General features: G+C 36.3%; 1 protein-coding gene and 1 non-coding gene across 2 annotated transcripts; both read left to right on the plus strand.

Moving 5' to 3' along the window:
- Positions 1-9,821: 9,821 nt before the first annotated feature.
- On the plus strand, positions 9,822-9,928 carry LOC115931894 (small nucleolar RNA U13). The gene has a single exon (XR_004068318.2). It is a non-coding gene; the product is annotated as a small nucleolar RNA U13 (small nucleolar RNA).
- A 23,354-nt stretch (positions 9,929-33,282) lies between these two features.
- LOC101144968 (ubiquitin carboxyl-terminal hydrolase 25) lies at positions 33,283-175,010 on the plus strand. Its single transcript, XM_063702605.1, has 25 exons — positions 33,283-33,486; positions 65,725-65,802; positions 68,829-68,973; positions 80,714-80,837; positions 94,305-94,467; positions 102,565-102,651; positions 107,928-108,065; positions 111,639-111,715; positions 113,963-114,036; positions 121,542-121,690; positions 126,891-127,018; positions 127,807-127,902; positions 129,047-129,208; positions 129,817-130,043; positions 133,357-133,427; positions 134,224-134,452; positions 136,163-136,363; positions 144,251-144,393; positions 151,597-151,692; positions 160,374-160,552; positions 162,364-162,442; positions 166,169-166,248; positions 170,498-170,621; positions 173,895-174,090; positions 174,402-175,010. Exons 7-25 carry the CDS (start codon positions 107,949-107,951, stop codon positions 174,572-174,574), a joined length of 2,601 nt encoding a protein of 866 aa, XP_063558675.1. The 5' UTR covers positions 33,283-33,486; positions 65,725-65,802; positions 68,829-68,973; positions 80,714-80,837; positions 94,305-94,467; positions 102,565-102,651; positions 107,928-107,948; the 3' UTR covers positions 174,575-175,010.
- The last annotated feature ends 113,348 nt before the right edge of the window (positions 175,011-288,358 follow it).

Raw genomic sequence — 288,358 nt, forward strand, 5'->3', positions numbered from 1 at the left:
TGTCTTTGCGGGGACATGGATGTAGCTGGAAACCATCGTTCTCAGCAAACTAACACAGGAACAGAAAACCAAACACTGCATGTTTTCACTCAAAAGCGGGAGGTGAACAATGAGAACACATGGACACAGGGAGGGGAACATCACACACTGGGGCCTGTCATGGGATGGGGGGCTAGGGGAGGGTTAGCATTAGGAGAAATACCTAATGTAAATGATAGGTTGATGGGTGCGGCAAACCACCATGGCACGTGTATACCTATGTAACAAACCTGCACGTTCTGCACACGTATCCCAGAACTTAGAGTATAATTTAAAAAAAAGAAAGCTTTTCTCTCCTAGATCCACTGCCACACCCTGCCCAAATTATCTTTTAAATGACTAAATAGAATCATTATATTTTCCGCTAGTATGAATTCTCAGCACCCTAAAATAAAATAAATGTTAAATTAAAGAGACACAGTTCACACTGAGAAAATTATATGATGCTATATTTAAAAAAAATATTTTTAACTATTATTTTTTAATCCCCTTTTGCTTTTCAGCATTTATGATCTAGTACCTGGCCATAGTAACATCCAAATGTGCTAATGGAGAGGCTTAGGGAGGAATAGGTTTAATCAAAAGTTCAGTTCCGGAAAATTTATATACGTTTGAGGTGATCATGGATGTATTAGTCCATTTTCATGCTGCTAATAAAGACATACCTGAGACTGGGTAATTTCTAAAAGAAAGAAGTTTAATTGATTCACAGTTCAGCATACCTGGGGAGGCCTCGGGAAACTTACAATCATGACAGGAGGGGAAGCAAATACTTCCTTCACATGGTGGCAGGAAAGAGAAGGGCAGAGCAAAGTGGGGGAAAGCCCCTTATAAAACCATCAGATCTCATGAGAACTTACTCACTATCACGAGAACAGCATGGGATACCACCCCAATGATCTAATCACCTCCCACCAGGTCCCTCCCCCAACACGTGGGAATTATAATTCGGATTACAATTCAAGATGAGATTTGGGTGGGGACACAGAGCCAGACCATATCAGATGTCCATGTGGAGTTGCTGCATAGGCAGATACTAATTTTAGAATTTTTATAGAGATAGCATGAAAGCCATGGGGCTAAATAAAATTACCCAGTAAGTGAATAAAGAGAAAAATAAGCCTCTGAGGCAAACCAGTTTTAGAAATTATACAGATAAGGAAGAACCAGAGGTTGCAAAAGAGATTGATAAGGAGCAGCCAATGAGATAGAAAGAGAATCAAGAGTGAGGAAGATCCTGGCTTGGAGCAAAGAATGTGTTTCAAGAAGGAAGGAATGATCATTTGTGTCAAAACATGTTTAGAGGTTCAAAAACTGTTTATGGGTTAGACAATATAGGACTGAGATTTGGCTACTGCATTTGGCGTCATGCAGGTCATTGGCGATCTTGAACAATCAGTTCCTGCAGAGAGAAAGAGACAGGAGGCAGATCAGAGTAGGTCTGGGAGACTATGGGAAAAGAGAAATTGCAGACAATTAGTAGAGACAGTGATTTTTCAGAAGTTTAGCTGTAAAGGGTAGCAAAGAAATGGAAAATGGTGCTGAAGGATATGTGGAATCAAGGTGAGTTTACTGTAATTTTTTTTATATGGAAGAAAGAAGACACAACTGCAGGAGTGAAGCCCTTGAGCAGGTGAGAAGTGATGAGAAGCAGTGCACAAGAGGAGTATTTAGCCTTAGGACCAAGGACAGTCTATCAGTTTTAACTACAGGAAAGAATATAGGGTATATGAGTACAGGTACAAGTTGGCAGATTTTTATTTATTTTTCCATGAGATAAGAACCAAGGCCATCAGTTAAGAATAAGGAGCAGGGAGGTGGTTTTGGAGACTTTTGTAGAGAGGAGAATGTGTGAAATAGTTGTGAGACAGTGGAGGATTTACCCGTCTCAGGGAAAGCTGACAAACTCTTCTCTTAGGCAAGTCAGATACCTATCCAGGGGATTCTCAGATGGATAAAATAGTTCGAGCCTTTCAGTAGAGTTTCATTTCATTAGAAAAACCAAGAAATACTAATTAGTTTCCATCCTTCATTAACTGCATTCAGAAGCACTAAAATAAATAATTTACCTATTTCATTGTCCAACAGAATTTCAGGGTTTGACCCAGCTAAGAATACAACTCCATTTCAATGTATTTCTATTTGAGCCTAAATTTATAGAACAATTCAGAAAACCATCAAGATTATTGAGTCATACAGAAGCATCTTTCTTCCCAGTATTTGCTGATTGAGACCATAGCCTTAGATGAAGGGTCTCATCTCTGACCCACAATTGGCCTGGAAAATGAGACAAGATATCAAATTATTATAGAGCAGCTCAAATGAGGAAAACCTTCATTATACTATGCCAAAGTAAGGATCACTGAAACTCGGACAATGTCGATGGTTTGTTACTACATCTATCAATGACACTTTGTACTAACAAAAAAGAAAAGAAAATTGAATTATCTTTATTTGTAATAATACTTTCCCTTTAAACCAAAGCAGCTTCAATAATCAAAATAATCCTAGGATTGTGATACTAAATGTTATTTTCAAAATATTTTAGGTCAGTTAACCAAAATAAATGTTCAGAATGCTGAACTTGATCAGAGTTTTCAGATGTCATGAGTTATTTCAAGAAATATACTAATGCCCAAAGTAAACTGACAGAATAAAATAAAAGCCAACATTACTCTTGATTAATGGGAATACAAATAGTGTAATGACTAAGGAAGGTTTTACAAAATGACAGAGATTGGGATTGCTATATTTATGAATTGACAAGCAATTCCTCTATAAATTAAATAACAAAAATCAATTTTAACTGTTAACTGTCAACAATAAAAAATTGCCCAAAATTTAAACATTAAACTTCCACTAATATTTATCACTAACAACTTTTCTAAAAAAAGATTGAAGTTTTAAAATATAGCTAAGTGATAGGATATGCAACTGTAGTAAAATACTTTAAAAACTTGAATTTAACTATTACATTTGCTTACAAGCTTAGAAATATATGAGTAGAAGTAATTTAGTTAGAATTCTGGTTTCTGCTCTGATATTAAAGAGCTTAGAATTTCTTACTGTTATCCTCACAGGGAAAAAGTGGTCAGATAGAACATTAACTTTTCTTGAACCCATCAGAGACCTGAGGTCACAGGGCAAGTTGCCAGAAATCTGAAGAGATGGGAGACACGGCTGAGACCTGCTTATTTGAAACAAAAGCAAGGGGAGTTTTAACTGGAAGGAACACTGAAATGATAATGTTGGTAAATGGTTTCAGGGTGAATATGGGCTAAGGTTACTGTGAGAAACTCCCAGAGGCTGGAGACTTGAGGGACATTTCATAGGTTTTGCTTCTAGTACCTCCACCGTGTTCTCACGATGAAGATCCAACAAAGATTCCTGTGGCTGTGGCAGGGGTCAAGGAAGAGTCATTATTATAAAATAAGCCTATTCTCCCGGAAAAACAACTTCACCAGAACCTTATTCCAGCTGGTGGGAGGGAAATCTTCCTACTCCACCCGCTCCAGGATTGCTGTTTTACTAAAGAGTGGGTACGGTGAGGGAGTATGAGGGGGAGACACAGTCAACAGAAGTAGGAGCTTCAAGGAAGCAGGTTGCAGCCAGGAGAGGGAGGAGAAGGCCTGAGTGGCAGAAGCTATACTGCTGGAGAAACACCTGTGAAGGTCATAGTCCAAGGACAAAGGACCACTGATACACTGAAATTTAATCAAAAGATTAGAGAATGCTCCCCACTCTGCCATACCATACCACACTGCTGTTGTTTAAATATTTGTCTCCTCCAAAACTCTTGATGAAATTTAATCCCCAGTGTGGCAGTATTGAGATGTGAGGTCTTCGAGATGTGATTGGGTCATGAGGGCTCTGTCCTCATGAGTGGATGAATTCATTAATGAATGAATGGATTAATGGGTTATCATGGGAGTGGGATTGGTGGCTTTATAAACAGAGAAAGAGAGATCTGAAGGAGCCCACTTGGTCAGTCCCCTTGCCATGAGATGGCCTGTGCCATCTTGGGATTCTGCAGAGAGTCCCCACCAGAAAGAAGGTTTTCATCAGATACAGCCCCTTGACCTCAGACTTCTCAGCCTGCATAATGATAAGAAATAAATTCATTTTCTTTATAAATAACCCAGTTTCAAGTATTCTATTATAAGCAACACAAAACAGACTAAGACACACACCAACAAAGCTAAAGTATTATAGTGGGCTACACCTGAAAGAGCCACAAGGAGCAGACTCTCTTTGAGGAGGCATACTTAGGGGAGTCTGAGAGGGAAAACAAAAACAAGGGCAGTAGAAGATTTAAGCCTTTTAACATTTATGGTTAATGTAAATTTCCATGCTAAAGGTCTGTTTTTTCTAAATTCCTATTACTCATATGTGTCATTTGCACCTATCAATACAAAATTACAAGGTCTGATGATAAAGCAAGAAAACACATAGTTTGAAGAGGTAAAACAAGCATTAGAACCAGACCCAGATATGACACAGATTTTTGAATTATCAGATAGGGAATTTTAAATAATTATTATTAATATGCTAAGAGGTCCTAATGGAAAAAGTAGACAATGTACAAAATTAGATGACTAATGCAAGCAGAGAGATAGAAAATCTAAGAAAGAATCAAGAGGAAATGCAAGAAATCAAAAACACTGTAACAGATATGATGAATAATGAGGTATGCACTCATCAGCAGACTCGACATGGCCATGGAAAGAATCAGCGAGCTTGAAGACAGGTCAGTAGAAATAACTAAAGTATCTAAAAATTGGAAGAGACATTAAAAGTTGTCTACTGTATCCATTTATTTAAGAACTGGTTTAAACACACATCCTCTTTCCTGATGGGATTCCAATTATGTCAGTAATCATCTAATTCTCACTTTCAAGATTATTGCAAGCGTGTGATTTTAACATGACTATCATAGATAAAACAACTTTACCCATTCAAATACCATTTGGCCATTACTGAGCAATGTAACATACCAGTTATATACAGTTATAATTTAATTCAAAAAATTAAAAAGAGAGTCTACATTTTCCTCACTATTTGTGTAATATCTCGGCCAACTTTTTAACATCTCTATATGATCATTTTTTAACTAAATGCCATATATTTTTCACACTGTACCCTTTACACTCAGCTAGCTACTGCTGCCTTGATACTTTCTGGGACTAAGAATGAGCTGTCAAACATTATAACTAAGAGCTCTTATTTATGGCCTTGCTTCCTTGAACTCAGTATTTAGCTTTACTTCAGTCAGTGTCGATTTCAGTCCAGCTGTTCATGTTTGAGTATTTAGGTTACTTGCTTCCAAATACTCATGACACTGAACTATTGAAGGTCAAGTTACTGCTAAATGGACTGTTTTGTATATTATAATAGCAGAGGAATATTATAGCAGTTTCTTAAGATTGTTAGCTTTTCCTACTTTCACAGACTATAATTGGCATTTAAGCTCATATTCACATATTCCCCATGCCCATAACTCTCATTTATATATGTGATTCTGTGTTGTTATAGAGAGGGCTAAGAAGAGGTGGCCCAGGCCTTTAAGACATAATCAGACTATACCTGTGGTATTAGCCTCACCTTGGAAGCTTTTTAAAAATTCTATCATTCAAGCCTGTTTGAGGTGGGAACCGTTTGAGTTGGGGCCTAGGCATTAATATTTTTAAAGCACTCTCCCAATAACTGTAATGTGCAAACGGGGTTAGAACTGCTGAACTACTTTCTATAATAATAAAAATCTCACATAAATAGCTTTAAAAGTGATACATAAGAATGTCTCAAACAAACACACACACACACACACACACACACACACATACTCCCTCCCTCTCTCTCACCCTCTTTCTCTCTCTCTCTCACACACAAGATTTCACAGGATTGAGAGATCATATCCAGTAAAAGTTAGCAACAAAGGCTCGTGAGTGTAAAGGACTGCAAAGGTTTTGGACAGGAGGACCTGACTGAGTGGAGGCACATTCCTGGCAGAGGGAAACTGTGATGGAAGGAAGGGAAACCACTACACTTCACAAAGACCTTTTTGAACAACATTGAAAAGAAAAACCCAGAAGAGAATACAATAAGGAATTGTAGCAAATAAGATGAGACAGGGAGCAGGGTCCCCGATTAAGAGGACACCAAACTTACATTTTAGGGTGCTGTCATTTTAAAGTGTTTCTAAAACACTGTAGTTTTTCATATTATTTAAATGTACAGAAACTTAAACCTATGGTCCTGTTACCCAGTGATATGGTTAGGCTGTGTCCCCACATCTCATCTTGAATTCCCAGGTGTTGTGGGAGGGACCCAGTGGGAGGTGATTGAATAATGGGGGCGGGTCTTTCCTGTGCTGTTCTCTTGGTAGTAAATAAGTATCACAAGATCTGATGTTTTTAAAAAAGGGGAATTTCCCTGTACAAGCTCTCTTCTTTTGTCTGCCGCCATGTGAGACATGTCTTTCACCTTCCACCATGATTGTGAGGCCTCCCCAGCCACGTAGAACTGTAAGTCCAATAAACTTCTTTCTTTTTTCAAATTGCCCAGTCTCAGGTATGTCTTTATCAGCAGCATGAGAACAGACTAATACACCCAGCTTAGGAATAAAACACTATTAATGCAGTTGAAATCTCCTATGTTTTGTTCCATAATCATAATTAATTTCTCCCTTAGCAGAGATAATCATTATCCTGTATTTGGTGTTTATTATTCTTAAGCATTTCTTATACTCAAATGCATAGATATTACTTAGATAATACATAGATGCTTATGTTCCAAAGCAAAACAAATGTTCCAAGTTAAAAAATATATTGTGAAGTTTAATAGAAAAGACATGGAATCAACCTAGGTGCCCATCAATGACAGACTGGATAAAGAAAATGTGGCACGTATAAACTATAGAATACTATGCAGCCATTAAAAAAGAATGAAATCTTGTCCTTTGCAGCAACATGAATGCAGTTGGAGGCCATTATCCTAAACAAATTAACACAGTAATGGAAAACTAAATACCACATGTTCTGACTTATAATAAGTAGGAGCTAAACACTGGGTACACATGGACATAAAGATGTGAATAATAGGCACTGGCGATTACTAGAAGAGGGAGTGATGGGGAGAAAGGGCTGAAAAACTACCTATTGGGTACTATTCTTGCTATGTGGGTGATAGGATCATTCATACCCCAAACCTCAGCATCACACAATATACCTATGTAACAAACCTGGACATGTATCACTTGAATCTAAAATAAAAGTTGAAATTATGAAATACATACATATTTGGCTGGATGTGGTGGCTCACACCTGTAATCCCAACACGTTGCGAAGCTGAGGCAGGTGGATCACTTGAGGTCAGGAGTTCGAGACCAGCCTGGCCAACACGGTGAAACCCTGTCTTTACTAAAAATACAAAAATTAGCTGGGCGTGGTGGCGCATGCCTGTAATCCCAGCTACTCTGGAGGCTGAGGCACAGGAATCACTTGAACCTGGGAGGTGAAGGTTGCAGTGAGCCAAGATTGCACCACTGTACTCCAACCTGGGTGACAGAGCGAGACTCCACCTGGGAAAAAAAAAAAAATATATATATATATATATATACACACATACACATATATACACATATATGCACATATATATATATATATATATACACACACAGAGAGAGAGAGAGAGAAAAGTTTTGAAGAGAATAAATATGGCATAATGAAAAAGGTGTTTCAGGAAGTTGGGTCTAGCTAAAACATACAGTACAGAAAGTTTTTGTGTCATCTAGGAGTATTTGGACCAGCATGTAAAATTGGGCTTAGAAAAGGATGGATATCAAAAAATGGAAAAGAAATTTCAGTGTCTTAAATATAGAGAATGAGGAAGCAGAATGAGTCAAACCAAGATACTAGGCTTTGTCCCCGAAAGATTAAAATAACGATGTGGTGTTGACAGATTCAGTGAGTCACAGTGGAAGAACTGGTTTCCAGGAGTATAGATGTGTTGTGGAATTTGGCCCTGCTGACCATTCCCTCATTGCTGAAGCACTCTCCTCCCTAGCCTTCTGCCATCCCTTTCTTTTGGCTTTGTTCCTACCTCTTTCATTGTTCTAAGTCTTCCTTATGGTGTTCAATTTGTATCCAATTTTTCTTACAGCTAATACTCTCCTGGACTGACTCATTCACTTCCAGGGCCTTAATACACAAATGCTGATGACTTCCAAATTCTTATGGCCAACATGTAAAGTCTCCTCAGCTCCATATTTCATTTCTAATTGCCTATGGGTATTTATCCCACAGCCACTTTTAACATGTCCAAAATTAGTCTTACTACCATCTTATTCCCATCTCATTTTATTCATCTCTTTTATTCTTACTTATTCCTGCTCCTTTATTCTCTATCTCTGCAAATGTTCTCCAAGTTTTATCATCTTACCAAAGCTAGAAAACTGGAAAACATCCTCACACTTCTCCCTGAACATGAGCTGTGCCCACTATTTAATGCCATGTCTTGCCAAATCAACCTCTTTAATTGTGCTTGTATTGTTTTCCACTTTTCAACTGTCTCCACTGTCTTAATCTTAGGTGGTTTTAACTATGTTCTCTGGCCTATTACAATATTCTGTAAACTTATCTTTCCACCCCTAGTCTTGTCCAATTCCTTCTCTCTGTCTCTCTTCTACTATGAGTGATTTTCTTAAATATAAATTTGATCATTCCCTGCTCTTAGGTGGCGGGGAAATTAGGACACCTCATTACCTTCTGCAGAAGCTTTTCGTCTTGTTCTTTTAAATCCTAATTAGGACTCTACCGAGTTAACTCAAAGACAACCAATGGTACCAAGTTAGAAGCTGAAAGACAAGTGAATTATTTGATGAGACATAAAAGAGTTGAATTCAAAAGCACAGACCCTTTTTTCCCCACTCGTTTTGCTGCTAGGAAATTCATTCAGCAAATATTTATCAAGCATCCACCATGTGCCAGACACTCTTCTCAGTGCTACTCTATATTAATTCTACTAATTCTTATAAAAACCCATGGATATTATTTCAATTTTACAGATGAAGAAACTGAGGCATATTACTCAAGGTTAAATTACTCAAGGTCCCCAGCTCGGTGAAGTCCAGAACCAGGACGTGAACCCAGATAATCAGACTCTAGAATTTTGCTACTCAAAGTAGAATTCATGGGCCAGCAGAATGGTAACACTGGTGATATTAGAAATACAGGCCCTGTGCTTCTACCCTAGACTTAATCATTATGTAAATTTTTACAAGATTTCCAGGTGATGTGTGCATTACTTCATGCTTGAAAAGCTTTGCCTTCAAGTCTGGGTTCTTAACCACATGTCAACCCAATATAACAGTAGTTGACTTGTTCTTTCTTCCTCAGACATGTGAGTTGGCTCTCCTTTTTATGTACCTGTCAAACACAAAAGTAACAAGCCTTAAAACCTTGCCCCTGCCAGGCGCGGTAGCTCACGCCTGTAATCCCAGTACTTTGGGAGGCTGAAGCGGGTGGATCACCTGAGGTCAGGCATTCGAGATCAGCCTGACCAACATGGCGAAACTCCATCTCCACTAAAAATACAAAAATTAGCCAGGTGTGGTGGTGGGCACCTGTAATCCCAACTACTCGGGAGGCTGAGGCAGTAGAATCGTTTGAATCTGGGAGGCAGAGGTTGCAGTGAGCCAAGATCGCACCACTGCACTCCAGCCTGGGTGACAGAGCGAGACTGTCTCAAAAAACAAAACAAAACAAAAAAAACAAACCTCGCCCCTGATCCTTTTGTGGTTCATGAGCATGATGATTGGGTGTTGACACAAATATGTGAAATGTGCCAGCCTCAAACCTTCTTATGACATCAGATGTCATAAGCAGACATGACTCTGCTGGGAACTCATTAATCCATTAATACATTAAGTATCTGGAACTTTTCTGGTTAAAACAAATATATACCTATATCTCTAAGAGATATTATTCTTGATGTAGGTCAATTTTATAGGTCCTGAAGAGGAAGTAGTGTACCGATGTTCAAAATGATGTCTGGTCAGTGATGGTTGTCCAAACACATGCACACACACACACACACACACACACGGGGGAGGGGGGAGAGAGAGAGTCACCGTGTTACCCAGGCTGGAATGGAGTGTCTATTCACAGATGTGATCACAAGTCCCTGCAGCCTTGGACCCCTAGCCTCAAGTGATCCTTTTGCCACAGCCTCCTGAGTAGCTGGGACTACAGGCACACACCACCATACCTGGCTCAAACACTTGATATTAGTCTAATACCAGTAGCCAGACAGGCTAGAGGAGGGATGAAACCAGCATTGTCTACGTAGTAGGGAAAGTTGAGGATCAGATACCATTACGACCCTAATTGATAACACAATCAGCTATCACAATCTTAACAGTGACTTGAGGTAATACGTATCTTCTAAGTTAATGTGGGAGAGAGGTGGGTTTCAGGATAAACTGTAAACCACTCATTCTTATGAGACTCACTTGTGGAGGTTTCTGGACAAGCCTCCACATTGACTCCTCACTCACATGGAAGTTGTTTCCAGCACTTTGTGAAGTCTCCCACAAAACATGTGAAACTCCATCAAGTAGTAATAAGAAATGGAAGGTTCACTGAAGATGTTGCAGAGAGAAAGAGAAGATGCCATGTCACACACCACACAGCAGAAATTTAGGCAAAATCCTCATTAGACATAAGAATTCTTAATGTTTTTCTTTCCCAAACACTTTCTTCCCAATCTCAATAGCTTTTCTTCCTTTTTCTTTCTTTCCTCCTTTCCTTTTTCAGGCAGTATCTAACAAACTGCAATACTCTTACCAGTATCAACTTTAATGCTAAGCTTAAATAATGTAAGCAAAGCATAAACTGTAGAGTTCAAAACAGTAATAAATCTCCTAGCAGGTTTCACTATCCATCACACCCACCCAACCTCATTCTCAGGATCCTGTAAAACAAAAGCAGGTCTCTTCTAGGCGGGGATAGGGATATGCATTGTTAATAAGTTTCCTCATCCTGCTACATTCTCCTCTGGTGCCAGCACTTCTTCATATTTTCTATAGAACTAAGAATAAAAGCTTTTATTCGGGTGGCTAAGGGCTGAATGGACATGCTATCCTCAACATTCAAAAAGCAAAGTGCCTTCTCTTTGGATGAGTGCATGTATTTATTTATGTGATAAGTATTTGAAACAGGTCTTTAAGTTGCATATATTTATAAGATACATGTCATATTTTGATACACACATATAATGTGTAATGATCAAATTGGAGTAATTGGAAGATCCACTACCTCAGTCATTGATCTTGTCTTTGTGCTGGGAATATTCCATATCTACTCCTCTAGTTATTTTTAAATATACAAAGAATTATTGTTAACCACAGTCTTCCCATTGTGCTGCTGAACACTAGATCTTATTTCTACTATCTAACTATATTTTTGTTCCTATTAACAAGCCTCTCTTTATCTCCCCTTCCCACTACCTTTCTGAGTGTCATTCTACTCTCTACTTCCATAAGATCAATTTATTTTCGCCCCCACATATGGGTGAGAACCTGCAATATTTGTCTTTCTGTGCCTGACTTATTTCACTTAGCATAATGCCCTCCAATTCCATCCATGTTGTTGCAAATGACAGGATTTCCATTCTTTTTATGGCTGAATAATATTTCATTGTGTGTAGGTACCACATTTTCTTTATCCATTCATTTGTTGACGGACACAGAGGTTGATTCCATATCTCAGCTAATGTGAATAGTGCTGGAATAAACATGGGAGTGTAGATAACTGTTTGACATATTGATTTCCTTTCTTTTGGATATATGCTCAGCAGTGGAATTGCTGGATTGTATGATACTTCCAATTTTACTTTTTTGAGGAATCTCCATGCTGTTTTCCATAGTGACTGCACTAATTTATGTTCCAACAAACAATGTATAAGCATTCCCCTGTCTCCACATCACCAATATCTGTGTTTTTTTTTCTTTGTAATAATAGTCATTCTAACTGGGGTAAAATGATATCTTATTGTGGTTTTCATTTGCATGTCCCTGGTAAAAAACATTTTAACTCTGGTGAGAATTTAATTGATGAAGGATTAATAACCAGAATATATAAGAAACTCAAACAACTCAATAACAAAAAAAAGGACTCCACATAATTCAATTTTAAAATAGGCAGAAGATCTGAATATAGACGTTTCTCTAAAGAAGACACATAAGTGGTCAATGAGTATATGAAAAAGTGATGCTCAACATCGCTAATCATCAGAAAAGAATCAAACAGAACTTACATATATTTTTAAATATTGAATTTCCACATGATGTTTCTCAGAAAAGGGAGTTCCCATTTTAAAAGTAGTTTTGAAAATATTGAAAACAAATAATAGACAACATAAAGTCTTATGAGCTCAACCTTCTTTGCATGGGTGCAAGGTTCCAGGTCATCTTGCCTCTTCCAGCCTTCCTAGCCTTTGCTCCTACTACGCTTTCCTTACTTCCACCATTCCCTGGTGATCCCACCAGCACTCTTAAGGTTCCCTCGAGGCATACGATACTTCAAGCTTCTGTGCCCTTGCTTGTGCTGTTCTCTTCATTGGCCTTGGGAGCACTCACTTAACACAGTTTGAATAACTTGTAACAACTTGTGTTGTTGCTGCTATAAAGATTTTACTGATCTCCATTGAAATTGATCACATCTGTGTTTGTTACCCTGCATCTACTAATCTCACTTGTATCAATAGTATTCATGTATGTTTTATCTTTAGTAAACTATGCTTTTTCACGGCAAGGACTGTTTTATTAATACCTACCCTTTTGTTTAATGTACTATTCACTTACTTGAGAACTTAAGCTTGTGCCTGATGAAAGTAAATACACTTTGAATCTCTGAAAGGATAGTCATTTGAATAGTCCTTTTCAAACTGAAATGGCAAAAAGCTGTAATAAAAGAAAACTCATGTAGATGTGTAATCTGTATTAAGGCACACTCTGTTTGAGAAGAGTTAGTATGTCATGGGTTTTTTAAAAAAAATTATTGTATTCTATCTTTAAAGTGTCTTGTGTAAGCATGTGGCATTAATAGTTTAGTCATAACTAGTGACAATTGTGTCTTACAATAATAAGGGATAAAGATGTGATTTCTGGCCAGGCACAGTGGCTCATGCTTGTAATGCCAGTGCTTTGGGAGAACAAGGTGGGAGGATCACGTGAAGCCAGGAGTTCGATATCAGCCTGGGCAACATAGTGAGAACCTGTCTGTACGAAAATAAAAAATTAGCCACGCATGGTGGTGGGCAACTGTAGTCTCAACTATTCAGGAGGCTGAGGTGGGAGGATTACTTGAACTCAGGAATTGGAGGTTGTAGTGAATTATGATCATGCCATTGCATTCCAGCTTTGGGCAACAGAGCAAGACTTTGTCTCTAAAAAAAAGAAAAAGAAAAAAAGGTGCAATTTTCAACTATTTCATAAAGTCTGAGATAAATCTTAATTTTTTAACATTTTCATTCCTAAAAATCTCTGCTCTGTTGAACAACAGAATTGTTCCTAATTAAGAATAACTCTAGCCAAGCAGAGTGGCTCATGTCTGTAATTGCAGCACTTTAGGAGACTGAAGTAGGAGGATTGCTTGAGCCCAGAAGTTTGAGATCAGCCTGGGCAACAAGGAGATACCCTGTCTCTATAAGAAATAAAAAATTATCCCTCCCCCCTCCCCCCACCCCACCACAGGGGAGGGATAGCACTGGGAGATATACCTAATGCTAGATGACGAGTTAGTGGGTGCAGCGCACCAGCATGGCACACGTATACATATGTAACTAACCTGCACAATGTGCACATGTACCCTAAAACTTAAAGTATAATTGAAAAAAAAAGAAATAAAAAATTAGCTGGGCATGGTCACGCATACCTGTGGTCTCAGCTACTTGAGAGGCTGAGGCAGGAGGATCACTCGAACCTAGGAGGTTGCTGATGTAGTGAGCTATGATTGCACCACTGCACTCCAGTCTGGGTAACAAAGTGAGACCTTGTCGCAAAAAAAAAAAAAAAAAAAAAAAATAGAATTCTATACACCCCCATTTACAGTTTCTACTTCTAAAGGAAATAAGCTTATTTCCCCACTTTCAGACTGTCTACAGTATTGTTGTACATGTAACACATGATATTTAGCTGGTAATTGAGATCTAGAAGTGTCATTAGTCATCATTTCTTTTTTTCTTTTCTTTTTTTTTTTTGAGACAGAGTCTCACTCTGTCACCCAGGCTGGAGTGTAGTGGCGTGATCTCAGCTCACTGCAACTTCCGCCTCCCGGGTTCAAGCGATTCTCCTGCCTCAGCCTCCTGAGTAGCTGGGACTACAGGCACCTGCCACCACGCCCAGCTAATTTTTTGTATTTTTAGTAGAGATGGGGTTTCACCATGAAGGGCAGGCTTGTCTTGAACTCCTGACCTCAGGTGATCAGCACACCTTGTCCTCCCAAAGTGCTGGGATTATGGTGTGAGCAAATGCGCCCAGCCATTAGTCATCATTTCTAATGTAGCATCAAAACATTTCCACCCGTGCAACGGAAATCAATGTAAACTTTAAAAATATAGTTAGCATGCCTTGGAAATTTTCATAGGCAATAAGAAAGATTTATAAATTAGTTCTGATGCTAAAAAGTAGAACATAAATTTATGTTTGAATGTATGTTAATAAAATGGAATGCCTCAGCGCAAGAATATTGTGAAAAATCATCACTATCTTTTAAAAATGAGAATACTTTGAGGATTCAGGCAATAAATAAATGCAGACCAGACCACTTATACTGTGCGATTAGCTAGACTTGAAATAAAACTTTGAAATGGTTAAAGTTCTTTTTGAATTGTACTGAAATAGGAGAATTCTATTTCTAGCCCTGTGATTTATTCATATTCATTCTATGACTCATGTTATGAATAAATGTGGGGCACTGGCTGAATATACATTTTAGATAGAAGAGAGAAAAAATTTTAATTACCATAAGAATAGAATTAATAAAAAAAGATGTGGACAAATAAGCAACTATTAGTATGCTATTTGATCCAAAATATGAAAAGTAATTACTAAACTTTGGAAATCCAATGAATGTACAGTTTGAAATGCAGTTTATGTCAGAAGAGAACAAAACCCAAGAAATCTAAAAAGTTTTTTCATCCCCAAAAAGAGAAGATATTTCTTATGTATGTTTCACTTGTATTTCCCAACCACTTAGTAAAAAAATGAGAAATGTTACTGTTAAGTTTGTACTTAGTTGAGTTCATAAATAAAATTATATACAATTCCCTAGACTTTTAGGTATCAGTATCAAGTGTATATCAAGTGTATATATTTTATTTCTGTCTTCGAGGACATCCTTAAGTGTAACTTTTTTTGTCATTAAGTTTTCTTTCTCACTTGTTTCCAAAGAGAATAGCAATATTGCAACTCAGAAACCAATTTCAATTTGTTTTAGTGCATGTCTAGAATCAGAGAGGCTTCTATTTAATATTTAAACACATTAATTAATATTTAAACAGCAAAGTACTTGTGCTGGGTAAATTCTAACTAGAGTAAAATGGAAACTAGTTTGTTCTTCCCAAGTGTATAACCATAAGTTGGTGATGCTCGGTTAAGAGGCTTTTGGTATGCGCGAGTGTGTGTGTGTGTGTGTGTGTGTGTGTGTGTTTGATCATTTTCGGTCTACTCAATGTAATTTCCAAATTAATCTACCTCCAAGTTGAATATGCAATTAAACTAGTTGAAACACTTAATGACTGTTAAACTTTTAACTATGTGCTCCTGAAGAAAATAAAATTTTCAAAAGGAAAGCAACATTTTTTCCAAATGCAAGTTTACAGCCATTGTTATATAAATATGCTTTTTCTTTTGCTTATCTAGGCAATAGATTAATACCTGTCCTTAAGAAGTATACGGTTTAGAATCTTTAAAGTATAAATATTTGCAAACAAATCCCTTTACTATTCTTTTAACTGTATACATGACAAACTTCAAAAGTAGAAGGAATTAGGAGGCTAAAGTTTTATGAAGGATGGTAATTTTCTAGGCCTTTAAGATTTGTTGATTAGAAAAAATGTCCTGATGTACTAAGCAGTCCATAAGAACTCTGTAGTTTAAATGACCAAAAGAAATGTAAACTTAGAGTGGCAGGTAAATTTGGGTTGGTAGGTAAGGATTAAAAGAATTTGGATTTGATGGAATCTTTTTAAAGCAGTCTGGGTCTAGCATGGAACTACCCCTAAAGAATATTGGAAGAGTCTGGCTGGGTGCGGTGGCTCACGCCTGTAATCCCAGCACTCTGGGAGGCCGAGGAGGGCGGATCACCTGAGGTCAGGAGTTCGAGACCAGCCTGACCAACATGGAGAAACCCCGTCTCTACTAAAAATACAAAATTAGCCAGGCATTGGTGGCACATGCCTGTAATCCCAGCTACTAGGGAGGGTGAGGCAGGAGAATCGCTTGAACCTGGGAGGTGGAGGTTGCGGTGAGCCGAGATTGCGCCATTGCACTCCAGCCTGGGCAACAAGAGCGAAACTTCATCTAAAAAAAAAAAAAAGAATATTGGAAGAGTCTAATACATGTGGAAGATTTTTCCAGTGTCTTCAATTTATCAAAACACTTTGAGAGTGTTTTAAGGTCATGGAATAATCCCCAATATATGTTATTAAATGAAAATACAGCAAGGTAAACAGTAGAGGGTATTCGATGCTTTTTTCCCCCTCCGATTTCTATATACTTGTATATGCACAGAATATGTCTCCAAGGATAGAAAAGAAACTTGTAAGAATAATTGGCAGTGGAGAAGAAAACAAGGGAACTGGATGAAATATTGTCATCTGTATATCCTTTTGAAATTTTGCAATTTATCTCTTTATGTATATATTGTCTACTTTAAAAATCTGCACAGGTGCCAGGGACCTAGTTCTACTGAATCAGAATTTCTGGGATCCGGCTGAGGCACTTGTATTTGTAGCAGCTGTAACTCCCATTTGGCACTTACTGCCTTCCTTTAAGGGATATCCACATGAGAGTATAAGTTTTATCCCCTTAACTAGACAAGCACATGGTGGGGAAGGGGGATCTTATGCTTCTGTTGACAAGGGTAGTGCAGAGGTATAACTATGATTCTCCTATTACCTTACATTATAGTGAGGAAGAGTTTTGGAAATAAATTTCAACATAATAGGATTACGAGATCCTTAAAATTGTTCACTTTTGATTGTTCCAGGCCAAATGTCAGTAAGTGCCAACAATATGATATTCACACCAACTCTTGTTTTTCGAAGGGCATAATAATGGATTAATTAAACTCTAGATACCTAAAAGGCAGAGTAAAATCTAAAGCTAGAACTGCAGTCCTTGGGGATGTATGGTTATCAGATACAGAAGTCACATTACATTGCAGACAGGTTCCCTATCTCTAGGATGATAGATGTAGGGCAACCCAGTGGTTCCTAAACTTCTCTTCCATCGTTGTGTCTCCAGCAAGCACAGGTTTTGCAGAACATCCATGAAGATCTGGTGTCCCACTATTTTCTTTTGGACACAGTGCTGTAATTCAGACCCTTTCCAGCCTCATGGCCAACCTATATTGTACACAGCTTGAGCTGGCTCTTCTTAGTTCTGTTTGTGTCTCCCTTCACTTAGTACATACACATTCCTAAAATGCTCTTTGAATGAATAAATTAATGGATGAATCCCTTTTTGTGATGCCCTGGGTCTTTTTATGTTCAATTCTTCTGCTAACAAACCGTCCTTCCCACCTTTTAATTTTATTCCTTCCTCTAACTGATCCCAAGTGGTGAACAACTTGTATTAGTTAACCAGCCATGTTTGGGTTGTAACTCGCAAGTTTTAGCATTGCATAGTCTGGTGAAAGTTCACTCCCTTGGGTTTGGAGGTTCATGTGTGCTATTCAAATTAATGTGTCTTCATTCATGTTTAATTATAAAGACATTTTTCTTCGGAGTGATATCATCTGTAATCTGGCAATTATTAAGACATTCTTAACATTCATTTCTCATAGAATGTATACAATTAGAAGTACTACAAAATACAACTGCATGATACATTCTGTTACTTAGGAAAAACTAGGCCAGTCAGGTTTCATTGTTATAAATGACAAAAATCAATTCTGACTTTAAGAAAGAAGTACATTGGAAACCTACCTGGCAGCTGATAGAAGTAAAAAAAATGGATGGAGAAATTGGCTTGGAAAAAAAACCCCAGCCGAAGAGATGACCTTTAGCAGCCAATGCAGTGTGTTGCTACATTCTTGGCTGGACACTGGATGCCACTCATGAAGCCTTCAACACCACCAGCATGCTACCACCCCTCACCACCATTCCAACAACCAGAATGAATTCTAACCCTCTGTGTTTCTTTGCCTCACTAGATAAAGATTCAGTGGGCCTTGGGGGGCTTTGTGAGAGTTCATTGTAGGGATCTGAGAGAGCAAGTATCTGGCATTTTGGATTTCTTTGGTAGTATGTGGAGCCCTATGTCTCACTAAGAGTCACATAATGGCCAATTGCCTGAACACAGGGTTCAGAGAATGGGCTGTCCCACCCAAAAACACAACCCCTGATACATCCTCTACAAAGTGCAGGCACCTTCTAGAAATAGACTTATTTTGATGGTATTGTGGAAAGAAAACATGCAGCAGATATGAGTTTCTAGGAAGACTTGAAAAAAAGGCAGATATATCCAGAACATCGGAATGAGATTGTTTAATGGCTAAGTATAGGGTCACTTTTGGCAATGGTTACATAAGAAAGCGATATCAAAATGTATGCACAGCTGTAGATAATTCTGTTTAAGTGGAATGCGGATTCTGCAATGTTCAAGAAGTATGATTGTCATTTGTAAGGGGTTTTCTTCAATGTCTCCTATTTCCTGGCTTGATTTTGCAGAGACTGTCACATGTACATAATTGTTTCAAAATAACACAACAGGCTCATGATCATTTAGTCTACGTTTCTGTGGACTAAATGCAAGCAAAGGTGAAGGGAAGGTCAAATTTTCAGTACCTTCCTTCTGCAGGATGGGAGCTGAGGCTCATGCTGAAAATTACTTCTACTTCATTCTTTATCTACCAGAGGATTCTATCAGATAATACCTTCTCTGTGAAACCATGACTTATTTTTCTACGATGGGCCCATTTCTCCTCTCTTTGAACCTCAGTAATTTTATAAAATAATTTTGTTTATTAATGTTTCATATTTCACTGTCTATATCTTGATTCTCTCAGAGAATTATGAACTGTGTGAAAGACTATATTATTTAGGCAAAGTTAGACATTCTCTATTCCTAGTTTCCTTATTACCTTGTCCACTATGACATTGTTTCTCTAGCTGATTTCCAAGTCACAAGTCTGTAGGCTCCTGGGGATAGAAATAGTGGTTGTTTTTTTTTAACCACGATGAGATACCATCTCACACCAGTCAGAATGGCTATTATTAGAAAGTAAGAAAATAATAAATGCTGGTGAAGCTGTGGAGAAAAGGGGACACTTATACGCTGTTAGTGAGAGTGTAAGTTAGCTCAACCATTGTGGAAAGCAGTGTGGGGATTCCTCAAAGAGCTGAAAACAGAACTACCATTCAACCCAGCAATCCCATTACTGGGTATATTCCCAGAAGATATAAATTATTCTACCATAAAGACATATGCAAACAAATGTTCATTGCAGCACTATCCACAATAGCAATGACATGGAATCAATCTAAATGCCCATCAATGACAGACTAAATAAAGAAAATGTGGTACATGTACCCCATGGAATACTATGCAGACATATAAAAGACCAAGATCATGTCTTTTGCAGGAACATGGATGGAGACGGAGGCCATTATCCTCCACCAACTAATGCATGAACAGAAAACCAAATACCTCATGTTCACACTTAAAAGTGGGGGCTAAATTATTAGAATTCATGGACACAAAGAAGGAAATGACAGACACTGGGTGTTGTTACTTGAGGGTGGAGGCTGGAAGGAGGGAGAGGAGAAGCAAAAGTAACTATTGAGTACTAGGCTTAGCACCTGGGTGATAAAATAATCTGTACAACCAATCCTTGTGACATGAGTTTACCTGTATAACAAACCTGCACATGTACCCCGTGAACCTAAAATAAAAGATAAAAAAAGAAATGTAATAGGTTTGTTATCTTTGTCCATGGTACTGAAAATTGAAAGAACGAGTGAGAAGAGACCATTTGTTTATCTTAAGTGAGCTTGACTTATACAAGATGTGAACAAAATTCCCATTTACTTGGTAAAATTATTATATTTTTGGAGTTCCAATGAAACTTGTGTATTATTTTATTTATTTATGTATTTATTTTTGAGACAGAGTCTCACTCTGTTGCCCAGGCTGGAGTGCAGTGGTGCGATCTCAGCTCACTGAAACCTCTGCCTCCTGGGTTCTAGCAATTCTCCTGCCTCAGCCTCCCAAGTAGCTGGGACTACAGGTGCATGCCACCACACCTGACTAATTTTTTGCATTTTTAGTAGAGACGGGGTGTCACTGTGTTAGCCAGGATGGTCTCGATCTCCTGACCTCGTAATCTGCCTGCCTCAGCCTCCCAAAGTGCTGAGATTACAGGCGTGAGCCACCGCACCTGGCCTCATGCTACTTTATTTTAAAAAGTTAATCCTAACATGCCATTTGAAAAAAAGTGCCACATCACCTACTCTTTAAAAATGGAAAAATAAATAAATTTAAAGATTGAATGCAAGCCCTTAATATAAGAATGCATGTCATTCTGATCTATTATTACTCTCCTGACAAAGATCTGCCGAAGAGAGTGATATTTATAAATAAATACCATGGTGTATCTTTTCCAATTCACTTCACATAATGATGGCAAGTGAGACACTGTTGCAAAATCCATTTCTATCATTTAAGGCAGCATATGCTAGAGACAAGACACTGGACTAGGAGTCAAAAGACCTGGGTTCTTTTTTTTTATTCAATAAATATTTACTGAGGTGTTATGATAGATATAAGTTTTAACACAACCAAATACTTGTTGTGTAATATTGGCAAATTACTCAATCACTCTAAGGCTAGGTTTCTGCATTTGGAGAATGGAGAGTATGCCCTGCCTTGTTCCACGGGATGGTTAGTGAGAGTCAGATGAGACACACTGTATGTTGAAGTGATTTGTATATGGTAAAGCACTAAATAAAGTTATATTAGTTATAATAAATTAGAATAATAGGTCAGTGCAAAAATAATGGCCATTCCCTTTAATGGCAAAAACCACTATTACTTTTGCACCAACCTAATATGTACTATAGTTATTGCTCTATTTTGAATATTTGACCCTTCAAGCCTCATGTTGAAATTTTATCCCCAATGTTGGAGATAAGGCCTAGTGGGAAGTGTTTGGGTCATGCGAGTGGATCCTTCATGCATGTATTGATGCCATCCTCATGGTAATGAGTAAGTACTTCCTCAATTAGTTCCCCCGAAAATTGTTTTTTTTTTGTTTTGTTTTTGTTTTTGTTTTTGTTTGAGACAGAGTCTTGCTCTGTCACTCAGGCTGAAGTGCACTGGCCAGATCTCAGCTCACTGCAAGTTCCGCCTCCCGGGTTTACACCATTCTCCTGCCTCAGCCTCCCGAGTAGCTGGGACTACAGGCAACCGCCACCACGCCCGGCTAATTTTTTGTATTTTAGTACAGATGGGGTTTCACCATGTTAGCCAGGATGGTCTCGATCTCCTGACCTCGTGATCTGCCTGCCTCAGCCTCCCAAAGTGCTGGGATTACTTTGGGAGCGTGAGCCACCACGCCCGGCCGAAAATTGGTTTTAAAGGAAGTGTGACACCTCTTTCCCCTCTCTCCTTGTTTTCCTCTCCCACCATGTGATTTCTGCGTAGTCGGCTCCCTTTCTCCTTTCATCATTAGTGGAAGCAGCCTAAAGCCCTTACTAGAAGCAGATGCTGGTATTATGCTTCTTATACAGCCTGCAGAATCATGAGCCAAATAAACCATTTTTCTTTATAAATTATCCAGCCTCAGTTATTCCTTTATAGCAACATAAACAGACTAAGACAACTATAGTATATTAGTGCAATAAAATTATATTTATTAAAAAGCACTATGGTTATCTATTGGAGCCAATTCCTAACTTTCACAATTTCAGTACTTCCAAAATACTGTAATAACTCATAGCAATGTCATACATTTGAATTGTTCTTTACCATTTCAGAGTGCCTGCAAATAATTCATCTTTGATCTTTCCAACATTAAAAGGTGAAACAACATTCTTTGCTTTATTTCTTCATGCACATATTTCTAGGATTATATTTTCTATATAGTTACATAATTGTTTCTAATCTAGAGCTCAAGTAGCTTTTGAATGGTACTTGGATAAAGATGAAATTTGATCCAATTTATTTCTACTCCAATTTCTTGAAGGTTCACTATAATGATAAATGAGACGTGAGAGACATAAAGAGCTGTCAGATCAGTTTTATTTCTAGTTCTTGCAAAATGCCCAATGACAGTAGAAATCTATAGCAGTGGATCTCAATTTTTTTGGTCCTAAGGCTGTTTTACTCTTAAAATTTATTGAATACCACAATGAGATTTCATGTCTGTAGGTTATATCTATCATTATTTATTGAATTTTTAAAGATGTATTATTTCATTAAAAATAACAAGATACCCATTATATTTTAATATAAATAATAATGTTATTAAAATAACCATATTTTCCAAAACAAAAAACAGTGAGAACTATGACTGTGTTGTTTTTGATTTTTGCATCTAAAACACCTGTTAAACTAAGGTCTGGTTCAACAGAAGACAATGAAATCATCTAATCCGCCTTCACTGTCAATCTGATACCATACATTGTTTGAAGTATATGAAAAATATCTAGCCTCACACAGATACATGGTTGGAAGCAGTTGTATCTTGCCAAGCCTCTGAAAAGGTTTTGACTACCTCCACAAATCCATCAACCAAATTTTAAAATGGCCACTGTCTGAGTCCATATTTACATTGCAATATATAATCACGGCTCTCTTTTATACATGCTGATTTCTCTAGCAAGCTACTGCTCCACAGCAATCTTGGATTTCTCTCCTGAAAATTCTCTTTCCTTCTCTATCACATGGCCAGGCTGTGCATTTTCCAAATTTTTATGCTCTGCTTCTCTTTCAGTCATAAATAAAATAATACCTGAGGCTCGGTAATTTATAAAAAAAAAAGGTTAATTGGCTCATAGTTCTGCAGGCTATACAAGAAGCGTGGTGCCAACATCTGCTTCCACTAGTGCAGAAGGGGTAGGGGAGCTGACATGTACAGGTCACATATGAGAGAGGAAGGAAACAGGAGAGGAGGAGGTACCAGGCTCTTTTTAACAATCATCAGCTCTTGTGGGAACTAAGAGTGAGAACTCACTCACTTCCTAGAGAATGGCCCCAAGCCATTCATGAGGGATCTGCTGCCATGACCCAAACACCTCCCGTGAGGCTCCATCTTTAATACTGGAAATCAAATTTTAACAGATCTGGTGGGGGCCAAAGAAAACATATCCAAAACATAGTAATTCACCTCTGGCACCCCAAATCTCATGTCTTATTTACATTGCAATATATAATCATCCTACCCCCAAAGTCTTAACTTGTTGCAGCATCAACTCCAAAGTTCAAATCTCATCTAATACTCAAGATGCATTCCTTATATCTATGAGCTTATGAAATCAAAGACACATCATTTACTTCCAGCATACAATGGTGGTACAGGCATTCCATTCTAAAAGGCAGAAATCAGCCAAAAGAAAGTGGTAACAGGCCCCATGCTAAGTCTGGAGCCCAGCAAGACAAATATTAAATCTTAAAGTTCCAAAATAATCTGCGACTCCATGTCTTGCATCCTTGGCACATTGGTGTGAGGGGTGGGCTCCCAAGGCCTTGGATGGAGACTTGGTGGTTTCTGTAATGGGTTGGAGTCCAGTGACTGAGGCTTTTCCAGGATGAGGTTGTATGCCACTGGGGACACTATAATTCTCGGTCTGGAGGGTGGTGGCCCTGATCCCTAGGCATTGCCCTAATACAGGCTCTCTGTGGGGGCTCCAACCCACATTTTTGCTTGGCATTGCCTTAGTAAAGGCTCTCTACAGTGGCTCCACCTCTGCAGCAGACTTCTGCCTTGGCATTCAGGCTTTCCAATACATCCTCTAAAATCTAGCTGCGAAGCCTCCATCATTCTTGCATTTTGCATGCCTGCTAACTTACTATCCCAAAGCCACCAAGGCTTATGGCTTGTGCCTTCCAGAGTGGCTTCTCAAGCAGTATCTGGGACCCCTTGAATCTTGACTGAAGCTGTAGCATGCCAGGAACAGCATGCTGGGGTGGCATAGGGTAGCATCACCCTGGGCCTGTCCCCAGAAACCATTCTGTTCTCCTAGGCCTCTGGGCCTGCTGGGCCTGTGATCGGAGGGGTGGTCTCAAAGATTTTGGAAACACCTTCAGGGCCTTTTCCCCATTGTCTTTACTATTGGCACCTGGCTCTCTTTTATACACGCTGATTTCTCTAGCGAGATATTACTCCACATCAATCTTGGATTTCTCTCCTGAAAATTCTCTTTCCTTCTCTGTCACACGGCCAGGCTGTGCATTTTCCAAATTTTTATGCTCTGCTTCTCTTTCAGTCATAAATCCCAACTTTAGTTCACTCCTTTGCTCTCATATCTGATCATAAGCTGTTAAAATCAGCCATGCAATTTCTTTAATGCTTTGCTTAGAAGTTTCTTCTGCCAGATTCATTAAGGTTATCATTCTTAAGTTCAGTGTCCCACAAAGCCCTAGGGAAGGGACACCATGCAGGCTAATTCTTTGCTACTGTGTAACAATGTGACCTTTGTTCCAGTTCCCAATAAGTTCCACATTTCCATATGAGGCCTAGTTAGCCTAGCCTTCACTATTCATATCTCTATCAGCATTTTGGTTACAACCACTTAACCAGTTTCTAAGAAGTTCTAAACTTTTCCTCATCATCCTGGATTCTTCTGAGCTCTCCAAACTCTTCCATCATCTGCTCTTTACCCAGTTCTAAAGCCACTTCCACATTTTCCGGTATCTTTATAGAAATATGTCTCCGCTCAGTACCAATTTTCTGTCTTAGCCCATTTATATTGCTAGAAAGGAATACCTGAGATTGGATAATCCATAAAGAAAAGAGGTTTATTTGGCTCACATTTTTGCAGGCTGTATAGGAAGCATGGCACCAGCATCTGCTTCTGGTGAGGGCCTCAGGAAGTTGCCAATCATGGTGGAAGGAGAAGGGGAGCCAGTGTGTATAGATTACAAGGCAAGATACAAGCAAGAGGGAGGTGCCAGGCTCTTTTTAACAACCAGTTCTTATGGGAACTAAGAGTGAGAACTCACTCACTCCCAAGAGAATGACACCAAGCCATTTATAAGGGATCTGCCCTCACGATCCAAAAACCTCCCGCCAGGCCCTACCTTCAACATTGGGGATCAAATTTCAACAAGAGACTTGGTGAGGGCCAAAGAAACAGTATCCAAACCATACCAGCTCGTTTGCAGTGTAGGGGGTGTAAGTGCAAAAGCTTTGAAGTCACACAAAACTCCTACCTTGGTTCAAACTGGTTTAACAGGTTTGGGTTGTGTGCCCTTGATCTATTTACTTCAACTATAAGCCACAGCTTCTGTTTCTGTAAAAAGAGGGTAATTATTCCAACTTTACTGGATTATTATAAAAATTAAATGATAAGTGTAAAGTGCCTAGCACAGGTACTGGCACATAGCAAGTACATAAAAAATAGTGTCTGTCCCTAAATGTATCATATTTTCCCACATCTCCCTCAAAATAGAAGGCCTGGAATAGCCATCTCAACTCACCTGAGAGTAAGACCAACCTTAGAGAGAAGGTTCTGAAATTAAAACTCATGGGATCTAATTTTAAAATATGCTATTCTATTTTTATATATACAAGATTTATTCAGTCATCATTTCCATATATTTAATGGTATTTATAGTATCATAGTCCAACCTGAAAGCTATGGTAGATTTGAACAGAAGTATCCAATGAACCTTCACATTAAAGACTTTTCATGAGTTGTTCTTGATGACAAACAGACCAAACTAATAAGCTAAGGCAGTGGTAGATTATTCTATCCATATCTCATTTTATAAACTGATATTAAATATACTAACCATACCGAAAATGTTTTCTTAAAGCCTAGAAAGTAGTTATTCATTTCAAATTATCTCACATTATAAATTCTTTTCAAATTAATTCAAATTAAAAGTTCATTTCAAATTGCAAATGAGTTATTCATTTCAAACTGAAATTTATTTCAATTATACTTAGTGAGCACCCATGCTGTTAAATGTCATTGTGCAGAATCCAAAAATGATAGCATTTTTGCCTAACATTTAAGTTTTTTCTTTTCTATTTGCTAATAGCATGGTTTGCCTAGAAATAAATTTCTGATTTCCTATATCGCTGATATGTGTTTTTTAAAATTAAAGACATTGACACCTGAGCTTTGTGTCTTTTCTGCTATTCAAGAGAGAATACAAATAAGTATCAAGAGTCTGAAACTAAAGTAGCTGCCTAGGAATTACTAAACAAATTCTTTTGCACACGATCTGATATTTTAAATCGTGCAGAAATATCACTGGAATAGTCCCCTTCTTAGACTGGCAGATTTTTGACCTGACCTCGCTTAACCCTGCTTCTTGTCTTGTCTTCCTAGACTTAGAACATTCAATCCCAAATACTTTTTCTTGCTGCTCATCTAACAATTTTAATTTCTCAACTTACAGGTCACAAGGAAGTCTTAATAAAATAGCAAGTATGTGCTAACATTTATTTAGTACCTTGTGCCTTAAAGTATTCTAGGAACTTTATGTGTACTAAATCATTTAGTCATCAAAATAACTGTATATTATTCTTTTCATTTTATAGATGATGGAACCAACACAGAGAAAATAGATCAGAAAGGGTTATGTCAGAAAAACAGAATACTCTCTAGGTAGTGTTGGGGCCGAGAAACCAATATCCCAAAATATTGCACTCTGACATGCTGAACTAAAGAAGAAGCCTCAATGTCTCTCTGACCACTCCCTTCCCCCATCTCTCATTCTCTGTGTCTTCCAAAGCACAGAATGAAGTTGTTCTCTGAAGTTTCCTTCTCTCTCTAAAGTCTGGACCCACATAAGAAGAAAAAAAAACCCTATGAACCCTTTTCTGAGTTTTCATGAACTGAATTCATATCACAGAAGACAGGCTGAAGTTTGTCAACACACTTGAAGAGACATATATCCCAAGCCATTGTCTTCTCTGTGGACTCAACAGGCTTTGTACTGGCCATTGTACGTGCTCTAAGTCCACTGACTTCCTCTAAAAATCATTTTCTATCCCCTTAAAAATATCGATACTTCCTGAACTCCCTTTTCCCTAAGAGCAAGGGTATATAACCCTCTGGACCTCATATGGTTGGGAAGTAATCGCTGTGATTTTCCTCTGTGTGTAGTAATACAAATTCGTATGCCTTTTTAAAATTAATTTGATTTTTGTCAGTTGATTTTCAGCCAACCTTCAAAAGATGAAGGGGAAGGTTTCCCTTTACCCCTACAGTGGTTAAAACAAGGAATATCTATCCAAAGAATTTGTTATATAGGCAATGCAGAGCTGAAAAGCCGAACAAGGGCAGTGAGTTAAGCCAGAGTTTAGCAACATCAAGAAGGCATTACTACCCTTAATTTGGAGAGAGAGGTGAGGATGCACAGTTTCTAAATCTCAGGGACCTACCTCACCTCACTGGGAAGACCTAGAATCAGGCAAGGGCAGTCTGGTGAGAGGGGAAACCATCCAAGAGATACATACAGCCCAAAGAGATGCCATCAGAGGAGAGGGAGGAGAAAGAGGAATAGCCTGGCTATACCCTTTCTCTTGCCCTCCAGTACCTTTCCTTTGCCTGTTAGCCAAATCTGTTTCCAACCCATCTGACTTACGAGCGTGAAACATGCAGGTATAGTCCTCTCTGTGATTCACAGCAGAACAATAGACGCTCAAGGAATCAATCTCGTAGCAAATAGGAACTAAGGCTTAAGTAACTTGCCCACGATCACGGAGCTAGAAGTCCATGGGTTGTTCTTCAGGGATCATGTGCGCTGAACATGGGAGATAGGTCTTGGAAAGTGACATTAGTCACATTCTGACATGTGGTTTTCTCTGCCCATATATATCATAGGATAATTTCAGGGAAATGTGTGCCTACCAATATGGTGGGAGAGACTTTGTCTTTTGAGTATAGGTGAATGGACTAAAAAGCGATGAGAAAAAGTCTGGGGCCTCCAAGCCATTCTCAGTGTGCAAGTATAACTTCGGGCCTGTTCAAGGTAAGTGAAAGCAAGTGATGCAGGCAAGAAATAATACACTTTTGCACTGGCTCTCAGTTGATAAATTCTAGCTGTTTCTCCACAGTCCTTACTTTCTAAGTAGACCTTGCAAAGCACATTAGACTAGATTGCTTTCCAATGCACGAAACTCTTTTCCCCCGAAATGATTCTAATTGGAAGTGCCAATACTGGCAGACAATGTGTGCAGGTACTAGCCTTTAAAGTGCTAACGCATCTCTTACCAATCTACGAAGTTACAGGATGGGGCATGAAAAAATATATTTGACGGCACAGAAGTATGAAGCATAGGATTAAGTAAAACAGATTGAATATGACTGTTATGGGCTGAATTTTGTCTCTTTAAAATTCATATGTTGAAGTCCTAACCCCTAGCACTTCAGAATGTAACTGTATTTGAAAACAAAGTCTTTAAAGGGGTTATTAAGTTAAAATGACGCCATCTGGGTGGGGCTGAAATCAAGTATGATTTATGTCCTCAGCAGACAATGAAGAGATGCTGTGGGCACACACGGACCATGGAAAGAGGCAGCGAGAGGGCGGCCATCTGCAAGGCAAACAGAGAGGGCGCAGGAGAAATCAACCCTGCTGGCACCTTAATCTTGAATTCCCAGTGTCCAGAGCTGTGAAAAAATACGTTTCTGTATTTTTAAGACACCCAATCTGTGGCATTTTGTTATGGCAGCACAGACAACTAATACAATACCAAAGAAGCAACATCTAGAATCCCTCAGAATGTGAGGCACTATTGAGGGCTGGAGAAACTAATAATGACACACTTTGTCATATAGAATAATACGGCTGGGCTGCCAGGACCACAAAGTTATCCACTTGGAATGAGAAGTTAGAGTTAGATGTGCACCACAAAAGCACAAATACATTTGTTTTCTCTCCTTCATGGCTGCCCACTTAATTCAATAAGCATTTTATTGTGCATGTATTAGGCAGGCAGTACTCTTGCAGGTTGTAATCTATGAACACCTGATTGCTGAATAGTACCATTATGACATCATAGAACCTCCTCTTTAAATGATTGCTTATTGTTTTCTTTTTGCTTTTTTACATGGAGCCTTGCTCTGTCACCCAGGCTGGAGTGCAATGGCACATCTCGACTCACTGCAACATCCGACTCCTAGGTTCAAGCAATTCTCCCTGCCTCAGGCTCCGAGTAGCTGGGATTACAGGCGCCTGCCACCACATCCAGCTAATATTTGTATTTTTTAGTGGAGACAGTGTTTTGCCATGTTGGCCAGGCTGGGCTTGAACCCCTGACCTGAGGTGATCCGCCCACCTTGGCCTCCCAAAGTGCTGGGATTACAGAGGTGAGCCACTGTGCCCAGCCTGCTTATTGTTTTCTTATTGGTGGAAATAAAATTATTCCAGAATGCCAACACTCCTAAAGGAGGAAAATAATTCAGATCCTCATTGCAGCAGATTTAAAACCACTCTTTTGTAATGGAAATTGTCTAAATCTGCTCCATGGATTCAATAATTCTTTGTTGACATGCCTGTAATCCAGGTAGCTACTTCAGAGGCTGAGGCAGGAGGACCCCTTGAGCCCAGGAGCTCAACACCAGCTAGGGGGGGAAACAAAGAAAAGTCCTACAAATGTGTTTTGGCAATATGGTAAACTTTTGGTATCCGGAAATGGATTTTTAAACCCTTTCTAAAGATACCTAAGGCAGAAGAATACCAATTTTCTTGGTTGACATATAAAATACAATACTGAGTATTGCTAGAAATAACATTTTGACCCAAAACAGAAAAATAGTCTTGGAGTTTGTCTTAGTCTATTTTATGCTGCTACAACATAATACCTATGAATGGGTAATTGATAATGATCAGAAATTTGTTGGTTCACAGTTCTGGAGGCAGGGAAGGTCAAGATGGATGGGCCGTCAATTGGTGAAGGCCTTCCTCCTGTATCATTGCATGGTGGAAGAGCTAAGAGAAGGGGAGAAAGAGAGAGAGGGAAGGAAAGGAAAAGGGAAAGAGGCAAGAGGGAGCCAAACTAGTCCTTTTATAAGGAAACTGTCCTTTTGATAGGGACTGCACATTTGTGATAGCACCATTAATTAATTCATGAGGTCAGAGCTCTCATAACCGAATCACCTCTTATTAGGCCCCACCTCCACACTGTTGCATTGGGGATTAAGTTTCCATCACACCGTTTTTGGGGGGATACATTCAAACCACAGCATTGTTACACACAAAATATTTCATATTATATGAAATATGTCACTTAACATTTTTACCTGAATGTCAACAACATAGAGTAATGCAGCAGTTTAGAAGTTATTAAATAATATCTTGAGGATATGTAATTCCAACACACATGCATATTAAAGCTGACTCATACAACATAATTGTCATGGCGCAAATTTAAAAAATGAGTTAGGAAATCCCAGCGATGGGTTTTGTGTGCCAATTTATCTCAATTTCTCAAATTTCTCTAATTATTCATCCCAATTGTAAGCCTTCTAAAAAGGAATGCCTATGAGGAAACTTGAAATTTTCTTCTCAATGTTCTTCAGTACAACAGTTAAAAATATTTAAAGAAATGCTGAGTAAGTAGGAAACCATCAGAAGTAAGCTGAAAATGAATGGTCTCAGTGGGCAAACAGGTCTACCATATAAAAGCTCTATTTGATGATTATCTCTTGTAAGATCATTTATTTTTTCTGTATGGAAGTAACAAATTTAACTCAGAGAAAAGTTGTATTGCCAAATTCTTGAAATTAAACTTTAGTATCTGGCAATATTTTTCCTCCCATGGTACTAGATTACTAGATTTTTATGTTAAATTTAATTTTCTTGAATTCAAATGTATGAGCTTGATTTCTAAAAAACAAACAAACAAACAAAAAAACCAAAACCCTCATATGGAGAAACATGAAGTTAGTATATAAACAAGAAAAGAAGAAACTTTGATCTATAAATGAAGAAAAATGGGTTTTAATAAGCTCTCTTTGACAGGTCACCCTCCTTGGGTTTCAGAGTTATAAAAATATTGATACGTGAGATTAGAGATGTGACAGTATTTCTAAATTTCTGTTTCCAACCGTTTCATGACTTTTCATTTCCTCTAGAAAAGACATAGGATATTAATATAATAAGATTTGCAATTTGTTAAATATCAAATGAGTCAACAAATATGAAGCTTCAAGGAAAAGGTGACAACAGGTGGTACAAGACATCCGAGCTGCAGAACAAAGATGGTTGTAAAGTGCACAGAACTGTTACAAAGCCTTAAGAGCTACTATAATCCATGATTATTAAATAACACCACATACTATTTCAATTAGCATTTGCCAAGCTTGCTTTCCTTGTCATTGGATTAAAAATTATACCCGGATTTTCAAGTGTATTCTATTTGTGACAATATGCATTGATAATTTCTCTCCTCACACTGCTGCACTCTCACCGCCGTTCCCAGATTGGCTCCTGGAACTCGAGATATTTTTGTGGCTAGAGATTTCTTTCTTAATGTTAGATTTTCCTTACAATTCCATATATAGTCAAGCATTCCATGCATGGTAGTTAATTGTTTGCTTAATTTGGCAACTGGGATATTAGAATTATGTATAATTAGGCAGCGATATTTTTGTAAGGTTATTTGCTAGATAGATCCTATTTCATTTATATTAAGTCTTGGGAAGATAAACTTTATTTTTCCAGAGCCTAGCAGTGACTGACACATATTCGAATGAATGAAGTAGATAGAAAATGTCTGTATTCATTTACGTAATGATTAGTTAAGGAGAAAAGTACTTCCCAGCATAAAGATTTCTGGCAACCCTTTGCTTATTTGACTTTTCCCTTCAGGCAAGTTCAAGGCTTGTGAAATTCCTAGAAAGGCGAAGGGAGAGAACGCGTGACACAGAAAGGGGCCGGAGTTCGGGACCCTACGCAGTTTTGGGACGTTATGGGCATGGAGGGAAATGTTTGCTTTGGAGGCTCTGGGTAAGCTAGGGATCCGACAAGCCCTGGGCGCAGGGAGGAACGCTGCCCTCCGGCCTCCAGTCGCGCTCCCCGAAGCCCAGCGCCAGCGTCGCGCAACCTGCCGCAGGGGCGGCTCCCGGGCCAGGCAGCCAGGCGCGCCCTCGCCCCACCCGGGAACGCCAGGCCCGCGCAGGGAGGGGCGGGGCTCCATGGCGGCCCCGCCCCGCCGCCCGGAGGGTCACAATGTAGGGTTAGGGCGGCCGGCGGGCGGGGCTCTGCGGGGGAGGAGCCGCCGGGCGAGGGCGGGGATGGCGCGTGGGGGAGGGGAGGGAGGAGGACTCGCGGAGGGAGGAGGACAACGCCATTCCGGACGGCCGCTCCCTCCGTCCCCTCTCTCCCTTCCCCAAAGCAGCCCGCGAACCGGCAGCAAAGGAACGCGCGAACGCGTGACGCCGCCCGACTGGCTCGCGCTCTCCCGCGCCCCGGCGTCCTCTGCCCGCTCATGGCCCGGGCCGCCGCGGACGAGCGGCGCTGAGGCGGGCCGCGTGGAGACGTGAGGCGGCCGCCGTGGCCCTCACAGTCGGCGCTTCGCCGCCTGCCCGCGGTGCCCGCGCACGCCGGCCGCCATCGCCTTCGCGCCTGGCTGGCGGGGGCGCTGTCCTCCCCGGCCGTCCGCGCCGCTCCCTGGAGCTCGGCGGAGCGCGGCAGCCAGGGCCGGCGGAGGCGCGAGGAGCCGGGCGCCACCGCCGCCGCCGCGGGGGCCATGACCGTGGAGCAGAACGTGCTGCAGCAGAGCGCGGCGCAGAAGGTGAGGCGAGTCCGCCAGCCGGCGGGCCCCACTTCTCCTTCCGACGGGCTGTCCTCTCCCGCCGCGGCCGGGCGCCCCGGCCTCGCCGCCGCCGCCTTCCCCGGCTTCCTCCCCGGTCACCCCCGGCCCCTGCCCATCGCCTCGGGGGCGTCGCGCCCAGAGCCCAGCTTCGTGTGGGAAGCGGAGTGTAGTTTGCGGGCTTCAATCCACTTCCTTCTGCCGATTGTTTTCCCGTAGCAGACGGTGCCAGGTATTGAGAGCGACCCTCACATTCCTACAGTGCTCTGTGTGGCTTCTTAATGAAACTTTATTCTCTCCCCTTAAATGAGAAAGAATAGCTAGTTGTCATGCTTTCTGAACCGATTTTGTCTTTCAAAGGTAGTAGTGTACCAGGCCTGCTATTTTGCAAAACGGTCTCCACCAAAATCGAATTACCTGCCTCGCGGGGCAGGCGTGTTGACCAGGTGGACTCTAGAAGTAGGTGGTTTGCTTGGTTTCTTTTCCTTTTAAGGTTTCCCTTTCTTCTTCTTCTTTTCTGTTTTTTTTTTTTCAATATAGAAACTGTCCCTAAGAGAGGAAACCTTTCTGGCCATGTTATTCCAGGAATCTTCTGTCCCCTAAGTTTGACCTTGTTCTTTCGTTCACCCTTTACTCTTGCATCAGTCACACGTTCAAATGGTCACTCACTAAAGAAAACAATTAAAAAACTGTTTGTGAAACTTTATATCTTTAAAGTGAATAGAGATCATTCTGCTATTTGAGATTTTGCTTTCAGAATCTTAAGTGCACTATCATGGCTTGCACCATGTTCTGAAGAGTAGTTGGCCATGATTTAATTTCTTTTTTTAATTTTTAATTTGCGTGAAAAGCATTTTGGGCAAAAGAGTAAACCGTGCCTTAGTTGTGTTGGTATTACGGGGACAGTTAGGGTTTACTGTGATCAACCACCAGAGTTATGTTTGGTTTATCTGGGTGAGTAATGAATGCCCCACCCTGTTGTAGATTTGGTGTAGCAATATTCTACCTGTGCTTGACTTTAGAATAAGACCTGTTCTAAAATGGGCTGTCTACATACAGCCTGCTAAATTTTTGCTTTGAGATTATTTTTAGAATTTTATGATAGTGCTTTAAAGTAATCGAAGATACTCAAGTTTGGAAAGCAAGGATAGTGCATTGTTATTTTAGGCACGTTGGGAAAGTTGTTTTTGAGACTTGTATGTTAGTTGATATTATTGGTAAAGTTAGAAGGATATTGCACACTGCACTTTATTTACAGTGAAATAATTCAAGATTTAATAATGAGAATTTAAAAGAGTTTACTTCCTAATCCTCCCTATTCTATTTTGAATACCTTCAAGTTCAATTTTTAAAGACTTAAGGCTTAGGAAAGAGCACATGGTCATGTGAACGCTAAGCAATATTTAATATGTATGGTACCATTTGTTTATAATTGTCTTCAGTGTTGAATATTAAAGTCTGTTTCAAAGTGAGAAATACAAATTTTTCACGTCCTAAGTTTGAACAATGGGAAGAACTTTGTAAGTTTGGGATTTTTTTTTTTTTTCATTTGGTTTTGACTAAACTGTATTAAATAACTATGCAGGCTCTACTGCATGGTTCAGAGGTTATGCATAAAATTGTAGAATCAGGAATCAAGTTAACGAAAGTGATCTTGGCTGTCGAGTCCAATTTCCTACTTTAATGAATCCCCTCCACACACAAAGGGAGTAGTAGTTAATTCAAAATATTATCATTATGATGCTATTTTTAGTATGGCTGTGTTTTAGATCATTTCATTGTTATTGGGGATTTTTTTTAGATAAACTTTTATACTTCCATAATATTTAGATTGTTTTACAAAAGAAACACTTAAATGTGTTTGCTTTCCATATTAATACACGATTACTTTGTTACTCATATTAGAACTATTTAAAAATATTTATATGGATATAAATAAACCATCTACCTCAATAAGTTGACAGATTTAAAACCGTCAAGCTAGTAACCAGGAAGCGGACTTAAAGCTGGTAACTAGGAAGTGAACTTCACACTTAGAAGAAACAAAAGTGAAAGTCTGTTTTTACTCAGACACTTTATGGGTTATCTAAAAGGAGAGGTGTGTAGTGTATGTTGCATAGCCAACATTTTAGCCAGTTTTCTTCTCACCTTAAAAAATTGTGTGTACATATGTGTTTTTAAATTTTAAGTATTTACTATTTAAAATTTAAGTATTTACTCTTTAAAATTTAAGTATTTACTATTTAGCTATATTATTTTCAAGATTTTTAAAACTTTTATTTTGCAGATGGATGTAAGTTTTTTTGTTATTTGCAGCACCACACTACACAAAACTTTCATGATTTTTTGGTTCGCCTATAGAATTCATTAGTCTTTGTCACAATGTAGTTATGATGAGGCAAGAGGCTGCCTTTCCCTTTTGATGTGTTCTTTGCTTGATTGCTGGAGTTTGGCCAACCCAGGGACTTATGAGATGTAGTAAAACTGCAGAAAGCTGCTTTTCTGAGGTTTAGATATTTCAGGTGAGGTGCAGTTGGCAGCAGATGAGTTAAATTCTGTGATAATTTTGGTTTTGGACATATATCTTCAGCCTTTGTGCTTCATATTTACCAAAGTGTAGGAGCCTTAGATCTCAGAAATTTGATACATAGATTCAAGTTCCAAATGAGGATACTCCACGGCGGCCCCCACCCCCCCAATCTATCTAACCCGATGAACCAAGCTAGGATTCTTTAGGGCAGTTATTATTGGGAGGAGTTTTGCTCCCAGGGACCAAATTAATTTACAGAGTGAAATGAACAGGATACTATTTACATTAAATGTATCCTTCTGAGTTGAATAAAATATATTGTTTCACTCTAGGGCTTAGAACAGTTCTTTACACATAGTAGGACTCAGCAAATATGTGATGAATGAAATAAGTGAATGGTTTCCAAAAGGAATGTAGTACTTTGTTTCCTAACTGAATCTTGAAATTTAAAAGTTATTGAGAAACAATGAGGCTGGGCATGGTAGCTCATGCTTTAGTCCCAGCACTTTGGGAGGCTGAGGTGGGAGGATCACTTGAAGCCAGGAGTTCAAAACCAGCCTGGGCAAAAAAATGACACCTGCCAGGAGCAGTGTCTCACGCCTGTAATCCCAGCACTTTGGGAAGGTGAGGCAGGCGGATCAGGAGGTCAGGAGTTCGAGACCAGCCTGACCAACATGGTGAAACCCAGTCTCTACTACTAAAAATACAAAAATTAGCCAGGCATGGTGGCACATGCCTGTAATCCCAGTTACTCAGGAGGCTGAGGCAGGAGAATCGCTTGAACTCGGGAGGCGGAGGTTGCAGTGAGCCGAAATCGCGCCATTGCACTCCAGCCTGGGCGACAGAGCAAGACTCCATGTCAAAAAAACAAAAAACCAAAACAAAACAATGAAAGCTTGAAAAACTGTGCGTGCTCATGCTAGGAGAATAGGCAGTGGTAGTGAAAGACAGGATGTGGGATAGATCTCAACCACCTTTTTGTCACCTTGGGCAAGTCATTAAGTGCTTCTGAAGGTTCTTTTAAAGCAGTAATATTAGTATGTTAACAGTAGTATGTTAAGGCTTTAAACTTTAGCAACTTCTTTAGATTAGATTGTTTAATGGTCCTAAGCAAGTGTTCTGTATAGGGAGAATAAAAAAGAAACAGTATAGAATGGAAGCAGAGGAATCTAACAGATCTACAGTCAACTTTCACTGAATTCCTCGAAAGATGAGGGTTAGGTGGGAAGGTTGTCATAGATTAGCCAAGTTCAAGAGTTAAAACTTGAAAAACAATGCAGACTGGATTCAGGGTAAATTTCTTACTTAAAATAACATGTATTTTCCAATTTAGGATTATCTAAGGTTATAAAACTATACCATGCAGCATTTGATAGTTAACATTACTTAAATCACTTTAAATGTTACTTAAAGGGGGCATTCTTTATTAGGAATCAGTTGATTATCTTATTATTAGTATAAGACTTGATTTGGGCAGAGAGGTTTCCAGCTGTTTATTCCTTTTCTTATTCTTTCCTTTTCACACCTAATTTTGACTTGTAGACTCACATTGTATCCAGTCTTTTAAATGAATTCACATCATTTCTAATAAATATTCTGTTGATTTTCTTCAATATTATATGTATACAGTCCATATCCTTTACAAATACTTAATATTCTGACCTCTTTCTTGTCATTATTTTTACCACTTATTACTTTAAGATTACAGAATGCTACTACAATTTATGTTAGTTTCTATTATATATTGTTTCCTTATAATATGGACATTTTCTTACATTCCTAAGTTTTATAAATGTTTCAAAACTAGATTTGGATGTTGACTGTCATGTCTTCTTTGCAGTGAATGTTATTTTATATGTCAGTAATATAAGAACCATTTGTACATACGATATATGAATATTTACTATATAATCCGTGTAAGGCGCTGTGCTGAGTCTTCTTACGAACTTTTTTCATTTAATCTTTCCAACCACCTTATGAAGTGAGTACTATTTTTCTCCTTTCTTATTGAAGCTGAAGAAACAGTATTGGAGAACTAAAGTAACATTTCATCTCTAGTATGTATTAAGGGTTGGATAAACTCAAAAGTCATGTGATACACAAGCCCCTGCTCTTAACCACAATGTTGTATCGTTTTGGCTGTCCTTGAATTCCTGATAAAACCCCATTTGGTCATGTTGCTTTACTATTTTAAATATGTTTCTATATTTAATATAAAATTTAAACCTAGAATTTGGTATACAATTGGCCTTCTGTATCCACAGGTTCTGAATCCATAGATTCAACCAGCTGTGGATTGAAAATATTCTGGAAAAAAAAAAAAGCATTGTTGCATCTGTACTGAACATGTACAGTCTCATTTTGGTCATTATTCCCTAACAATACAGTGTAACAACTGTTTATGTAGCATTTACATTGTGTTAGGTATTATAAGTAATCTAGAAATGATTTAAAGTATGCTGAAGGATGTGTGGATGTGTAAGTTACATGCAAGTATTATACCATTTTATATACGGGACTTTAACATTCGCAGATTTTGGCCTCTGGGGGTCCTGGAACCAGTTCTCCTTGGATTCTTTAATGAGATTGCTTACAAGGTTTGATGTGCCCATGAGGGCTATTAAGATAAGGTTAGCTCATAAAATGATTAGAAGGCTTTCTGTGTTTTTCTGTGCTTTTGGAATTGTTTAGTGTAGGATTATGTTGAGTCATTCAAAATTGGTGGTGTATGATCTTTTTTGATTTGAAAAATTAGATGGGGTTCAACTGAGGTACTTGTTACTTTGAAGATTTGGTGAACATGACTGTATCAGGGCTGAGCTGCTCATTTAGAGCAAATTTTAGGTAAAGTTTCCAAATTTTGCTTATTGTCTTTTAAATTTTCTATGTTTTCTAGGGTCAAATTTTAAATTTTTTTAGTTCTAGAAAATTCTAAATTTCATTTAGGTTTCTGTATTTATTGGTCTAAAGTTTTGTCCTAAATCTGTGTGTGTGTGTGTGTGTGTATGTATGTATGTAGGTATATATATATGTATGTAGACATGCCATTTTTTTTTTATCCCTGCTTGTTTTGTGTCAGTAGTGTTTGCCAGATGCTGATCTTATTTCCTGCTTTTTTTTTTGAGACGGGGTTTTGCTCTGTCACCCAAGCTGGAGTGCAGTGGTGCAATCTCAGCTCACTGCAACTTCTGCCTCCCAGGTTCAAGCAATTCTCCTGCCTCAGCCTTCCAAGTAGCTGGGACTACAGGTGTACACCACCACGCCCAGCTACTTTTTGTAATTTTACTAGAGACAGGGTTTCATCCTGTTGGCCAGGCTGGTCTTAAACTCCTGACCCCAAGTGATCAGCCTGCCTTGGGCTCCCGAAGTACTGGGCAGTTTCTCTTTGTATTTCTAATGGATTCAATCCAAACTTGTGTTTTTGTCTTTTAGAATTTAACCATGCACATATGGTGATAACTGATAAATTTAATCTTTTTATTGTCATCTGATTATCCATTTATTAGTCTTGTTTTCTCCATTCAGTTTTGATGGATAGACCAAATTTTCATTGTATCACCACCCCCACCCTTGTCTTTAACGTTTTCTTTTCAATTTTGGCTCTTTTAATTTTAAACAAATATATTTTTATAATATAAAATTTTGATAATATAAAACATTAATAGCTTTTTTCGGTAATATAAAAAATTAACTTTTTTCTCCACCCATTTGCCCCAAATTAGGTAAGACATTTTAGCATGTTTTTTCTTATGGTATTCCTAGTTTTGTTGGGATAATATAGAATTGTAATTCTAGGTGATGAATTTTCTTAGTGTTGCAGATGCATTATTAGTAGCTAGTTTTTTTTAAATTAACTATTTAATTTTAACTGTGTTTTTTGGTCTGTTGTATAATGCTTTTTGATGGTTTGATGTCACTCTGCTTTTTTTTTTTTTCCAGATAAGTTAACTCTCTGTGTTACCTTGTAAGATTTTACTCTTAGTTTTTAAGAGTTCAGAAATTTCACTTGCATGTGTTTATGTATGTATCTTTTTAATGATCCTGCCTAGGATTTTTCATCTGAAATCTGTGTTCTCAGGAATTTTTCTTCCACTCTTTTCTTTGTCTTCATTTAAAACTACATTATTTGGATTTTATACGTCACTTATCTTTCTTCCTGGCTTCAAATGTTTCTTCTCTCCCATTTTGTCCTGTATGCTGTGGTAACTTTTTAGTTTGATTATCTAGATTATTATTTTTGTAATGCCAGTTCTGTATTTACTACCCTTATATGTGGTCAGATAGTTTACGAAGAGTTTGTTTTTAATAATATATATTTTTAGTTTGGTTCTGAAGTACACATAATTGAATTAATTTTACCAATTGTCTCATGATCAGCTCTTCCTGCAAATATATTTTCATTTATTTGTTAAATTGCTTATTTTAAATAATAAACACACACGAACCCCCTATTTAAAACAAAAGCTGCAACTTCGATAATAACCTATATCCCTTATCCTATCTCTTTACTTTCATCTGAGAGTATCATCTTGAATCCTCTGTTCATCTTCCTGTTGATTTATTGCATCTATATCAATGGCTGAAGGTATTTTTTTTTAATGTTAGTTGTTTTAACTTAAAAATTTTAAGAACTTTTCCCTGCTACAATATCTAGAAGGTAGTCATCTGTATTTTTAACTAAGAGTTTTAAAGTTATATGTGCAACATTTTATACCCTTTTTCATCTGTGCTTGAGTTTTGTATATGGTGTGAGGTAGGGATACAGTTTTATTTTCATCATATACAGATTGAGTCTCTCATGTCCAAAATGCTTGGGACCAGAAGTGTTTTGGATTTTGGACTTTTTTTTTTTCCCTTCAGATTTTGGAATATTTGTATTTTGCTTACCTGGGTTGGGTAAATATCCTAAATTTGAAAATCTGAAATCTGAAATAAGCCAGTGAGCATTTCCTTTCAACATCTTGTTGGTTCTCAAAAAATATGGAGTTTTCAAATTGTGGAGCATTTCTTATTTCTGGCTTGGAGTTTTGGGATGTGCAACCTGTAAATGATTTTAAAAATTTCTTTTGTTATCCTTGCTTTATTGAAAAGTTAATGCTCTCTTCTACTGAATTGATAGGCCATCTTTGTCATATATGCAAAAGTTTAATGCAAAAATTTTTTCCCTTTCCTTGACTCATTATTTTTCATCATTCATTTTGTGAATATCATCTTGTGTTCATTGTTGTTGCTTTAAAGTAATCTCTCATACTGGAAAAGAAAGTTCTTTGCCTTTGTTCCTTTTTTTCATAAGTAACACTTGACTTTTCCTTAGAAATTTTAGAATGATCATACCAAGTTGTCTCAAATCCTCTTTTTGATTAATTTGATTGAATCTGTAGATCAATTTGGGATTATTAACATCTTTATGATACAGGATGAGCAGGATATACTATTTTTATTAGGTCATGTTTAGTATCTCTTGTATGGTTTATAATTTAACACAAAATTATTGTACATCTTTTGTTTCAGGTAGTTGATAATTTCTGATAACTGTTATATGGCAGTGCTTTTAAAAATTTGTTATTGGTGTATGCAAATGCGGTGGTCTTTTGTATGTTAATTTTATACCTAGCCACCTTGCTAAATGTTTCTAATACCTTTTCCAGAGACAATTTTGTACTTTCTGTGTAAAAGATCATATCATTAAGGGAGGAGACCACCCCTCATATTGTCTTATGCCCAATTTCTGCCCCCAAAGAAAGAAAAAGTAAAAACTAAAAGGCAGAAATGAAATGCACAAGCAGACAGCCCGGGGCCACACCCTGGGCCTGGTAGTTAAAGATCGACCCCTGACCTAATCGGTTATGTTATCTATAGATTACAGACATTGCACAGACACTGTGAAAATCCCGATAGTGTTTTGTTCAGATCTAATTACCAGTGCATGCAGCCCCCAGTCACATACCTGCTGCTTGCTCATTTGATCATGACCCTCTCACATGCACCCTCTTAGAGTTGTGAGCCCTTAAAAGGAACAGGAATTGCTCACCCCGGGAGCTCGGCTCTTGAGACAGGAGTCTTGCTGATGCCCCTGGCCTAATAAACCCCTTCCTCCTTTAACTCGGTTCTAAGGAGTTTTGTCTGCGGCTCGTCCTGCTACATCATGATTAAAAAGTTTTATGTATAATTTCAGTTTTTGTGCCTGTACTTTCATTTTTTTCCTGTACTAGCAAATGCTTCCAATAAATATTGATTAGAAGTGATAACAATGAGTATTTTTTTGTTGTTGTTGCTGATCTAAAAAGGCAGTTACCTACTTTTGTACCTCATGCATTTCTGAAATATTTACATGTGTTAGTTGTGCAGATTTACAAAGTAGGTTCTGTTTAACTAAAAGATATTGTAGTATTTTCAGTTGTGATGCTTGCATGTATTTTTTCTTTGGGTACTGGTGACCTTTGTTTAAGCTTTCGCCCTAGGTATCCTGGGTGTGGTGGTGGAGGGGTGCTGGTAGTTTGTCAGTCTCTTCTCTGTCATCCTAGGAACTGTGAAGTCAGGCAGGGCACTTTTTTTTTGTATTAGTGGCCCTCACTAATTTCCTTCTCCAGGGGCCACTCCACAATTGATTTCTGCCCTGATGTGCTTAGAGTAAGGTGGCTACAGGGTCTTTCTTCCCCTGACACTGGCATAATTTTACTCTCTAATGTCATAGAATTGCTTTAAGCACTGACCTGCAGCAGTGGCCTGCCTTTTTCCTACAATATAATCACTGATTTTTATTATGTATGAAGGACCAAATTTGGCTTGTGAAAATGAGTTTAGGAATGTCACTATATAATGTGAGCAAGTAGATGATGTGAAAGTTGAATTTATAAAAGGATGAGGCCTTGCATTTATTTTGGCAGACTTTAATTAATTTCCAAGGACATCATCCTTGTCATGACATCTTGTTTTATGTATGTAGTAAGTAATTTTTCAGTTTTTCTCTTTTTTGCCCCTTGATTAACTCTGCTTCAGTACAGACCATCTGCTTTATTTTTAGTTTTTGGTTCTCTGAACTGCTGGATATTTTAAATGCCCAGCAATATTTTCCTTAGTCTTGTTACTATAGGTTTAGATCAGAGTTTCTTACAATACGGTTTTTGTGGACTGTCTTAATTATCTGTAGTGCTTGCTAAAAGTGCAGTCTTCTGTGCCTCACCCTAGACCTATTGTTTCACGATGTTGAGGGTTGGGCTAAAGCCTGCTTAATAAGAATCTCAGATTATTCTTCTGCACTTAATGTTTGAGGATCACTGGTTGAAGTTAATTAGTATTCTTAAAGATAAAAGTGCCTTGAGCACTGTGTAAATTGACTGCAGGGGTCCTTTAGGGATTGAATTATCACAATACACCAAATTTAATATGGAAGCAGGGTCTTTGAACAGACATTGTTTTTTTTTTTTTGTTTCAGGTGTTTCTCTCCATCAGTGCAGCAACATGTTTCCTTGTAGAGGAGCTGTCTCCTCCCTCAGGCTTTTCTGGCCAACATCTCTATGGAAACCCAAAACTTCAGGTGGCTAGGTGGGATACTTGCCCCTCTTACTCCTGGGGGCACAAATAAGTTGAATCGATGGATTAAGGAGTTGGGAAGTGATTGTACATGCTAAAGTTGTAATCTTCCTGTTTCTTTCTGGCTGTTTTTTTTTTTTTTTTTTTTTTTTTTGGCATGTGCGTGTGTATTTGTGTATGAATAATTCCTATAGGATTTTTTTGTGGGGGCTAACCATAGCATATGAAAACTTATGTACAACTTAAATATATTAAGATTAGTATTCTTTGTACTGTTTTAGACATGAAATAGAATATCTTATTGTCCTGGAAATTTCCTTTGTTCCTCATTCATACTGTCCCTCTTTTCTACACCACCCCCTGCCCCCACACTACTGCTATCTTGACTTTTTTCAGGTTAATGTTATCGTGGCATGATTTACACTGAAAGTGTGTAATTTGATGAATTTGGCCATACAGAACATTTCTGTCACTCCACAAAATTTGTCCTGTATCACCTTTCTCATTAATTATCAACACCCTCATTATTTCAGGCAACTGTTGATCTGATTTTTATTACTGTAGATCAGTTTTGGCTGTTCTGGGTCTTCACATAGATTTGTTTATACCAAATTTTTTTTTTCTCGCATCTGACTGCTTTTGCTCAGCAAAAAGCTTTTGAGATTCACCCATGTTTTATTGCATGTATCAATATGTTTCTTTTTACCACGGAGTAATATTATATAAATATTCTCACATCTGTGTATTCATGTACCTTTTGATGTACTTTTTTTTTTTCCAGTTTTTTGACCCATATATAATGTTATGTGTACATTTGTAAGCAGGTCTTTGAGACGTATTTCTATTTCTCTTGGGCAAATACATAGGTGTAGAATTGTTATACTACTAAATTGTTATCCAAATTGATTGTATCATTGTACATTCTCATTAGCAATATAGGAGAATTTCAGGTGGTCTACGTTTTTGCCAACACCTGGAATTTTTAATCTTTTATGTTTTAGCCATTCGGTGAATATGTGGTGTACCTCATTGTGGTAGTAATTGTATATTTCCTTAATGACTAATGATTTTGGACGTCTTTCATGTGCTTGTTGGCCAGTCTGAGGATGATTTTTTTAAACATTGCTTCTCATACATTATCCAGTTTTAACACTCCTACACGATAGCAATCACAATAGCTGCATTCTTCCAAGTCTTAAAATGGCAAAAATGTCAGAGATGTAGCTAAAGGTAGAACACTCCAGGACTAAGTGCTAATATGTTCACAAAACAAATTGAGATTGCACAATTTTTTTTGTTTGCTTGTTTAAACTAACACCTGATAAAAAGGTACATTGCTGAAAAATGGGAACTCATTTCTTCATCATGCCTCAAAGTAAATATTAAATTTATCTCTTTAACAATTAATTGCACACATACATGAGAAATCTTTATGATACATATTTCATTACACCGTGTACAAAAATAATTTCACATTTTAGTTGGGTTGGAAGTTTGAAAAGAACATAGTGCAGTTACAGGGGTGGGATGATCTGTGGCGAGGTAAGTAAATTGGACAGAAATTGGGCAGAAAGATACTTCCTTTTTTTTTTTTTTTTTACAGTTTTTCATCTGTCTGAAGATAGGGAAGAAGAGGAGTCTGAATTGGAAAAACCCCACTATATCTGTTGGGTTTTTGTTGTTGCTGTTCAGTCTGGAAATGGGTGGTGTGTGGTGAGAGGTCATTAGGTCATCAGGGCAGAATTGTTTGCAGAGCTGGGAGCTACATCCTCACGGAAGTGGGATAGATGTACTGGGGAGGGGTGTGCAGAGAGGAGCCAGGAATGATGTACCATTAGTGGCCAGGGCTTGTTATGGTAACACCAATGTGCAAACCAACTGTGCATTCACATATACAAAAGTTTTGTGTCTTAATTCATGCCAGAATACATACATAATCAAATGTCTCAGTTAAGGTGGAGCTACAGAAACACTGGGCTGAAGTTCTGGGGTTTTCTTTGTCTTCTTGTGAGGCCTCTGGGCTGGGTCTGGGTGTCTGATCAAGAATGCCCTGAAGTTTTCCCATGGGGCTTTGGAGAAAGGCTTTGGAGCTGGGCAGAGCTGAGGATGAGCACAGAAGAAAGGAAACGAGAAATGGTCCACTACCTAAGGTTTAAAATCCTCAATTTTTGGAGGGAAGAAGTGACACAAGATTTTATCGGTGCCACTTCACCGGCAAGAAACCTCTAAGGCCAGCGGTGCCTCTGCCCAGGCTTTGCTTGCACTCACTGGGCTCGCTCTGCCTGCTCGGCCCAGCAGGGTGCTCTCAGCTGATCCCCAGCCCAGATCCCACGACCACTGCCACTCCATGCTCAGCCCATGGCGGGACTGGGTATACCGCATGTGGCTTCCACAGCTGGACTCCAGCATTCAGATGAGGGGAACGTGGTGGAACCCAGAAACTCGGAGACAGCAGCAACCTTGGAGCCCCAAGGGGGTGTCATAGCTTCTGCCTGGGGAGTCCCGAGGTCTGAGCCACCAGGGAATGCCACAGCCCTCTCTTGTTCCTGCCGCTCACAGCTCCGTGAATGGGGGTGTGTTAGAGCTTGTTTGTTCCTGCTGCCCACGGCTTTGTGAATGGGGATGTATTACGGTTCTAGTTCGGGGGGTCCTGATGTTTGGGCCCCCAGAGGGGTCGTGGCTCATCACTCCCATAGTCCAGCAATTGGGAGTGTGTAACAGCTCTTTTCATGCCCACTGCCCACAGCTCCAGGAGCCGGCCAGGTGCGTGTTACAGCCGTTTTTTGTTCCCACTGTTTGGCGAGTTCTGGGTTTTTGTCCAGTGACCAAGAATAATGAGGTACATGGACACCAGAGAGTGAGGAAGGCAGAGAAGAATGTTATTGAGCAACAGAAGAGCTCTTGACAGTGAGAGGGGACGTGAAGTGGATAGCCCTTTGTGTGAGAGGGGCCCCAAAAGCTGGTAGCCGTCTTTGTAGTTGAGTCCAGGGTTTTTTTAGGTTTGGAATGAGGAGATGTGGGCTGGAGGTAGCCTTGGAAAAGGCAACATTCAGTTGGTTTAAAAGCATTATTCAGAAAGAACCAATTGGGAAAGAATAGGCAAAAAGAAAAGTTTTCACTCCAGCTGTGGACTCTATCTATATCTAGAACAGGCAGCTTGGTAGGCTTTAAACTGTCTTTGGTTTGAAGGTCGGGTTTCACCAGGGACCTGTCCCTGCCTGCCTAGGAATTGGTCTACTGTGGCGCCTGCCTAGGAATTGGTCTACTGTCCCTGCCTGCCTAGGAATTTGTCTACTGTCCCTGCCTGCCTGGGAATTTGTCTACTGTGGCTATCAGAAACAGCTCTGCGCAGGCCTCCTGGGGTCAGTGGACACTCTCTTTACCAATTTTGGTAGCATCATGCAGATTTGCAGAACTGACTTCTAGGTTTCTTCCCAAGTGAGGCAGGAATTGAAGTCACTTAGAACAGTGGAACTTACAGAACTGACAGTGTTTCCATGCTTGCTGGGTGGCGCCAGGAGGAGAGCACCAGTGTATCTGAGCATGTCGAACTATAGCAGAGTAGCTGAAAGCAGCATATAAGATGACCCTGGTCAGCTCTGTGGTTTCTATGGTGTAAAGTGGGTAGGGGTTTCAGGCCTTTGGGGTTACAGAGATCAGAGCCACTCCCTCAGGTCATGGGGTCCTGTGCTAGGAGGTGTGGTCCTAGGGCTGTGTGAACATTGGTGGGGTTTGCCATTAGTTTATTTTTGTCCGTCTTGGTGTTGGCTTAGGCAAACATTAGGGTCTGCAGTTTTTTTTTTTTGTTATTTTTGAGACAAAGGTCTCACCGTGTCACCCAGGCTGGAGTGCAGTGGTGCAATCTGGCTCACTGCAACCTCTGCCTCCTGGGTTCAAGTGATTGTCGTGCCTCAGCATCCCACATAGCTGGGACTACAGGTACACGCCACCAGGCCTGGCTAATTTTTATGACGGGGTTTTGCCATGTTGGCCAGGCTGGTCTTGAACTCCTGACCTCAAGTGATCTTCCTGTCTCGGCCTCCTAGGGTCTGCAGTTTTTTTTTTTTGTTTTTTGTTTTTGTTTTTGTTTTTTTGTTGTTGTTGTTGTTTTGGGGCAGAGCTTCGTTCTTGTTGCCCAGGCTGGAGTGCAGTGGCGTGATCTCAGCTCACGGCAGCCCCCACCTCCCGGGTTCAAGCGATTCTCCTGCCCCAACCTCCTGAGTAGCTGGGACTACAGGCGCCTGCCACCACACCCGTCTAATTTTTGTATTTTTACTAGAGATGGAGTTTTGCCATGTTGTCCAGGAGAGTCTTGAACTCCTGACCTCAGGTGATCCACCTGCCTCAGCCTCCCAAAGTGCTGGGATTACAGGCGTGAGCCACCGCACCCGGCCGGGTGTGCTGCTTTTGAATGAAAGTAAATGCTCTTCCAAGCATTTCTTGCATGAGCAGAAGAGTGTGTAGAATTCTCTCGGTTTGCTGTCTAAAGCAAGAGGGCTGACTAACCACTTTAGGGCCACGGCCTCCATCCCCACCACCACCCTACTCCCTCTCTTTCTCCTCTCTCCTATTCTCCCCTCCCTTCCCCCTCCTCCTTTTCCTGAGTGCTGATGCTGTTCTGCCTTAAGCTTCTAAGCAGGGGCATCTTTTATGGTCGGGGAGAGGGAGGTGTGGGAGGCAGGCAGGGGATGTTGCAGGAGAGCTACTAGTAACCCAGGGCCTCTGTCTTTTCCTTATTGACCATTTTTATGTCTTCTTTTTAACATGTTAAGATTATTTCCTGATTTCTTAGTTGGGTTATCTTCTTGCTGTTGAGTTGTAGGAATTCTTTATATTTTGGTTGTCTTTTATCATGTATATGTAATTACAAATACTTTCTCCCAATGTGTGGCTTGTATTTGCATTTTCTTAACAGTTTCTTTGAAGTTGAAGTATTTTAATATTGATTGTTTAATTTACTTTTATGGTTAGTACTTTAACCATTTTCTTTTTCTTTTTTTTTTTTTTTTGTGACGGAATTTCACTCTTATTGCCCAGGCTGGAGTGCAATGGCATGATCTCACTCACTGCAGCCTCCGCCTCCCCGGGTTCAAGCGATTCTTCTGCCTCTGCCTCCTGAGTAGCTGGGATTACAGGCATGCACCACCACGCCCAGCTAATTTTTGTATTTTTAGTAGTGACAGGGTTTCACCATGTTGGCCAGCCTGGTCTCGAACTTGCGACCTCAGGTGATCCGCCCGCCTCGGCCTCCCAAAGTGCTGGGATTACAGGCGTGAGCCACCACGCCCGGCTGCTTTAACCATTTTCTTGAAACTTAGTTTGTAAATTTTTTCTCCCTGTGTTTTGTTCTAGAAGTTTTGCCATTTTAGGTTTACGATCCATTTGGAATTCATTTCTGTGTGTGTTCTGAGGTGTCACTAAGTCAAGGTTCATTTATTGCATGTGGAATCTAGTCCCAGCACCTACTTTTGAAAAAGCTGTCCTTTCATCATTGAATTATATTGGTACCTTTATGGAAAATTAATTGACCATGTATGAGTGGGTTTATTTTTGAACTCAGTTCCTTTCTATCCTTATGCGGTGCCATACTTTCTTGATTACTGTGGCTTTGAAATGTGCCTTGAAGTGGGTAAATGTAAATTCTTCAACTTTGTTCTTGTTAGAAATTTGTTTTGGCTATTCTAGAATTGTTTGTATTTCCATATACAATTCTGAGGTACTTTGAACAGTTGGACAAAGAGCCTTCTGGGATTTTTGAGTAGGATTGTGTTGGATGTATAGATTCATTTTGACTGTTTGGACATCTTTACAGTATTTTAGCCTTTCAATCCAAGAACACATATATTTCTCCATTTATTTAGGTTTTGTTTTTTAACAGTTTAAAGGTCGTCGCATATCTTTTGTTAGAGTTGACTTTTTTGATGCTATTGTAAGTGGTATTTTTTATTTTTATTTTTATTTTTTTTGAGACGCAGTCTCACTTTCACTGCAACCGCCGCCTCCCAGGTTCAAGCGATTCTCCTGCCTCAGCCTCCCTAGTAGCTGGGACTACAGGTGTGTGCCACCACACCCGGCTAATTTTTTGTATTTTTAGTAGAGATGGAGTTTCACTGTGTTATAGCCAGGATAGTCTTGATCTCTGGACAGCATGATCCACCAGCCTCGGCCTCCCAAAGTGCTGGGATTACAGTTGTGAGCCACTGCACCCTGCGAGAGGTTTTTAGTTTTTATTCCAATTGTTTTTTTGCTGGTATATAGAATGTGGTTGATTTTTCTGTATGAAGCTTGTATCTGCGACTTTGCGAAATTCACTTATTCTAATAAATTTATTTACCACTTTTATTCATTTTAAAAATTGTGCTTTTTGGGGTCTTCTCCAAAATGTTTAATAGAAGTGGTAATGACAGACATCTTTGTCTTGTTCCCGATTTTGTATGGAAAGCAGTCTTTTACTACTAAGTATGATTTTAGTTGTTGCACTTCTTATTTTGTTAAAAATGTTGTGTTATTGTTCATTTATACTTCTGGATATACTACAGCTTAACCATTCTACAGTTAAACTATTTGTTTATATATCTTTTTATATATTTATGGTCCACTGTGATTCTTTTCTGTGAAATTGACATTTGTTTCTCTTGCCTGTTTTTTCTTTTGGGCTATTTATCTTTTTCTTTATGATTTGAGGTAGTTCTTTATGGTTTAGATACTACTTTTGTTTTTCTATTTACAATAGTCCACGTTTACTCTCATGGAATGTGTTCCAAGACCCCCAGTGGATGCCTGAAACTGTGGCTAGTATTGAACCATATATAGAGTATATTTTGAAAGAGACTACATTCACATAACATACTGTATATGTTTTCAAAATATTTGAAATAGTATACCATATATAGTATGGTTCAATACTATATAGAATATAGTATATATAGTTTTTTCTCATCTATACATACCTGTGATAAAGCTTAATTTATAAATTAGGCACTATATAACTATATAGTACATATAGTTTTTTTCCCATATATACCTACCTGTGATAAAGTTTAATTTATAAATTAGTAGAGACTAACAACAATAACTAGTAATAAAATAGAACAACTATGATAATATAATGTTGTGTGAATGTAGTCTTTTTCAAAATATCCGATAACTGAGATGGCTGCTGACTACTAAGTGGGTAGTATACACAGTGTGGATATGTTGGACAAAGGGAAGATTCATGTTGTGGGTGGCATGGACTGAGATTTCATTATGCACAGCACTCAGTCAGAATAGTGCACAATTTAAAACATCGTTTCTGGAACTTTTCATATTTTTGGACTATGCTTGATCATTGGTAACTGAAACTTCAAAAAGTGAAACGAGATAAGGGGGAAACTACTGTATATGTTTTGCAAATATTTTCTGCTTTCACGATGTCTTTTTATTCTCTTTATGTACTTTCATGAGTAGACATTTTTATTTTTAATTTAGTTTCATATATAATTAGCTTCCTTTAATATTTGAACTTCCACGTCCTGTTTCACAAAGATAGTCTCATTTGTTGCCCTCTAAGTGTTTTCTTAATTTGTCTTCATTCAGGGTTTAAGTTTCATTCCACTTGGGTTTGATTTTTGCATGTTGTTTGAGTAGATGTCAGAATTTTTCCCCTCTGGAGAACCAGCGACTTTATTGAACAGTTCCTCCTTTCCATTAATACTCTACCTGACAACAGTATGTATACTTTTTAAATTCTTCAGTTGGGACCATTGTAAAGAAAAACAGGTGTCAGGAACTCTCGCCCTTGAATTTAAAAATATATTTTTGAGACAGAGTCTTGCTCTGTTGCCCAGGCTGGAGTGCAGTGGCATAATCATAGCCTGCTTCAGCCTCAAACTCCTGAACCCACACTATCCTCCCTCCTCAGCCTCCCAAGTAGCTGGGACTACAGGTGTGTACCATCCACCCAGCAATTTTTTAGTTTTTTTTAGTTTTTTTTTTTTTTTTTTTTTTTTTGTAGAGATGGGGTCTCGCTCTGTTTCCCAGGCTGGTCTTGAATTCCTGGTGTTAAGCAAACCTTTCACTTTGGCCTTCCAAAGCATTGGCATTACGGGCATGAGCCACTGTGCTCAGCCAAATTAAAATATTTTTATTATGGTTTTACTGAAACTTGTTTAAATATAAACTAGGCATACATTTATTATGTTCTGTTGGGTAGCTCTTATGTAATAAGATGAAAAACCAACTACTAACTTAAAGGTAACCAAAACTACAAAACTGGAGAAATTCAGAATAAAAAGGTTAGCTTAATTTGACAGATGGCAGTGTTTTGCAGAAGCTAATTTGGCATTTGTGACTTCAACTAAGGAAATCGGTATATGTATTTCAGGATATTGTAATATGTTAAGCTTTTGGGAGTAAATTTTATTTCTGTTGTCAGCTATACTGCATTTCTGACGATACCTAATTAATAACCATTATTGTAGAGTGAGTGGTATTTTTGGTCTTTTTATTGTAAAACTGTAACAGATATGCTCCCAAGTGTTTTTTTTTTTTTTAATTTTTTTTTCTTAAGCTATAACTCAGTAAATGCCGATATTTCCATGTTGAACTGAACAGGTTGTGTTATTTAGTGTAGAGCAGGATTCACTTGCTGTGAATAAGAGGTAACAATTATAGCTGACCTATAAGTTAGTGCCAAATAAATATTTATCAGAATTTGTGAGTACTTTGCCTTGTGTACATATTTGAGTGCCTGGGCAATCAAGAGAGTGACATACTATGCAGTGTGATAACTGCTTTTATAGACATTGTGAAATAGTATTCTTATACTGAAGTAATAATTGTATTCTAAGTATTGCTTTATTGCTAGTATGTGTTTCTGCTTATCTGTGGGAATTTTCCAAGGTTTGTCTTTGATTTTCTGATTTCTTTGCAAGCTTTACCTTTGAGAGATTATGTATTTTCCGAGTCATATATGTTCATTACTATCAAGTATGTGTATTGAAAATAAGTGTAATGTTACATCTTCACATAAATTCTAGTTTTAGGTTTTCAATTGCATGTGTACATTTCTGCTTAGTCATCACTCAGTATCATGACCGTTCATTTATGTATTCTTTGTTTTAAGCAGACTGAGAAATAGATAACATACAAAAAGCTTTTAAATTGGTAGTGGCTAGAGCCAGAGGTGCACAGATAATATTGAAAGTTAAATAAAGTATTTGTAGGTAGAACTAAGAGGATCTAGGAAGACTAGGAAAGATCTTATAAAGGAGGTAATAGCTGAAATAAACTGTTGAAGATTTGTAGGCAGGTCAAAGTGTTATTCCAAGTAAAGAGAAGTCTATGAGCAAGGGACAAATCTTCAATGATTTAGTGCCTTCTGTTATCTACACATGGTTTTATTTGGCTGAGTGTGATATAATAATAAATATTTGGTCTTTTTCCCTTGTTCCTTGCATGGAGCCCCTAAAGCCTTTGGAATTTACTCTCTAGTCTGTGCTAATCAGATGAGTGGCGTGGGTCTGGGTGTTTGGGGAGGAGAGGCTGTGTAGCTTCCACTTCAGGGTGGGTACTCTTTACCACTGTAGTTAGAGGGCAAGAACTTTCAACCCCAGTCCAGCATCCGGGGAGGGAAGAGGGGCTGCAGATTGAGCTCAGTCACCAATGGCCAATGATTTAATCAATTACACCTTAATGAAATCTCCAGTGCCGTGTGTGTGTGTGTGTGTGTGTGTGTGTGTGTGTGTGTGTATGTGTGTATGTATTTTTTTTTTTTTCTCCTTGAGACAGAGTCTCACTCTGTTGCCCAGGCTGGAGTGTAGGAGTGAAGTGGCACAATCTTGGTTCACTGCAACCTCCATCTCCCTGGTTTAAGCAGTTCTTCTGTCAGCCTCCTGAGTAGGCTGGACTACAGGTGCATGCCACCGCACCTGGCTAATTTTTGTATTTTTAGTAGAGATGGGGTTTCACCATATTGGTCAGGCTGGTCTTGATCTCCTGACCTCAGGTGATCCACCCGCGAAAGGCTCCCAAAGTGCTGGGATTTCAGGCATGAACCATTGTGCCCTGCCCCTTATATCCTTTTAATAAGTGTTCAGTAAATAGTAGTTCTATGATAATGCTCAGCGTATATGGTTAACTTTTTCCCCTAATTCTTTTTTTTTTTGAGATAGAGTCTCGCTCTGTCGCCTAGGCTGGAGTGCCGTGGCGTGATCACGGCTCACTGCAAGCTCCGCCTCCCAGGTTCACACCATTCTCCAACCTCAGCCTCCCCAGTAGCTGGGACTACAGGTGCCCCCCACCACATCCGGCTAATTTTTTGTATTTTTAGTAGAGATGGGGTTTCACCGTGTTAGCCAGGGTGGTCTCAATCTCCTGACCTTGTGATCCGTCTGCCTCCGCCTCCGCCTCCACCTCCCAAAGTGCTTGGATTACAGGCATGAGACACTGCGCCTGGCCCTTTTTTTCTCTTAAAACTATAGAATTACATTATTAATACACTGTTAGTATACAGAAATTGTTTTCAAGGAATTTGTATCAGGGTCCAGTGAGGAAAAAGAAAGGACAAAAAGTAGAACAAAGGAGATTTCGTATAAAGAAGTATTGACTAGGAACAGATGATTGGCTGCTAGAGGGTAAAGAGAACTCTAAAGTAAGAAATGAATTTGGGAGAGGCCCTTCAGAAGCCCCAAGACTCTGAGAGATTGGGTTCTTGTTGGAGAGGTTGTGAATGGAGCCCACTGGATGGCAGAGCAGTTTATAGAAGTGCTGTAGCTTGGGACATTCCTGCCAGTAGCTCTTTTGAAGTGGTGTAGAGTATGTGCTTTATCGTATCTAGATGAATGGAGTTTCCAAGAGACCATAGGACATATTATATAAGTAATTAGCATGACCAAAAACTGTATTTGCTTTAAAGAATTGTGACAAATATAACTGCTAGGAATTATATAGTATTCCAGTTTCAGAGTTCTACTTAGAGCACGTTTATTTTGTTTTATTAGTATAAGGGAGTTTATTTTTGGATTATAAGCTAATTAGGCAAACAAGTACAGAAACTAGAGATGCATAAAGATTTAATTGGACAAGAGAGCTATAATAGGAATCTGATTATTAGCATCAACAAGTTAAATACATATTTTATTTAAACTGCAGACATAGTGATTCAAGGATATGATTTGATTCATAAAAGTTTTGTTTACCTACTTGTTTTCCAGAATATAGACACTCTAATTTAAAAACAGACTGTGTTCCAAAAGATTTTGCAAGTTGGGTTTTTGGAACTGAAAATACATGTTCCCATAGAAACCATGTTTCCTGGTGTTGTGTTCTTATTTAGAAACATAACTCTGTGTGAACTTAGCTTATAGTGCTGAGTAACAGTATTTTTTGGGAGAAATACATTTAGAGTTTCTACTCATGATGTATTTATTTTATCTACTAATTAATAGGGATGGGGAATACTCTTTTACATTTTAATTAAAAAAACTTTTTTTAAGACAGAGATTTGCTCTTGTTGCGCAGGTTGGAGTACAATGGTGCAATCTCAGCTCACTGCAACCTCTGCCTTCTGGGTTCAAGCTATTCTCCTGCCTCAGCCTCCCGATTACAGGGATTACCGGCATGCGCCACCACGCCTGGCTAATTTTGTGTTTTTGGTAGAGATGGGGTTTCACCATGTTGGTCAGGATGGTCTCGAACTCCTGACCTCAGGTGATCTGCCTGCCTCAGCCTCGCAAAGTGTTGGGATTACAGGCGTGAGCCACTGCACCCTTTTTTTTTGAGATGGAGTGGCTGTCGCCCAGGCTGGAGTGCAGTGGCGTGATCTCGACTCACTGCAACCTCCACCTCCCGGGTTCAAGCGATTCTCCTGCCTCAGCCTCCTGAGTAGCTGGGACTACAGGCGCCTGCCACCATGCCTGGCTAATTTTTGTATTTTTAGTAGAGACAGGGTTTCACCATATTGGCCAGGCTGGTCTCGAACTCCTGACCTTGTGATCCACCCATCTTGGCCTCCCAAAGTGCTGGGATTACAGGCGTGAGCCACTGCGCCTGGCCCAGATGGGGAATACTCTTAAGGGTCATAAACATGATGCAGATATGGTTGAAAGGTTGGGTGACAGGTAGGAAAAAGGACTCTGTGGCAAGGGAGGATGGAAACTATCATTTATCTAGGACTAACTATATCCATTGTTCTTTGCTAGCTATTTCTCATAAAGTATCTCATTTCTTTTTTCTGGATTACATGAATGCTTAATGTTTTAGCTCTGGAATTCTATAAAAAGTAGGAAGAGACTTAAAATTTAGAATTCTTGGCATTTTTAAGCTTTAATGGAAAGGGTATACCTTCAGATTTATGTGCCCATAGAGGTATATGAATAATTTATTTTAATGCTAAAGTGCTGTTAATCCAAAAAGACTGAGAAAAGCTTCAATCTGTGACAGTAGGATATGCAGCATACCTGAACCATTTGTTACCCCCCAAAAACTTGAAAACCAGGATTAGTTGCCTGGTGAGTAATAAACAACTCTTCAAGAGAATGCAGGTTTTGGTCAGTAGGAGTTTTACTACTTGTCACAAATAAGGAGAATACTTGGAGTATTCTTTAGAGCATTGTTGCCTCTAGGGAAAGTGACAGGGAGGTTTTATGGGGTGATGGAGAGGGGAGAGGGTGTGACATCACATGTAGAGGAGGGGTCCCAGTGGTGCAGATGCAGTGAGTCACTGTGTCAGCAGGTAGGTCACGTGTTATGGTAATGAAGCTATAGGTCCCCCCAGGGTGCTGATTTTAGCATGATAATGAGGAAAGTTCACTTGGGTTCATCTGCATGTTGCGAGGGTCTGTCAGGAGCTGGCTCCAACTGACTAGGTGAGCTCATTCCTCACAGGGTTTGGGAAAAAACAGGTGGCAAGGTAGGAGGTTGTAAACAGGCCAGTTACTCAAGTTGATTAAATTCCTATAGTCCCGGGGGACCCTCCTTGTCTGCTTACACATTCATGGGACTGTCATATAGATTATTTGCAATAGGGAATTTCAGTAATATTATATTTTATACAAACCTTCAAGTGAGATTGACAGGACCAGAACTGGGAAATTCTAGATGGAATGTAGGAGTGTAGACAGTTTGCTTAGTAAGTGGGCCTGACTTATGTCATTTAGAAGAATTCTTCAATTTAGAAGAATTAGAAAATGTGCTTATTAGTTGGCCTGATATATGTATGCTTCTTGTTCCTGTATGAGAGGAAAAAAAAAAGACTTCTCTTTACCTTTCTAAGTTCTTTGGCTGGACTAGAAATTAAATTGACAAGAGGCAGATTAACAGGAGAAAACCCATTTTAATTACATAGGTACTTACAGGAGTCCCACAAAATAAGAGACTTGAAGAAGGGTCACATGATTGAAGCTTATGTAGCATCCAGAGCTACAAAAAGTGATAGGGGTTTGGGGCTTCTGGGAGGGGTGGCATCACAAGTTATGAGAGGGTGGGGGAGGAAATGTATGGTGAATAAAGGGTGTCTTGTGTAGATAAAAAGTCACTCAAGTAATAAAAGTTGTTGCAACCCTCTTGCTGATACAGATACTTTTTCTAATGTAGATTTCCTTTAAAAATGGATTTTTTTTTTCACAAAAGGACAGTTTTTCAAGGTTACTCTTGTGTCCACAGTTTCTCAAAATAACTACCTCAAAATATGCCAAAGAAGTATATTTTTGGGTGGCATATTCTAGTCGCCTGCAGTCTTATTTGGAGGTGGTGTGTCCTGAGCCCCAGCATTCCCATCTCCAATAATTAGTTAGTGCCTCTTTTCTGTGGATAAGCTTGTCTTGTGATATGGCTTGTTCCAGCTCACATCTGCAGGCTCTGCTGTATTCATTTATTCAGTCAATGTTGATTGCTTGCCGTGTGCCAGGCATCATATGTATGTACCAGGAGTGCAGTAATGAACGAATTATGGTCTCATTGATAAGTTTGAAATGATTAACATTTGGTGCCTAGCAGTGCTTTAGTGCACATGCTTCTGAAGTTTAAGAGTTCTTGTCGTCTTTGGATTTACCTTGTGATTAACCATAGTGTATTATTATAATTTGTGGTGAGTCTCACAGAAGGCACCTACATGTGCAGAGACCTTTGCATTATGAAGGAGAATGGTGTTTTGTAGACCCTGAATGAAAGAGAGGGAAGAGGAATGCCAGGGGGAAAGCAAAGCAAGATAATGCTGGGGACAGAGGTAGGGACTGTAGCATGCAGAGGTCCTTTAAGCTGTGAGGACTATACTATAGGAAAATTCCTCAGACAAGTCATAGAATATTACAGTTGAGGGAAATGAAAGATCCGGCTTACAGATTAACAAGAAAGACATGACTCAGGAGATTTTTTCTTCTTCTTTGCTTTCTAGCTATTTAGAGACTGGTTTGGACTTACAGACATGAAGGATGTGTTATGTACTTGAAATTCTTGGACAGTGAGTATTAGAGGTTTCTTATGGTAAGAGAACATGAGCTAGAGCAGTGTAGTGTTAGCAGGTAGATGCAGAGGTTTTTGCAAAATCAGGTGTGTGTGTGATTACTCACTTTAAAGACAGTATAATGAATTAATCCTGTCATTGACAGGTAACTTTGAAATGCCTACATTTGGTGCTTAGCAGTGTGTGTGATTCTGAAGTTTAAGAATGTCTTTGGAGTTTCTATCAGTTTTTTTTTTTTTTCCTCTGTTCTTAGAAAATTTGGAAGGTTTTTTTAGAGGTCATTCTAAGAGCTGCTCCCCCCGCCTTACACCTATCCCCAAGGATGGAAACCTTTGACTTTCTTTTCCTGAACCAAGTTTCATTTATATTTGGAAATTTAGCTGAAGGAGCCAAGGACTGACTTAATGAGTCACCCACAGCTTAACACAAACTGTTTTTCTCCTTTGTTGTCAGTGGTGCTTTAGTTTTCTCTTACCATTTTATAAGTATTTTACATCAACATAATAGTGGATTTTTGCACTGAGTTTTCATTTTTTATTGAATCTTTAATCTCCAATGTTAGATATCCTAGAGTTGAGAAAATATGGCAAGGACATGGAATTTGAACGACCAAGTTTCAACCCTGTCTCTGCACTTACTAATGTCTTGAAGTCTGTGTTAGCTGTGAAATGAGAGTAACTTTCTAGAGGGGGTGTGTGTGTATGTGTGTATTAAATGAGAGTATATATTGGAAACATTGGAAACAGTCTGGTATAGGGAAGTTTAAACCTTCACTCTGAAAGTTCGATTAATTGAGTGCTGAAATAAACTGACAGTAAACAGATTAGCAAGAGAAAGTGCATACAAATTTATTGACATGCAAGCATGGGTGGGAGCTACAAAAAAAAAATGAGGCTGTAAAAAGGGCCAGATGATTGAAGCCTGAATCACCTCTTCATAAAGGGAGAAGTGGAGGATGCAGGCAATTTTAGAGGAAGAGTAAATGATTTCAAGGGGAGATGAGCGTGCCTGAAGAGCAGACAATGACCTGGAACAAAATTCTGGGCTCTGGGAGAGATGGTGGCAATTTTTTGGGAAGGTGAGGGGCAGAACTGTACTGCAAACAAAAGTTGTCTTTGTTATATAGATAAAGTCTCTGAGGTAAGAAATAGCCCTTAGAAGAATAGTCAAAAGAATAGGTGAAAAGTCTGTCTGGGTACGGTATGCCCAGGGGCATGGCAATTTTTAGTTTTCTTTCCTGCTATAGGAGTTAATCTTCTCTGGTTTATATAGATTCCAGGGAATTATCCAAGACAGTTTCGTTCCTTTTGGATGAACGTCCCTCAGTCAGATAAGGGAACTTCAGAGAAAACCTCTCCCTGTGCTTCGGAAGGGAAAACGGGGAGGCAGGAGAATGTTGGAGAGAGACCTTGCTTCTGAGTCCTTTCAATTGCTTTTGTTCAGAGCACTCAGCAAGCCAGAATGCCATACTTTGGGGCATTATTTTCGTAACCTCAACATTAATATACAGCAAGAGTATAATAAATTCATATTTTCTTTCCTTGTCTTGGGCCAGTGATCCCTTTTTCTGCATCCTCAAAAAGTTATACTGATGTTAAATATGCCCTCTTTACTGAAACAGATTTTAAAAATACCCAGCATTAAGTGGGGTCACCTGAGAAGGGTAAGAATTTCTATGAAACTCTCAGATTTTTAATTTATATTGAAATTACCAATATTTCCTTATACCTGAAGTGCATAGTACTGTATTTTACACATAGTAGACACTTAAGGATGTTATTGTGCAGTAAAAATAACAGGAAGGAATCTGAAGACTTGTAGGTAATCTTGACTTCTTTGCTTATTAATTTTTGTGGTGTTTGCAAGTAACTGAATCTCTTTGGACATTGCATCTTGCCCCTTTGGTTTAGCAGTGGGAAGAGGTTGAACCGACCTCCCTATACTTAACTAGAGAAAAAAAATCCATACAAGGAGCATCTCAGAGCCCAGAAAAGGAGCTCTAGATATGGAAGTGGATTGGATGGGAACCACCTTGGATTTGGAATTGCTGGTCAAGGAGAGGACCATGTTTAGGACATTTCCAGTTGAGGATCAGGGCGTATCACAGATCAGAAGTTTCATAAATGGGAAGGTACAAACCTTGAAAAACAGACTAGGGTCTTAATCACAACAGAAATGGCAACAAAACCACCACATAATTGCAGGAAATGAAGGTTCAGGGTTTCAAATACAGGAAAAACACGACTAGAAGATGCCAGTAACAACGGGAAAAAAACTTTGCAAATGAGGTGGCTTCTTTAACTTAAACTTGGGATTTTTCTCATTGCTCACCTCTTCCCATTTCTCTCTACCTAGGTTTAGCTAAGAAAATTCTTTCACTTTTTTTTTTCTTTTCCACCTGGCCTTCTCCCCGATCACCAGTTCTTTTCATTGTTTCATTTTCAGTCAAGATTTATGAAAACATGAACCATACTAGAGATACACCTGATTTTTTTCTAGGATATTTGTTTGAATTTATAGTAAAAGATAGAACAGCAAAATAACAGTTTCAAAGACCTTGCTCTTCTCCATAATATACTCAGTATTCTTATTGCACTTTATCAAACCACCATAACAAACCACCTCAAAACCCAGTGGCATACCAAAATATTGTCACTCACACTCACAGATTTGCTGGTTGGCTGGGTTGACTTTTTTCACATGTGCCTCATTCTTCTTAGGCAAGTGGGCTACCAAGTCATGTTCTTCTTAAGCAGGTTGCAGAAGTTCAACTGGGCTAGCCCAGAGATGCAGGTAGTTTCATGTCTGCTTGCATGCTGGCTGCTAACATGCCATTGGTCAAATCCCATCATCCATGACGAAAGGAAATACATCATGTGTGAGGAAGTAAAAGTGGCAAAGGGTATGAATACAGGGATGGGAGAATTGGGAGGCTAGCATAGGCAGTGTAATCTTTTCTGGGATTTATATTCGTGTTTGTATTTTACTTTGTGGTTATTAATTTGTGTATATACTATTTTGTATTCTGCTTTAACGTAATATGATTTTGTAAGGAAAACTTCTGTATAGATTATATATTTTTCACTTAAATAGTTGTATGTTTAACTGAGACTCTGCTTCTAAGTTGATCTGCATCAAAATCATTTGAAGTGCTTATTAAAATGCAGATCCCTAGACCTTAACCCAGACCCTCTGGAATCAATCTCTGGGGATGAGGCCTGGACATCTTCATTATTAACCAACTCATGGAGTCATCCTTCTGTACATTAAAGTTTGAGAACTACTTTCTTAATGGAAGGACATGTATTTGTATTAGTCTGTTCTCACACTGCTATAAGGACATACCTGAGACTGAGTGATATGGTTAGGCTTTATGTCCCCAACCAAATCTCATCTTGAATTGTAGTTCCCATAATCCCCATGTGTCATGGGAGGGACCAGGTGGAAATAATTGAATCATGGGGGCAGTTTCCCCCATCCTGTTCTCTTGATAGTGAATAAGTGTCACAAGATCTGATGATTTTATAAAGAGCAGTTCCCCTGAAGATGCTCTCTTGCCTGCCACCATGTAAGATGTGCCTTTGCCCCTCCTTCACCTTCAGCCGTGATTGTGAGGCCTTCCCAGCCATGTGGAACCATGATTCTGTTAAATCTTTTTCCTTTATAAATTACCCAGTGTATTAGTCTGTTCTCATGCTGCTAATAAAGACATACCTGAGACTGAGTAATTTATAAAGAAAAAGATGTTTAATAGACTCACAGTTCCACATTGTCAGAGGCCTGACAATCATGGCAGAAGGGAAGGGAGAAGCAACGGTGCATCTTACATGGTGGCAGGCAAGAGAGCATGTGCAGGGGAACTTTCCTTTACAAAACCATCAGATCTCATAACACTCACTATCACAAGAACAGCATGGGAAAAACCCGCCCCCATGATTCAATTACCTTCTACCAGGTCCCTCCCATGACACATGAGGATTATGGGAGCTACAACTCAGCGTGAAATTTGGGTGGCGACACAGCCATTTTTAAATTTTTGTAATTAATGGCCATCAACACTTGTACAAATGACTGATTTCCTTGGGTACTAAGTAATTTTTCTCTGAGCCATGATTGAATAATTTTCAGTTGAGGAAAATAATACTTTATATATGAAATCAGATTTGGAGTGCTGGTAGCAGTGACATTACAGACTTATAAAAATTATAAAGGATTTTATATTAACTAAATGAAGACATTGAATTGAATAAAGATAATTTCTGTAAAACTTTTATGCCTTTAATTCATAATGTTGGGTATTGCATGGCTTAGTCATGATTCCATTGCTATTTATTGGTAATTTTCTAAATGAAAGTAGTATAAACCAAAAAGTATCCTAAGACAAGTCTCAATCAATTTAGAAAGTTTATTTTGCCAGGGTTAAGTACGTGCCTGTGACACAGCCTCAGGATGTCCTGACAACATGTGTCCAAGGTGGTTGGGGTACAGCTTGCTTTTATACATTTTAAGGAGACATAATATATCAGTCAATTCATGTAAGATTCACATTGGTTCAATCTGGAAGGGAGGGACAACTCAAGGTCTGGTCACAGGGTGGCTTCCAGGTCATCGGTAGATTTGAATATATTCTGATTGGCAATTGGTTGAGTTATTATCAATAGAAAGGAATGTCTGGGTTAAGATAAGGGGTTGTGGAGACCTAGGTTTTATCATGCAAATGAAGCCTCCAAGTTGCAGGCTTTAGAGAGAGTAGACTGATAATGTTTCTTACCAGACTTAAGGTCTGTGTTTATGTTAATCCTGGAGAGGTATACTGAGGCATTTCTACCCCCCACTTCCAGTCATGGCCTGAACCAGTCTTTCAGGTTAAATTTTAGAGTGCCTTGAAGCTTCAGATTTTATTTTTGGTTTACGGTATAAAAACTGATAGGTTTAAAGATAATTTTATTTTTCTCAATTCGGCTCTGTAATTTTGGCAGTTCTTTTATTCATCCATTTTGATACTTCTTGGCATTTTATATGACTTTGTTTGTGTACTTTATTATGTGTTTTATTTTTAGGTAGCTTGGTTATCTCAGTTCTGTAAAAACATTTTTATGGAAGTGAAATTCTTTGGTGGCATGGCAGACACTGCCAATGCCTATCCAATGAACATAATTTTCTTTTTGATTGCAGAACCCTGATTTCATTTTCACAGCAGCCTTTGCTCACCCAAAAAATTCATTTCCCAATCTCCTTTGCAGCCGTGAGTGGCCATGCAACTGTGTTGTGCTTTGTGAGGCTTTTATAAGTGGAAGTTTGTAGGTGGGGCTTGTTAAAGAAGTCTCATTCATTTGGGAGACACCTTTTGTCCTTTGCCCTTCTCTTTATCCTACCTAGAACTTGGACAGGTTGATGGAGGAGGAGACCATGCAGTGACAAACATTCTGATGCATGTTCCACATAAAGACTTGATGTTGGGTGTCCTTACTAGGTCTGGACTGCCCATTGTGTCTTCTAAGTTAGAAAAGAAAGACACTCCAGAGTATTGAAGCTGCTGTTTAGTTGGGAATCTGTTACATGTAGCTGAATATAGTTTCTGTCTAATACATATGATTTCTGTAAAAGATATTTGGGCTGCAATATCTCTTAAACCTTTCATGTAATTTGTTTAGGACTTTTTAGACTTCTGAAAATATATATTTTATACATAAATTGTCAAGCATGTTTTGAAAATGCACATTTTACAATTTGATGTCAACAAAGCTGAATGCAGAACATTTTAAAACTTTTTATTTTGAAATTTCAAATTTAAAGTTGCAAGACTTAGTACACAGAACTTCCATAACTTTTTTTCTCCCCAAACCATTTGATAGTAAGTTGCAGGCATCATGCCCCTTTACCACTTAAATCCTTCAGGATATATTTCCTAATAAAAAAGATACTCTCTTACTATACTGGAGTTATCAAATTCAAGAATTTAATATTAATGAAATGTCATTACTAAGCTGTGCATATTTATATTTCTCCGGTTGTCTCAACAATATCCTGCATAACATTTGGTATGGGATGCAGTCAGCTCCCCCTTTGGCTCACATGCTTCTTTAGTCTCCTTTAGGGTGGAGACTTCACCTGCTTTTCATGGCATAGACATTTTTGAAGATGATAGAATAATTATTTTTCAGTGTCCTTCAGTTTGGGTTTGTGTGATGCTTCCTCAAGATTAGATTTCGGTTGTGCATTTTCGGCAGGGCTGTCTCACAGATTATAGAGTGTCAGGAGGCACGCACTGCCATTTTATCCTATTATTGGTAATACTAACTTTGATCTCTTGGTTAAGGCAGTGACTGTCAGGGTTTACACTGTTGTTACAGTAGGTAGCTAGTCAGACATGAGCAGGGCAGAAGGGGGCCTCCCCCCCAGGAATGTCAGGCAACCATTAGGCGGTGGTCAGGCTGTTATTAACCGTCTCTCTGAAATAATAATTGGTCGCAGCCAGTGCCAGGGAAAGGCAGTCTCCCAATAGATAGAAACAACTGAAACTGGTGATTAGCAACTTCCTGATAAGATTCCAGGATTTGAGTGAATGGGCTCAAGCATATATGCACTAAGAGGCAAAACGGTGGAGTTTAACTGACATATGACCTTTGTTTAGGAACACCCAACTGCTAAGGGAAAAACGCCTTAAGTGAGCACATGCACAATTTCAGTAAACACACTGTGCGTGCAGCCCCTCCCCAGTGCTGGCAGGCCACTGCACCTGTGGACAGCCATCCTGTAGGAAGAATCAGGGGAGAAGAAATGCAAACCCTGGAAGCATGCCAGTGTATAAAACCCCAAGTCAAAGGTCAGCTGTTCACTTGATCTTTCAAGTTGCCCGCTTGGCCCCCTTCCAAGTGTACTTTACTTCCTTTCATTCCTGCTCTAAAGCTTTTTAATAAACTTTCACTCCTGCTCTAAAAACTTGCCTTGATGTCTCTCTCTGCCTTATGCGCCTTGGTCACATTCTTTCTTCTGAGGAAGCAGGAAGTGAGCTTGCTGTAGACCTGTACAGGTTCGCCACTGTTAACACAATAAAGTTATTCTTTCTCCCTTTATAATTTGTGGAAGAGAATTTATAATGATGTAAATATTCTGTTCCTGATCAAACTTTCATTCAGTAGTTTTATCATCCATTGAAGATTCCTGACTGAATTATTGCTGAGATAAATGTGAAACATCTTTTTAAAAAAGATTTCAATAGATCCTATTCTGTTGACTAGGTTTGCTTTTCCTATCATATCCGTTGTGATTTTTTATTTCATGGTACTGTTCTATAGTGTTGGGAACTTCAAGGAACACAGAGATGTAAGGAGGAAGTTGGTTTTTATTTAAGGGCCATCAGGGGAGAGTTTGATAGTGAAATCCTATCTCTACCTCTTTTCCCCTCCAGTACGATGCAATCAGTTTTATAGGCCAATAGCATATAAAGAACTGAAGCAAATGGGGGCAAATGATCTATTCAATTTAGAATCTTTTATGACAGATTGGACAGTGAAATGATCTTCTTTTTAAAGTAGATCTGAAAATCTCCGTGGTATAATTACCCACCGAGTTATGTCTTGCCGAAAGCATGTCTTTTCCAAAGGTGTTTCTCTCCTTGTGCTTACCGTCATGGATAAGGCCCCTTTTCTTGTTAGGTGGCATAAATGAGGGGATGAAGAAAAGGACAGAAACTGCTAATTCAGTAAGACTTATTGGGGAGTAATGTAGAGAAGTTACCTTTTCAAAACATGAGAACGAAATAAGGGTTCTCCACAGCATGATTCATTCTTTCTAAAAAAATGAAGTTGTTTGGCCTTTCTCAAGTTCTTTTTCCTTTTTTACTCTGGTTTACCTTATTCTGTTTTTTATTTGTTTTGGAAAACCACAGGTGATTTGTTTTCTTTTCCTAGTATATTTTCAGAGTTGAGAATATAATGATTTTGGGTTTTTCCTCCCTCTAGCACCAGCAGACGTTTTTGAATCAACTGAGAGAAATTACGGGGATTAATGACACCCAGATACTACAGCAAGCCTTGAAGGTATGGCCTCTGTTTTATGATATACAGTTTGTGGTATATGCTCATCTCTAGTGCGTATTATATTTGATAGTTGATTTTTTTTTTTGGTTATACCATGTGGTAGTTTCAGAGATACAGGAATGGACTTTGTAAAGTAAAATCCTCAATTAACACACTGCAGTTTTGAGGATGTTAGCTTTCAGCAGTCTGATGTCCATGATACCTTAGAGTGACAGATAATCTCTTTCTATATATGAAATGCTTTTTGTGCAAGATAGTGGGATGTGAATCCTAATTCTAATGGATGGTTTTACTTACGAGCTCTGATTTTAGAATGAGGGTTCAAGGTGGGGTGTATTAGAGGATGAGGTGTAAGAGAAGGGAAAAGTAGAAAATTAATAGAAGGCTGAAAACTTACATTTTTCTTCTCCTGAGAAGCAGAGATATAAATTTGCACCCATTCAGCTAATTACACCCTAAGTTAAACATTCGATTTCAAACTCTTCAGTATAGGCAACAACTAAAATGTATCATTTTGGTCATATCTTAGTTGGACCTTCATTTTCACATTGACATCCAAATGAGTCATATCATATGGATACTCACATTGAAAAAGAGTGAATGAAAGCTATTTAAGAACCAGAACTGTACAGTATTTTAAGATTATTTGCATATTACTACTATAGGCTAAAAACAGTATAGCATTTTTGCCACTGCAGTCATATACACAGCTCCAATCCTTTGGAACTTGATTTCAAGCCTAGAGTTCTTTATTTGTTTTTAGAAATAATCTATTAGATGATTATAATAAAAGTCATTATAACAATAAGTAGTACTGATTAAACATTTAGTACTACCAGGCAGTATTTTAAGTACTGTATGTGGGCTAGCTCATCCTAATAATAAATAACTCTATGAGATAAGTATTAGTTTCACCCCCTTTTTGAAAAGATGAGCAACAGAGAGGTTAAAGTAACTTGCCCAGGATCACACAGCCTGTATGTGAAGAAGCTTGGAACAGAAACCAAGGCAGCCTGATCCCAGGTGCCACACTTAATTTATGCTTCTTTTACTAGAAGCTTTGCTTCACCTTATTCCCCCATCAGGAAAATCATGAAATAGTAGTGTTTAGAGCATTAATGCGGGGTGTATGAAGCCACTGTAAGTATTTGGAGAGGAAGCAGAAGTGCTATACCTCAATTTTTATGATTATGACATTTAGATAATTGCCAGTCCCTTTTTATTCTGATAAATATCATTACTAAATTCCATGTTTGTTTTCAGAAACTGCCTTTTTCATTATGTATTACTGAGTGTGAGACCATAGCTTATCACCTTGCCAGGGTAAATTTGGGGAATTTGCTTTTTTTTTTTTTTTTTTTTAACTTAGAAAATATATAGCTCGAATGAAGTCTTATCCACATTTCCTTTGATATAGGTTGTGTGAGCATAGGTATTTTTAATTTTCCAAAATTTTTGTTTCAGTTACCAGTAGCTAGGTGGAAAGAGTGTATTTAAACCTTAATTGTTGCCCATTATAAATACTGACGAGAAGTCTACTTTTGGGCACTGTAATGTCATTGATTAATTTCAGTACTTTTAATTTGAGAACACATTTTTAGCTCTAAAAAGTAAATGAACTTCAATTTGTGTAAATGCCTGCTGTGTTGTTTTAAATTATTATATGAGGTAATATATGAAAAACACTTAGCACATTTCTTGGCATATAGTAAGTGCTCAATAAATGTTAGCCATCATTATTGCGCTTTATTTTATTGTTAGATTACTTATTTAACAATAGTGTATCTTACATTTTGGATGAGTCACTTAGGAATCGTCTAATGATCATGACAGATAGCATTTTTGAAAGTGGTGGTGCTTTTGAAACTGCATCCTTACTCCTTTTGTCACTGACTGCTAGAATTGGAATTGGTGTAGGTCTTGGGGACTTTATTCTGCCAGCTGCTCGGTCCTTAAATTTTGGAATCATCCTGGTCCTACTTCTGTCATGTCCCACATTTAATAAGACAGCAATAATATTGGATGCTGTCTTCTGCCCTTTCTCTCCTGTAGTCTATTCTTAATACATGGAGTAAACTTTTTAAAATGTAAGTCATACTATGTCATTCCTTTCCAAAACACTCCACTGGCTTCTTATTACACCCATGTGCATGTCTAAGTTCTTAGGGAACCTACAAAGCCTTTCATGTTTTGGTTTTCTGTTACAAAGATAGCTTCGTTGTGAATATCTGGGTTTCCTGTGTTGTTTCGGTTAACTGTTTTAGAGCTAACGTTTTAACTTGTTGTCAGTTGTGCAGAGAATATAAAGATGTAACTGGGCAAGTTTCTTCTCATTTTGCTGTTTTAAAAATTCTTATTCTGGCATCTGCTTTCTTCTAAATAAACTTTAGAATAATTTTATTCAGCTATACTTTTGATGAGAACTATGCAAAATGTATCTATTTAATTTGAGCAGGATTGTCATCTTGCAAGTATTGAGTATTTCTGTCTAGAGTTCTATGTGTCTTTCCATAATTCCATATTATCAAGCCGTTCAGTACATTTTGCCATTTTCTTCCCATGAGTCCTTGACATTTTGCTTAAGTTTGCCCCTAAGTATGTATCCAGCACCCAGATTAAAAGGAATATCTTTTATTGTCCTTGTTTGTAGAAGTACTAATTTTAATACCCATTTTGCACTCTTTCGTATGGCAAGTTCCAGAAGAGATTTTTTAGTTTATTTGTTCAAAAGTATAAGTTTGTGATTCACTTTTATTAAGCAGATAGGAAAGTAATGAAGACTAAGAAATTAGAGATGGATTTTTACATTGTATCAGTAGTTTTAATTAGTAAGAAAGGTATTACTATTGATATAGTATACTTTATGTATGATGCATTTACACTATAAAATTAGAATCACATATAGATTAATTGCAAATTTAAAGCAATTTTGTTCTAGAGTGTTCGTTATGGAGAATATTGTATAACTTTTTTTGATGGATAAAATTATTTCAAAACACTTGATACTCTTTTCTTGATATTTGAAGGATAGTAATGGAAACTTGGAATTAGCAGTGGCTTTCCTTACTGCTAAGAATGCTAAGACCCCTCAGCAGGAGGAGACAACTTACTACCAAACAGCACTTCCTGGCAATGATAGATACATCAGTGTGGGAAGCCAAGCAGATACAAGTAAGTTTTCTTTCTTTTCTTATTATTTTAATAGAAACATACTGAAAAACTTTTCTTGGTGTAATATATTAGTGTTGCTTAAGGAGAGGTAAAGAACCAAAAAAGAACTCTATTAACCTTGGTTCTTTTTAGTGTAGTTGAAAGGAACATACATTATCTTTTTCAGATTATAAGGAAAATATTTTATGTAAGTTATATAGTTTTTCATAGAGCATTTCATATAGTATTTATTGTTTTGAAATATGGAATAGCTGCAGATATATTCATAAAAGGAAGAACTAGAATTTTTAATGGGCACAGTTATTTTGCAGATTTTAAGTGCTGGTAGAGGCTTTAGTATTTCTTTTGAGGTTAAAGTATTATTTCTAATTACTGATAGGTTTACCATTTAATAAAATTTCCCTTCCCTTTCCCCCTACTTCCAAATAAAGCTTTGGCAAAGAAGTTTATTATTGTGTAATGAAATTGCCTTTCATCCAAAAGAAAAAAAGAAAAGAAAACTTGGAAAAAGTGTTTTGGAGATACAAATACGTACATGTGGAAGATTCTATGTGGGACTTAAGTTTTTCTTCATAATATGAATACTTTATACTTATGTAGCGCACAGTTTTTCAAACTATGTTCAGTTACCTTCATATCTCATTATAGTTTAATAATTGTACTACATAAAAATAGTTTTATGCCTTATGGATTTGCAAAGTTTGATTATTAACATATATTTGGAGAGAATTTCTTATTTTGTTTATAGACATTCTCAAAGTTAGGAGGCAACCAGAAAAGAGTTCATTTACATAGATGTTTATTAATGTTTATTGATAAAATATTTTAATTTTTAGTTTTCAGGATAATCTTAGTATTTTTGCTACATAGATGATCTTGTGTCAGAGAAAACTAGAATACTCCTGTCTCACTTAGTTAATAGGTGATGGGTGACTGTTTGTAGCATATATAAGATAGACCTCTTTACTTAACGTCTAAGTTCAAGGCAAGCTGTGACTGGGCCCCCATCCACACTTCTAGCCTCATTTTCCACTGTTTTCCTGCTGTCATTCAACACTGTGATAATACAGAATGGCTTGAAGTTCTCATGTACTCAGTGGTATTTAATTTCTCTGTCTTTACATGTGCTGTTCCTTCTGTTTGAATGCACTCTGGCCTTTTCCTCCCTAGCCTAATTTGTTCTGGTCTTGAAAGATTTAGCTAAAGAGCTGCTTGCTGGAGAGTGTTTTTCCTGGCCTCTAGCTAGGACCAAGTGTTTCTCCAGCATCCAGGGCATGCTTCTGTCTTAATGAATACTCTGTTATTTTGAAATTATTTGCTTGAACATTATTGGTGCTCAAAAAATGTTCACTGAGTTATTTTTGATAATATGTGCAGTAAAGCTCTTTCAAAACCAATGAAAGGGAATGAAGTTGAGAAGCTTGTTGCAAAAAGTTGAAAGAGAAGTGGTATAAAGGTCAAAAAAATGAGTACTTAATAATATTTTGGATATTTCAAAGTTCCAAGACTCGAGGGGAAAAAGAAACTAGATGGGTGATAAAAGGGAAAAGGATAATTTTGACTAAAATGCTCCTGGTTTAAGTGAAGCAAGCAGGAAATTGACTAAACAGAGATCATTGTTGTTAGTTGTGAACTCTTAATATAGATGGTACTTGGTGACATGACATAGTATATTTATAGAAAAGGGGAAAATTAGGATTATATGTGTCCTGCACAAAAGAAGATATTTGCTGTGCAAAGTGAGAGAATACTGCATAAGGCAAATGGTTACACCTGTTTAAGATTTTAGATAGGGAATGGTGAAAATATTATGGAGGACAAAAAAAAAACTGTGAATAGGTTCCCTTAGGGAGAAGGCAGCCTAATCTCAGGAGGCATGTGTCTCATTTCCTGATAATTAAAACTTTTTTTGTGTGTTTGTGGATCTCTTGAAAAATATTCATGAGGTAATTTTATTTTCCACTTCAAATAATGTAGAGAAATGAAGTTTCTGATGTCATCTCACCCGATTATCATATTGAGTAAATTGCTTGCTGTTGTGGTTTCTTTATCCATAAAACACATAATACGTAATATGTATCAAGTGCTTTCCCTCTAATCAGGGTGCCAATTGAGATAGCGTGTCCATAAAGTTGGTTTGAGATTATTGACAGCAAACAGTTGTAGGAATTTAATGTGGCGATTGTACTATGATAGTATCAAATCAGAAAAAAAATTAACTGTTGGAGTAACAGTAATACTTTTCCATTAAACATTCCTGCCAGTAGTGTCATAATGCAGTGTTACATGCTTTAAAACTGAGAAAGTGGGGAGATGTCATGCATTTCAGTAGGTATTAAAAAAATACTCTTTAAGTGACTGTGCAGTTACTGTTGAGAAGAAATGAAGTCGTGTATTTTTAATTCTTGGAAGATGTGGTAAAACATGAGGGAAGGAAAGACAAAATAATTACAAATGGATATACATTCAAATGCAGGCCTCTATTTAAAAAACTACCTAACTGCTGTAGGAATGTAGAAGAATAGATCAGAGTGTGAGTTTTCAAGGGATTGTTGTAGATATAAAAACCCTTTTTGAGCACTTTCTTCATTTTGTGTGAAATACATTGTTACTTAAAGGTTGACCACAGTTTCACTTAATTCTTTCAAATATGGCAGGGATTTTTATTTTCAGTTTTTTTCCATTCTTCTTTTTTAGGTATAAAATCTCTTAAAACCAGGGCTAAAGCAGAAACAAAGTCATGCTAACTTTAAGTGATACACTTGGTTGCAGTGCTGACAAAACGTCTGTCTTCTGAAATTGAAATCTCTAATACCAAATACATATACCTCTTTGTTGATATTAGCTGGAATATCACTGTTTACAATGGACTATTTCTTTTAGAAGGAATAAATTTTTTTTTGCTGACTAGAAAAATATAGTTTTTAAACTAATATCACATGGAAGTTATATTTGGGGCATACGGAGAAATTTTTGTTTATGCATACCTGGTGTGTCAGAGGCTAAACTATATTATGTCACTGGATTTGAAAAACAATTTGTGAGCCTTCCTTTAATATTGAAGAAGTAAATATATTTTCAATAGTTAGTAGGACAATTATATGCCTTTTTGGTGTATTTTTTACCTTTCACTTTTGAGAAAAAAAGGAGACATATCAAAGAAATCTTGTGCTCTGCATAAAAAAGAATTTAGAAGTCGTACACCTAATGCCTTTACTTGATTACATTCCATACTGTAATTCTGTTGAATTCTGGAAAAAAGCCCAAATCATTTGTACTATAATTAGCAAACGTACTAGGTAATTTTTTTTTTATTTGGACCTCCTGTCCAGATCAAATATTATAGATTGTCAAATGAGTGCCTGTTGTCCTTGGCTTAAATTGAGAATAAAATTGTTTTGGAGTTTTGCTGTCAAAAACACAAATGAAAATGAAACCAGGACACGATACCCGGTATTGAGCATTATAGATGTGATTAATAGTCAGAGGAGAGATTCTGCCAAGTTTTTTGTCATGGCAAACTCTGTCATAAACATGACCATACAGCGCTTTTGCCCAATTTGATGTCTAATAGTAATACTTTTTATTTTGTGACCATTAAATTCTTTCGAACATTTTTAAAACAGGAAAAAAACAGTATATGCTCTCCAGAACAAGATGTGCTACAATTGAGCGATCAAAAGATAAGAGGGATTTGGGTAGGTAATTTTAACACAGAAAGTAATGCCACATATTGACTCAAATTTTAGAGAAATTGGTATAAGACTTGAAATGAGTGATAGGTGGTTAAGACTCTTCAAAAATTTATAAGCCTTTTTTTTTTTTTTTTTTCCTAAAACACCTTGAATTTGAAAAGATGACATAGAAAGGGAGAAAAACCTTGAGGTTCTATCCTAGAATTCTAGTTATGGCTATCTTGCTTGGCCACAGTAATAGTGATTTAAACTGTGATAAATAGATCCAATTCTAGTGCTTTTATTCTTAGGATAATTCTCTTATGCTAAACAGTTTAGGATATTGTTAATTGAACACTGATACTTTTCCCATTGCCCAAGTAACTTCAGTTTTTCCCTAGGAATTTCTAATATGTAAAACGATTTTTGATGACTCACAGAAAGTCAAGACGAAGCCTAAAAACTGAGATGCTAAATGGTGTGAAAATTAGTTCCAACTGATAGGTGCAATTAGAAGCTTCAAATTGATTAGATGCATTTTATTAGATATGAACTGTAGAATGACTTGTATAACTTGATGAATTTTCTTTAGTTTTGGGTTAGAATGATAGCCATGGTCTTTGTACTTTTGTTGACTAACATGGGAGATTAATTTTACTTTTTTTCACAATAAAAATTGAAAAACATAGTAGAATTAATGACAAAACTCTGGAATGACTCCCTTACTACTCTTTTTCCTTACTTACCCCTGCTGCCACTGTGATTTTAGCAGCTATTATTAAAAACAGAATTAGACCATTTAAAGCTGAGCTGTTCAATATAGTTGCCACTAGTCACACATGGCAATTAAAATGAAATAATATTGAAATTCAGTTTCTCAGTTGCACTTTAAATGTTTAATTCTGGTGGCTACCAGATCAGTGCACATAATGCTACATTTCCATTATCACAGAAAGTTCTAATTTACAACACTCTGTTAAGAGAATTTGAGTTTAACAGTGAGAATATTGGAAGAGTAGGAACATCTGAAGGAAGCTGAAAGCAAGGGAAAATGGGAGAGTGGAGTGGGAAACAATTTATATTGTTTATGTCTTCTGGCTTTTAAGATTCTTGCAACATGATACCTTACTATGCTGTCTGCCCTTTCACTTGAAAAAATTTTGAATATATAAAAGATACGTTCTCATCTTCTAATTAGTGCCATTATGAAGATGACTCACCAGTTTTTATCTCTATTCTGTATTTCTTTAACAAATATTTGTTGTCTAATATGTAGCAAGTACTTTTATAGACCATTAAGAAAGCATACAGAGCCTCAGTTTACATAGAGGAAAGACAGTACACAGTAAACAAACAGTATCAGATAGTAATAAGTAGTTCATGAACAACAGTACACCTGGATATAGACAAAGAAGTGATGGGGGTGTGCTTGTGGGCTGGGCATAGGATAATATGTGATTTTAGGTAATGTGGAAGAGCTCATATTTGAGGAACAGTAGACCTGGACATAGACAAACAAGTGATGGGGGTGTGCTTGTCTGCTGGGCATAGGATAATATGTGATTTTAGGTAGTGTGGAAGAGCTCATATTTGTACAGATACCTGAGTGAAGTGTGAGCATGAACTTTTGGCTCTCTGAAAGTTGTGCATCCCAGACCAGGGCCTGATGCAGCAGTGTGTTGGCCCTCGAGATGAATAGTGAGGACACAGCCTTGTTGAAGCTGAATGAACGAGGGTAGGAATGGCAGTATTCTCGTTTCTGATCTCTTGCTGCACATCCTGATGTTCATATTTGCCTTTCTTTCTTAAGGGTATTTCCATTCTTCTGGTGGTCCAGGGTATTGGTTTTTTTTTTTTTTTTTTCCTTTTAATAGCTCTTCTGTCAGTCTCCCAAAACAACCATTTGGTTTGCAGATCTGTCAGTTTTTGTATTTAGACTTTTCCCTTCAGTTACTCCTGCCCTGCTACATATTCTTATTGCAACGCTTCTCAAACTCTTCACTACCCAGTTTTTTTCTGTCTTGCACTCCCTTACTTAGAAATCTTTGCTGACAGTAAATATAAACTTGGCTATTTTTTTTAAAAAAAGTATTTCCTCTTGGTTTAGCCTGTGTAGATAAGGAAAAACAATGGAAGAACTCTTTTTTTCTTCTGAATTCAAAATATTTACATATATAATAGTTCAGCTAGATTATGGGCCAACTAGGCTTTTGTGAACTTACTTAGAAACCTGAGGTTCAAGTAAGATTCACTTACATAATTCACGTTCCTATTTAATATAATATTTTCATGGGAAAGTGAATTATGAGTTATAAACAATGCATATATTTTGTTTGAAGTCTAGTTCGTTGATAAGTTGATGACTAGCATGTATTTTGGAGTTAGCAGAGAAATGTTTGGTAGTTGGTGTATAAGTTTTACTCATGGTATTCCTTTGTAAGTGAAAGATTTAGTAGGATGAGTATCACGTTTTGATATATATTTCTCACTTTACAGGAAAAATGTTTTAATTTAGACTCACAAAAATGTAGATTACTGCTTAGATGCATTTGTAACATGATTTTATACAGTGGCACCCAGCTTACTGTTCCCATGTGTGTGCTGTTGAATTGTATTTACGCTAATACTAGAGGGAGAGTTGGTTAAAAATAGTGTTTTTAGTGTTTTACCAAGGTCTTGCCTTGACACAGTTGTGAGAATATTAATAATGCTCTGGCATTGAGATGGAAGTTTTACAAAGGCTAATTTTCTATAACTGACTTTGACCAGTTAGAAGATGTTTATAGCCAAAGTTATTCTGCTTCTTTTGTAAGCATGTGAGAATATCTGAGCGCTAGTTTTTATTATAAATTGATAATTCATTACATGTTTTACACAAATCATTATTCCACTAAGTCCAGAAAAAGAATAAATTGGGTTTAACCAGTCTGTTGAAATAACATTTTATTTTCTTTTACTGGTCTTAAAATCATGTGAATTTGGTATGTGAGGTATCTTTCAGGATTGCATTTGATATGTGAGGCATCTTTCAAGATTGTATGTGAGGACCGTATGTGAGGGATCTTTCAGGATTCAGCTATCTTTCAGGATTGTCATATTGTTCTAAAATACCCTGTGAAAAGAAGCAGTTTTATGGATTAATAGGAAGATCATGGAGAAAATTGTTACAATTACAATGAAATTAAAATAATAAGTAAACCTCCTCCATTGCTTAAAGGAAAAAGTCCCAGCTTTTCAGTTAAGGATTGTTAGTCTCTGGTCTCAACCAACTTTTCCAGCATTAAAGACTACTGTTCCTCTATACCAGGGATTGGAGGCTCAAATTCCCAGCTGGGGTACAGGTGTGCCTATATGCTGAACCCTCTGCTATTGGAGATGCCAGGAGAGGCTGGAGTGGCTGGAGCCATTTAATATGGTCGTTCTAGCCACAAGCAGCTTTATCCTTTTACACCCATGTGAGGTACAAGATATGCGAGGATGCAAGGGCAAGGAAGGTAATGTGAATGTGTGGCTGGCCAAGTTGGGGGCGGGGGCAAAATGAAGAGTGAATATTCTATCTAAAGAGAGCTGCTACTACTACTTTTGTTACACTCTGGCTTTGTCACAATGATTATTGCCATGCAGGAATCTCGTGTAACCAGGTCTTCTGTTTTTTTTTTTTTTCCTCCCAGAGCGTGAGGGAAGTAATACCTATTATTGTACACATAAAATCTCCTAATCTTTATCTTTTGCCAGTTATTTCAAAAAATTTTGAATCACATTGTAAAAACCAAAGAAAACCATTTTCAATTATGATTGTTTCATAAAAAACATGTCTAAGAACATGGAGTAGATGGTGATTCTTGTTGTTTTTGCTCTCAGGACCCCTTTACACTCATAAAAATTATTGAGAACCTCAGAGCTTTTGGGTACATAAAATTTACTATTTTAGAAATTAAAACTGAGAAAAGCTTAGGCTATTAGTTCATATTAAAATGCCAGTCTGTTATGTTTGAATAACATATTTTATGAAAAACACATTTGCTGAAACAAAATGGTGAGAAGATTACGTTGCTTTACATTGTTGCAAGTCTTGAATGTCTGCCATATTAGAGGAGAACTAGAGTCTCCAATGTGCTCCTGAAGGTTTGCATTCTATTGCAATAAGTTGTTTTGGTTGAAGTTTGTGAAGAAAATCTGGATTTACACAGATAATAATTTAGAAAAGGGAGGAGTATTTTAACTGATAATCAGATAATAATGGATATTCTTTTTAATGCTATACCCAAACTTAACGGATGGTAATTTCTTAAAGGTTAGTTGCAATGTGGAATTCGAAATCACATCAGTTATTCTATGGTGGTATCAACAACCTTTTCATGTTATGTTGCATTAAAATCCATTAATGTTTCTTGCTTTTTGGATGGATCTTTTACCCATGCATGAGTTTGTAACACTGTGCATTGGTAATTTGAAAAGATTTCTTTTGAAATGCTTGAAGAATGTCTACTATAAGAAAAATTTGAATTTGTTAATATCACCACTCATATACAAACCTTTAAGTATTGAGAAGATATCAAGCTCACAGTGGTAGAAACAAGTTTTTCAAAGTTTAGATTTTTGCTTGAAAATTCCATATTAATCATTGTCAACAGATACATTTGTTTTCCTTAAAGCAACAGGCTCACTTTTTTTTTCCAGACAACATCTGCCAAATACTGAAGTCTGAATAATTCTAGTTTGTAGTTTGTTAGTTTTTCTTTTAAATAAAAATTGCATTCCATGGGAAAAATCAGTTTAGCTTGTAACTCATTTTACACTAGTTATTAGCAACAGCATACTCTGGATATATCGCAGAAGTACTTTATGTGTACTTCTTATGTTAGAATTAAACATAAATCAGGGTTTGAGGTTTAATAAAATTAGGTTTAATCTTTTCGCCAAGAACATAATTCTAAAAGAAACTGGCTTGGCTTCTGTTTAAAACAGTGAGTGTGTATATTTGTGACTAATACAATGAATTACGCAACTTGGTGCTGCTGCCTTGATTTGTGCTAAGATGCAGCAGTTTTATTCAATATTGTTTTGCATCATTGGTGCAAATGTGCCTACAGTACAAAAGGCAAATAATATCTGAGTATTATTATTTTTTTGTTTAAGGACTTTCCTCCCTTTTTTCAAAGGGGCCCTGGGGACCCCAAGGATCAATGGACCATATTTGAAGAACTGCTAGTAAGGCAGAAAGACCACTGGATTTAAGAGTTAGAAGACTTAAATTTTGAAGCCTGTGCACCATTCTCGCTTCTTATGATGTGCTTCATTTCTCAGAATTTCAGTGATTTCATTTATAAAATATATTTGGGGAAAAAACCCATCTTGTTTTTTGCTTTTTTGTTGCTTGAATTACAATTGATAAATTAGGAAAAGCTGTAAGTGTAAGTTGTTGCTATTTTTAAATTAGTTTCGGCTATAGCCCGTTTGTTTTACTTGTCAGTCATGATACAGTAAACATTCTAGAAATTTTCAAATAAGGAATTTAATACAGGGGATTAGGTTCTTTAAAAAATCACTGGAAGGACTGGAGGAAAGCTCTAGCTCAGACTTCTGAAATGACTCCCACATCATTGGCAGGACTGACCAGTCAGGGAAGCGGCTACTTCTGTCACAATTAGGAAAGCGGCCTCTTGGACTACTGAGTTCAAGAACATACTTCTATAGCTGCAGCCCAGGAAACCGGAAGCCAGGATTAGGTACTGCCTCTGAGCTATGCCTGGAAATTGGAAGGCAAAGTCTAGTTGCCACTTATATTCCATCTCTTGACATTCTTAAAGCTGGAAATCGGAGCCTGGAATACTGTGGAACAACTTAAATCTTTTCAATCAAGCTAGAGAAAACAGCCAAAGGCAACAGGCAACAGGATAATGGTTGCCCCCCCCCCACCCCCGCTGCACTCTGCCTCCCATATCTCATGTTAGTGCATTCTAATGGATGAGGCCTAAGTTTCATCCAAAACCCTAACTGCCAGTGAATAAGGAAGATAGTTTTTCTGTTTTTTTTTTTTTTGTGTTTAGTTTCTATAATTGAAGAAAGTAAACTTAGGAGAACGAGATAATGGAATCTGACCACTAATTAATCACATACCTAAACCCTGTTTTTCTGCTTCTCTGTGATTTTCAAATTTTTTCCACTTTTCATTATCCTTTCTTTACTTAGACCTAAGTTCTAGCCATTTTAATAACCAAGATAGCTTTCATTTTTATGAGGCATTCCATACCTTTTTAATCCTCACTGCTTCATCAGTGTTTATGAATGTTCAGTTCTGGGTTACACTCATCTTCAGCTGTGGTCTGGGTGGACTTGGATTTTGTAACCAAACTTGTAAAACCTTTGGCCTGCTGTTGCCTGTAAAGTGATTCACCATTTCAATTACTATGCTATATAAATCTTTCACATTTTACTTGCCTGTATTTTTGGGGGGCCCTACTTAATACACTTTTGTGAGGTTTTATTATACTCTCTAAAGACATTAAAAAAACACCACCACTTCCTTCCATGATCAGGTATTCTTTCTCATATTTTAAATCTTCTTACAAGCTACTGTTTGGAGAATGTGTGGATAAAAATAGAAGTAGACTCTGGAAAATATCAATATACATTACTTTTTTTCATTAAATATATGATATGCTTTTCTAATATTTATGTAAAACCTTATAGCCATATGGTAAAATAAAGCCACCTTATCCTCCCCATCCTCTATCCTGTTTGTTTTTTTTTTCCTCTTCTAAAATTGTATGATTACAAAGAAAATATTTTTAACATGTCTAAAATACACCAACCTGGGCAAGATGCAAAACCTTGTATCTACAAAAAATTAAAAAGAAAATTAGCCAAGTGGTGCATGCCTGTAGTCCTAGCTACTCTGGAGGTTGGGGCGGGAGGATCACTGGAGCTCAGGAGTTTGAGATTGCAGTGAGCTGTGATCATGCCACTGCCCTCTAGCCTGGGTGACACAGTGAGACCCTGTCTCTAAAAAATAAAATTTAAAATAAGCAAATAACTAAAATGAAGGCAAAACATGTCCAAAATACAAATAAGCATAATCCCAACCATGCAAAGATAATAACAGATAGTTTCTCTTTCTGATCATATTATTTTGTAACCTATTACCACTTCCCTACTTAGCAATATACCATGGTTTCTATCACTGTTGAAATGATAATGGGAGGATTTATCATTGGCATCATCTGGGTTAAGGAAATTGACCAATATATATTGGGAAATTGGATTAAAAGTCATTTTTATTGAAGGCGGTATTAGTTGTAACCTTTTTTGGAAAAAGAATTAATACTTAATAGCATCAAGGCTATTTTTTATTAGAAGAGGGCTTGTTTCATTCACTTGTATATTTCATTTTTGTGAAATGAGAATCTTGTTTTAAATTAAAAGGACTGCATATTTATTAAACAATTCAGATTGTATGGAAGTATTTAAATAGAAAGTGAAAGATTCTTATACTTCTTCCTCCTATAACTCCTTTCCTCAGAGTTAACCACTGTTAATAGTTTGGCACATTCTTTCAGAATTTAAAAAATGTATGTGTAAATGTACATCTGTGGTTTCTGAAACATCAGTTTTTAAGAGTTCATTGTTAATTATTGTAATTTGATCATGTCTAGATGGTAGTAGTATGGACAGAATTTAATACGTATGTAATTGGGTTAACTTCAGAAAGCAGAAATGTAAATGTTTAATTGTATTGATTTCAATTTTTGTTGATAAACCATTCTCAGCAGTCTTTCTGCTTATTAGCTTTTAATAAGAGACCTCATAGTAAATACAGAGATTCTTCTACAGTGAAATATATTTCTGTTTACTGCTTTAGGTATATTTTATCAAAAAAATCATTGAGTTACTGAGTATGACCAGTTAAAAATATGTTTGCATTTATTTTTAGATAGGCTTTTAGAAATACAAAATTAGTTGGTACTGACTGGTTTAAAGAGTATATTGGATGTAAAATCTCCATAATAAAAATCCTTTCATTTTGTTTTACTTTTAATTTTGAGAAAGATAGTTTTGCTTTTCAGATGTGATTGATCTCACTGGAGATGATAAAGATGATCTTCAGAGAGCAATTGCCTTGAGTTTGGCCGAATCAAACAGGGCATTCAGGGAGACTGGAATAACTGATGAGGAACAAGCCATTAGCAGGTAAAAACATAATTTGTATAAAGCAGATATAAGTACTTTTAAAAATAGAAATCATTAATTGGGTTAAATTAATTTTAAGAGGTAATAAGATATACTTTGTTACTCTAAACTAGTAATATGCTTGTGTATTTTTAAATTTTATGTAACCAAAATCTTCATATTTAGTTTTGATTGCAGTTGGGTTTAGATTTTTAAGATTTTGGGATGGTGTTATGAGGGATTACATTTAGATGCATATTTTAATATTTCTTTCATTTTTTTTCTTCCTGTAATCTTTTTTGGATGCACTGTCCAATTTACAACAATTTATAGCAAGGGTCAGCATCCTTTTTCTGTAAAGGGCTAATAGTAAATATTTTTGGCTTTGTTGGCTATAGGGTTTCTGTTATAGCTATTCAGCTCTGGTGTCATAATGCGAAAGCAGCTATAGCTGATAAATAATATAATGAGCTTGGCTGTATCCTAATAAATCTTGATTTACAAAGGCAGCCAGTTGGTTTTGTCCTCTCGGCTGCGGTTTGCTGACTTCAGATCTATAGCATGATAATATGTTTATATATATTGTTCAAATAAATGGGCAGGGCTCCAAGATGTGTGCTAGAATGCAGTTTTTAATTTAATCACCAAAACTTTGTAGTTTGAAACAGTTTGATTCATCTGAGGACTAAAAAATACATTTGGTTTTCATAATACCTCTAAAAATGGAGATATAATAATTTAATAAGCCATAAAGTTGTAACTAACTGTAATCCTCTAAACAACTATTTGAAGGCAGTGGTAACTCTATGTTACTGAAGAAGAAATTTAGCTTGCAAGAGGTTAAATGTGCTTTTTCCAAAGGCACACAGCTCAGATGCATCTTAAGACTTTAATGTTCTTTTCCTTTAACATAGTCTTTTGGTAACCAAATTTCTCAGGTAATTTTTGTTGGCACAATATCAATAGGATATTTCTTTCCAAATAATCAGAGATTACTATATGGTAGGAAATGTTTCAAAATGCTGTGTTTAGCAAAGGAATATAATTTTTTATCTTAGTGCGACTTTTTAACGTCTTTAAATGTTACTTTGGAAACTACTTTGTAAGACATTATATTATGTAGAGACTTAATTAAACTCTATTGTCCCGCTCATTAGTTGTGGCTAATATTTATTGCCAGGAACTTTAAATGAAACCAAAAAATACGTAATTAGGCTTATTTTCTGAAGCATTTGAGAAATTATATGAATTGGGCTTTTTCTTTTTAAAACGTGTATTGCAGTGCATAATTGTCTTGAATAATTATGAAACGACAATACTTAAACTTTGAGAAATATTTTAAATACAAAACACATGAGTTGGATTTCATATGTAAGGGGCATGATTTTATGTGAAAAGGGTTATAAAAAGAATGTATACTTGATACAAATATTATTTTTAAAATTATATTTTTGTTTATATGAATTTATATGAGTATATGAATATAAAATATATGTGAGCTTATATACCCAATTAGTGTCAGTCGTTCTATTATGTGTTTTCTAATTAAAACAACAGGTACTAATTATATAATAAAAGTAAGGTAATATAAAAAGGGATGAAGGCTGTTCCTAATTTGATATTCAGTTCAATGTATATGTTATATTATTGTTTTAGATAGTTGTTTTTATCCAAAATGGCAAAAGAAAATCTCTTCAGATAATGCTTTTTTTTCATTTTACATTTTAATATAATTTAAAAATAGTAAATATTTGGTAGATATTATTATTGTAGATGACATAGAGATTCGGCATAATGTAACATGCCATAAAGCTATACTCCCTAGAAGTAAAAGAGTCATATTAATTGTGTGTAAATTCAATAACCCGCAATGAACAAATGGGTGTTCAGTGTAAAATATGCATTTAATAAACTTATATGTAAATCATGTTGTATTAGAAAAAGAGGATGTGGAGAGTTCTAGCTAAACATCATCAGAGATATATTTGCTCATATGGGTTTATTAAGGTATAGAACTCTAAATTCAAAAGAGAAAATAATGCATTTTAAAGGAAGACATTTATATATTATGCTTAAAAGTAAATTAACTCCTTCTTCATTACTGAAGTTGATATAGGGAAAATCTTTGCAAATAAAATTCCAGAATCATTTGCTTATTATATTTTAGTAGACATAATTTAATGTGAAGTTACACATTAGGATACTACATTGTGTGTAATTTGATGAGATAAAGCCTGTCATTTTACGTCTTAGAATCCTGTGTTTAGGCATTTATACATTTCATGCTAAAATTTTTTAAGTAGAACGTTTTTAAAGTATTTCTTTACACACTTTTTAGTGTCAGAACTGGATGTATTTATTATCTCTTGATTATCACTGCCAGGACACAAGTGGAGTATGGACAGTTGAAATTTGTTAATAAACTACATTGTGACTGGTTTGTGTCTATGGCATATTTCTTGTGAAAATGGCTTGCCTCATGAAATAACTTTGAAGTGCCTCATTAGAAGATAGTGCTAAGTTTTCTAGCTAAAAATTGTTACAAAGAGCACGCACCTTCAACAATTTCAAGAAGTAGTAGACTATAGATTCTCTTTTTTCCTCATTACTTCTGTGTTTCAACTAGTTATTTGTTGTTATCTTCAGCCTGGAGTTGCCATTGGGGAAAGAAAGAAGGATCATGTCCAGGAATAGTCAGGGTGGAATTCTGAATTATTAAAATAGGTCTGTATAACTCCTACATTTTTTATCCTTATCATTACTGAGGAAGCAGCTGTGAAGGGGAACTGTCTAAAGATGGTGTGTGAAACAGGAGTGGATGAGGGAGGCAGAGTTAGAAATCTTTTAAAATTGATCTCTGAGGAGGATTTCGGTGCTCAATAATTCCAGATACTTGTGGATGCTAAGGAGCATGGAAGGGCCATCGAATAACCATCAAACCATTTAAGGTGTATTATGTCAGATTATAGATGATCTGGAAAAGTAAGAAATATGACACAGATTAGTTTCCTGGGCTACAAGGTTGTGGCTGTAGGTGACTGATGAACAGCAGCAGTGTAACTTGAAAAAGTATCAGCAACAGTGAGGTACCACTGATATCCCCAGGAAGAGGGATCAACTGGTCGATGTAGTCAGGCTGTCCGTGTGGCAGGAGCCACACCCCATGCAATGTGGGCTCTCCTACGGCCAGATACACAGGTCAACTTTTGGTAGGAATCACATGTCTGACAAGCAGTGGTAGCCTCTGTGTTAGAAACATAGAGTTCCTTAATTTGTACTCTGTATATGATTGTGGATGTGATTCCATTTTGGGTATTGTAATTGTGGCAGTGGTGGTGATCTGGGTTGTGCAAGTTTGATCAAAAGCTTTATTCTGTTCATCTCATTGAAGAACACATTAGAGCACTCATCCATCACAATGGCTAAAATTAAAAAGACTGATGGGAAGTGATGTCAGCAAGATCGCCAGCTAGAGTTGCTTGGCTATCATTCCCCTCACAAAAAAGGAACCAAAACAACGAATAAGTTTATTTTGTCTGGAGTGACTGAGGAAATGCACTGGAGAGTACCAAGAGAACAGCAAAGTCCCTGTGGAGCATAGAGTCAAGAATAGCTCCATAGGGAGGAGACCAAAGTATCCTGCCTCTGCCATACTGTCTTCCATGTGAGGATTGAATCAAAGCCAGGGGGTTCGTCTTCTTATAGGAAGAAGGTAAGCTGAGAATCATCAGTCCTCATCACCACCGCAGGTGCCAGCAGTCACTGCTACAAGAGAGTTCCCCAGTCCTCACAGGTCCCAAGTCCAGCATGAACAGTTGCTGAAAGTGCATGTGGCTGCATTCCCCCACAGCAGGAACCTCTTTGACACCCTGCACCCCTGCAATCCAAGCAGCTAAGGGATGACACAACTGTGAAACCAAGCCCACATCTGGAGTGCTTCCTGACCTGGAGGCCAGTAGCCACCCTGTATCCCAGAGGCATTGCCCTCATTCCACAAAGTTCACACAAGTGCCTCTAGCACTAATACCTTGGCTACTTGGAGCCTAGGCTCAAAGGCACTACTGGGGCCCTGATACCTAAACCCACAAGGCTCCCTATTACCCAGGGAAGCAGGTGGGCCTGCATGGTAGGGCAGCCCCATGCAGCCACCAGGCTAGTGTACATCTGTCCCTGGCTCTAGCTGGCCTGGAGGTGGCCTCACCCCAAGGGAGAGAGTAGTGTACAGCCAGTGGGCCTGTGTGAACTTGCTCCCAGCTTGAACAGCTGGCCCAGAGGTTGTCTGCCTGTACCACTGGAGGATTCTGCACAGCTGCCGGGCCACAATTTCCTGCCTTTAGTCCAATTGCTGGTTTGGAGGCACTCTTTCCACAGCTCAACCCTACATTACCAGAGTCAAGCGCAGCCTCCAGACCTGTGTGCATCCACTCCTGGCCTGATAGCCAGCCCAGCAGTAACCCTGCCATTCAGGAGAGACAATCGTACAACCTTTCTGGCCTGCTGCATCAGCATGTGCCTGACCAGCAACCAGCCTGGTGCCCCCAACTCCAGAAAAACCATGCCACCACAGTCATGGGCTCCTGCATACTAAGTCACTGAGATAATCACGGACGTCGCAGGTGAGGATTCCAGCTGAATAATCTGTTTGGACACCACAATACTGAGTCCACCCTGAACCAAAGCCACCACACACCATTTCCAATCAGCACCCTAGGACCCATCAACAGGAAAAAACCTCTTCCTATGAAAGCTGCTCATTAAAATTGGAAAAAGCAATTGTCCATTAGATGCACAGGTACCAACATAGAGACAGAAGAATCATGAAAAAGCAAGGAAATGTGTCACCCCCAAACCTGGCACCACAATGCATCTTTAGTAATGGAATCCAAAGAAAAGAATATTTATGAAATGCATGAAAAATAATTCAAAATAATGACATTAAAGAAACTTTTGAGTTGTAAGAGAATACAACAATTTAACGAAATTAATAAATTCATTAGCTGAGTGAGAAATCGAACAAAGATAGATATTACGGAAAGGAACAAAACAGGAATCTTGGAGCTTGAGGAATTAAGTGAATGAAATTTTAAAAAAATACAATTGAGAGCCACAGTAACAGACTAGAACATGCAGAATAATACATTTCTGAACTTGAAGACAGATCTTTTGAAATAACCTATTCAGAGGAAGAAAAAAAAAAAGAATAACAAAGAATGAAGAAAGCCCATAGGACTTATCAGACACCATTAAGCAAACCTATATTCGTATTATGGGAGTTCCAGAGAAAGAAGAAGTGAAGAGAGGCATAGACCACCCATTTGGTTAAATAGATTGCCTGTGTCCTTCTGCACTTCTTGGAAGAAAGTCTTGGAAGTTATGGACATCTAGGAATGAAAAGATCCCCAGTAAAATTCAGCCCCTCAAAATCCTCTCAAAGGTACACAATTCTAAAAGCTGTAAGACAAAAACATTATGTCACATATATGGGAATTCCCATTAGACTATCAGTACATTTCTCAGCAGAGACTGCACAAGACAGGAGAGAGTGGGATGACATATTCACAGTGCTGGGAAAAAATAAAAATAAAATATAAAAATAAAAACTGTCAGCAGAGAATATATCCGGCAGTGCTGTCCTTAAGAAATGAAAAAGAAGGGCTGGGCGCAGTGGCTGATGCCTGTAATCTCAGCACTTTGGGAGGCCAAAGCGGGCAGATCACGAGGTCAGGAGATCGAGACCATCTTGGTTAACATGGTAAAACCCCGTCTGTACTAAAAAAAAAAAAAATACAAAAAATTAGCCAGGCATGGTGGCGGGTGCCGGTAGTCCCAGCTACTTGGGAGGCTGAGGCAGGAGAATGGCGTGAACCCAGGAGGTGGAGCTTGCAGTGAGCCGAGATCGCGCCACTGCACTCCAGCCTGGGCGACAGAGCGAGACTCCGTCTCAAAAAAAATAAAGAAAAAGAAATAGAGATGTTCCCAGACAAGCAAAGGTGATGGAATTATCACCACTGGACTGGTCCTACAAAAACACTTAGAGGAAATAATAGGAAATGAAAGAATGATTAATATCATGAAAATATGTGAAAATACAAAACTCATCAATGTAGGTAAATCCATAATCATATTCAGAATACCCCAGTGCTGTAATGGTGCTGTGTAATTCCTTCAGTCCTCTAATATGAAGGTTTAAAGTTAAAAATGTCAGAAACATCAACAGCTACAATTAGTGGCTAAGGAACACATGAAAGATAAAGATGTGGCTGGGTGTGGTGGCTCACGCCTGTAATCCCAGCACTTTCGGAGGCTGAGGCTGGCGGATCATCCGAGGTCGGGAGTTTGAGACCAGCCTGATGAACATGGAGAAACCCCGTCTCCACTAAAAATACAAAATTAGCTGAGCATGGTGGTGCATGCCTGTAATCCAAGCTACTCGGGTGGCTGAGACAGGAGAATTGCTTGAACCCGGGAGGTGGAGGTTGTGGTGAGCCGAGATCACGCCATTGGACTCCAGCCTGGGCAACAAGAGCGAAACTCTGTTTCAAAAAAAAAAAAAAAAAAAAAAAAAGATAAAGATGTAAATTACAGCAATCAAAACACTAATCATGGTGGGGTAGGGGAGTGAGGGGAAAAAGTCTAGATTATTTTTGTGTGACCAAAGTTAAGTTGTTATTAGCTTAAAATAGTCTGTTGTAACTGTAAGACTCTTCATGTTAGCTCCATGGTAACCACAAGAAAAATTATAGTAGATAGACAAACAAGAAAGGAAACAAAGCTTAGCATTATAGAAAACCACCAAACCACAGAAGTAAACAAGAGGGAAAGAATCAAACGAAGAATCTTCATAATTTTGAGAAAACAAACTAGCATGAGTAAATTATTACTTATCAGTAGTAACCTTGAATGTAAGTGGATTAAATTCCCCAATTAAAAAATATAGAGCAGTTGGATGGATTAAAAAAAAAATACCCAACTATATGTTGCCTACAAGAGACACACCTCATCATTAAATATAAACATAGACTGAAAGTGAAGGAATGGACAAAGATATCCCATGCAAATTCAAACCAAAAGTTAGCAGAAGTAGCCATACTTGTACTAGATACAATAGACTTTAAGTCAAAAACTGTAAAAAGAGACAAAGTCATTATGTAATAATAAAAGAATCAATTCGCCAAGAAGCAAAACTGTAAATATATAAGCACCGAACACCAGAACATCCAAATATATAAAGCAAATATTATTAGATTTAAAGGGGGAAATAGACTCCAGTACAACAATAGTAGGGACTTCAGCATCCCACTTTTAACAATAGACAAATGATTTAGAAACATGAGACTTAAACTACACCATGGACATTTACAGAACATGAACAGCTGCAGAATACACATTCTTCTCAACTGTGCATGGAATATTCTCCAGTAAAGATCGTATGTTAGAGATGGTATCAAGTATTTTACCAGATCACAACTATATAAAGCTAGAAATCAACAACAAGAAAAACATTAGAAACCAACAAATACATGGAAGTTAATATGCACCTTAATAACCAATGGGTCAGTGAAGAAATTAAAAGGGTAATTAGAAAGTTCCCTGGGACAAAGGAGCGTGGAAACACATTATACAAAAACCTGTGGGACACAGTGAAACCTGTTCTAGAAGTTCATGGCAATAAATGCCTGCATCAGAAATGAGGAAAGATTTCTAATAAACAGATTAACTGTGCAACTCAAAGAAACCTGAAAAGCAAGAACAAACTAAACCCAAAATTGGTAGGATGGAAATAATAAAGCTTAGAGCAGAAGTAAACAAATAGAGACTAAAAGAGCAATTCAAAAGATCAGTGAAAATTTTTTGAGAAGATAAACAGAATCAACAAACCTGTAGCTAGACTAAGAAAAAAGAAAAAAAAAGACTTGAATAAATAAAACCAGACATGAAAAATGAAACATTACAAATGTATCACAGAATTGGAGGATCAGAAGAGACTATTATGAACAACTGTATACCAACAAATTCTAGAATATAGGAAAAATGGATAAATTCTTGAACACACACAACCTACCAAGATTAAATTGAGAAGAAATGGAAAAAATGAGCAGACCACAATGAGTGAGAGAATTGAATAACTGCTAAAGCCTGACATAAAGATCCCTAGTTTCTGATGGCTACATTGCTGAAGTGTGTCAACATTTAAAGAACAACTGATATTAATTCTCAAACTATTCCAGAAAATTAAAGAGGAGGGAATACTTCCAAACTCATTTTATGAGGCCAGCATTACTCTGATTCAAAAACTAGACAAGGACACAACAAAAAGAAACAGGCCAATATCCCTGATCAACCTAGATACAGAAATTCTCAACAAGATTCTAGCAAGTCGGATTCAACGGCATATTAAAAACATCATCCACTATGATCGAGATTCATCCCAGAGATGCAGGGATGGTTCAACATACACAAATCAATAAATGCGATACATCACAGTAACAAAGAGAACGGAAACCATATAATTTCAGTAGATACAGAAAAAAGCACGTTACAAAGTTTAACATCCCTTCATGATAAAAACTCTCAAAATAGATACAGAAAGTATGTACCTCAACACGGTAAAGACCATAGTTGAGAAACCCACAGCTAGTAGTATACTGAATGCAGAAAAAAATGAAAGCTTTTCCACTAAGATCAAGAACCTAACAAAGATGTCCACTTCCACCAGTCCTATTCAACATAGTACTGGAAGTCTTAGAGTAGTTAGGCAGGGGAAAGAAATAAAAGACATCAAAATTGGAAAGGAGAAAGTAAAATTGTCTCTGTTTCCAGACGATATGATCTTAAATACAGAAAACCCTAAAGAGTTCACCAAAAAACTGCTACAACTCATAAGTGAATTCAGTAAAAGTGTAGGACACAAAATTAACACACAAAAATCAGCACTTCTATATGCTAACAGTGAGTTATTTGAAAAAATAAGAAAACAATTTCATTTACAAGAGCTACAAAAAATCTAGATACCTAAGAATAAACTTAACCAAAGAGATAAAAGATCTCTACACTGAAAGCTATAAAACATTGAGGAAAGAAATAGAAGACACAAACAAATGGAAATAGATCATATGTTCATGGATTAGAAGAATTAATATTGTTAAAATGGCCATACTACCTGAAGTCATCTCCAGACTTACTGCAGTCCATGTAAAAATTCCAGTGACCCTTCAGAGAATTAGAAAAGACAATCCCAAAAATTCATATGGAACCACAAGAGAGCCCAAATAGCCAAAGCAAGCCTGAACAAAAGGAACAAAAGGTAGAGGCATCACTACTTGACTTCCAAATGTACTGCTAGAATATAGTAACCAAAACAATGATATTGGTGTAAAAAACAGACACATAGACCAGTGGAACAGAATAGAGAGCCCAGAAATGGACACACCTACAGCCAACTGATTTTTGACAACAGCTGTTAACTGGAGTAAATCTAAGAAATGTACAAGAACTTCCAGGAAGAAAATGATTAAACATCATTAAGACACATTAAAGAATACATAAATATTTTGAAACATTCGCTGTTTCATGAATTGGAAGACCATTGTTAAACTGGTCAGTTCTTCTTAAATTGATTTATGGGTTTAGTTTGATCCCAATTAAAAATACCGTTAGTTTTGTTTTTGCTTTTTTAGGAAATCAAATGAGATGTTTCATTACCCACCGCTCCCTTTTTTTTTCTTTGTAGTTGATCTGTACAGCTTAAAGTATATGCATGTTTCTCAGTGAGTGTAATACTTCCCAGAAAGGGGCTTAGGTGAGCTATGAAGTGGGATATTTTCAGTATTACTGCTATAGGCAATTTAACAACACAAAAACAATAAAATAATAACACCCCCTCACCCCCCCAAGTAAAACCACCGTGTAATAAAATTTAATGGAAACATGAAGATCTACCATATGTAAATGCTTTAAACATTTAGCGTAGTGTGTGGAAGGAAAAGACGCAGCAAAACATTTTGTCGTCTTTTTATATTGCTTACTACCAAGGTCATGACCAATTTTGAGAAGATAAAGCAAGGTGATAGGTCAGACTCGTTTTTGGTATGTGGCTTGCGAGTTTAGCCTTCAAACATTTTGTTACAGGCTATCTCTGAAATTTGCCTTTTTTTTTTCTCCTCTACCAGCTGGTAATACCTGGATTTTAGCCACTGCATGTCTTATACTTAAGAGCTTGGGTAGTATCATTGGAAAGGCCAGGGGAGGAACCCTTATGCAGGATTTTGCTTTATAAAAAGTTTGGATTTATGGTGCCAGTACTAGATTATAGAAGGGGATCAGGTGGAGCAGTAGAGCAGTATTGGAGCTAGAGATTGGCTTTTGCAATCAGTCAGTCAATCAGTAACCAAGAAGTAGCAGCATTTAATATCTTCATCATCCATTTACTTTAAAAACGTGTTTATCACTTATTTGTAATGTTCGCTCTAGAGGTAAAGCAAATTCTTGTTTCTACTTTTCAGACACTGATTGGAGACACTGGTTGATATTTTTGGCACAGTGTTAAGTGTGTTTATTAAGTTCTTTAGGAACCAAGAGGAGATGGTAGGAGGAGACCTACTGAGGCATCCTGTAAAATTCTGGTGATAAAATATGTTTAAATTAAGAGGGTCAGGAAATCATGGCATTCCCCTTTCACCTACATGCTTTTTTTTTGCACCACAATTCTACCATGTGGTATGGTTAAGGTGTATTGTGATAAACCCATTTCTTTAAAACCCATACTTTTGTTAACAGTGAATGACAGTATCTACCATATGACTGAATTGAGCTACTTGGGAAATGGCTATTATTTTTAAATCTTAGGTGACTTTGAGGAGCAATCAGCAATTACATGTATCTCTTGAACTTTAATCAAAGTTGTTACACTTTGTGCCTCATTTGATCTCTGTAAAGAAAGTTATATAGGAGTGCTGGGAAGATGTTGTCTTGGTTCGTATCCCTAACTTTCTTGCCCTTCCAACTTCCTTTTTGGAATGGTGTGACAAATGGTTCAGGCATTACTTGCTCCTAGAAAGTACATTTGAGGCCACACATTCTTGCAAGTCCTGTGTGGGGAAAGAGAAGGCAAAGGAACTAAAAAGCTTACATTATCTCAATATATCAATGTGATGTTTACATTAAATATTTTGTATGTAAACATGCAAATCAAGTGATGTATATTTTTTGGTAGAGCAGAAGATGGGCATAAAGGAATTGACTATACTTAAAACATTTCAAAAGACCTTCCTGGGGTTTAGTAATCTTACCCCAGATCTGGAATGTGAAAAATGTACTTAGGGTGTATTGTGCAGAAATCAGATGTCCTCAAGTTTTCTGTAACTAACGTATGTATGAACCATTTCCTGCTTATTGTGATATGTGTGATCTGCTCTGTTGACATTATTAAGAAGGATTTGTTTCTTGTTATAATTAGTAGTTAAATATAACAACAGATGTTCATATGCTATAGATTCAGGATTACGTCTGGTTCTTTTAAACTTTTGAGCAGTTTATATTTTAGAATATGCTGTAGAATCCTCTTTTTACATAATTATTGTCTATCTGCACTGGTACTAGTCAATTGCTGGGTACCTCTTCTATCTCTTATATAGGATCACTGGTACTAATTGTTTTATGGTATCGTTTTTATCTACCTTTCCCAGAACTTATTCCATGTTTTAGTCTATTTATTTCTGACTACCAAGATATAAATAAGTTTGCTGTATCTCAACGTCTAAATATGCATATATATTACAAAAGGAACAAAATTGTCAAATGAGAATACTGCCATTTATAAAAGTCAATAAAAAGTTAAATATCCCCTCTATATACGACAGTCTTTTGTATTACAGTTACTTTTTATATACTGTGCATTAACCTTTCTTTTTTGAGCATAAACCAGTCTTGAACAAATTCAGTTTGTTCAGGTTATTATTATTCTGCTGAACTGCAAAATTTAACTGTTAGAAGGTCCTTAGGACCTCCTGGGTCTCCAATAGGAGAGTCAAGTTGACTGTCTCTCTCCCTTGTATTCTTGAAAACTTGCTTTCTGGTAACAGTAGAATGTTGTAGATATTCTTTGGTTTTCCTCTGCCCCAGTTCATCTAACTAAATGTCTTTCAAGGAGTTCTATGTCTTCTCGTGAAACAAGCTTAGAGTCTGGGGTTGTCTGTGGGAGTTGGTTTTTGGGCAGAGAGTAGTGCTGGCCAGTCGGGTCACTCTTAAATGTGACAGAAGTAGAAACTGTTTACTTTTCACTATATGAGTTTACATTTTAACATATGTTGTTACCAGTTTTTCAAAAATGTGTGTTTTATTGATTCCCAAAGACTGACTTCTGTATTCACATGGATATTTTAATGATATTTTAGATTTCATTGTATCTAATGTCTTGTAGTAAATATTGCTGTTAAGGATAAAATAATAATATTTTGACATTAATCTGTTAGGATAAAATCTTTAGGATAAAAATGGTGTGAAATGAATGAGATTTTCTTGATAAACCAAAAATTTGAAAGAAACTAATCTTTACTCAGATTCTGGTAATTAACACAAAGTGGTTAATATACCTGAATGTTATTTATGCTGATTTAGAATAATAAGTAACAAGTTTCTTTTTTTTGTTTTGTTTTTTTGGCTGAAGCCAAGTAGCAAGTAACACATTTCTTGAGCAGGCAAAATGCTTGGTTGGATCCTATGTGGGAACCAGGGTTTTCCAGTTATGATTATAGTTATGTTGTTGCATGCTCAGGAGCAAGAAACATCATTAAAGTAGCATTACTTTTGCCATGTTTAGATACACTTAAGATATTCATAGGTGAGTTTATTTTGGAAAGGTTAACTATCTTTTGTTATTCTAATATGTATCCTAATATTTATTTCATTAAATTTTCCCAAAGGCAAACTTTTGGGTAAGGCAGTGAACATACAGGTTTTCTTTTCCTTTACTTGGCTCTCATAGAGGCATAGATCTCAAGAATTGAAAGGAATCATAAAGTTTAACTCACTGAACTTTTTTTTTGTAGAAGAAGAACTAAGTGGTCGGTGATAAAAGTGCAACTTGTTCAGTTTTTAATGTTTTCTTGATTCAGAGTAATTGTTATAAAAAGTAGTCATCATGTTATATTGTAAATATGTACTTTAAGTGTTAGTTCTCAGAAAATTCATCTAGGTGGTATATTCCTGGTACTAATATCTAATTTGTTGAAATGTGATTTATTGTACTTTCTATTATATAAAACTGCCATTTTATGTTTGAAATTTCATTTTTCTTAGGAAAAAAGACTACACTTCTATGTATTAGCATTGACACTGCTAAAACCTGTATTTGAGTAAAGTTAGTATTAAATATTATTTCTTCAAATACATTATTCAAATCTTATGTAATGAAAATGCTTTTAGAATGTGTGATATGCCTGGGATATATACCATTATATAATGCTGCATTTTTTTCCACCATTGATTAAGAGTTCTTGAAGCCAGCATAGCAGAGAATAAAGCATGTTTGAAGAGGACACCTACAGAAGTTTGGAGGGATTCTCGAAACCCTTATGATAGAAAAAGACAGGACAAAGCTCCCGTTGGGCTAAAGAATGTTGGCAATACTTGTTGGTTTAGTGCTGTTATTCAGGTAAGGATTTTTCTTTATTCAGTTCTTATTTGATGTGTATGATAGCATTGGAAAGTGAGTTGGTTGTGTTTAAGTTGTGTACTTTAAAGATAAGTACAGAGAAGTTTTTAATATACTCTTTTGTCTAATAAACTAGCTTGGGGATTGCAGTATCCTCCCATCCCTCTTTGTTTTTCATTTCTAATATGTATTTTTTAACAGTAGATCACTACTTATGCCTTTCACTTATTTGGAATCAATTTATCCTTTCTCTCTGCTTTTAGGAATTGTTGGGGTGGAAAGAGTTTTGTATATATTTCCCTGCAAATTTATGGAAGCATTATAACCAAGTTTGAAACTAGAACTGGCTTTCTGTGGGTCAGATCAGATTTATTTGTATATACTAGACAGTGTTATTTATAGAATTATAGACGCTTAATATTTTTAATAAGAAGCATTTTGTTTGAGGTTGGTATAGATTTTCAAATAAATCTGAGTTTGCGTGTGAAATGATGTGATGAATAAATATTGATAAATCAAGAATAACACATTGTCTGTTTTTACTAAGAAATCCCTTAATGATACGTTTCTTGATCTGCTTATTCTAAAATAAGAGACATATGTATGTGCAGATATACCTCTTTTCAATTTGGAACAGTTTTCTTTTACGTGTTTAACAACGGTTATCAAAATTCTTTATCATTCTCAGTTGACATTGATAATGTTATCCATCAGATTGCAAAACTTTAAAACAATTTATGAATAATATGTCCTTAATTTTTATTACTCCTTAGGAAAGTTAACTAATATTTTGTGTTCATTTTTGTGTGACAGTTGAATTATAGCTTATTATTTCATGTTCGTGATGAATGCTTTTTACTTCATTGGACATGCATACTATTTTTTATATTCAAAATATATCTTCATTTTGTAACTTTCCAAACCTGTGTGTATGACAGCTTAAACTTTCATATGATATCAAAGCAACTAACAGGTTTTTTTGGTTCATTTTCTACAAGTTAATTGTTTTTGATAACTTGTAATTTTAACTTTTTTTTATATACTTCAGTGCTAAAATTTTCACCGTTTTCTCCCTTTTTGCTTCTGGTGCATAATACCATATAATTTGATTTTCTTTGTTTTTCTGGATTTACCTCACTTTTTAATATGCTGTGGTACATCCTAATAAGTAATATGCTATGTTATTGGCTTTCCCAGGACATGAAGATGCTAAGGAATACCTGGGTTAACATAAATCTATAGTAGTATCTTTGCTTCTAGCCTTGATTATACGTTATTTGTTTACTTACATGCCAAAAAGTAATATCTAAAATATTGATACCTTAGAGTTTCTTAGACCATCTTAATAGGCTATCTCACTTTACTTGCACTGTCTATTAAGAAGGTTTGTGCATATGATAATTTAGACATAATTTTAAAATATTAAGTATAGTTTTAAGGCTCTGAACTGAGTGCTCATGAACATGTTTTGCTGCCTGTGTTTGGTCAAGTAGATGCTATCTCAGCACTATTATGGCAAATACATGAGGGTCATTGATTAGAAGCTTTTCTTAGAAAGGTATAAGAAGAAAGAAAGTATTTGTAAATAATATTGTTAGAATAGTTGCTTTTTATTTCTCTATCCTGTATGTGTAGGGAAGTTCTGTTTGAAACGATAAATGCTGATATAGGGATAATGACCTTTTGTTTTAGTAGGATAAACTTCTTTCAGCAGCTCAGTTTAATCTTGATACAGTTACAATCTGTTTCTACCCTAAATTTCCTAATCTTAGCTTTTCTTTTTAGCTTAGATTTTTTTTTTGAGAAGGAGGGAATGGGCTAGAAAAAAATTATCTTTTAAAAAAATGCCTAGCTTATTTAAAAACTAGTAATTGTACTAGTTTTAAAATTTTATCTAAGTTTAGTGGCTGCTTAACTCCTAACATAGGCAAGTATAACAGGGCTTGAGTTATTTATTTTTTCTTTTGGTGAAATCTAAACATCTAGGAGAAGTAACCTATAAGCTTAAAAATTCAGGTTATAATGGCCTAATAAGATAATGGCTTTTGAGGGAGTAGAAAACACTAAGCATCAGATTGTAGAAAATGGTGAGTGGGCAGAAAAATTTGGCTAGAGATAACCTGAAGTTTTATTTTTTATGGTAATTTTAAAGTCTATCAAACTATTTTAAGTAGCTTTTAACTTTTATCTTTAGTAGAGTCTTCTTAAAAATTTTCTACCATTATTGCTTAACTCTAAGCTATAAACTGAGATATAATACTTGGCCATCATAAATTGACTTTTTACTTGTGAATGAAAAGTTGGGCCAAAAATCTACCATAGTGTTGGAGGTTTTGTTGTTTTCCAGAGTGAGTTGGAACTTACTCAAATTGTGATGTAAATGTACTGTGAAGTTTTGATTACAGAATTTTCTCAGGGATGGAATTTACTTAGTAGGACTAATTTGAAACAACTGGGAATTCTTTTTCTTGTAAATATATTGACCAGTTATAGAAGTTTGCTAGTAATATCACCCTTTAACTTCAAAGTATATAGCTGGGGTAGGCTACAACAGTTATAGATAGCTTTGCATACTTATTATTTTAGATACTGAGACCAATATTTTGGTAGAAAGGGGGAACAGAATGTAAGAAAGGGAATATAAACAAAGAGAAGATTGTACAGATAATGGCTTAAATAATCTTTTGGTTGCTGGCAACATTAGCCTGTCTTTAGGTTAGACATCGACCCCACAGCTAGTCAGGATTATTTTTGTCCTATTTACTTGGTACTTTTATGTAGAAAGTACTGATTGCAGCTGTTCCCCACTAGGGTGTCAGTGAATGAGTTAGCTATTTGGAGGTGTATGTTCTTCTCTGTAGCTCTGGGACATGTCGTTGAAGTGGTATGGGTGCTCATGATGATCCTTAGCCCCTTAGCACCTTTCCATTTGGATGCCGAGAAGTAAGGTGCTCATACTTCTCAGTTTGCTTGTCATAGTCCCTTTTACTCCTATTGTAGATCTGTTGGCACCTGTCACTTAGTCCTAAAGTCCTGCTGTGTATGATGATAAAGTATGTGGTTACCTTACTCATAAATCATATAACTGCAGGTTGACTAAAATACAGGCACCCTGAGGGCAGAGAGCACATTTAGGTTACTCTATATTATATATATAATACAGGGTCTGGCACATTGGAATAGCCCATCAAGTAATTATTGCATGAATGGATGAATGAACCAAAAGGGAGCATGTATGGAGTATCTAAAGTATTACGTGAGGATATTTTAAAAAATGATGCATATTGTCAGAACATTTCAGGATATAATTTAAAATGCTTATTCATACTCCTTGCTCTTCTCTCTTTAATTTTCATCAAAGAAAAAATCATATGGCACTAAAATGCTTAAACCTGTCTGCTTCCTAGTCCTGCCCCTTGAAAGAGACCTGTATCTAATCCATTTCTTCTCTATCTTCATTTTTCTAAATGACAGGCCTTCCCACTGAGATAGATGAGGAATTCGCTCTTTCAGTTCACCTGCCTAGAATTGCCTTTTGTTTCATCTCTCAACATGGTTATAATACAAATTAAAAATAGTAGGTAGTCAGTATTTACATTTTTTATAACTTTGTAAATGTTACAGTGATTCACTAGGTCCTCCCGTCTATAGTACTTTGTTATCCCGGAGTTGTCAATTGCTACCTTTTTCCCCTATTTTCTATATACTTTAATATTTTCTAAATGCTTCAACATCTTTGTTATGGTCTTAATAATATATTCTGTATGCCCACACATATTAGCTTCATTTTTTTGTTTGTTTGTTTTTGGAGTTCTGTCCCACAGACCATTTCTCTGTTTCAAATTTAGGGTGAATTCTGATTCTTTGTGGTTTAAGCATGATCACTCGCTTTCTAAAAGTAAGTCTAGAGAAATGGGATTGGTCGATGTGGGTATCAGTTTACATGTTTTTACTTAATCTTGCTGTTCGTAGCTCTGAATCATCTCTCCTTTGTACTGTGACATACAGTTTGACTGATTTTTCTGAACCTGAGTCATTTAAGATCTCCAAAGACTAAATTTCCTATACCCCCACAGAGGGGAGGCAATTGTCTGAATGTGCTGGGTCTGGAAAGCACATGGGGGTTTAATTGTTCTGTACATAGACTTGTGGTTTCAATAATGCCATCTATTTTTTAATCCCTGCCTCACCATGAAACTTATGTGATACCATGCTAATTTTTTTTTAATCCTCCGAGGAGAATTTATCACGCTTCTCAGTCTTCTCCACTGTAGGCAGTTTATGTTTCATTTCCTCTGCACTCTTGCCATCACTTCTTCCTTTTTCACAAATTATTTGAACTCTTATCCCCCATTATGTCTTTGTTATTAGCAAGAATCTAACCAAACTTCATTTTCGTAAGTGCTTTTCAAAATTCACATATTAGCTTTGGACTGAATGAAAGGATGGTTATTTTCAGGTGCATTAATCAAAAACACTCTTCAGGCAGTAAAAGTTACCCTTTCTTACCTCTTTTGAAGGAATACATTGGACAGTTCTCATATGACTTTGGTGAAGGATATAGGGTCTTTGGGACTTGAAAAACTTAATTTTTTTGATTTGTTGTGATAATCAATGGTGATGAGTTTCACTGAGTAATGGTAGATGAGGTTGTTTTAGACCATCCGCCTTGTGATGTTTTGCTGGATTCCAAAACAGAAATAAAACCAACTTTTTGAGGGCATCACAGAGTCCTAAAGCAGTGAGGAATTTTGAGTAAAGAAGGATAGTCATAGAGTGAGCTTGTTATTTTTGATGGATTTTGTTCTTTAGGCATCTCCAGAACTGACTGCTGCGTAGCTGAGGAACTAAGAAAATTTTTGCACAAAATTTGAGCCCTAGTAAAACATCTTAGACTGTGAGCTGGAATTCTAAATGGTTAGAATGTAGCATTAACTGAGAACTGAAAGTTAAGACAGGCTTCCTAGTTTCTGAATTATATAGCTTTAAGTTATCTCAGAATTTATTGGATTAAGGTGACCTGAGACTGTGACTCTAGTCTCCCTGCCTGCCAGAGCAAATGTAAATTCTCTCTTAGAAGATAATATTATCTGGAACCTTTCCTCAATTTTTCATACACAATATCTAGTACTCAGGTCAGTCATACCAGAAAATAAGATGTGTGTGAAAACTAACACAAAAAAATGGACAATAGAAAACAGCACAGGGAAACTGGAATATTTGTCTGCCATAATAATAATTAATATGTTCAAGGAATTAAAAGCAAGATTGCGAGTCTGAAGAAAACTAAAAACTGTAAATACAGAACAAAATGTAAATTTCAGAATGGAAAAATATAAATGAAACTAAGAAGTCAGTGGATAAATTTAGCAGCATTATTAGACACAACTGAAGAGATAATTAGCCAACTGGTAAATTAATCTGGAGAATATTTTTCAGACTAAAGCTATGACATAAAGATGGGAGCATCAAAGAGATACTTTGGATATGGTGAGTAGTACTAACAGTGTATTTGTAGTTCCAGAGGGAGAGTAAAAGGAAATAGGGCAAAAGCATATTTGAAGAGATGACTCACAGTATTCCAAACTTGAGAAAGATCAAGCCATAGATTCAGGAAGCAATAGGAATCAAATAGTATAAACATAAAGAATACTGCACCAAAGTACATCATAATAAAACAAATAACTATAGACAAAGAGAAATCCTAAAAGTTGCAAGGTGGAAAAAGATACACATATAAAGGAGCAAAAACAAGACTAATAGCTGACTTTGATACGTTTAAACATCAAGTCACACATAAGCAGAAATAATGTCTTTAAAGTGCTAGAAATAAATAACTGGCCATCTTGAATTTTATACCTAGCAGAAGTCTTTAAAAATGAAGAAAAACTAGCTGAAATAATTCTTCACCAGCACACCCACACCAAAGGAAGTTCTAAGTGTCCAGGAACAAGGAAAATTCTCTATCTACAATGGGAGCTCAGAGAATAGAAGTGGGATTGAAATTCTTCTAACCTGCCAAGATTCTCTTTTCTCTTTAAATTCCTCAAAAGAATAGTCCATGGTTTGTCTCCCCTACTTACAGTAGTCCCCCTTATCTTTGGTTTCACTTTCTGCTGTTTCAGTTACCTGCTGTTAATTGTGGCTGAAAATATTACAGTACTGAGAGAGAGAAGGAGAGGGAGAGAGGGAGAACACATTCATATAACTTTTATTACAGTATATTTTCTTTACAATTGATCTATTTTATTATTCATTATTGTTGCTAATCTCATACTGTGCCCAATTTATAAATTTAACCATCATAGTTATGCAAGGAAAAAAATCATAATATATATGGAGTTCAGTAATATCTGTGGTTTCCGGTATTCAGAGGAGATTTTGGAATGTATCCTTTTTGGATAAGAGGGTGCTACTCTGTACCCCATTTTCCCATTATTTAATGCCTCTGTTCTTCCTCTACCACTCCACTGCAAACATGACTTTCCAGTTGCCAAATCCAAAGGTTATTTCTCTGTCTTTAATTTATTGGAAGAATGTGGCAACCTTTCATGATATTGCTAATCTTTGTCCTCCTTGAAATGTGCCAGCTATTTTTTGATGTACAGCAGAATCTTTTGTGGAACTTTGTATCTTTATTGAGAGTCCCCTGACACAGCTATTTTTTAAAGCTCCGCGGTTTATTAGAATACACAAGTATGTTTGAAAGCCGTTGTTTTCTCCACTCGTTTTTCTTCTGTGATTTCCCTTAGTATTCCTTTCTCTTTCTCAAAACTCTTTTTTTTTTTTCCTGTGATTTTTAAATGGTGCTTTCTCCCCAAGGTTCTGATCTTGGCCAACTGTTAATGTATTCATATCCATTCTGGTTTATTACTTCTACTCTTACTGTTTTAAAAAGCAGTCACAAGACTGTAATCCCTACAAGGGCAGAGACTACCTTCTTAGTGTCTGGCATATAGTAGATGCTCCATAAATATTTGTTAAATGAATGAATAGATGATTTATTTTATGTGCTTATATTGTTGAATAAATCTTTCTAGATCACAAGATAAAATATTTTTTTACAGTTTCTGTTACCAGCTTTATGGTTTTACCTTTCATATTTAGGTTGTTAATTGATCTATGTAATCTGGCTCTATTTCTTTATATGTAGTTTTCTCAATACCAAACTGTTGATCAAAACCTTGTTTCCTCATTGATTTGTGGTGCCACCTTTACCTTCTGTCAAGTTGGCTGACTCACCTTTTCCAAGATTTGAAACATTATCACTTCCTGTATAGTAATTTTCAAACTTTATAAACTGTGACCCAAGAAAGGAATATACTGTATATTATAAAACATTTTACACATACACAAGTTTGTAAAATATCTACAATGAAAATTTTGCAAGAAAATACTCTGATGTATTTACTGAGTATGATACATTGTGATATTTTCCATTGTATTTTAAATCATTTTAAAGAAATGTTCAGTATGATGATAGTAAATGGTTGCAAACTACAGTTTAAAAAACACACTCCAGGAAGCCTTTCCATGGGCATCCTTCATATGCTCCATTATATTATTGTGTAATTATTATCACTGCATCTTGAAGTCACGACATTTCTATTATGTGTCTGTCTCCTTTCTAAATTGTGTACTTCCTTGAGCATTGAGATAATATGTAATTTCTTTGTGTCTCTATCACCTAGGATCTGATGAGTAAATTTATTTGTACTCCATTTTTCTAGTATTAATGATACATCGAGATAATTCATGGTAAACATAGCATGTCTAAAAAGTTTTGGACTTGACATTTGCATACTCTTTATTTTGAGGAAACTGCTTAAGTGCATATAAAAAGAGCTATTAATAATGAGTAGTATATTTAAAAAGTTGTCCAAATATAATCTTATGCACTATCAAGTATCAAGAATGGTATGTCAAATAAAAGAAACTTGACTTTTTCTCAGAAATATGTCCTCCTTGTGCCAGTTGCAATGATTCTGAGTGTAAGTAGTACACAGTTGTAAAAAATAAACCTCTAAGACTAGTCATTTTTACATTCTGCTAATGGAATTTTCCCTCAGGTTGTGTTAAATTGTTGTTCTTTTTCAGTCATTATTTAATCTTTTGGAATTTAGAAGATTAGTTCTGAATTACAAGCCTCCATCAAATGCTCAAGATTTACCCCGAAACCAAAAGGTAAAATTCAAAAGATTTTTTTAAGCAGTATATATACTCTATATGTTCTCTCATATGTGATTGATTTTTGGGCATTTACTTGGCTCATCAAATCTGAAACTGTCAATTTGAATGTCAATTCATTAATCTTAGTTACCATAGCAAGTTCCTATCCTTTGTTAATACATTATAAATACGACTTTTTTTCTTTACCTGTCACAGTAATATGCCAATTTTTGGTGTCGCTTTAGTAATTTTTTTGGGGGGACTGTCAAATTTCAATAAACTTTATAGGCTATAGTTTACAATTTAAGGTCTTTCCTCAGTTGTCTCCTAAAAAATTTTGTGGAAATCGAAATTTCTTTTCAATTGTTTGTCTTGTGCAGCCCTTTAAAAAATGAGTTTTGCATTCATGTCTTTGCAGTACAAATCTGTATCTTTCATTTTGGAAGTGTCTATCATAGATGGGTAATATAAAGTGACAACACACACACCAGGGCCAGATTGCCTGGGTTCTAGCTAGGGACCTAGAGCTGGTTACTTGATTTCTCTCTGTTCCATTTACTATCTAAATCATAAATAATAATAGTAATTATTTCATAGAGTTGCTGTGAGCATTAAATGAGGTAAAACATGTAAGGGGCTTAAAAGTGCTTGGTACATAGTAAGTACTAGGTGTCAGCTATTGTCAGTTAAACAATAAAAAAAGTTTTAAAAAAATAAGACTTATTTTAAAAAGAACCAATTTGCACACAGAATTTATACCTAATGGAAAAAATTACTTATGGAGATGATATAGTTGCGTGTAGGGCTTTAGTGGTTGATCTTGTCATAAACAATCTGTAGTCCTAAAGTGGACTTATTGCCAAGGCAAGGAAGTTAGTTTTAGGTTTCAGTAAACTGCTGAACTTTTTTGAACTATTTTTAGTAGGAGTGATGAAATATTAAATTATGTTTTCGTTTTAGCGTTTAATTTTTAAAACCACTTTTTCTGACTTTTCTGTAAACACGTGAAACATTTATAATGCATGCTAGTGGGAAGATAACTTGATTTATAACCAGCTTTTCAGGTTATAATCTCTGGGCTGTAGAGTGTCAGGCTGATAAACAACCCATTTTCAAAAGGGAGTCAGGATCGTCTGACAAACTCTTATGTCTCCAGAAAAATTAAGGAAAACCCTTTCAATCATTATGGTTTTTACATGGAACTTTCTGAACTATTGCCTCCGTCATTGCAATTTGTTAATATCACAGTTCTTCTCTCTTCTCTTATCTCAAAGTATATGTATAATTTGTGGGAAATTGTTTAGAATTATCATTTCTAGTTATGTATACATGTATGTATATGTATCTTGACCATTTATGGTCCTGGATTTTAATGTTTTACAGAGCTTTAATTTCTTTTGTTCTTCACAGAGTTGAATGAGGCCATGTTAGTTTGTATTCTTATTTAAAAAACAGTTGCTATATTTATGCTAATATATCAGAACGAGTTGTGAATACTAGAGAAATGTGTAATTCCAATCTTCAGCACCTTTCTAGAGAAGTTTGTTTCTTGCAATGGGTTAGCCTCTCCAGGTGTCCCTTTAGCTTAAGGAAATAAAAGAATTTCTCACTTCCATTCTGAGACAATTACTTAGAATACTGTGCAATTTTATATGATTATTCCACAAATGTGACTCTAATTTAGTATAGTGACAGCAGTACACACTATACCTTGACATCTTTGAAGCAAATGGATTTATAGATAGTTATCAGCCTCTGAATGGTCCTGTAGTCACTTGAGATGGTGACAGCAGGTTTTTAAAAAAGGTGTGAGTGTAACTTGTCACTTATTTAATAATGAATTTACTGCCAACTCGTGACATGTCTACAGCCACATTCAATTTGAACACTTTGTCTTAAGTTGCAGAATACGTTTGGGATTACTTTGATCACATCACAGAGATGCCATTTGTATGCACTTTTAAACAGGATATTTTTTGCTAGCAAAATTTGCCACAAATATTACATACATATTGAGTGAGATTTGACAGAAATCTAGTATTTGAAATTAGTTTGTATTTTAAGTAGACTCGGCAATTGCTTGTAGAAATTGAAACTAATTTTAGACACTCAGGTTTATTTGAACTGTTGGTAATTTCAGTGTCTAGGAGAATTGTGAGGTCCATGGAAATATAATAATAGATCCTTGATGTAATCATCCCGTCTCCCCTCACACAGATATACATTTGGTTTGAAATGTTTCAGACTGATGGCAAAGCATATTAAATGTTGAGAAAACAAAGATGCACATATATAATATTTAGTGGAAATCATCATGTAAATAGCTAAAGCCTTATTAATTGGAAGGTTATGTTATTTAAAGTCTTGATTTAGGACAAATATTTCAAAATAAAGAAATTTATCACTTTCCACTACTTAAAGTGAGTGTCATCAGAAGGAAATGGGTTTAGTTGAGTACCATACTGTATTCCTGGAGCAAATACCTGAAGGAATTTTGAATTTTGCAAATAAAAGAGGTATTCTGAGATTTCTGCCATTAGTCATGAAGAAGTAACAGGAGCTGGATTTATAAGTCTCAGTACATCTTAAAGGATTCAAAGCATACAAAATACCTTTTCTGACGAAAATGGTAGAAATCAAGGTAGAAATCAACAACAGAAAGGTATACAGAAAATCCCCAGATAGTTGGAAATGAAGTAATTCACCTCTAAATATCCCAAGGGACAAAAAAACAAATCAAATGAGTAATTTCAGAATATTGTGAGCCAAATGAAAATTAAAACATGACATATGAAAATTTGAGGATGAAGCTAAAACAGTGATTAGTGGAAGATATCTTATAAGAGACATCTTACCAGACATCTTATTAGAAAAGAAGAATGGTTTTCAATTAATGATAGCAGCTTGCATATCAAGACATTAGAGAATAAAGGGCATGTTAATCTCAAAGCAGAAGTAAGGAAATAATAAAGGTAATAGCAGAAATCTGTGAACCAAATATCAGAAAAACAATACAGAAAATTATGGAACCAAAAACTGCTTCTTGAGAAGATTGGTGAAATTGATGAACTAGGTAGACTAAGCAAGAAAGAAGAGGGAAGACATATATTACAAATACAAGGAGTGAAAAAGGGAAACATCACTACAAACTCTATAGACACTAAAGGGAGAATAGTGGAATATTATAAACAGCAGACAAGTATCTTGAAAGTCACAAGCTATCAAAGCTCACTAGTGAAGAAATAGATAACCTGTGGTAGCCCTACATTATATTAAAGGAACTGGAACCTGTCCACCAAAAAATTCAGCAGCTAAATAGTTTTACTTGTAAATTATATTAAGCATTTAAAGAACAAATGATAACAATTCCCTATAAATTTGTACAGATACTTAAAAAGTAAAACTTCCCAACTCATTCTGTGAGCTAAGCATTACCCTGAAATGAAAAGTAGGAAAATACATTTCAAGAAAAGCAAACCACACACCAATATTTCTCATGAATTTGGAAGCAAAGAATTGTAGCAAATTTTTGAAAAATTAAATCCTGCAATTATATATAAAGGATAATACCTCATAGAGAAGTGGGGCTTATCCAGGAATACAAAATTGGTTTAGCTTTCAAAAATAAATCAGTATACTTCACCATATCAACAGACTAAAGAAGGAAAACCATATTATCATCTCTGTGGATGAAGAAAAATGATTTGACCAAAGCTAAAATCTCATTTATGGTAAAAATCTTCTAGAAACTAGGAAGCAATTTACTTTTCAAATATGCTTCTCAGCAGAATTCCCCTAATTTCCAAAAATTATTACTTCCAATTTTGTTACTGGGAATGTCTCAAAAAACTGCATTGACTTAGGTGCGGTGATAAAGAAACTGATCTCAGGAAATTAAGGGTACTTTTGGAAGTAATTTTATGGATTAAAGCTCATAGTCTTTATACTTTTAAAACCTATTTCTGAGGGCATATTTGGAACCAGTTTTATTCCCTCTTACCTATTTCTCAGGACTCTTTTTCGGAATCTATTCTAGAAGCAATTCTTTCTATGTGGGTTATATTATTCTGGGCAGCAACTATGTAAAGATACAGCCCCATCCCAGACCCCTAGAATTTTACAGTGTTGAGAATGCCAACTGTGTAAATTTGGAAGAAAATTTTCATGTTTAATATCTAAATTTTATCCATTAAAATTGTTATTATAAGAACTAAATATTATAAGAATGGCTTGCCTGGTTTGTTGTCATGAAACATTTCACTAAGTTATGTGAATTACGTTATTTTTTAAAGTTTCCTTCTTGTTTTAAAATAAATTGTTAGTGATTGGTAATGTGGGTTGTTTTAATTTCTTTCTGGAGATTTTGCTTTAATGAGCCAGTAAGAATTGAATGCTTTGTGTAGTAAAAAGTTGGGGAAAAGATATAGAAATTCTTGTCTTTGAGAATCTTATAGTCCTATTGAGAAACAAAAGTAAGATTTCAAAGGAATATTAGGAGGGTGATATATTAGTCTCCTATTAGGATCTGGTCTAATTATTAAATTAATAAAATTAAATAAATTTAAATATTGTGATTGAATTATATTAAATATAATGTTCGATAACTTTAGATATAAAATAAATGAGTATAAAATAATTTTATAAGTAATTTTTATTAAATATAAAAACACATTAAATTTCTAATAATTGGGTGAGGTTCTAATATTAGTCTAATAATTAAGATTGTCACACCACAGTGACAGTCGGTGATTCATTGCTCAGTGAAAGGCATTCATTTCAGTAGATGTGGAATTTGAAGGTGTCGTTCACTTGGAGGAGTCTGGAAAGGCTTCATGGAGGAGTGGAGATTTTTTGCTAAATGGGTTTATTGAGATCAAGCACTTAGAACAGTGCCTGGCATGTAGTGAACACTCATTGAATGTTGGCTGTTATTATTGCTCTGAGCAGCAACAGCTGGGCCTTGCTGAATGGGAAGTATTATGATAAGCAGTCTTGAATGAGGAGGATATTCTTGGCTGAGTAATGACATGATTTGCTGTGAATATGTGGCATTCATGCTGAAATTGTGAGCCTATCCTAGGTCTTCTGCCTTTTTGTGCTGGACTTCTTTGAGTCTCTTAGATGGCACCAACACTCTACTTTCTTCAATTATGATAGAGTGCTAATTCATCCCTAATCTATATTGGCTAGTTTAATTTTTGGTTACTGTTAAAATGAATATCTATTTATTAGTAAAAATTTTCTTAATCTTCAGTTAAGGTGTTTGTGTTTTTGTTTTTTTCCTTCAATAGGAACATCGGAATTTGCCTTTTATGCATGAGCTGAGGTATCTATTTGCACTTCTTGTTGGTACCAAAAGGAAGTATGTTGATCCATCAAGAGCCGTTGAAATTCTTAAGGATGCTTTCAAATCAAATGACTCACAGCAGGTAGTTCTGTTGCACTGACTTGTTCATTAACCATTTGTATTTAATCTGAACAATATTAAGCAGCTTTCCCAAGAATATGAGACTATTTGAGATGCATGATTCTGCTTTATTAAAAATAACCTGGAACCATTTAAAACATTTGGGAGACTTTTAAGAGAAAAGTGATCTTGAAGGTGTTAAAATAAAGTTTTAATTTATATTATGACTGAAATGAAAACGATGGATAAAATTAAGATTATTTACAAATACATAATTAAACATCTTCACAAATGTGTGATAACAGAGGATCATTATAGTACACATGCTTTTGATATTCCTGTGTTTGCTGGCAGGGAGTACTTTTCCTTAATTACCCAGAAATGGTTTTTGAAAGATGTTATCTTTGTTATTATTGCTTTTGTCTTTTATTTTTTATATGGTGTATTGTGGTAGATTTTTATTCATTACCTTAAAAGAATATTGGTAATTTTCTTATAAAAAATACAAAATATCTATAAACAAACCAGTGTTTTCACATATAATTGGAAAAATCAGGGGAATTAAAGAAGGAAAACAGAGGAAAAAATACAGTGGCAAAGAATAGTAAGTGTTCAAAAAGATAGCAGCAATGTGTAATGGCAGAAGTTTCAAAAAGCCACTAAGCTTGCAGTGTTGTTTTTTAAAGTACATACTTGGATGTGTCTCTGTTTTGTGATGTATGGAGAGGGCATTTGGAAGAGGAAGGTCTGAGATTCTTTCACCATCTTCGTTGTGCTTTTTCTTTCTGCTTTACATTTACCTTGTATGGCAAATGTGAATGAACAAAAAGGGCACTCACATCAGAGTTTCTTTTATATGTTGTTGCATTTTTAAAAAAATTCTAACAATGCTCCAGTGCCTTTTAGGCTTAGTATCTACTCAGCTTTGTTTCTTACTCGCTCTGTCATGGTAACACTAACACAAATCAAAAGAAAGAGAAATAATTTTACAGTTGATTCCAAACCATCATTTTCGGGCATTCAGCATTCCTTCTGGTTCTAAATGTGTTTTACTTTTTTTTTTCTTCTTTCGTATGCATAGTATCTTTTCCAGTGATTCTGAGTATACGATTAAATTTTTTAAAAGATTACTTCTGTTCTCTGACTTATCTTTCCTTCTGGATGGCTTTTTCCTTGTCTTTTTTCTGGTTTCTTTTTTTTTTCTTTCTTTATTTCTTTTCTAGAGATTCATGTTGATTTTGGGGTATCTTTTCACATTTAAAGATTAGGCAGCATAGACTTCGTCTGGAGCCGTGTATGTACATAGGTGGGCTTTTCAGTTTGAGTTAGAGTTGAAATGGATACAACTGGCTGTTAAGGCCACAATATAAATGCTTTTGCTTCAGATTAGCAGTGTAGACTAACTTTTGAAATTAGTGATTCTTTTTCTTTAGAGGCCTTTTAAAGTAGATGTACATCAATTAAGGTTGATAAGTTTGATTCTCTTCTGTTCCGTAAACACTTGAATTTGAAGTCTACAGGAGTAATTTAGTGAATCTGTAAATGTAAGCATCATGATTTTTTTAAAAGTGAATTTATATTTTCATTGTATCTTCTTCCTAAATATTTCAAATATATCATCTTTTGAGGTACACAGGAGTCTTTTGAGACACCCTTTGGTATGTGATACTGTTAGTTTTTTCTTTTTCTTTTCCATGTTTGTTTTTTTTTTTGAGACACAGTTTTGTTTTGTCACCTAGGCTAGAGTACAGTGGTATGACAATGGCTCACTGCAGCATCAGCCTCCTGGGCTCAACCCTTCCCCAGACCTCAGTCTCTCAAGTAGCTGAGACCACAGGCACATGCCACCGCGCCTGGCAAATAATTTTATTTTATTTTTATAGAGACAGGATCTCCCTGTGTTGCCAAACCTGGTCTCGAACTCCTGGGCTCAAGCTATCCTCCTGGTTTGGCCTCCCAAAGTGCTGGGATTATAGACATGAGCCACCACACTTGGCCCCAATCGATACTGTCAATTTTAATCATACCTTTAATTGTTTTATTTTATAATTGTCAATTTTAGATTGATTTCTAAGAAAGATAGGGATTAACTTCTGAAAAATATTGTGTTAGCTAGGAAACCTTATTTTTTGTTAGATGTAATGTTTAAGTGAATTAAAGTTATACAAAAGTATGAAAAGTTGTTTTAAGGTGTTACAATAGTTCCTAAGGACAGTCGTAACAAATTACAACAAATGGAGTGGTTAAAAACAAAAGGTTATTCTCTAATAGTTCTAGAGGGCAGAGGTCCAGAGTAAAGGTGTTGGCAGGGCCACACTTCCTCCACTGGCTCTGAGGGAGAATCCTTTGCTTCCACCGTACTCTGGTGGCTGTTGGTGTTCCTTGCCTTGAGGCAGCATAGCTCCAGTATCTGTCTCCCTCTTCATATGGCTTTCCCTCATGTGTCTGTCTGTCTTCTGGTTTTCTGTTTCTTACAAGAACACTCACCATTGGATTTAGCCCCAGCCCTAATCCAGGCTGATCTCATCTCAAGATCCTTACCTTAATTATGTTGACAAAGACCATTATTCTAAATAGTGTCACATTTTGAGGATCTAGGTGGACATACATTTTTGCAGACTACTGTTCAACCCGCCACAGATGTTATGAATGTTTACAGCTGGATTTTTGCGTTGCATTTAGTCCTATTTAACTCTACAGCTTTGGAGCAATTTACTTAAGCTTCCCAGACTTTAGTTTCAACATTTTTTTGAGGTTAATATAAAGTTGGCCTACATGCTCTTTAAGAAACTGCTGGCTGAAAAAATATGTGATAGTAAGTTTGTTTTGTATTTGGGGCTATTTTGATAAGTAAGGGCAAATTGCTTACTACTGATTCATCTGTCTGTAAGCAGCCTCAGTAGAGTTGATTTATTGTTTTTCCCTTATGTTCTATTATTTTCTGTGTTCCAACTCACGTTATTGAAAGAATTATGGTAGTTGATAACACAACTGCCACAACCTATTCCTGTTTTTCTGTGTTGGGAGAGCAAAGACCAAAGGCATGGTGAAAGGTGATAAATGGGCTGGTTCTGAATGATAGTAAAGGTAGATATGGCTTAAAAAGTTGTGTGTGTAAGTTGAATTAAGAAAATGAATTGTGGAAAGAGACTAGTCTTCCTTCTAAGAGAGAAGCCAGTCATAATTCTTTATAAAATGAAGAACTGTTTGCTAAGATGGTTTCTTCATTTTATAAAGATTCATTACAGAGCTCTTTGGGTGGGGAGTAATGATTATTTTTTAAAAATCTCATTTGTAAGTTTGGTTTTTGATTGTGTACGTGTGTGTGTGTGTGTGTGTGTGTGTGTTTGTGTATGTGTATTTTAAAGTGAAACCCAATAATTGATTATCAATATAATGCTTGTTTTTTCAAATATCTTATATCCTGGTTAAATTATAAAAGTTTCTTGCATTTTGTGTGAAACATTTCACTTGTTATCTTTGTAAGGAGTTGGTAATTATATATTTCAACAACTGGCTCTAGGTTTGATGTTACAACATCTAGTATTTTTTTTTTAGTAGGCTCAAATATCAACAGGCTTTTTTCTTTTCACAGCAAGATGTGAGTGAGTTTACACACAAATTATTAGATTGGTTAGAAGATGCCTTCCAAATGAAAGCTGAAGAGGAGACGTAAGTTACCGTGAAGTTTAGCGATGGGGTTTTAGGAATTCATTAGATAGCATGTATTAAATGTCAACAGAGAAATAAGAAATCAAGACAGACTTATGGGAATCCCAGTATTTTCTGTATTATTGACAAGCTGTTTAGAATTTGCAGGCACATATAATACTGTAACCAAAAAAATCTAAAAAGTGATCCCTGGAAGAGCTAGTCTTACATGCCCAGTTCTTTTTCTTAGATTCAGTAATCACTTTTCATGACGAGGAATGAATTTGCGGTGGAGAAAGATGTCAGGAATGTGAATAGTGACAAAATCCTTTTATGTAGAAGCATGAAGACAGGGATATGAAGTAGCAGTGCATGTGAGCAAGTGGCTCTGTTTATCTGTTCACTCAGGGCCCCAAGGTCACCTAGGTTTCTGGGATCTTGCTGGCAGTGAAAATTATACTGTGTCTCTAAGTTTCTGCTCAGAAGTGACACACATCACTTCTGCAAACATTTTGTTGGGCAGAGCTATGTAGCCTAACTTCAAAGTGAGTAGGAATATCTCACACTAATTAGGATGGCGGCTACGAAAAAAACAAAACACCCGCTCAACCCCTACTGCCCCAAGAAAATAATGAGGGTTGGCAAGGATGTGGAGAAATTGAAACCCTTGTGCAGTGTTGGTGAGGATATGAAATGGTACAGCCACTGTGGAAAACAGTATGGGGGTTTCTTAAAAGATTAAAAATATAATCACCATATGATCCAGCAATTCTACTTCTTGGTGTATATCCAAAAGAATTGAAAACAGGGTTTCAAAGAGATATTTGTACACCTGTGTTCATAGCAACGTTATTCACAATAACCGAAAGGTGGAAGCAAACCAAATGTCCATTGGTAGGTGAATGGATAAACAAAATGTGCTGTATATACATACAGTGGAATATTATTTATCCTGAAAAGCACAGAAGTTCTGACACATGGTGTAACATGACCCCTTGAAGATATTATGCCACGTGAAAGAAGCCAGTCACAAAAGGACAGATACTATAAATCACTTATGTGAGGTATCAAGAGTTATCAAACTCTTAGCAACAGAAAGTAGAATGGTGGTTGCCAGAGGCTGGGGGGAGGGGGAGATGGGGAGTTGTTTAATGCATATAGAGTTTCAGTTTTGCAAGAGGAAAAGAATTCTGAGATTGGTTGCACAACAGTGTGAATATACTTAACATTACCGAACTGTACAGTTAAAGGGTTATGTACATTTTATCACAGTTTTAAGAAGTGAGTAGGACAGTGTATGTTACCATGCACCTGAACGTGAAGGGCCAGAATTTTTTTTCAGTGGCACTAAAGACTGCTATACTACCTACTGGGGTTCTTGTAAGAATTAAGAGAAGTACTTATCAACATTATTCTAAGGATTAAATGATGGCCCATTTATCAAGAGAGATGGTATCCCCTCTCTCCCTTTTTAAACAATACTTAACGAATCAATTAATAAAAACACAAATTAATACAGAAAAATCTGTACACAATTGTGGATACAGTGCATTTCTATACAGTAAGGCAAGGATAAACTTTGTCTTTTTAGGTCACACAAACTATAAAAAGACAATTTAAAATTTTCAACTTTTGTTTGCTTCAAGCAGAAAAGAAAAAAATGAATTTTGGTATTAAATGACTTGGAAAATTTGTAAATGACTAATTCTACCAGCAGTGTGAAACTTCACAAAAGAATGAAGTAGCTGTTCAGCTACTTTGGGTCAAAAACTGGTACCTCGTTCCCTCCCTGGTGAGGGTTGTTGTTTTTGGATTTTTTGGACTCTTCCATGTAAATACAGGAAATAACCTATCAAAATTTTGTAGAAATGTATTCTGATTAAAAGTGGCTTTTCTTCCTTCCCATGTCCAAATAAACATGCACTACACAGAGTATGAGATTGAAATGTGTAATGATGATAGAAAGAGCAGGCACTTTGTGCACAAACTGTGTCAATTTCTCTTCCAAGTTCATACATGTAGTAGCTCATTTTAACTCCTATGAGAGTCCTGTGGGTGCAGCTATCATAGTTATCCTCAGTTGACAGGTAAAGAAATGGAAGAATAAGTACCTTGTGCAACGTGGCACTGTAAATAACAGAGCTAAATGCAAATGCGTGATAGCCACATAAGTGTTTTTGTCTTGTCATATGTTATAGTTCTTTAATATTTTCTCTATTTATAGGTCCAAAAATTGTAATCACATTTATATTTTTTAACACACTTTAGGGATGAAGAGAAGCCAAAGAACCCCATGGTAGAGTTGTTCTATGGCAGATTCCTGGCTGTGGGAGTACTTGAAGGTAGAGTTATACATTTACTTTTTATTGCAAGTGAAGAGAGATTATTATTCATTCATTCATTTGTCTCGATAGTTACTATTTTTTTAGTGGACTTTATTTTTAATTTGATATATTCTGTCTAGTAATTTTTTTTGGATTGCTACTGTTATTCACATAAAGCACAGAACTGAATGAAGGAAAAGGATTGTACAGAATGCATTATCACATACTAATTGATACTTTATTTTATCCTCATGTTTTTTCCAGTGAGAGGGCTTCTATGATACAATTGTGTTGGAATACAGGGATTAATGGGACGGTTGGTAGATCCTTTGAAGATAATATTGGAGTTAAATACTGGGCTTGATATGATGCTCACTTTCTTTTTCATGTTGAAAGCTGAATTTAGCAACTTAGCATAGTCAGGGTATTATAGAGTTCTCACTTTTTGAGTGACTTTAAATGTAGATATTAGTTTTCAGGAAAAGATTGTACTCTATCTTTTGAAAAATCAGTGAAGAGTGATACTACTCCATTTAAGCTAAATACCTGTTTCTTAAAATTTGGCCTAAGTAGTTTTCTGTTTGGGTTCCCTAACAAGGGAGGAGACTCTTTAAATGTAACTTCATGTAATAATATTAGGTCCCAAAGCATAAACTTTTGAAAAATTGTTTTTCTCAAATCACCCAGTGCATCAACTTTTGAAAGTTATCTTTTTCCAGATCAGCTAAAGTGTAAAATTTGAAAAAATGTTTTTTCTTCACGATCTTAAGTAGTAGATTCCCTGAAGTTCTGTTTGAATGTAGGTGGTTTGGGATTCAGAAAAAGACAATACTAAGATGTTGGCCCTTTAAAAAGTCTTAGTGACGTGTTCATACGTTTTTGTTTGCTTCAAGTGGTAACAACTTATATATAAGTTGTTTTATATATATATATGTGCACATATATATGAGTTAATATATATAAGTTTATATATATATATGTAGAATATTTTACATAGTACATTTACGTTGGGTCATTCATCTTAATCATTCTGATTTTATTTGAAGTACAACACTATCTGATGCAGCGAGTAGGTCTCATCAGGTCATGACTAGGCACTGTTTATAATACCCTGCATGAGCATTTCTACCTGTATTATATTGATTGCTAAAATTGATTGTTATTAAAATATTTAATTTGTTGGCTGGGTGCGGTGGCTCATGCCTGTAATCCCAGCACTTTGGGAGCTCGAGGCTGGTGGATCATGAGGTCAGGAGATCAAGACCATCCTGGCTAACACGGTGAAACCCTGTCTCTACTAAAAATACAAAAAAAATTAGCCAGGCGTGGTGGCAGGCGCCTGTAGTCCCAGCTACTCAGGAGGCTGAGGCAGGAGAATGACGTGAACCCAGGAGGCGGAGCTTGCAGTGAGCTGAGATCGGGCCACTGCACTCCAGCCTGGGAGACAGAGGAGACTCCTTCTCAAAAAAAAAAAATTTATTTGTCAATCCAGTGTTGAAGTCTTTGTACTTGGTATTAGTAAGTTGCTTTAGTGATTGTGTTATATAAAGGTGGCCTTAATACGTTTTCACTTGAACTATGTGTTTGCTTCAGTAAAAGTAATTTATTTCAGAGTACTTTCTTATCACTTTTTACATAGATCTTCCTAATACTTTCTTTCAAACCAATGGTTCTCCATTAGGGATGATTTTTAGTTTGTTTGCCAAAGTACCCCCACTGCAAAAGTCCCTCAACTTTTTGAGAACTTCTAGTTCATTGTCCCCTCTCAGCCCTTCTCTGTACTTCACTCCTTCCTTTTTCATCTAAAACCTAAAACTCTTTTTCCCCCCTTCCCTTCTGGCACCCCCTCCCTGTTCTTTAACCTTCATTAAGCTGTTCATCTTTTCTGTGTCTGTACTGAGTACCTGAAGATTGCTGGCGAAAAGTCACAGAAATGGGCTAACTGTAGTGGATCATGAATTTGAGTGATACTGAGCTTTGGTGCTCCCAGTCCTATAACCCAACTTGTTCTGTGTAATCACCATTCTTTCTCTCATTTACTGCAATAAATATTTTCGTCTTTTCCACTCATTTCAAATCTAACTTATCTCTTCATTCTCTGAGAAAATCTTTACCTCAGATTTCATAGATTTACTGTCACATTAATGAAACTTAATCACAGGTTTTGCCCAGTCCCCGAATCTAATTTTACATTTGTAGTTTTGTATCATATTCTAAAAACACAACATCCCCAAATATATGAGCCTCAGGCTCCATAACCTAGATCTATCACTACCTCTACTATATTTTTACTTGCTCCTACATACAATAAAGGAATTACCCAGTTTTATATCAAAAGACTATTCTTTATACGTGCTCAGAATTCCCTCCCTTCATGCTTTTACTCAGACCTTACTTCATTCATTTTTTCTTGGCTTTTGAGCTTCTTCCACTCCACTTTCTTTCTCATCAATATTTACACATTGTCTGGTATCTCAAACCTTAAAAATTAAAAACGTTATCCCCTCCCATACTCTTTTTCAGTTAATACTCTCTCTTGATTCTTATTCAGAGTTAAGCCCCTTTAAAGAGAGGAGTTAGTTTCGACTGATTACTCCCCATTTATTCAACCTAGCCCCAGTTTAGTTTCTGGCTTCAGAACTTGTCTAAAAGGGATCTTGCTAAGGTTATTGATTTTCTACATGTGGTTAAATCCATTAGATCCCTTTCAGTTTCTGATATGGTTTGGTCATGTCCCAAACTGAATCTCAACTTGATTGTATCTCCCAGAATTCCATGTGTTGTGGGAGGGACCCAGGGGGAGGTAATTGAATTATGGGGGCTGGTCTTTCCCGTGCTATTCTTATGATAATGAATAAGTCTCCTGAGACTTATCATTTATTAAAGGTACTTCTTCCATGGCGGCGACAAGAGAAAATGAGGTAGAAATAAAAGTGGAAACCCAGGATAAACCCTTGAGATTTATCTGGGGTTTCCACTTTTATTTCTACCTCATTTCCTCTTGCTGCTGCCATGTAAGAAGTGCCTTTTGCCTCCTGCCATGATTCTGAGGCCTCCCCAGCCATGTGGAACTGTAAGTCCAATTAAACCTCTTTTTCTTCGCAGTCTTGCCTATGTCTTTATTAGCAGCTTGAGAATGGACTAATACAGTAAATTGGGTCCGGTAGAGTAGGACGTTGGTGAAAAGATACCTGAAAATGTGGAAGCAACTTTGGAGATAGGTAACAGGCAGAGGTTGGAACAGTTTGAAGGGCTCAGAAGAAGACAGGAAAATGTGGGAAAGTTTGGAACCTCCTGGAGATTTGTTGAATGGCTTTGACAAAAGTGCTGATAGTGATATGAACAATAAGGCCCAGGCTGAGGTGGTCTCAGATGGAGATGAGGAACTTGTTGGGAACTGAAGCAAAGTTGACTCTTGTTATGTTTTAGCAAAGAGACTGGTGGCGTTTTGCCTCTGCCCTAGAGATTTGTGGAACTTTGAACTTGAGAGAGATGATTTAAGATACCGGTGGAAGAAATTTCTAAGCAGCAAAGCATTCAAGAGATGACTTGGGAGCTATTAAAAGCATTCCATTTTGAAAGGGAAACAGAGCATAAAAGTTCAGAAAATTTGCAGCCTGATGATCCAGTAGAGCAGAAAACCCCGTTTTTTGAGGAGAAATTCAAGTCGTGGCTGCAGAAATTTGTGTTACGTAACAAGGAGCCAAATGTTAATCCCCAAGACAATAGGGAAAATGTCTCCAGGATATGTTATAGGTCTTCCTGGCAGACCCTCCCATCATAGACCCAGAGAAGCCTAGGAGGAAAAAATGGCTTCATGGGCTGCCCGTGGTACCCATGCTGTGTGCAGCCTAGGAACTTGGTGCCCTGTGTCTCAGCTGCTCCAGCTTTTGCTAGAAGGGGCCAAGGTGTAGCTCGGCCCATTGTTTCAGAGGGTGCAAGCCCCAAACCTTGGCATCTTCCACATGGTGTTGAGCCTGCGGGTGCACAGAAGTCAAGAAGTGAGGTTTGGGCACCTCCACCTAGATTTCAGAAGATGTATAGAAATGCCTGGATGTCCAGGCAGAAGTTTGCTACAGAGTTGGGGTCCTCATGGACAACCTCTGCTAGGGCAGTACAGAAGAGAAATGTGGGGTTGGAGCCCACACAGAGAGTCCCTACTGGGGCACCACCTAGTGGAACTGTGAGAAGAAGGCCACTGTCCTCCAGACCCCAGAATGTTAGATCCACTGATAGCTTGCATTGTGTACCTGGAAAAGCTGCAGACACTCAACACCAACCCGTGAAAGCAGCCAGGAGGGAGGCTGTACCTTGCAAAGCCACAGGGGCGGAGCTGCCCAGGACCATGGGAACCCACCTCTTGCATCAGTGTGACCTGGATGTGAGACCTGGCATCAAAGGAGAGCATTTCAGAGCCTTAAAATTTGACTGCCCTGTTGGATTTCGGACTTGCGTGGGCCCTGTAACCCCTTTGTTTTGGCCAGTTTCTCCCATTTGGAATGGCTGTATTTACCCAGTACCTGTACTGCAATTGTAACTCTTCTCAGGAAAAAAATCAGTCAGTGTTACAGTTTTTAGGTTCAGGTGAGAATCCTTACATAATCTTAATTTTAGTAGCCAAAAGGCCATGTTGAGGATCATTAATTTTCTCCCTTCTTATAGGGAGTAACTAGCTTGCTTTTGATATTACAGGCTTGTAGGCGGAAGGGACTTAACCTTGTCTCAGATGACACTTTGGACTGTGGACTTTTGGGTTAATGCTAAAATGAGCTAAGACTTTGGGGGATTGTTGGGAAGACATGATTGGTTTTGAAATGTGAGGACATGAGATTTGGAGGGGCTAGGGCTGGAATGATATGGTTCGGCTGTGTCCTGACGTAAATCTCAACTTGAATTATATCTCCCAGAGTTCCCACATGTTGTGGGAGGGACCCAGGCGGAGGTAACTGAATCATGGCGGGGCAGTCTTTCCTGTGCTATTCTCATGATATTGAATACATCTCACGAGATCTAATGAGTTTATCATGGGTTTCCACTTTTGCTTCTTCCTCATCTTCTCTTGCCTCTGCCATGTAAGAAGTGCCTTTCGCCTCCCGCCATGATTCTGACGGCTTCCCAGCCATGTGGAACTGTAGTTCCAATTAATCCTCTTTTTCTTCCCAGTCCGGGATGTGTCTTTATCAGCAGCGTGATAATGGACTAATACGCTTTCCATATTGAATTCTTACCAGTTATTAATGCTGATGACTCTTAACCTCTTCTTCCTCCTTTTTCCTATTCTTTCCTTAAAAACACATTTCTCTGGCTTTTGTAACACCATATTCTTGTGGCTTTTTTCCTGCCTCAGTGGGTACTTCTAAGAAAAGTTGTATTTATAGTCTCTTTTTGCATATAAAGGTAGCAGAACCTTAGAACTTTGTTTAGGCCCATTTCTTCTTCCTGTCCCATCCCCTAGGCATCTCATTCAGTGCCTTAATTTCCTGCTGTCAATAAGCCAGCAATTCTATCTTTATTCCAGAATGTTAATCTTAGTTACAGATTCATATTAAGCTGTCTTCTCAAATTGAAATCTCATGGGTCATAATGAACCAGTGATTTCCACTGCTACCTCAAAACTAAAGAAAAAAAATCCTCTGTTCTTACTTAAGTGGTGCCATTTTCAGTCCATAATCTGCCAGGCATGATGGTTCATGCCTGTAATCCCAGCACTTTGGGAGGCTGAGGCAGGTGGATCACTTGAGGTCAGGAGTTCGAGACCAGCCTGACCAACATGGTGAAACCCCACCTCTACTGAAAATACAAAAATTAGTCGGGTGTGGTGGTGGGCGCCTGTAATCCCAGCTACTAGAGACGCTGAGGCAAGAGAATTGCTGGAACTCGGGAGGCGGAGTTTGCAGTGAGCTGAGATCACACCACTGAGCTCCAGACTGGGTGACAGAGCGAGACTCTGTCTCAATAAAAAATAAAATGTCATCATCATCATCATCATCTAGTTGTTCAAAAAAAAAAAATAATCATCATCATCATCATCATCTAGTTGTTCATGCCAGAATTCTGTCATTCTTGATATTTTCCTTCTTACCTATGTCTTATCCTGCTCAGTCAAGTCCTGTTGGTGCCCTTCCTTGCATATATGTATAAATGTATATGTATGTAATTTTATCTCTTTTGTGTATTTTTACTTTTAACAACCTTCATCCATGCTACCTTTATTTCTGGATAGATTCTACAATAGTCTTTTAACAGATGACCACCCACTTCACACAGGGACTTTAAAGGTGTTTCAGAGACATAAACCTGAGCCTGTTATTCTTAGATTTAACCATTCAGTGACTGTATTAGTCCATTTACATGCTGCTGATAAAGACATACCCGAGACCGGGCAATTTGCAAAAGAAAGAGGTTTAATGGACTCACAGTTTTACATGGCTGGGGAGGCCTAACAGTCATTGGCTGGGGAGGCCTAACATGGCAGAAGGTGAAGGGCGTGTCTCACTTGGTGGCAGACAAGAGAAGAGAACGAGAGCCAAGCCAAAGGGGAAACCCCTTATAAAACCATCACATAATGAGGCATATTCACTACCACGAGAACGGTATGGGGGAAACTGCCCCCATGATTGAATTATCTCCTGCTGAATCCCTCCCACAATACAGGAGAATTATGGGAGCTACAATTTAAGATGAGATTTGAGTGGGGACACAGCCAAACCATATCAGTGACTTTGCATTATACCCAGAATGTGGTGGGGAAAAAAATTCTTAATAGGGCCACAAGACCTTGTAGATTTTAACTCACTGCCTGACTTTTCATTGTGATCTCTCCCTTGGTTCCCCAAGCTACACTAACCTCCTGTTAGTTCCTAAACATATCAACTTCTTTACTGCCTTAAAGTCTTCATCATGCTGTTTCATGGCCAAGAATACTCTATAGTCCCCCAGCACTCTGGCATGGCTAACTCCCACTCATTATTCAAGTCTGAGCTTAAATGTCCTTTGCCATGGAGGTCTTCCCTGCTCTCCCCACCACCCCCAAGACTAAGCTTCCATTTTTATACCTCTCACATAATTCTGTCTCATCACAACTTTCTTTTTATAACAATTGTAATATAATTATTTGTAATTATTTGTTTATAAATATATGTGAAGTTAATGGGTATAATGTTTTTTAAATGAGGCTGAGAATTTTCTCAGCTCAGGGACCATATCTCTCTTGTTCACTGCTGTATATATTCCCAGTGTTCAGTACAGTATCTTGCCCTTAGAAAATGCTTCTTGTGAGAAAAAATATACATACATATGTGTGTATATAATTACATATATGTGGATGTGTAATATCTATGGCTGGGTATAAATGTACATTTGCACATGTGTATAAACCAACAGGAAAATTAACACTAACACTTCTCAGGAATGAAATCAGTCAGTGTTACAATTTTCAGGTTCAGGTGAGAATCCTTAAGTACTCTTAATTTTAGTAGCCAGAAGGCCATATTGAGTATTATTAATTTTCTCCCTTGTTATAGGTAAAAAATTTGAAAACACTGAAATGTTTGGTCAGTACCCACTTCAGGTCAATGGGTTCAAAGATCTGCATGAGTGCCTAGAAGCTGCAATGATTGAAGGAGAAATTGAGTCTTTACATTCAGAGAATTCAGGAAAATCAGGCCAAGAGGTGAGTTTAACATTTTCATTGTCCCCTTTCTTCCCTAGGTCTTTCTTACAATGCTATGGCACAATGTAAGGTTCTAATTATATAGCTACCTAATAATTGAGAGAGAATACTCAGAGAGTATGTTCGGATTTAATTGGTAATTTAGACATTCAGGAGACCTGCCCAGTCAATATGGCCTATAATCTATGTTAAATTCTCACTTAAATAATTTATCTCAGAATTTAAAATCTTAGGACATTGTTCAGTCTTTTTAGACCTTTCAATCAAGGTACCAGCCATTAGCATCATGCTAGTTCCTGGATATAAAGAAGAAAAATCCTGATATTACAGTGGATTTTAAAACAGATATATGCTACTTATATCAACTGTTATTGGAATTTGTCCACGATGCCCAGATTCCTTTTCTTGTAAAATTGCTACGTGATTGCATAAGGTCAGATGGAAGAACTTCCCTTCTCAAGGAAGAAATCATTTTTATAAAATATCATTAACTTATATGTCTACCTCAACTAGTTTCTTTCTTTCTACCCATCTCTGTTTCTTTATCCATCTCTGTAGCTGCATCTGTGTAGCCATTCATCCATGCATTCATCTGTCAGGGAGTTTTGGCACTGTAATAGTAAGCAAAGGACATATGTGCTTCCCCAATCAGTTATTGTTAAGAAATTGCTGATAGTTGTCTAGCTGTTAAACTCCATGAATGTGGCTAGAGGTCTTTATCTGTGTCATTCACTATTATATCCCTAGTGGTAATATGGTAACTGCATACATAATACTTATTGAGTGAATGAATGAAATGTCTTGGTGCTTATCAAACAAGTTTCTGAGGTCTTTATACTGAATAGGTGCTTAATAAATATTAAGTGATACGATGTCTCTGTGTTTATCTAAAAGGAGACTTTGTTCTTGTGCTTTTGAGAACAAATTGCTTTTATCTAAATTTTAATTTTTTTTTTCTTAAGGATGCAGTTAACCCTTTCCTGTTTCAGGTGCATACTCATTTTTTCCTCTTCCCCCCACATACATAAACAAACAAAAATATGCTTTTCCTGTTAAGAGGAAGAGATGTATTTGAAATAGTCTTTCTCTCTACATCATAGATCATCTATTTCAGTGATTCTCAATAGAGAATAGCCAGACTTCAAAGTTATCAAAGCAGGGTCTACGATAGGGATGTGGTATATGGACACAAGAGCTGCACAACTAATTCTGATAAAAACCTCTAAATAAGAATGTTTAAATTCAGCTTATTTTATTGATTGGGAAACAGATCTCTAAAGACTGGGACTTTACCAGTATCCCACAATGGAATAAGAAAGCAGACTCTTAAAATCCGATCTGTTTGCTGTTAAATAAAAGGATGATTGGGGTAGTAGGGCAGGGATGGTACTTGTTTTTATATTATCAGAGTAGCTGAAATACACTATGGTTTATTGGTTATCTTTCTCACATATTCCCAGCTTTTAAAAATTTTTATCGTACACAGAATTGAAATTTTATTGTTTATTTAAAATATCTTAGATTTGTCCTCCATCTTTTTATTGGTTTTATACTCTGAATGCCCCTATGTTGCAATATAAATGTTCTGCCTAGGTTTTTTCATCTAGCCTAGGGAATATAATGATTTATGATGTTCTCTATTTTAGTAGTTTCTAATCTCCACTACTGTGGCAAATTTGATTGCCTGTGATTCCTGTTACCATTTTTCTAGATTTGCTGGAGGCTATAGTTTCAATAATAATTCAGCTTGATTTAAGAGACTGTCACTGACTAAAGTATAATATCAGTTTTTAAAAAGTAACATATTTAAATTATAGTCTTATTATATCCTTTAGAAAAACTATTCTTGAATCTCTAAAAGCCAGTAAGTAACATTACAGGCTATTTCTAAATTGGCATAATCCCTGATAACAATAGCTTTTTCCTCAATCTGTTAAAAATTGTTGATTTTATTTTGGCCCAGAGAACATCTTATTTGCTGAAATAGCTGTGGCCAACTAATATATAGGAAGACCTCCAGTCTTCCAAGCTAAAACATCAAATTGGCTATAAGAGTTTAAATTTTGTGGATGATATACTAAGAGACAACTGAATAAGTTAAACATGATTATATCCAAAATAACTACTTAAGTATTTTTTAAATGATACATTTTAACTTTTAAATGGTATGCAATTTGTAGATGAGTCAGACTCTCCAGGAAACATGGAGATATTTTTTGATTGTCTGTTGGAGGAAAAAAATTTCAGATAGTAAATACTTCACTTGTAGTGTGAGTATTCACTACTACCAGTGTGTGCTGTGTGTTCTTTTAGACTATTGCTATGCACATATAAGTATTTGCATCTGTCCACACTGCCCCGAAAGTTGGGTTTTTCACTCAGCAGTGTATCATGAGCATACTTCTAAGTTAGTGTAGAGCTTTACGTCAGTGTTTTTAAAATCTACATAGTGTCACATAGTCTGTATTTATAAAATTAAATTGATTTAATTATCCTGTAAGGCAGTAACTAGAAAAAGAATTATTCTGAAGAATGTCTTTGTATAAATGCCCTTGCGCACTTAGGAATGAAGTATAGTTAGAAGTAGAATCTTTGGTCACAGGGCATACTCATTTAGATGTGTTGGTACTGCCAAATTTCCCTTCACAAAGTTGTACCAAGTTATAATAAAGTGCTAGAAGGAGTTTTTACAAAGCTTTAAAAACAAAATTAGAGAAACAATATCGACATGTACCATATTAGACATCTGTAGAGGTTATATGGGGAATTTAACTTTTAAAATCAAAGGGCAAATGAGTCAAGGCAATTAAATGACTGGAGCTAATTTTTTAACTGGAATAAAAAGTTTTTGCTTCTTGTGCATAGTTTACATCCTGGCTTGGTTTGATATTCCATGGGGAATTTGAAGTGATAGGTGTGTTTTTTCTGTTGTTGTTTTTTTCCCTCCACATTTGTGTAATCCTCTCATAAAAGCAAGGTATCTTATACACTTTAATAGAAAACCAGCTATTAAAACTCATAAAAATGACATACTCTTTAGGAACTACTTTTGTTAACAGGTGAGATTTCTAGAATTGTGATGAATTTAGAAGCACTTGTGCTGCCAATATTGATTATGTAAGTTCTTTATTCACTAACTGCAGAAATCTATTCCTCCTGTAGTTTCATTATCTAGTAAAATAATAATATGTTTAGAGATATGGAGAATGACCTCTGTCTCACAAGCATGGCATACTAGTTAGATTGTAGAGAAGTAGATACAGTTTTTTGTTGAATGGAAATATTTTTTTGAAAGAAAAATTTCTCATGTTTTGTATTATTTAAAATTCAAATTATGTACTGCTATACTACAATCCAAATATTGCAGAGCTAGACATACCATTAATATTTTAAAACATGAATTTACAGAATGTCTGGTTATCTCATCTTGTCCCCATCAGCTTTAGAATGAGAAAGTGAAATCCTTCCACTCTTGTAGTAGGAAAAACCTGCCATCGCTGATAGAGGAAAATGCATTCATAACAGAGACATATTACATAACATTTTTGAACATCCTTTTGTAAGGTATGGAAGCTATTTATATTTCCTGGACTTTTCATGGTCTACAGAAAAGTGTACCCCAGTTTGGGTCATTTCATTTCTTGTGGCCATTGTAGATTTCCATGAATTAAAATATGTAACTATTTAATTTTAATGGTGACATTTAAAGTATTGCAATAAAATATGAAAGTGATAGTTCTTGAAATCTACTTTCTTGTTTGAGTATCATAAAATGGAGCAGAGAATATTATCCTAAAGAATCAAAAGTGTTCTTTCTGATGTGTCTGGGGTAATGTTTTAATTCTTAATAATAATTTTATATGTGGATTAGAACTAACTCAAAAATTCTTGCCAGTTCCATGTGAGATCAAAATGAGTAAGCAAACTTTGCTAATCAAATTTTAAAACTTGAGATGTTTCTGATATTTTTCATAATTTTATTTAATCCGTTTCAGGTATTATCCATATAAAACAAATTCCTTAAACTTTAGCTTTCAGTAAAAGATAACCATCCAGCTCAGGAAATCTCAGTTCAAGTAATTATAGCATTTTGAAAGAGAAATAGTATTGAATACCATTTGCTTTTATTTGCTGTAGAGAAAAGTAGCAACTTTCCAGATCCTCCTCAGATTCAATTTGCCGGATGTGTGCCATTCATGCTTTTTTTGGATGTTCAAATTTAAATTTAGTATATTCTTAACTTATTGACAGATGTGTGGTGGCATTTTGTGACACTTGAAATTATCACACACAATAGATTACGCAGCAGTTTTGCATATTGCAGTTTATAATAAACACTTCAGAAATATTTATTTTATACTTCTGTTATTTGTTGATTTACAAGTTTGTTACCTTTTCTTTCCCTTTAAATACATATGCTTATGTATAACTTGAGGTTGTATATGAAAATAATTTTCTTTTAAAAATGTTGAATTTCATGCTTAATTGAACAGTTACCAAAGCATGTATGGGGATTAGGGGCTGGGGGTAGGGGAAGGAAATTATAGCTATACTCGTTATCAGAATTTGGCTCATAGCAATGAGACATTCAATTCTTTAAACACTAGTTATTTTAAAAGATTTTAAGTAAATTACTCTAAGTATTAACTTTTTGTTAGTGATATGTCTTTTTCATAAATTAGTATGAAATCCAGCAGAGGAGCTAAAGCTAAAACAGGAAAACACCATTTTTTCATTTTTAGTATGAGAGTTGTGACGATTTATGATATAATTTTTTTTTTGAGTACTCCCTCTCATAAGTTATTTTGTCACAGGATTTTGATGCTTTGGTTAAGTATAAGTACCATTCAACATCATATTGAAGAAGACAGAGAAGACTTGAGCTACTAAGTCATGGTTTTAACCAGTGTCTTTTTCTTTGGGCTAGAAATTCTAATGTAAAGAATTATTTTCGAAGGATAGTTGTGAGATTTCCTTTTTTCCTGATCATATATTATACCCACTCTTGGAATTTTCAAGAGGTGTGGAAAACTTTTAGAAAGAGGTTGAGTTTTAACTAAACTGTGTACCCAGTTACTTGTCAGGTCCGCATTGTGTTGATACATATAACAATGTCAGTGCCCACATCCTGTGCCTAAGATTGCAGTGAAGAAAACAAAGGTGGTATTAAAGTTTTTGTTATTGTTTTATTTCCTTTCAGCATTGGTTTACTGAATTACCACCTGTGTTAACATTTGAATTGTCAAGATTTGAATTTAATCAGGCATTGGGAAGACCAGAAAAAATTCACAACAAATTAGAATTTCCCCAAGTTTTATATTTGGACAGGTATGGTTTGATATACTGCATGACTTAGTTTGAAACAGTTTAGTAAGGGAGAAAATATTGTTTAGAGGAAAATTCTGCATAATTTTCTTAGAATTAATTTCTACTTTTGCATAATATACCTAATACCATTTGTCAAGGTAAATGAAGTTTACTTTGTATTAGAAAAGTATAGTTTTGGGGAATAATGTTATAAGGAAATTTTAAAAAGATGAATTTTGTAATCTTAAAATTCAGAATTCTAAAAAATACCATTTTATATTATCTACCTTACATCTTATACAATTTTGAATGAATTGATGCTTTGTGGTGATGTCTATACTTAATATTATATCTATCTTTCTGTCTTTTCTTTCTGTCTTTCTGTCTTCCTGTCTTTCTGTCTTCCTGTTTTCCTGTCTTTCTTTTGTTTTTTTCTGTCTGTCTTTCTATCTTTCTGTCTTTCCTTCTTTTTTGTTTTGAGACAGAGTCTTGCTCTGTCGCCCAGGCTGGAGTGCAGTGGTGCGATCTTGGCTCACTGCAAACACCATCTCCTGGGTTCAAATGATTTTCCTGTCTCAGCTTCCCGAGTAGCTGGGATTACAGACACCCACCATCATGGCTGACTAATTTTTGTATTTTAGTAGAGACGAGGTTTCACCATGTTGGCCAGGCTGGTCTTGAACTCCTGACCTCAGGTGATCTTCCCGCCTTGGCGTCCCAAAGTGGTAGGCCGGGTACGCTGGCATCTGGCTATATTGCATCTACTTTCATGATATTCGGAAATGCTAATGATTACCTTTTTCTGATAGATACATGCACAGAAACAGAGAAATAACAAGAATTAAGAGGGAAGAGATCAAGAGACTGAAAGATTACCTCACGGTATTACAACAAAGGCTAGAAAGGTATTTTAACTTTTATGAAATTAGGAGATATTTATCAGAAACCATGTATTTGGTGACTAGATTTTTAATTTCAAATTTGCTTTGAGTGATTTATAATTTTAGGAGTAGTTAATATTGTGTGAATAGTTTTGAGTTTTGCTTGAAACTTAAAAATCTATAGTAGACTTTAAAAAATTATTCTAGTGTTTAAAATTAAATATCTCATTGTCAACAGGTAATGTTCCTACTGCTGAAAATAGATACAAAGTTAAATGAATATAGTTTTGACCTTCCTTTTTGCATGAAACTAAAGATTACTCTTGAGATTTTCATTAAAATGAATGGTATCTGAGTTTTTCTCCATAAAACAGGATACAAACTCAGCTGCCTACCAAGTCTTCTCAGCAGCTTCGTAAAGGAGGAAATTGTGTCAGGTGTAAGATGGTATGTGCCGGGAGCCTAGAGAGCAATCTGTGTGTACAGGGAATGAATGCCATTCCATACCAGTGGATGGTACCATGTATGAGTATGGCCTCACTGTTGTCTATTGATTTGGATCATTTCTAAAAGACGTCAGAATCTGGACTGAGAAATGTTCTACAGGCCAGACAGAAATCTAAAGGCTGAAATGTCACAAGTCATTTCAGTTTGCAAACCCCAATCTGCTCTGTATTCCCCTATTTCAGGAATCTTCAAATTAGTAGTCTAAAACTTCTTACATCAAATAATATATTGTATTTTAATGATTTTTATTCTTAAAAAGTATGAATAATCATATTGAAACATGATTAGTGGTAAAAGATAGGAGGATAGTACACATCACTCTCTTGATCATGAGACCAGATGCCAGATCTAAAAATAACAACAGTCTCAGGAGGATGTCAGTTTTCATCTTCCTATTGAGTTACAATTTAGAACAGCATTTACAGATTATAACAGTATATACTCACATTCAGTCCCAATCGGCCTTGGTTTCCTGTCTTTGGGGAACTTCTAATGTTTTTCTTAAGTGTATATTCAGTTTTACCATCTTCGTTTTAAAGCAAATGAATTTTATTGCTGAGGAAGTTTTATTGAAGTATCGTATCATGTTTTATAATAATAATAAAGGCCCAAATATGCTGTATATAGAAATAAAAGCATTTGTACATTTTATGATTAACAGATATTTAAGCTATGGTTCCGGTCCCAAACGATTCCCCTTGGTAGATGTTCTTCAGTATGCATTGGAATTTGCCTCAAGTAAACCTGTTTGCACTTCTCCTGTTGACGATATTGACGCTAGTTCCCCACCTAGTGGTTCCATACCATCACAGACATTACCAAGGTAAAAAGTAATCCTGATGCAAGAGACAGTTGTTACCTTTATTACACAATAATGTAACTGCTGCCTTTAAAGACAGTTTCTGTAAAATGTATGCTTTGATTTACTTCAGTGAACTCCTAAGAGTAGATTCACTTAGAAGACTGTATGTCCTCTGGGAGTTTTTTTATTACTTCAGTAGATTTTATGGTTATGGATTAAAATTTTAATCACTTTTTTTTCAGTTCAGAATTATACTTTAGCATGTTTTGGTATGTACATATACAAGATTCAGCATTTTATTATCCATAAAAATAGTACTATCAAATTAGAATTTGTTTCTGTAACGTAAGCTTGATAAGCCAGGGAAAATAATATCATCATGCGTAATATTTTCTTTTTTAAAAATAAATATGATTAAGCTGTTTTAACTCTAAAGCTACAACTTCATCTTATAATAATTTAGTTCTTATGTATTAAAAATCTCATTTGGATGTTAGATCAATCCACATATTTCTTTAAGATTTTTTCTTTTGAATTATAAGCCAATTTAATACTGTGGGTTTGGCACGATCTTTGTCAAGAGTTTCAGCTTGAAAGGTTAATAAGAAATACTCTATGCTTTAATACAGCACAACAGAACAACAGGGAGCCCTATCTTCAGAACTGCCAAGCACATCACCTTCATCAGTTGCTGCCATTTCATCGAGATCAGTAATACACAAACCATTTACTCAGTCCCGGATACCTCCAGATTTGCCCATGCATCCGGCACCAAGGCACATAACGGAGGAAGAACTTTCTGTGCTGGAAAGTTGTTTACATCGCTGGAGGACAGAAATAGAAAATGACACCAGAGGTAAGAAGTGTCTCATAGCATGGTTACTGTCACCTCAGATGGATATGTGTAATGTTAATATTGAGAAGGGAAATCATGTCTGGATTTTATATTTAAATATTATAGTCATTTTTCTTTTCCAGAAAGGGTTTTAAGATAAACTAGTTTGGCTCCCCATTTTTATAATCTCAATATCAGGTTCACAGGGACCAAAAGATTTTCCCTGGATTGCTTAGCTGATTAATGACATAGCAGATGGCCTGATTTTCTAGTTTACTGCTCTAAATTTATATCAAACTGGTATTCACGGTTACTCCATTGGAGAAATGTCATACAACATCAGTGTTTGTACATATCAATTAGGTACTAAATCTAAGTTTGCACAGGGAGTTCCGGTGATAAAAAATTTTCTTTAGGCTTAAGAATTAGAAATGTGAATTTTAATTTTTAATAGCTCTAACAGATTTATGAGTATCTATGATCCCATTACTAGTCTGTAACAGAGTTTTTACTGGCATGCAGCAAAATAAGAAAAATAAGGACAGTGCTCTGGGTGGGGTGTGTGCACTTGTGTGCCTTTGTGTGTGCGTGCGTGTGTGTGTGTGTGTGTGTGTGTCAAGTTGCCATCTGTCCTTTCTTGGAAGGAACTCTCTTTTATTCTTTTCTATTCTTTCTTCTTTTTCAGAATAAGTTATTCTGAACTTTTCTCTTTCCTACTTTGCTGCTGTTAAAGTGTACTTAAAAAATGGATTATGGTAGATTTTATTACATTTTTTTCCTTAAATGTGAAAATATAATTCCCTATTATCATTCCCCAATTTTATGCTGATTTATTGGTTTATGAAAAAAATGAACTATGTGACATGGTTGGAATTATATTGAACAATATTGATTGTTGGATATTATATGACCAACTTAACTCTTTATAGATAATATTTGAAAAAGAATGGCCCTAATTTAGTAAGAAGTACATAAGGTATGATGGTGACTAACAGCATTAGTAGCTGTCAAGATTTTCTTTAGTATTCTTCAAATAAGAGGGAATTTTTAAAAATATTTGAACTCATTAACAAACATTAATCAAGCAAATAGTGTTGATGAAGCACTATATTAGGCGTTGGGTAATTTTCTACTCCTCATGGCAGGTTGTTTTTAAAAGATTACATTCAGAGGAGTGGAAGCTAGGAAGCTTTTGACACCTAAGTAGTGGCATTGAGGGAGGGAAGAAGTGAATGTACTTAAAATACTCTTGGAGACAGCTGACAGATGTGGGTCATTGGCTAGAGGTAAGAGAGAGGGACGAATCAGATGATTCTCTCAGTTCATAATGGTATGAATAACCAAATAGAATGTTTTTTGTAAAAAAGGTAAAGCAGTGGGCAAAGAGGTTCCCACTCAGGGGAGGAAAGAGAAATATGATGAGTTCTCTTTTGGCCATTTTAAGTTTGAAGAGCTTTTTTGAGACGGAGTCTCGCTCTGTCACCAGGCTGGAGTGCAGTGACATGAACTCGGGCTCACTACAGCCTCTGCCTCCCAGGTTCAAGCGATTCTCCTGCCTCAGCCTCCCAAGTAGCTGGGATTACAGTTGTGTGCCACCACACCCAACTAATTTTTGTATTTTTAGTAGAGATGGGGTTTCACCATGTTGGCCAGGGTGGTCTCGATCGCTTGACCTTGTTATCCGCCCACCTCAGCCTCCCAAAGTGCTGGGATTACAGGCGTGAGCCACCATGCCTGGCTGTTAAGGTTTTTATATGTAATACTATGGATCAGGAAAGAAGGTTTTCCTCAGGATATTTTTTTTCTTTCTTTCATCCATATTGATGTTAGCAGTTAGCATTATTTTGTAAACTATTGTGTAATATTCCAACACACGGGTATGATGTAATTCATTTAATTCCCATATTGATATTTCCTAAATAGTGCTGGTCTTCGATATACATATTTATACACTTCTGTAAGTAGGATATGTTCTTTTTTATGTTCAGGGGTACATGTGCAGGTTTGCTATAAAGGTAAATTACATGTCTTGGGGGTTTGGTGTAAGATTATTTCATCATGCGGGTAATAAGCACAGTACCTGATAGGTGGTTTTTCCATCCTCACCCTGCTCCCACCCTCCACCCTAATGTAGGCCCCAATGTCTGTTGTTTCCTTATGTCCACCATTTCTGGTTCAGAGTGTGTATATTTTAAATTTTGACGACTGTTTTAAAATTGTCACTCCAAAACATTAAACCAGTTTGCATTCCCACTGTGTGAGAGAGCCTGTCTCCCAGTATCCTCCCTAGCCCTGGACACTTTTTAGTAGTTTTTTATAATTGAAAAACTGGTATTTTAGTGTTTTGATTTGCATTCCCTTAGCTTCGAGTGAAGTTGGATATTTGTATTGTTCTGTAAATTTCTTGTTTGTGACATTTGCCCATTTTTTAAGTATTGAGCTATTTGTATTTTTCTTATTACTTAATAGAAAGTTTAATGTATTGTGGATATTAACCCTTTACCTATAATATCACATATGCTGCAGATATTATTTCCCCAGTTTTTCATTTGATTTTCTTTATGTTGGTTTTGTTTTCTTTTTATAATGTAGATTTTTTAAAGTGTTGGGCAGGGAGGATCTTTATCTTTTCCTATAAGGTTACTGGTTTTCTGACAGGCTTAGACAGGTCTTTCCCCACTCTAAAGTTAGCCATTTCTTTTATAGTTTTTCAAGGTTTCTTCCTGATTGGTTCAGCAGCTTCACAATATGATGTGGTTACAATCTAACCGTTTCCTTATTGACAGATATTTAGGTTATCTCTTTTTTAAAAATTATTGTGGACAATATGACTGTGAACATCCCTATCTGAACAATTTTGTAGGATTATTTTCTACTAGAAGTAGAAATAATTGTCATGGGAGTGCCATAATTTCATTTTCACTGGTGATTATAGTCAATTTTTATTCAGTTATGTGTGTGTACAAGATATGTGGTGAACATGTTTTACTTTGTTAAGTTTACTTGTGTTATAGCAATATGTAAGGAAGCTTAGCTTTCATTTTCATTGAAACTCTCCTTTATAGATTTGAACAAAATTCACTTTTATTGGCTCTGCACATTTTCTAGATAAATCATATTTGTGTTGTTTTTAAAGTATGCCTTTGTACTGTGTCTTTTATTAAGAATAACTATAATTCATTTTCTACAGATTTCAAATGGTGATGTTTTTTAAGAAAAGTTTTAGGAAAATTTTCCTATTCCTCTAACATGTTTGTAGGAAAACCATTAGTCCTTATCTTATAAGTAGAAACACACTTGCTGTTAATCATTAAATGACACCTTATATCCTTAGATTTGCAGGAAAGCATATCCAGAATCCATCGAACAATTGAATTAATGTACTCTGACAAATCTATGATACAAGTAAGTGAAATTTTGAGCTAGTAATCATTGTCAAAATTATTTACATATATTTTAATTTACCTTTACATTATCTTAATCTAATTTTTCTTTACATGTTTTGTTTTAAAATTTTGGTAAATCTTATTGTAAAATAATAAGGGCTTGCCATATGTACAATGTGACAGTTCATCTGAATGGGGAAAATTTTAAAACAAATTTATAACAAAATTCATGACAAGTTTTCCCCATTCAGTTGTATTTTCACACCATATGTGTTGTGTACCCTTATTATTTTACAGTAAAATCTACCAAAGTTTTTCAAAAGGCTATAGCATCTTTAAAAAGTCTTATGGGAGAAAATCTATGGTTGTTAAAGGATATTAAGATTTGGGAAGAAACTTAAGGACTCCATTACATTTTAACTTCTGGTGTATATTTTATAATCTATTTTGTTAACCGTCAATTTAGAATTCTGAAGATTTAGACACATTTGCTATATGTAAAACTGCCCACTATAAGCTTTTTATTCAAATAAACAATCAGGCCAATGAGTACGTACACAATAAATACATTTTTAGTTTTTCAAAAATCATCTTTTTAATCTATCAACTTTACATATCTTTAGCCTATTCAGATTCCATCTTTTTGAAGTTTTATAGTTTAGTTTTTTCAAACTTTTAATCCCAGCCAGTTCTCTCTCATTTAAAAAAAAAAATGCTCTTATGGTTTTCTCCAAACAGGTTGTTTGTGGGTTTCATGGAATGTGGTATAGTAAACTACGTAATTGCAGTTTAACTCTTCTTTTTTTCACATTTAGGTTCCTTATCGATTACATGCCGTTTTAGTTCATGAAGGCCAAGCTAATGCTGGGCACTACTGGGCATATATTTTTGATCATCGTGAAAGCAGATGGATGAAGTACAATGATATTGCTGTGACAAAATCATCATGGGAAGAGCTAGTGAGGGACTCTTTTGGTGGTTATAGAAATGCCAGTGCATATTGTTTAATGTACATAAATGATAAGGCACAGTTCCTAATACAAGGTAAGAATATATAAGGTGGTGTATATTTTTAAATAGTCATAAAAGTGGCTCTGGTATGTGGTGTGATTAGTTAAGTGTAATTCACTCAGACGATGAAGGATGTGGTTAGGAAATGCTACTGGGTTTTGACAAGACTGAATTGAAAAGTAATGTCATCAGGGCTAAGAATTCGTATATATTTTGTATTCCAAGTCAGCTATTAAAGGTAAATATGACCTTTTTCGTCCTTGCTAAAAGTGCTTTAGTGACTGTTCCACAGATTGACTCACATTTAATATTTAATTCCTTAGCCTAACATATATGGCCTCTGTTCTTGGCCTCTGATTATCTCCCCACCTTCATTGATCACCAGTGTTCCTTTTGAATTTATATCCTTACTGAACTTCTTGCTGTATCTGCTCATATCAAACCATTTCACACATTTATGTTTGCATGTTCTTATATGTTTTATTTTTTGCTAGTAATTCTTTTGCCTAATTCTTGTTTATCTGTCAAGATTCAATTCAGGTGTCATTTCCCCTGCAAACTATTTCTTGATCTGCCAAAAAGTATCTCTCCTTATGCTGTCCTGGCATCTGTCTACTGGGCATTTACTGTTGTGTATTGGAATAGTGATGACTTGTCTTGCACATTTCTCTCTCATCTGCTCAGAGCCAGAGACCATGTCATACTATGTCTGAATCTTTTTAATGCTGATATTCTGATATATGCTTTGCATATAGAAAATAATAAAGGTTTATTGAAACTGATAAAAATAATCTTTTTATATTGTCATTCAGAATCAGCTAGGCAGTCCACTTCTGACTAAAAAAATGAAGTTATTTTTCTGTGTGTGTAGTAGAAGTTGAGTAATTCTTCTGAATACTCTGTATTGTTTTTAAGATCTTGCTATATTAATTTTCATAATTGCATATTTAAGTCTACTTAATTTCTTCATATGACAAACAATTTTCATTTTATTTTGAGCTAATAAGGTTAACATGATTATGAGTTGTTTACATTTTGTGAAAAGTTTTACTTTTTAAGTGATCAAACATCTGGTATTTTCCAATAGTGGCAGAAGTAGTATTACATCACTGTTAGAGTAGCAAAGAAAAAAAAAAATGGCCGGGCGCGGTGGCTCATGCCTGTAATCCCAGCACTTTGGGAGGCCAAGGCGGGCAGATCATGAGGTCAGGAGATCGAGACCATCCTGGCTAACACAGTGAAACCCCATCTCTACTAAAAATACAAAAGAATTAGCCGGGCTTGGTGGCGGGCACCTGTAGTCTCAGCTACCCGGGAGGCTGAGGCGGGAGAATCGTCTGAACCTGGAAGGCGGAGGTTGCAGTAAGCCGAGATTGTGTCACTGCGCTCCAGCCTGAGTGACAGAGTGACACTCTGTCTCAAAAAAACAAACAACAGCAGCAACAAAAAACTTGGCTTTGGCTTTGTATTTTCTGTCACTTCTACTCTTAAGATAAAAAAAAATCTGAGACCATTACCTATGATGGATTATCAAATATTTTCATCGTTTTTCTGAGCATTTGAGTTTTAAAAAGTTTTGTAGATAATAATTATTTGCTAAGCAATAGTAATTCTTAAGTAATATGATTGGCTGAGTGGTAATAATTCATAGTTTAAATTCTATTTGAAATGCAGTCTATTTTGAGCTTTGCATTTTCCCTTTAATTCTTAATTTTATACTAGTTTTTGAAATATGATTTGCAGAGGAGTTTAGTAAAGAAACTGGGCAGCCCCTTGTTGGTATAGAAACATTACCACCGGATTTGAGAGATTTTGTTGAGGAAGACAACCAACGATTTGAAAAAGAACTAGAAGAATGGGATGCACAACTTGCCCAGAAAGCTTTGCAGGAAAAGCTTTTAGCGTCTCAGAAATTGAGAGAGTCAGAGACTTCTGTTACAACAGGTTTGTCCATTTTTATTAAGTTGTGTTTGATTATCAATATTATTTTTATAATGATAAGATATGCTCATTATTAAAAAGGTTTAGCTATCTTAAAGTATGAAGAAATCAGTAGAAATCATTTCAAATTCCATCACTCAGATTATCACCGTTAACAATTTAGTTTACCTTTTTGCCAGACACCACTATATATATTTATATGTTTTTCAAGATAAATGAGATAATTCGGTTGACTTTCCCTCTACCTACTCTGCCTGTGTTGGGTGGGCTTGAATTTTCTTGGCAAGTAGCAGAGAAAGCTGTGAAATCAGCAAGAAACCCAAACCAATTCACTAAAGCTATCAAGAGTATCAATTCAATAAAGCTATCAAGAGTAGTAATTTTAAATTTGGCCAAAATAATACTACCGGTATATTCATATATACTTTGTGCAATAGTAAAATACTACCATTAATAACTATTTGATGTTTTTCAGAATTCTTAAGATTAAGAGAAAATTGACCAAAACTATTTAGTATATCACAGGTAAAAAGTAAGTGTATAGACCTGTAAACCAAAGATATAAATGCATAAACATGTAAATATTTAAAAACATTATTCTGAAATGAACTATTAGCTGATGAAATCAGTAAGTCAAAGTAAACACTGTATAGGAATTAAGAAAATAGTTTCTAGTAAAATTGAAAATATATTGTCTTTTTATTTTCTTAAAAGATTACTCTTCACTGAGTTGCAAATATGTTTTAGGGCAACATGTTTTCTGGTATAGAAAATGCTATTTCTCAGAGAAGCTATAAATTAAGCTCATATATTTTCCTCAAACTCATTTGTCTCTTTTTATAACTGCTAGTGGATGTTATTGAATAACTTTTTTTTTTGCAAGATCTGCATGTTTTGTGTTTTAAGGAAGTAGTTCCAGCTTTTGTTTGTTTAATTTCATCTTTTGCAGACAGAGGTTTCCTTGCAGCATTACCTGGTTGGGCTTCAGCATTATCATTTGAACTTTAGAAGGAGTTATTACTTCAATAGAAGATTGTTTTACAGTGCTACAATGTAGTATTGTGACTGTCGCAGGCATGCCCAAATCTGTCCAGATACTTAACTTATTTTCATGTAGATCAAATAATTGTCATTGATTTTGATCCTGAGAGGCAGATAATTCAGCATTTTTTAAAAAGATAATGGTATCACAGCAACATTTGGATACTCCAGTGCTATGGAGAATACCACCATTATAGTGGCTGGTGAACTCTACCATTATGTAGGACTGCACTTTTCCCCCACATGTACAAGGCTACCGCGTAGAGCAGGTGAAGCTATGTGGGTCCACAACAATGTAGTTTTTAGTAGATGTCAAGAGGTATCTAAGCTCAAATCACAGTGTAGTAACTATATTATAGTTCCTTTCATTTTTAAAACATTTCTGTCCCTTTGTGATTTCATGCTTTGCATTCTGTATGTATTCTTTCCAAATGACTCCTCAGAACCTGCCCCAAGATGGAGCTACTGTGTTATTGTTCCCTTAACATTTACTTATTCCATTCACATGTGACTATTCTTGTTATTAGTGGGAGGAAGGGGCTGCATAATGTACTATAAGCAGTTGTGGTACCTAAGCTCCCAGACACAGGTGAATCCTCCATTCATTGGTTAAGCTCCAGTTTTATTCTTGGCTCACCTATATTTTGTGATACCAAAATATTAAGTTCTATATATCCTCTTCCTCTTCATCTTGTCTGTTTCTCATCTCTCCAAATTTACAGAGTTAACATATTTTATTTCTGCTTAGTCAAACTAATACATATTTCCAACTAATATTCCTATCTATTAAGGACTAGCCTTGCCCCATCCTCATCTTACATTTGTCATCTTTTTTTCTTTCTCTGTGAAAAGACCATGTGTGTATAACTGCATCCATTTTCATGATCAATACATCTGACCATACACTTTACATGGTATTTTGTAATTTTTAAAAAATGCAGTACTAGGTATTGGACATATATTTTCATGTCTCTTTTTACCATGCAAAATAAACTTAGAATGTTGATATATTTCTGGGAGGAACCAGAATAAAAGATAAAGAGATGGAAATGGCCAATTCCTATTCCTAGATAACTTTTATAGTTACCTTTCAGCGTGGGTTATTTAGAAAGCAGTGGTAATACTACTTCTGTAGGAAACATTGTATCCTCCATAGACTTGACGGAAATATGCACTTGGTTAGAATTAGTAGAAGTAGAACATGCCAAGTCCGTAAATTTACAGAGTGAGATTGTTGTTTTATTAAGAAATTTGTTCTCTGTTGCAGGATAGTTTCACATATCATAATTGAATAAGACTAATGTTTCATTAGAACCATTTATTCCCTATTATTAATAGGGAAATTTTATTTTAATGTCCATGCCATCCTCTTCTGATTCTTCTCATGGTTTTCAAAGTAAGTAATTTAATTTGGTATAATACTTGCAGGATCTCAAAGCAAATCTGTATTTTAATCTCTCAGGTGTTCACTAGTATTATGAGTGACTAGTGGAAATAATAAAAGGAAATCTTGTTCATAAAATCCAACAGAATGATTTTTTTCCTCCCTGCAAAATCTTCTCATTAAAGCTGAAACATAAGACCTCATAAAATTCAATTTCTACTGAGTGATATTCCAAATAAGAGTACTAATTCATAGTATATTAATCAAATTAGTATTTGTTCCTCTTCTGCTAAAATGTGATCGAGAAATTCATGCGTATCAGTTCGCCAGCACCATTCGTTCCCTACTGAGATAATAAATGATGGGAAAGTATTTTTTGGTTCATTTCATGCTGCTTCCCTAGATCTGCTTACTGCAAAGGCAAACTTACCTGAATACTTTTGTTTAGATTTTTAGCCAACCATTCTTTGCTATCGATGTATGGATCAGAATGAGTAGGGGGATTTTTTTTCTGAGTATGAACAGCACACCCTACCTAAGACCACTTAAGAGACACTGGAGTCAGAATCTCTGGAGAAAGGATCTGATACAGTGCTATCTTAAAGAGATCTTCAGATAATTCTGAGGTTAAGCAGCATGGCTCTAGGCTGTATTTATAAAACAGAAATTATTCTGGAGAGAAGAGCATTGTCTGAGTTACTATTTTACTTATGTTACTCTTGTCTTATCCAAGAAGTATCTGAAGTCCTTACAATATAGCACACCCAGATTTCTTTTAAAAATAAGGAAACACTAGTGAAGATTGGAATGAAGTGTATTGCGTAAGGTTTTATAAATTTGTCTAGAGGCAGCAGGCAGAGTTGGCTCTGGAACTTCTCTACACTGTCTACATGTTAAAAATAAGCTGATGTTCCAGGAGAGTACAGTTGGATCCTGAGAGTAAGACCTGGTAGAATAAACAATATCATCAATGTTCTCAGATTCCTTGAAAGCAGGAACTAGGTGATATTCTTTTTTTCTTTTTTTGAGACAGTTTCACTTTGTTGCCCAGGCTGAAGTGCAGTGGCATGATCTTAGCTCACTGCCTGCCGGGTTCAAGCAATTCTTGTGTCTCAGCCTCCTGAGTAGCTGAGACTACAGGCATATAACACCACACTGGGCTGATTTTTTTGTATTTTAGTAGAGACAAGGCTTCACCATGTTGACCAGTCTCGAACTCAAATTCCTGAGCTCAGGCAGGCCTCCCACCTCAGCCTCCCAAAGTGCTAGGATTGCAGGCATGAGCCACCATGCCAGTCCTGGTGGTGTTCTTATTTATATCTCCAGCATCTAGTATAATAAACGACATATGGTAGATGTTTCTTGAAAGTTTTCTGTTAATAAGTTCATTCCCTATGGAGATTTCCAATAATGAATTTCCTAGGGATGATCCTCAGTGTAGGAGAACATACAATTTTAAAGTAGAAACAAAATAGTCACACAATAAGGAGGCAGGCCAAATACATGTGGTGAGGATGTAGCTCTTTGTCCCGGATAAATTTATGGTTTGACTCTGGTTTCTAAACCTCTCTCCCCCACACCCCTCAGATTTTCTTCGGAATGGGGCCCAGGAATCTGAAGTTTCAAAAATTCCACCAGCGATTCTATGCAACCACCTAAGCGTGGCTCTTTGTAGGCTCTTACAGGGTATCGTGGACTTTTAAATACATTTCTAGAAATGGATGCACTGTATATCTCTCAAGCAGTCCCCTTTAAATCTTCTTCAGTGTGAACGTAATAAGTATTGACTTACTAGTAAGTCAACAAAATAAAGACTTCTGAAAGATATCAGAGATGTTGGTCTTATTTTTATAGTTAAGAGCAGACCCTTACTCTTTAATAGAAAGCCAACTGGTGGTAAAGTTGACCTTCTTAAAATATTGAAGACCATAACCAGGAAATATGCGTAAGTAAAGCACCCCCAAACCTCCTAAATAGCCTGTTTCAACATGAAGATGGACAAAAGGAGCAGACTCAGAGTTCCCTCAGAATGTTGAGTTGTCTTCTATAACAGCTAGGGAAGCATGGCCGGAAAATCACTCTGTGGAGGCCAGTCATTTGAAAATCCTAGAGAAATACCATAGAACAGATGAGTGATTGGAGAGAGACTTTAGGAATAAGGATATTATTTACCTCCATAGAGAACTGGTCATTCATGGTGAAATGAGTGCATTTAAATTTTTTGTTTGTTTGTTTCCAGTCTCCCAGGGTTTCAAACCATTGTGGGTTTACCTACCGTGACTACAACACCACTCATCTAAGTTCCCTGGGAGGTATATACACAGGGAAAACCCTAGAGAAAATTGTTCTGTATGGCATTTAGGGAATTTATAGCTGTGGGCCACTAGTGATGAGGTTTTTAATAGGGTTAGAGGATGAACAACAATTGTATTATATGGTAAAAGCCGAACTTGTTCTGCTGTTGTTCCTAACACAGAAATAGAAATTACTAAAGTGTAAGGTAGGGTATTAGTTGCGTGAGCCTTCCATACAGAACAACACAACATAACCAGTACATGTTACGTTGAATAGAGAGTAATTCTTTTTGTTTAAAAATATGAGTAGGTAGGTACAGTCTGGAAATAATGTATCAGAAATATTAATAGTGCTTATCTCTGAGTAATGCAAAGAGTTTTAAATTTTCCACATTTTTCTTGTTTGTTCTAGTAAACATATTTTTATTCTTTGGTTTGATAAATTGAAGACAAAACCTTTTTTTTTTGTCTTCTTTGACAGTTTTTTTATACGGACTTTATTTTATAATCTGATTCCCTTGTAATTCTTCTAAGACCACTTCCCTGTGAGTAGCCTGTGTTTCATCTACACCAGATTACTCATCGTTTCTATTGCATATAGGAAATTTTCCTGTTATTATGGCATGTTCATGAAGTATCCTTCATCTTAAAAATGTTCTTTTATCGTTAGTGTTCATGAATTTTTTCATATTCTTTAAGATCTTCCTCATATCCCAGTCTTTGTGAGTTTTTCCGAGAGCACTTCTGTAGTAGCTATTATCTTTTCCCTCTTAATTCCAACCTTTTCTTACTACCAAATGTATTACGTTCTTCTCTTTTGTACTTATATTTTGGCTTGCCTTCCAGTGTAGAGTCTCATATATAGCAGGGATTTTATGAATCTTTGATCAGACCTTACAACGTGCTATTCCTTCTGCCTGGAATCTTTTCTATTCTTTTCTCCAAGATAATCCTCTACAAATCCTTCAAGACTGACCTAAGTTAGCACCTCTTCTAGAAAGTGTTTCTTAACAGGCAGCATTATCTCAAGTATGTGTATTGGGTCCACAGTGCTTTTATAAAACCTTGTGCGTAACTTTTATTGAATTTAGCACATTGTATTATAATAGAATGTATATTTATCAGATTTTACTCAGAGTTCCTTAAAATTAGTGAAGTATGTAATCTTTTTTGTTTTTTATATTTTTAATACCTAATATAGTACTGAAAATGGCACAGGTTCAATAAACATGTTGGGAATGCAATTTGAATTTTTTGTTTCCAATCTCCCAGGGTGTCAAATATTGTAGGTTCAACTCCCGTGACAACAAAACCACTCACGTAAGTTCCCTAGGAGGTATATACATAGGGCAAACCCTAGAGAAAATTGTTCTGTATGACATTTAGCCAGAAGCATTCAGTGTTACTCATAACGTTTTTGTACTCAAACTCCTTTATGGAAGGAAACCTTGGCCCTGGTGACCTAAGGTGGATTTGACATGTGTTGATCAGATAACATTACTCTTGGTCCTAAGAACCAATTTTACAAAGATTCTAGGTTTCAGTGGGTCATTAGACCAATGTCAGACCAGATGGATTTATTGCTTTAAGTTCACATCCAATTATTAACCGTTGACATTATCTACTATGGTGAAGAGAGGAAGAGTGCCAAACACAAGGAAAAGTTTTGTCAACAAAGAGTTTCTCTCCCAGCCCTAAAGCAGCTGGCATGAGCCACCTATCATGAAGTCTTCCAGAAGCAGAAGTATTGCTAAGCTGATGGTAGCCAAAGATTTTCTTTATTACTCATGGGCATTGAAAGGCTATTGCAGTCCAAAATCAGGAAATGATTTAATGAGGACATTAAACTTCTTTTAACTTCTCTCCTTCCTTTTTGTACACATTGTAAGCATCCTCACCCCTGGTTTTCCTTATCACATAGTTTTACCTCCATGATCTTAGTTAACTCTGTCAAAAACTTGGTGTGTTCATGTGCAGTCTCCACACCTTTGTGTCCAAAATATGTCTTGATTCTAGCCAATTTTGTGTCCCCCTGTTGCTCTCTCTCTTAATCAGAAAGCACATTTATTTCTTTTTCATGTTGCTCTACTGCCTTCTATTACCTTCACCGATCTCTAGTTTTACTTTCCTCTCTAATTCGTTCTTCACAATATCCCCAGAATAATTTTTTAAAAACTGCTATGTTGCCATTATATTATGTATTATATTATATACCTGCATCATCTCTTGCCATTTCTCCACTCTCATACTGTAGTCCAGTCATATTATTCTTTTTTTTGAATGTAGTCCATGCTTACTGCATGGACTCTTCATTCTTCCACCTGGAAAAACAGCTCATTCATTATTCAGCTTGATAGGTCACTTTAGGTCACAATCCAAATTGCTCACATCACTTCACTGCCATTGTTCCCATAGAAAGTGTTATAATATTGTCAAAATTTATATATATGATTATTTGGTTAGTGGTGTTCTCCACAGATGACTGTAAGCTTCATGGAGACAGAGACTGGCTGCTTTGTCAGAGACTCACTGAGATAAACCCTTTAGGTCATGTAAGGATTTTGGGCTTGTCTCATCTAGGGAACACCCAGTGGATGTTCATTGTACATTGTTGGATATATAAGTCTGGAACTCAAAAGATGGATAGGAGATATCGTGAATTTTTATTGGTACCAGTTTGCCTTTCCTCTGACAACACTCAGCTACTGGGGCAAGTACAGAAAAGATGGAAGGTTAGGTTCATTCAGGGTTAAGATTTTGCCAGGAAGTGTGAAGGAAGATGCTGTGGCCAGAGAAAAATAGCTCCTGTGCACTCTATGGAAAGTCAGCCCAAGATTGCTGTTCAAACCAAATTCTTTTGGTAAAATGCTGGCAATTTTCCAAAATGAGCTTTTGTTATTTCTCATGGCAGAAAAATTTACTGTGAATTCCTTACCATAAACTATAATGAGTGCTTTCTTTCGTAATTATTGGAGTACTCTTAGTTCTGGGTTTTTGTTTTTTAATAAATTCTAGGAAGAAGTGCTATACGTGAAAAGATATATTTTACTTTGAATGGAAGACTAAAATTGGTTCTTACATAACTTCAGACATAGAAATGAATAAAAGATTTATCTTAGTATAGACTCTGTGGTTTATATTAGATATATAATTGATTCTTTTCTCATGAAGCACAAGCAGCAGGAGACCCAGAATATCTAGAGCAGCCATCAAGAAGTGATTTCTCAAAGCACTTGAAAGAAGAAACTATTCGAATAATTACCAAGGCATCACATGAGCATGAAGATAAAAGTCCTGAAACAGTTTTGCAGTCGGTAAGAACTTTTCTTTTGGCTCTCTGAACATAGCCATGGTCACGACATTTCCTCCAGTATAGTGGAGAGGGACCTTTCAGGGAGTCAGGAGAGACGGGGCCCAGTGATGGCTCTGCCATGGGCATGATCAGTGACCATGGGCAAGTCATCTCATGCCCAGGCTGTGATTTCCTCAGCTGTGATTTTAAAGACACTTTTCTCTTAAGTTTCTGTCTTTCTGCTAGAGAATTCTAATGAATCATAATCACAGATTAAATTGACCATTTGATTTGGAACTTAAAAAGAGAAGTGTAAAATTTAGCAGTATTTCTCCTGTCTCTCACCCATTCCTCCATCTGTAATCTGATTACATGGGAATAGTTGAGAATTTAAGATGTAATTGTCATAATTTCATGAAATGTGTTTAACAATAAAACTACTAGATACTGTAGATTACGGTATTATTTAAAACTACTAGATACTGTAGATTAGAGTATTATTAGAAGGATAAGTATGATGTTGCAAAACTGTTTATGAATATTTTAAGAACGTCCTGTGCAAAAACGTCATTAGGCTACTCTATTGTAGTTTTCAACTACATCTTTTTATAGCGGTAAATTGAGCATGTTGGTGTTATACTGTGTTATCAGTGAATATGGCATTCTGAGAGAAGCTATTTCAAGAATTTGTTACTACTAAACCTTTTAGTTCCTGTAGTCATTTATCTTTTATTAATGAGCATAAGCAGCTCTAATGCAGATTTTGTGGTAGTTCCTTTTAATATTTGAAGATTCCCCTTGACAACTAAAAAGAGTACGACATATCATAATTTTACAACACGTAATTTTCTGCTTAGTAAGTGAATTCAGTGCCAGCAATAACCTGCTAATTGCAATGAGGCCTTAAATATATAATAAGACTTCCTTTAGCCAAAATGTTCAAGAGATATGGTACTCTGTTAATTTTGTTTTGATGAACTAAATAACAATACAAATTATTTTTTGTTTGAACAATTTTGAAAATGTATTAATATATCATCTTATTAAAATGTATTAATTTAAATAGATATTTGATGATTCCAAATTTTGCAAATGCCTTAGAAGCTTTAAATGAATTTGATGTGAACATCACTAACTCCAAAGCTTTTCCTGGAAAATGCTTTGTTTAGTGGATCTGGGATGTCTGCTTCTTGGGTGATGGTAAGAGGAAAACCTAGGGAAGGAGAAAGAACAGAGGAGTAGGTACAAGGGGAAATAGTTTTGTCTGACAAAAACTGCATTTGCAAGGCCTCTGCTAATTAGAACTTTTATTCGTTAAAGGCCTAAATTATGATTAATGAGTGTCACTTTTTAAGCTGGTATTAGAAAACCAAAAGCATTACTTAGCTTAATGTAGAATCCTGATTTTAAGTTTGGAAAATCATATGGAATTTAAATTTGCAGAAGTCAGCTAAATTTTGATTGCTCAGCTTCATAATATGGATATCATCTTATAAGGTAGCAACCTACTACCTCATCTTTACTTCAGAAAGGAGGATGACAGGGAGACTATATGATATAGACAAATACACTATTTGTCTATTCATTTAATTGTTTTCTGGAGTGGCATCCACAGTTAGCCCCATTGCATATGTAAATCCTGAAGCAAGTCTGAGAATTCATTAACCGTGGCTTGATCTTACAGTCAGTTGCTTAGCGTCATGGTAACTACTTCATAGCGGTTTTTTTCATTTAAACTTAGCGTACACTAGAAGCTAAATTGTACAGGTGAAAAGTATCATCAGACTTTGGGATTAAACATTTCTGGATTTTGGAATATTAGTTTTATTTATTATGAATGCAACTTTGAATAAATTGCCAAATTTCTCCAGATAGACCTCAGTCTTCTTTTCCATAAAATGAAGGTAGGATTAGTCAAGAACATTATTTGTAAGTGCCTGGCATGGCATGTAGTAGGCACTGAGTAACTGTTGGTTTCCTTCTGTTACATCAGTCCTAGCCGCTTTTCAAATATGCAATATATTAAAATCAACTTTAATATAAGAAAAATTTCCTGGAAAGCATAGAATCATGGAAATTAGAGAAAGTCTTCAAGTGTTTAGGCACCCTGCTTTTTAGAAAAATGTCTTTAATTTTAAATGGAATACTTAGGATATTTTCAATATAGAAGAGTAGACCCTGAGAAAAAGTCATGCATAGTCCCACTCACTACTCAAAGTTAATTATTGTAAATATGTTGGTATTTATTTCACTTTTATTTTAATATGTAGATTTGGGATTTATTTTTATAGTTGAGTTGCATACAAAATTTTGTGTTGCCTTCTTTTAATCACTTACCTTTTATAACCATTTCCCCATGTTGTAAACTCAGTGAAAACATTTAGTGGCTGAGTATTATTCCATTGAATAATTAACTTCTTGTTTATGTATCTGCTACTCAATCGTATATTTGTTTCTACTTTTACATTTTAAATAGGCTGCTAGAAATGAAAACTTTTTTCATATTTCAGGTTATTTCCTTAGAATAGATTTCCCATGCTAGAAATGAAAACTTTTTTCATATTTCAGGTTATTTCCTTAGAATAGATTTCCCATGGTTGAATTACTAGGTTAAAAGGTAAAGGCACATTAATGTGGCCGTGGACTTAGATAGCTTTTTTGTCACCCTTCTTATGAGACCACTTTTTAAGAAGTCATATAATTAATGGATTTCAGGCAAGTCATAAAAATCTTCGTATTTTAATTATTTTTGCAGCATATTAACTGAGAAACTTATTTTTAACTCTTTTCAAGTTTAGCCTTTGTTAATGTATTCATATAAGACCTGAAAACAATAGAAAAAGATAAATAAACATGTATTTTACTCTAGTGAGCCCTTAAATTCTTTACATGGAAAATTTTTATGGTACTTTGGGATATCTAAATTTGGTGAATGATACTACAGAATTATTATATGTGGCAAAGTTTCTTCCCCCTTTCAGCTTTTACCCATGTATTTAATCAGCATTATGCTGTTGAAACTCTTCAATAGTAACTGAAAAGGTTTATAAAACATTTATGTTCCCTAAGTGCAATTTTTTTCCCCCAGAGGGAATCTGTTTTGTAAGGATTAATATTCTAAGTGATAACCATTTGCTTTAAATTTATATTTTCTTTTCCTAAGATAGAATTGTTTTGGATTGGTTTGCTAGTGAGAAATCATCACCACAAACTCCGAACAGATTTCTGAATTTACCTGTTTATATTTCACTCTTGTGTACAGAGACCTACCACAGTTCGTCTCTTATATGCTAGAAAGATTAAAAATCCTTAATTAAATGTCATGGACCAAGCACATCTCTGTAGAATGTGTGTGATAGTAGTATTAGGTTAAAATTATTCAAATATAAACAATTTAAAGTAGCACAACAAAGTAGTACAATGACTCATAGCTGTCATTTTATAGAACAGCTGTTACATACCTGGTGTTGGCTTAGCTGCATATTATCTCTCATGATCATGATACCTTTTCAGGCTGATCATTTCCTGTTGAAAAGTTGTGGATTTTGATAAATTAAGGATAAGTTGTGGATTTTGATATATGTGTGTGTATATATATATATATATTTTTTTTTTTTTTTTTTTTTTTTTTTTTTGAGACAGAGTCTTACTCTGTAACCCAGGCTGGAGTGCAGTGGTGCAGTCTCAGCTCTCTGCAACCTCCGCCTCCCAGGTTCAAGCAATTCTCATGCCTCAGCTTCCCAAGTAGCTGGGATTACAGGCATGTGCCACCATGCCTGGCTAATCTTTGTATATTTAGTCGGGACGGATTTCGCCATGTTGGCTAGGCTGATCTCCAGCTACTGACCTCAAGTGATACGCCCATCTTGACCTCCCAAACTGCTGGGATTATAGGTCTAAGCTACCACGCCATGCCAAAAATAGCGTTTATTTTAAAAGGGGCAGTACCAGTTGCAGCTATTGGTTTTGTTTTATTGTTCAGTTAAACTCTTTTTCTATATATGCTTCCAGGAAGCCAGGAAATGTTCACATTGCTAAAATTTACCCATATTTCTAATGGAAATGAAACCTCTTTAATTGCTGTTATAAAAATGTTTTTTGTAATATCAAAACAAAAGTTTATCTTTGTTTATGAAAACTTATGCAATTCAGTTACTTAAGTTGCTTTCAAGCACCTTCAGTACTTTTGGCTTTTTTAATAGGTAAATAGTGGATATGCTAGTTATAAATATGTTGAATAAGATAAATGAGTATGTAAACATCTGTATGGTATTTTGAATGAATCATATTAGTGTCATGAAGTTTTGAATGAAATTTTCTGAATTTTACACTGACTTCTGTGTTAGTGTAGATTACTGAAATACATAGAATTTGTTAACAATAAAAAGAAAAAAAGGAATAAATCTGATTGAGTTGTTAAAAATGGGTATCAGCTTCCAACAGCTTTTTCTTATTTTCAGCAGGTGTTTGTTGAACACTTAAGATATAAATATACTGGAGCCTCATAGGCTGTATATAATAAGTTAAACAAAATAGAATATGGATATTAACTGGATACACAATTGATTACCAAAAAGAATAGAAGGATAAAATTATAAGGAAAAAAAACCCTATAAATTCTGATGAGTTTAGAGGAGGTCATATCTTATTTTGGTTGAGATATCAAGAAAGATTTTTGGGAGCTATTGGACTTTTTAAAAAATTGTCAGCTATACAGACAATAATAGAAAATACAACTCCACTATTTTTTATCTTAAGTACTTAAAGTTCTAAATACTTTCAGGGAAAAATGTAATGATATTGGTAATACCCAGTTTGAGGATGTAAAGGGAAAACTGCAGATTTTGTATTACTACTTGATGAATGCATTTGCTTCTGATGTTCAGTTTTAAGTGGTTTCATTTGATACCAAGTCAATGCAGGTATTTTTAAAAGATTTAAGAGTATGTGCTTAAACAGTTTAATAGTGCATGTGCATTGGAACTTTTAAAAATAAGTTATATGGATACAGGGCTGCTGCTTAGGGATGTGCAGGTTATACAGTTGTGCAAGGATGCCATTGTTCTCCACTGTTCTCTTTTCTAATGTTTATATTAATGATTTCCTTCTGCAGAGACCTGAAAATACTACAAGCCAACCACTTTCTAATCAGCGAGTTGTAGAGGTGGCGATCCCTCATGTAGGGAAATTTATGATTGAATCAAAGGAGGGGGGGTATGATGACGAGGTACCTTTTACAGCCCTCTGCACCATTGCTACTTAACTTTTGCTATTTAATACAAATACTTTGGGCATGCCTGCACCCTCATACTTAATGTCTATTGCCACATAACATACAGCTTTGCCCCCTCATAGTCCAAAATTACTTTACCAATTATTAACAGAACTTTGAATTTCAAATGAAAATTTAAGTAGAAAACTTATGGAATTTGTCAAAAGAATTTTCTGTTTCTGGAGTTAATTCTTTTATGCAGAAATAGTACCAGTTTACTTCCAGGTTGACAGATTACAATAAGATTTGTTTAATTAGTACAAAAATTTTTTGCATTTAAAAATAATTTTTTATATTCCATTCCTGTTTTACTGGAATTACTTATAATACTTTTCCCACTGTCTCCTGCCAGAAAATCCCACAGCATGATTGCAGGATGGATAATTGATATTTTTGCTTCTACAGCCTCTCCATGGGACTGTGAGTGGAGTAAGTCATCACCATTACTGAGTGCCTACCGTTAATAGGACCTCCATCTTTATTCTTAATCTCTTCACTGTTAATTCTCATTTACTTAGTTTTCCAACAGTATGGAGGCATTTTTGTTTTTCATGATTTAGTTCTTTGGAATCCAGATGAAAATGATCTATTGTCTTATTCTATCAGATGATTTTCTCCCCTTTTCCACTTTTCTCTTGAGACACTTAATATTACTCTTTTTGAGGAACGGCCAGTAAAGCTGTTTTTGAACAGGAACACAGAGGAGGCCGTAACTATTGGGTAGTGGGGGAGGGGGTGATTTGGAAAAATGCTTGTTGGATTCTAGTTTTTATGGGTTTGTAGAAGAATTGCATTTATGTTAGTTTTTTTCACGTAACTTTTTTTCTGACTTACTCCAATGTTACTATCATGCTAGAGTTAATCACCAAAGTCAGAAGTGTCATAAAGACTTATCACTGTACCAGTGTAAGAAATCACACGCCATAAAGAGAATAAGCAGATTTGTGAGATAAACTGGTCAGAGAGTTTTCTCAAGCAGATGTTAGATATATTGCAATTCTCAGTATATAATCCAAAGTAAATACAATGAGTAATAGGTTCAGTGAATCAGAGGTGATGCATGCAATCTCTTGATTTCTATAAGATAGCTTCATAGGGCTTTGAGTAATTTCACTTTGTAGATATTTTAAAATGTAAACAGCTAAAAATAATAAGCTATTATGAAAACAAAAAAATGCTTAAGTATTTAGTACTTAATGGCTCTACATTGTTCTAGTTAACTATTTTATAAACATGCTGGCTCTTGAAAATTATGGGATCTGGCATGTTTTTAATAAACCTATCAATTTATTGATTAAGCAGTTAAGTACTTGTTTTAGGATGTGCCCTCATTTAAAAAAGTTGAATTGTGATTAATCATTTAACACTATCTTTTGTGCAAGCGCTTATGCTATTGACAGAGTTGTGTGTTTTGTCATTTTTTAAAATTTAGTGCAGTGACAGTTTAACAGTGCATGTGCATTGGAACTTTTAAAAATGAGTTGTTATGGATACAAGGCTGCTGTTCAGGGATGTGCAGGTTGTACAGTTCTGCAAGGATGACTAGACAAGGGGCAGAAGTGGGAAGCAAATTGAGTTCATGATGAGCTCTCTGAGGCTTGAGGAAGAGGTACCTTTTTTAGTTGGTAAAAAGGGATGTTGCTTTTTGTAAATAGTTCACTCAGAGGATAGCACATTTTTCTAATTTGTTTGTCTAGAAGTAGGGTGCCTTTTTCAAATTCTCCAATTCAGAGAGGATGCCTTTTTGCAGTTTGCACAAAGGCTCCGTGTGAGCCAGCTGTGCCCTGTATGGATGATCTTAAAAGGTGCTTACATGCATATTGGATTAAATTTGGTATTAAAAATGCAACATTTGATTTATAAATATGGAAAACAAAAGAGTTTCAGCTTGCATGTGAATAAATTATTTTAGTTTAAAAACCTTTTTTTAATGTTAACTATCTTCTGTGGCAGATCATGATGACACCGAACATGCAAGGTATTATCATGGCGATAGGTAAATCCAGGAGTGTATATGACAGGTGTGGCCCTGAAGCAGGGTTCTTTAAGGTACAATGAACATTTTCATTTTCGTGTCTTTTCTTTTTCAAAATTAAACTTCTTAAAATATTTTATTTCTTTGAATTCAGTTTGGTTTTCTATATAATTTCTCTTTTCCTATCTTAGTTATGGCCACCAGATATCCTAGGGTTTTATTTTATGTATTAATTAACCTAATACTGATTGTTTTTCTCTTAATCCAGGTAATTCAAGAAAAAAATCTTTTTATTTGAGTCACTCTAATAGTGTGCTTTTGATTTGTCAGCAGAAATTTGAATTGTATTTTTTATTTGAAGGGAATGAGGACATAGATGAACAATAATAAGAACTGAGTAAATTGCCCTGGTAATAGTTTATTTTATCTTCATTGTTCATATTATTGGTCAATATCATAATATTCTTTAATTTTATTATCATTAGGTACTAAATTGCTTTTTTGTTTATAAAATGATTTATTATATTATTTTTGTTATGTTTCCCCATAATTAATTTTTGATAACCTAGTCAGTTCAAGACGTGAGAACATCAAGCTGAACACTATTCCATGATTTACCCACGTCTTTTTCCCTCTCATATCAGAGCTTTACAATGTTTTGATTACAATTTTTTCCTTTTACAGATTTGAAAGATGAAGATACCATGTATGTTTTGTCATTTTATTTACATTAACTGAAAATCTAAGTTTTTTTTTTTTCGCTCTTTTCAAACCCTTCTTCGTGATTTTAAAAAGCAGCTTTTTTGAGGTCCAGTTTGCTACAGTGAACTATGCATTTCTTTCTTTTTGACATTAAAAATCTAACATTTTTCATTTTCTGTATTTTGCCATTATCCAACTTGGTCTTTCAAAAATTGGTTCTTTTTTCACTGTTTCTTTTTTTTTTTTTTTTTTTTTTTTTGAGACGGAGTCTTGCTTTGTCGCCCAGGCTGGAGTGCAGTGGCGCGATCTCGGCTCACTGCAAGCTCCACCTCCCGGGTTCACGCCTTCTCCTGCCTCAGCCTCCCGAGTAGCTGGGACTACAGGCGCCCACTACCACGCCCGGCTAATTTTTTGTATTTTTAGTAGAGACAGGGTTTCACCGTGTTAGCCAGGATGGTCTCGATCTCCTGACCTCGTGATCCACCCGCCTCGGCCTCCCAAAGTGCTGGGATTACAGGCGTGAGCCACCGCATCCGGCCAGAAGTATACTCTATTTGCTTCTTTTTCTTGAGTTTATTTTTCATGTATATGTAATTATTCATATCAGGATTTGTAGATTTATCTCAGTATTTTTCCTTTGTTTCCTAGGGTTTATCAAAATTTATTTAAATATTCTCCTAGAATAGGGTATTCATGTTACAACAAATTTGAAGAAAGTTAATACATTTCCACCCACCATAGAGGCTGATGGGAGCAATATGTCAGCACACTGATAACTTACTCATACTCTAATTTAGGAAACTCTGTCTCCTACTAGCTGTTACCAGCAAGGTCTCCATAGTCCTAGGTTTAAATCCTAACATTATCATTTAATAATTGTGACCTCAGGCAATTTATTAAATTATCAGAACCAGTTTTATTCACTTATATGAGGAGTTATCTTGAGAATTAAATGAGATAATTCACGTGGAACTCTTCAGGCAGTGTCTGTCACATAAAGAACACCTAAGTTGTTACCTATTCTTATTAAATTTATCAGCATTGTTGTTGCTAAATATTTGAGTTATTTTCAATATCGTGAACATTTTTGTGCGTATATTATTGAACACTTGCGTGAACATAGCAGAGTTGACAAGTCAAAGTGCTTGCAAATTTTAAATACTAGTATTATCAAATTGCCTACATGTAGTTATATTGATTTATTCTACTATTGATATTTGTCTAAAAAAAGACATTAAAAATGTAATCTCATATTTCAAAATGTATTTCTTTGATCTTTGTGAGGGTCAGTTTTTTTCATAAATATTTTGGCAGTTGGTATTTATGTTGACTGTCATTCATCTTCTTTATACGTTTATTACACTGAGTTTCTTTTAGTTAAGTGAACGTTGATCTTCTAAGACAATTGATTCATCTATAATTTGCAAATTATATTTTGTGGTTTATAATTTGTCTTTTAAATTTATTTTTTGTGTCTTACTATACATAATTTTTTAGATCTTATAAAATACAGCAACTCTTTTTATAGATTTGGTCCTGTGATCACTTATAAAATTATGCAAAATTCTAATTCTGCTTTCATGGTTTTATAATACTTTTTGTTTTGATTACAAGATAGAAGATTTTAGTTTTCTCTGAATAGTAAAATATCCAGATAGTCTAAACATAAAATACTGACTAATGCCTCCTTTTCACGCTGACTTGACACATATACTAAATCATACCTATACTAAATCCCTTATCAGGGATTTATACTTAATCATATACTAAATCCCTACTTATAAGTAGCTCTAACTGGGTCTCTGTATTCCACTGATCTAGTTTTCTGTTTTTGGGCAATACACTGAATACCAGTGATCTTATTGTAGGTCGTTTGTAATACACTTTCACATTTTGTTAGAAGAACACTTAGTAATTTTTGTTCTTTTATAAACAGGAAGTTTGGCAAGCCTCATTTTTCTTCTGATGATTTTTAAAATCAATTGCTACTTCCTTTCCAAATCCTTTTAGAATTGTATTTATGTGTTAATTTAACATGAAGCAGATAATTTTTTTTTTTAGTATTTTGAGTCTTGCCCTTTTAAAAGGAACATGATACGCCTTTTCACTTTTATTGTCTTCTGTTGTGTTCTTTAGTAAGGTTTTATAATTTTATTTCATAATAGTCTTATGTCCTTTTGTTTAATTTATTCCTACATAATTTTTTTTGCCTTTATGAATAGGGTCATTTACTTCCACTTTTTTTTTTAACCAGGTTATTGAAAGGGTAGGTAATGGGATAATTAATTAATTTAACATGTTTATGTTGTATTTAGTTAACTTTATTGAACTCTTTGTTTTCTAATGGTTTTTCATTTTATTTTCTTGATTATTTCAGTAAACTGTCTCCCAAAAATTATTTTCTATATCTTTATTTCTTATTTCATTTCTGGTTTTATTGCGGTGATCAGAAATTTTTATAACATATTCTCAATATTGAAATAATGGTAGTAGGCGCCTTTGTCTAGTTTCTGATTTTAATGTCTCCAGTGTTTTATTATTATGTATAATGTGTAGTTTTGGTTCCGCTTTATGAATTTTAAAATACTCTCAAATTAGTAGATAAGGGTTTCCAACTAAACTGATTGGTATTGAAATTTAGAAATTTTATGATATACCTATTAAGATGCTGAATAGATTTCTCCTTCTTAATACTTGTAAACCCTTAATTCTTAATAATTGTAAAGGTGTTAACTTTGATCTACGTTTAAAAAAATTATTGTAAACACTTTTTGTTATCTCATATATTTTTTGTACACCACACTGTTTGTTTACCAAAAGTGGGTGTGGGTGTTGGCATCTGGGTACATAGACAAAATTGATCTATAGTTTCTTTCTTTATATTTGTCAATTTTGGATATACAAATTATATATATATATAATATATATATATTATACAGCCTTTTATAACCATTAAGGAGGCTTTCTCTTGTTTTGTTTTGTGTTTTTTTTTTGAGACGGGATCTTGCTCTATCGCCCAGGCTGGAGTGCAGCGGTGCGATCTCGGCTCACTGCAAGCTCCGCCTCCCGGGTTCACGCCATTCTCCTGCCTCAGCCTCCTGAGTAGCTGGGACTACAGGCTCCCGCCACCACGCCTGGCTAAGTTTTTTTGTATTTTTAGTAGAAATGGGGTTTCACCGTGTTAGCCAGGATGGTCTCAATCTTCTGACCTCGTGATCTGCCCATCTCGGCCTCCCAAAGTGCTGGGATTACAGGCGTGAGCCACTGCGCCCGGCCGCTTTCTCTTGTTTTTCTGGCTCTGTGGCAATTTAGATATCACAGAAATTATCTGGTCCTTGAAGATTTGACATAACAGCCCAGCTCGAAAACATTGTGGGCTTGATATCTTTCGTATTACCAGATTTCTAGGGCAAACTTTTAAGTTTTACAGAGTCTGTTCAGTTTTTCTGCCTCTGAAAGCCGTTCTGGTAGTTTATATTTTTCTAGATTATTATCTGTTGGGATACTGTAGTCTATTGACAAAGTTATATGTGTTATTCTTCAAGAAATTTTAAAACATATTTTTCTGTATTATCACCTTTCTTATTTCTACCGATGAGTTTTCTTCCCCTTTTTGGTCTTCCATCCAACTTTTTGGAAAGAAAAAGCCTTTGACTATCAAATTGTTACATTATACTTTATTTCTCCTACTTTATATTTTATTTTTCTAAATTCTTGAAATCTTTTCTATATTTAAATTGGATATATATATGTGTATATATATATATATATATATATACATCTTTTTTTTTTTTTTTTTGGATGGCATCTCGCTCTGTCGCCTAGGCTAGAATGCAATGGCACAGTATCGGCTCACTGCAACCTTTGCCTCCCGGGTTCAAGTGATTCTCCTGCCTTAGCTCCCAAGTAGCTGGGATTACAGGCTCCCGCCACCATACCCGGCTAATTTTGTTTGTTTGTTTGAGACGGAGTCTCACACTGTTGCCCAGGCTGGAGTGCAATGGCATGATCTCAGCTCACCACAACCTCTGCCTCCTGGGTTCAAGCAATTGTCCTGCCTCAGCCTCGCGAGTAGCTGGGATTACAGGTGCCCATCACCACGCCTGGCTAATTTTTCCTATTTTTTAGTAGAGACGGGGTTTCACTGTGTTGGCCAGGCTGGTCTTGAACTCCTGACTTCAGGTGATCTGCCCACCTTGGCCTCCCAAAGTGCTGGGATTACAGGTGTGAGCCACTGTGCCTGACCTGGAAATTTTTTTGACTAACAGCCCAATAGGTTTTGATATCTGATATTCCCATATTAGTATAGTTTTTTATTTCTTTGGCTCAAGAATAATTTAGAGCCATATTTTAAATTTTCTAAGTGTTTAGGTTGGAAGATATCTCTATTTATAATTCCTATTTGTATTACAGTGTGGTCAAAGAATATGGCCAATATTATTTCAGTCCTCTAGAATTTGAAGTAAGTTTTCTTCATTTCTTGGCACTGTCAGTTTTTAAAAAATAGCCCATAAGCATTTTAAAATACACATAAACTCTCTTAACCAACTTTATTTTAGAGATAAGAGCTATCAGACTTAGAAGATTATGTGCCTTATTCTATGTCACAATTAATTATAAATGACGTATCTAGCTTTTTGAATTTTAATCTCATCAGTTTCCCATTAGATTTAACTGCCTCCAGAATATAAATGTTTATATTTTTGGTATCCACATACTCACATATATATATATTTGGTATCTTCATATATATATATATATATAGAGAGAGAGAGAGAGAGAGTTTACATAAAAAATTAACTCCATAAGAAGTTATAAATTTAGAATATGGTTTTACAGTATTATTTAGAAAAGTAGAAAAAAGTCTAGGTAGAAATTATTTGCATCTTTAGAACTGAACAAGGTCTCAAAAGCATGACTTAAACTAATTTTGCTGATGGGTCATCTGTAGGTAGATGGGGAATGAACAAGAAAGGATATCACACATATGGAGAACTTAAGAAACAAAGGCATGTGTGCATTTGTGAGGAGACAAGCCTAACCTAGATAGGAGGGAGATCCTTGTTGCAGGGTGATAGGAAATAAGATTGAATAAATGGCATTAAGCCTGATTAAAGGTCTGGTGAAAAAGTTAAAAAAATAAAAAAAATTAAATAGCAGTTCTGTCATCTAATGACTAGTATGACATTTCATTTTGCACATGCGTGGTGATTTCATTGCAGTGTCTGTGATAATTAACTTAAAATAATTAGCATAGACCGCCAAAAAATATGGGCAAATATAATTCTAGAACAGGATTCTGAGGAGGTAGTATGAGACAAATACAATGTTAATTTACTCATAATGGCAGATTGTGTAGAACTCTGCTGAATATACTATCATGGAACATCTGTTGAGAATTTGAATAAATATGATTCCAGTATATTTTAAAAGCCAAAAATTTCTTAAGGAAGTGTATAAAAAATAGTTAAGGAATGCATTTATGATAGTAAAAATGTTTTTTTGTATGTTTGAAAAACAGCTTCTAGAAATTTAGAAGGTAATTTCTTAAGAAGGAAGTGTATAAAAAATAGTTAAGAATTGCATTTATGGTGGTAAAAATATTTTCTTGTGTGATTGAAAAACAGCTCCTAGAAATTTAGAAGTGTCTTTCTACCTCTGCTGGTTTAAACACCTATATATTGAAAAATACTGTGACTTTGGCAATTTGCTTGTGAAAATTAGGAGAGTCTTAAATTCAGCAAAATCAAGAGGTGAACATATAATCTTAGAGTATAAGAGGTTATATATTTCAGTTCTATAATAGAAATCTGCTATTTATTAAAACAGCTTCTATTTTGAAAGTAGGTAGGGGAATGATGACCATTTAGTGGAATCACTCCATGCATGTAAACCTGCAATATTAATTTAAGAGACTCAGTACAAATTTGTTTTATTTTGGTCATGCTATTTTGCACTAAAGTATGATATATGAAATATTTGAATATTCTAAAAGTCTATTACAGGTTGAGCATCCCAAATCCAGAATTCAAAATCTGAAATATTGCAAAATCCAAAACATTTTGAGTGCCAACATGATACTCAAAGGAAATGTTCATTGGAGTATCGTGGATTTTGGATTTTCGGATTCGGAATGCTCAACCAGCATAATGCAAACATTCCGAAATCTGAAAAAAATCTAAAATTGGAAACACTTCTGGTCCCAGGTATTTCAGATTAGGGATACTCAACCTGTAGCCTGTGACAATCATTGTCGAAGGTTCATATCAACAAGAACAGTAATTGAATTGTTAATGTTTTAGATTTATTCTCAAATTCTGCATACTTTGATTATTATGTATGTTCTCCCCCCTTCCCTGTTTTTTTTTTTTTTTTTTCCAAATTTGGATAATAGGAAGATTTTTAAAGAGCTCTAAGAGAAGCTTATGTGTGCTGCCTAGGCACACAGTAAGCGTTGATAATCTTAAATATTAAAATACAGTTGATATTTATGGCTGTTATTTATTCACATAAGACTTTGGAATGACATATATATCCTTGAAAAAAAAAAGTCAGTTTTTTCAAGGGAAAAGTATTTTGGAATAATTTGTTCTCTTATTCTATTTATAATCTTATGCTGCATAGAAAGAACATATTAGCCTTCCTTTTAATGAGTATGATATTACATAACTAGAATATTTCATTTAATGTTTATCAGTTATTTTTTCTCCCATCTGTAAAATACAACCATATAGATCATAACATCTAGATGTCAAAGAATTACTTAAGAAAGGCATGCATTTTTAAAATTAAAAAAACTTTTTAATTGAATGGATTTTTTGTAATCTTGCCTGAAGCCCAAAACGTTTATGCTTATTAGAGCTAGAATTTACATATAAGTATAATATAAATGAATATAAAAAGCTTTCTCTTAATCATATGGTCCTCTTGTACATAGCAATATGTACAATATGTGTAAATCTATACATATTTCTATATGGTCAGATATTTTCTAGATTTTGCTTGTATATTAAAACATGCGTCAGTATTTGTTATTTCCCATTATTATTTGTATATTATGAGATATTTTTGTTTATAAAGAAAAACTAAGTTTAAACCTTAAGGTAATAATAGTGATAATATATAATCATTATTATTCTTACATTAATAAAATGTACGTACTGTTGAAGCAATAAATACTTCTTTTTGTGATAATTATAACCCCGGGGCTTGATGTTGCATTCCTTATTTGTGGGCTATTCAGCTAAAAGTTAATTGCAATAATACGACTATGCATTTAAGAACAATTTTCTTTCAGATTTGAGTATTGTTGGGAGCTATATATCAACTCTAGAATTTTGGTGTTCAAACTGATGCTTAGAAAGGTAAAACAGAACGGGAAAACTTACCATCTCCATCTTATGATGTCTGTGAATAGACTTTGACTAGGCTCTGATAAATTTTACAGAATTACTCACATTGTAAGTTTAGACATATTTTACCGCTTTCATGTGTGGAAGCAAAAAGAACATTTATATAGTGAAGGGATAAAGAAGGGCCTTTGTGGCCAGACACGTGGTTCACGCCTGTAATCCCAGCACTTTGGGAGGCCAAGGCTGGCGGATGATGAGGTCAGGAGTTTGAGACCAGCCTGGCCAACATAGTGAAACCCCATCTCTACTAAAAATACAAAAAATTTAGCTGGGCATGGTGGTGGGCGCCTGTAATCCCAGCTACTTGGGAGGCTGAGGCAGGAGATTCGCTTGAACCTGAGAGGTGGAGGTTGCAGTGAGCCGAGATCACGCCACTGCAGTCCATCCTGGGGGAGAGTGGGAGACTTCTTTTTTTTTTTTTTTAAAAGAAGGGCCTTTGTGGTAAGTTATTCAGAAAATTCCTTGAGTCTATGGAACATGGGACTGTGTTCTTAGTTGTACTGCCTTGTTTGTGATACTTTAAAAGCAAAAAAAAAAAAAAGAAAAGATTTAAATGCAAGAAGAATTAAACTCATAATATTGAAGGATTTTTAGGTGTTCAAATAATTAACCAAAATTATCATTTTCATTGCATTTTCCAGGCAATTAAGTTGGAATATGCAAGGTTGGTTAAGTTGGCCCAAGAAGACACCCCACCAGAAACCGATTATCGTTTACATCATGTAGTGGTCTACTTTATCCAGAACCAGGCACCAAAGAAAATTATTGAGAAAACATTGCTAGAACAATTTGGAGATAGAAATTTGAGTTTTGATGAAAGGTAATTTGAAAGTATAAAATTCTTATGCTCAAATTGTTCTTTTTTTTTTCCTGCAGATTCCCAGGATAATTTTTTGAGTATTTATTTTATATATATGCATGGGCACATATTTTAATAAATACGTAACAAAATTTGAACTCAATGTGACTAGTTGCTGGAGTCTGTGGCCTTTTGAAGTTTGAACTGAAAATAACTTATATCATTTTAATAAATTTTAATTGTGAATCAAGTAATCACTGCACTTATTACACTCAGTATTTTAGAAACAAAAATGGGCTTCTCAACCTCTGTACTATATAGACAGTTTAAATTAGATAAATCTTTGTTGTTGGGGCTGTCCTATGATTGTAGGATATTTAATAATATCCCTCATCTCTTCGTTAGATGACAGTAGCAGCTCCCAAGTTGTGGCATACCAAAATATCTCCAGCTATTGCCAAATAACTCCTAGGGGAGCAAAGTCACCCTTATTAGAGAATCACTGGAGAAAAGTTTTCAGTCTTGCAGATAAAATAATTAAACATTCTTTGACATAAAGAGGAGGCTTAGAAGGGTTAAATTAGATTCACGCAGAAATATTTTCTCTGGAAAGAGAAAATATTCTATAGAAATTTCTGTAGAATTTCTGTAGAATATAGAAAATATTCTATAGAATATTTCCAGAGAATGTTTTCTCTAGATTATATTAGTAGTTTTGTAAAGAATTATTCAGAAAGTCCTATTAAACTACTAATGTTAAAAATCACAATTTAATTAGAATGAGTGACACTAGAAAATAATTTTAGGGCCCATGTGAAATTTTAGAGTATTGAAAGTTATTTTCATATATAAAAAACATTTATGCTGTTGCAGTTCATTGTAATTTTAATTCTGAAATGATCATCCTTTTATGAGTGTCTCAAAAATACTGAGTTAAAAGGGTATAGCAAAGAATATGAGGGGAAGCAAAGCATCTGGATTGAGCCTACCTTATTAGATATGTGCTGTGAAATGTAGGATTCTGTGCGTAATACAAATAAATAGTTGTGAACAATATCTGATAGGTAGTTGAATGCTCAATGAATGTTGGCCACTACTGTTTATATTAGTAGCAGTGTGGACATCATTTATTTTGATACATATGACTGCAGAGAGTTCAGAAACAGGGTTGTTGTGACCCTCGTTATCTGTGCTATCAGTGTACTGAGTTCCATTGGATCTATGCTGTTTAATTTGGAGAAGATATTAGTGGAGTAATCACATTGACTTTTCAGTCTTTTGCAGTTCTCTGACTATAACTAATCTGTTTTGATAACCTGACTTGTGCTTGAAAGACAGAGTTATGCACATGTGAATAAATATATTTCGTGAGGATTTCTTTATCACTGATTCTGATCATAAAATCCAGTGGGATGTTTCCATTTTTACCTGAGATGATAGGCACGTTTTAGACTATTTAGTATTTAAGAATAAATAATACCATGTGGGGGGAAAAGAAGATGCAGTGTCTCTTGAGCTTGCTTAATAGATGCACATTATTTTTTAAAAGTTTCATTTTTTTCCTATGCAAACTGTGTTAATTAGAATGTAATTTAAAAGCCATATATCAATACAACACAGTAAATTTGAATTAGAATTATTGCTCCTGTCTTCTTTGTAATTCCCCAACATTGGTCCCAAAAATGTTTTTCACTTAAGGTTATTTAGGAGTTGTTTCTATACAAAAGTACTGCTGTTTTTGCTCAGTGTTTATGGATTTTGCTTTTGATTTACAAATATATATATATACACACACATACACACACGCTCATATGTATGTGTTTTTTTTTAAGGTGTCACAACATAATGAAAGTTGCTCAAGCCAAACTGGAAATGATAAAACCTGAAGAAGTAAACTTGGAGGAATATGAGGTAATGTGCTTTCTTAGAGGTTAAACTACAGATTTAGGGATTCTGTAATTCACTGATACTCCTTTCATTTCAGCCCAACTGAAGTTGAATTTGTTATGAATGATGAGTAAAAAATTAAGTTTCCAAGTCAATGCTCGAGTAATTAATAATTTTATATGTGATTTTAGGATTAACATGATATGATAGCATGTAGACCAAAAAGTTTAAAATCAAAAAAGGAAGATTTTTGGTTTTTTATTTCAATACTAATTCTCAAGTACTTTTTAAATGAACTTTTCTAGCTTAAAAACAGAATAACAAATGCATTGTTAATTTTGAAATCAACTTAGAAATTGCTGTTACATAATACCAACAAGTAATATTTATCAAGACCCTACTATATACCAGGCATTTGTCTAAGCCCTTTACATATATTAACTGATTTAATTCAGACAGTAACACTGTAAGATAGGTAGTGTTTTTATTCCCATTTGACACACGAGAAAATAAGGCATAGAGCAGTGAAGTAACCTAAGGTTTTCACAGCCACAAGTTTACAGCTTGGCTAATAGAACCTACGTTCTTAACTGTTGCACTACACTGTGCAACTGTACCCTGTGCGCTGTATTTTTTCCTTCACTTTGATTCATCAGATATATTTTGGGGAAGTTAGAGATTCATTTTAGTCCCTATATGCCATATATATTTGTCATTATGAGACAGTGTTGTGTGTGAGAGAGCACTTACATAGGTACTTGTACGTGTGCTTGTGGGATTTTTTTGTGCACAAAATTATTTTTGTCAACTTTGGCTTTAAAATATTCTTTATTTTAATTGATGAATTCATACACCTAGTATTTCTTCACATTTTTAAATTTAATCTTATGCATTGTCTTTTTTTTAATTTATAAGTCTAGTAAATTTTAAGTTGTTTTCTTGGGTGCCTTTGCTTAATATTTAGTTCCATTTACAAACTTAATTATGGTACTTTAGATTCCCTAAATAATTAATGTAATTCACTACACAAACATGGAAGAGGAAAGAGAGAGAAAACACTCATTATTGATGAAAACCTTAGCTAGTTTGGCATATAAGGTAACTACCTTAATTCACTAAAGAGTTTCTCTAAAAACAAAAATAAGAAATAATAAAACTGCAGCAAATATATAGAATTGTGAGCATTGAAAGCTTAAAATTTTTGTTGTCAAAAGCAAGGCAATGAAAATAAGCGAAAAGTAAAATACTGGAAAAGAAGAAACAAAGACATCATTATTTGTAGTTTTTTTTACCTTGAAATTCAAATAAAATCTACAACTGATTTATTAGAACTCGTAAGACAGCTTTGCAGCATGCAAACTTGTGTCAGACATCAATTTTATTCCCTTTTGCCAGTAAAAAAAGTATTAGAAAGTATAAAAGTGAGACCATTTACAATAGTATCTGAAACTATGGAGTATATAGAAATAAATTTAACAAAAGGTGCGTTTGACTTCTGTGGGGAAAATTATAAAACTTACTGGGAGACATTAACAAAGACCTAAATAAATGCGCATACGTATGGTATTTGGAAAACTTGATATTATTAATATATAGATATCACTTTTCCCCCAAATGCTTTATAAATTCAGTGCAGGCTGTATGAAAATTCCAGCAAGATGTTTTATGGAGCTTGATAAGCCAACTGAAAAATGTTACAGAAATGCAAAGATCCCAGTCCACCTCCCATCTCTGACAAGCAAGTTAGTGAACAGTATAAAGACTTTTTAATAAATGGTTCTGGGAAATAAATAAAATTTGATTTCTTCTTTATTCCATGTGCAAAAATTCATTTCAATTATGAAAGACTCCTGTGTAAAGCTGTTTAGAAGTCAACATAGGTAGAAGCCCAAAGACATTCATTTATCCATAAGAGGCACTCACTGACCAGATATTTTTGACCAGGATATGTAATCTAGAGCCAGAGAAATTCAAAATTTGTTTTCTCTTGACCCTGAGGAGCAAGTCAAGTCATCTTTTAGCTAATAATGACTCCAAATCTGTGCCCTCCAGATTGATTGAGAGCTCTTCCTTTGTCCCCAAGATTCGTGTTCATGGGACTTGATTTTTAATTGTGACTTGATTCTGCAATGCTTCCTTCAGTTTGCTTCAACAGATTGGACTCATTATATTTTTTTTCATAAAATCTTCTCATATTCTAACTGCAGGGCCATTAAATCATACAAGTATTTAAATGACTTGTTTTTAGATTCTGCATATTCCTCCTATCTTTGTCTTGCTCTTAGTTCAGGGTTCAGTAAACCATAGCCTGCAGACCAGCTTACCACCTGTTTTTGTAAATAAACTTATTGGAACATGGCCATTTGTATACATATTGTCTGTGGATACTTTCACACTGCAGTTACAGAGTTGAGTAACTGAAGAAGATGAGGCTTGCAAAGTCTAAAATATTATCTGGCCTTTTACAGAAAAAGTTTGCCTACTCACAACTTCTAAGGTGATTCTAATGACAACAAGGAATGACAGTTTGAATACCTTCCCCAGAAAAGCTAACTTCATACTTGCAGGACAAATTTTACCTTTATTTGTTATTAAGATCTACTAATAGCATGAAAATTATGTCTTGAAAATTAAAATTAAGACTGGATGTTGTGGCTCATGCTTATAATCCCAGCACTTTTGGAAATCAAGGCACAGGGAGTTGTTTGAGGCCAGGAATTTGAGACCGGCCTGGCCAACATAGCAAGACCCTGTCTATGCAAAACAGATTAAATAATTAACTGGAACTGGGAGCATGCACGTGTAATTCAAGCTACTTGGGAGACAGAGGTAGGAGGATTGCTGGAGCCCAGAAGGTCAAGTCTGCAGTTAGCTGTGATCGTGCCACTGCACTGCAGACTGGGCACCTGAGTGAGACCCTGTCTCCAAAAAAAAAAAAAAAAGTTTATATTCAAGGAGAATATCGTTGGCTAATAACTTAACTATGTTTCTTATTTTTGTTTATAATGTTTATATAAAAGCCTTAACACTTTTGTTATCAGTATTCTCTTTCCAATTTATCCCACATTGAATTTCAGTTATTTTTCTTGAGTCAATTATTATAAAGTAAGCTAAGAAAATCTTGACTTTGGTATCACCTTAGAATTATTTAGTCCTATTACATGCCCTATAGTTGTTTTGGGGGTGGGGAGGGGCATTGAAATGTGAACTGCAGTTATTCTTTTACCATATCTCATGTAAATAAACTATTCGCCTAGACACTTAAAGTCAAATTTACCACACATTTGCGAAGTTAAAAGGTTAAATAAATCTAACTTTTTTTTAGTTTCTTAAAATTATATATCAAGTATGTGTCCAAGCTTTGATTCATACTCAGCGTCATAATTTCATTTTCTTCCATCAGTTGATGTAGATATAATAATAGTTCAATATGATTTTATACTGATGAATTTTTGAGATGACCTAATTGATTATCCTGCCTTTATATTTCTGTTATCTGCTAGTAAAATCTTTATTGTTTAAAACATTTCATATCCATGCCTAATAATTTTTAGATTTAATGTTGTATTAATAAATAGTCTTGTGTGCCAGAAAGTAAAGTCTTGTTTTAGTTCTGATGTATCTTCATTTTGAACTCTTTATTTCTATTAATTCAAATAGTAGCAAAAACAGTGCATTACTTTTTGTACAGTTTCATAGTACTTTTTAAATCTTACTCTGAACATTTTTAATATTTTCTTTCACCTACAGGAGTGGCATCAGGATTATAGGAAATTCAGGGAAACAACTATGTATCTCATAATTGGGCTAGAAAATTTTCAAAGAGAAAGGTAAGGCGAAGTGGACAAATATGAAAAGAGCATAATTTTTGCACTTAATTCTATTCAGGTGTGACCTCATCCATGGAAAAGGTTTTATTCATACTCTGTATTTTTAATAAATGTTTTATTTTAGATCAGTTTTAAATTTACAGAAAAATTACACAGTTGATATATAGACTTCCCATATACCCCACATAAAATATATTTTCCATTTAAAACTCTGTAAGGTTGGCATTAGTGTCTGTGTTTATCAGCTCTCAAACACTACCCTTGAAGCTGAGTCTGATCTTGATATCAAGTCAGAGATAGTGTTTGCAGTCTGTCTTTGTGAACTTTCAGGTTCTGTAAAAAGTGTAGCTGTAGAAAATTTTTGTGTACTGTGACTTTAAACAAATTTTGGATTAATTTTCATTTAAATTAAAGATGGTCTGAAAGGAATATCTACTTATTTAATTATACTATTATTTTAATTGTTATTAAGAAGAAAGGATACATTTTGCTTTACTTACATTTTAGATTATTTACTAGTTTGCATGTATTTCTCCACATATTTCTTAATGCGTGTTGTTTAACATTAACTTCACTAGTGATTGTTTTTTGAGAAAATGCTTTATTTTCAATGCAGTGTATATTGCAGCCAAGTAAAAGGGATATTGAATTTTTCCTTTCTTTTTTGTTTTATGGAATTTAAGAAGCTCCCACTTAGGTAATGATGCTTCTTTTTCAAAAAAAGAAACGAAGATCAGTGTTTAATTCTGGAGCTATGCTGTCCAACATAGCGGCCACCTGACAAAACTTAAAAAACTAAAACTTTTAAAACCAAAGTTCAGTTCATTGGTTACACCGGCCACGTTTCAGTAGTTCAGTAGCCTCATGTGGTTAGTGGCCTCTATTTTTAGCCAGCACAGAACATTTCCATAATAACAGAAATTTCTATTGGACAGTACTATTCTAGAGGACAGTACTTTCATTTTTATATTAATAGTTATCAAAATTTTTAAAGTTATCACACAAAAGGAAAAATTAATGTTTTACTTAACAATTTATCTTAAGTACAAATTATTTAAAGTCCTAGTCATTGTGCTATTTGTAAGATAATTTCACTTTAGTCATTGATGTAGAAAACTTACTTTGATCAATACGTCCAATTTATGAGTTATGTCAATCAAGATTTTATTTCTTTAATAGGAATATTCACATGTACTATTAGAATTTATATTTGTGCTGATTTGAGAAAAATAATGATTGTATAATTCAATAGAGTGAGATATAAAAAGGCATTTCAGTGTTACAGATAAAGAAATCAGACTTCACAGAGATGTGGTAACTTTGTCAAGGTCACACAGCTAACTAGGAAAAGAAAAATTAAAATAGAGACCTCGTATTCTTGTATAATTTAATGAAATCATGTAAGTACAAAATGTATTCATTTATCTCAATAAGAATTAAAAAGATGAAACTGTCACTTTGTACCTATCCGGATAGCTTCTGTATTAGTTGTTCCCAGTTAACATACATTAAAGGAATTTGAGATATAACTTGGAAATATGTTTAAATATTATAATTTGCTTGTCAGTTTTCAAATACATACTTATTCAGAAAGTTAATATTCTAGTATAGTAAATACTTATCAAATTAGAAGGATTAACTAGAAAATCAATAATGGTGACAGATATTACTTATGGAATATCTTTTAAAGAAATATTGGTGTGTGTGCGACTGTGATCCCAGCTACTCAGGAGGCTGAGGCAGGAGAATCACTTGAACCCGGGAGGCAGAGGTTGCGGTGAGCCAAGATCGCGCCACTGCACTCCAGCCTGGGCGACAGAGCGAGACACTGTCTCAAAAAAAAAAAAAAAAGAAAGAAATACTGTTGTTGTTTTTTTTTTTTTTTGCTTTAAATCTTTAAATATAGCAGTTATTGTAGCTAGCTGTTTGTAAAATATTGCCAAAAGGTTCTGTCAAAATTGTTTTTAATGAAAATGTAAACATTTAAAGGCTTGAATGAAATACTGATGGACCCTTGCGAGTCCTGAGAACAGTGAAGTGAAATCATGGTTGCAAGAACCATAATTTTATAGAGTGTACCAGGCTACATGATCTTATTTTATCTTAGATAAGAATATGGTAATTGGACTGCTAAATCTTATTCTAAATTTATTTGAATATACATTTGTAAGGACTTTAAAGTTTGATAACATATGGAACATTTTGCGTACCTCAGTAGAGAATTGGAACAAGGTCATGGTTTCAGAGCAATTCTCAAAGAGGTGACTCAGGTCTAGAAAGCCAGATGTCAATGTCATTCAGGAGAGATCTTCTTAACAGGAAACTCAGTAGCTATAAAGGAAAAGATAGATGTGCTAGTTACTTATTAATTAACGAACTACTACAACTTAATGTTGTAAAACAACTTTTAATATTATCACTTCCTTCGTTTTTCATAAATAAAATCTTTAACTGAGAATATGTTTATTAACCTAATATCATTTCAAAATAAAATGTTATACTTAATCTCAAAAACAAATTCCTAGAAAGCCGTTTTCAAAAAATGTTTAAAATAGACCTATTTATCATGACACCTTCAGGTGTGTAATTTGATTTGCCATGAATGTATACATTAATTTTTAAATAATTTTACATTTAACATTTGGGATGTGGAATGGATTTATTTTGTATCTAAGTACATGAATTAAGTAATAAACAGTAATTATTGGCAGGAGCGTCTAGAGTTTAAAATTGTGTTTCTTTACAATATTTCATTTTTGAAAATATATTTTTCCATATTAATCTGTGAAAAAATATGTTAATGAAAAACTGACACAAAGGAAATATTTTAAAATAATATTTTTTATTTCAGTTATACAAATACTTGGCTAGATATAGTTTTTCTTTTGACATGTTAGAAGGATAGTTTGGAGGTAAAAGTAATTCTTTATTAAATATTTTTTTCTTCCATTTTTGTTTTGTTTTGTATTTTTGAGTTGGGGTCTTGCTCTGTTGCACAGGCTGGAATGCAGTGGTATGATCATGGCCCACTACAACCTCTTACCTTCTCAGCTCAAGAAGTCCTTCCTCCTCAGCCTCCTGAGTAGCTGGTACTACAGGCATGTACCACGATGCCCAGCTAATTTTTTTTTTTTTAATGTTTTTGTAGAGATGGGGGTGTCAACTATGTTGGCCAGGCAGGTCTTGAACTTCTGGCCTCAGCTGATCCTGTCACCACCACCTCCCAAAGTATTGGGATTACAGGCATGAGCGACTGTGCCTGGCCCCTTTTCTTCCCTTTTTAAAACCTAATTTGAATTTCATGATATCTGGACTTACATTAATATAACACATATGCCTAATTCTATCACTTCTTTTTTTTTTTGAGACGGAGTTTTGCTCTTGTTGCCCAGGCTGGAGTGCAATGGCGTGATCTCAGCTCACCTCACCCTCCACCTCCCGGGATTCTGCTGCCTCAGCCTGCCGAGTAGCTGGGACTACAGGCATGTGTCACCATGCCCGGCTAATTTTGTATTTTTAGTAGAGGCGGGGTTTCTCCATGTTGGTCAGGCTGGTCTCGAACTCCCTACCTCAGGTGATCTGTCTGCCTCAGCTTCCCAAAGTGCTGGGATTACAGGTGTGAGCCGCCGCACCCGGCCTCTATCAGCTTTTTTATGTTTGGAGGCTTTTTGTTTTTGCTTTATTCCACTAGGTTTCCCAGATTTAGAAGAAATCATTCATTGTCCACTTCCTCTATTTCCTTTAGATATTCTTATTTCTATTTTTTTTACATTTTTCTCAGTAACTAAAACTGTCTGCACATAGAAAAGAACCTCTCTAAGTTGTCATTGAACAAACCAGATGATGTTTGTGATCATTTACTTCATATAAATGTGACATTGCGTTAAACAAGTAGATTGTTGGCTTTCACATTAGCTTCAATTTTGAGTTTAAATGGAAGCAAGACATCAGGAAAATAAATACCAAGGAAAACAGAACTATCTGACTTTATCAGTTATTGCCTCTTTCCCAGATTTTTTCTTAATTTATAGCTCCTCTTTTTTTACTTTTAAGATAACTATCTCTGGGTTTCAGATGTTGCTGTTGCTAAAAAGGCGCTCTCAAGCATACACTGCATCAGATGATATTTTTTATTATAATGTAGATTATCAAAACTTAAGCATATACTTAAAATGTTTCATAATTATAGCTGACTTTGTTTCTACAAAGGTGAAATACTAATGTTATATGTTTCTTTTTAATTTTCAAGTTATATAGATTCCTTGCTGTTCCTCATCTGTGCTTATCAGAATAACAAAGAACTCTTGTCTAAAGGCTTATACAGAGGACATGATGAAGAATTGATATCACATTATAGAAGAGAATGTTTACTAGTAAGTTGAATGCATATAGTATGATCTTATCATTTTGTCTGACATTGGGCAAGTTTTCCAGACTCATATATAAGTGATTGACTCCATAAATTCTGATGGGATAAGAACATGATGATGTCTATAAACTGGTTCTAGTCCCTTCAGATGGAAAAGTACACTCAGTACTTTATTCTTTTCTCTTTATGAATCCCAAGTACTATAGGTGATAAATGAGAAATGTTCTTAAAATAGCATCAGTTTGTTTACATTTCTGTATTTAGATTTCGTCATCACACTACCACTCCTTTTTTTGGTGGGAGAGGAAGGGATGCATAGATAAGCCTTAAAAAATGTTTTATGTAAGTCTATAAGAATATGCAGGCTGGCGCAGCAGCTCATGCCTGTAATCCTAACACTTTGGAAGGCTGAGGCTGGTGGATCACAAAGTCAGGAGATCGAGACCATCCTGGCCAACGTGGTGAAACCCCATCTCGACTAAAATACACAAACACAAAAATTAGCTGGATGTGGTGGTGTGTTTCTGTAGTCTCAACTACTCAGGAGGCTGAGGCAGGGGAATCGCATGAACCTGGGAAGTGGAGGTTGCCTTGAGCCAAGATTGCGCCACTGCATTCCATCCTGGCAACCTGGTGACAGAGAAAGACTCCGTCTCAAAAAAACAAGAATATACATAGAATGTATTAGAGTAATTTGTTTAACTTAAAAAATTGAATTTTCAGGTACAAGAATAGTGTAGCTGATTTTAAACATAAATACAACCAAAACCTGATGGTTCCTCTGAAACCTTCAAAAAATGGTATAATGTTTCTCATCATTTTTTGTAGTAACCCAGCCACATTTGGTTATTTGTTTTACATAGGAATTGAAATGAAACTTCATCAAGATTACTTTAGTGTTCCTTTCAGATTTTTTCACATTGTATATTTACGAAGTGTCAGGTTCTGAGGGATACAAACATGAGTAAGATGTACTTCCTGTCCTCAGAAAACTCAGTCTGGTAGGAGACATACAGAAATAATTGTTTGTTCTGGAATAAGTGCCATTATGAGAAATATGCACAATGATATGCCTGAAATACTTGGGAAGAACTTTTAAGAGAGAAGGTAAACCTCATCTGGATCTTGATGGATAAATAGGAGTTTTATTCATGATAGAGAAGGGAGAATATTCCAGTACACAACAGAAAATCAAGATAAATTCACTGTGGCTATCCAGGTTATGAGGAAGTGGGGTAAGGTGGAAGTGATGAAGCTGACAATACTTGTCGATGTCAGATGATGAAGAAACTTAGATGACATTCAAATGAGTTTGCACCAGTGTAAGTTTCATTAGGTTTGGCATAATGAGGTTTGTTTTCAGAAAATAATTCTGGTGATAATAATAGCATACTAGAGGATGAACAGGAAAGAAGTAGATTGAAGTCAAGAACCTTAGAGGGGAAAGTCAAGGGACGGAGAGTGAGGGCCTCAACTCATGTAGTACAGTAGGTATGATGGTGAAGGAAATGAAATCAGGGCACGTCATAGCTGTTGGGTGAGTGGGAAGAAGGAAATGGAAGAGTCAAAGCTGCCAAACTTACTAATTTTTTGTTTAATATTGGGGAGTCTAATAGGAGGAACAAGGTTGGCTTTGAACATGTTATATTTAAGAGATTTCCAGGACATTCTTTGATTCAGTGAACTTAACATTGAACTTGTCATTAAATTCTATATATCATTTAATGCATACTTCCAAAAATTGTAAATACTTGAAGATTTATCTCATTTTATTCTCTTAACCCTTATGGTTGGAAGATAATAATACCCTATTATTAATATAAAGAAAGTGAAGCTAACAGATTTAGCTAATCTGTTCACGATTGGTGTATTAGTCTGTTCTCACACTGCTATAAAGATACTACACAAGACTGGGTAATTTATAAAGGAAAGAGGTTTAACTGACTCAGTTCCACATGGTTGGGGAGGCCTCAGGAAACTTAAAATGATGGCGGAAGGTGAAGGGGAAGCAAGGACCTTCATCACATGGTGGCAGGAGAGAGAAGTGCAAGCAGGGGAAATGCCAGATGCTTATGAAACCATCAGATCTCATGAGACTCACTCCCTGTCACAAGAACAGCACTGGGGAAACTGTCCCTATGATCTGATCACCTCCCACCAGGTCTCTTCCTCAACACCTGGGGATTACAATTCAAGATAAGATTTGGATGTAGACACAAAGCCTAACCATATCAACTGGGTAATTGATTCATGGCCAAGTTGGACTTATAGCACAACCGTCTTTCCAAAATCAAAATAAATTGCATAAGAATTATGTGGTGTACATCTAAATATATAACTTTTTATTTGAAATTCAGCTTAAAAGTCACGTTTATCATGCTGTAAACATAAGATTTTAAATAAGAACCCTTAAATATTATAGGTCTTATACCTGTATTTATCTCTTATGTTTCTTATTGCATGGATTTCTCTGTTCTACTAGATCAGTGATCAGCACACTATGGCTTGTGCTCCACCTACCACTTGTTTTTATAGATAAGTTTTATTGAAACATAGCCATGCACATTCATTTATATATTGGGTATTATTGTCTTTTTATTACAATGGCAGAGTTGAATAGTTGCAACAGAAACTTTATGGCCTTCAAAGCCTAAAATAGTCCTTTTCTGGCCCTTCACAGAAAACGTTTGCCAATCCTTGTACCAAATTGTAAGCTCCATGAGAGTTTTCTGTATTAATCACTTGAGTGCCCCTGCATCTGCAGAAATTTCTGGCACATGGTGTTGACTCTGTAGGAAGTTTTTGAAGGGAAAAGTGAATTGATTACCTTTATATTTCTGTATCAAGGAATACAATAGTATATATTCAGTTGCCATTTATGGAGATGAGTTTTTCAAAAATTAATATGGATTCTGAATTTCTTTATTTTTAAAACTATTTTGAGTGCTTATACAATTTTATAATTGGGGGAAGTTAATCTCTAGAGAAGAAAAAATGGCCCCTGTGTTGATGATCGGCATAAGCCAAACACGACTGAAAAACACAATACTGTTTTCTCCACCGCTGTTGCTTTTGTTTCTGTTGTTGCCATACGCATAGCTTTTTCTAAAGAGAGATTTTCAGTTCTAGGTAGGTTGAGATTGTTTTCTCTAAATACCATTTGTTCTAATACTGTTTGTGAACATATTTATGTTGTCTTCCTTATTAATACTTACAGATCCTTAATTTAAAAAGGAAACAAAAACCTATTCTTTTTTTTTTCCTGCATTGCATTAAGAAATTAAATGAGCAAGCCGCAGAACTCTTCGAATCTGGAGAGGATCGAGAAGTAAACAATGGTCTGATTATCATGAATGAGTTTATTGTCCCGTTTTTGCCATTATTGCTGGTGGATGAAATGGAAGAAAAGGATATACTAGCTGTAGAAGATATGAGAAATCGATGGTGTTCCTACCTTGGTCAAGAAATGGAACGTAAGTTTAAACAATGGTAGTAGGCACCTGAGATGTCCGGATTAAATGCAGTTAGAATTAGATGTTATTTATTCTTGCCATTTTTTATATTAAATACAATATTAAGTATTAATATTTTCACATTCACATTATTACTCTTTTTCCATATTGATGAGCTAAGCTGTGTGCATTGCAGTTGCCATTTATGTTTTTGTCTCCCCAAAATGGCAATTATCTTACCTGTTAGAGTAAGTTAATGTTAGTAAATCATGTTGACAATGATCGTGTAATAATTTCTATCTTTAGTTAGATTTAATTGTTTGTATTTGCAGCACACCTCCAAGAAAAGCTGACAGATTTTTTGCCAAAACTGCTTGATTGTTCTATGGAGATTAAAAGTTTCCATGAGCCACCGAAGTTACCTTCATATTCCACGCATGAACTCTGTGAGCGATTTGCCCGAATCATGTTGTCCCTCAGTCGAACTCCTGCTGATGGAAGATAAACTGCACACTTTCCCTGAACACACTGTATAAACTCTTTTTAGTTCTTAACCCTTGCCTTCCTGTCACAGGGTTTGCTTGTTGCTGCTATAGTTTTTAACTTTTTTTTATTTTAATAACTGCAAAAGACAAAATGACTATACAGACTTTAGTCAGACTGCAGACAATAAAGCTGAAAATCGCATGGCGCTCAGACATTTTAACCGGAACTGATGTATAATCACAAATCTAATTGATTTTATTATGGCAAAACTATGCTTTTGCCACCTTCCTGTTACAGTATTACTTTGCTTTTATCTTTTCTTTCTCAACAGCTTTCCATTCAGTCTGGATCCTTCCATGACTACAGCCATTTAAGTGTTCAGCACTGTGTACAATACGTAATATTTGGTAGCTTGTAAATGAAATAAAGAATAAAGTTTTATTTATGGCTACCTATGTGTTTGTAAGCAGGTATATTGTATATTAGTGTATTAGTAATACTAGATAAATGAATTTTGTCTGGGGATTAAGATTGGATAGTTAATAGATTAATACAATCTTTTAATTCTGCTCTAATGCTAGCAAATTGAAAAATGTTTAAGTCTTTGAGACTTAAATTTATCTATATTTTTAACAAAGTTCTTGAACTTAGTATGGCACCTGAACCTGTTTTGAATTCAGTCAGGTTTTTACTCAAGTAAGTGGTTGATTTTTTTTTAAGTCAAACTACACTGAAACTTTTATCCTTTTCTTAGATTAATCTTACTTTTTAAATGTATTTAAAATATACAGCAAGGTGATTATTTCAAGAGAATCCCAAAGTACTTGAATAAGGGCTATTGTAAAATTTAAAAGAAATATTTATATATACACATATATACACATACACACATGTATATATATATTCTTCATAATGGAGGATAATGTTTTGCAATATATAAATCATTCTATTTTTGTAAATTGTATATCACTTTAATTGAAAATGTTCTCTACTAATTAATACTGTGAAACAAAATTGATGTTGTTTAACTAGAAGTTATGAGTATCTTAACTGCCTTTATTCCTTTTCAAAAAGGAAAAAGCTGTAGAACATTTTGTAGATGAAACTACTGTTTAAGATTAATGAATTAATATTGTGAATGAAAATCAAAATCCATACTTTAAAGGTAATCATGTTACTAACAACCTATTTTTGAATTCATAAAAATTTCTTTATAAATGATGTTTTGTGAGCATAGTAAAATAGACCATTATACTATGTGTATGTTTGATACAGCGTCGCCAAAACTAGTGTTCTTTATTAGTGCCTCTCACAAAAGATCCTGGATGGAGGAGTAAGATGAAATATTATGCTATTATATGATGCTGTTTGTAAAGGTATCAATGTACTAGTAAGGTGTTAATGACAAGGAATTAGTACTATTCTTGTTGTAAAGTTAGATTTTGCATATTGTATCTATCAAAATATGTTTGGGTTTAGATTTTAAGTTGTCTACGAGCAGATTTCTGCATTGGTTTTCCAGTCCTGTTAAAAGTTTAGAAACTTCATATGTGTCATCACAGCTTTTGTAAAGAAAGTATCCTTAATATTTTATGACATTCTACCACAGTGGTAAAGTTGTTTGTGTTTGTGTATAATTGACTGCTGAGACACAAAGTGCCCAAACACTATATGGAAATTATTCCTTCAAAGGCACATCCAGAGAATCATGTCACTCTTGTGCTGAAGGTAAGTATTATAATTGTATTTACTATGTACTTAAAAACCAGATTATTTATTCCTAGTAATGAATTTGAAATAACTTTCAACAGAGTAAAAAGACAACCTACAAAATGGGAGACAATTTTAGTTTAATCAGATCCGGTGTGTCAGTTTTTGCTTTTGTTGCAATTGCTTTTGACATCTTCGTCATGCAATCTTTGCCCATTCCTAAGTCCTGAATGGTATTGCCTGGGTTTTCTTCTAGCGTTTTTATAGTTTTTAGTTTTAAATTCAAGTCTTTAATCCATCTTGAGTTGATTTTTGTATATGGTGTAAGGAAGATGTCCAGTTTCAGTTTTCTGCATATGGCTAGTCAGTTCTCCTAGCACCATTTATTAAATAAGGAATATTTTTCCCATTATTTGTTTTTGTCAGGTTTGTAGAAGATCAGATGGCTATAGGTAGGTGTGTGGTCTTATTTCTGAGTTCTCTATTCTGTTCCATTGGTCTCTATGTGTCTGTTCTTGTAACAGCACCATGCTGTTTTGGTTACTGTTGCCTTGTACTGTAGTTTGAATTTGGGTAGTGTGATGCCTCCAGCTTTGTTCATTTTGCTTAGGATTGCCTTGGCTACTCAGGTTTGGTTTTTTGTTTCATTTTGTTTGGTTTGGTTCCATATGAATTTTAAAAGTTTTTTCTAATTCTGTGAATAATGTTATTGGTAGTTTAATGGGAATAGCACTGAATCTATAAATTGCTTTGGGCAGTATGGATATTTCTACAATATTGATTCTTCCTATCCATGAGCATGAATTTTATTTTCCATTTGTTTGTGTTCTCTCTGTTTTCCTTGAGCAGTGGTTTATAGTTCTTGAAGAGCTCCTTCACATCCCTTATTAGCTGTATTCCTAGGTGTTGTATTCTTTTTGTGGCAGTTGCGAATGGGAGCTCACTTGTGATTTGACTCTTGGCTTGCCTGTTTTTGGTGTATGGGAATGCTAGCACTTAGTGCACATTGATTTTGTATCCTGAGATTTTGCTGAAGTTGCTTATCAGCTTAAGAAGCTTTTGGGCTGAGATGGGATTTTCTAGATACAGGATCATGTCATCTGCCAACAAAGATAGTTTGATTTCCGTCTTCCTATTTGAATACCTTTATTTATTTCTGTTGCCTGATTGCTCTGGTCAGAGCTTCCAATACTATGGTGAATAAGAGTGGCGAGAGAGGACAGCCTTGTCTTTTACAGGTTTTCAAGGGAAGTGCTTTCAGCTTTTGCCCATTCAATGTGATGCTGGCTGAGGGTTTGTCATAGGTGGCTTTTATTATTTTGCAGTATGTTCGTTTAATACCTAGTTTATTGAGAATTTTTAACATGAAGTGATATTGAATTTTATCAGAGGCCTTTTCCACATCTATTGAGGTAATGATGTGGTTTTCGTCTGTAGTTCTGTTTATGCAGTGAATCTCATTTATTGATTTTTGTATGTTGAACCAACCTTGTATCCCAGGAATGAAGCCTACTTGATCGTGGTGGATAAGCTTTTTGATGTGCTACTGTATTCAGTTTGCCAGTATTTTGTTTAGGATTTTTGCATCAGTGTTCATCAGGGATATTGGCCTGAAGTTTTTGTTGTTGTTGTTGTCGTTGTATGTCTGCTAGGTTTTGGTATCAGGCTGATGCTGCCCTCATAGAATGAGTTAGGGAAGAGTCCCTCCTTTTCAATCTTTTGAAATCGTTTCAGGAGCAATGATAGCAACTGACCCTTCTTTGTACCTCTGGTGGAATTCATCTGGGAATCTGCCTGGTCTTGGACTTTCCTTGGTTGGTAGGCTATTGTTACTGCCTTAGTTTCAGAACTCATTATTGGTCTGTTCAGGGATTCAATTTCTTCCTGTTTCAGCCTTGGGAGGGTGTATATGTCCAGGAATGTATGATTTTTTCTAGATATTCTAATTTATGTGAATAGAGGTGTTCATAATATTATCTGACTTGTCTTTCTATGGGGTCAGTGGTAAGATCCCACTTATTTCTGATTGTGTTTATTTGAATCTTCTTTCTTTTCTTCATTAGTCTAGTGGTCTCCTATTTTACTAATTTTTTTCAAAAAATCAGCTTCTCTCCAGGTGCGGTGGCTCACCCCTGTAATCCCAGCACTTTGGGAGGCCAAGGCGGGTAGATCACGAGGTCAGGAGATTGAGATCATCCTGGCTAACACAGTGAAGCCCTGTCTCTACTAAAAATACAAAAAAAAAAAAAAATTAGCCGGGCATGGTGGCGGGTGCCTGTAATCCCAGCTACTCGGGAGGCTGAGGCAGGAGAACGGCATGAACTTGGGAGGCAGAGCTTGCAGTGAGCTGAGATCGCGCCACTGCACTCCAGTCTGGGTGACAGAGCGAGACTCTGTCTCAAAAAAAAAAAAAAATTAGCTCCTGGATTGTGTGATTTTGATTTTTTTTGAAGGGTTTTTTTTTTGGGGGTCTCTATCTTCAGTTCAGCTCTGATATTGGTTATTTCTTGTCTTCTGCTAGCTTTGGGGTTTGTTTGCCCTTGGTTTTCTAGTTACTTTAGTTGGGATGTTAGGTTGTTGAGATCTTTCCAGCTTTTTGATATTGTCATTTAGTGCTATAAATTTCCCTCTTAACACTGCTTTAGCTGTGTCCCAGAGATGCTGGTATGTTGTATTTGAAATTTCTTTATATAATTTACTGTGTTAAATATAACTTATAGGTAATAACTTCAGAATTGGAACCTCATAGAACTGTAGTCCATAGCAGATTTCATTTGATTTAAATGACTCTTATTTTGGTTACTATGTTATTCCTTCCTACCCCAAAAAAGTTACGTTTTGAAATAATTCAGGGTAGAATTCATATAGATAGAACTTCAGACATCTCAGGAGACCAGTACGCATGAATGAACATGTAGGGACCGCTCTAATACGTTTCACATCCATTACGATACAACAATGACCATACACTTTAGTAGTTCTCAGTGTGTGTTCTCCAGATCAGTAGGCAGCTTCAGCAGCTTGGGAACATGTTAGAATTGAAAATTTTTGAGTCCCACCTCAGAGCTGCCAGTTCAGAAACTCTTCACGTAACCTGTGTTACAACAAGTCCTTCAGATAATTTTGATGTTTACTAGTTTCAGAGCCACTGCACTAAATGAAAGTATTGGTAGCATTTGTGCACTGTAAATTGATGCTGTTTAATTTTCATTCACTTGTGCTCTGTTTGTTGGAAGCTTTTTTGTGTTTCCTTCACTTGGGATTTCAAGGAAGTATCTAATTTTTTTTTTTTTTTTTGCTTAGTTTTACATGTAATTGAGAATAAGATAGGTATCTGATTCTCCAAAAGTTCAGCATCTTTATTTTATGATTTAAACTTGTCGAATTATGCCTCTGGGTCCTGTCATTCTCCCAGCGAATAAAAATGTGAATGCTTGGGGAAGTGGAGGTGGATGGTAAATGGGAATACTCTTGTTTGAATTTTTAAAAATTTACATTGTAAATAACATTAAATTCCATTTGTTGTGCCCATGATAACTTCATCCAAAATATATATATTAGTCTGCTAAGATATGCCATAACAAAATAACACAGGCTTGGTGCCTTAAACAACAGAAATTTTTCTTCTAGTTCTGGAAGCTGGAAGTCTAAGATCAAGCTGTTGGTGGATTTGATTTCCCCTAAGGCCTCTCTCCTTGGCCTGCAGACCACCACCTTCTCTCTGTGTCCTCACCTAGCCTTTTCTCTGTGTCCTCACCTAGCCTTTTCTGTGTGCTGCATCCCTGGCCTCTCTTCCAGTTCTTATAAGGACCCCAGTCACATTGGATTTGAGCCCCATCCTTATGAACTCACTTAACCTTAATTATCTCTTTAAGGGCCCTGTCTCCAAACACAGTCATGTTAGGGGGTTAGGGCTTCAATTTATGAATCTGGGGGACAATTTAGTAAAAAATAGTATGTAACAGCCCAGTTTATATACCTCCTTTCCAGAACCAGGAGTATGGTTGTTAACGTCTTCTCTTTAGCCTCAAGATACAGTGCAAATGTCTGTAGTTCCGTTCTTACATAAGCTTTATTTTACTTTTTCTAAAAACTATATTGAAAATATAGCAATCCCAGTTAGAAATTGCTTATAATGCATTCATCTAATCAGCTCAGTGTTCTTACTGAACAAACTTTTATTTCCATGTTTACTCATGTTTATTTCATCAGTTTCACCTGACATTATACCATGAATATGTTTCTGTTTTTCTAGTGTTTTTATTCTTACTGATCACATGTCCCTTTTTCGTCTTCCATACCACTCCCAGCCTAGAGTTAATGACCTCTAACCACCGTAGCCACATACTTTTCCATGTTTGGATAACCTTATGCAGCATATACACCTAAAGGGTGGTGGTTTTTTTAGGGGGTGGTGGTGGAAGGGGGGAGATGGTCATTGTTTTACAAAAATTAAATTTCATCTATTTTACGCATCCTTTCCCCTGTCTTCCCCTTGTACTTTCCAACCTTCAGTTTCTTCTTTTTCTAATTAGCTTTGTAGGAGTGACTTAAAATATAATAAAATGAAATAACATAGCAGTGATAATAAAAGAATAAAAATAAATGAAGCGTGATTGGAGAAACTGCACACATGCACACCAAGATTTCAGATATCCTTATTCCTTCCATGTACAGTTCTCAGTGGGTATTTCAGACCTTCACTCCCATCCTCAGCCTCTCCTATTCAATGCCAGCTTCTGTAACGCTGGATGATCTTTTCTTTGCCTAACGAAGAAAACTGGAGATGTTAGGTATGATCCTCCTTTCAACTTTTGTGCCTCCTATCTAAATTTAGTTAATTAGTTGTTAACCAGCTTGTAATAAAGGGATAAACATTGATAACCCAATATTATTTAGAAAATAGAAGTAGAATCAGAATGTACTATAAAATGAGCTTACAGATTTCAACAAGTGTCCACTATTTTGGGAGTGTGTTTGCTCTTCTCCAGAAGTAATCCAGAAAGCTCACTTTTTCCCCCTAGACTATCTCATACAACATGTTTGCCCTGTAGCAAACAGCTCCTTATTTTTTCAGTAATGTAGAGCTAGACCAGTATTCTTTTGTTGTTTTTATTTTGTGGAGTTTTTGTGTGTGTATTTAGTTTTTTGAAACAGGGTCTCGCTCTGTTGCCCAGGCTGGAGTGCAGTGGTGCAGTCTCCTCTCATTGCAACCTCCAACTCTCTGGCTCAAACAATCCTCCCACTTCAGCCTCTGAAGTAGCTGGGACTACATGTGCAAGCCACTGTGCTTGGCTAATTTTTTAATTTTTTGTAGAGATGAGGTCTCACTATGTTGTCCAGGCTAGTCTCAAACTTCTGGACTCAAGTGATCCTGCCACCTCCGCCTCCCATACCCCTGCGATTGCAGGTGCAAGCTACTGCACCTGACCTAGACCCATATTCCTAACCTAGTTCGTCAAAAGCGTATGAGGAACTTTTTTTTCTTTAAAGTGTCCAGATGTTATCTCTCATGTGTATTACAGGGCTTTAAATGTGAGAATTGGAGTTTAGATAGTTGCTTTTCCAATTTTAATTTAAGATTTGCCTGTGGCCCTACGATGTGATTGAGCCTAGCTGAAGTAGTGCGGAGGAATTTGCTTTTTACAGTACTGTATGTCACATGAAAGGGTAGGGGTCTTCATATTGCTGATGTTCCCTCAGCCATAGACCATGCCCACTTTTGACGTGCTCTAGCCAAAGCTGCATGAAAATATTTTTCAGTCCCTACTGGATTTTTCTCTTATGAATGGTTAACAGTGCAGGTTCTGGAACCAAACTACCTGGATTCAGATTCTGGCTCTGCCGTTTATTCGCTGTGTGTTGACCTTGAATGAATGATTTAACTTTGCCGTGCCTCAGATTCTTCATCTATAAAATGGGCATTATGACATAACACACCTTAGAGGATTTTTTAAAAGATTAAATGGGTTTCCAGATATAAAACGTTTAGAAACTGTCTGCCACATTAAGTATTCAATAATTGTGAGCCCTTTTTATAGTTTGTCAGTATTGTTTACTCCTGTTCTGGTTTTGAGGATTTTTAGCTTCTATCCTCTACCTGCATTCCTAGTGTTTTGTTTTTTTTTTTTTTTTTTTCTTCCTGCTTCTTAAAGTTGTGCTCAAGGTTTGGTACTTGGCCTCTTCCTCATGCTTTTCACTTTTTCTGGTTGTGTCTGTTAGTTTGTCTTCTTATTCTGCCTCCATGAATCACAGGTCATTGTTTTCTAATCATACCCATGTGAGTTCTAAACCAATACATATTTGCAGTTGTCTTTTCAGCACATATACCTGGATGTTTCACAGACACTTTCGACTTGGCACATTTGAATTCATCACTTTTTCCCAAATCTGATTGTCTCATACTCCCTTGATGAAATGATGTAATAATCCCAAAATGAATTATTCTCAATTCTACTTTTACCTCCCATTGATTACCAAGTGTCAACACGTCAGATTTTTTAATACTCCTTAGTACTATGGCTGATGAGGTCCGTCATCTCTTAGTTTGACTGTTAGATTTGTCCCTGAGTAGCACTGTCTTTGATCTTGCCCCTGAAATTCATCTTCACACTGTTGACAGAATAATCTTTTAAAGTGGTTTGTTTTACATGTCTGTCTTCCACTGCTGGACTGAGCTCTTACAGGAGATTGTATCTCTTGTTTTTGTAATCCTAGCACCTGTTAAAATAACTAGCAACTTAGAGGTGCAGTCTTGCAGGTTTTCTGACCCTCCAGTCACCCTAGACCTGCACTGATACAGTTTTCGTTAGCCATTTAAATTTAAATAAAATTGAACATTCTGTTAATTAGTAATACTAGCTATATTTCAAATGCTCATAGCCACATGTGACTGTTGACTACTATATTGGACAACATTTTAGAACATTTCGATTATCATAGGAAGTTTCATTGGACAGAGCTGCCCCAGCAGACCTTTGCTGATGTGGATGTCTTTCTGTATTAACATCCTTTTAACATTCAGACACCTCCCAAATGCTAACCTTAATAGATTGGCCTTCAGCATTTATGTCTCTCTATCTTGATCCTGCAATTGATGACTTTACTATGTCTGCTCTGCAGAGAGCACCACTACCAGCATGTGTCCAATCAGGAAAGCCGACACTACGTATTTCAACAGAGGAGATGTGAGTACAGAGGCATTAGAGAGTAACCCGGGGATCACAACTGTAGGATGCAGCTACTAGTCCTAAGGGTAAGAAAACAAATGGGAAAAAATTGGGGCTGCCAGAGCTTTAAAGCTCCAAAAAGGGTCATCATGTCATTAGTGCTCAGACCCCTGAGGAGGCTCACTACTTACCTGCTCATGGTAATTCTGAGGGGTAAAGTAACGACAGTTCTAGAAGTTTCGAAGTAGTTGAAGGCTGGAATTTGCTGCCATTATTACAAAGCTGATAGGACTAGCCATCAGAGATGAACTAGATCTTTTTTCATCTTCCTTCCAACTTCCCTGTAGTACTTCCTACTGGCAGAACCTAATAAGCAGCAGTCAGAGGGGTCAGAGAAGTGTAGTTTGCAGAGTCCCGGTCCCAGCACACAGAGCAGAGGACAGAAGGGTGGAATTGGAGCTGAGAAACAATAGATGAAGAACCGGCACACTGGTTTCCTTCAAAGACTCATTTTTATCTAAAGGTATTAGTCCCTAAAACGCCAGATACTCAGGAATTTGTAGAGAAATTCTGGGCCCTCAAGAATAAGTGTAATAGTTCGAATTGAAATCTTGTTACTCCTTTCTGTTAAATGAGACTGTAATGCTGCTATATAGTGCTTAACTTTTAAAATTGACAGTGGATGAATCTGCATATTATAATCAGGTGTTCATGTCCATCCATTCATTTATTGAGTGCCTACCACATGCCACACAATCTGTCAGGTGGTATGTATATAAAATAAAACTTAGATAATAAGACAAAAGTAATAATTCACCCAAATTCATCTATAAATCCAGACTTAGGGACTGTTAACATTTTTGTGTTCATGCCTGTGGACATCTTTCTGTGCATATGCATGTACACACATAACTTATCACAATATCATAAAAAGTTTATAAATGCAGATGTTTCCAAGAAAGTGTGTATTCATCTACCTCTCTCCTGCTGTATAGTATTTGATTATAAGGAGAATGTTCCATTACTATTTACCTGTGAACATAGAGCATAGGCTGCTACATATGTCTCTATATACTTTATGCACTTTGTCTTTCCACTAAAATTTCTCAAGGTATAATTTCTGTCTGGGTCACTGAATATGTAGATTTAAAATTTTGAGCTACATTTTTCAAACTGCCCTTCACCAAAGATGTTACAGTTTACACTGCCACCAATAGTACATGAGACTGTTCTTTCATACATTCAATAACAGAATATTATTGACCTTTAATTTGTTTTATTGATAGCCAAAAGTGTATTATTCGCATTTGAAAATTTTTAGTGAGAGCATATTCCAATATGTTAATTGGCTATTTGTATTTCTTGTATAGTTAACTACCTATTTACATCCTTTACACTTTTTCTTTGGGTGTTTATGTCTATAACTTGGCAGTAGCTCATATTAGGAATCATTATTACACACGTTGCAAATATTTTTACAATTAATTTCTTTATTATTGCATTATAACCATTCTTATGTAGTGGTGCTCTACTATTTCTGCCTTAGGTATAATGTTTAGAATTTTCTCTGGTCAGGGTTATAAAAATACTCATGTTTCTCCTGGTATCTTTATGATTTCATTTTTAAATCAGTCTTTAATGCAGTTGACAGTTACATTAAAGTAGTGAAATAGTCAACATTTTCTGTCAGTATTATCTGGTTGTCATAATACCATTTATAAAATAATTCCTGCTCTTCCTCATTGATCTAAAATGTAACTTCCACTAGATAATCATATTTATGTTTGATATTTACAAATACTATTCAGTTCTATTTTGTCTATTCAGCTACTTTCACTGATTTAATTATTGTTGCTTCTTGACTATATATTTAAAATATTTGTTTTATAACTAATACAAGGTTTCATACCTAATAGGTCAAGTATTACTTCCCCACACATACACCCTTATCTCTTTCATAATTCCATACTCTTTTACAGATAAACTGTAGAATTATTTAATCTTGCTTCAAATACAGATTCTATTGGTATTCTGATTATAATACAGGATACATAGATACATACGACATTGCATGGGTCACATAGAGAAATTGTGGCACCTTTTCAATATTAATATTCTTATTCATAATGAATATTGTTTGTCCTATTAGGTTCATATGTCCCTCAGTAGAGTTTTTAGATTATTTTTATTTTTCCTTAGGTATCTTAATGTGTTTTAATGTTCTTGTATTTATGAATGTGCTCCTTTTTTCTCCCCCTTTACAAAAATGTTTTCTAATTGAATATTTTCATTTTTTAAATCTCAGAACCTCTTCACACAAATTAGTAAGGGCCTCAAAGAACTTTTATGTTGGCAGGTATGTCTGCTAATATTTACCACTTCAGAAATTAAAAACGTAATTGAAAAGTGACATGTCTATGTAACATTTATGTTAGCATAAATATTTTAAGTGAAAAATGGCTGAATTTTTTGCCTAGCCCTTCTTTTGGAGGCTTGTAGGGAAATAAAATACTGATTATATCTGTCCCTGTACTCAGACTTCAAGAATAACACATAGAATTAACTTGAAATTTGGACTAGCAAAGACTAAATTATTGATCATCTTAAAAATGGATGGAAATCATTTTTCATGGTAGTCATATGATTTATTGGCAATTAGATAATTTCTCAGGAAAATTAAGGGTGACAGTGTGGAAGGTAGGCATCTCCGTTAGTCTGGAAATACCACCCTCTAAGACAACTGCTTTATGCATGGGTTGTACTTCCCTTGCCGCATAGTTTGAAAATGTCTCCAGGAAGAAAGTTTACCGGGTGTGCTTTACTGCTCTCAAGTATTGCAGCCTTGTGCTATCCATTGTCCAGACACTGAAAAGAATTGCTTCATATATTTTTACCCAACTTTGATTATTAATGGCAGGAAAGTTATTCAGATACCAACTGTTCCATGATGGTTAAATCTCAGAAATCTATAATTCTCATAGAAGATACCATAGGAGAGTATCTTTAAATCTTGGAATAACAATGGGTCTCTTCATATGCACACACACACACACACAAAATTAAACATGGTGGAAATTTTTGACAAATTTAACCACATTAAATATTCTGTCCATTAAGATTCCCTAAAGATGGTGGAAAGATGGCAGGTTAGTGGGAGAAGATATTTGCAGCATGCAAGGCAAGATGACAATGCACTAATAACAAAATTTCATAAAACAATGGACTTGGGGCTTGGGAAAAATAATTATGACATGCTTTCTGAAGTGTCCCCAGATAGTTTCATAAAAAATGGAGCAAATAGGCTAAAGAAAAACCCATAGACATCATGTTCAAAAGAACTGATGACAAGTCATGTTCATAACCCATAAAATACAAGTGGATGCAGCTAAATCACTACAATACTTTCGAAAGAGTTTGGCAGGTTTCGAAGATGTGAGGAGCCACAAAGCAGATTAAAAAAAAAAAACCTACCACACATACATTTAAATCAATACAAACATGCCTGATAATTAAAACAAAAAAGGCTTGAACAAGCACTTTACGAAAAAAAAAACGAAAAACTAATCAACGTGGAATGGTGTTCAGTCTTATTAGCAGCCAGGAAAATGCAAGTTAAGGCCACAAGGAGATAACACCAAACACATGTAAAATTGAAAAAAACGTTTAGCCATTCTCACTAGCAAATGTTGGTGAAGATGTATCTGTAGTAGTGGGAACACTCATTATACTGGTGTGTGTGTAATTCAGTCCAACCACTTTGGATTACTTTAAAAATCTGAAGTTATGAGTATATTCAGCAATTCCTAAGTATTTTTTCTAAAGATATCTAGATACATGCGTATCATTTTACATGTACAAAATGTTCCTGGAAGCGTAGTTTGTATTAGCAAAAACTGGAAACAAATATCCATCAACAGTAAGCACATATTGCACTATATTCATATAATGGAATACTGTACTGCAATAAAGAGCAAACCACAGTGCATGTATCAACAGGAGTGAAATAGTATTGAATGAAATAAGACAAAAGCACTTATAGTATAATTTATTTAATGTTCCAAAAAACCTTAGGTAAACCCAAAACATACAAGAATGCACTCATGTATAGTAAAACGAAAAAGACAGAAGGATTGCCATGTAAGTTAGATTAATCATTACTTGTAGGAGGGAGGAAAGATGTATGGTTTGAAAGGGACATTTGGGAGTGGCTATACTTGCTTCTAATATTCGATTTTGTAATCTGTAAGTTTGCAATTGAAGTTATACACTTGGGATTTAGAGTAGGATTGTCCCTTGGAGATATAAAGTTAAATACAAATATAAATCATCAGCTCTGAGATGCATTTATAGCCAAGGAAATTCATGATACCATGTAATGAAATGATAACGAAGAGAAGGGCCTACGACGAGTTCTGAGGAGCACTGAAAGGTTCTATGTTGGAGGGAAAATCTGCAAAGGAAATAGAGACGAATATTGAATGAAGTAGGAAAGTCTGTGTCTCTAAGGAGAATTCTTCCAAACATAAGAAGTAGGCACCTGTGTGAAGTGCTTCAGAGTAAAATGAGGATAGATGAGTAGGCAATCTTGATAAGGGTTATTTCCGAATGATGGGGACCAAGGCTCGTCAGAGTGGCTTCAAGAGTTCAGTGGGGACTTCTTTTCCCAGAAGCATGCATCATACAGCTGGAAAACACTCCCGTTAACAAGACACAGGATTGAAAAAAGTATTAATATTGAAACAGTTTTCATGCATTCCTCAGACTAAGAAGGAAGGAAACAATATTCTTAATGGCCAAGAATCAAGGAAACCTGAAATCATTTTGACCAACTGATCTAAAAGGAGGAATAAATTACTTTTCCAGTCTCCCCATAGGAAATTTTACAAAATTATTAACATACGAAGGGGTGTGGCCCAAAATGAATAAAATTACAGAGACTACTGGATTTAATGATATTTGTTGGTATTTGTCATATTTTTGTAATTTTAATTTTCATCCTAAATAACTTTCTTCACAATTTTACATTTTAAAATTTAACAACTTGTCCTCCCAGTATAAATTGGATCGTTAGGCCATGAAACATAATCCTGGTGAGTAAGCAGGGGAAAAAACATAGAGCTGAGGGCCCATGCAAAAGGCAAAATTATCAGGAAAAAGGGAGAAAACTTTCTCCCCCAAAAAAGACAAGAAAACAACTTGCATTTTTTTATAATTTACTCTAGATGAAGGGAGCAATTCATACAAGCTGAGTATTTGGTTATGTGGGTTTGAGGCTAGAGTTGACATTGCATAGATTATCTGAAACATCTCAAAATGAGTACTTTCAAATGGCTCCAGGTTTGTAGTGATCCCAGGAACCTGGCAGTAACAAAATTAAATCCTTTGTGAGTTTAATTGTTAAGTGTTGGCTTTGAGGAACATAATATTTTATTTTATTTGATATATATAAGCTGTGACCAAAAGGTAAATATAAACATTTGTAGAAATTTACCAAAAAAAAAATTATTTCAGATGTGTATGGTGTAAAAGTATCTGCCTCAATTTTGATGGCAGTTTTGCATAGGGAAGGAAGAAAATTTTAAAAGAATTGACAGAAATAGCATGATAAATATAATCATGTTTATCAAATTAATCATCCCAAAAATGGGGCCTAAATTATCTTTAGAGCCTGTCTCTAATTTCATGGTGAGTTGGTTTGGGAGAGGAATCTCCCAGATCCCCTTTCAAGGGAGCGTTTCCTGCTGGCACATCCTTCCGGGTCTACCTCAGCTGCAGAGGGTCACTAGAGGGCTTGCTTTTCCTGCGGTCTCCCACATCTTGGGCCCATGGATGCATGAATAAAGTGGTCAAGCCACTTTGGCCCAATGCAGGGCCACGTATGCCCTAGAGTCCTTCACTGGGTTGACCATGCCATTGATCATCATAGTTGTACTTCTCTCTCTACCCAATCCTAACTTTCCTAATTCTGTCCACAGATGCTGATTGATCTAATCTCGGCTTGTGGAGGACGAACCTCTTGCATACACTTACCCAAATAATTTACTGTGATTAGGTTTCTTAGGTATACCGATGCAAAAACAGAACGAAATTTATCTTGCAAGCAACTGTCTCTCATTATAGGTTAGTAAATGAGTGTTTTGTTTAATAAACATATCTATTAATTTTATTAATCCAAACTAGTTCACCTAATAGTACTCAAAATAGCAAAGATAAATGGTTAAGCTAGAGGCTTCCCTAACATGAAAATTGACTAATAATTTTGTTAAATGTCTCTATGCTGTCACCAGTGTGTATATATTGGCCATTCTTTTGATCACTTTATTGATATTTTTTGCTTGCAGTTGAAAAAAGGATAGTTATACTTAGATAACTTGATTGCTGTCTTCTAAATTCCCAGTAGGTGGTGTCATAATACTGTATTTAGGGATTTTTTAAAATTTATTTAATAAAGTGGAAAAAGAAAGTGCAAATGTGTTTACTTAAGTATATGTACTTGCATTTTGAAAGTGTTTTGGTTTTGTTATGAGATGACACTGTTATAAACAACTTAATTCCTTATATGTTTCTTCAATTCACATTTTTACTAGAAAATATGTACTGACAGTTTTATTCTTTTATTCTCTAGAATGATACAATACTACCTAGTCAAAAGAACAAGATGGCCACAATGTTTACAGAAATATTTTCTCATGATCTTTTTTTACTCTCATATCTTAGACATATGAAAAAAAAACCGTACTTGTCTTGGAAGTCAAACCAGGATCTGTCATTATAATTATTGTACCTTATTTACACTCAAAATATTTTCTATTTTTGGCTACACTTTTCAAAAACTCTCTACATCATAAATAATTCACCTTTTTGGAATTTTGGCTATTTCTAGTTGAGTTGTAAGTAGTTCTAATTTTTCTACCTTACATTTTAGTAATCTTTATGTTTACTTTCACAATACAACATGTGCTCAGATAGTTACAACTCAGATAGTAGTGTGGCCTCTATGCAAGGATGACTCTCAACATTCCATGAAACATTCCATGTTTTTAATGTCTTCCCAGCTGGGTCATAAGCCTTTTGAGTGTGTGGCCCGCAAATTAGTAGGTTCTTTTGTTTTTTGTTTTGTAATCACCGAAATGCCTATATATAGTAGTGTTTGGTAAATACATATTGAATAAATGTGATGCTATGTAAGTTTAAATAATTCTCCTTGACTCTCCCTGTACTCCAGAGATTAGGTGACTTCAGTGTGAAATCTATTGTTTTGCTAATTTAATGCTTGTGATACTTCAGTAGTCAAGAATCTGAAGATCTGTACTCTCCATGGGTTGATTTTTAATGGAATGATGTAAATTGTTTTGAAAAAATTATAAATATTTCACTCATTTTTTAAAGTCTGGTAGAGAATTTAAAACATTTTTTCTTTCTATTTTTTTCTAAAAGTTAAAAAATTAAGGTAATAAATTTTCAAAAGTTTTTTTAGAATTCTGAGGCATCTCATTAGATTCAAGGAAATGTTGAACACCTAGACCTTTGAAAGGGCAGGAGATATAGCAATATCAGGGACTCTAGCAATAAGACTGACATTCTTTAGGAAAGTTTTTCATCACTTTATTACTGAGTGTAGAGTGCAGTGGCTTGAAGGGCCATTTTCTGAAAGCTCACTGGGAGCTACTGAATTTAATTCTAAATTCTAATGGCCTTCCATGTATGGAAAAAATGATACTTCTTCCTGGGAGTCAAGGTTCATTACCTCAGGTATTATGAACTGAATTGTCCCCCCTCTGCCAAAGAAAAATCTTTCATTGTTTGAAGTCCTAACCACTAGTACAGTAACTACAAATATGACTATATTCAGAGATAGAGCTTTAAAGAGATAATTAAGTTAAAATGAGGTCATTAGGATAAGCTCTTATACAATATGGGCATATTATAAGGGGAGAAAATTTACACAGAGACACAGAGATAGAAGACCACGTGAAAACACAAGGAGAAGATAGCCAATCTACAAGCCAAGAAGAGAGACCTTGGAAGAAACCAACCCCACTGACACCATGATCTTGACTTGTAGCCTCCAAAATTGTGAGAAAATAAATATATGCCACCCAGACTGTGGTACTTCACTATAACAGCCCTAGAAAACTAATAGATCTTCTTTTTAGTTTCTTCCCTTGGTGCAAATGTCCTCAATCTTTTTTCTTTGCCTAAAAATGAAAGAGAAGCTTGTAGAATGTAGTTGTGGGGGCATTACTAACAGAGATTATGTCAATAGGTCCAAATCAGAGCCTAAAATTCTACATCTCTAGTAAGCACCCCAGTTGATTCTAATCAAGGTTGTCTGTAATGGCATCAGAAGACCAACATTATGATGTGGCATTCTCTTCTTTGAATTCCATAAAAATTTCAATTATATCCTCTGGTGTGAAGTGACTTCCTTGGGGAGTATCCTACAATTTAGATTCAAAAACAGAGTCAAGAACTAAAATTTTTAGTGGAGTTTTTATTTCTGGAAATGGTACAATCAGTTGCTTTAGAGCAATACTCCCTGTAAAACAAACAAAAAACTAGTAAATGTACAAAATAAAGTACAAATAACTATTTGAAGGCATTGGAAAAGTACCTAAGTAATGAAGATTAAGGATTTGCGGGGCTAGAATGCAGAAAAGAATGGAAGCTCAGATAGGTACCAGGTACTGCTTTTCTTTTGAATGCATTTACTAATTTCTAAAGAGGCAGTTCAGAGGTGGGGAAGCTGAGCAATGCTTTCCACCGACTCATGCAGCCAGGGGACTGGGAGAGAACAAAAATTGGAATTCAGTACCCATTCATGATGAGAGGCCTTGGAAAACACATTTTGCTGGCACCATGAAGGGTTACACTGTAAAACTATAGGTAAACAAAAATAGGCCAGCCCTCAAAAGGACTAAAGCTTAGATTTGACTCATTTCAATGACTGCCAGTATTAATATGACTGCCAGATTAATATGAGCTGGGTTTGTTACTGCCCCTAGTAGAGTTGCATGCCAACTAAATCCTGATAGGCAGAGCAAGATGGCCAAATAGAAGGCTCTACCAGTTGTCCCCCCACCTATAGGAACACCAAATTTAATCACTACACACACAAAAAAATCACTTTCATAAGAACCAAAAATAAGGTGAGCACTCACAGTACATAGTTTTAACTTCATATCACTGAATAAGGTGAGCACTTCACAGTACCTAGTTTTACCTAGTTTTAACTTCATATCACTGAAAGAACGGTAGGAAAGCCATTCTTTAATCACTGACGCCACTACTCTCCCATCCCCCATGAGCGGCCTTGTGATATGGAGAGAGAATCTATGCATTTGGGAGAGGAAGCACACAGCAATTGTGAGACATTGCATTAAACTCAGTGCTACCCTGTCATAGTAAAAAGTGAAACTAGGCTGAACTTGGCTGATACCCACCTATGTTGGAAATATTTAAACCAGCCCTAGCCAGAGAGAAATTGCCCATCTGGTGGTCAGAACTTGAGTTCTGGCAAGACTCGCTGCCACAAGCTAAAGTGCTCTGGTGCCCTAAATTAACTTGAAAGGCAGTCTGGTCTAGGTGAATCCAGGTGCTGAACTGGGCTCAGAACCACTGGACTTGGCGGTGGAGGGGGGCATGTAACTTACTGAGACATCAGCCAGGATGGCTAAGGGAGAGCTTGTGCCACCACCCCCAAAACCCCAGGCAGCACAGCTTGTGACTCCAAAAACCCCTTCCTTCCACTTGAGGAGAAGGGTGTGGGGCTGTAGTAAGGATAGCTTTCTCCTGCATCTTGGATACCAGCTCAGCCACAATAGGATAGGGCACTAGTTAGAGTCATGAACCCTCATTTCCAGGCCCTAGCTCCTGGGTGACATTTCCAGACACAGATCAGAAGGGAGTCTGTTGCATTGAAGGGAAGAGCCCAGTCTTGGCAGGATTCATCACCTACTAACTGAAGAATGCTTGGGCCCTGAATAACCAGCAGTAATACCCACGTAGTATGCTGTGGGCCTTGGGTGAGACTCTGAGACTTGGTGGCTTCAGGTACCAGCTTGGCCACAAGGGAGTAGTGCACCAAATGGGCTCTTGGAGATCTCTGATTTAGGCCTTGGCTTTTGGACAGAATGTTTGGACCTGCCCGTGAAAAGATAGGGAAGAGTGAGAAGAACTGCATCTCATTGTTTGAGTGCCAGCTCAGCTGCAGTAAAATAGAATTCCAGGTAGATGTCTCAGATTTTTGACTCCAGTCCCTGGCTTCTGGATGGCACCTCTGGACATGCCCGAGGCCTAGGGGAGCTCACTGCCCTAAAGGGAAGGACACATGCCTGGCTGGCTTTGCCATCACCTGATTTGTAGAGCCCCAGGGACTTGAGTGAACATAGGCAGTAGCCAGGTCGTGGTTACAGTGGACCTTGCATGAGACACAGTGCTGTGCTGCCTTCAGGTCTAACCCAGTGCAGTCCCAATAGTAGTGGCCACAGGGGTGCTTGTGTCACCTCACCTCCAGGTGGCTCAGAATGGAGAAAGACTCTTTGTGAGAAAATAAGAGAACAAGAGTCGCTGTCTAGTAATTCAGAGAATTCTACCAGATCTTTTCCAAGACCACCAAAGTGCTACATCTACAAGTCTGCAAGAACCACAGCATTACTGGGCTTGGGGTGCCCCCTAATGCAGATATGAATTAGGTCACAACACCCAAGTCCTTTTGAATGTCTGGAAAGCCTTCACAAGAAAAATGGGTAAACAACAAGCCCAGACTATGAAGACTATAATAAATACCTAACTCTTCAATGCTCAGACACAGATGAGCATGCACAACCATAAAGACCGTCCAGGAAAACATAACCTTGCCAGATGAACTAAATCAGGCACCAGGGATCAATTCTGGAGAAACAGATATGTGACCTTTTGGACAGATAATTCAAAATAGCTGTGTTGAGGAAGCTCAAAGAAATTCAAGATCACACAGAGAAGGAATTCAGAATTCTATCATATTCAACAGAGACTGAAATAATTAAAAGGAATCAAGCAGAAATACTGGAGTTGAGAAATGCAATTGGCATACTGAAGAATGCATTAGTCTTGTAATAGTGAATTGATTAAGCAGAAGAAAGTGAGCTTGAAGAGAAGCTATTTGAAAATACACAGAGGAAGCAAAAGAAAAAAGAAAAACAACGAAGCACACCTACAGGATCTAGAAATAGCCCCAAAAGGGCAAATCTAAGAGTTGTTGGCCTTAAAGAGGTGATAGAGAAAGAGATAAGGGTAGAAAGTTTATTCAAAGGGATAGTAGAGAGCTTTTCAAACCTAGAGGAATATATCAATATCCAAGTACAAGAAAGTTATAGAAAATCAAGCTGATTTAACCCAAAGAAGACTACTTCAAGGAATTTAATAATCAAACTTTGAAAGATCAGGGGAAAGAAAGCATTCTAAAAGCAGCAAGAGAAAAGAAATAAATAACATTTAAAGAAGCTTTAGTACATCTGCCAGCAGACTTTTCAGGAGAGAGTAGCATGATATTCGTACAGTGCTGAAGGAAAAATTCTCTTACCTTAGAGTAATATATCCAGCAAAAATATCCTGTAAACATGCAGGAGAAATAAAGACTTTCACAGACAAACAAAAGCTGAGGGATTTCATTCACACTAGGCCTGTCCTACAAGAAATGCTAAAGGGAGAACTTCAGAAAGAAAAAGACATTAATGAGCAACAAGAAATCATGTGAAAGTATAAAATTCACTGGTAATAGCAAGTACACAGAAAAACACAGAATATTATAACACTGTAACTGTGGTGTGTAAACCACTCTTAAGTAGAAAGACCAAAAGAAGAATCAATCAAAAATAATAACTACAACAATTTCCAAAACATAGTACAATAAGATATAATTAGAAACAACAAAAAGTTTAAAAGTGGGGAGAAGAAATTCAGTTGTAGAGTTTTTATTTTCCTTTTTCCTGTTTGTTTATGTTGTTACATAACATAAACTTAACAGTGTTAAGTTGTTACCAGCTTAAGATAATAGGTTATAAAATAGTATTAATATTTGCAAGCTTCACGGTTATCTCAAATCAAAAAACATAATGGATACACACACACACGCATAAACAAACAAGAAATTAAATTATACTACTAGAGAAAATCACCTTCACTAAAAGGAAGACAGGAAGGAAGAAAAGGAAGGGAAGACCACAAAACAACCAGAAAACAAATAACAACATGGAAGGAGTAAGTCCTTACTTATCAATAATAACATTGAATATAAATAAAGTTTCCAATCAAAAGTGGCTAAATGTATTTTTTTTTAAATATTCCATGATCCATTGCCTACAAGAAACTTCATCTCTAAAGATACACATATACTGAAAATAAATGAATGGAAAAAGATATTCCATGACAATGCAAACCAAAAAAGAGCAGGAGTCACTATACTTCTCTCAGACAATTAGATTTCAAGACAAAAGCGATAAGGAGAGACAAAGATTGTCACTATATAATGAAAAACGGGTCAATTCAGCAAGAGGATATCACAATTTTAAATATATATGTACCTAATGCTGGAGCACCCAGATACATTAAGCGAGTAGAGGTAAAGAGAGCGATAGACTCCAATACAGTAATAGCTGGAGACTTCAACACTCCACTGTCAACATTGAACAGAGAATCCAAACAGAAAACCAGCAAAAATGCATCAGATTTAATCTGTAATGTAGGCCAAATGGACCTAATAGATATTTACAGAATATTTTATCCAATGGCTGCAGAATACACATTCTTCTCTTTGGCACATATATTATTCTCAAGGATAGACCATATGTTAGGTCACAAAACAAATCTTTTTTAAAAAATTTGTATTTTGGGTTTGGAGGTACACGTGAAGATTTGTTACATCGATAAACATGTGTCATGGGGGTTGTACATATTATTACATCACACAGGTATTAAGCTCAGGATCCAATAGTTCTCTTTTCTGTTCCTCTCCCTCCTTCCACCCTCCCCTCTCAAGTAGACCCCAGAGTCTATTGTTTTCTTCTTTGTGTTCATAAATTCTTATAATTTAGACAAAACAAGTCTGAAAGCATTAAAAAAAGAAATAACATCAGGCATCTTCTCTGACCATGATGGGATAGAACTAGAAATTAATAACAACAGAAATTTTGGAAACTACACAAATACATGGAAATTAAGCAATATGCTTCTGAATGATCAGTGGCTCAATGAAAAAATTAAGAAGGAAATTGAAGAAATTAAGAAGGAAACATATGTGCCTACATCGAAAAAGAAGAAAAACTTGAAATAAACAACTTAACGATCCATCTTGAAGAACTAGAAAAGCAACAGCAAACCAAACCCAAAATGAGTAGAAGAAAAATAATAAAGATCAGAGCAGAAATAAATTTGAAATTAAAAAAACACGAAGGATCAATTAAACAAAAAAGTTTTTAAAAAGGTAAAATTGGCAAACCTTTAGCTAGACTAAGAAAAAAAGATTCAAATAAATAAAATCAGAGATATACAAGGAGACATTACAACTGATAGCACAGAAATTTAAAGGATCATTAGTGGCTACTATGAGTAACTTATGCCAATAAATTGGAAAACATAAAATAAATGGACAAATTCCTAGACACATACAACCTACCAAGATTGAACCATGAGAAAATCCAAAATCTAAAGAGACCAATAACAAGTAAAAACAAAAGCCATAATAAAAAGTCTCCCAGCAAAGAAAAGCCTGGGATTCAGTGGCTTCCCTGCTGAATCCTTCAAAACATTTAAAGAACGATCAATCCTACTCAAGCTATTCCAAAAAAATACAGGAGGAGGGAATACTTCCAAACGTATTCTACAAGGTCAGTAATAACCGTGATACCAAAACCAGATGATAACATCAAAAAAGACAACTATAGGCCAATATCACTGATGAATATTGATGCAAAAGTCCTCACTAGCAAACCAAATTTAACAACGTATTAAATAGATAATTCATTATGTCCAGGTTGGATTTATCCAAGGGATGCAAGAATGGCTCAACACATTCAAATAAATTAATGTGATACATCATATCAACAGAATAGAAAACAAAAACTATATGGTCATTTCAATTGATGTGGAAAAAACATTTGATAAACTTCAACATCTCTTCATGATTTTAAAAAACTCTCAAACAACTGGCTATAGAAGGAACATACCTCAACATAATAAAAGGCATATATGACAGACTCATAGCTATTATCATATTGAATGGGGTGAAACTGAAAAACCTATCCTCTAAGATTGGGAACAAGATGAGGATGCCCACTTTCACCACTGTTATTACACATAGTACTGGAAGTCCTAGCTAGAACAATCAGACAAGGGAATGAAATAAATGACATCAAAATTGGAAAGGAAGAAGTCAAACTATTCTTGTTTGAAAATAATATGATCTTATATTTAGGAAATCCTGAAGAGTCCACCAAAAAACTATTAGAACTGATAAATTCAGTAAAGTTGCAGGATACAAAATCACCATACAAAAATCAGTGGCTTTTCTATATGCCAGCAGCAAACAATCTGAAAAAAAATTCAAGAAAATAATCTCATTTACAATAGCTACAAATAAAATAAAATACCTGGGAATTAACCAAAGTAGTGAAAGATTTCTACAATGAAAACTATAAAACATTATGCAAGAAATTGAAGAGGATGCAAAAAAATGGAAAGATACTTCATGTTGTTGGATTGGAAGAATCAATATTGTTAAATGTTCATATTACCCAAAGGAATCTACAGACTTAAAGCAATCCGTATCAAAATACCAATGATGTTCTTCACAGAAATAGAAGAAAAAAATCATGATATTTATATGGAGCCACAAAAGACCCAGAATAGCACAAGCTATCCTGAGCAAAAAGAACAAAACTGGAGGAATCACATTACCTGACTTAAATTATATTACGGAGCTATAGTAACCAAACAGCATGGAACTGGCATAAAAACAGACACATAAACCAATGGAACATAAGAGAGAACCCAGAGATAAATCTATACATCTACAGTGAACTCAGTTTTGATAAAGGTGCTAAGAACATTCATTGGGGAAAGTCTCTTCAATAAATGGTGCTTAAAAAACTGGGTATCCATATGAAGAAGAATGAAACTAGACCTCTATCTGTCACCACGTATAAAAATCAAAATGGATTAAAGACTTAAATCTAAGATCTCAAACTATGAAATTACTATAAGAAAACATGAGGAAAACTCTCCAGAACATTGGTTTGGGCAAAACTTCTTGAGAAATACCCCATAAGCACAGGCAACCAAAGCAAAAATATACAAATACGATCATGTCAAGTTAAAAAATCTTCTGCACAGCAAAAGATGCAATCAACAAAGTGAAGAGATAACCTACAGAATGTAAGAAAATACTTGCAAACTACCCTTCTGAAAAGGGATTAATAGCCAGAATCCATAAGAAGCTCAAACAACTCTTTAGGAAAAAAAGTCTAAAAATCCAATCAAAAAATGGGCAAAAGATTTGAATAGATGTCGCTCAAAAGAAGACATGGAAATAATAAATATAAAAATGTGCTCAACATCATCAATCGTCAGCTAAAGTGCAAATCAAAACTACAATGAGAGATGTCTTCTCACCTCAGTTAAAATGGCTTGTATCAAAAAATCAGACAATAACAAAAGTTGGCGAGGATGTGGAGAAAAGGGAAACCTGTACACGATAGGAATGTAAATTAGTACTACTATGGAAAACAGTTTGGAGATTCCTCAAACAACTAAAAATAGAGCTACCATACAATGCAGCAATCCCACATAACCCAAAATAAAAGAAATCATATATTGAAGAGGTATCTGCACTCTCATATTTATGGCAGTATTATTCGCAATAGCCAAGATTTGGAATCCACCTAAATGTTCATCAACAGATGAATGGATAAAGAAAATATGGTACATACACATAATGGAGTATTATTTGGCCACTTAAAAAGAATGAGATCCTGTCATTTGCAACAACATGGATGGAACTGGAGGTCATTATGCTAAATGAAATAAACCAGTCTTAGAAAGAAATACTTCACATGTTCTCACTTATTTGTGGGAGATAAAAAAAAAAATGAACTCATGGAGATAGAGTAGAAGGGTGGTTACCAGATGTTGGGAAGGGTATTAAGGAAGGTGGGGTTGGTGAAGTGGGGAGGGTTAATGTGTACAAAAAAAAAATAGAATAAATAAGAACTAGTATTTGCTAGCCCAATGGGGTGACTGTAGTCAAAAATAATGTAATTGTATATTTTAAAATAATTAAAAGTGTATAACTGGATTGTTTGTAACACAAAGCATAAATGCTTGAGGTGATGGATAACCCATTTACCCTGATGTCATTATTATACATTGCATGCATGTGTCAAAAGATCTCATGTAACCCATAAACATATACACCTACTATGTAGCCACAAAAATTAAAACTAAAAAAATTTAAATAAAACTATATCCTCTGTGGGCAAAGATACATCATCCAGACCCCAGTATGGTCTCTTCAAACCCTACACATTCAAGCAAAACAGACAACAAACACTAGTGCAAGAGAAGGCATGACTTTGAATTAAAAATGACAGTCATTTATAAAAAGATGCATTGGAGATCCAGATCAAAAGCCGACTTTAAGATAAGTGTGATAAATAGGTTCAAAGAACTAAATGGCCAGACAAAAACTTTATCAGATCACTGTAAAATAAAGAATCAAATGGACCTTGAGGAACTAAAAATTACAGTTACTAAAACCATAGTGAATGGATTTCATTGTAGAGTAGACACAGCTGCAGTGAGCAGTAGTGGATTACAAGACAGTTGAGAATAAATGTTCTGATTGAAACAAAAACAGACACAATAAGTTTTTTTTAAATACAGGAAAGGTTATAAAAAGCATGGGATTTAATAAAAAAGGCAAACATACATTTAATTGGAATACCAAAAGAGGAAGAGAGGCGAGAGTAAATGAAAAACAATACTTGAAGAAGTAATTGTCAAGAGTCTTTTGGCCGGCACGGTGGCTCACGCCTGTAATCCCAGCACTTTGGGAGGCCAAGGCAGGTGGATCACGAGGTCAGGAGATCGAGACCATCCTGGCTAACATGGTGAAACCCTGTCTCTACTGAAGATACAAAAAAATTAGCCAGGCGTGGTGGCGGGCGCCAGTAGTCCCAGCTACTGGGGAGGCTGAGGCAGGAGAATGGCGTGAACCCGGGAGGCGGAGTTTGCAGTGAGCCGAGATCGCGCTACTGCACTCCAGCCTGGGCCACAGAGCGAGACTCCATCTCAAAAAAAAAAAAAAAAAAAAAAAATCATTTCAAAACTAATGACAGAGATAAAGACAGATTTGAAAGGCACTACAAACACTAAGCATATATAAAAAGAAAACCACGTCCAGGCACAATATAAACTGCAGTGAACAACAAACATGAGAAAATCTTAAAAGCAATCAGAGAACAAAAGGCAGAGTATCTCAGAAGCCAAATAAGACAGGTAGCTGCTTTCTTACAATAAACTCTAGAAGACAGAAATGATATATTCAGACTGCTGAAAAAAAATTAAGTACATAATTTAATATAAAGAAAATATACTCTTTGAAAAGGTTGTGAAATGAAAGCCAAGTTTAGACAAAAATATCTGAAAAAAGATTTTGTCATTAGAAGATTCACACCAAAGGAAGTATTAAAGGATATTAATCTTCAGGGTGCAGGAAAGTGATCTTAAATGACAGAGGTGCAAGGAAGAATGAAGGGCAAAATAAAAAGTCTATGGGAGAAGAAACATTTCTGGAATGATAGCATAAGGACCTCTGAAAATCTTTTTTTTCATAAAACACTGGAAAAATTATCAAAATCAACTTCAGAACTCTGGAAATTAACCAAAGGCTCGTGAAAATCTGATGAATGTTTATTCAAGAAAAGTTACTAAATCTAAGTAAGAAGAGCAAGCTTTGTGGGATTTTAATTTGCCTTATTTGCAGTCTCCTCTCCCAACTATATGGTAGCTCTGAAAACCATGGAGATAAAGATCCTTTCAGTCTAGCAACCACTGATGGAGTCAAAATGGATTTGGTGCTTCCCCAAAAGCTTCATCTCCAGATAATTGTTACTTTTTGACTTGTCTGTCAGTTCACAAGGAAAGTCCAGTTCACAGTGTTTATCTTTATTGAACTGACTCAGAACATGTTCAGTGGGAAAGGTCCTGTTACAGTAGGACACACTGCGCATGCTCGCCTCCCAAGCGCAAGCCTGGAACTGTGCACGCAGGCAGCTTACCCTAACGGAAAAATCAAGGGAAAGCCGGTGAAAGACACTGGAAGTGGTCCACCGTATAAAATCTTAGGTCAAGGTCAAACAGGGCACTTGACCTCCAAGATGCCTGCTTGGACCTCTTCCAAGTGTCCTTTCTTTTTTTTCATTCCTGCTCTAAAGCTTTTTGATAAACTTCCTCTCCTGCTCTAAAACTTGCCTTGGTGTCCTTTTTCTGCCTTATGCCCCTCAGTCAAATCTTTGTTCTGAGAAGACAAGAACTGAGGTTGCTGCAGACTCATACGTATTCGCCACTGGTAACCCGGATAACTTCCACCGCTAACACTATGTCCAGGGCATTTGTGAACACCAACAAACAAAAAACAAAACAAAACAAAACAAAAACAGCAGCAGTTATTTAACACCTAGCCGACTGAGCTGGCAATACTAGTTAGGGCAAATAAGAGACTGGCCAGAAAACATCGAAGGAAAATTTTGAGTGGAGTTTTTATTTCTGGAAATGGTATAATCAGTTATTTCAGAGTAATACTCTGAAAAACAACAAAGACACAGGTGTACAAAATAAAGTGCATTTATCAATTTGAAGGCATTAGAAAACTACCTAATTGGAGAATGAGATGTCCATATGGGGCTTTTCAAAACCTCTGATATATACCGGGGATCTACAAGACCATACACGTGGGTATGTCTGTGGCCTGACCAGGACAGATCTAAGCCCTTACTCTCTCACAGAAAGGAACACAAGCAGAGTGTGGTGGCCTTGTTAGGTTGAGAAGATACAGATTAGAGCACAGAAGCTGAAGGGCTGGAGATTGTGCTGAAGAAAACTCGAGAGGAGGGAGCCATTATCATGTGTTCAGGAGTTAGAGATGTGGATATGGAGTTTTTTCTCTGGCTTCTTCCCTTTCAGGTTTTTTTTTTTTTTTTTTTTTTCCTACTTCAGTGGTATTTTTCTCGAACCAGTTTTCTGGTTCCTCCAGGTAGAAACACAGTGGGATTTTTCACAATTACTTCCCACATTGCTGGGTGGCCTCAAAGACTAATTAACCCTAGACTAAAAAGTCATGGAAATAGAGGTGCTTAATGTATACCACTCCACTACCCTGCCTGGAGGGTGTATCCTCATCTGAGCCTGTCTGCTTTCATTCCTTCCTCAGTGCCTTTTGGTATTATGTCTAAATTTTAAAGTTGCTTCCTGATAAGTGAGTGCTCTGATAGGATCTTCCTCCATCATTAGTAGAATCTTTCTGACTGGTTAATCTCTAGAGTTGCGAAAAAAGTTGATACTGATAAATACCTGTTAGAAACTTAATTTCTAAACATGTAACATCTGTTCTACAAATATTTACTTTAAATCTAAAGGCGATAATAAGTTTGATGTAAATATGAACCAATAGAATGTAAGATAGACTGGGTGCAGTGGTCTGTGCCTATAATCCCAAAACTTTGGAAGGCCAAGGTGGGAGAATCACTTGAGGCCAACAGTTCAAGACCAGCCTGGACAACATAGTGAGAACTAGTATCTCAAAAACAACAATAAAAAAATTGAGTGTAAGACATATCAAATATGCTCCCATCTCTAGTTGGCATGTAATGCCTAGCCTGCCATTCCCTGGACAAGAACAACATTATAGTCTCTGCCTCTTTCTGGAGTACACTGATCTTGCTGGAAATAGTTAAGTGAAGTTACTGTGACCGCCTAACACAGGATGGGATAGAGAATTCTTGCGAACAAAGGGTCAGCTGGGAATAAACAACAACCTAAGGAAACAGAATGACCAAATAATAGCATAAGGTAGGACATCCCATCCCTATCAGCTGTCATAGCTTGTTTGCTTAATTGATTGATTACTTAGCTTGTTGAATGAAAATAAATATATTTTATAACAAAAGATTGTGTTCTTGGACATCTCATTTAATTGACATCCTCAACCAAGTCTTAATTGTAGCCTGAGGTAGAATCTAACTTAAAAATGTATGCTTACATTTAATAACTGGCTGTTGCCTCAAATACAACAGTATTGCAACATATGTACTCTAGCCATCCAGTATTTTAGTTCCCTTATTTTTTTAACATCCAAAATTAGATATTACTGTTATTAACTTATACAAGCAACTTGTTTTATATTTATATATGTATTTTATTTTACCTGAGACAGGCTCCCACTCTGTCACTCAGGCTGGAGTGAACTGGTATGTTCACCGGTATGTTCACGGCTCACTGCAGCCTTGACTTCCTTTGGCTCAGGTGACCCTCCCACCTCAGCCTCCGTAGTAGCTGGGACTATAGGCACACGCCACCATGCCTGGCTAATTTTTAAAGTGTTTTTTTGTAAAGATTGGATTTTGCCATGTTGCCCAGGCTGGTCTGAAAACTCCTGGGCTGAAGTGATCTCCCTGCCTTGGCCTCCCAAAGTGCTGGGATTACAGGTGTGAGTCACAGTGCCTGGCCCATTTATTATTTTATTTGTTCAGTATTTCTTATGTCCCAGCTGTCTTCCTGTACTCAATTTTCTTTTCTGATGTACCTCTGAAGTTCATTTAATTGAGATGATAAACTTTCAAAGGTTTGGTTTCTGAAAATGCCTTTACTTCACTCTTGTTCTAGAAATAGAGTTTGGCTATATACACAATTCTTGGGATATGTATTTTCTCTCAACACTTTAAGAGCTTTCCACTCTCCTCTTGCTTCCTTTGTTAATCTTGACATTCCTTTTTTTTTTTTTTTTGAGTCAGGGTGTCGCCAATGGTGTGATCTTGGCTCACTGCAACCTCTGCTTCTGGGGTTCAAGTGATTCTCCTGCCTCAGCCTCGCAAGTAGCTGGGACATAGTAGGTTCACCACCATACTCGGCTAAATTCTGTCATCTGTCAATCATCAATCCATCATTAATTACCTATTATGCCTTTGTAGATGGTCTGTCTTTTGTAATGATTTTAAGATCCTCTTTACAGTAGTTCCTTGTTATCCATGGTGGGGATGTATTCCAAGACCCTAAGTGAATGCCTTAAACTGCAGACAGTACAGCACTCAGTTGCTGTCCATCAGAACACACTTCTGATCATCTTTTCTTCCACCTACAAATTTAATTCCTTTTTCCATAACTAAACACTTATCATGCAGTGTGGTTGTAGTTTTTTGTTTGAGATGTGAGAGCAAAAATAGTATGACTTTTCTTTCTTCACAATCCACAGATAAAAGATTCTTTCTTAACCAGACATGTTAGAGCCCTCAACATACAATTATTTTCCTTTACGTTAAGAACTTTCACTTTTCACTTGAAGGAAGCACTTACAGCTTCTCTTTTCATATCTAAAATGCCAGCATCATTAATCTTTTTTTTTTTTTTTTTTTTTTTTTTTTTTTTTTTTTGAGACAGAGTCTCGCTCTGTTGCCCAGGCTGGAGTGCAGTGGCGCGATCTCGGCTCACTGCAAGCTCTGCCTCCTGGGTTCACGCCATTCTCCTGCCTCAGCCTCCCAAGTAGCTGGGACTACAGGCGCCCACCACCACGCCTGGCTAATTTTTTTTTTTTTTTTGTATTTTTAGTAGAGACGGGGTTTCACCATGGTCTCGATCTCCTGACCTCATGATCCGCCCGCCTCGGCCTCCCAAAGTGCTGGGATTACAGGCCTGAGCCACCGCGTCCGGCCCAGTGTCACTAATCTTGCCAAATAAGGTTGAGCCAAGTGAGGTTACTTGAACACAAGCACTGGGATAAAACGACAGTCAGTCTGATAAGCAAGATGGCTGCTAATTGACTAGTAGGTGGGTGATGCAGTATAGTTACCCCGGACAAAGGGATGATTCATGTTCTGAGTGAGACACAGGCAGATGATATGAATTTCATCATGCTACTCAGAAGAGTACACAGTTGGAATCTTATGAATTATTTCTGGAATTCTCCATTTAATATTTTCAGACTGTTTTTGGCTGTGGGTAACTGAAACTGTGGAAAGTAAAGCTCTGGATAAGGGAAAACTATTATATTTCTTCAATGTTTCCATTTTCACCAAAATGTTTCTAGATATGTGTTTCTTTGTATTTGTCCTGTTTGGATATATTTACAGATACCTTTTCTCCATGTTAATTATTGACGGACTGTTTTATACAATTGTTAGAATCAAAATGAAGTCTCTGGTGTTAAAAACTCTGACAAATAGAGCCAGGGAAGGCCATGGAGTGAGTGTTCTTACACACAAATGCCTAAAAAGGACTATCACAAAAGACAAGTCAAAATCTTCAGCCCAATATCTTGAGCAGTAATATAAGGTGTCTCTAAAATGCTTCCCCACCTGCTTTGACTAGTCAAGCAAACCAAACTTGCAAACAAAATAGCAATTTGTTACTAAAAAATTCAAGGCTATTTGCAGTTTTTCTTTTTATTCTACAATTCAGCCAATCTTAGCTAAAATGTAAATATTTGAATACTTAACTCTAAACTTTTTAAAAACTAAAAATGGAAAAAGGGGTAAAAGGAGCTTATTTCAAACTGCTATACTTTATTCAAAATTTTGGTCCACAGCTTTCATCAGATTACCTATTGGAACAAATAAAATGTTGTCATGTGAACAAGTCTCATTTTGTCAGAAATTTAACTTGGATCCAAGTGTCCTTTTATAAACTAGTGAAGCTGTATTACCAGGTTATACTGTCTCATGACTAAAATTCTATAATGAAAGCTATCTTTATTTGTGTGTATATTTATGTGTGTGTTTATGCACGTTTTAAGTTGTGTCTACAAGGTAAAATCTAGCAAAGTTGGTTAGAAATCCCTTAAGAAATTTTATTCACATTGGCCTAGATAAATAAGTACTCATGAAATAAGTAGTTGTTAAGCAGAATGACTTTTAGTTCCTGCGACTTAATAAATCTTTGATAATAATCTGGTTTTAAATTTGATAATAAAATAAAAATAGAAATGTCTTCAAAATTGTCAGCATACATTTTTGCCTGGTTTTTATGGCCAGACAGTTTTATATTTGTCTCTGTTAGATATAAATGATTTAACTGGTTTAACTATAAACCTAGCCTAAAAACAGAATAATCTTTGTGTAATAATATTAATATTGTTGGTTTAGTTAAAACAACTGTGTCTTCTGAGTTATTGACAAAATACCCATATATTTAAGTTTCTTACTTAGGTAAACACTTGATATTCACAGGCTGTCAAAGTGCTTAAAATTATGACTAATTTTGTCTAATATCTCAGTTTTTATAAGTAATCTAGGTATAGTTAATAAAAATAAAAAATTAGACATTAAATTGGTTAAACATTTATAAATAACTTTATGTAATTAAATATCTTAAATTTATGTTAAATTAAATGTTAGATACTCATTAATTGTCTGGGTCATTTTCAAATCAATAAAATGTTAAAATATAAATTACTGAACATAAATATAACTATGTCCTTGGCTTCTTAAATGTTATAAAAGTCTATATTTGGGTCAATTAACATGAAAAGTATGTTATAATAAACATGTTTCTAAAGTTATAAAGTGGTTCTGATATATAAATTATTGACATGTAATAAGCAATTCAGATTTCTTTGTTCTTATGTTTTTACTAAAATTAGAATTACTGAGAATTAAAAATTATAATTAATATATAATTCTGCATACAAAATGTAACAAAAACTAAAATGTTTTTGTTTAAAAAATTATCAAAAGACAAATATATGTTTTTTATTGAAAAATAGTTGTATCTAAATTCAGCAGTCCCTAAAGGTTGTTGCAAACTATGGAATTAGGAAAAAATAAAAACAATAAAAAAACAGTAAATAAGTGAGAGAGATGTTGTAATAGCTATACATAAAAAGATTTGTTTTTGATAAAGAATAAAAAAAGGTTGAAAATTTTTGCATGAAAAAAATCTTCTATGATAAATTTTTGTCCCCAACTAAAATGACTGGTTATTTTAAGAAAAATAAAATACAGGACACAACAAAAGGTCTAAGCATGCTGTGAAGTGTCTAAGTAATAAAAAATTTTGTGAAAAATAAATTTGCAAACAATTTTGCATGTGATCAATTTGACTATAATTTAAAAAATTATTTGTCTTTTTAAAGATTAAGCTTTGGTAAATGTACATGCTGATTTAAAACTAAACATTTGGTCTCTATATTAGAACAACAAAGATTTCATAAAATATTTATTTGCTTGTAATAAAATTTACAAAAGGTTTTGATTTGATTTGAGATCTGTTTCTTTAAATTTTCTTTTTTTTTTTTTTTTTTTTTTTGAGATGGAGTTTTGCTTTTGTCACCAAGGCTGGAGTGCAATGGCACGATCTCAGCTCACTGTGACCTTTGCCTCCCAGGTTGAAGCAATTCTCCTGCCTCAGCCTCCCAAGTAGCTAGGATTACAAGCATGTGCCACCAAGCCCAGATAATTTTTGTACTTTTAGTAGAGATGGAGTTTCACCATGTTGGTCAGGCTGGTGTCGAACTCCTGATCTCCAGTGATCTGCCTCGGCCTCCCAAAATGTTGGGATTACAGGCGTGAGCGACCGTGCCAGGCCTGTTTTTTTACATTTTCAACCATCCTCTGCATGGCAGCTTTACAATTTAGAGAAACGTTTTCCCCAAGTAAAATTTAATTCTGCATATTTAACTTTTCTTGTCTGAATCATTCTTTTCTTTTTTTTTGTACTTTTATTTTTTTATTATACTTTAAGTTCTAGGGTACATGTGCACAACGTGCAGGTTTGTTACATAGGTATACATGTGCAATGTTGGCTTGCTGCACCCATCAACTCGTCATTTACATTAGGTATTTCTCCTAATGCCATCCCTCTCCCAGCCCTCCATCCCTCCGGCAGGCCCAGGTGTGTGATATTCCCTGCCCTGTGTCCATGTGTTCTCATTGTTCAATTCCCACCTATGAGTGAGAACATGTGGTGTTTGGTTTTCTGTCCTTGTGATAGTTTGGTGAGAATGATGATTTCCAGCTTCATCCATATCCCTGCAAAGGACATGAACTCATCCTTCTTTATGGCTGCATAGTATTCCATGGTGTATATGTGCCGCATTTTCTTAATCCAGCCTATCATTGATGGATATTTGGGTTGGTTCCAAGTCGTCTTTGCTATTGTGAATAGTCCGCAATAAACATACGTGTGCATGTGTCTTTATAGTAAAATGATTTGTAATCCTTTGGGTATATACCCAGTAATGGGATTGCTGGGTCAAATCGTATTTCTAGTTCTAGATCCTTGAGGAATCACCACACTGTCTTCCACAATGGTTGAACTAATTTACACTCCCATCAACAGTGTAAAAGACTTCCTATTTCTCCACATCCTCTCCAGTATCTGTTGTTACCTGACTTTTTAATGATTGCCATCCTAACTGGTGTGAGATGGTATCTTGTTGTGGTTTTGATTTGCATTTCTCTGATGACCTGTGATGATGAGCATTTTTTCACGTGTCTGTTGGCTGCATAAATGTCTTCTTTTGAGATGTGTCTGTTCATATCCTTTGCCCACTTTTTTGATGGGGTTGTTTTGATTTTTTCTTGTAAATTTGTTTAAGTTCTTTGTGGATTCTGGATATTAGCCCTTTGCCAAGTGGGTAGACTGCAAAAATTTTCTCCCATTCTGTAGGTTTCCTGTTCACTCTGATGATAGTTTCTTTTGCTGTGCAGAAGGTCTTTAGTTTAATTAGATTTTACTTGTCTATTTTGGCTTTTGTTGCCATTGCTTTTGGTGTTTCAGTCATGAAGTCTTTGACCATGCCTATGTCCTGAATGGTATTGCTTAGGTTTTCTTCTAGGGTTTTTATGGTTTTAGGTCTTACATTTAAGTCTTTAATCCATCTTGAGTTAATTTTTCTATAAGGTGTAAGGAAGGGATCCAGTTTCAGCTTTCTACATATGGCTAGCCAGTTTTCTCAACACCGTTTATTAAATAGGGAATCCTTTCCCCACTGCTTGTTTTTGTCAGGTTTGTCAAAGATCAGATGGTTGTAGATATGTGGTGTCACTTCTGAGGCCTCTGTTCTGTTCCTTTGGTCTATATATCAGTTTTGGTACCAGTACCATGCTGTTTTTTTTAAATGTAACCTTGTAGTATAGTTTGAAGTCAGGTAGCATGATGCGTCCAGCTTTGTTCTTTTTGCTTAGGATTGTCTTGGCAATGCAGCCTCTTTTTTGGTTCCATATGCATTTTAGAGTAGTTTTTTCCAATTCTGTGAAGAAAGTCATTGGTAGCTTGATGGGGATGGCATTGAATCTATAAATCACCTTGGGCAGTATGGCCATTTTTATGATATTGAGGCTTCCTATCCATGAGCATGGAATGTTCTTCCATTTGTTTGTGTCCTCTTTTATTTCGTTGAGGAGTGGTTTGTAGTTCTCCTTGAAGAGGTCCTTCCCATCCCTTGTAAGTTGGATTCCTAGGTATTTTATTCTCTTTGTAGCAATCGTGAATGCGAGTTCACTCATGATTTGGTTCTCTGTCTGTTATTGGCGTATAGGAATGCTTGTGATTTTTGCACATTGATTTTGTATCCTGAGACTTTGCTGAAGTTGCTTATCAGCTTAAGGAGATTTTGGGCTGAGACAATGAGGTTTTCTAGATATACAATCATGTCATCTGCAAACAGGGACAATTTGACTTCCTCTTTTCCTAATTGAATACCCTTTATTTCCTTCTCCTGCCTAATTGCCCTGGCCAGAACTTCCAACACTATATTGAATAGGAGTGGTGAGAGAGGGCATCCCTGTCTTGTGCCAGTTTTCAAAGGGAATGCTTCCAGTTTTTGCCCATTCAATATGATATTGGCTGTGGGTCTGTCATAAATAGCTCTTATTATTTTGAGATACATTCCATCAATACCTAGTTTATTGAGAGTTTTTAGTATGAAGAGCTGTTGAATTTTGTTGAAGGTATTTTCTGCATCTATTGAGATAATCATGTGGTTTTTGTCATTGGTTCTGTTTATGCGATGGATTACATTTATTGATTTGCTTATGTTAAACAAGATTTGCATCCCAGAGATGAAGCCGACTTGATCATGGTGGATAAGCTTTTTGATGTGCTGCGGGATTCGGCTTGCCAGTATTTTACTGAGGATTTTCACATCAATGTTCATCAGGGATATTGGTGTAGAATTCTTTTTTTTTGTTGTTTCTCTGCCAGGCTTTGGTATCGGGATGATGCTGGCCTCATAAAATGAGTTAGAGAGGGTTCCCTCTTTTTCTATTGATTGGAATAGTTTCAGAAGGAATGGTACCAGCTCCTCTTTGTGCCTCTTGTAGAATTCGGCTGTGAATCCATCTGGTCCTGGACTTTTTTTGGTTAGTAGGCTATTAATTATTGCCTCAATTTCAGAACCTGTTATTGGTCTATTCAGAGATTCAACTTCTTCCTGATTTAGTCTTGGGAGGGTGTATGTGTCCAGGAATTTATGCAGTTTTTCTAGATTTTCTAGTTTCTTTCATAGAGGTGTTTATAGTATTCTCTGATGGTAGTTTGTATTTCTGTGGGATTAGTGGTGATATCCCCTTTATCATTTTTTATTATGTCTATTTGATTCTTCTCTCTTTTCTTCTTTATTAATCTTGCTAGTGGTCTATTTTGTTGATGTTTTCAAAAAAACCAGCTCCTGGATTCGTTGATTTTTTTGAAGGTTTTTTTTGTGTGTGTCTCTATCTCCTTCAGTTCTGCTCTGATCTTAGTTATTTTTTGCCTTCTGCTAGCTTTTGAATTTGTTTGCTCTTGCTTCTCTAGTTCTTTTAATTGTGATGTTAGGGTGTGGATTTTAGATCTTTTTTGCTTTCTCTTGTGGACATTTAGTGCTATAAATTTCCCTCTACACTTTGTTTTAAATGTGTCCCAGAGATTCTAGAACGTTGTGTCTTTGTTCTCATTTGTTTCAAATAACTTCTTTCTTTTTTTTATGGCTTAACATATTTTTAATACGTTTGGGTGAAAATAGATGTTTCGTTTCTATGAGGCTGCATCTGTTTTTTGTTTTTGTTTCTGTTTTTAATTTTATTATTATTATACTTTAAGTTTTAGGGTACATGTGTACAATGTGCAGGTTAGTTACATATGTATACATGTGCCATGCTGGTGTGCTGCACCCATTAACTCGTCATTTAGCATTAGGTGTATCTCCTAATGCTATCCCTCCCCCCTACCCCCACCCGACAACAGTCCCCAGAGTGTGATGTTCCCCTTCCTGTGTCCATGTGTTCTCATTGTTCAATTCCCACCTATGAGTGAGAATATGCGGTGTTTGGTTTTTTGTTCTTGCGATAGTTTACTGAGAATGATGATTTCCAATTTCATCCATGTCCCTACAAAGGACATGAACTTATCATTTTTTATGGCTGCATAGTATTCCATGGTATATATATGCCACATTTTCTTAATCCAGTCTATCATTGTTGGACATTTGGGTTGGTTCCAAGTCTTTGCTATTGTGAATAGTGCCGCAGTAAACATACGTGTGCATGTGTCTTTATAGCAGCATGATTTATAGTCCTTTGGGTATATACCCAGTAATGGGATGGCTGGGTCAAATGGTATTTCTAGTTCTAGCTCCCTGAGGAATCGCCACACTGACTTCCACAGGGGTTGAACTAGTTTACAGTCCCACTAACAGTGTAAAAGTGTTCCTATTTCTCCACATCCTCTCCAGCACCTGTTGTTTCCTGACTTTTTAATGATTCCCATTCTCACTGGTGTGAGATGGTATCTCATAGTGGTTTTGATTTGCATTTCTCTGATGGCCAGTGATGATGAGCATTTTTTCATGTGTTTTTTGGCTGCATAAATGTCTTCTTTTGAGAAGTGTCTGTTCATGTCCTTCGCCCACTTTTTGATGGGGTTGTTTGTTTTTTTCTTGTAAATTTGTTTGAGTTCATTGTAGTTTCTGGATATTAGCCCTTTGTCAGATGAGTAGGTTGTGAAAATTTTCTCCCATTTTGTAGGTTGCCTGTTCACTCTGATGGTAGTTTCTTTTGCTGTGCAGAAGCTCTTTAGTTTAATTAGATCCCATTTGTCAATTTTGGCTTTTGTTGCCATTGCTTTTGGTGTTTTAGACATGAAGTCCTTGCCCATGCCTATGTCCTGAATGTTAATGCCTAGGTTTTCTTCTAGGGTTTTTATGGTTTTAGGTCTAACGTTTAAGTCTTTAATCCATCTTGAATTAGTTTTTGTATAAGGTGTAAGGAAGGGATCCAGTTTCAGCTTTCTACATGTGGCTAGCCAGTTTTCCCAGCACCATTTATGAAATAGGGAATCCTTTCCCCATTGCTTGTTTTTCTCAGGTTTGTCAAAGATCAGATAGTTGTAGATATGCGGCGTTATTTCTGAGGGCTCTGTTCTGTTCCATTGATCTAAATCTCTGTTTTGATACCAGTACCATGCTGTTTTGGTTACTGTAGCCTTGTAGTATAGTTTGAAGTCAGGTAGCGTGATGCCTCCAGCTTTGTTCTCTTGGATTAGGATTGACTTGGAGATGCGGGCTCTTTTTTGGTTCCATGTGAACTTGAAAGTAGTTTTTTCCAATTCTGCAAAGAAAGTCATTGGTAGCTTGATGGGGATGGCATTGAATCTATAAATTACCTTGGGCAGTATGGCCATTTTCATGATATTGATTCTTCCTACCCATGAGCATGGAATGTTCTTCCATTTGTTTGTATCCTCTTTTATTTCATTGAGCAGTGGTTAGTAGTTCTCCTTGAAGAGGTCCTTCCCATCCCTTGTAAGTTGGATTCCTAGGTATTTTATTCTCTTTGAAGCAATTGTGAATGGGAGTTCACTCATGATTTGGCTCTCTGTTTGTCTGTTATTAGTGTATAAGAATGCTTGTGATTTTTGTACATTGATTTTGTATCCTGAGACTTTGCTGAAGTTGCTTATCAGCTTAAGGAGATTTTGGGCTGAGACAATGAGGTTTTCTAGATATACAATCATGTCATCTGCAAACAGGGACAATTTGACTTCCTCTTTTCCTAATTGAGTACCCTTTATTTCCTTCTCCTGCCTAATTGCCCTGGCCAGAACTTCCAACACTATATTGAATAGGAGTGGTGAGAGAGGGCATCCCTGTCTTGTGCCAGTTTTCAAAGGGAATGCTTCCAGTTTTTGCCCATTCAGTATGATATTGGCTGTGGGTTTGTCATACATAGCTCTTATTATTTTGAAATACGTCCCATCAATATCTAATTTATTGAGAGTTTTTAGCATGAAGGGTTGTTGAATTTTGTCAAAGCCCTTTTCTGCGTGTATTGAGATAATCATGTGGTTTTTGTCTTTGGTTCTGTTTCTATGCTGGATTACATTTATTGATTTGCATATATTGAACCAGCCTTGCATTCCAGGGATGAAGCCCACTTGATCATGGTGGACAAGCTTTTTGATATGCTGCTGGATTCGGTTTGCCAGTATTTTATTGAGGATTTTTGCATCAATGTTCATCAAAGATATTGGTCTAAAATTCTCTTTTTTGGTTGTGTCTCTGCCCGGCTTTGGTATCAGGATGATGCTGGCCTCATAAAATGAGTTAGGGAGGATTCCCTCTTTTGCTATGGATTGGAATAGTTTCAGAAGGAATGGTGCCAGTTCCTCCTTGTACCTCTGGTAGAATTCAGCTGTGAATCCGTCTGGTCCTGGACTCTTTTTGGTTGGTAAGCTATTGATTATTGCCACAATTTCAGAGCCTGTTATTGGCCTATTCAGAGAGTCAGCTTCTTCCTGGTTTAGTCTTGGGAGGGTGTATGTGTCAAGGAATTTATCCATTTCTTCTAGATATTCTAGTTTATTTGCATAGAGGTGTTTATAGTATTCTCTGATGGTAGTTTGTATTTCTGTGGGATCGGTAGTGATATCCCCTTTATCATTTTTTATTGCGTCTATTTGATTCTTCTCTCTTTTCTTCTTTATTAGTCTTGCTAGTGGTCTATTAATTTTGTTGATCCTTTCAAAAAACCAGCTCCTGGATTCATTAATTTTTGAAGGGTTTTTTGTGTCTCTATTTCCTTCAGTTCTGCTCTGATTTTAGTTATTTCTTGCCTTCTGCTAGCTTTTGAATGTGTTTGCTCTTGCTTTTCTAGTTCTTTTAATTGTGATGTTAGGGTGTCAATTTTGGATCTTTCCTGCTTTCTCTTGTGGGCATTTAGTGCTATAAATTTACCTCTACACACTACTTTGAATGTGTCCCAGAGATTCTGGTATGTTGTGTCTTTGTTCTCGTTGGTTTCAAAGAACATCTTTATTTCTGCCTTCATTTTGTTATGTACCCAGTAGTCATTCAGGAGCAGGTTGTTCAGTCTCCATGTAGTTGAGTGGTTTTGAGTGAGTTTCTTAATCCTGAGTTCTAGTTTGATTGCACTGTGGTCTGAGAGACAGTTTGTTATAATTTCTGTTGTTTTACATTTGCTGAGGAGAGCTTTACTACCAACTATGTGGTCAATTTTGGAATAGGTGTGGTGTGGTGCTGAAAAAAATATATATTCTGTTGATTTGTGGTGGAGAGTTCTGTAGATGTCTATTAGGTCCGCTTGGTGCAGAGCTGAGTTCAGTTCCTGGGTATCCTTGTTAACTTTCTGTCTTGTTGATCTGTCTAATGTTGACAGTGGGGTGTTAAAGTCTCCCATTATTATTGTGTGAGAGTCTAAGTCTCTTTGTAGGTCACTCAGGACTTGCTTTATGAATCTGGGTGCTCCTGTATTGGGTGCATGTGTATTTAGGATAGTTAGCTCTTCTTGTTGAATTGATCCCTTTACCATTATGTAATGGCCTTCTTTGTCTTTTAGGATCTTTGTTGGTTTAAAGTCTGTTTTATCAGAGACTAGGATTGCAACCCCTGCCTTTTTTTGTTTTCCATTTGCTTGGTAGATCTTCCTCCATCCTTTTATTTTGAGCCTATGTGTGTCTCTGCACGTGAGATGGGTTTCCTGAATACAGCACACTGATGGGTCTTGACTGTTTATCCAATTTGTCAGTCTGTGTCTTTTAATTGGGGCATTTAGCCCATTTACATTTAAGGTTAATATTGTTATGTGTGAATTTGATCCTGTCATTATGATGTCAGCTGGTTATTTTGCCAGTTGGTTGATGCAGTTCCTTCATAACATCGATGCTCTTTACAATTTGGCATGTTTTTGTAGTGGCTGGTACCGGTTGTTACTTTCCATGTTTAGTGTTTCCTTCAGGAGCTCTTGTAAGGCAGGCCTGGTGGTAACAAAATCTCTCAGCGTTTGCTTGTCTGTAAAGGATTTTATTTCTCCTTCACTTATGAAGCTTAGTTTGGCTGGATATGAAATTCTGGGTCATTCTACGTAACCAGGAAATTTCCTCTTATTTTACTAAGAACCATGACTTTCTCTGCTTAAGGTGTTACTTGTTTTTTCCCATAAAATATCGTATACACTCATAATCTTGAATACGTACTTTTCCTGTGTGATGAAATTCAAGTACCTTTTAATCAGCTTTGACTTCTAACTTATTTAAATTAGCTTCCCAGGAAGGGAAACAATAACACTGGAGAAACTTTTTTTTATCTTGTGGTAAATGGCCTAAAAAACAAAGACTTTGCAGTTTTATCAGATAATTTCCTATATTTCATGTTCTCTTTGTTGGGTTTTTTGATTAGTTAAGAAAACTGAGCTTTAAAAAGTTTAAGTCTTTTTTTTTAACATCTGTATAACTTTCCGTATTGCTTTTAAAGTATTTCATTATCACTTTGGGTAAAAAAATGACTATAATTTTACAGATACCTGTTATATTCTCTTGATGGGGTGTTTTAAACCTTTTGTAATCTTTGACAGGGTTTCTATGTATTAAAATAACTAAATTAAGTCTTTCTGCCTTAAAATTACTTTGGAATATTTCAGTTGGGCCCCTTGAGAGGATCAATGGACATATCTCTCATCTTGTACAGATATTAAGTGATTAGGTTTATTTAGTAATTGTATAAAGAAAGTCAAATGATAAGTGATGTTAGATCTTTTAATTACATTTACAGGTATGTTATTGATATGAAGATCATAAAATTATATAATATTCTTAAAAATCTAGTATGTCATTAGTCATAATTCTGGTTATTATATTGAATGCCACAAAATAACCGAATTTCCTTGTCTACTGCTTAACTTCCATCAGATTTTTAACTATGGCTATTCTAAATCTCTGTCATCCATAGTTTTTACTTCCTTGAATGTACACATAGTTTATCATGGGACTCTTATTTCTATTGCAATGCCTTTTCCCAAATATTATTTTTTAAAGAAAGTCTTTATTTCTGGTTGTTATTTGGGTTGACAGTTTCATCCATTTTGTTGTATCTCTATGATTTCCTTTTCATATTATTAATCCAGCCAGCACAAGGGAAAAGAGACTGTTGGGAAGGCACACTAGCCTCTTAAATTATTTGGCCCAATGTGACATACACCAATCATTTTCACTCACCTTTCATTAGACAAACACTAGTCACATGGCTACCTCTGGGAGCTAATGGGGCTAGGGAAGTGTACAACCTGGTTGGGCAGCTGCTCCATAGTCAATCCTTTTATTTTCAGCCATAGAACACATTTACCCTCTACTCAAGGAAAATAATGCAAATTCTCATTCCCTTGTTATATCCAGAAAAACAGTTCAAGCTCTCTGGATGATGTTCAGTGTAGTAGGCTGAATAATGGTCACCCAAAGATATGACGTCCTAATTCCTGGGACCTATAAATGTTACCCCATAAGTAAAAAGCAACTCTACAGATGTGATTAAGGATCTTGACATTGGAGATTAGCCTGGATTAGCTGAGTGGACTTTAGATGCAATCACAGGTACCCTTAAAAGTGAAAGTCAGAAAGAAATTTGAGACAGAAGACAGAAAAGGAGAAGGCCATGTGAAGATGGATGCAGAGATTACAGGATTTGGATGCAGCAAAAGTATGCCATTTACCACCCAAACTGGATGAGATAAGGAATGGTCTTCCAGAGCCTCTGGAGGGAACACAGCCTTGCCAACACCTTGATTTCAGCCAAGGAAACTGATGTTGAACTTCTGACTCCAGACTATGAGAGAAAACATTTTTGTTGTTTGAAGTCACCAAGTTTGTGATCATTTGTTACAGAGCCATAGGAAATGAATGAATGACAGTGACTCTTCATGATCATTTGAGCATGTTTTTGAGTGGTCCTAAGGACAGTTAAGCAATCAGTAGATCTTCTTTTTCCTTCTTGGAAGGGGAAAAGGACTTTTTAGCAGTGGATGCCACATTATCATCTCTGATACTTTTGGTCTGATGAGATAAAGATTGATATTAGTTCACGGTGAGAAAAGCACTGGAGAACATACAAAGATGGTCTGCCTTTTCAGAATCTGCTTTGGTGTTTCCACAGTCCTCTTTTAACATAGATACACAAGAGACTATGTTTATCAGACTTTCACCCATTACAATCAATTACTGTTTGTGTGTATTCCTTCTGTGTGCCTTACCTGTTATCAGTGGTGCTTAAGGAATGAGAGACTTGACCTAAAATATTTTCGTGGTGACAAGATTTTTTGATCACCCTATATCTTTTCACCCCACTCCAGCTAATATCATCCTGATTTCTATTGGGTTAGTTAACTCTCCCGATTTTTTAGATTAAAACTACAGTGCTCTTGTCTTCTCTAAGCAAGGAATAGGTATATGACCTAAGCTTCAGATATTGGGCTTACCTTCCAAGGACTTTGACTTTTAAGCAGAAGAGTGGTAAAGACAGAGAGTGTTTGGCTCTCATTACTTTCTGCAGTTATCTTTTGCAGGATGATCAAGTTGTGCCTGCTGCCTGGAACTCTAGAACAACTCTTGATCCAGATTTTTCCTGAAGTTCTCTGGACTTCCTGTCAATCGTGTAAGCTGCCCAATAGCATCAAAATAAATTTTTTTCTAGTTTTTTTCTTTAAAAATTTTACTTAAAAAGTTTCCCCCAATCATCAGAACCTATGAATAAAACAAATTTTATACTTGCTTAGGTTGGACATTGATATGGTTTGGCTCTGTGTCTCCACCTGTATTAGTCCATTTTCATGCTGCTGATAAAGTCACACCTGAGACTGGGCAATTTACAAAAGAAAGAGGTTTAATTGGACTCACAGTTCCACGTGGCTGGGGAGGCCTCAGAATCATGGCAGAAGGCAAGGAGGAACAAGTCACGTCTTGCATGGATGACAGCAGGCAAAAAAAAAAAGAAAGTTTGCTCAGGGAAACTCCCATTTCTAAAACCATCTGATCTCATAAGACTTATTCACTATCAAAAGAACAGCACAGGAAAGACCTGCCCCCATGATTTAATTACCTCTTACCAGATCCCTCCCACAACATATGGGAATTCGAGATGAGATTTGGGTGGGGACACAGAGCCAAACCATATCATTCCGCCCCAGCCCCTCCCAAATCTCATGTCCTCACATTTCAAAACCAATCATGCCTTCCCAACAGTTTCCCAAAGTCTTAACTCATTTCAGCATTAACTCAAAAGTCCACAGTCCAATGTCTCATCTGTGACAAAGAAAGCCCCTTCCACTTATGAGGTTGTAAAATCAAAAGCAAGTTAGTTACTTCCTAGATATTATGAGGGTACAGGCATTGGGTAAATACAGCCATTCCAATTGGGAGAAAATAGCCAAAACAAAGGGGCTGCAGGCCACATGCAAGTCCAAAATTCAGCAGGACGGTAAAATCTTAAAGCTCCAAAATCATATCCTTTGACTCCATGTCTCACATCCAGGTCACGCTGATGCAAGAGATGGGCTCCCATGGACTTGGGCAGCTCTGCCTCTGTGGCTTTGCAGGGTATGCACCCCTTCCTGGCTGCTTTCATGGGCTGGCATTGAGTGTCTTTGGCTTTTCCAGGTGCACAGTGCAAGCTGTCAGTGGATCTGCCATTCTGGGGTCTGGAGGATGGTGGCCCTTTTCTCACAGCTCCACTAAGTGGTGCCTAAATAGGGACTCTGTGTAGGGGTTCTGATCCCACATTTCCCTTCTGCACTGCCCTAACAGAAGCTCTCCATGAGGACCCTGCCCCTGCAGCAAACTTCTGCCTGGGCATCCAGGTATTTCCATACATCTTTTAAATTCTAGGTGGAGGTTCTCAAACCTCAATTCTTGACTTCTGTGCACCCATAGTCTCAACACCACGTGGAAGCTGCCAAGGCTTGGGGTTTCCAATCTCTGATGCCACAGCCCAAGCCGTAACTTGGCCCCTTTTAGTCACGGCTAGAGCTGCTGGGATTCAGGGCACCAAGTCCCTAGACTACACACAACATGGGGACCCTGGGCCTGGCCTTTCAAACCTTATTTTCCTCCTAGGTCTCTGGGCCTGTGATGGGAAGGGCTGCCATGAAGACTTCTGACATGCCGTGGAGACATTTTCCTTATCATCTTGGGGATTAATATTCAGCTCCTAGTCACATATGCAAATTTCTGCAGATGGCTTGAATTTCTCCTCAGAAAATGAGATTTTCTTTTCTATCATATTGTCAGGCTGTGAATTTTTCAAACTTTTATGCTCTGCTTCTATTATAAAAATGAATGCCTTTAAAAGCACCCAAGTCACACCTTGAATGCTTTGCTGCTTAGACATTTCTTCTGCTAGATACCCTAAATCATCTCTCTCAAGTTCAAAGTTCCACAAATTTCTAGGGCAGGGGCAAAATGCCACCAGTCTCTGCTAAATCATAACAAGAGTCACCTTTGCTCCAGTTCCCAGTAAGTTCCTCACTTCCATCTGAGACCACCTCAGCCTAGATTTCATTGTCCATATGATTATCAACATTTTGGTCAAAGCCATTCAACAAGTCTCTAGGGAGTTCAAAGTTTCCCATGTTTTCCTGTGTACTTCTGAGCCCTCCAAACTGTTCCAACCTCTGCCTGTTACCCAGGTCCAAAGTTGCTTCCACATTTTTAAGTACCTTTTCAGCAATACCCCACTGTACTGGTACCAATTTACTGTATTAATCCAGTTTCTTGCTGCTGATAAAAACATACTGAGACTGGGCAATTTACAAAAGAAAGAGGTTTATTAGACTTACAGTTCCACATGGCTGGGGAGGCCTCACAATCATGTTGGAAGGCAAGGAAGAGCAAGTCACACCTTATGTGGATGGCAGAAGGCAAAAAAAAGAGCTTGTGCAGGGAAACTCCCATTTTTAAAACCATCAGATCTCATGAGACTTAGTCACTCTCATGAGAACAGCATGGGAAAGACCTGCCTTCATGATTCAATTACCTCACCAGGTTGTTCCCACAACACGTGGGAATTCAAGATGAGATTTGGGTGGGGACACAGCCAAACCATATCACCACCCAAATCTCATGTTGAATTGTGATCTTCAGTGTTGGACAGGAGGCATGGTGGGAGGCAATTGTATCATGGGAGTTGATTTCCCTCTTGCTGTTCCTGTGATAGTGAGTGAGTTCTCATGAGATCTGGTTATTTAAAAGTGTGTAGCACTTTCCCTTCTCTCTCTCTCCTGCCACCATGTGAAGTCGTGCTTGCTTCCCCTTTGCCCTTCCTCCATGCCATGATTGTAAGATTCCTGAGGCCTCCCCAGCCATGCTTCCTGCACAGGCTATGGAACTGAGAAAATTAAACCTCTTTTCTTTATAAATTACCCAGTCTCAGGTAGTTATTTATAGCAATGTGAAAACTGACTAATACAGACATCATAAATGTCTGTTGTTTGCAACTAAATAATCTTAAATCTACAGGAAGTGATGAAAGTAAGTTCTGATATCTTGAGGGAATTTTCCACTTGGAAGAGAGGAAGGAATAGCACAGTTAAATGGATAATTTATAAAAAGAAGTGTTGACCTACATATTTATAGGTAATGGAAATACCTTAATATCTCTGAAAATTATCTAGTTATTTTGACCTATGTGCTTTTTAAAATGTCCATATTGATGATAAGGAGTGGCTTTTCATTCCGGTAAATTCATTCTGCTTTGAATTATGTAATTTAACATGTATGCAAATTACTTCTATTTAAAAGTACACAAATTGATCTCATTTTCACTTGGCATTTTAGTTTATCAATACCTATGTAGATATTTCACAGTATTTTCAGTACAGGAAATTTCCTTCCAAAAAGTAGAGATTAGATACATGTATTGTATAAGATGGTATATTTATATTGCCATAAATGGATACGTTAAAAATAATGTCTACTTAAAGAAAGATTGTGGAACCTTATTTTGTTAAGGTAATATTTTGGATTTCCTATATTTTTATGTCATTATTTTGAAACAAATTTATATGCATACCATTAATTATTATTGAATTTAAAACTACTTGAAGATGTATATCATTCTGGGATCAATTAGGATACAAGACCCACATTGTAATTTTAACAGAGAAAGTTTAATATAAAAATTAATAACTATAACCTACCTACGTTACCAAGTGAAAAAAGAACTCTAAACAATAGTAGAATTGTAGATACAGGAAACAGCCATTACCTGTGGGCCTAAGGCAAGAGCATCAAAGGAAGAAACAAATCTGGAGTAAGAACCCTTCTCTGCCATTTGAGAGGCTGGGGTCACTGCCATGGCCCATTGATTAGTGGAAAAGTTCTCTGAGGAATATTGCCAGCAGAAATTGCTAAGAAGTTGTCTTCTGGGATGCTTGGGAAACTATCCACAGGGGACAGTTGCTTCATGGAATTTGCTAGTAAGCTGCTTGAAGGGAGGCTGCCCTCTGAAATGCCAGGGGAAGCTGCCCATGCAAAGGTGCCACGCAGCAGAGCTCACTGGAGGGTGTCCCTACTGCATTTTCCGTGCCCTGCTAGATGCTGTGTACCACAGGAGCAAGCAGAGAAAAACACTGGAAACAAGCCCTGTTTTCCTTCAGTGTTTCCTAGAGCCATCTGCTGACAACACGAACATTGGGCATCTGACAGAGGAGAAATATTTGTAAGGTTTAGCTCCAGTATCACAGGCAGAGCAATGGAGGATGGATTTGGAGCTGCAAGGCAATAAACTGGTAACTGAACAAAGTAAGTAGAATTGCTTTTTTTTTTCCTAAGTGAAAACAAGGGGTCTTGCAAGACTTGGAATTCACAGATTTATCCAACAAGGGAAAACAGTAAAATTTTATATATGGCTTCATATAGTTGTTTAAACTTCATAAACAAGAATCTAGTTAATGTTTAGTTTTTGGAATATTCCTTTGAAATATTTAAGTGCATTTATGCAGTGAAAGTGTCAGAATTCTCAGTTTTAGCATGTGAATATGCTCTATTGGAGAATTTTTTTTTTAAATAAAGGATACTGCCTGGTCATAAACAGTTCATTCCCTAGGGGGAATGTCTGTGGTTTCTTAAAAATTGAGTTGGGGTAGTATTTGCATGGTTCAAGCCAAGCTGATTTTGGTGTATTGCTGAATCATCCAAGCCACGGAGTTGTATTCCATTTAACCTGATTGGATAGAAATAAACATACCATGTGTTGAGGTTGCATCTACAATACATTGTAAATTGTAAAGTGCTATGTAAATCTACTCTAGAAGTATTTCTGTTTTGACTCTACTTTTTCTAATGTTATTTAACTTTTATAACATTTAAACAATTCTCTTTGTAAAATCATTCTTAACAGCTGTTGAAGTGATATCACAGAGCTCATCAGAGAGACCAATTCAAAATACTATTTATAATTCTCTGTGACTGTAGGAGTTTACTATAAAATAACAGCTTCTAGATGTCATCTAGAGGAAAACTAACTCTTTCCCAAGTGGGCCTGAACGTTATTAGAACTTCAGATAGCTGTCACCCCTTAGGCATTTCTGCAGAAATGCCGTCATTTCATATTACACTTGTAATGTTCTGAATCTTTATTGTCCAGAGTTTGTTTTGCAGTGACTGTAGAACCAATCAAAGAGGAATGAAATTGAAGTAATGGCTTGCTATTTCCCAGTGTATTCCACAGAAATATGATGAAATCCTATCACCAGAATGAATGTTTTATAAAATTGAGTTTATTTTTGTGCTAAGATTTCTAAAGTTTACCTTCTAACATAAGGTTCCAGCATATCCCGAATTTAATTTTAAAAGGCTTGGGAGTTTCCAAATATCATTACCATATTTTCCAATCATGCACAACCAATTTGTAATTTAAGCAGAAAAGAAAATAGAGCATGAGTAAGGCTGAAGTGTTTGCATCTGATACACCTGCCTAAACTGTGTAGCTGAAAGAGCGGATATTTCAGATACCACAGGGTGGAGCATGGGCCACTCTGTAACTCTATTGTAGAAACTGCTTTTTAAGTTTTCTGGAGTAGAGTTGTTATTTAATTAAGTAATATAGATCCCCCTCTAAAAATTAGTCCCCTCCCAAATTCCTCATCTCTTAATTACTGTAAATACTGGTTTCATTTTGCTTGCAAGTAATTTTCTGCTTCCTACATTTTTGAGGTTTACTAATTTGGAAAGAATTATAATTTGTGTACTCTACCTCATATAACTCGGTAATACTACAGAGTCCATGGTAGAAAAGTTTCATTTTCCGTGTTTTGGTCAATTTTCAAGAACTCTTATTCATAACATAGTCAGTTTTATTTGCTTTATAAGACAATAATTTCTTACAAATACAAGAATGTTAAAACTGCCATTTAAGAGAAAAAAGCTTCCTGTCTTCTTTTATTTAAATATTAAAATTGGAAAATCCCTTTTGCCTAACAACATTCATCCCTGAGATTCAGATACCTTCAAATAAAACCAATAAAGGTGGAAAGTGACACATTTATCCTTTTACATTTGATTTAATGGAAAAGTTAGTCATCCACAATTTTTTTTCTCTTGAAAATAAAAACCAGACGAAAAAATCATGTTAAGGCAAATGGCCACGCAATTTCAGATATCCAATGGTTTTGAAATCTCAATGGAGTCTTTCAATTGTTGCTTTTAAGAGAGAAAGGTTTACAAGAACTTTTATAGTCTTATCTCACAGGGAAAAATATTCTATAAAAAGGCTTATATTGCTTTCGAATCATGCCATTATCTCATAAATAAAGACTCAATAAAAATTGACTAAAAAAGAGAGAGAAAAGAAACAGTATTTAAAGCGAGATGGTATATTAAAGATGATCAAATTCAATAAAACCTTTTTGGGCTTGTTTTTCAAGTAACTAGATACTAAGAACTCATTAAGGAAGAAAGGTAGTTCAGAGCAACTAGAAAATTAATTAACTATTTAACTTGAAGTTTGATGGGCACTTGTCTTTAAGGGTTCCATTCTCACAAATAATATTCATAATTATGTTTGACAATATTTAAATAATCCTGATTTACAAGCAATTAGGTATATAGGCACTTGTAAATGATTATGGGATGTATGTACAGGGATTGTAAGGGATGGTGAAAGAAAATATGCAAATGATTGTGGACAAATGAACCCCAATCCATAATACAGCTGACAATAATTGGTATACATGGAGTAGAACACATACATTTTTGACCCTAATTCTTAAGTTTTTAACCTATATTCCAGTCTCGTGTTGTAAAAAGTCATTATTAATTGCTGTCATTAACTTTTTGTTTTTTTGAGATGGAGTCTCACTCTGTTGCCCAGGCTGGAGTGCATTGGTGCTATCTTGGCTTACTGTAACTTCCGCCTCACAGGTTCAAATGATTCTCCCACTTCAGCTGCCCGAGTAGCTGGGATTATGAGCGTGCACCACCATGCTTGGCTAATTTTTGTATTTATAGTGGAGACAGGGTTTCACTGTGTTGGCCAGGCTGGTCTTCTAACTCCTGATCCCAAGTGATTCACCTAACTCGGCCTCCCAAAGTGCTGGGATTACAGGTGTGAGCACTGCATCTGGCCTGCTGTCATTAACTTCTTAGTGGTTGGTGCTGGGTGACCATTTGCATAAATACATTTCATTAAATGGGAATTATAATTCATTAGCTATATTGAGCTGTCCCACTTCACCAACGTTTATAGTAAATCTGATACATAATAACGACTATTAAATTCTTTGTCAGATAACTCCATCTGTGCCAGTTTGTTCTTGGCATCTATTGATTGTTTTTTATATCGTTCAAGTTGAGATTTTTCTGGTTCTTGGTAAAAGGATTCATTTGTGACTGTATCCTGGACATTTTGTGTGGTACGTTGTGAGACTGGATCTTATATAACTCTGTTCCACAGGTTCCTCTGAGGCTGGCAGGGGATGTGACAGGATCTCCTCATCACTGCCATGTGAAAACCAAATCCAGGTTCCCCACTAGGCCTCTGTAGACACCATGCTGGAGGGAGGTGGCAGGGAGGGGGTACCTCATTATTTCTGAGTAGGGGTGAGAATTTGGGCTTCCTATTCAACCTTTGCTGACACCTGCCTGGCTGGAATGCCTTCTTACTGCTTTCTTCACAGCTTCCACTGACACCACAGGGCAGGAGTGGAAGTGGCCTCACCCTTCTGTGGGCAGCGGGGAGAGTTTGGACTCTCCACTAGGCCTCCTCTGATGCCACTAAAGGGTGGAGGGGAAGACGCTTTAGTGCCACAGCATGAGGGTGTAAGTCCATGCTCCCCATGTGCTCTTTGCTGACATCTGCAGAGTGGGGTGGGGTTTCTTATGTTTGATGGAGATGAACTTCCCAAATGCCCACACAGCCTTCTCTGACCACCCAGCAGGAGTGGAGTGTGCAGGGTGCCTGAGCACCTGGGTCAGACTGGAAATCTAGTCTTCCTACTCCACCTTTGTTGATCCAAGAGGGGGTGAGACCACAGTTTCTTTCTGGCCTATTTGTTTGGATGTGAGCTGTTATTTTTTAGTTTCCTTTTTTCTTATCCTTTTGGTGGAGAAAAACAGGCTTTCGTAGAGCTCTACTGTTTGTGACCATTAGCATTTCCTGATTGCTGGCATCTTCAGTTTCCAATCTGGAAAATATGAGGCAGATCTATATAATATATGAGACTCAGGTGTCTCACCATAGCACCATTCTTTGGGTCCATAGTCCTTAGATAGTCTGTCCTCTGTCTGCCTTTGAGAGCCTTCTTATTTTGATTTATATATGGTGTTGAAGATATTTAGCTTTACTTAGTGGGAGAAATAAGGAAAAGTGCCTCTCCATGTTTCTAAACTGAGAAAGAGTTTTCAGTGATCCATAGTAGAAATAATAAAAGAAAATAAAGCTTTAGCTATATGGGAATAGCATGGAAGAAAGGTACCAAAAAAGGCAAAAACAAAACAAAAAAGGGGGAGGGGGATGGCCATTGATTTGACTGAATCTGGTGAAACTGCACTTTGGCAATGATAACAGCATGTTCCCACAACAGTATTTTCCAACCACGGCCACACTGTCCTCAAATATGCAGACTTACCCCATGCTTTCCCCCAGGATTGTGGCAGGCCAGGTTTCACTAATGCAGGCCTCCGTGACAACTGTTTCAGCACTGACTGAGTGGTTAAGTTAAACATTAAAAGCTAAAAAAGCCAGTGCCCTTATACAAAGGCTGGAATGTAACAAAAGCCCATTAAGAGTTTTTCCCAGGCCTTTCCTGGGCCTTAAAGCGTGACAAAATAATGAAGGAATTCCTAACAGTACCCATTTAGGTTTAAACAAGTTTTACGGGGGGTCTGAAGAAACTCCCCAAACCTCTGTGATTTAGCAGGAGACAAGATAAAGGTAATCACCCCAGCACCTGGACCCATTTAGACTAAATTTACTGAGGCTCTAGAAGCAGGTCTTCAGGCCTCAGACCTTAGTTATAGATGAAAAGAAGTTAATCACTTATGTCTTTAGATGAATGCACACTTACACGTAGACATATAGCTTAGACGGTATATAAGCTCTGAAAAGCTTTGTAATTTTGAGTTGGTCTGGCGATCATTTCCAGGCCTTCTCCCTGTAATTGGTTACAGAAATAAAAACTCTTCCTCCCCATTTCATCTGCATCTTGTTATTGGGCCCTGAGAAACAGCAGCCCGACCCTCAGCTTGGTCTGGAAACAGGATGATAGGACATGAATGCCCAAATCTTTGGGGACAAACTGGCTGAACGATTGACTGTGGCTCACCGAATCTTTCTCCAGGATTTTTGCATAAGTCCTGGGTGGATCTGGCATGCAGTGTGACTGCCTGCTTTTATGGTTGTGTGATAAACAAACTTCATTTGTTTATTTTCTTTTTTCTCTACCCATGCGCAAACTTGGCTTCTCTCATTATGGTTTCAGGCGAAAGCAATGTAAAGCTTGGTGTCACCAGAAATTTCATTCAAGACAGAATTTTGTGGTTTGACTAGACTTGTGAGCTCTGAGATTTTTTTTTTTTTTTTTGAGACGGAGTCTCACTCTGTCACCCAGGCTGGAGCACAGTGGCGTGATCTTGGCTCACTGCAACCTCCACCTCCCAGGTTCAAGTGATTCTCCTTTCTCAGCCTCCTGAGTAGCTGGGACTACAGGAGTGCACCACCTCGCCTGGCTACCTTTTTTTTTTTTGTATTTTTAGTAGAGATGGGGTTTCACCATGTTAGCCAGGACGGTCTTGATCTCCTGACCTCGTGATCCGCCCACCTCAGCCTCCCAAAGTGCTGGGATTACAGGCGTGAGCCACCGCACCCGGCCAAGCTCTGAGATTTTATGTTAGCCCACTGCTTGTAACCTCAAAATATCCCAATCCAGCCAGGTGCAATGGCTTATGCCTTTAATCCCAGCACTTTGGGAGGCTGAGGTGGGAGGATCACCTGGGGTCAGGAGTTCGAGACCAGCCTGGCCAACATGGCAAAACCTTGTCTCTACTAAAAATACAAAAATTACCCAGGCATGGTGGTGCACACCTGTAATCCCAGCTACTCCGGAGGCTGAGGCAGGAGAATTGCTTGAGCCCGGGAGGCGGAGGTTGCAGTGAGCTGAGATCATGCCACCGAACTCTAGCCTGAGCATCAGAGCAAGACTCTATCTCAAAAAAAAAAAAAAAAAAAAAAAAAAATTTCCGATCCATGAAAATTAAGTTGTTTTTAGAAGGACATTTTCAAGAAATCTAAAAATCCCCTATCCTTCAACTTTCCGATGTTCTGGCATCAAAGTCACAATTCCCATATTTGTTACATTAGAATCATACCTGATATTCATTTCATGCTCTCTCAATTTACCCAGCTGGGGTGAGACTTTGGGAAATAAGATTGATGTTTAAAAACAAGATAAAATCATGACAGAGAAACCAGTAAATACTTATTTTACAAAACTTAACACCCAACATACTACCTTGGATCAGTGTTGGAATTTACTCTGCATATTCAATCAGGAAATTATAGTTTATTCAACCATGTGCCAAGTCTATAGTTTCAATATGTGCTTTTTTGCTCCACTTTAAAAAGTGAGGCAGGCCCTGAAAGAGTTTGAGGCAATTTCATTCACTATCTGTGTCCTATATCACAAAACCTTGTGAATACTCTCTGCAAAGGGTGCTAAGATAAGGGAAAGTATCTTAAGTCAAGATCTGGACTTGAAAGGCTCATGATGTTAATTTATTTCTAGTAGCAATGCAAGGAGAACTACACTTATATTTTCACATATGAGTTGGGGCACATCGGGAACTTCATGAGAACATTTGTGAACAACTTCAGAAGCTTGCAATGGTCTCTGTCTAGTTTTACCATCTCAGTAGGGGTCATGCTTGAAGGACGAGGGTTACCTCCATTGAGTATTTGCATTTTGGAAGAAAATAGAGATAATTGGTATCTCATTACATTTTAACACCTGTATCAGTGACTCGCACATAGTAGGTATTCAGTAGCATTTGTGCATTGACTAAATGCCTCATTATAAAAAATTATGGTCATTTTCAAGCATCACAGTCCCTAAAATACTAGATAGGACTCAAGCTACTTACTGAGAACCTAAGAGATAACACAGTTCTTGGATATTTGGTCCAGTTGACAAACAACTGTAAAAGTCATGGGGTAATATTATGAAATATTAAAAGATGAGAGAGATTCCCTCATCGTTGCTTTTCTTTGTACTCTTTGCTTTTCACCCAATTAATCAACTACAATATTACTTATATCGTTGCTTATTTCCCAAATATTAAATTATTGGCATTTTAGTCTCTTCCACATGTTTTTTTAAAAGAGTATTTTATGAGTAACACAAAACTTTCTGCCTGTCTATCAAAGTAATAAAGTTTCCTGGAGCTGAAGAAAAGAGATGAGTAAGATGGTGAAGCAACCAGTGAATAAATAATAGGAGTCCCTTAGAGAAGGGAAACTTCGCCTCTCCTGCATGAGGGATCATTCGGACACTCCAGATAGGTTTAGAGGATTGTAACAGAAGGAGTGCCTTGTTTCCTTTCCTGTGTACAGTCCATGCAGGCATCAGTCTTACATAATAGAAACCATTGTTTAACATACTTAATCAGATGGGTCTGTATATTACTTATACTATACACTAGCCCATAATAACAGACCCAATCCAGTAATGGCTAGACAAAAAAGAGAAGTTTATTTCTTGATCAGCATCAGTCCTATCGGGTGTTCCAGAAGATGGCTTTCTAAGTCATTCAGGAAGCAAGGTCCTTTCCAGCTTGTACAGCTTGTGTCTCTGCAACCTCAAAGGCTTTTCTTGTCTGTGTCATGACAACAGAAGGGGAAATAACACAGAGTAGTGTGGGTCGGGGTGTGGGGGCCAGGCCTGGAAGTGTTACCAGTTATTTCTGCTCATATCCCATTGGCTAAAACTCAGTTACCTGTCCACACCTCCCAACAAGGAAATACGGTATCTTTGTCCAGGAAAAAGACAAAATGGATTTAGATGGACAACTATCTCTGCTAAACGATTTGGGCAACGATCTCTGCCAAACTTAAGATAACACACTTTCCTCACATCCCAGCATGATACCTGAGAAGTACGAATATGCCCTGAAACTAAGAGGAGTAAGGAAACAGCGAGAGATTATAGATAGCCTCATCTTGAAAGTCTCTGGCTGTGTGATGAGGAACGGGAGGATGATCTCATGGGAGTCAGCACTGAGAGAGTGTACCTGAAGAAACCCTGTGAATGGGGGACCGATGACTTAGCAGTGACCTGTTTGGACAGAAATCTACAGACCAAAATGAATGGTGGATTTCTCAGCAGATCTCAGGAGATGCAAGTACAGATTATGACATGAGGGCCAGATGCCCTGCTCCTCTCACCCACCCCAGCATTTGAAACCCAATGGTAAGGCTATTCAGTGGATATTAAATTGTTGTGATCTAACTGCTTGGAAGCTGGTAATAGAAAACAAACTAAGTATAGAAAAATAAAATTGTATTATGTACACATCTGAATTTTTATACTGAGTTTTGCATCCACCACACATATCTACTTATTATTTAAATCATATTGCAAAAGCAATTAAGGATCTCTTATGATTTACTGCTTTGAATACACTAGTCTTCTAAATGTCTTTATTAGTTTTTAAGAAATTTAGCTGCCATAAACATCCTTGAAATTGCATAAAGTAGTTATAGACCTTGATGTACAGATGTTCCTTATTTCATAATGGATAAGGATAAAAGGCTCCCCACTTCCACTCAAGACTGATTCTTAGGCATATTATGTAATAACTTTGTGATTTGGGGTGAGTTACAATATTTTTCTGTGCTCCAGTTTCCTTATCTGTACAATAGCAATATTGAACTACTTAATTCTTAGGATTAATGTGAGAATTAAATATGGGAATATATTAATGTGTGTTCTATTTGTAGCCTCAAATTACCACCTCTTACTCCTACTTCAGCCTTTCTTCCACCTGAAATTATTATATTTATTAATTCTCCATGAGAATATACCATCTTCTTTTCAAAATGAGACAAACACTCTCTTGGCTTGTAAGTTTTGACAAAAATATATACCTGTACAAACACCAATCTTATCAAGATATAGGACATCATCCACAAAAGTTCCCTTCTGTTCCTTTGCAGTTAATTCCTCCCCACCCACCCCTAATACCAGGTAGTCACTAACTTGCTTTCTCTCACTGTACATTTGTTTTGCTAACTATATAATCTCATGTGAATGGAATCATACAGTTCAAATACAAACACTCAGGCCATAGCGTCTGTCTTATTAATCAATTTTATAGGTTGTATAGGGCTAGCTCATTAGAGTTTCAATTTGCATCATTTTGATGATTAATCATGTTGAGTATTTTTTTATGGGTTTATTTGGCCATTTATATATCTTTATTTGTGAAGTATCTTTTCAAATTTTTACCTTTTAAAATATTTTACTTTACTATTGAATTATAAATGTTCTTTATATATTCTGGATGCATGTGATTTGCTGGATATATGTATTGCAGATTTTTTTCTCCTAGCCTGTGGCTTTCGTATTTATTTTTATAATTGTGTCTTTCTAGGAGAAAATGCTTTTAAATCTGATGAAGTCTTTTTACGTTTATGTCTGTGATCCATTTTAAGTTCATTTTCCTGCATGGTATGAGATGAACATTGAGAATAATTTGTCCAAAACTGATATCCAGTTGTTTCGGCCCTGTTTATTGAAAGAACTATCCTTTCCCTGTTGAATTACCATATGCATTAGTCAGGGTTCTCTAGAGGGACGGAACTAATAGGATAGATGTATATATGAAGGGGAGTTTATTAAGGAGTACTGACTCACATAATCACAAGGTGAAGTCCCACAATAGGCCATCTGCAAGCTGAGGTGCAGGAAAGACAGTCCAAGTCCCAAAACCTCAAAAGTAGGGAAGCTGACAGTGTAGCCTTCAGTCTGTGGCTGAAGGCCCAAGAGCCCTTGGCAAACCGCTGGTGTAAGTCCAAGAGTCCAAAGGCTGAAGAACTTGCAGTCTGATGTTCAAGGGCAGGAAGCATCCAGCACAGGAGAAAGATGAAGCCCAGAAGACTCAGCAAGTCACGTCCTTCCAAGTTCTTCTGCCTAGTTTATTCTAGCTGCGCTGGCAGCTGATTAGATGGTGCCCACCCAGATTGAGGGTGGGTCTGCCTCTCCCAATCCACTAACTCAAGTGTTATTCTCCTTTGGCAATACTCTCACAGACACACCCAGGAACAATTCTTTGCATCCTTCAATCCAATCAAGTTGACAATATTAACCATCACACCTTGGTATATTTCTTGAAAATCAATTGATTATATGATATGTGAATCTATTTTTAGACTTTCTGTTTATCTGTTCTTACTCTCAGTTCAACATTCTAACTATGGTAGTGTATTATAAGTTCTGAAATCAGGTATAAAACCCTTTCAATTTTGTTTCATTTAAAAAAATTGGTTTGGCTATTCTATGCCTTTTAAATTTTAATACTAACTTTTGAGTCTTTTCAATTTCTCCTTTCCACCTCAAGTTATTTTCTATTTGGGATTATGTTGGATCTGTGTATTAATTTGAGGAGAATTGATGTTTAACAAGATTTATTCTTCTTATACACAAACATGCTGTATAGCTCCACTTATTATTTAGGAAATCTTTAATTTCTCACGTCATAGTTTTATAGTTTTCAATGTTTGAATTTTGCTCACATGTTATTACATTTTTCCTGAAGTGTTTTTGTGATAAGTGCTTCATAATACATTATTACTATTTTTGCTTTAACCAGTCAATTATCTTTTAAACAATTTTAATTGTGATAAAATACACATAAAAATATTCTGTGTTAACCATTTTTAAGTGTACAAGTCACTAATGTTACATATATCACATTGTTGTGCAAAGAATATCCAGAATGTTTTTATCTTAATAAACTGAAACTCTATACCCTTAAACAACAACTCCTGATTTTCCTCTCCCTTTAGCCCATGGCAATGACCATTCTAATTTTAATTTCTATACATTTGACTATTTTAGATATCTCATATGAGTGGAATCATACAGTATTTACCATGGCTGGCTTACTTCACTTCACATAACGTCCTTAAGGTTCATCCATGTTGTAGCATGTGACAGGACTTCTTTCCTTTGAAAGACTGAATAATATCCCATTGTGTGTGAATATATATACATGTATATATATATATGTATATATGTATGTATATATGTATATATGTATATATGTATATATATGTATATATGTATATATATGTGTGTATATATGTATATATGTATATATATGTATATATGTGTGTATATATGTATATATATGTGTGTATATATATGTGTGTGTATGTGTGTGTATATATGTGTGTGTATATATATATATATAACATTTTATTTGTTCATTCATTCATTGATTGACATTTGAGTTGCTTATACCTCTTGGCCTTTGTGGATAATGCTTCAATAAATGTGGGCGTGCAAATATCCCTTCAAGATCCTTCTTTCAATTCCTATGGATAAATACCTAGAGGTGGGATTACTGGATCATAGTTGCTAATTATCTTTTAAAGACATTTTTAAAATAGTAAAAGAAAATAAATTGTAATTATCTACATCTTTAGCATTTTTGGCAGCTTTTATTCCTTTGTATAAATTCTAGTGTTCATCTGATATTATTTTCTCTCTGCCTGAAGTAGTTCCTCTAATAATTCTCATTGTGCTCATTGTGTGTATCTGCTGGCAATGAATTCCCTAAACTTTTATTGTCTGAAATATTTAATTTTGTATTTATTTTTGAAATATACTTTTGTGTAGAGAATTCTAGGTTGATGTGTCTTTATTTTCTTCTTAGAATGAGATATCAGTGGCTATTTTGTTTCCCTGGTTAGCTCTATAAAATGTGGAAGAGTCCTACACAAGAATGTAAGTACCAGAAAATGAGATCTTTAGAAGTCATATTGGAGGTTGGCTACAAACAACTATCTTTTGGTTCCCAAAGAGCCACATCCTCACCATATGCAAAATACAGTTGTGCCCTGCTAAAACCTCCCAAACGTTTCATCCATTGCAACATTAGCTCAAAGTCCAGAATGTCACTATATAAATCAGATCTAAGTGTGGATGTGTCCCTTAAGATGTTACTCCTTAAGGACAGCTCCTCTTGTACAGTTCCTTTTTATCTGAACTAAAGAGAAGTTATGTGAGCCAAATGTACCAAACATACTGTGGCTGGAAAGGCACAGAATATTTGCTATTGATCCTCCTGTTCAAAAAAAGGTGAAATTGGAGGCATATAGGGATTACTAGTTATAGAATTTCTAAAATCCAGCATGGCAGTAGTTGACTGCTACTTAAGACTCAAGGCCCGGGAATAATATGCCATGGCTCTTAGATCCACATTCTTGGCTCTTGGTTGGCCTTCAGAATCATCCTTCCTATGCAATAAAAGGTTTCTCATATTTTCAGCAGAGTAGTTTTTGCTGCCTGCTTTCTGCTTGTAGAAGTCTGGGAGTCCAAAAGCCTCTATTCGCTTTGTACTGTTTCTGTGTCTTTCAGTCCACACAAGCAGTGTTTGTCAATAAACATCTTAAATACTTTGTTCATTAGATAAAAGCCACATCCAAAAATCTCTTTGAATTAGGCCATTCCCTACCTTGAGCTTCTGGTGAGATTGCTGAAGGACAATGCCCTTAAGATTTTTAGACTCCCTGTTATCTGAATGAATGGTTCTTCAAGTCATAATCCTTAGGCTTCCTAAGGTCTTAATACAGAATTTTACAGTTATACTTTGGCCTTGTCTTTTGACCATATTTTATTGAGGGTGTCCTAGCTTTGATCTTTACCTGGAAGCCTTTTCTTCATTTTATCATCATTTGTCCTCTGCATATTCATATGCAGCAATTCCAGGATCTTTTTTGTTTAACATTGTTTTCTTTAAATTATCTTTCTCCTCTCACATTTTAATTTTAGCAGTAGGAATAAAGAAGGTAACACTTTCCAAAAAAATCCATTGATACCTTCAAGACTATCAAATAAGATTATCACTTAATATTACTATCCAAAAACAATCAGCTATAATTATTGCTTAATTAAGGGAGAACCATAATGCTCAATAATAATTTTGATGAATAAAGTAAATTGTTGAGCTTAGATAGAGATTTTTGAAGGGTTTGTTTTGGGATATACTGATGACAGAGGCAGGAATAAGTTATCTTTAACATTAGCAGCTTGTTTTGTGCTGATTACAAAGGACTGATCATTAAAGTGAGGTTTCAGTCAGTGGTTAAACAGGTTTAAAACAAGTTCTAGACTATTTGTTATTATAGATTTTATTTTCAAACTATGTAAGCTCTAAAGCCTTTCAAAGTCATACTGTCAGTATTCTAACTTCCTTATTGTTAACAATTTGATTTAAATCCCTTTACTATCGTACTGTTTCTTTTTATACGTTTATCCTTTCCTTCATGCACCCAGGCAAATTTCTTTAAATTCATAATATCATTAGACTATTTTTATTCACTTTTCCCAGTTCCTTTTTTTTCCTACCACTCTTTATGAAACAAACAAAATCCATAGTAAGTCTTTCATTTATTTGGTTTCGAGCAGCTCAATCCATGATCCTTCTTCTTCAGCTCTGAAATAAGTTTAGATAGGTCTATGGGTCACCAGACTCTATTTTCAAAGATGAATATCATGCTACGACAATTTGCTTGAGAATAAAAATGTGATTCTATTAATCACATATTTCTAAAGTTTTCAATATGGTTATAATACAGGCCAGAAAAACAATACAAAGAGACAGAAACAGGGGTCACAAAACTTTCTGTAAAAGGCCAGATCATAAATATTTTAGACTTACAGGCCAAGGGAAAAAAATCTAGGATATTATAAAAGCACTTATATGACACTAAATAAAAGTATTTATGAATTATTTCATTGATGAAATTTAAAATATAATAATGATTTAGCAAACAATTTTGTAATGTAAGTTTACTAATGGGAGGAATTGAGTTTTTTTGTTAGGGGAGCCACCACTTCACTTAACTGAGTTTTGATGTTAGTGTTTCTGCCTTGAAAATTGATTGCAAATGTTCATCTGTTAATGCAGATATGTAATGACATTTTATGTATTTCATCTTTGGAAAGATCTCTTCAGACAGATAGTTACTACCAAATACAGATGTCAATCCACAAACATATTATTTTAATTGAGCATATTCATCATTTGGAATGCATTCAAAAAATTATATTATATTCTTCTCTTAATATTTACCTTTTAGCATGTCATTATAATTACTTCCAATTGAAGATGATATGGAAATTCCTCAATTGTACAACTGGAGTTGGAAGTATGGAAATTACCTTTGCACAGACATTTAAGGTCAGAAAAACACTCCTGGAAATGTAGATTCAGTTTGGAAGTTATACATGTTGCAAATTTTTGCGTGCATGGAGGTCTCACTTTTTTTGTTTTTTTACTTTTGGTAAATGTAAAAAACAGCTGGACATTATTCGTGAATCAAACAAGGTTAGTTGTTATTAAAATAATTGTACCACACTATAAGTGTTTCATATAAACAGTGTAATTTTAGATTGAATTCATTAAGACACACTATGAAGTCTGCAGCAAAAGCTACTCTCCAAAGCATCCGGTATTTGCTAATGGTGGTTAAGGGTGGTCCTCCTCATTTAGAAATATTTCAATCTCAATCCTCACCTCAAAAATTCACAATAAAACTTTACCACCATGAAATTATCAAACTGATATGTGGTAGGGAAATCGGGATATTCTGTTCCTGTTTGTGACAAAAATTCACAGAACCGATGATGGCTATGAAAGCAAATGAAGTTCACAATTGAAACTACTAGTCAGTAACATAGGATTGACTTCAACATCTTCTGCAAATTACTGGCTGTTGACTAACACAGTACACATCCAGAGTCTTTAAGTACTATACATTTTCACAAGCTTTGTAAAATTTTCTTTCTCCACATATATTTTTACCAATGTTAGTGTGTAAAATTTGCAGATTCCGCTTCAGTTTGTACCAAGTTAATATTTTCTCAAATTATTTGAAAATATCATTGCCAGTATTTGTTCCACGTAGACTATTTGTATAGGCTGTTCTTTAGTCACCTCAAAGTCAGCATGACTCATCCAGTGAACAAGGACTGGACGGTGTTCGTAATCTTTGCCCATTCATCAAGAGCCAAAGAAAGTCACTCAAAATCATTTACATTGTTTTTAAACTCAGAATTGATATTGCTCCCAGTGTTCTTCACTCTTTGAGCAAATGTTCTCACCAACAGTCTAATAGTCTTAATGTAAAACCATTTAATGGAAACGCCATTCTTAGCTCTCAGGCTGTACAATAATAGGTGATCTCTAGGCAAAAATATTTACCAAAGAAGTTTCTTTTGATGAAAATGCAGCCAATTACCAGGTTCACAGTCCTGAAAGAATATAGTTTAGATCAATGTGACAAATCTTTCTTTAAAAATAGTTACATCTCTTTAAAGAAAGAAATACATTCACAATCTCTGAGAATTGATTTATAATGCTGTTATGATGCTATTTATGTACAGTAATCAAGGGAGGCATACATTCTTACAGTTCTTCTATAATTATAAAATCCAAAATTTAGCTGGAAATTAAATGGAAACAATATGACAAAGCCAATGATATTCGTATAAAATTAACTTAAAAGTGACAGACGATTTCTTTTCCTGAAACTAAAATGTTGCTTGTTATGAGAGTACAATTCTAACTCCTACAGTATATTAAAAAATATTTAACATGTCTTCATTTCCATGATAAACAGATTCTCCCAAGGCCCTTCTCTCTTTTCAGAAAACTTAATTCATATGGTATAACTTGATATAATTTGGCTTTTACTTTGTGTGAATGCATGAGTTAAGTATTATATGGGTATCTGTTTTCTCATGAGCTTACACCAGTAAGGTGGTACCATTAGAGCTTCCATATAAAGAAATACAGACCAGAAACCAGTATTGGTGCTTATGCAACTGATGATTTTTAGATCATGATCAGTATGATAATAAAACAGTTAACAATCTAAAAACAATATTCAGAGCACACAGAGCCTCTGATGAAAAACTCATGTAGATTGCATTAGTGTCAAGTATACATAGAACAATATAGACCATCATTTCAAAAGGTAGTTATCCATATTTGATGGTCAGTTTTTCCTTGTATTGAGGTGACTCTGAAATAGACCAATTGTTTGGTAAGTCAACTATTTTATTTTATTATTTTATTTTCCGTAAGTTATTGGGGTACGGGTATATTTGGCTACATGAGTAAGTTCTTCAGTGGAGATTTATGAGATCCTGGTGCACCCATCATCCAAGCAGTATACACTGCACCATATTTGTTGTCTTTTATCCCTTGCCCCCCTCCCACTCTTCACCCCAAGTTCCCGAAGTCCATTATATCATTTTTATGCTTTTGTGTCCTCATAGCTTAGCTCCCACATATCATTGACAACATATGATCTTTGGTTTTCCATTCTTGAGTTACTTCACTTAGAATAATAGTCTCCAATCTCAACCAGGTCATTGCAAATGCTATTAATTCATTCCTTTTTATGGCTGAGTAGTATTCCACAGTTTCTTTACCCACTCCTTGATCAATGGGCACTTGGGTTGGTTCCAAGATTTTGCATTTGTGAATTGTGTTGCTACAAACATGAGTGTACAAATATATTTTTCAAATAATGGCTTCTTTTCCTCTGGGTAGATACCCAGTAGTGGGATTGCTGGATCAAATGGTAGTTCTATTTTTAGTTCTTTAAGAAATCTCCACACTGTTTTCTGTGGTGGCTATACTAGCTTACAATCCCACCAGCAGTGTAGAAGTGTTCCCTCATCACTGCACCCACGCCAACGTCTCCTATTCTTCTATTTTTTGATTATGGCCATTTTTGCAGGAGTACAATAATTTTTTGATTATGACTTTTTTGCAGGAGTACAGTGGTATCACTTTGTGGTTTTGATTTGCATCTCCCTGATCATTAGTGAAGTTGAGCATTTTTTCAAATGTTTGTTGACCGTTAGTTTATCTTCTTTTGAGAATTGTCTATTCATGTCCTTAGCCCACTTTTTGATGGGATTGTTTTATTCTTATTGATTTGTTTGAGTTTGTCGTAGATTCTAGATATTAGTCCTCTGTCAGATGTATAGATTATGAAGAGTAAATCAACTACTGACCCTTATTTAGGCAGTGTGGTTTATATTCTGAAAATGACTCACAGATTTCGAAAAATTACATAAAAATTTTATAATTTTATAATTTTATTTCCGTCACACTTTCTCTGCATTTTTGCCATAAAATTTTCTTAAACTAAATGAATTTGAATAACTGCCCTGTGATTTACTTAGGAAAATTGCTTGTGTATCTGTTTCCTCATTTGTAAAATAAAAATAACAAAACCTTGTTCTTAAGATTGTTTAAAGGACTCAGTGAGAAACATTTGAAAGTCCCTATAATCTGGCAGATGTCAGAAATATGAGTTTCCTTCCTTTCTTGACACCAGTGAGTGTAACAGAAAAGTAATAGAAATAATGCTTTAGCTAATTTTGGTTAGAAATAACCATGACTTTTGTCTCTACAGATCCTTGAATAGATGAGTTTTAAAGTCTGATTCATTCTTTAAAGTCTTTATTAATTCAATGGCATAATAAAAACCTCACAGATAAAAGCCATCTTTTTATATCTCACATTTTGACACCGTATCAAACCATTTTCCAGGTACCATTTAACTCACTCAATTGAGAAAGACTGCATGCCTAGATTGCTGAAGACTTTTATTCCTTTGACATACAGTTAACATTGGGAAGAAGTGCTTCGCAATAGTATACATGATGTAGCGTAAGGTAGAATAGCACTTAACCATGGCATAAATTCAATTATAATGTGTCTTATATTATAAGGTATAACTAGGCAAAAATTAGATTCTAATTTTAGTTTATATAATTACTATGGTAAAAGATGTATTATAATGTTTAAGTACTGAGTTTTTTTCTGGGTTTTTGCATTCCTATTCTCTATTATAGTTTTTTCTTCCCGTGGTGGTTTTCTGTCCTATCCTCCCATTATAAAGTTGCAATACACATTTTAAAATGCAATTTCTGCATAGTTCCATTTTCTATGAAAGAGCAAACAGTTCAGCTAGGAAAAGAGAACAATATCAGCCTTTAGATAGTGTGGGCGAAACTGAGAGTCACTTCCCTTTCAGCTCAGCTTTGATTTCAAGTTACTTAAACTCTACCTGAAAACGCTTTTGTGTCATATACTTGTACGATGTAAATATCATCCAAATTATAAATGTTAAAGCCTCAATGTCTTCTTCAAGTATATACGAAAATAAAACAAGAAACTATTTCTGATTATATTATCAATATTGAGAAGGAATGATCAGTAAGTATATGACATTTTATATTCTTTGATCAAGAAAAGAGGAAGGTAATTTGAAAGTGTTTGTGTTGTATTTCTAACCTTATCTGCTGGAATTTATGTGTTATGTGTTGGAATTGCCAGCACATATAAGGCTATATGTTTTAAATAGCTAATTTGTTAAAGAGCCATCAAAAATATGAGTTTGAAAATAACAAAGGAATTTAATACTACTTAATAAATATTTTAGGGTTAAAAATAAGTGTTACATTTTCTTTAGTGGCATATTTAAAAAGTTTCATCTCTTATTTATATCTCACAGTTTCAACACTTTACTGCAAACTTTAAATACTCATGGCAGGAACTTAGCATGAACAAAACAGTTTGCATGTCCTTATTTCCATGATAAACAAATTTTCCCAAGGCCCTTCTCTCTTTTCACAAAACTTAATTCATAGGGTATAACTTGATTTCGTTTGGCTTGATATCATGTTCTATGTTTGTCTTTTGTGAAGTTCCAGTCATATCTGAGTAAACATTTTCTCTCTTTTTAAAACCATTTGACAGAATTAAATGCACTGGGTTTTTATTCCTTCAATGTGTTATCACAATCTTTTTTTTAAAACTTACTCGATATCTAAGATCTAATGTACTTTAAGAAGTTCTTTTATTTGTGTTTTTGGTAATCTGTTTGTGTGTGTGCCTGTGTTTTGTTTGTTTGTTTGTTTTAGCAAAACCTAAAAACTTCTTTGACTAAAAGAAACTTGCCTTGACAATAAATAAAAGATTATTTAGCTCTTATTCAAATTTTAAAAAACAAGTTTTGAAGTTAGTCCTTTTTATTCTGTTATTTGGTAATTATAGTAATACATTAAATTAATTCAGTCTTTATTTAGATTTTAGAGGACTCTTAGAAGTATTCCTTTTTTAAAACATGCACACTTTTTATAGTCATTATGGCTATTTTGTAATAAAGAAATGAAAGTGTGACTTGTTTGTAGTTACATAGTCCTGATTAGTGGAAAACCGGTCCTCCGATTCTCAAATCACCTCTTTCCACAAGACTTCACTGCCACGTCTGACCTCCAACTTGTTTTTGTTGCAAAATTTCCTTTTCATGTCGCCGGCTAAGCAAGGGTAACATAGCTCTCTGTGTTTTTGCAGCTTAGGGAAGTGAAACGAAGGGGTCATCAGAGTCAAGATGACAGTGGGATACTTAGTGCTTTCCTCATCAGGCTGCAGGTTAGCCCTTTCAGCCCTGCTGCCTTTGAAAACACACTTGAAAGTAACTCCTTCCACTCCAAGTGTTCAAAGATGAGCAAATCTTGTGGCGTTTACTAAACATAAAGAGTTTACATGATCAGTTTGCAAAGAGAAAAGGGTGTGTAAGAGAAAAGAGCGTGTGTTAATGTGTCTCTTATGGCATTCAGAATGTGGTGAAAAAGAAAACATGTAATCACAAGTAATTAATAAATATCTATGCAGATAAAGGAGATAACAAATGGATAAGGGGGTGATTAGTGGTTACCCCATTTTCTTTTGTCTCAATTATTAAAAAAAGTTTTTTTCATAAATAAATGGAAGCGCATATTAAAATTTCTCCACAATTATTTTCAACCCTCAAACTGTATTGTTAGGAAAGTATTTTTATAAAACCAGTAAAGGCACTAGAACTTGTTTACAGAACTAACCTATTTAGAATGAATACTACAAAAATATGCAAAAGAAATGTGTGTTGTCCTGAAACTAAAGCTCAGGAACAATATAAATGAAGAAACATCAAAGTAAGAAATGTTATCTCAACCAAATATGAGTCACTTACCATAACGTTGCCTATTGTATTTTAAAACTAGGGTTCTCTCACGTGTAGGTAGCAATTTAGAAAGCAGCACTGTGTCCCGAAAGATTTCCTTTCCAGAAAAATATCATTAAAATATGTCTTCCTAGTAGAATCCCTGCTAATAAGATTAGAATATACCAGATAATTGTAGTAACTAATAAAGTCATGTTTTATATGGATACTAGCAAATTTCAGTAACTAAAGACTCATGTGCAATAAATATCCTAGGCAATTGAAGTCCTATAACTGTAAACTCCTGCATGTTTTCGAAGAAAATTCTAGCATAAAGTATTGATTTTATAAACAATAACATCTTTATACACATTCATGGCATTGCAATTCAATTTTTTCCATATGTAATATTTTATTTGCTGAACTATCAGAATTTAAGTGCAGTGCAAAGCAGACATTTTCTGAAATTCACTTTACAATTTAAGATAAATTTCACTCCTCTTCTTCCCCACTCTTGTATCCATCTATTTTTGTCCAAATCATTCAAATAAAAACTATTTAGACTGAACTAAAGTTAAAGAATAAAGGAAGAATGGGTATGGTTGACAAAGGCAGCCTCTGTCCCATTATCATTATTCCTCTAAGTCAGCTTTTTGTACTATCCTTTACTCAGATTCCAAAAGTACAATTCCTGGATCCTATGTTGCTTACAGGTTTAGTTCCATTAACAACTGCCAAACTGTTTTAAAGAGTGTTTGTGTGTTTTTTACATTCCCATCAGCAATGTATGAGTGATCCTGCTTCTTCGCATGCTTGTTAACATTTGATGTCACCATTTTTTATTTTAGTCATTCTGAGAGGTATGTACTGATATTTCACTTTGATTTTAATTTTTATTTCCCTAATTGCTAATGATGTTTTCCTATACTTATTTGCTCTCTCTACATGGGATATACATATGTATCTATATATTCATATCTGTTATCTGTTTTCTGATTGGGTTGTTTTGTTACTGTTGAGTTTGAGAGTTGTTTATATATCCTAGATACTAAACCTTTATTGGATAAGCAGTTTGCAAATACTTTTGCCCAACTGTAGCTTGTCTTTTCGTTCTGACAAAGTTTCTTAACATAGAAAATGTTTTTAATTACAATTTGGTCTAAGTTTGTTTTTATCTTTCATTTTTAAGTTCAGGGATACATGTGCAAGCTTGTTACATAGGTAAAGTTGTGTCATGGGGATTTGTTGCACAGTTTATTTCATCACCCAGGTATTAAGCCCAGTACACATTAGTTATTTCTCGTGATCTTTTTCCTCCTTTTACCCTTCACCCTCCAATAGACCCCACTGTGTGTTCTCCACTATGCATCCATGTGTTCTCATCATTTAGCTCCCACTTATAAGTTAGAACATTCAGTATTTGGTTTTCTGTTCCTGCGTTCGTTTGCTAAGGACAATGGCCTCCAGCTCCATCCATGTTTCTGCAAAAGAAATGACTTTGTTCTCTTTTGTGGCTGCATAATATTCCATAGTGTACATGTACCATATTTTTCTACTGCAAAAATGTTCTCCCATTCTGTAGGTTGCCTGTTCACTCTGGTGACAGTATTTTTGCTGTGCAGAAGCTCTTTAGTTTAATTAGATCTTATTTGTCTTTTGTTGCCATTGCTTTTGGTGTTTTAGTAATGAAGTCTTTGCCCATGCCTATGTTCTGAATGGTATTGCCTAGGTTTTCTTCTAGGGTTTTCTGGTTTTAGGTCTTACATTTAAGGCTTTAATCCATCTTGAGTTAGTTTTTGTATAAGGTGTAAGAAAGGGGTCCAGTTTCAGCTTTCTGCATATGGCTAGCCAGTTTTCCCAAAACCATTTATTAAATAGGGAATCCTTTCCCCATTGCTTGTTTTTGTCAGGTTTGTCAAAGATCAAATGATTGTAGATGTGTGGCATTATTTCTGAGGCCTCTGTTCGGTTCCATTGGTCTATATGTCTGTTTTGGTACCAGTACCATGCTGTTTTGGTTACTGTAGCCTTGTAGTATAGTTTGAAGTCAGGTAGTGTGTTACCTCCTGCTTTGTTCTTTTTGCTTAGAATTGTCTTGGCTATTCGGGCTATTTTTTGGCTCCATATGAAATTTAAAGTAGTTTTTCTAATTCTGTGAAGAAAGTCAGTGGTAGCTTAATGGGGATAGCATTGAATCTATAAATTACTTTGGGCAGTATGGCCATTTTCATGATATTGATTCTTCCTATCCTTGAGCATGGAATGTTTTTCCATTTGCTTGTGTCCTCTCTTATTTCCTTGAGCAGTGGTTTGTAGTTCTCCTTGAAGAGATCCTTCACATCCCTTGTAAGTTGGATTCCTAGGTATTTTATTCTCTTTGTAGCAGTTGTCAATGGGAGTTCACCCATGATTTGGCTCTGTCTGTCTATTATTGGCATATAGGAATTCTTGTGATTTTTGCACATTGATTTTATATGCTGAGACTTTGCTGAAATTGATTATCAGCTTAATGAGATTTTGGGCTGAGACAATGGGGTTTTTTAACTATACAATCATGTCATCTGCAAACAGAGATAATTTGACTCCCTCTCCTCCTATTTGAATACCTTCATTTCTTTCTCTTGCTTGATTGCCCTGGCCAGAACTTCCATTACTATGTTGAATGGGAGTGGTGAGAGAGGGCATCCTTGTCTTGTGCTGCTTTTCAAAGGGAATGCTTCCAACTTTTGCCCATTCAGTATGATATTGGCTGTGAGTTTGTCATAGATAGCTCTTATTATTTTGATATATGTTCCATCAATACCTAGTTTATTGAGTGTTTTTAGCATGAAGGAGTGTTGAATTTTATTGAAGGCCTTTTCTGCATCTATTGAGATAATCATAAGGTTTTTGTCATTGGTTCTGTTTAGGTCTCTAAGGGGTCCAGTTTCAATTTGCATATGTTGAACCAGCCTTGCATCCCAAGGATTTGCATATGTCAAACCACCCTTGCATCCCAGGGATGAAACCAACTTGATTGTGGTGGATAAGGTTTCTGAGGTGCTGCTGGATTTGGTTTGCCAGTATTTTAATGAGAATTTTTGCATCAATGTTCATCAGAGATATTGGCCAGAAATTTTCTTTTTTTGTTGTGTCTCTGCGCAGTTTGGGTATCAGGATGATGCTGGCTTCATAAAATGAGTTAGAGAGGAGTCTCTCTTTTTCTATTGTTTGGAATAGTTTCAGAAGGAATGGTACCATTTCCTCTTTGTACCTCTGGTAGAATTTGGCTGTGAATCAATCTGGTCCTGGGCATTTTTTGGTTGGTAGGCTATTAATTACTGCCTCAATTTCAGAACTTATTATTTGTCTATTCAGGGATTCAACTTCTTCCTTGTTTAGTCTTGGGAGGGTGTATGTGTCCAGGAATTTATCCATTTCTTCTAGATTTTCTAGTTTATTTTCATAGAGGTGTTTATAGTATTCTCTGATGGTGGTTTGTGTTTCTGTGGGGTCAGTGGTGATGTCCCCTTCATCATTTTTTATTGTGTCTATTTGATTCTTCTCTCTTTTCTTCTTTGTTAGTCTGGCTAGGGGTCTATCTATTTTGTTGATCTTTTCAAAAAACCAGCTCCTGGATTCATTGATTTTTTTGAAGGGTTTTTTGTGTCTCTGTCTCCTTCAGTTCTGCACTGATCTTGGTTATTTCTTGTCTTCTGCCAGCTTTTGAACGTGTTTGCTCTTCCTTCTCTAGTTCTTTTAGTTGTGATGTTAGGGTGTAAATTTTAGATCTTTCCTGCTTTCTCCTGTGGGCATTTAGTACTATAAATTTCCTCCTGAACGCTGCTTTAGCTGTGTCCCAGAGATTCTGGCATGTTATGTCTTTGTTTTCATTGGTTTCAAAGAACTTATTTATTTCTGCCTTAATTTCATTATTTACCCAGTAGTCACTCAAAAGCAGGTTGTTCAGTTTCCATGTATTTGTGCGGTTTTGAGTTTCTTAATCCTGAGTTCCAATTTGATCTCACTATGGTTTGAGATGATGTTTGTTATGATTTCTATTCTTTTATATTTGCTGAAGAGTGTTTTACTTTCAATTATGTGGTCGGTTTTAGAATAAGTGTGATGTGGTGCTGAAAAGAATGTATATTCTGTTGATTTGGGGTGGAGAGTTCTGTAGATGTCTATTAGGTCATTTGGTCCAGAGCTGTGTTCAAGTCCTGAATAACCTTGTCAATTTTCTGTCTCCTTGATCTAATATTGACAGTGGGGTGTTAAAGTCTCCCACTATTATTGTGTGGGAGTCTAAGCCTGTTTGTAGGTCTCTAAGAACTTGCTTTATTAAAAATAGTCATTCTGACTGATATGAGGTAGTATCTCATTGTGGTTTTGCTGTGCATTTCTCTAATGATCAGTGAAGCTGAGCTTTTTTTCATATGATTGCTGATTGCACGTTTTGTCTTCTTTTGAAAGGTGTCTGTTCATGTCCTTTGCCCACTTTTTAATGGGGTTGTTTGTTTGTTTTTTCTTGTAAATTTGTTTAAGTTTCCTATAGAGGCCGGGTATTAGACCTTTGTCAGATGCAGTTTGCAAAAACTTTTTCCCATTCTGTATGTTGTCTGTCCACTCTCTTGAGAGTTTCCTTTGCTCTGAAGAAGCTCTGTAATTTAATTAGATCCCATTTGTCAATTTTTTCTGTTGTGGTGATTTCTTTTGGTGTATTCGTCATGAAATCATTGCTGATTCCTATGTCCAGAATGGTATTGCCAAGGTTATCTTGCAGGGTTTTTATAGCTTTGGGATTTACCTTTGCATCTTTTAAACCATCTTGAGTTTATTTTTGTGTATGGTGTAAATAAGGGGTCCAGTTTCAATCTTCTGCATATGTTCATGCCTCCCACTGTTATTGTGTGGGAATCTACATTTCTTTGAAGGTCTTTATGACCTTGCTTTGTGAATCTGGGTGCTCCCGTTTTGGGTGAATATATATTTAGAGTAGTTAGATTTATTTTGTTGTTAAATTGAACTCTTTACCATTATGTAATGCCCTTCTTTATCTTTTCTTATTTTGTTGATTTAAAGTCTGTTTTGACAGAAAATAGTATTTCAACCCCTGCTTTTTAAATTTTCCATTTGCTTGGTAGATTTTTCTCCATTTTTTAAATTTTGAGCCTATGTGTGTCATTGCATATGAGACAGGTCTCTTGAAGACAGCATATCAATGGGTCTTGGTTCTTTCTCCAACTTGCCACTCTGTGTCTTTTAACTGGGGGCATTTAGCCCATTTACATTTAAGTTAACTATTGATATGTGTGGATTTGATCCTGTCATCGTAATATTAGCTGTTTATTTTGAAGACTTGTTTATGTGGTTTCTTTATAGTGTCACTGGTCAGTGTACTTCAGTGTGTTTTTGTAGTGGCTGGTAATGGTCTTTCCTTTCCATATTTAGTGCTTCCTTCAGGAGTTCTTGTAAGGCAGGTCTGGTGGTAACAAAGTCCCTCAGCATTTGCTTGCCTGAAAATGATCTTACTTCTCATTTGCTTACGAAGCTTAGTTTGGCTGGATATAAAATTCTGGGTTGGAATTTATTTTAAGAATGTTGAATATTGGCCCCCTGTCTCTTCTGGCTTGTAGGGTTTCAGCTGAGAGGTCCAGTGTTAGTCTGATGGACTTCCCTTTGTAGGTGACCTGTACTTTCTCTCTAGCTTCCTTTAACATTTTTTCTTCCACTTTGACCTTGGAGAATATCTGATGATTTTGTGTCTTGGGAATGATTCTGGTGCCTGGCTGGAATTCCAGGCCAATGGGTTTTACCCTGTGAGGTCCCATGGAAGTGGGCCCTGCAGGCTGTTGCTGCTCAGCCCCCTGGATTCAGCTTTTATCTTGGGAGCATGTATGGGGCTCTACCATCCTGCTTTGGTGAAGTTGCCACTAGTTTAGCTGGGAAGCATGGAAAACCAGAGTATCTAAAGCTCATGGGTCTCTTCACATGTCTGAGTGGCTGCTCTGTTGAGACTCCATGTAGCTCCGTGTGTCTGACTGAAGGCTTGGGTTCATGAGGGGCTCTCCAGACCTGACAGTTGCAAAGATCCATTGGAGAAACATGGGTTGCTGGGGATGCACATTCACCCACCACCTCCCTGGGTGGGGGAGGTCCCCTTGGTTTTGTGTCACTCTCAGGTGAGCCATTGTCCTGCCTTGCTTTTCTCCACTCTCTGTAGGTGTAGTCATTTCCTTGATTAGTCCCAATGTGAGTACCTGAATGTCTCAGTTCAAGATTCTGTATTTTACTTACTTGCCCCTTCTGTTCCTCTCCATGGGAGCTGTACACATTAGCTGCTTGTAGTCAGTCACCCCAATTTCTTAATTTTTCTATTTATGGATCATTCTTTTGGTATCAAGTCTAAGAACTCTTTGTCTAATTCTGGATCCTAAAGATTTTCTTTTATTTTATGAAAGTTTTATAATTTTACATTTAAGTTCCTGATCCATTTTGACTTAATTTTTGTATAAGGTGTGAGATTTAAGAAAAAGTTTAATTTTTTTTTCCTATGGCTGCCCAATGTTCTAGCACCATTGTCAAAAATGCTTCCTCCATTGAATTGTTTTTGCACCTTTTCATAAAGTCAGTTGGGCATATTTGTGTGAGTCTATTTCTGGATTCTCTTTTGTATTCCTCTTTATCTCTCAACCAATATTATACACTCTCTTGATTACTATAGCTATACAGTAGGCTGTATATCAGGTAGACTTACTCATCATATTTTATTCCTTTCTTATTATTGTTTTAGCTATTCTAGGCTGCATGTGCCTGTCCATATAATTTTTTTTTTTTTTTGAGATGGAGTCTTGCTTCACACATGTTGGAGTGCCATGGAGTAATCTTGGTTCACTGCAACCTCCGCCTCCTGGGTTTAAGCGATTCTTCTGTCTCAGCCTTCTGAGTAGCTAGAATTACAGGTGCCCACCACCACGCCTGGCTAATACTTGTATTTTTAGTAGAGACCAGGTTTTGCCATGTTGGCCAGCCTGATCTTGAACTCCTGACCTCAGGTGATCTGACTGCCTCAGCCTCCCAAAGCATTGGAATTACAGGTGTGAGCTGCCATGCCTGGCCCCATATAAATTTTAGAATAAGCTTGTCTATGTCTACAAAAGACATTACTGAGATTTTGATAGAAATTACATTAACCTATGGATCAACTTGAGCCCATCAATTTTTTTTTTTACTTTTTAAAGAACAGTTTCAACGAGATATAATTCATGTAATATACAGTTTACCCCTTTAAAGTGTACAATTACATATATTTTCGTATAGTCATAGAGTTGTGCACCATCACCACAGTCAATTTTAGAATATTTTTATTGTCCCCCAAAGAAACCCTGAACTGACCAGTAGTCATTTCCCATTCCCTACCCCCAATCCCCTCAGACCTAGGTAACCACTCATATACTATCTTTCTCTAGTTTGTCTGTTTTGGAAATGTAGTATGAACAGAATCAAACAATATGCAGTCCTTGTCACTAGCTGCTTTAGCTTAGCATAATGTTTTCAAGGTTCATCCATGTTTTACAATATTTCCCTTTTTATGACTGAATAATGTTCCATTGCATGTGTGGTGGTTAATACTAAGTGTCAACTCGATTGGATTGAAGGATGCAAAGTATTGATCCTGGGTGTGTCTGCGAGAGTGGTGCCAAAGGAGATTAACATTTGTGTCAGTGAGCTGGGAAAAAGGCAGACCCACCCTCAATCTGGGTGGGCACCACCTAATCAGCTGCCAGTGTGGCTAGAATATAAAACAGGTAGAAAAACTTGAAAAGACTAGACTGGCCTAGTCTGCCAGCCTACATCTTTCTCCTGTGCTGGATGCTTCCTGCCCTTGAATGTAGGACTCCAGGTTCTTCAGTTTTGGGACTTGAACTGGATCTCCTTGCTCCTCAGCTTGCAGATGGCCTATTGTGGGACATTATGATCATGTGAGTTAATACTTAATAAACTCATATATATATATATATATATATATATGTCCTATTAGTTCTGTTCCTCTAAAGAACCCTGACTAATACATCATGGATATACCATATCTTTTTATCCATTTATAAGTTGATAGACATTGAGTTGTTTCTGTATTTTGGCTCTTACAAATAATTCTGCTGTGAACATTTGTGTGGACATGTTTTTATTTCTCTTGGATATATACCTATGAGTAGAATTACTGGGTCATATGGGAACTCTATGTTTTACATTTCAAGGAACTGCCAAACAATTGGCTGTACCATTTTACATTCCAACTAGCAGTTTCTGAGTGTTCCTGTTTCTCCACATCTTAATAAAGATTATTATCTGTCTTTTTTTTATATTAATAGCTATTCTAGTTAGTGTGAAATGTATCTCATTATGCTTTTGATTTGCGTATATCTAATGGCTTACTATGTTTAGCATTTTTTCATGTGCTTATTGGTCATTAGTATATCTTCCTTGGAAAATTGTCTGTTTAATCCTTTGCCCATTTTTTGCTTGGGGTACTTGTCTTTTTATTATTGAGTTATAAAACTTCTTTATATATGTTGAACTTAATTCTCTTATCATATATATGATTTGCAAATATTTCATTTCATTCTGTAGGTTGTCTTTTTACTCTCTTAATGATGTAGTGTGCAGCACAAAAGGTTTTAATTGTTATAAAGTCCAGTTTATCTGATTTGTCCTCTATCTCTTGGGCTTTTGGCATTGTATCTCTAATTAGGTTTCGACTAATCCAAAATCATGATGCGTCCTATGCCTTCTTCTAAGAGTTTTATAGTTTTTATTTTTAAACCTAGGTCTATTGTCTGTTTTAAGTTATTTTTTATGTATGATGTAAAAAAATTTCAACTCTGTGTATCTTGCATGTGGATATCCAGGTGTCCCAGCACCATTTGTTGAAAATACTTTCCTTTCTCTATTGAATGTTATCGACACCCTTGTTGGAATCAACTGACCATAAATGTAAGAGTTTATTTCTTGATTCTCAATTTAATTCCATTGACTTACATGTGAATCTTGAAGCCAGTACTGTAGTATTATGATTAGTGTAGCTTTGTAGAAAGTTTTAAAATTAGAAAATGTGATTTTCTCCAACTGTATTCTTTTTCAAGGTTATTTTATATATTCTGGATTCCATGCAGTTCCACATGAATTTTATGATCAGCTTGTCAAATTATAAAAAGAAAAATAGCTGGGATATTGATAGGGATTGTGTTGAATCTGTAGATGAACTTTTAAAGTATTTCCATCTTAACAATATTATGTGTATCAATTGATTTTTGACAAATATGCCAAGATAATTAAACTGGGAAAGTCTGGTCTTTTTAATATATGGTGTACCACAGACTTAAATACCACACTAAAACTATTCTACCTCTAGATTAAAACACAGGAGAAAATCTTCACGACCTTGAGTTAACCAAAGACTTCCTAGATGTAACATCAGGAATATAATTCATTATAAAAAATTTGATAGCTTGGTCTTGAACAAAATTAAAAACTTTTGATCTTTAAATTGTACCATTAAGGAAGGAATAAGAAAAGTGACAGTTTTGGAAAAATTATATCTGAACTTTTACAACTCAATAATATAATAAAACACCCAATAAAAATCCTTGGTAAAATATTTGAGTAGATATTTTACCAAAGAAGATATGAAAACATTAAGTAAGGAAAGAAAAGCAGTCCCAGGCTTCCAAAGATTGGAGAGAGTGGGTAAATGGATTTATGGGGAAACTAAAACCAAGTAAAGTCTGTTTGCAGATTCCTCTGGTGCCCCTCTCTGAGCCTATAAGCATTGTCTGCAGTAAAGGAAAATTTACATTCTGTCCTTAGGTAGGAAAGGGGGAGAGAATAGAAAGACCTTTTATCGTTGTAACTTTCTGCCCAACATTTAGGCTAACAGAGGGAAGGCTAAGAGATCCCCCTGCATCTTGTCTTCAGCTCAACTATTTTTCATATTCTAGCTTCCTTCAATATTATAGCAGCATTTATTCATGCTATCCATCGAATAAAAAAACCCAAATGTCCAACAATTATTGTATGGATAAATAAAATGTAATATATCAATACAGTGGTATTTCATTATTTGCCAATAAAAAGGAATGCCAATAAAAAGGAATACATACAACAACCTCAAAAACAATATGCTTAGTGAAAGAAGCCGAGCACAAAAGACTACTTACTGTGTAATTTCATTTTTCTGAAACTCCAGAAAAAGCAAAACTATAGAGACAGAATCAGATTGGTTTCAGCCTGGAACTAAGGCAAGAGCATGGATTAATTGTATTCTGGCATGAGGGACAATTTTGGGTTAATAGAATGGTTCCAAAACTGGATTGTGATGATAATTGCACATCTATATAAATTTAATAAAATTAAACCTCAAAACAGTAAAGAAAGGAAATATTACAGAACTATAGCTTACAATTTATAGGAATTTCAAGTAAGCTGTTTATTTGCTGATATCAGTAAGCAGATCTTCCTTTTGGATGTCTCTGTCTCTCTCTCTCTCTCTCTCTGTTTCACCTCCTGAACTTTGCTAGCACGTGGGGAGTATTCTGTTCTTTATCTGCTTCTTTATCTGTTTTCACTTATGGATTCTGGGTTTTCATTTAGTATCCCTGAATCAAAAGGAAGTCTAGTTCCTTTTTATTGACTGTTGTTTAATTATCTCACTATTTTGTGTTTTAGTCATTTACTATACTTCAATTGATCCTCTATCTGTATGTTCTTGGGTGACTCTTCCCCGTGAGTTCTTATAACAAAGATTAGTTTAATATTAGTGTTTAAGCAATGTTCAACACAGCTGTAGCCTAGCCCCTTAAATATATCTTGATATACACACACACGCACACACACACACACACACACACACACACATATATATATATATTCTATTTTTTTAATGATGAGCATGGTTTGAGAGGTAAGTGTAATGTGTATGTTAAGATCAGGTTATAAAGGCCGATTTTCATAGATGAGTGTTATGTTTTTGATTTCAGCTGTACTCTTCTCCAAATACCTGCCACTATAGTCACTATTCAAGTGCCCATCTCTTTTGGAACATGCCTCCTGGGCACATATTTTGCCACAGGCTTTGCTTAAAATTACAGCTCAATAAAATTTCTTATAACTACAGAACATTCAGTTCTGTTGGCAACAGTTATTTTCCACGTATTTTGTATTGCTTGTGACTGAGTTCCAGCAAATCACTTCACATTTTTTTCTCTGTTGTTATACTTACATATTTTTATTCTCAATGCTAGATGTGATATTTATCCTACTGCCAACATTTTATACGTCCAACTCCATAGTTTTAAGTTGTTTTCAGATGAGCAGCTACTTAGTAATAGTAGACCAATAATGACAATATTCACAGATACTCAGAAGGAGCTGCAGACTGACATTTTTCTTCTCAATAAACATTAAAAAAGCACATATGTAAACTATACATCTTTTATTGTAGTCTTATGATTTAAGATAAATTCATAAAATAATTTAAACATCTTAGCTGATTTCCACTTTAATTTTATGTTTCATTTTGGAGATTAGTCCTTAAAATGCTAACTTTACATGGCAGGAGGGTGCCATGGCTGTGGCTTAAGGCAATGGCAAGATTCCAAATGGTGGCTCCTGGTTATAGATTATTTGCTGTATCTAGGATGATCATGATAGTGAATATTATGATGATGATAAAGAATATGACAGTGATGATGAAGATGGTTTTTGCTGTCAGAGAGTGGGGATATTCTTGACTGCCATCTTGAAAACTCCTCTTTGGAATTAATGAGGCCAGAAAAATATTCTGCTAATGTATGTATAAATTAGGCACTCGTCACCAGAATAATGAAATGTATGCTATATATTTTAGGTTTACTGCTTTGAATGGTAACATTTTAGTTCTGTCTTTATATATGTCTCTGTATAATAAAATTAGCTACATTAAATTTTTGCCAGGCAATTAAGTCAATGAACACTGCTATCCTACTGGCTTTGAAATGAAGGCACACCCCTTCAGAGTGTACCCTATGAGAAAGAAAGAAGAGGAAAAAAAATTATAATTATTAATTCATGATGCTATGCAGGTAAATTCTCTACCTTATCATTCTGCCAACCAACACCTGACTTAGGGTTTGAGCGTCATGACAGATGGTTTCTGTTGATGGTACAGTGATTCAGGCACCTTATTTTTCTCCCTTAAATCACTTTGGGTTGTGAATACTATAAAAACTTCAGTGTTTGCTTGATGAAGAAAAAATATATATTATAATGAAAATTTCCAAGATATGGCATTTCTTACATGTGATTCTTTTTTTTTTTGAGATGGAGTCTCGCTCTGTCGCCCAGGCTGGAGTGCAGTGGCTCCATCTCGGCTCACTGCAAGCTCCGCCTCCCGGGTTCACGCGATTCTCCTGCCTCAGCCTCCCGAGTAGCTAGGACTACAGGCGCCCGCCACCTCGCCCGGCTAATTTTTTGTATTTTTAGTACAGACGGGGTTTCAACCGTGTTAGCCAGGATGGTCTCGATCTCCTGACCTCGTGATCCGCCCGCCTCGGCCTCCCAAAGTGCTGGGATTACAGGCGTGAGCCACCACACCCGGCCACATGTGATTCTTACATGTAACAAGTTGTTGAGTATTTTGGACTCTTGTTAATAGTTACTCACTGAAATACATGAGCTGTTTTTAACCAAGCTCGAAAAGGTAATCCATTATATTTAATATGCGAAGATTGATTGTGGTGGAACATATTATGAAATTTTGTTTTGTTTTGTTTTTGAAAAAGAAATATTGAATAGAACCATAGATTTTTTGCTCTGCTTTTAAAAGGTATGATTTTTAACTAAAAACAAATGTTCTCAACATATTCCCTTCCCTTCCCTATGATGGTGAATGTGTTGGCCAGTTGAGGTGGGACTAAGATTTGGGTCCCAAAACTAATGAGCTTGATTCTTGTGTTTATTCACAGTAAATGATGTTGACAATGGCCATACATCATAAAACAGGCTAGATTAACAAAATAAAGTTACTGTGAAAAAATACTAACCCATATAGTGGATAATTATTATAGAAAAGTCTTTCTACTTAACAATAACAATGAAAAATCTACACTTTTTCTTGTATTCTGATCACAAATACTTCATTATTGCACTATCATATTAGGTGGGGGTATAACTTGAGTCCCATAAATGCATACTTATTTCCTTAACAAGCTGTTGCTATGAGAAAGGCTTAAACCAGTAAATTACCTTAGATGATGAGGCTTTATGAAATCACAAATACCTAGTAATTAATTTTGAACAATCACAAATTTTTTATAACTTTAATATTGTGTCTTATTGTAAAAATAAATATTCATTGTAGAATATTTAGAAAATGAAATTAGGCAAAATAAAAATCCCTAAAAATCACTTATAATCCTATTACCTAGAGACAACCACTATCAACCATGCCTTCTATATTATTAAAGTTTAAAAGTAGGCACCTAATCTCCTCTAACAAAACTGGAATTGTAGTGTATGTGTTATTTTATATCCTTCTTAGAAAACAAAAATCAAACTTTCATTAAATTCAGTTATCTTCAAACCTCATTTACTTGTGGGTGCAGATGTGAGTGTGGTAACCTCTCTGATTTTTCTGGCTTTTGCCTTCACCTTCTGGATAGAACTTCAAGTCCTGTTCAAATGGTGACAAAGTTACATCTGAGAATAGTCTAATCATTACTTCATTAGTTCTCAGTACGTTCTTTTGTGTTCCCTGCCACGTAGTCCTTGGTGTCACCATATCCTACTGGTGCTACCATATCCCACCAGATTGTGATGGAACGTTGCTGTGCCCACCAGGCTTCATTGCCCCACTGGGCATTACCACTAACATCCTGGGAACTCACGGGGCAAATTATGCAGGCCATTTAATGGCACAGTGGAAAAGCCTGCCTTTGCCCTCTTTGTGTTATAGCATGTTAGAAGAATGCTAAAAGAATACTTTTATACCCAATGTTACAAAAAGGAAATAGTAAAACAGTCCAGAGTAAACACATTGAATAAAATGAAGCCACTTAAACTGATACTTACAAGGACTATGTTTTATATAATATTAACAAGGCAAACCATGTGTATCATCAGGCTTTGTGAGGTTGGAGGTAACTGCTATTGAAGAAATGCTTCAGGCCCTGGTCAACACAACGAAAGACAATGAACAGAAATCACCATTTGATGTGAAGTGTGACTGTAAAGGAAGACAAGAAGAAGGCACAAGAAGATTTGCTCCAAACTAGTTCTTCCTATAAAATCTCTGCCCCGGCCAGTTGCAGTGGCTCACGCCTGTAATCTCAGCACTTTGAGAGGCCGAGGTGGGTGGATCACCTGAGGTCAGGAGTTTGAGACCAGCCTGGCCAATATGGTGAAATCCCATCTCTACTAAAAATACAAAATTAGCCGGGCGTGGTGGCGGGCGCCTGTAATCCCAGCTACTCTGGAGGCTGAGGCAGGAGAATCGCTTGAACCCAGGAGGCGGGAGGTTGCAGTGAGCCGAGACCACGAAACTGCACTCCAGCCTGGGCAACAAGAGCGAAACTCTGTCTCAAAAAAAAAAAAAAAAAAAAATCTGCCCCATCCTCCAACGTTGAGTAGCCCCTGTGTCTCTGACCACTCCCTCGTCTTCTTGACCTTTTTTGGATTTCTATTGATGCATTGAGAATTTTAGGAGAGACTTCAGATTGTCCTACAATTTACTTTGATTAATGCAGACCTTAAACCTTGAAGTTCACGTTAAATGGCATTTTTTTTTCCAGGTGTTTTCCACAGATCTTTGCTAAAGCCTTTATACAGTGACATTATCCTCCCAGATCAGGTTCTTGATGATAAGTATTATTGAGTTTCTTTTTTTTTTAATTTTTGTGAGCACACAGTAGGTATATATATTTATGGGGTATATGGGATGTTTTGATACACGCATACAATGTGTAATAATCACATCAGAGTAAATGATGCATCCATCACCTCAAGCATTTATCTTCTGTGTTGTAAACAATATATTACACTCTTTTAGTTATTTTAAAATTTTCGGTTTAACAATACATTTCTATGGCTTTTCTCTGAGATTGGTGCATCAGTAGGTAGGGCATGTGTTAGGAAGCATTCTGAGAGACACTGATTATTATCAGGCAAGTTTAGAAAACATTGTCTCACAATTCTCATTACCTTCCCTTTTCTTGTAGACCTCAGTTTACAGCTCTGGACTTTAGAACCATCTGGACCTCACTCCCAGAAATGCTAGTTTAATTGGTCTGTGTTAGGGCCTATGTGGCAGAGATAATTCTAATGCTCAGGGTTGACAACTACTATCTTAGGGAGAAAATCAGATGCTTTTGTAATCACAGCAATTGTTCTACTATGAGTATCCTTTGAAGTATCTAATATTCATTTTTCAGACTGTTAAGATTACCTTTAGAAATGAAATTTGTTGGGTGAATTTGAAACTTTTTAAAATCATTTTTCATGCAGTTTTGAAATAAATTGCTGTTTTTCTTTCCTCTTGCCTAAATATGTTGGATTTCAAACTATCTTTGCTTATCTGCTGTGCTTCCAGCTTTTTATAGGAAAATTGGTTATGTTTGCTTATTGTGCTGTTAGATGGGAAATTATGTGATTAGATTCATTTTAGGATTTTTAGGATGAAAACATGTCTGAAATAGCTGTTATTTAGCTTGCAGCAGCAGGCATAACTTAAAACATGCAAAACCACAATGAGGTGATTTGAGGACTGATTTTTTTCCACTTGCTGTTGTTGGGATCAAGTCAAAATTTGTCAGTCATTGAATGGGCCCTGTGGACGTATTTGCTCTGGCATTGCTAACCAAGTGAAGTCTACCAGTTTGAGCAAAAAGCTCACTACATTTATTCTTACTGGTTGACAGTTTTATTTGTGGTCTCTATTTAAAATGGAGAAATTGAGCCCAGCCCTTAAACTTTTGGCTTTGGCGAAACTGCTTTGGACAACATACAGAAAGCTAAAGAAGGAGCAGCTGAAATTTTTTCCTCAATAAACGTTTCCTTTATAAAGTTGGCAAACTGTAGACTACTAAATGGACAAGTTTAAGCATGTTGTTCGATGCCAGCATGACCTAGAATTTCTTTACCGGTAAGCACACTAGCTCCTTGTCACAGACAGTGTTGGTACTTTTCAGCCACATATTCCAGAAAAAGTCCTTACACTTTTGAAGTTTTATAAATATCAATTTGTGGCCTTGGCGCACATTAGAGGAGCAACGTGTGGCTTTGTAAGTGCTTAACAGCTATTTGCAAGCTGTTTTCTTCTTGGTGCAACTTAGAATAATCAATCAGCAATTAGAAAATGTTAAATAATAATCTCAAAGTGAACAACTTGTGTTTGTAACAATGAGAAGGTTTTCTCTAATTTTTACTACTTTTCATCTCTGCATTTCTGGCGTATGAACACCAAGGTAAAAATGGTTTCAGAAAAAAAGACAAAAATGTTAAGTCATGAATTGTAAGTTTTTTCAGAAAGGAAGTGGTAGCCAATGGAATGGCAGTAGAAAAGTAATAAATATTTCATTCAATTAAGCATAATTTTTATGACTTTTCAAAACATAAAGGGAGAGTTGGGGAAAGGAATTTATGAGTGAGACTTATAAACTGTCCTATTTTCTTTTAGGAATTTGAAAGGTGTTGATTTTTGGTAAGATTTTATAAATACAAGATTGACCTCATTTCACCAATACCTATTGAGCAATACTTTTTGTATTTCCAGACCAGTCCAAGAAGATTCTATATAAGAGACACCTGATAATTTCAAAATCCTAGGCCCACTTCCTGAGCTGAGCAAGGTAAATTGTGGACTTCTTAGACCTCCACTTTACACAGACACCTACTGTGTTCTATCACTCTATCTTATGAATAACTTTTGAAAAAATATGTGGTCTCGATAAGATTAATTCAATGCTTTACTCATATTGATAATGTATCTATTTACTCTGAGCCAGGCACTGTTCTGAGTGCTGGGGATTCAGACAAAATCAATGAAACTCACTTTCTTGTGAAGATTATGTTTAATAGGGAAATAGAGTGATAACACCTAACAAATATAATATATTCATCAAGTATAGTAAATAAAAAATATGGAAGTTGCAACATTAGAATTTAGCAACATTAGAAGTTGCTAAATGTTATGGAACAGAAATTGTGCAGAAGCAAGGGTGATTAAGAATGCAAAAATGGTGGTAGTTCTCAATGTTCAATAGAGTGCTCAAGAGTAGGGGTCTTTTAAAGAGCAAAATATGGCAAAGACTAGAAGAAGGTGAAAGAGAGCGCCATCTGGATATCTAGGGATGCTGTGTTTTAGACGGAGGAAAAAGCCATACTGGAGGTATGAAACTGCAAGTTCCAAGTTTCAATGGCGTGAAAGGAAATCAAGGGCTTAAAAAGCAGCTGGTTTTATGTCTAGCTGGGTCTTAGAGGACAAGTGGAGAAGGATAGGCAGAAGCCAGATGATTGAACACTGTGTATGCTCTGTTAAATTGTTTACACCTTATCCTATAGAGGTCAGTTTATCTTTCACACAGGATAGATTCATAGATAGGGTACTCTATCTGCTGAAGACCTTAGGATATAGGAGATTATCAATAAATGTCTAATGAATTATAACATGCTTGATTTTTAAAAAGCTTCTAGTAGTATAATAGTGGCAACAATTATAAGAAACAGTTCTTTTTCACGAAAAATTTTATGAGTAAATTTTATCTGTAATAGTTTCCTATTGCCGCCATAACAAATTACCACATTAGTGACAACACAAATTTATGATCTCAGAGTTCTACAGGCCACATGGCCAGGATTACTTAACAGATTTCTTTGTTCCAGCTCTCACAAGGCCAGGATCAAGATGTCAGTGGTCTGGGCTGTTATCTGGGGAAGAACTGGCTTCTAGGTTCTTTCAGGTTGTTGACAGAGTCTAGTTCCCTGGTTTTAGGACTAAGGTCTCCATTTCCTTGCTGGTTGTCAGCTGGGGTTTGCTCTTATCTCCTAGAGGCCCTTCTTAGGCCCTTGCATGAGGGTGCCTGTATCTCAGAACCAGCAACAACTTGAAATCAAATCCTTCTTGGGATTAGATTTGTTCTGACTTTCTCTTTTCTTCCTCTTTCCCCATTGCTCCATCTCTTAAAACTGATTCTCTGCCTTTCTTTTCTGATTTTAAAGGACCATGGAATTTCACTGAGCCTACCAGATAATCCAGGATAAGCTCCCTATTTAAGGTGATTAGTAACTGTGATGTTGTGAAATACATATTTGGTCTTTGTCCTATTTCCTGGCATACAGCTCCTAAAATCCTTAGAATCCTCCAGAGTGGTAAGAGTGTCCTTTTTATGCTAATGAGACGCCTGGTGGCTGGGGCCATCTAGATTGCCTCATGACTGGGGCTGGTCATAAGAAAGACCAAGCCATGACTACGGGGTTGGAACTTTAATCTCATCCCCAACTTCCAGGTTGGAAGAGAAGATAAAGGACAAATTGATCACTAATGGTCAGTGGTTTAATCAATCGCACCTATGTAATGAAACTTCCATTGAAAACTCCAAAGGGCTGAGTTCTGATGGCTTGGGGATAGCTGAGCATTTGGAGGATTTGGGAGGGTGGTGCACCCATGGAGGGCATGGAAGCTCCGTGCCCCTTCCCAAATGCCTCACCTTATGCATCCCTTGCATCTGGCTGTTCATCCATATTCTTTGTCATATTCTATGTGATATTATTGTAATTTTATATTATATAATATTGCAATAGCATATTATAATATTACAATATTATTTGAAATATTCTTTATAATAAGCCAGTGTATTTGTGTCCCAGAGTACTGTCAGTTGCTGTAGTATATTAATAGAATCCAAGAAAGCAGTTGTGGGAAGCTAGTTCGTCAGAAGCAAAGGTAAAACAACCTGAGGCTTGTGATCGGCATGAAAGGTAGCGGCAGTCTTATGGGACTGAGCCCTCAACCTGTGGGATCTCATGTTGCTTCCAGGTAGATAGTGTCAGAATTGATTTAGAGGACACCCAGCTAGTGTCTGCTGGAGATTCCTCTGTGGAATTGCTTGGTGTATGTGGGAAGGCCCCCCGCCCCTTGCCCCGTCGCATTGGTGTCGGAAGTATTGCATGAGTGAATGATAATAGGAAAAACACTTCAGATTTCTGCATTCTTACAGTAACCTTAATTGTATCTGCTAACAGTGCCTAGATTCATTTTGAATAACTAGAGGATGGGGATCTTGTGGGAGACATCTTTAGAATTGTTGCCTACCACAGTGCCATGTCTTGGGATGACTCATGCTCAAATAATGATGTTTTTTTTTTTTTTTTTCTACAGCAGGATACAGTAGAAGGGAGCTAGGTGGTAGCACAGAACCTATTCTCTGGGGAAGAACTGACATAGGAGACGTGACTAAGTTGCAGTTGACGGTAAGAGGGTGGTGAATTGGGGGGCTCAATTTTTGAGGAGTGTTGCAGTCTAATTTTCAAGGCAGAAAAAAGTCATTTCCAGTTAAGTCCATCGTGAGTAAACAAGAAAGCAGGCGATACAGAGAGCCAAGTGGACGGTGATTATCATTCATAGAATTGATCTGTCTGTAGGCGTAGGTCTCCTTTGCTGGGTGGGTTCAGGACAGGGCTTCGGTCTTCAGGTGGTGAAAGACGATGGGGTGATCATGGGGTTTTAGGCAGAGGACAGGTCAAAACTAACTTATAGGGTTAAAATAAAACAAAAAGACAAAGAAAGCAAATGTGGAACAAGGGCAATTTAGGGACAAGAGCCAGCTGCATGCAATCCTTGATGACGACAATTTCTGGCACTGACTTGATGTAAGTCATTTTTACAAAGAAGCCTAATGGTTTATCAATAGTGCTGTATAAATACAAATGTCTAGTCTAAATCCTTCTGCCTTTAGAGCATGTCCCATTTCTCCTCTTGTAAATGCAGTGGCGTAGCTGACAATATATAACAAGAGTCGGTAGCTTACTATGTTTCAGAGGTGGAAGCGGGCAACATTCCTCAATCGGCTTTTCTTTTGTTCTATAGATTAAATATATATATATATTTTTTGCCAGTTGGTTTACTTTTAGCACATGTTACAAAGAACTTTAGAGAAGAGAGACAAAATATGAATGCAAATAGACATTTACAAAGATTGAAAATAAGCTTTTTTCCCTTTTCCTAGTTTTAAATACTTTAAAAGATTTGTTTTTGGTCTGAGAAAAAGAGAATATTTCTTGGTAACCTAGAAGCGTTCTTGGATCTGAAAGGAGAACCTTAATTAATCCTTTGGGGAAGACATCATTGAGACCTAGGGAAGCAAAGTGAAGATTTTCAGAGTGTTTTTAGAGCTCTTTCCCAGGCTACATTTGCTGGACTCTGCCTGTTGCCTTGTGGCCAAAGACCTTCATGCCAGATAGCCATTTGCTATTAGATGTGAGTGCATGTGTGTCTGGTTGGGGAGAAGTTGGGGGAAAATGTAGTAGTTATTGACTAGCATTACTCTGGTTTTAGTCAACTTGCACCTCTATAATAAGCAAGTTTCTGCTTCACATTTTTCCTCCATCTAGCTGACCTGGCTAAAACTGAACCTAGCAGATGATTGACCATGGCATTAGCCGATACCATACTGCCTCCAGCTTCCTGTCTTGGGTTTCCTCTCCTGGGTTTGTTATATTTCAAGTCTGGTTCTTCTCCAACCAGTTCACTATCCCAAAGATCGCTTTAGTTATGACATGAGTGGGCTATATGTGAGTTAAGTGTCAGAAAGATGAGAAATTCTTCGCTTTATTCATTCACTGATAGTCTTTGCAAGTTACATAACCATCTGTATTTGAATCTATATATTTGTTCCACGAAAAGGGAAAATAAATGCTTTAATTGGTATGAACTAATCTTTTAGATCATCATGCAGATATAAAATGCTGTGCATTTTGCTACAGATTATCGATGTTTTTGCTAAGACAAACACAATGGCTATGGTTAGTGTAGCAGGTATTTGAAATAGAACACAAACAATAGGAAAAAGGCAATGATTTATAAGACACTGAAGGGGAAGTGGGATCTCATCATTGTCTCAGGACATGATTGGGATTCCTGGAGAGTGTATGGTACATGATAGCCAGTTATCTGGCTCGGGTTGTTTTTGCTAATCTGACTCCCACACTTGGACTCTGTACAGATTTCAATGAAGAACAGCTTCATCTATCATTGGGAACTACTGTGTATTCTTTTTGGGGGAATGATGGGTGAAGCAATATTAAGGTCATGTAGAGGAAAAGTATCTCCTTTTCTCTTTGTTCAGTTATCATCATCATCATCATCATCCCCCACATTGTGAATTACAAGTGGTGTGGAGTGTGCCTACAGTTTGAATAATGGCATGATCAATTCCCTTTACTTTTTCCTCTCCAAGTCTCTACATACTCCTTGTGTAGGGATAGAACAGAACCTAGATTACTTGATTATAGAAGCTTTTATACCTATAGTACTTTTTGTAGAGAGAATGGTGTATTCAGGGGAGAGCCAGCATTCAACTAAGGTAAAAAGAGAGTTTATGCCAAGTATTTCAACATGCAGGAGGGTTTTATTTTAGATGAAAAAGGCAAGGAAGCATAATTGCTTCCTTTTAGAAAGTAGGTAACTTTTTCCCCCATGTTTTATATTTCTTTCTTTCTATGTATGTTCATGAAAACAATGTCACTTTTATTTTTATGCTAATATTTGTAATCAGTTATTATACTTTGTTTTAGATATAAAAATATGAGGCATTTAGCTGAATCTACTCTGACCCTGAACTTCCTTCTTGAATAAATTCCTCATTTGAACTTAGTTGAACTTCCTCTTTTCATCAGTAAATGACAGAATATTTAACTTCGTGATCTGTGAGCAATACATACAGTTAACTGAAGCAAAGGATGAAACAAACTTTATTAAGCCTGCTTTTTTAGAATCAGAAAATTATGATAGTCACTGTTTTGGTCAGTGTCCTTTGACATTTTATCAGCATTCAGCATGTTATTATTTTAGCAGGAGTAATTGCTTCAATCACCTAATCAACCTCACTAGCTTCATATTAAAGGAGGTATAAATCATTATCCTGCAAAGGTTTAAGACCTTCTCTGTAAAGAATGTGAGAAGTCAGGTTTCTTTTTAAAAGTATATGCAGTGCCTACATTTCTGTTTTTTGTCTCCTGGGATTACTGTGATTCTGGTATTTCATAGTGCCAGATTTCTGAGTTCTACATGGATATGTGAAGTCTTACCTAGAAAACTATGGGCTGCTAGATCATCACCTTAACAGGGAAAAGCTAGTTTCTATGAAACCAATTTCCTCACTTGATCATTTCAATTAGAAAAATGGAAGATCATTCTTTGAAAATAAATATTTTTAGGGGGTTCCATCTTCATTTTCACATTTAGAAAGATAATTGAATGTAATTTTTCATTGCATATTTTACCTGTAAAATTTTTAGCTATTCTTATATTTTACTCAGATGGAAACATAATAATACTACAGATAGCATCCAATTTTACTAAATACAAGCATCTTGAAAAGCCAACACCTTTAATGGTACATGAAGGAGTGTGTCAAATTAGAGAAAACAAAACTTTATTATTGTTTTCTTTTTTGTTTTTTACAGCATGCAACCCCAAAGAGAAAAGTTTGAGGAAATCACCTCAGGACAAAAAATTGCAATGTAAAGAGAATTATTTATCTCCAAATTCCAGATTACCCCCCTGCCCAACCCCTGCCAGCAGCACCGTCCACATGGTTTCTCATTTAGTTTTATGTTAGTTTAACAAAGTAGACTCTGCAATCTGGATAAAATAGTAAGTCACCTCAGGTAGGTGCCAATAGGATGCTCCTTTGGACATTGCAGATTTTAAGTACTGTCTTTTCATAATATAGGAGGCATGTACAAGTCTGTCATATGTGGAAATGTTGTGAACCCATCATATATACTATGTGCTGTTTTAGAAGACAGATTGTCCATTTAGGTGTGTTATAACAACCTAGATGGGAAGTTACTTTCCCGTGTGTTCCAAGTTCCTTATCTGATTCTGCAGAGGCTGGGATCTGAGCAGGTCACTCTATCTCTGGAGGCCTGTTACTTGATGATAAATACTAATAAACATCTCCCATCAGACATCTCATCTTTTTGCAGATTCCTGTAGTACTCTTACCCTTTCTACAAACATGTAAATACCATCCATTGATATAATTTTTTTTTTTTTTTTGAGACAGAGTCTCCCTCTGTTGCTCAGGCTGGAGTGCAGTGGCACGATTTCGGCTCACTGCAAGCTCTGCCTCCCGGGTTCATGCCATTCTCCTGCCTCAGCCACCTGAGTAGCTGGGACTACAGGCGCCCGCCACCACGCCTGGCTAATTTTTTGTATTTTTAGTGGAGACGGGGTTTCACCGGGTTAGCCAGGATGGTCTGGATCTCCTGACCTCGCGATCCGCCCGCCTATATAGTATTCTTATTTAACCCTTGGTTAATATATTGGCATCAGTTTGTTTTAACAACAATAACATAATTATCCCTAATAATCAGCATTATAAAAGCTATCATAATCGCTTACATAACTACAACTATTATCTAGACAATAATAGGTTAGATTAATAAGAATTCAGTGTTATTCAACACATTGCTAAAATGTTTCCATGTACTTTTATCTTATAAGCTAAATCTTAGGAGCTGTTACTCCTGGAATAGAACAATATTTCATTAATATATTTAAAATTTTAAATTAATAAATATTTTTCTGAGAGATTCTGATTCTATGGAGAAAAAATAATATGATCAAGAATTTCTGTTGCTGGAAACAAACTAACAAATCATTTAGTTCGAAAGCCCCTCTTACAAATGCAGGAACTGAGCTGATTGACTCCTCATTTAATGATAATACTATTAACAGGTAATGCAGTTTTGAAGGAAAGCACAGGCTGAATACAGAAATCTCTTTCCAAGAGGTGGTGAGTCTTTACAACAATTGAATACATGTTATTTTTAGTCACTAAAATTTGGCTAAGATTGAAAGGGTAAACTTTGTGGGTCTTTCAGGAGAGTTTTTACTAAAATAAGTAGGGCCTTAATCACCGCTGAATGAACTTTGTACAGAATGGGCCCACAGGCCTCATCTGTTGTAGCTGGGATTGCTTTGAGAGAAGTGGATTTGTTGAAAAGTGGATGGAAGAACACAGGATTTAGAATTGGCATATTTGACTATAGCTTCTGCATCCACCTATCTTTGCGCTACAGAAATGATTAAAGAGAAGAAGTGAGAAAAATTCATAAACTTTGTTATGATTATTTTTAATTTTAAGGAGGACATGGGACCTTTATTAAAAAAAAAAGATTCCCATATATGAAAGATTCTTATTTCTATAATGGGGAAATGGCGAGACTATGAAAAAAAAAACAAATATGTAATTGAACTTTAACGTATAATACCAAAATAAACTATATAGGTCACCTTTGGCAGTATATATGTTTAAAAATAATTTCGATGTTTAAAATGCCTTAAGAGAGGACAATTAAGGTCAGATTGAGAAGATAAAAGAATTGATCTTTTAGGGTGCCATTCTACTCTATAACTCTGTAATTTCTATGGTTATGATGGTTCTCTTTTGTTAAATAAGGACTTATAAAAATTATTTATTTTATCTGTTTGTATTTATTTATTTGCCTGTTGGTACTAGTCAACTGCTTCCCCTTACTTCCCTCCACTTGCTACAACTAATCAAATGCCATATTTTAAGATTATTTACCAAGGTTGCTTTAAATTTTTGTCTCCTTTTTAAAGTGTGAAAATTATTTATTTTAAAGTTAGCATTCATTTCATTATTCCTTCTTTAATAAAATATTTATTGGCCGGGCACAGTGGCTCACACCTGTAATCCCAGCACTTTGGGAGGCTGAGGCGGGTGGATCACAAGGTCAGGAGTCCGAGACCAGCCTGGCCAACATGGTGAAACCCTGTCTATACTAAAAAAACAAAAATTAGCTGGGCGCAGTGGTGCACCCCTGTAATCCCATCTTCTCAGGAGGCTGAGGCAAAATCGCTTGAACTCGGGAGACAGAGGTTGCAGTGAGCTGAGATCACACCACTGCACTCCAGCCTGGGTGACAGAGTGAGATTCTGTCTCCTCCGTCTCAAAAAAAGAAAATAATAAATAAATAAATAAATAAATACTTTATTGAATGATGGAATTCATGTACTTCGAAAGTTCTGAGAGGCAAAACATGGTTATGGCTGATTCTTTGCCTGTAATATCTTGCTATGTTATCAAAGCAAGTCAAATATATAATTATAATATAGTTTAAGAAGTGCTGTAATAGATGAACAGTACTACTATGGGAAATCTGAAGAAAGGAATGCAAATCGGACAGGGGGAAGAGAAAATGTTTTCTCTTTCTGAATAGCCAGGGATATTTATGACATTGGACTGATAAATGCAGAGATCTCATTCATGCCTCCCTGAGCTAACATGTATGTTTCCCTTACTACTATGCAAACTTCAAGAAGGGAAACGTTTTCTACAGTATCTAGAATAGTTTTTTGCATAGAGTAGACATATACATGAAACAATGATACACATTAATTACTTTCTCAGTAAGCTTGATAAAATGGAAGATGCTCAATAACAGTTCAGTTTCTTGTCCCTTGAGAAGTGGTGCATGAATTGTAGCCTGGGTAAGTTTCATGTCTTTGTATGCTTTTGTTTCCTTTTTATGTCTAAATAGTAAATCAGGAGGAATTTCTTGGATATGCTGGTGGTTAAGACTTGATTCTTTGGTTTTAATAATGTTAATATATTGAGGTTTAGTTGTGACCGAATATAAAACTCATTGTTTTAAACTTAAAATCAAATTGCAGAAGCCTTGGCCAAAGAATAATTGTATAAAATAGAGTGTCTGAACTTGCAAGCTGTTCTTTTATCTGATTTGTGAACATTTATTAACATGACCTTATGTATTAGAATGCCCTATACAAACATGCCAAATAATCAAAATTCAAAGCTTTTCATTTTCAAAAGCTGCCTAAAATGCCCCTCTCTCTAGACAATCACCCTGGAAGTAATGGTCTCTTCTCTGAACCATCATAATTCCCTGGTTCTTTCAAGAAAGAGTTAAATGCTTTCCAGTAGTTTCTTTCTGATCTTAATTGTTCTCAGGGGTCTCCTCAGAGTTATTTTGTATATTTTCCTTGAAATTTTAAAGAGTTATTTGTGGATGAATTCTCATAGAATATATTTAATTATGGAGGTTCTCATTATGCTTCATACATGGGAAGTAATTCTGAAACAAAGAAAGTAAAAGGCCTTAAACTCTCTATGGGCTGCTTTATTAATCAAAGGAGATATAGAATTAACCCATTAGAAGTACTCTACTTTCTCTGAGGGGAACTTCTTTGTACTGTAGATTGGCATACAAATTGAAATGTAATTATTTGCTAAGTTTTATTAACATATTTGAAAAGTAATTGAATATTTGCAGATGAGAGAGAAAGAAGCAATAAATCAAGCTACTAAGCATTTATTGAACATAGACTTGCTCCTTTAAAAAAATTATATTCCAGTTTATATAATGAGAATGCAGAAATGTTCCCCATCTTTCCAAGTCTTCTTCATCCTTCAGTTTAAAAGAAAGATATCAAGTTGACATTTTGGGAAGATGGAGGCAGTAGCTTACATTTTGATTCTCCCTAAGTGTTTCTATTATGCAAATACAGAGGAAGAAAACCAACTAGAAAGTATGGCAGTTTTCTGAGAATAGCACTCAAAGCTGGATCTCAAATAGCACTCAAATTAGATCTCAGGATCTAATTTGCTGGTTGGTTCATGGAGACCACAGTAAGATATGGATCCTAAGAACTCTCATACTATAAAACAGAAACTCTTATACTATAAAACAGACGCTCTCTTCCAGGCCAAAGCTTTGAAATAGGAGACACTTTTGGACTAGAATTCATACTGACCAGGATAGTGACAGCAAGCTCAAAGGAAAATGTTGGTCCAGGAGTCAGGAGTTGGCAAACTTTTTCAGTAAAGGTCCATAAAGTAAATTTGCAAGCTCTATTGGGGTCCACATGTGGTCTCCTATATCTCTTTTCTCCCTCTCTCTCTTCTTTCCTTCTTTTTTATTTTCAACTCTTGAAAAGCCTAAAAAATATTCTTAGCTTGTGAGCAATGTAAAACAGGCCCAAGGTTCATATTTAGTCCACAGGTTGTAGTTTGCTTGAACTCTGTAGAAATGAAAAAGGGAAGCAGAGGAAGCAGGTCTCAGAAAGTAGGACTCCACAGAGGGCGCTTTAGAGCCACAAAGTTGGAAATGCTGAAAGCGCTCATCACTCTTTTCTAAAAGGACGTGAAAACTTGTTTTACTTAAAACAGAGCAATAGAAAAAGGTGAGTCAAGTCTTATACCAATTTAACATTGGGAAAAAAAGAATAAGGAGTACCAGAAATCCTTATAGATTAAAAAATACTTGAGAGACATACTCTCAAAGAAATAAACACTGTAACCTAATATTTGAAAACAAAATATGTTAAGAATATGATAAAAAGTGTGAGTGACCAACGCACATTAGAATAATGAAAACACAGAAATGTACTAAAATACACTACTCTGAAGAAACGTTTGCAAAGTTTTTTTTGTGTATATGCACGCATATATAAAATAAGTTTATTGAATGAATGCTGATTTCCATTGTCAAATGTGAGCCTAAAAAATTAACCCTCCCTCTTTATGCTTTTGCATCTAAAAGAGGTTCTCTGGGTTTTATAAAGCATATAATGAGATACTGTCTTAATTCTCTCAGGTTTTTTGTCTGAGAGAATTTCCTGATTTTTGAAGCCATCTAATAATTGGAGTATGTACTAAACAGATAGGAATTTATTTTGTGAGAAATTTTATTGAACAGGTACATGATAATAGAAATAACGTTTGTAAGTTCAGAAGTTAGAATAAATTAACCCTATTTTCAATAAGCAAATTATATGAGTGAGATGGATATTTTCTAACATTCATTTCTCCATTATTGTTTTGATCAAGTCTCAAAGGATGATTAAATCTGTTGAATTTTATCAAATTTATCATTTATCTGAAAGATGACCTTTTCTAAACTACGTAGTGCACTTAATCCATTATATGAATGTGCACCATTCTGGGAGGAGAGGATTTCCACTTTTCTAATATTACACTTCTTGTAATCAATGCTGTTCTCAGGAGGATTTTTGTTTCATGGACTAGATGTTCTTTGTAAATTCTCAACATGACCTAATATAAAAATCAATACATCTTTAGGTAAGTTCATTTCTATTATTAGATCTGGCTGTAGCTTCACGCTAACGTGTTTCGAAATATAAGCAGCTCCCTACCACAGGGCATGGCTTTTTTCTGGTAATGTATTAAATTTCATTATGGTAGAAACCATTACAACAACAATAAAATCCACTACAGTCTCCCAGCTCTAGCAGATTGCCAGCAATGTGTGTGCTTTAATGTTCTCATTACAATATTTATCTTGATTAAGGCAAAAATGCTTTTGTCCAGGTCGTATCTCTATTAGTGATCTCTCTCCACAACAACAGAACATGGGGTTCCTGGCTTAGCAAGGACTGAAGGAAGCACTTTACCGTGACACTTGAGTGAGGACAGACAGATAAACGACTGGGAGCTTAGAGCAGAAGGAAGGAAAACCATGCACCCAGCACTAGTTACAAGATAGATTAGCATGAACAATGTATTTCACAGACTAAGAAAATGATGATTAATTCTACATTTGGCCTATTCTTGAAGAAACTTGCCCAAATTGAACAAAAGGTGCCAAAAGAAGCCCGGGGGACATTTGAGGTCTGCTTTATTTTATTCCCTTTTTGACCAGGGAGGTGATTAAGTAAGCTGCAACTTGGTTTTTTTAGCCATCATTAGAGCATTCCAGCACAAGGAAAGAATTTAGAGGCTCTTTGAAGTGGTTGTAGAAAGATTTGCATTGAACTATACTCCTCCTAGAATTGAGAGTATTTGGAATACTTTAGTGATTGAGGTTTCTATTCATCTTACTCTTCCATCAGAGCACAACTTTTTGTAATTCTTATGTGTATTTGGATGTGTGTAGCTTTTTATTGGTCACCCACATTTTTCATTATCTATTAAAAATCTCATTCATATTCTAGCTTCTTAATGATGTGTTTGATTGAAATAGTCAGGCTATGTTTTTTCAAGTTTAGCATAGTGAAAAGAGAGATACTTTTGAAGCAAAATTATTATGCATATGCAAGGGAGCTGTGAGTCAGCAAGTTAGCAGAAATTATTGGGGCCTGATCACAATGGCGGTGTGAGAGGTGTTCTCCAGGTGAGTTGGAAAGGGGCAAAAGGGCAGTTATAGGACACGATGGAGAAAATCAATCTTCAAAGCTTCATGATAAAATTTCAATATTTAGTTTGAATTATTTCCAGAATAATAGACGTGCTCAAAATAACGACACTAAAAATAGTCTTTAAAGACATGTAATTCTTGGATTGTCTGCGAGTTGGGATAATAAGAACTGTTATGTCCTTTGATAAGCATTGATAATTTTACTCCATTGTTTAATCTAATTCTCATGTTGATGTCCCATCATTAAGATTTTGTAACATCACCTTGAATCTTAAAAGCAAAAGTATTCAAGATGGGTCTTAAAATTCCATTGCTGTGTGCCATGAGCATTTTTTTTGACATTTCATGTTCTATGATGCTTAAGGGGAAAACATCATGAAAATCATTACCCTAATATTATTATCCAACATGGCTGCTCACAGGTTAGGAGGAAAAGCTCCAGGATTGTTGCAGGGGGATGGGGACTTACCTAGTGAAGAAGTAGACTAAAAGTTGAGAGTTGTTCCTTTAATCTCTTAAAGAGTTCTTTTTTTCACTCGCATCCATGTGAAAAGACCACCAAACAGGCTTTGTGTGAGCAACAAGGCTGTTTATTTCACCTGGGTGCAGGCGGGCTGAGTCCGACAAGAGTGTCAGTGAAGGGAGACAGGGATGGGGCCATTTTATAAGATTTGGGGAGGTAAAGGAAAATTACAGTAAAAGGGGGGTTGTTCTCTGGTGGGCAGGAGTGGGGGGTCACAAGGTGGTCAGTGGGGGAGCTTTTGAGCCAGGATGAGCCAGGAGAAGGAATTTCACCAGGTAATGTCATCAGTTAAGGCAAGGACTGGCCATTTTCACTTCTTTTGTGGTGGAATGTCATCAGTTAAGGCAGGAACAGGCCATTTGAATTTCACTTCTTTTGTGATTCTTCAATTCCTTCAGGCCATTTGCATGTATACGTGCAGGTCACAGGGGATATGATGGCTTAGCTGGGGCTCAGAGGCCTGACATTCCTGTCTTCTTATATTAATAAGAAAAATCAAAATAGTGTTGAAGTGTTGGGGTGGCGAAAATTTTTGGGGGTGCTATGGAGAGATAATGGGTGATGTTTCTCAGGGCTGCTTCGAGCGGGATTAGGGGTGGTGTGCGAACCTAGACTGGGAGAGATTAAGCTGAAGGAAGACTTTGTGGTAAGGGGTGATATTGTGGGGTTGTTAGAAGAAACATTTGTTGTATAGAATTATTGGTGATGGTCTGGATATGGTTTCGTATGAACTGAAAAAAGAACGGAATAAGACAATGAGAAAAACAGGTAGTAAAGGACTAAGAATTCGGAGGACCTAGGACATCCAATTAGAGAGTGTCTAAGGAGGTTCAGCATAGCCCTGCCAGCAAAGATTATTTATTTACTTTAAGAGGGAGTTAAGAATGGTGGTTTGGGGATAGCACCAGGAGATATCAGCTGTGATGGCTTGGAGAAACAGTGTAAACCGGCAGTGTAAACAAGAGCAGGGCATGGATGAGTAGTTGAGAAAGGTGAATAGGAGTATGACTAGACAGAAGATAGTAGGGATGACAAGTTTTTTTGGTGGGGGGGCTCAGTCCAAGTTGGTCTGGTGTCTGGAATGAGACTGGGGCCTAATAAAAAGGAGCATCTATACAGGAGCTCAAATGGGCTGTACCTTGTAGCATTCTGAGGACAGACCTGAATTCTGAGAAGGGCAAGTGGTAAAAGTATTGTCCAGTCCTTTTTAAGTTGATGGCTGAGCATGGTGAGGTGTGTTTTTAAAAGACCATTAGTTCACTGAATACTAAGAGCCTGAGAAACTACTTGGGTGATTTGACTAATAAAGGCCGGTGTGCTATCGGACTGTATAGTGGTGGGAAGGCCAAACTGAGGAATTATGTCTGACAGAAGGGAAGAAATGACCGTGGTGGCCTTCTTAGACCCTGTGAGAAAGGCCTCTACCTATCCAGTGAAAGTGTCTACCCAGACCAAGAGGTATTTTAGTTTCCTGACTCGGGGCATGTTGAGTAAAGCTAATTTGCCAGTCCTGGGTGGGGGCAAATCCCCGAGCTTGATGTGTAGGGAAGGGAGGGGGCCTGAATAATCCCTGAAGAATAGTAGAATAGCAGATAGAACACTGAGAAGTTATTTCCTTGAAGATAGATTTCCACAATGGAAAGGAAATTAGAGGTTTTAAGAGGCGGGCTAGTGGCTTGTACTATAGCATAGCCTGCCTTTGCTGGTGTGTGGCGATTAGGCCTGGTGGAACTGCCATCAATAAACCAAGTGTGATCAGGTTGAGGAACAGGAAAGAAGGAAATATGGGAAAATGGGGGTGAATGTCAGATGTATCAGAGAGATACAGTCATGAGGGTCAGGTGTGGTATCAGGAATAATGTGGGAGGCCGGATTGAAGTCCGCACCAGGAACAATGGTAATTGTGGGAGACTCAACAAAGAGTGAGTACAGCTGAAGGAGCCGGGGAGCAGAAAGTATACGTGTCAGGTGTGAGGAAGAAAATAGATTTTGGAAGTTATGAGAACTGTAGAGAGTGAGTTGAGCATAGTTTGTGATTTTTGAGGGACTCTAAAAGTATTAGGGCAGCGGCGGCTGCCGCACGCAGACTTGAGGGCTAGGCTAAAACAGTAAGGTCAAGTTGTTTGGATAAAAAGGCTACAGGGCACGGTCCCAGTCCTTGTGTAAGAATTCCGACTGCATAGCCCTGCACTTCGGCTGTGTGTAATGAAAAGGGTTGGGATGAGTCAGGGAGAGCTGGGGTGGGGGCAGTCTCTAAAGCTGTCTTCAAGGAATGGAAAGAGAAGTGGGGAAAGGATTTAGGATCTATGGGGTCAGCTAGGTTTCCTTTTGTGAGTTTATATAATGGTTTTGTTAGGATGGCAAAACCAGGTATCTAAAGTCGAAAGTATCCAACCATGCCTAGGAAGGAAAGGAGTTGTTGTTTTTTAGAAGGTGTTGGGATTTGAGAGATCAGTGGGACATGATCGGCAGGGAGAGCATGTGTGTTTTTATGAGAATTATGCTGAGACAGGTAACAGATAAGGAAGAAATTTGGGCTTGACTGAAGTAATGGGAGCTGTCTGTGAAGCCTTGCAGCAGTACAGCCCAGGTAATTTGCTGAGCCTGATGGGTGTCAGGGTCAGTCCAAGTGAAAGCGAAGAGAGGCTGGGATGAAGGGTGCAAAGGAATAGTAAAGAAAGCATATTTGAGATCCAGAACAGAATAATGGGTTGTGGAGGGAGGTATTGAGGATAGGAGAGTATGTGGGTTTGGCACCACGGGGTGGATAGGCAAAACAATTTGGTTGATAAGGCGCAGATCCTGAACTAACCTGTAAGCCTTGTCTGGGTTTAGAACAGTAAAATAGGGGAATTATAAGGGAAGTTTACAGGCTTTAAAAGGCCATGCTGCAGCAGGCGAATGATAACAGTCTTTAATCCTTTTAAAGCATGCTGTGGTATGGGATATTGGTATTGAGCAGGGTAAGGGTGATTAGGTTTTAATGGGATGGTAAGGGGTGCATCATTTGTCACCAAGGAGGAGTAGAGGTGTCCTATACTTGTGGGTTAAGGTGGGGAGATACAAGGGGATGATGTGAAGGAGGTTTTGAACTGGGGGAAAAGGCAGCAATGAGGTGTGGCTGTAGCCCACGAATAGTCAGGGAAGCAGATAATTTAGTTAAAGTGTTTCGGCCTAATAAGGGAACTGGACAGGTGGGGATAACTAAAAGGAGTGCTTAAAAGAGTATTGTCTAAGTTGGCACCAAAGTTGGGGAGTTTTAAGAGGTTTAGAAGCCTGGCCACCAATACCTACCACAGTTATGGAGGCAAGGCAAACAGGCCCTTGAAAAGAAGGTAATGTGGAGTGGGTAGCCTCTGGACTGATTAAGAAGGGGATGGACTTACCTTCTGCTGTGAGAGTTACTTAGAGCATCTGTGATGGTCCTGTAGGCTTCTGAGGCAATCAGGCAGTGTCAGTCTTCAGCTGCTAAGCTGAGAAGATTGGGGAAGGAGTCAGAGAGCCTTGGGCCAGAGTTCCAGGGGCTCTGGAAGTGGCTGCCAGGTGAGTTGAACAGTCTGATTTTCAGTGGGGTCCTGCACAGATGGGACACAGCTTGGGAGGAATCCTGGGCTGTGGGCATTCCTTGGCCCAGTGGCCAGATTTCTGGCACTTGTAGCAAGCTCCTGGGAGAGGAGGTTCTGAAGGAACCCCTGGAAGCTGTGGTTCAGGCGTTTGGAGTTCTTGTGTGCTGGAGATGTGGCTGGGGTTTGTCTCACAGTGGAGGCAAGGAATTACAACTCAGAAATACATTGCTACTTGGCTGCCTCTACTCTATTATTGTACACCTTGAAGGGAGGTTAATTAACTCTTGTTGTGGGGTTTGAGGGCTGGAATTTAATTTTTGGAGTTTTATTTAATGTCGGGAGCAGATTGGGTAATAAAATGTATATTGAGAATAAGACGGCCTTTGGCTTTTTAGGGTCTAGGGCTGTAAAGCGTCTCAGGGTTGCTGCCAAACGAGCCATGAACTGGGCTGGGTTTTTATATTTGATGAAAAAGAGCCTAAACGCTATCTGATTTGGGATAAAGAAAAAGGAGCATTAACCTTGACTGTGCCTTAACTCCAGCCACCTTTTTAAGAGGAAATTGCTGGGCAGGTCGGGGAGGGCTAGTCTCGGAATGAAACTGTAAGCTGGACCAGTGTGAGGAGGGGAGGTGATAAAAGGATTATAGGGTAGGGGAGCGGAGGCTGAGGAAGAATTGGGACCTAGCTCAGCCTGGCGAGGAGCAGCCTGGGGAGGAGGGGAGAGGTCAGATGGGTCTGTAGAAAAGGAAGACTGGAAAGAGGAAAGACTCAGCGACGCTTGGGGTTGGGACCGAGGGGACAGGCGGGAGGGAAAGAAGGAAGATTTGGGACAAGTTGCACTGGGAACAGAGACTAGGGAGGGACCCATGTGTAAAAGAATGCCTGGACGTCAGGCACCTCAGACCGTTTGCCTATTTTATGACAAGAATTATTTAGATCTTATAGGGTGGAAAAATCAAAAGTGCCATTTTCGGGCTATTTGGAACCACTGTCGAGTTTGTATTGGGGTCAGGCAGCATTGCAGAAGAAAATAAGGCATTTAGGTTTTAGGTCAGGTGTGAGTTGAAGAGGTTTTAAGTCTTTGAGAACACAGGCTAAGGGAGAAGGAGGAATGGAGGGTGGAAAGTTGCCTATAGTGAAGGAGGCAAGTCCAGAGAAAAGAGAGGGTAGAGACATGGAGAGAAGGGGTGGGAGGTGCTTGCCCCCCAGGAAAGTGGAGAAGGGGTAGAGACACGGAGAGAAGGGGTTGAGGGGTTCTTGCACCCTAGAAAAGCGGTACTTGATGCAAAGGGTGAAGGACCAAGGCAGGCGAAGTTCCGGCGTGGTCAGACACCTTTGAAATGTGGGTGAATGATCAGGCAGGCATCCCTGCGTGATTAAACACAAAGGAAAGACTGTCTTCCCGAGTCTGTGAATGGCGCCGGAGTTTTGGGTCCACAGATAAAACGCGTCTCCTGTCTTTACGAGAAAAGGAAAGAAACTGAAATTAAGAGAAGGGGGAGACTGAAGTGTGGCGCCAAGATTGAAAGGAGAAAGAGATTGAGGGATAATGAGAGAGGATGGAGAAGAGAGTAAAAAGAGGCCACTTACCTGATTTAAAATTGGTGTGATGTTCCTTGGGCTGGTTGGTCTGAGGACCTGAGGTCATAGGTGGATCTTTCTCATGGAGCAAAGAGCAGGAGGACAGGGATTGATCTCCCAAGGGAGGTCCCCCAATCCGAGTCACAGCACCAAATTTCACTCGCGTCTGTGTGAAGAGACCACCAAACAGGCTTTGTGTGAGCAGCAAGGCTGTTTATTTCACCTGGGTGCAGGCAGGCTGAGTCCGAAAAGAGAGTCAGCCAAGGGAGATAGGGATGGGGCCATTTAATAAGATTTGGGTAGGTAAAGGAAAATTACAGTCAAAGGAGGTTGTTCTCTGGAGGGCAGGGGTGGGGTTCACAAGGTACTCAGTGGGGGAGATTTTTGAGCCAGGATGAGCCAGGAGAAGGAATTTCACCAGGTAATGTCATCAGTTAAGGCAAGGACTGGCCATTTTCACTTGTTTTGTGATGGAATGTCATCAGTTAAGGCAGGAAGAGGCCATTTAAATTTCACTTCTTTTGTGATTCTTCAGTTACTTCAGGCCATTTGCATGTATACGTGCAGGTCACAGGGGATATGATGGCTTAGCTTGGGCTCAGAGGCCTGACACTTTTGTATAAAGCTTCTTTTTCTGAGGAGTGGTGAAGATTGTAATGATGGTCCCTTCTTGTACTCTTCCCCAGTTTTGCATGACAATTGGCTAGCAAATTTGTCAATATGGTGCAATTAGTCTTGATCCTCATGAACAAATAAATGAGAAATAAAAAAGAATATTGAAATCAATTATAAATCCATAGACCATGCAAAACTGAGAACTATGGCCCATCCAGTGAGAGACCTAGGTGCTACAGGACGGATGATAGTAGCTACCTAGTTGAGGGAAACTTCTATTCTGTGGAAAGAAAGTAAGAGTAGCCTTTAGGTGCCCAGCGATATTAATCCTAATCTGCCAATTACCAGTGACATGACCTTGAGAAAGACCCCCAAGTTTTCTGGATCTTCATTACATAAATGACAAAAAAAAAAAAAAAAAAAAAGGATTTCTCAGATGACATTTCATTATAACACTCTGTGAATGGTTTTTATTCATTATATTCTTATAAGATTTGTATATTTTAGTTAATAAGGAAAGATCTCATTTTTATGTTATGCAATTAACCTAAGGAAATACATAAAGAAAGGAAGACACAGCCATAAACAGTTCTGAAGGGTCATTTCTCTACGTGTCTCTTCTGGATTCTTTATAGATGTATTTAAGAGAACAAAAAGAAAAGATCAAGAAGAAAACAAAGACCAATGTTATTTAGTTACACATCTTTCAGTGTCAAAGAATTATTTGACATCTTGAAGATATTTTTCGCTAGGATTCTTGATTGGTCAGAGAATGTTGTTAAGTACAAGATTTTTCTGGGAAAAGGATGACTTTTATGATAATCAATGTTCTTTGTTCAATTCCTGGACAAAAATCTTAGCCCTTCAATAACGGGCTTTTCTAATTCTGTTTTGTAATTGCAGTAAGGCCTCTTGGAGGATTTATCTCTAGTGATACAGGCCAGCAGTATGTGGCCTTTTCTTGAACCCGTCAGAATTGTGACTTTTCTTTGAACTCTTGGCTGCTTGGTGCTACTGACCTTGTTGCTCATTTATAACTTGGGTGCCATTTATCACTCCCAGACTTACAGATATTGTTGTGGAAAGAGACTGAATGCAATCATTCATGCCATTGCCTCTTTCTAGTGGTGCCTTCCAGCTTCCTTCCTTACAGGATAACTGATAGGGAGAGATTAGTGACAAAGCTGTAATTCTATTGAGGGATTGTGATGTAACTGTATCATAAACCATGAAGTGAGACTCCAGAGATTTGAGATCGCCAGAATGCTGAGATTAAGTTACAGCAGCCACAGTCAATCTCTGTCAATATGTGTTTTGTGATGGTTTGTAATCTGCTTGTAAAATACTAGCTACCTGTAGAAAATTCCTCTTTTTATAGTATTGACTTTATATAATTTCTGCAATTTCAGAGCTTAAAAGAAATATTGATTTTTATTTTTACAAATACGTACAGACATTTTAAAGACCATTAAGAAAGCTTGCTCTGAGTTGGTAATGTGTGTTTGAATTCTGTGAAACTTTTTGTTGGTGTCTCATATGCCACTTGAAATATTTAGGTTTTAATATTTTGAAATGAAATCTTTTATGTATGTATAAAATTTAAAAAAATAATTTATTGAGGTGAAATCTACATAATAAATGATTTTAAAGTAACAATTTAATAGCATTTCATGCATTCACAATGTAGCAGAACCATCACCCCATCTAGCTCCTAAACATTTCCATCACCCCAAGTTAAAACCTTGTACCCATTCAGCAGTTTCTTCCCACTTGTCCCTCTTCCTCATCCCATGTGTGAAATTTTCAAATTAAAAATAAATGAATTGACTTGATATTTTCTTTACTTAACACTTAAAAGGAATTAAAGACATTATGTTTGATTAATTGTATCAGTAAACTTATGCCTCTAGCCACATTTTCATAAGCCATTTGTGGGGTGGGGCTTGACCAAGTAACACAAGTCTTTGGAGGTATTAATAGATATGATGTATTACCTTTGCCAAAGAAGCTGGAGATGCTAATATAAACAGATTTCCTTACTGGAGGATTTTTTGTAGAAACCTTTCATGTGTCAACGAACTCTCCCTCTCTCAAGTCTACAGCCACAGTGTACAGCACTTCCTGAATTAATTGCCTCTTTTTTCTGGAGTTCTGAGTCTACTGCTAAGACTCATTCAATGTAAAAAAAATAAATAAATAATCTAGGCCTAATTATGATATTGTTGGAGGATAGTACCAGGAAATAGGAGCTTTTTACTAAAGGGATTAAAAAAAATCTGAATCTGACTTTTAAAACTAGTATTCACATTATATTCTTTGTTAAAAAGAGCAAAAGTCCTGAGATACAGGGTTTCTGAAATTTCTTCTAGTAAATTAAAATAGTGGTTAATATTTTGTTTATTTTTATTTTGTTTTATACTATTTTATTTTATTTTTAGAGATAGGGTCTTGCGTGGTTGTGGTTAACATTTAAAAAACTTTCATACATTATCTACATTTCTATCAGTAACCCTGAAAGCCAGGATTATTGTCCCAATTTTATGGATGGATAAACTGAAGTGCATGAGTAAATTAACTAACTACATGAAAATATCTTCCTCTAGGGTTAAATGATTTGCCCAATATCCATCCCACAGTTCTAAATGGTGGAGTAATGATTTGGATTCAGATGCCTGTTCCTCCAAATCCTGCAGTCTTTCTTTGTACCCTGCAGCACTGCTGTGTAAGCATGAGTTTGGACTCTAGTTTTCTGGGACTTCGTTTTCATATTTATAAAAATGAAGAAACTGAATCATCTCTAAGGTCTCTTCCAGGTTTGAAATTATATCACTTAAACCCTGTACTATTTCCTAGTCTGTTTAGAGGCTTTAGAGAAAAAAAAATTCATATATCAAGAATCCCAAGATCTCAATAAAAAGGTTAAACTACATCTTGAATAAGTGAACAATTACAACAGCTGACCTTTATATAAACCTCCCAGAACTCAGAGTGAATTATAGAATCAAAGGAGGAATTCTGCTCCATTTTTATAAATATAGTTAAGACCAACATAAATACATGACTTGACTTAAACACTAGGAATTCTTAGACATAGGTTGAACTTGCAAAGAAGGTATGTGTGTGTTAGCCTCTGCCTGGCCATCCTTTATCAGATAAAGAGTTAATACTGGAGCCTAGGCCTGTGTTCAGGTGGGAGGGGAATATTAATATAAATCTACCACCTTTAGAACAGCACAGTCGTTATTTTATTAGAGGAAAAGGTGAGAGTGAATAGATGTGGTCAAATGGATTTTGTTATTTTTTCCTTTCCTACCAATAAAATATATATTTTTTCTGTTTATAAAGACCAGGTTTTTTTTCTCTTTTTTAAAAAACCTACATCTCAATTCCCAAATTTTCCTTCTTTCTGATTGTGATAAAGCCTGTTAAAATCACTGCATCATATACATATTACCACCTATGAAAAAGATTTTATAGCTTTATTTTCTGTGGTTTGTATTATTTATTCCTATGGAACTATGAAATACTTTCTGTGTGCTTTGGAAAATTCCAAATCTCATACTAAATACGGTTCTCAAACTATATATCTCCCTTTTCTTCATCTTTTACCCTGATATTCTGCTATCACCTCTCAGCCTTGTTCTATATTTCAAATTGTGGCTAAGTGAACCCCTTAGGCTATAAAGTAAAAGTTTTGTTCTCGCTTCATTTTCGTAAGAAGGACTCCTCTCCATTATTGAATGAGGAAGCTGAAAGCAGGAATTCTGCCTAGGGGAGAGTTATCTGGTAATTAAATTTGCTGTAGGTTATCTGGATCATGAAAGGAAAGGGAATAAACTCTCAGCAGATTCTATTTTTTTCAACATTTATGGCTACTAAAAAACAACAGACTGCTTTTGAAGACCCAAGTGGGCTTTAACTTCACATGTGACTTTTATAATTATGAAGAGAATCATATTAAAAAAAAATGGAAACTTCATAACTTTTCCCCAAATCCACTCTTAATCTTTTGATATTTAGCATTTGCTTTTGAGGCAATTGTCTTTTCTTTAGTAGTTAACTAGAGTAAGCCAGCTAAATTTTTCACTGCCAGTTTCTGTCCATAAAATAAAAACAGTCCTCCAAAATCACTTTCAAGAACATTATGAACTCTCACATCTTCTTCATAATTTGTAATTTCACTTAGCAATCAATTTCCACTGTCAGATTTTTACAACTCCTGAGGAGAAACTGACAGACAGGTTCCATTAGGTGGTTGATACGATGAGCAGGAATGGAAGTTAGCATCAGGTGGAAAGGAAAGTTTCAGTGAAGTCTAATTGGTTAAGACATAATATTTATGTTGAATTTATTTGTATGATGTGGCTTCATGACAGTGGTGGGCCAGAAAATAAATATACAGGTGTCACAGACCACTTTAAACACCATAGCCTTCTGGAAAAATAATTTTATGCACTATAGTTTGTTCTTTGTATTTGAACGTTTTACTCCTAATAAAATTGATTTTCTTCTTAGATGTATCACCACCATCCAGACTAAGCATTTGATTCCATTTGTAAGCCTACCCACATTTATCCCTTGTCCATCCACAAAGAGAGAGACGTGAGAAGTGAGTATAGAGTTAGTGTCACCTATAACTAGCTCTCCTAATATATCCCAGACAGCTTATTAACCATAGAATAGGTCAAATACTTCCTATAGATAATCTTGGATATTGACCCGCCTGTCAATGGACAAGCAGAACTGCTGCTCAACAGCACCTGGAGGTCTATGAAATCCTCTTAGGAACATGTGGCTTGTTCTGACATAGCAAACAGATCTATGCAAGGACTCATAAAATCTGACTGATTTATCCTAGGCAAACACTAGGATATTGCCCCCTCTGGTCCATTCTATGTGGTGGTGGCCCATAACAGGCTATTCTTGCTTTTCATCAGCGGATGTTCATGGAAATTGTCATGACTTATTTCATTGTCAAAAAGATTGATTTTTCCCATAGGAACAATTGTAATTGGTGGTGGATGTTGTATTTCTGACCAAGGATAGGGAAAATCATACAACTATAAAAGTCTGCAATAATTTAAACTAGCAAAATTGTGCCCAAATCCATAAACTGGGGAGGAATGCATTAAACATACCAGTTACATAAATAAAATTTTGTTATAAATTTGATATAGAAGTATAGTTGTGATAAACACTTAACTAAATGACTGTTTTATTTGCTTTCTTAGAAATTAGAATGTTTTTGAAATGATTTGTTTTTTTTCATCTAGCTTTACAAGCTATCCAGGAAAACTGAATCAATGTCTTATTTTTTCTTTCTACATATTTTTCTGAAGCAAGCAGATATGTTTTGCAAAAATAATTTACAGGTTGTATTTTATTTTATTATTTTTAATTTTGCCAAGCCTGTGTATCATTATGTATTGAGTGAGACTTCCAAGAGTGTCAAAATTGAATAGTTAGTGGTGAAATTTACCAAAAGCAGTTAGCTGATGGACCCTGAGGGCCTCATATAAAAATATCCAAGGAAAACCTCTTGAAGCGAACTTTTGTGTTTCTTCATGATGGATGTGTTCTTTGAGTATGGCATGTTCAGGTTTCCAGAGCCCTGTCTGAAGATGAGGAGACTTAAAGAGGCTACCAGGTTAATCCCTCCCTGTAGGCCTTGGCATTTCTTTCTCAGCCCTCCTCGCAGTTGAGCATGTTGGCACCATCTCAATGCCTACTTCCTTCCCACCTTAGGCTGGATTAGAGAGGGTTCTCTGCGATAGACACTCATGAGCCACAGACATTCTTCTCTTCTGGCCCTTCACTGCCATACCTCTTTCTAACACAGAAACATGTGTTCCTTGTCTAGGCCAAGAATCTGGCTTATTCAGTCAAATGTATGCATTCTAAAGAAAGAATTGGTACACAGTAAATGAAGTGGGAAGTGTGAGTTAGCTTCAGAGATCATTTTACATGTTAAGCACTGAAGCATGGAAAGAATGAATGTGAACTTAGAAGCCTGCATGAAGGATAGGACGCTAGCCTAGAACTCAGGAAAGGTGTGCTACGGATGGTTCTGCCACTTATTTGCTGTGTATATTTGAGAAAGTGTTTAAACTCACTGCATTGCAGTTTCTTAGCTGTAAAGAGGACCAACTTTAACATTCCCGATTGTATGTTTATAAATGAGGTTTGCCTTTATTCCTTTCTGCTATGTCGGAACTAGCAAATACCAAACATACAGACCAAATAAATACATAGGAATATTCAATTAACATGCTCATCTTAACTAACTTATAAAATTCTATCTTGTTTATATCTAGTTGTATTAATCAGGGTTCTCCAGAGAAACAGAACTAAAAAAGTTCAGAGAAACAGACCCAATAAATCATACATAATATGATTAATATTAATATATAAAAAATCATATAACATATCATGATATATTATATATTAATATATTTTATTATATATTTATATATCATTATATATTACTATATAATAAATCATATAGTATATGTAATAACAAATTATATATTATGTATTATGATATAGTATATATTATAAATCATATAGTATCTGTAATTATACATATAGAGTATAGATGTTAATATATGATATATACTGTATATAATTATATACATACTATGTAAAAACTCTATATTATAATTATATATAGTATATATGTTAATATATGATATTATATCATAATATATACCAAATATGATAATACATAAATACTATACATTATTGTAGTATAGAGTATATATAATATATATATATCATAATATATACTATATGATTTATTATAAGGAATTGGCTTAGATTGTGGAGGCTGAGAAGTCCCAAGGTATGCAATCATCAAGCTGGAGACCCAGGAATAAAGATGGTATAGTTCTCATCCAAAGGCCGACAAGCTCAACACTCAAGAAGAGCCCATGTTTCAGGTTGAGTCTGAAGGCAGGAAATGACCAATGTTTCAGCTCAAGCAGTCAGGCGGGAGCAATTCCCTCTTACTCACAGAAAGGTCAGCCTTTTTGAAAGGTCAGCCTTTTTGTTTATTCAGGCCCTCAATGGGTCAGATGAGGGTCACCCATACTGGGGAGGGTGACCTGCTCTCCTTAGTCTACTGATTCAAATGTGAATCTTGTCTAAGAACGCCTTCAGAGACACACCCGGAATAATGTGCCACCAAATGTTTGTGTACCCTGTGGCTCAGCCAAGTTGATACATAAAATTAACAACTCACTACTCAGAAACGGAGATATGTAGGAGGTATGTATTTGTCTCTAAGCTTTGGGGTTAGCTACTGCTGTTTATTTTCCAAGGGGGCTTTAAAGATGTTTGAGAAACTAAGAACACTAGAATCATATGGCTCATCCCAAAAGCTCATCCAACTCAGGAGCCTCCAACTTTCATAGGACCACTCATGTGGGGAGGGTGGCAGCATTTTTCTTTGATGTGTGTCACAAAGAGTAGAGATTGAAATTCAAAGGTACGACTTCCTTTTGATAAGGCTCTCTCATCTATGATGTCATCTACAGTTTTCTTGAAACTCTTTATTTTCATCTCTATTACCTTTCAGGGGTTTCAAGCTGATGAAGTCCATTGAGTAGAAGTATGCATTCATTTTCCAAAAAACGTTTTCTTCAAGTTTCAAGGACATGCTTCCTTTTTGGCTCATCCTAGATTTGAAAATGAATATGTCCTTCATGTTTATGTATTCTTCTCATGATCTGTACTTTTACAAATGAAAAATCTTAAATTGCCTTTATTCTATTTTCATCTAGAACTTTGTCTTCATATGGATTACTTCAACTGCCCTTGTGTTATAATAACTACAATTGCTACTTGATATGAATAGGTGAAAATAGGAAAATGGGGATACTGGATAACTAATGGGAAGAGAAAGATGGTGATGTCTTTTTGTCTTTTTTTTTTTTTTTTTTTTTTGAGACAGAGTTTCACTCTTGTTGCCCAGGCTGGGGTGCAATGGCGTGATCTCCGCTCACTGCAACCTCCACCTCCCAGGTTCAAGCGATTCTCCTACCTCTCAGCCTCCCGAGTAGCTGGGATTACAGGCATGTACCACCACACCCAGCTAATTTTTTGTATTTTTAGTAGAGACGGGGTTTCTCCATGTTGGTCAGGTTGGTCTCGAACTCCTGACCTCAGGTGATCCGCCTGCCTCAGCCTCCCAAAGTGCTTGGATTACAGGCGTGAGCCACCGTGTCTGGCCGGGTTTGAACTTTTGCACAAGTTCTTGCCCACAATCTTCCTTACCTTGTAAATACTGAGTTACTTTCTCAAAAGTCAGCTCCAATATTCACGTCTTGTGAAGCCTTCCTTCATCTTCCACAGGCACAGATTTCCTTTTCACTTTTCTATAGAATAAATGCATATTTATTATGATGCAAAAGATAGTTCAATTGCAATTAATTATGATTTGAGTCTCATTCTACCCATTGTAATTACTAGAGTGTTTTTGAGATAAGACTAAGGGGAAACTATTATAGCTGCAATTTGAAAATACTTTTTGGAATGTTTTGATACCACATATAAGAAATTATAGATTCTTGATTGAAACGTATATTTTAAAAAGTGAAACAAATTTACAGAAAAATTAATTGAGCATGAAACAAAAGCAAAAAAGGTCAGGAATAAATTTAATTAGTTTTTTTAATAATGAGAAGCAAATTGCATCAAAACATGTTTAAATGATAACTAAACTAATAAGTCATGAAGAGAGAGATTTATTTTTTCAGGGTAATAGAACTTGAATGCTAGAGTATTATTAGATAATCAAATTAGCAGAAAGGAATGAGTCATCTGAACCCATGGAAAAAGACTTAAATTTATTGCTGATTAAATGTGGTTATTGACTTTAATGAGGATAACATGAAACTCCTAATGACATCAAAGCAATGAAGAGATCTATGACAAACAGGCTAATAAGTGTTGTCAACTCAGCATGTTAACTAAGTCAACTTAGTTTCATACTCATATACTCTGACATTTGGCAACTCAGTCGACTTGCAGGAGGAACATTTGCAATACCTGAAATCTTATTTATACGAAAGAAACTCGATAACTTTGCCAAATTGGAGAACAATCACAAAAATTTTCATAACTACCAATAAGTTGTGAAGATGAAAGTTTCCTAAACTATCAATAATTTTTAAGTTTCAAATATTATGCTAAAGAAAAGACGGAGTTGGTTGATATTGTGATATTTTCAGCTTTTTAAATTTCAAAATTTTTATGATTTTTTATTCTAAATATTCATATACATGAGTAACTTTATATTTAGTACATTTATATTCTCTTTCTTTCTTTCTTTCTTTCTTTCTTTTTTTTTTTTTTTTTTTGAGACGGAGTCTTGCTCTGTCGACCAGGCTGGAGAGCAGTGGTGCGATCTCGGCTCACTGCAAGCTCCGCCTCCCGGGTTCACGCCATTCTCTTGCCTCAGCCTCCCGAGTAGCTGGGACTACATGCGCCCGTCACCACGCCCGGGTAATTTTTTTGTATTTTTAATAGAGACGGGGTTTCACCGTGTTAGCCAGGATGGTCTTGATCTCCTGACCTCGTGATCCACCCACCTCAGCCTCCCAAAGTGCTGAGATTACACGCATGAGCCACCGCGCCCGGCCATATTCTCTTTCTCAAAGAAGGTCTTTTAAATTGAGTAAGTTTCAGGCCCAACAAAACTTGGACCAAACTGCAGAACACACTTTGCAGATATTAGTAAGCATTTATTTTATTTATTTTGTAGTCTGTTAATTCCTTATAGAAGGAAACCAGGATGTTTATCTTTAAAACCTTTGGGCATAGCACAGTGCGTGATATGCTATAGTGGAAATTGCTTAGTAAATGATTATAGGATGCATAAGTATCTAACAGACCATGAGATATAAGAAACCCTCTCA

Source organism: Gorilla gorilla, chromosome 22 (assembly GCF_029281585.2).
Source record: "Gorilla gorilla gorilla isolate KB3781 chromosome 22, NHGRI_mGorGor1-v2.1_pri, whole genome shotgun sequence".
NCBI classification, from domain to species: Eukaryota; Metazoa; Chordata; class Mammalia; order Primates; family Hominidae; genus Gorilla; species Gorilla gorilla.

What these genes read in the sequence shown, in the direction of transcription:
- LOC101144968 (XM_063702605.1), top strand. Translation starts at nt 107,949, where the DNA reads ATGCATGAGCTGAGGTATCTATTTGCACTTCTTGTTGGTACCAAAAGG. An exon ending in AATCAAATGACTCACAGCAG is followed by an intron (nt 108,066 to 111,638) that starts GTAGTTCTGTTG and finishes TTCTTTTCACAG; the next exon opens with CAAGATGTGAGTGAGTTTAC. An exon ending in ATGAAAGCTGAAGAGGAGAC is followed by an intron (nt 111,716 to 113,962) that starts GTAAGTTACCGT and finishes AACACACTTTAG; the next exon opens with GGATGAAGAGAAGCCAAAGA.